The following is a 217,856-nucleotide window of genomic DNA, read 5'->3' as shown; positions in this document are numbered from 1 at the left end:
GTCTCACCTCCTACTTCCTCTCCCATCCCATTCCTCATTAAGATTCATCTTCAATTATCTTTATATACAGAAGATCAACTCTATACTAAGTAAAAATTTCAACAGTTTGCATCCACACAGACACACAAAGCATAAAGTACTATTTGAAGACAAGTTTTACCATTAATTCTCATAGTACAATTCATTAAGGACAGAGATCCTACACGGAGAGGAAGTGCACAGTGACTCCTGTTGTTGATTTAACAATTGCCACTCCTATTTATGACATCAGTGATCACCCGAGGCTCTTGTCATGAGCTGCCAAGGCTATGGAAGCCTTTTGAGTCCACAAACTCCATCAGTATTTAGACAGGGATGTAAGCAAAGTGTACTTTTCAGAGAAAAGTACATCCTTCTTTGATAAATCATATTCTCTTTATGTAAATGAATTCATAAAAAGATATAAAATAGTTTATTCAATTCTTTTCCCCTGTGGAAAATTCAAATGAAACCTGTTATCTCCACAGAGACATATTGTGTAATCATCAGACATTTCTGCTTCAGATATCTTTAAGACCTAAACCAATGGACATTCCATATGTAAAAGAGAAACACAATAAAGAAACTTAGCATGATACTCATTTATTAGAAGTTTAGGTGGATGTATTTCTAAGGATATACATATTTAGAAACTTACAAAGTTAATAATTTAAACTCCAATATTCTTTATTTAGAATTTATTTATTTATTTCATTTTTTATTTGAAAGAGAGAGAGAGAGATCTTCCATCTGCTTGTTCACAACCAAATGTCTGCAACAGCCAGGGTTGGGCGTAGCAGAGACCCAAACACATGAGCCACCACCTGCTGCCTCCCAGGTTGCACAGTAGCAGAAAGGTGGATTGAAGTGGAGCCGTGACCCACGCCAGGTACTCTGATGTGGGATGCAGGCATCCCAAACTCCTCTGAGCCAAATGCTGACCCCCCGAATAGAATTTTGGTAGTGGAGAAGAATCCAAAGAATGGCAGTGGAGTATATGTGGCATTTATTGAAAATGAACATTGAACCTACACACATAAATAAATATGAACAGACTAATAACTTCTTTCTCCATACCCTCTTCAACATTCACTCCAGCACAGCCCAACTGCCCATAATTTCAGAAAAATCACTGCTGGACCAGGACACACTCCCCTGAGCACAGAGGATCACTGCTGAAACCCATTTTGCAAATATCGTTGATAAAACAACACCTTCTACTTTCTTCGTGCAGCTCCTCTTTCAACATGGGAGAGAGGTCAATAACATCTCAGAAAGATACTGATTAGCCTTTTTGCTCGAAAGAATGGTCTTTTTCTTTCTCAACTAAGCATAACCTCATTCATGTGTTCATTCAACAAATATTCGGGGAGCATCTATGGTTCAGATGCTGGTGATATATTGGTGACAATTACTACTGTGCTGGTTAAGTTTAGGTGTCAACTGGATTCAGGGATTTCTGGCTAGCTTGTAGAGCATCACTTCTAGGTGTGTCTGTGCTATGTTTCAGGAGGAGATTGGTGTATGGGTCAGTAGACCAAATGGGGAAGATCCATGCTTAACGTGGGCAGGCACCATCCAATCAGCTGAGGGCCTGGATAGAACAAAAAGGCAAAGAAAAGGCGAATTCTGTCTCTTGCTCTTGGAGCTGGAACACCCTACCTCTTCTGCCCATGGACTTTAAAACTGCTGGCTGCTCAGACATGGGGCTCCAGGACTTGTATGAGGGGCCCCGTGGGCTCTCAGGCCTTCAGGCTTGGATTGAGAATTATCCCATGAGCTTTCCTAGTTCTGAGGCTTTCAGGCTTGGACTAAGCTGTGCTTCTGATATACCCTGGTTTCTAGTTTGCAGATTGCCTATCTTCTCAGCCTCCAGAATTGAACATGTCAATTCCCCTAATAAATTCTGTATCTGTCTATCTATCATTTATCTCCTGATGTTCCTGTCTCTCTGGAGAGCCCTAAAACACTCATAGTCCACATTCTGAAAAGGGAGAAATATAAAAGAAAACAGAACTCAGTAACTATGTTATGATTTACAACATTTATTTAAATATGGGTATTTGGCCTAGTAATTAAGACACCCATTAAGACTCCTGCATCCATATCAAAGTGTCTGGGTTCAAGTTCTGGTTCTACTCCCAATTCCAGCTTCCTGCTAATGTGCCTCATGAGAGGCAGCTGTTGATAACTCATGTGATTGGATCCCTTTCACTCATGTGGGAGATCTGGAGTGAGTCCCTAGCTCCTGGCTTTCACCTGGCTCAGCCTGGCCGTTATGGGTATTTGGGGAATGAACCAGCAGAGGAGAACACTTGCTCACTCTTTCACTCTCTCTTTCTGGTTCTCTCTCAAATAAGTAAATATAAAAAAAAATTATTTATTAAACCTAATGACATTTATTTAGCACAATGTAACATGCTTATTTAGCATGATAATAAGAGTTCTTGAGTGAAAAGAGAGCAAGATAAAAGGGTACATGGCAGGATAAGGGTATAAATCATAGTCCTCAAGAAGTGACATTTGAGCAGAGGCTTGAAGAAAGTGGGAAAAAGCATATCTGGGAGAAGTGTTGCAGACAGAAAGAACAGCCAAGGCCAAGTCCCTGAGGCAGGAGCATGCAAGTCACATTGTGGATATCCGGTTCTCTAGCACGCAACATGCTCCAACAACTCCAATCCCAGCTTGGGCCTACACTGGGCCCCCTGCTAGAAGGATTGCACTGTTCCCACATGTCCGCCCTGAAGACTTTCTCCGTTACCAGTGGCTCGCTGTCAGATTTTGCCAATGGAGGGCAATAGAAAGAGACCAGCAGCTTACAGACAAAAGTGATTTTCCCTCCCGTTTCCTCTCAATGTCACCTGTGAATGGCCCTTCGCCTAGGGGATGGCTGTGAGGACCAACTTCCAGTTTGACCCAACTCAGAAAACCTGCCTCGTTGGACCCCTCAGAGTACCTGGAACAGGACAGCAATGACTCCTCAGAGTCCCAGGTGCCACTTCTGTACACACTGCCTTTCCCTCTGCCCTCTGATCTCATAGCCCTGGAGGCCTGAGCTGCTTCCTACAGATTTTCTCTCTCTCTCTCTCTCTCTCTCTCTCTCCTCCCTCCCTCCCTTCGTACCTCCTTCCCTCTCTCTCTCCTTCTATGACCTCAATGTTTCCTTTTGTATTTTCAGTTGTCCATCACCCATTTAACCAATTCCCAATAGCAAATTCTCTCTGTAAAGTTGACTAGTGTGTGTGTGGTTTCTTTTTCCTGGCTTGTACAGGGAGCTAGAATGTAACCTTCCTAAAGTCATAAACCAATTTGTGTCCGTCCCTTCGCACAAAGCCTAGCATACAATAGTGCTCAGTAAAGGCTTGTGGAGTGGATAACACGCAAGTGTTGTCTACACACTGAGTGAATAGCAACAAATTCCTGAACACCTGATACTCCACCCCAACTTTCCCATGAAGTGTTCAGAAAATTGCTTTGGTGGGCTTGCCCGCGGGGACCAAATACAGTGCTCATGTGAGCAGCTGCCACGCACCACACAGAAGGAGTCTGTGTGCGTGAAGAGGGCACACACTGAGAACGCAGCCAGCAAAACTAAGTCCTCGGGTAGTCTACCATTCGTCCATGTCAGTTATGAAACAAGAAGAGAGTGTTTGGGTTAAAATGATTTACTAAAATCATTAGACTTTGGCCCGCTGCCTGCCCAAACTCTGCCAAAACACGGGCCACTTTCTGACAGGGATTAATACTAGACACTGAGCAGCTTATTTCAGTTGGATCAAAAAAATATAAAAGAACATCTCTCTGGGAATGCCCTTGCACTGAGGAAATGCCACACCACGTTTTAAATGCGAGGCTACATTCCTGCAAGGAAATGTAGCTGGAATAAAAACGAAGTACGACATGCCTGAAACTAGAGCAGAGCCGTACAGAGCCTTGCATGCACTGAGTACGCCATAAATACTTGTTCAGTTTTTCCACGGACACCCTTTATCAAAGTTCCAATCCGTGATGAACTCATCCTGGAGCACTCAGATGCTTCAGATCCATGAAGGAGCATATGAGAAGAGTTTGATACCATATGCTTCCTAATGCACTATTGCATCTGGCCACTGTCTCAGTACAGCTCTTATTTGGATTATTATAACAGCCTCCCGAATGGACTCCTTGCATTAACTCTAGCCTACACTCTGCACTAGTAGCAGTCATTTTTCCAAAGCTCCCTTATTGAGTTCAAACCCTAGCTCTGTCAGTTCCTAGCTTTGAGGTTCAGTTTCACCTGAAAGTGGGGATGATCGCAGTACTTACCTCACAGAGTGGTCTAAGGGCTGTGCAAGTACTTGGATCTGAAGTACTTAGGAAAATGCCTAGCATGTTGGGACTGCAGTCGAAGTGATAGCTACAAGCATCACACTTGAAAACACTAAGTGGCTGTATGTTGCTTATGGGTAAGAATCCAATTCCTTAGCCGATGTGAGTTTTCCTGCTCAGAATCTCTAGTGATCTCTCCAGGCTCATCCTCCACTCCCCCTCTCTACATCTTCTCCTCCCTTTTCCTGTGCCCTCAACATCTCTGATAAAATCCACTTTCACATTAGAAGGATCCATGAGTTGGACTTCTCATCACCCTGTTACTACCACCACCGCCATTGTCTTTGTAGTTGTTTCTTATCACGTGTCTCTGGCTGTGTTTCCCATTGTGCTTTGGATGCCCTCCTGTTTCCTTTTCCACTGACACTCTCCCACTCAGTCTTCCAAGACAATTCCAGACATGACTCTGTGAAGCCTACCAATGCCCTCCAAGAAGAGCGACTGAGTCTTGTCCTAAGTCCCATACCGACTTCCCATCTATGCATTAACGATACACTACACATATGCCATCTCACACATACACATATCTGTCTCTTCCCACAGAAATTTAGACCCACTGCAGAACAGGAACTACATCACAAAAAGATGACTATGTTTTTCAGTGAATGACATTGCTTGTATCTGATAAATGATGAATAGCTGAACAAACAAATGAATCGAAGAAAAACAGTTGTCCATTACTTGAGAACTTCAGCCAGCTGAATGATGATCTTCCACCACTGCTTTGTGAGAATTGCAAATTGTGAGAATTTGGACCAGATGACCTCATTGACTCTACAATGCCAAGGGATTCTGGAAAAAGGTTTGTGTGTGTGTGTGTTGGCCTATTTTGCATCATGATGCAAATAAACTCAGATTAGACTCTAATTTGGCAGAGTTTACTGAAAGAGAAGACAGAGAGAAAGATTTTCTATCCACTGGTTCATTCTCCAAATAGCCACAATGGCCGGAGCTGGGTTGATCCAAAGTCAGGAGCCAAGAGTTTCTTCAGGTCTCCCACACAGGTACAGGGGCCCAAGGGCGTGGGCTTTCTTCATTGTTTTCCCAGGCACATTAGCAGGGAGCTGGATAGGAAGTGGAGCAGTCGGGACTTGAACTGATGCTCATGTGCGATGCCAACGTTGCAGGTGGCAGCTTTATCCACTTCACCACAACACTGGGGCCCCAGACTGGACTCTAATTTTATCATTTCATCTTACACCACTCAAGTTCTAGCCTAAGAAGATAAAACTAAACATATATGTGGGTCTCAAAACTAATGAATAGTGCAAAAGTTCGCAAAAGGAAGAGGTAAACTTTACTTGTGTCACATACAAGGGCTCATTCTTCAAGCTAAAAGCTCTAAAACATGCTATCTTAGTCTATTCCTATCACTTAAGAAAGTCAAATGCAGAGGAAAAAGAATGATAATGGTCAGTGAAGGAAAGTAGGGGCTACAAGGAGAAAGTCAAGTAACTTCTAGTGGGACTAAAAAGATAAATCAACAAAAATAGAAGGAGCATTAAGGTCAACAGCGCGTGGGCGGCTGACTCAGGAAAGCTAACTGAATGAAGGGTTTCAAATCTAAAATTAATGTGTTTATTCAATTTTTAACAAAATGGAAAAGTCAAGCAGTGAAATGACTAACAGCTTTTCCTTGACAACTATGTAATATACACAGTTCAGAAAATACCTCTTCTTGTGTAAGAAGTTTCGCCCTCTTTCAGACTCGAGGACTTTACATGTCAATGCAACACGAGTCACTTCATAGAAGCAAATGTGAAAGTATAAGCCTGAAAATAAAATCATTCCTAGTTGTTTTAACAAAGCAAGCGTATTCTAGCCAGCACCGCGGCTCACTTGGCTAATTCTCTGCCTGCGACGCCGGCACTCTGGGTTCTAGTCCCAGCTGGGGCACCGGATTCTGTCCCAGTTGCTCCTCTTCCAGTCCAGCTCTCTGCTGTGGCCCGGGAAGGCAGTGGAGGATGGCCCAAGTGCTTGGGCCCTGCACCCGCATGGGAGACCAGGAGGAAGTACCTGGCTCCTGGCTTTGGATTGGTACAGGGCACTGGCCGCAGCGGCCATTTGGGGGGTGAACCAACGGAAGGAAGACCTTTCTCTCTGTCTCTCTCTCTCTCTGTCTCACTGTCTAACTCTGCCTGTTTAAAAAAAAAAAAAAAAAGCAAGCAAGCATATTTTAAAATGTTAAAGTCATCCAGTCTTGATGCAAAAATGTAGTATTAGCTCTTTTGGCCAGATCAACATCAAACACTTAAAATATTGGGTTACCCATCCAAGTCAGTTTTCGCCTTTTCCTTCCTGTTTATTTGTGGACTGAAGAGAGAGATAACTCCTTTCTTAAGGTCTCAACAGACCTCAATTTACAAAGGTAGATAACATTCTTTATAAACCTTGTGTTAATTTGTCTTAAAAGCTAGAGTCACCTCGGACTTCAGCTCTCCCAGAACGCCAGGTACTCACATGTCCTTCAAAACATCAAAAGAATCCACTGAGCTTTGTTAATAGTTCAGCCTGAGCTGCCCACATAAATTTATAATGGACCTTTATAGCTTTTTCTTGACACTTACATATACGAACATAAAATACAAAGTTTTTAAAAATGAAATTCTTTAAACCAAAGTGCCCAAATAAAAAGCAAAATATTACCCAAATTTCCATACTAGTAATTTTCCTACAGTTTTTAAAAGGAAGAGAAATTCCTGTGTTACATTACATGTGGCATCTAGCCAGCAAATCTAATTGTAGGTTGTAAAGGGTGTAACCCCATAAGCTAAATGAGAGTCAGTCACCTTTGGCTAAAGTTCATTATAATCTCAAATATCCTATCCCATTTTCCATGTCAGTACACTTACGCTTGTCAGATCACTTGAGGAAAGTTTTATTTCAAAAATATGATCACAGAACATTTGACACGCAGGCCACTAATGATTTTTAGTCCTTCTGAGACAGGAATTCTCCGAGAGGTGGGTTCCTTAGGCAAAGCTATTGAGAAAGTCATCAATCCTCCCCTACTCCCTCCCTGTTCCCATCCTTTGTTATGATATTTAGCAATAATTGAGGTGTTGGCTAAAAAGGTCTTGAGCACTGATCCTCCCAGGGATATTTTTATTTCCCTGACAAATGTCTTTTTAAAAAAGGGGTTTCAAGAATGGATGAAATGAAGAAATAATAATGACTGCCATATCCTAATGGGAGGGCCTCCACTCAGCAGCCCAGAACCAGGCCTCCCCACCCTTGCAACTGAGAGGTGTAAAATTCCGTGTAACTGCTGTACCCTTGGGCGCACGTCCTCTCCTCCCTCTGCCCTCCCCTCCCTTCCCACCTCTTCATGTCCCTGAAGTTGGCTCAGTGTCACCACACTTCCTAAATTCCTACCTGAGACAGGATGAATAAACAAAGATGTGCTGCTTTGGGAAAGGATGACCCTGGCCCAGTGATGGATCAACTGCCGAGACCTGAAATGATCAAGCTAAGTCATGAGCTGCTGGTGGGGCACTCGCTCTGTGCTTCTGCGTTCACAGGTGCTATCTCAGTACATGCTCACCTTGACTCAGGTACTCAGTCCTTCCTGATTTGCAGAAAAGGAAACCCAAGGCTTGAGGAAGGTAACGCACCTGCCTGTGTCACTTGTGAGAAAATGCTGGAGCTGGGATGTGAACCAGGCCTCAGCTCCAAAGTTCATATCCTAGATAGGTGACACCATGCATACAGAGGCTCAGCCAGACGCCTAAGGGGTGGGGCAGCTAGCACCCGCTGGGTGGTCTGGAGGACAGTGCAGAGACCAGGGAAGGAAGGTCCTTGGATGTCCCCGGTAGACTGCATATAAGCTGTTCTAGCACCAGCTGGCAGGGCCTTCCTTGATCTGAGCTGCTGGGAGTCTTCCCTTGAAGGTGCCAGCATCAGCTCAGGGCTCCCTCAAGCTGTCAGTAGTTTGTTCTCTGGGCAGCTTTGGGAGGTATCAGTTATAACAGCTAAGATTTACCATGAGCCAGACACTGAGCTGTCATCCCATGGATTCTCAATGCAGCCGGTGGGTCAGTGGTCTTGCTGTCCTCATTTTGTGGATGCAGTGATTGTTCAACACAAACCAGGTAGCGGCAGAACTGGCATTCAAGCTCCAGTTCCAGCACTCACCAGGCGGCAGGCCTGGAACGGACAGCTGATCCAGGTGCCCATGACACCAAGCAGGGGTCCCACACCCTTGCCAGGTTCTAGGTGTCCTGGACTCTGGATACAATGGAAAGATAGGCCTTCAGCTTCTGATCGGCCAATCTACTTCCTTCTCCTGCTCAATCCCTTGCTTGTTTGTTGAAGTATTTGCCCAGCTATAGTATACATCAGGCATATCAGGCATTTTTCCTTTTTCCAAAGGACTTAGGAGGGGAGTCTTCTGATCTGAATGATTTGTCAGAGCCTGACTCAAAAAAAAAAAAAAATCAATTTTGGCAATCTGAGCTCAGAGTATTTACAATACAAAAGCTCTATTCTTCTGGGATGGATGACTCTCCCTCCTTGCTTTCTCCGGAAAGCAATTTCCTAGCCTGAAGATTCAGAATCATTGCTTGTGCCATTTCTTCCAGCCACCCCTCCAGCTGTCTCAGACTAGCATTAGGCTCTTTTCTTGTGCTTCTTGTGTGTTTTTTTTCTGCATCTCACGCAGAGGTCAGTGATTCTCAACCCTATATCTATCGTGAGGATCATTTCCTTTCTGAGAACAATATGCAAAATATGCACCAACTCTTCCAAGAACAAATACATGCTCACTTATATGGTTTTTTAAATCCAATTTCATTACGCTCATGGACTGTCCTGTGGTTTGGGTCTATAGCCCCTTATCCTAGGAAATTTTGATTAACTACTTACAGAAAGTCAACCTAATCTGTTAAAGTATACCCTACTTTTATAAAGAGTTTAAAATGCATGGTTTCACACAGGTCAGTTTGTGAGAATCTTGCCCTGAAATACACAGTACTGGAGCCAACCCAAAATGTCTGCTCACATTAGACTACTTTTGAGATCTACACAGTCAAAGATCCAAGCTTCCTTTACTGTAGCTACAGAAATGCCATCTAGTCTACAATTTTTTGCCTGAGGCTCCGTTTTCCTGTTACTCAAAACATGGTTTGAATTATGCTTTCCTTTGAAAAAGCTCATGCATAGTTCACACTCCATTCTTTGTGTCCTTACCCTTCCTACATCATATTTCTTTAGAGATAAAGAAGGAAACATGATCAAGATGTGGAAATCAAACAGTGTTTGTTAAATAGCTATGGTGTCACCATTTACAAGTTTCAGACAGTGATTATGTAGCCATTCAGATTGTTAAAGTGTAATTGAGTTAAGTAATTCTCATGTAGAACAAATGTTGAGACATTAAGAACTTAATGGTGTCATTATAATTACTGAGGATTATAATTACTTTTGGATTATGATTGTCCGTTAATTTGACAATGACAGTTTAAGTGCAGTTTGGTCTTTTCTGGAGACATTTTTACATTTATATCTTGAAATATAAGGAATATATAGTATTTTAAAAAGCACTTTCAAAGCCTACTTGAAACATCTATTATAAACTCCCAGACCACCACTTGAGTCACTGGGAATCCGAAGAATTACAGAGCAAAAGGAGAGTAAGGTGCAAAGGAAAGAGAACAAAGTAGAAAGAAATGCTGCATTTTTTTAAAAGTGGTATTTCTGTTATTCGACATATCTGAGCACATGTGCATTCTCCCTACAGAACAGGAAGAGAGTGGAGCATTAGTAGTGTATTTGTGGGCTCACTATGCAGCGGGACCAAGAAAGTACACTGCAGAGTACGGCGGCGGCACCTGACCCTGGGCCCAGATGGAGGATGCGTCCCTGTCGCTGGCGTCTGCCTCATCAGAACATCTCAGGCAGGAGTGGTCGGGCTGTGTTTAGGGAACAGGGGACCCAGGCCCAGGGCTGCTCCTCTTGGGTATAAGAGAGAGAGGGGCCCTGGCAGTGACCTGGCTGGGAGAGGCCTGGGAGAATTTTCCTGAAGCTATTTCTGAAGCAAGCCTGCAGGTTTTTGTTTTTCTTCAATGTAAAACGTGCTGGTCTTAGGTTATACTCAGGCGGCATAGTTTGAGGAAGTCTCATGGAAGTTCTCATGTGGGGATCCTTCTAGAAACCTCCCTGTAGCTTCCTCAGCGGCACAGCCTTTCCTCTTTCTCCCACCCTCCCCAGCCTTCTCCACCATCGCCCCTTACCTCAGCTGGACAGTGACTCCTATCCTGCACCCCAGCCCCTGTCCACTTCGTGCCCTTCCGTGAGCTTCACTTCACTGCTCGCATCACCTCTGCCTGAAGTCCCCCTGAAAACCAGCGGTCTCCCCTGAGTCTCCGCCCCAGCGGGGGCTTTGCTTATCATCCCTCTTCCTTCAGACCACTGAATGGATACAATTTGTTTTGAGGGGTTTTAGTGACTGTCCTCTGTCACACTTAGTGGTTAGTTTCAGTTGATCTACTCTTCCAAGGTTTTGATATATGCCTACCCATGTAATCCTCACAACAAATAGGAAGTTGTCGTACCTATTCTCAAGCTTTGTCATAAAGAAATAATACAGTAGAGAGGTGGGTGTTTAGCATAGTGGTTAAGATGATATTTGGGATGCCTGCTTCCCATGTCACAGCGTCTGGTTTGAGTCCCAGCTCTCCTTCCAATTCCCCCATCCTGTTAATGTACACCATGGAATGGAGCAGGTGATGGTTCAAGTACTTGGGCTCCTGCTATCCGCATGGGAGACCCAGATGGAGTTCCTAGCTCCTAGTCTCAACCTGAGTCTGCCTCAGCTGTTGCAGGTATTTGGGGAGTGAACTGACAGATCAAAGATCTCTCTCTCTCTTTCTCTCTCTCTCTCCCCCTCGATATGTCTTTCAAATAAAATTAACATAAATTACAATTTTAAAAAAATTAGAAACTCTACTGAGTAGCTAGCTGCTTTTACTCAACATTATGTATAAAGATTCATCTAAATTGTTGGCAGTAAGTGTAGCTGATTCTTTTCCACTGATATGGAGAATTCTATTGAGAAAATGAGAATGAGATTTCTGAGCTTAGGGTTACATGAAGATAATTATCTTGGGGCTAGCATTGTGGTGCAGCAGGTTCAGCTGCCACCTGCAATACTGGCATCACATGTTAGAATGCTGCTCCACTTCTGATCTAGCTCCTGCTAATGTACTTTGAAAGGCAGTGGATGATGGCCCAAGTGCTTAGGTTTCTGCCACCCCTGTGGGAGACCTGGATAGAGTTTCTGGCTTGTGGCTTCAGCTTGGCCCAGATCTAACTGTTACACACCTATTTGGAGAGTGAACCAGCAGATAGAAAATCTCTCTCTCTCTCTCTTTTAAATAAATAAATGAATACTTTTAAAAATATAATTGTGGAGGCTGGTGTTGTGGTGTAGCAGGTAAAGCCACCCTCTTTGACTACAGCATCCCATATGGGCACTGGTTCAAGTCTTGGCTGCTCCACTTCCAATCCAGCTCCCTGCTAATGTGTCAGGGAAAGCAGAAGAGGATGGCCCAAATGCTTGGGCCCTTGCACCCACATGGAAGACCTGGAAAATGCTCCTGGCTGGCTTAGGTCTGGCCCAGCCCCAGACTGTTGCAGCCATTTGGGAGTTGAATCAATGGATGGAAGATTCTCTCTCTCTCTCTCTCTCTCTCTCTCTCTCTCTCTCTTGCTTTCCTGCTTTCTCTCTGTAACTGTGCCTTTCAAATAAATAAAATAAATCTTTTTGTTAAAAACAGAAAGATAATTGTGTTAACAGTGAAACAGAGCAATTCAATTCCAGGATTACTCACACAGGAGCTCCTGAAGTTCTTTGGGGATATTTCAATTCCACTTTAATTTTTTTAATAAAAAAATTTCATTAAAACGGAGAAAAGAAGAGGAAAACCTTTAGGGCTGAGAGTCTGGTTTGAAGTGAGAGGTCGTGGGCAGATTCCGAAGCTGTTCTCTGGGCTCCCGATGTTTAAAGTTGGAGGCTAAATCCGAAGAAAGTTTAGCAAATGAGATGGAAAACAAGATCCTCAGAAGTAGAGGCCATGGCTTTAGGGGATGGAGGAAAAGGAGTTAAATGTCTAGGTAAGGGTCTCATTCTCCAGAAGCTGAACATCCAAGTGCCCTTGGGTGTGGGGAGCAACTCGGACTAGACTAAGTTACTGGAATTAAGACTTATTCTATGCATCTGCTCTCCCACAATATGGCGCTGGGAGAGGAGGAAACAGCTTCTACGCAGCTGCCTCTTGCCAACTTGAGTGATGACCTCCAGGAGCTGATCCTGCTCCTGATTGGAGGAGAGCAGCGTACTCGGCATGTGGGCAGCCGAGTTGGGATTGGTGGAAGAGGACTATAAAGGAGGAGAGAGACAACATGCACCAGGAACATCTAAGAGGAACATCTATTTGAAGGAACACCTGTACAGCCCCCGAGAGAGCCGGCCGGCGGTGTGCCGCTCCCCCGCAGAAGTGGGGAAAGTGGCTAGGGGGAACCGCCCTTCCACGGAGGTGGAAGGGTCGGTAGCCAACCCGGGAAGAACCAGCAGCAAACCCAGGGAGGGCCGAGCAGACAAAACAGCGCAGGGTCCTGTGTCGTTCCTCCGCGAAGAGGGGGAGCAACACTTGGGTACTACTTGTTTTCTGGATCACACGGATTACACAGCACCCCCGCCCCGACTGCTATGCTGAAAGTCTGCTGTGAACTTTTCTGTGACATTTGAACACTGAGAACTGAGTGGTCGGCTTTTGATTACCCTCTTTACATCTGTAATCTGCGAGAAAATAGAAAAAAAAATTTTTTTCAGAGAATGAATGATAGATTTTCATAATCAAGCAAAAATGTACAATTGTTTTTATTCTAGACAAACTTCTCCCTTGTTCAAATTAAATAAATATTTTTTGGGCGTCTACTATGTGCAATTTCCAGTAATAGGTGTCATAGGAAATACATAAATGAGTGAGAGACTTTTCTTTCAATTGAGTCACTTGAAATTAGGAAGAATAGATAAGTCAAAAATATAAGGAATGATACATAAAGTTGCAGAAATAAGAGTTATCAGAAAGATACACATACATGAAAATGGTAAGGGAACCAGAGCTCTGAAAAGAGTAATCAAGTTTGGAACAGAGGAGAGACATGGAGAAGTTGGCGATGGAACTGGCTTTAAAGGATGGGTAGAAGTTTGATGGTAGAGAGAGCACAGGAGAAGAATGTACCAAATGAGGGAAACAGCAAAGGTAAACCATGGAAATGAGACAAAGCTGGGCATATTAGGAAAACAATAGACAATACAACAAGTGACAGTGCACCTTAGGCTAATAAGAGAGAGACACAAATGTGTGGATGCTCCCTTTTTGCCCCAGTGCACTGGCCTGCACCATTTCTCCAAAAATTATTGTGCAAACTGGATTAGTTTGCTAGAGCTACCATAACAAAATAACAAGGCTTTGTGGCTTAAATAATAGAAATTTATTTTCTCACAGTTCGCCTTTTTGTCTCCTGTGAGCTCACATCACTTTTCCTCTGTGTATCGCAGGGGTCTCTCCTTCTTCCAAGGACAGCAGTTCTCATAAGCCCAACCCTTACGACTCCTTCAACAATAATCACCCCTTTGAAAAAAAAAAAAAAAAGGCCCTATCTCCAAATACAGTCGCATTCTAAGGGCCTAGGGGAACACAATTCAGTCCCGGATGCTCACTTAGTAACCTTTCTCTGTTCATCATAAGAAAAGAGATCTGGTCTCAGATTTTGTGTGCTTAGCCTGAAGCCTCGCACATAAGTATTTCTTGACTGGCTGCTTGTTGATTTAGAGGCAGAGTGTAAAGTATGTCAGTCGAAGTCAGAAGAGGAAGGTGATGGATGCTTCGGGGAGGAGTTTAAATCTTTCTGAATAAAGAGAGGAATGCAGGTGTAACGTGAACAGGATTCTTCAGGAGAGTTACTCTGTGGCCCGTGTCAAGGATTTGTTGGAGGTTAAGAGGCAAAGGAGGCAGAAAAGCCAGTAGTGGGGAGGCAGGATGGTGGCCAGACAAGGGACACTGCAGACACAAATGCAAGCTCTGGGCAAGGAGCTGAGGGGGAAGAGCTATTTCAAAGCTTGAATGTGACAATAGATTTGGAACGGGAGGACAGTAGAGGAGGGTTAAAGAAAACAAGGGGTTTTGAGTTTGATGACTTGACAGACTGAGTAGGATTCCCATTCAAGTCAACACCTAGTGCTCAGGACGAATATAAGGAGACGAACACCCAGGGTCAGCTATGTGGATTCACCCTCGGGAGGCTCTCAGCACGGGACATAAAAAGACAAGAGCACTGTTCTGTTCATTTTTGCAGCAGAAAGTTGGGAATGTGGCTGTTGTGCAGGAAGGCTGCACAGCAGCCAGAACTTTGTCTTATTCACTCGTGTGTCTCCAGTTCCTGGTTTAATGCCTGGCACATCTAAAATATTCAATAAATATTTATTGAATGGATGAAATAGAAATTGAGGAGTGGTCAGCGTTTCAGGCACTACAGTGAGACAGATGGTTGTGGAAATCCAGGGCAAAAAAAAAAAAAAAGAAGAGAAGCTAAGACAAAGGACAGTTCACCTCCCCTACTTGCCTCTCTGAACTACAACTAGTAATTTTCAAAATCAATAGAGAAAAAAACATTTTTATACCGCTATAGAAAAAAATTACAGGTGGTGGTGGGGTTTTAAAATGTTATCTTATCAAATAGCAACACCTAGTGACCAGTTCCAAAAACAACATGGGGATTTTGAATTTTTTAGGATTTTCACGGCACTCAGACAAGTGAGCAAGGAAAGTTCTAGAAATTTGCTAGTAACAATGATAACCAATATTTGTATGACACTGGATAATTTACAGAATACTCCTTTCCTTTATCTCATTTGGTAAGTGAAATGGATACTATCATTATTGAATAGAATGGAGGCCAATGTAGAAAAACAACTGGAGTCTGGGCTGCTTGGTGTGATTAAACATAGCAGGGCAGCAGGGCAGACAGAGGGGAAATCTTGATTTCTGAACAAATTTTATCCCAACAATCAGCCACAGAGCATACATTCTTCCACCTCTGCCCTCAAAAAACATGGCAGAACAGAAGTAAAGAAGTGGAGGAGAGGGGCTGGCGCTGTGGCACAGCCAGTTTTAAGCCTTGGCCTGAAGTGCCGGCATCCCATATGGGTTGGTTCTAGTCTTGGCTGCTCCTCTTCCGATCCAGCTCTCTGCTATGGCCTGGGATAGCGGTGGAGGATGGCTCAAGTCCTTGGGCCCCTGCACCCACATGGAAGACCTGGAAGAAGTTCCTGTTTCCTGGTTTAGGCCTGGCCCAGGCTGGCCATTGCAGCCATTCAGGAAGTAAACCAGTGGATACAAGATCTCTCTCTGTCTCTCTCTATATATCTCTGCCTTTCAAGTAAATAAAAAAAAAAAAAGAGCTCAAGAAAATCAACAACAATAAAACAAACAATCCAGTTAAGAAACAGTCAAAGGACATGAACAGGCATTTTTCAAAGGATGAAATTCAAAAGGCCAGCAGACGCATGAAAAAATGCTCAGGAACACTAACCATCAGGAAAATTCAAACAAAAACCACAATGAGGTTTTACCTCACTCCAGTTAGAATGATTATCATCCAAAAATAAAAAATAATGAATGCTGGTGAGTATGTGGGGGGAAAGGATCCCTAAATACACTGTTGGTAGGAATTTAAACTAGTATAACCATTATGGAAGACAGTATGGAGATTCCTCAGAAATCTGAAAATAGATCTACCATACGACCCAGCCATTCCACTGCTAGGAATTTACCCAAATGAAATTATATCAGCATATGAAAGAGTTATTTGTACCCCTATGTTTATTGCAGGCGAATTCACAATAGCTAAAATATGGAATCAACTCAGATGTCCATCAACTGATGGATAAAGAAAATGTGGTATACATACACTATGAAATACTTCTCAGCCATAAAAAAGAATGAAATCCTGTCTTTTGCAACAAAATGGATGCAACTGAAAATCATCATGCTTAATGCAATAAGCCTGTCCCAAAAAGATATAATTTGTTTTCTTTTATATATAGTGGTTAATTTAGAATACCCCCCCAAAATAGGAATGAAACAGACATCTTATGATTTGATTGCTTTTTTAAAGATTTATTTATTTATTTATTTGAAAGTCAGAGTTACACAGAGAGAGAAGGAGAAGCAGAGAGAGAGAAAGAGGTCTTCCATCTGTTGGTTCACTGCCCAACTGGCCTCAATGGCCAGAGCTGCACTGATCCAAAGCTAAGAGCCAGGAGCTTCTTCTGGGTCTCCCACATGGGTACAGGGGCCCAAGGACTCATCCAGCCATCTTGTACTGCTTTGCCAGGCCACAGCAGAGAGCTGGATCAGAAGTGGAGCAGCCAGGACTTGAACTGGCACCCACATGGGATGCTGGCACTGCAGGTAGCAGCTTTACCCGCTATGCCACAGCACTGGTCCCTGATTGTTGCTTTTAGCCCTTGTTTATCGTCTGTGGAACTGTGGTCTTTATTCTTTTTACTTATTGAATGTTATGGCTAGTGATGCATTAAGCCTGTGATTATAGAATGGAATGAAATTATGTTTTGGGGGGCCAGCGCTGTGGCCCAGTAGGTTAATTCTCCACCTGTGGTGCCAGCATCCCATATGGGCACTGGTTCTAGTTTTGGCTGCTCCTTTTTTGATCCAGCTCTCTGTTATGGCTTGAGAAAGCAGTGGAGGATGCCCAAGTGCTTGGGCCCCTGCACCCACATGGGAGACCTGGAAGAAGCTCCTGGCTCCTGGCTTTGCGATTGGCCCAGCTCTAGCCATTACAGCCATTTGGGGAGTGGAGCAGCAGATGGAAGAACTTTATCTGTCTCTCCCTCTCTCTGTAACTCTCTCAAATAAATCAATAAAATCATAAATAAATAAATAAATAAATGTTACCATCAACCAAATATAATTACTTATTTTTTTTAAAAAAAGGAGTCATGTTTTTGCAAAAATTAAAGAGAAGGGGGCTGGTGCTGTGACATAGTAGCTTAAGTATCTGCCTGCGGTGCCAGCATCACATATGGCCGCCAGTTTGAGTTCTGGCCACTCCACTTCCAATCCAGCTCCCTGGTGATGGCCTGGGAAAGCAGTAGAAGATGGCCTGGGTGCTTGGGCTCCTGCACTCACATGGGAGACTCGGAAGAAGCTCCTGGCTCCTGGCTTCAGATCAGCCCAGCTGCAGCTGTTGTGGCCATTTGAGGAGAGAACCAGTGGATGGAAGGCTTCTCTCTTCGTTTCTTTTCCTCTCTATGTAACTCTGCCTCTCAAGGAAATAAATACATATTTAAAAGAATTACAGAAAAAAAAAGAAGGAAGGAAGGAAGGGAATTTAGGGAGGGAAATATGGTTATGTTCTTAGAATTCTATCTATGGGAGCTGGTGCTGTGGCTTAGCAGGTTAAACCTCCACCTGCAGCGCCAGCATCCCATATGGGAGCCTGTGTAAGCTCCAGGCTTCTGGCTTCAGATAGGCTCAGCTCCCACTGTTGCAACCATTTGGGAAGTAAACCAGTAAATGGAAGCCCTCTCTCTCTCTCCTTTTCTCTCCTTCTCTCTCCTTCTTTCTCTCTCTAATTCTGCTTTTCAAATAAATAAATAAATCTTTTTTTTTTTTTTTGGACAGGCAGAGTGGACAGAGAGAGAGAGACAGAGAGAAAGGTCTTCCTTTGCCGTTGGTTCACTCCCTCAATGGCCGCTGCGGCCGGTGCACTGAGGCCATCGCACTGCGCTGATCCGAAGCCAGGAGCCAGGTGCTTATCCTGGTCTCCCATGCGGTGCAGGACCCAAGCACTTGGGCCATCCTCCACTGCACTCCCTGGCCACAGCAGAGAGCTGGCCTGGAAGAAGGGCAACTGGGACAGAATCCGGCACCCCAGCCAGGACCAGAACCTGGTGTGCCGGTGCCACAGGTGCAGGATTAGCCTATTGAGCCACAGCGCCGGCCATAAATAAATCTTAAAAAAAGAATTGTACCTATGAAATACATGAAAGCTTTTCTGTTTATATTAATAAAAATTAAACAAAAGAAAAAACATCTCCAAGAAGAGCCAGAGTTGCTCATGTGCACACACACACCCACACCCACACATCCATACACACACACTTCCTCCCTCTAATCTCAGTTGGAAACTTCATCCCATTTGTCAAGCCTTCTCTTGTTTTCCACTTGAATTCCTCTCTGCAATCTTTCTAAACCTTTTCTACCCACAAGCCCTGGACTCTAGGGCAGACTGGGCTGGGGTTTGAATGTCAGTTCCAATATATGCTGGCTGTATGAATTTGGATAAATTGCTTAATCTGTGTCTCAGTTTCACTATCTATACAATGGGGAAAGCAACAGAGCATGTCTCCCAGGTTTGTTTTGAGGTTCAAGTGAGTTAATATCTCAAATGTTTAAAAATGTCCATCTTGTAATAAGCATTAACAGTTATTGTTGTGTCATTGTATTTTAATGATTTATTTAGATTTTTTGGTCTGTGCTTTCGGCTCTGGTTTCCTTGAGTGTAGAATCTGTTCATCTCTGAAGCCATAGTACTTATGTGTGGCACCCAGTAGGTCCAAGTGAGCTTTTGGTCCTTTGGGGTTTCAGAGGAATAGCAGGATGTCTGAATACTTCCTAAAACAGAATGCCATCGAAAGCAGGTCACATTAGGGATTCAGGCAGGCCTGCCAGTCTAGATGAGTTGTACCCAGTTTGTGAGGGGAAAATCTTGGAAAGCTAAAATGGTCTAACAGATAACTGGAAATAGACCCACTTACTAGAACTAACGATAAAGTGGGGAGTAGGATTTAGGACACAGGACCAGGGCAGAACCCTTGATGTCAGAATGGGAGCAAACTCAAGGCTTGATTCTCACTGTGTCTGTGTGTGGCGCGGGGGTGGGTGGGTGGGTGGGTGGGTGGGGGGGTGGGTGTTTCCAAAGAGTTCATGGAAACTTCACGTTCTCCTCTAACGCAATTTTTCCATCAACATTTTGAAGTCCCATTGTGTCCTTCCTGGACTGATTTAAGCCTCTATGGTCTCTCTTATTTCAATTGCTTCTCCCACTACCTCTAGAGTGGGCTTTCTAAAACATTGATCATGTTCTCCCTTGTTCATAAACGTCCCGTGGCCCCCTGTTCCAGTCACTGTCTCATCATCGAACCCATTCCTCAACCCCCACACTCAGCTTGCTGCCGCGGGCACCAGGACTGAGGGAACAATCTTTGCTTTTGGCTCCACATCAGTCTCTGCCAAAAGGGGGCGCTAGAGGGAGACTGCAAGGCTGAGGAAGCAAGGATTTCTGTGGGCGGCTTGTGTCGGCTACTGCGGCATCACCCTCTCAGCCTTTCTTCACCAGTAGTAGCAATTCCTATAGTTCCGGCACCTTGTTCAGTTTGCAGTTCTCCCAACACTTAACCAGCCTCGGAGGAGCCCCTCCCAAGACGCCAGCCCCAGCCCGCCAGTCAGTGCCGCCGCCCCGCGAGGAGCAGGTCTGTGTCCCACAGGGCCCTTCTGGGCTCAGACACGCTGACTCCGATCTGATTGTTAGCTGTGCAGAGCTCTTCTCCCGGTCTTCGAAGAGTTTGTGTTGTTTTGATATTGGTAAATACATAACAGGCAATTTACCGCCTTTGCCATTTTTATGTGTGTAGTTCAGTAGTGTTAAGTATATTCACATTGTTGTGCAAACAATATTCAGAATTCTTAATATTCCCAAACTGAAACTGCCAGTTAAATAGTAATGCCCCGATCTCATCCCCATCCCCTGCCCCCACAACCACCATTAATGACTGGTTTCTGTGATCTTGACCATCATAAGTATTTAATGGAATCACACAGTATTTGTCCCATTGTGCCTGACTTATTTCTGCTTCCTATTCTCTCAAAATATTTCCACTTATTCCCCCTTAACTGAAGGAAAAGCAGAACAGATGGCTGGGTTTGTACCCGGTACGTGTGGACACTCTCATAGGTACTCTCAATGTCAAGTCATTGTTTTGCTGGCACCAACCTTATGTCTTAGTCTATTCAGGCTGCTGTAGCAAAATACCAGACCAGGTTTGCTTGAAACAATAGAAATTCCTCAGTTATGGAAACTGAAAGTCCAAGATCAAGACCCCAGCAGAATGTGTTTAGTGAGGGCCCAGTTTCTGGTTCATAGAATATTGCCTTCTGTGGAGTCCTCATGTAAGGGGCAAGAGAACTCCTTTAAGCCTCCTTTCCAAGGGCACTGATCCCATTATGAGGTCTCTACTCTCTTGACCTATTACTTCCTAATGGGATTTCAGTACACAAATTTAAGGGAGGAAACACTCATTATATTCCCAACTTTACTCAAAAGGAAATTTAAACACAAAGAGGTTAAGTGACTTGCCTAAGACCACACAGCTGATTCATTGCAGAGTCAAGATTCCAGTAGCCTTAATGTCTTTTGCAATATTATTAACCTATCAAAAGCCTATCCATTTTCAATGTACAACATAAATTCCACCTGCTCCATTAAACCTTTTCCAGTCCTCTCATGTAGATTAGAATCTTCCTGTTTCCATTCACCAATAGTGTTATGTCTGAGCTTTTTTTAAGTTGCTACAACACAATGGCACTTGAGTGGAATTTTTTGTTTACTACATTGTTACCTCCTTGAGGACACTGTGACTTGTTCATCTTTGTAGCCACATCACCAGTGTTGAACACAGAGCTTGTGGATTATAGCACCAAACATCTGGGGGTTATTTAGGGAGCTTTGCACCACTAGGATTCACTTCTTGGGAAAATGGCTAGGTGGGTCCCCTGCAGCCCTGTGTTTGATTCCTGGGGCCTTGTGGGAGTTCACATCAGCACAACCAGACATTTCTTTTTCAGTGCTGCAAGCACACGTTGTTTACTGTGCTCACTGGGGAATCTTGCATCTGGAATCACCGCCCTCGGTTGGGTGGCAACAACCCAGGAGTTGGCTGCCTTGAAGTGGGAGATGTAAGGCAAATAATAATGTTTGATTCGTTTGTTTTGTGTGGTTTCTATGTTGCTGGGATTTGCTTGACAAGCCAAAGTGAAAAATGCTCTTGCATGTTCTGAGATGCCGAGATACACTGTAATGACCCTTGTTTACCTCGTTATGTGCAGCTAGGGAACTCTTTGAAGAGATGTGAATGAAGAGTGCTTGGATACCATTTCAGGGGCAACCAGAACAAGGCAATGATTAATATCAAAGCTTCATGTTCCAGCCCTTGAATCTCTACCCTTTGTGTAGCCACAGATCCCTTCCATGCATCAGCTGGAACATGACACAACACTGCCTGACTTCAAACGCTTCAAAAGCTTCCTCCCCATTGCACTTAGAACAAGAGGCAAAGTCTCTCCAAAGGGAGAGAGGCCCTGCCTGGTGTGGCTGCTATCTCCATGCTCAGAACCAGCAGGCCCTACTCTGCTGGTTGTTCGCACACATCCTGTGTGCATCAGGCAGTCCTCATTTACACACGTTACCCTGGCATGATTGTTAATCATGCACATGCCCCAGTTTGGACACTAAATTCTAAGACCTTGTCTTCTTTCATGCCCTTTTTTTTTTTTTTTTTTTTTTTTTGCCACATCAGGGCCTTTTAAGTACTGTTCCCTCTGCCTGAAATCATCTCCCCAACCCTATTTCTATAGGCAATAATCATAGCGTTATCAGATTCCTAACACCATGTTCTCTCATCTGGTAGTAGTCCTGCTCAACACCCTTCAAAGGCTGCGTTACTATGGGCTCAAGCACTGGCACCTAGACTGGTGTTTGGCCAGACCAGCCCCATTGCTGTGCTCTTTTCTTCCTACCTCTTCAAGCTGCCCTGGATTCTTGCCCCTCTGATGCTCCCCCTGCCTCACTCCGAGCAGAATCACCATGCGCATTCGTTCAAGTTGTGTTCTCTACAAGGCCATCCAACCAAGAGGCAACAGAACTGAAGTGCAGCGTAACCACTCACCAGCCTGGACACGCATGGGTGGCATCCTCCCAGGAGAGTGCCTTGTTCTTACCCACACAAAGGCACTGAAGGGGCTGATGGAGGGGCATTAACTGTAATCACCTGTATCTGAATTTTACCCTTTAATCACCAACAGTTCCTAAGGGTGAGTCCATAATCCATGTATACCATAGTCCCCTGGGTCACTTATATCAAGACACACACACACACACACACACACCCGCGTGTGCACCTTGGGCCTGCCCCTTTAAAACCTCCGAGTGAGACTGGGAATTGGTGTTTTTAGGAAATGCCTTTTGCTGATTCTGATGCACAATATGATCTGGAGATGGGACTGGGTCAGTCATGTCTTACTCAGCCTTCTTGCATGGCTATTTGGCCTTTTCTGCACAATCAGATTTGCCTCCCAATGTACAGCATAGTCCCTGGAGGTGGGGAATTCATCTCATGGTACTTACTATCCCCTGAGCACCTAGCATGAGACAGGCTGCTAAAGAGTGCATAGACTACACAAGGGGCCTCATTCCTCAGCAAGGAGCGTTCACTCCCTGGGCTGGTCGACACTCATTGCATAAACGTGCTTGTGCATGTGCTGTGGGTTGGTGCTGGGCTGGGACAGAGGAGACCTAGCTCTGTCCACACGGTCCTTACAGTCTGAAGGCTACAGACAAGTAAATGGGGTATTGCAATGGAGTGTGGCAGTGCAGGAAGGAGATGTGTGGAGCATGGGAACCACAGGAGGAGCACTCATGCGACTTGGGGTAAAGGGCACTCAGAGAAGGTAGCATTGGAGGTTGCTGAGAACTTCATTTGTTAGGGGGGTATTGAGAGGAGGTTGTGAGGAGGGCAAGAGGATGAGGTTGGTGAGGTCAACAGAAGCCAATTCCTGAAGGGTGCCTTGGACGCCGTTGAGAGGAGGTGGACTTGTTCTGGGCACTAGTTGCAGATGCCTCTCTAACACAGCAGACCTTTCATGAAGAGGCCCATTTGGAAAGACAATCTGATCACTCACAGCTCCCTGGTTCATCCACTCAGAGTTAAAGGAAAACTTGCAGCTTCTCTGCCTCTTGGCTAAGATCAAGTATAAAGGGAAACTTGCAGACTGCAACTGCCCCTATCCATTATATCAGTCATGTTCCTTCCCATCCTGCAATGCGGGTGGGAGGTGGAATGCTAATGGATAGTCCTGGCTATGGGAGGGCCCTTGCATGGGGCAAGGAAGATATATTGCCCATTTAAGAGGATTGTTCAGTCTGAGAACTGGCAGTGCTGAGGGATGCAGTCTTGGCAGAAGATCAAGAATACCAGGTGCTGGAACAATCGGGGAAATTTAGATTAGGCTCTGCATGAGGAGACATTAGTGAATCAACTTCCTATTCTTAGGAGAGGGTTGCTGAAGCATTTAGAGATCAATTGTCATGATGTCTGCAACCTACTTTACATATACACATTTGAAGGCAAACGTGGCAAAATGTTAATAATTAGTGAACCGAAATAGATGAAAACTCTACAGTTGTTTATTGCGCTATTCCTTCAACTTTTCTGTAGGTTTGCTATTTTTCAAAATGAAAAGTTGAAGGAAGAAGAGAAAATGAGATGGTCAGATACCCAGCCCTGTTCAGTTCTCAGACTTGAATGGTTTCCCATCCATTTCCCCCAGACGGTGGCAGGAAAGGATTTGGCCCACTTCACTGACTGCAAGCTACCTTCAGCATCTTGGAGCTCCCAGAGTACATAAGACCTTCACAGCATTCCTTCCTTTCTTCAAAAATCAAACCACACATGCTGAAAGACTAAGGAACTTTTTTAAAAAGATTTATTTATTTATCTGAAAGGTAGAGATATGGAGAGAGATAGCGATAGGGAGAGAGAGAGAGAGAGAGAGGGAGGGAGAGAATGCATCTTCCATCTGCTGGTTTACTCCCCAAATGGCCACAACAGCAGGAACTGGGCCAATCTGAAGTCAAGGGCCAGGAGCGTCTTCTGGGTCTCCCATGTGGGTGCAAAGGTACAAGCACTTGGGCCATCTTCTGCTGCTTTCCCAGGTGCATTAGCAGGGAGCTGGATCGGAAGTGGAGCAGCCAGGACACAAACCAGCTCCCATATGGGATGCTGACACTGCAGATGGAGACTTAACCTTCTACATCAGGGCACCAGCCCCTAAGAAACCATTTTACACATTCTGCAAGATTCTGCTCTTTCCTGTATTGGAAAGTGATTTCTACAAACAACCTGGTCAGCATTATCTTTGAAAATACCACATACAGGAATCATATCATTCTTTACATTTTACCTTTCTTGGGACTTTGGTTTTAAACTGCCAATTGAACTCACTTTTCAGGCACCCGTGACATACGCAGCCTTAAATAATTCACAGCACAACTCTATCATCTGTTTCCACTGTATTCCTTGCACCAGAGATTTAGAAAATGTGTTTTCAGATGATTGCATGTGGGCTTAAGAAATAAAGTAAGGGTGTCTTTTGAGAGAAGAGGAAGAAAATGATTTATAACTAGCGAATGTAATAAATGGCATGAGAATAGCTGTAATTAGTGAAGGAAAGCTATGTGCTTGAACTAACAGTTTACTCTGAGCTTCAACAACTGGTGTATGATATGCACTCTTCAAAAAAGTGATTATTCTAGAAGACTCGATCCTATCTGAAAGCTTTCAGTCTACTTACCCTATACCATCTATTCTTCTGTGAGCATGTTTGGCACTATCCCTAAAGATATATAGCACAATTCCTTCTTTCAATGAGACTTTAGCACACATAATTCACTCCTGATATGCCCACTGGATGGAAACCATTGCACATTTCAGTGCAGTGCAATACATCAGTGCTCTTCAAACTTTTTAATCTTGACCCACAGAAAGGAATATATTTTCTACAGAGATCTAGTATACACACATGTCTATAAAACAGAAACACAAATTCTCATGAAACTATTTTACTGCCTGCCTTCTGATGTTTTCTTATTTACTACCCCTCATTTAAAAAAATTGATGTTCGAAACCCAATTTAATCAATTTCAGAACTTACTAAGTTCTGCCCGTGAGACAGAGGAACTCTGACACAGAGCACCGCCTCCTCAGAGGCACTGGAATAGAAGGGATAAGGGCACTTGTGAGCTGTTTGCTGCATGGGGGTTTGGACAAAGGGCTACACTGCCTGGTGATGCAACAAGGAAAACTCCTAGCACCGTGTGTCCAGCCTGGCACACAGTAGGCGCTTAGCAAAGTTCAGTTTAACAATCAGTTCCTGCAGAAGTAGCATGTCTTTTCTTTTTTCTTTTTCCTAAATGAGTCAGAACTTATTTTTGACATGAGGACCATGTCTTACTTGATGTTCCCAGCATGAACCCTGAGAGTCTGCTTTCCTTTCTATAAGAGCACTTCAAAAAGTTCATGGAAAGTGTAAGTAGCCGGCGCTGCGGCTCACTAGGCTAATCCTCCGCCTAGCGGCGCCGGCACACTGGGTTCTAGTCCCGGTCGGGGCGCCGGATTCTGTCCCAGTTGCCCCTCTTCCAGGCCAGCCCTCTGCTGTGGCCAGGGAGTGCAGTGGAGGATGGCCCAGGTCCTTGGGCCCTGCACCCCATGGGAGACCAGGAAAAGCACCTGGCTCCTGGTTCCTGCCATCGGATCAGCGCGGTGTGCCGGCCACATCGCGCTGGCCGCGGCAGCCATTGGAGGGTGAACCAACGGCAAAGGAAGACCTTTCTCTCTGTCTCTCTCTCTCTCTCTCTCTCACTGTCCACTCTGCCTGTCAAAAAAAAAAAAAATTAAAAAAAAAAAGTGTAAGTAAAAGATAAGCTCATTTTGATGCAAAAATTTTTGAAACTGAAGCATGGTTTCTTGATAATATGCATTTTGCGTTCATTTTAGGACATCCCTTTGTCTCCTGTTTATTAGTCTCTCCTCCGAATTGTCCCTGCTACCACAGGCAGCACTGGTGTTTCACTTCTGTTTTTTTCTCTTCACACAATCAAGGTTCTAGAACTGAGATTTAAAGTATCCAAAGGGACCTGTCAGTTGATAAGCCAAGAGACAAAGTCTGCTTTTGCTTTTTAAGAGGAAGGAGATATTGTTAGACTCTGGTCCAATTCAGTTCCATGTAGATACACGGGAAATTAGCATCTAGCCAGTAATACTCAACTTACTGTCTATGTCCTTTTGTCTAGAGACCTGAGGAGAATTGCTTCCCATGGACAACCTCCACTGGGTGCGGCATATAGATGCTGAAGCCTCCTATTCCTGATGTCCTGGGAAGGGAGTCATGAGACCCCTAAGCAGTTAAAACGGCATCAAAGGCCGGCGCCGTGGCTCACTAGGCTAATCCTCCGCCTTGCGGTGCCGGCACACTGGGTTCTAGTCCCAGTCGGGGCGCTGGATTCTGTCCCGGTTGCCCCTCTTCCAGGCCAGCTCTCTGCTGTGGCCAGGGAGTGCGGTGGAGGATAGCCCAAGTCCTTGGGCCCTGCACCCCATGGGAGATCAGGATAAGTACCTGGCTCCTGCCATCGGATCAGCGCGGTGCGCCAGCCGCAGCTCGCTGGCCGCGGCGGCCATTGGAGGGTGAACCAACGGCAAAGGAAGACCTTTCTCTCTCTCTCTCTCTCTCACTGTCCACTCTGCCTGTCAAAAAAAAAAAAAAAAAAAGGCATCAAAGATGCATGCCAATCCCTGCCCTACCCTGACAACAACATTGCCTCTTACCTTGGAACCTCCTCGAATCATCCTGGTAGGAGCCCAGATGGCTTAGTCCTCTTCTGTTACCAAGGTCTCTCCATCTCTTCCCTTCCACCTAACCCTACCACTGGTGTCCACAAGGGAAAGAGGAAAGCCTGTAGCTGGAGCCTCCTGTGCCATCCCCTAACCCTGGGGACTGGAAGCTCTCCCTGCTGGTCCTCACCTTGCTTTGCACAGGAAAGATGCTTCCCCCCATCACGCATTGTCATCATCTCCAGTCAGCACTCCCAGAGTTGTGATAGTCTAGGTGTCCAAGTCAGGCTGGGTTGTGTTTCCTTTTCTGGGAAAAACGTGGAGAATTAAGTCATATAGTACATTATTTTTCTATATTTCTCCATTAGCATCTATCACTATTTCCCTATTTAATATCTCATAAGAAGCATAAATTTGATGTAACAAAAATTGAAACAATTTAGAACTATAAAATGGTCAAAGTCAGGGCCAGTATTGTGGCACAGAGGGTTAAGCCACTGCCTGCAAAACCAGCATCCCATGTGAGGGCTGATACGAGCCCCAGCTGCTCCTCCTCTGATCCAACTCCTTCCTAATGCACTTGGGAAAGCAGTGGAAGATGGCTCAAGTGCTTGAGCCCCTGCACCCATGTGGGAGACACAGATGGAGTTCCTAGCTCCTGGCTTCAGCCTGGCCTAGCTTGGGAAGTGAACCAGCAGATGGAAGATCTCTCTCACTCTCCCTCCCTCTCCCTCTCTCTCTCTCTCTTTCCCTGTCCCTCTCCTTCTTTGTAACTCTGACTTTCAAATAAATATATAAATAATTTTTTAAAAAAGACATGGTCAGAGTCACTCAAGCCATCAGTGTTTGGCTGACAGCTGATACTGACTGAGTAAGGGCATCTTCCACCTGCTTGTTCACTCCCCAAATGGCTGCAACAGCTGGATCTGGGCCAATCCGAAGCCAAGAGCCAGGAGCTTCTTCCAGGTCTCCCAGGTGAGTATAGGGGCCCAAGGACTTGGATCATCTTCTACTGCTTTCCCATGTCATAGAAGAGAGCTGGGTCAGAAGTGGAGCAGCCGGGACTTGAACCGGAGCCCGTATGGGATGTCGGCACTGCAGGCAATGGCTTTAACTGCTACACCACAGCACCAGCCCCTCTCTTTTTTTTTTTAATCATTTTAAAAATATTTTTATTTATTTATTTGAGAGATAAAGTTATAGACAGAGAGACAGACAGACAGAAAGATCTTCCATTCACTGGTTCACTCCCCAGATGGCCACAAGGGCTAGAGCTGAGCCTCTCTGAAGCCAGGCGCTAAGAGCTTCTTCTGGGTCTCCCACGCAAGTGTCGGGGCGCAAGCACTTGGGCCATCTTCCACTGCTTTTCTAGGCCACAGCTGAGAACTGGATCAAAAGAGAAGCAACCAGGACTTGAACCGGTGCCCATATTGGATACCCTACCCCACAGTGCTGGTCCCTATTTATCTATTTTTTATAGGCAGAGAGGCAGAGACTCAGAGAGTTAAAGATCTTCCATCCAATGACTGCAACAGCTGGTTCCGGGTCAGTACAAAGCTAGAAGCCTGGAACTCCATCTGAGTCTCTCGCATACGTTCGAAGGATCCAAGTATTTGAGCCATTTTTCACTGCCTTCCCGGGATGCTGATCAGCAGGAAACTGGAATGAGAGGAAGAGCCAGGACTCTTTTATCTTACTTAAAGCATTTATTATAATAAACCGTCCTCTTAACACTAACATCCCTTATATTTTGGTATGCTGTGTTCCATTTTCATTTGTCTCAAGATACTTTTTTGATTGCCTCTTAATTTCTTCTTTGGTCTATTGGTTTTTCATGAGTGTTAACTTCACAAGTTTGTGTAATTTCTAAAATTCCTCGTTACTGATTTCTGATTTTATACCATTGTGATCAGAAGATACTTGATTTGATTCCAGTCCATTTAAATTTATTAAACTTGCTTTGAGGTACCATCTATGATTTATCCTGGAGTAAGTACTGTGTACACTTGATAAAAATGCTGTTGGGTAGAAAGCTCTGTTAGGTTCATTTTGTCTTTTGGTCTTTAATGTTGTTAATCTGTTATTTCTTTATTGATATTCTGTCTGGATGATCTATTCATTGTTGGAAGTGGATTAAAGTCCTCTGCTATTATATTGCTATCCGTTTCTCCTTTCAGTTTAGATAATAGTTATTTTACTGCAGTTTTCAGATGAACAAGTTTTGAAGGTCTGATGTACAGCGGGGGTGGTGATGGATTTGCTGATTTGTATGTGGTAATCATTATACAATGTATATCCATATCAAATCCTCATATCTATACCTTAAATACATAGAATCTTTGTCAATGAAATATATTTCAAATGAAGAGAGAGAAGTTTGCCTCTCTTGGAGCCTCCCTCCAGGCAACTCTGCAGGAGGTGTTTGACTTAGATAAATCTTGCTTTAATACACACCTTGCTTTCTCTCTGCCTTATTCACTTAGAAATTCTTCTTCCATGTGAGACAAAGAACTGAGATAATCTTTTCTCTGTGACCATTTCACCTGTAACACAAATACAGTGTGTACTCAGTATAAAATGCTCAGAAAAAGCCAATGCTTATCCCCTCTAAGAAGTGATTCTGATTAACATTGAAATGTATATATACATATGTATTAAATGAGCTATAAATTTACATATTTGTACACATATCTGTAAGTAAATTATAATTTTCCCTTTTTAGTAACACTATGCCTGTATCTATTTCATAGAGACTTAATATTATTTTTAAAGACTTACTTTGTTTATTTGAAAGACAGAGTTACAGAGAGAGGTAGAGACATAGAGATAGGTCTTCCATCCGCTGGTTAACTCCCCAGATGGCTGCAACAGCCAAAGTTGCGCCAATCCGAAGCCAGGAGCCAGGAGCTTCTTCCAGGTCTCCCATGTGGGTGCAGGGGCCCAAGGACTTGGGCCATCTTCCATTGCTTTCCCAGACCACAGCAAAGAGCTGGATTGGAAGAGGAGCAGCTAGGACTAGAACTGGTGCCCATATTGTGGGGAGCAACCAGGACTAGACTGAGTTACTGGAATTAAGACTTATTCTATGCATCTGCTCTCCCACAATATGGCGCTGGGAGAGGAGAAAACAGCTTCTACGCAGCTGCCTCCAGTTCAACCAATAAACTGTAGGACCTACTCCTGATTGGAGGAGAGCAGCGTACTCGGCGTGTGAGCAGCCGAGTTAGGATTGGCGGAGGAGGACTATAAAGGAGGAGAGAGACGGCATGCACCAGGAACATCTGGGGGGAACATCTAGCTGAAGGAACACCTGTGCAGCCCCCGAGAGAGCCGGCCGGCGGTGTGCCGCTCCCCTGCGGAAGTGGGGAATGTGGCCAGGGGGAACTGCCCTTCCACGGAGGTGGAAGGGACAGTAGCCAACCCGGGAAGAACCAGCAGCAAACCCGGGGAGGGCCGAGCAGACAAAAGAACAGCGCAGGGTCCTGTGTCGTTCCTCCACGAAGATGGGGAGCGACACATATGAGATGCCTGCTCTTCAGGCCAGGGCTTTAACCCGCTGTGCCATAGCGCCGGTCCCCGATATTTAATATTTAATTGTAAAAATACATAGTATTTTTAAGATTTATTTATTTATTTGAAAGTCAGAATTACACAGAGAGAGAAGAGACAGAGAGAGAGAGAGTTCTTCCATCCGCTGGTTCACTCCCCAGTTAGCAGCAATGGTTGGAGCTGCGCTGATCTGAAGCCAGGAGCCAGGAGCTTCTTCCGGGTCTCCCACACGGGTGCAGGAGCGCAAGGAGTTGGGCCATCTTCTACTGCTTTCCCATGCCATAGCAGAGCTGCATTGGAAACGGAGCAACCGGAACTGAAACTGGCATCCATAAGGGATGCCAGCACTGTAGGTGGGGGCTTTACCTGCTGTGCCCCAGCACCAGTTCCAATGCATAGTATTAATAGTGGAGACAATGCATAATTTTTTAAAAAGCTATTTTACATTTTTTTCTCCTTTTTACTTTTTAAAATTGAGGTGAAATTCATGTAATCAAGTTAGCCCCCTTACAGTGAACAATTTAGTAGGATTCAATAGACTTTTTGTATTGTATCCTAAATTTTTATTAACTTATTTTTACTTCTTTTTGAAAGACAGAAAAAAGAGAGACAGATGGAGAGAGATCTTCCATATACTGGCACATTCTCCAAATTCCCACAACTGCTGTGGCTGGGCCAGGCCAAGGCCAGGAGCCTAGAACTCAGTCCAGGGCAGGAACCCAAGTACTTGAGCCATCCTCTGCTGAATACAAGGGTGCACATCAGCCCAAAGTTGAAGTGAGCAGAGTGGGCGGGACTTGAGCCAGTCCTCAGATTTGGGATGTGGACAGCCCAAGCAGCAACTTACCTGCTGAGTCAAACACCTGCCCACCTTACCCTATTCTAATGCACAGGTGGTAGTAGCTTTGAGAGTCCTTAAAGAATAATGACTGTGGCCGACGCCGCGGCTCACTAGGCTAATCCTCCACCTTGCGGCGCCGGCACACCGGGTTCTAGTCCTGGTCGGGGCACCGCATTCTGTCCTGGTTGCCCCTCTTCCAGGCCAGCTCTCTGCTGTGGCCAGGGAGTGCATTGGAGGATGGCCCAAGTACTTGGGCCCTACAACCAATGGGAGACCAGGATGAGTACCTGGCTCCTGGCTTCAGATCAGCGCGGTGCACCCACCGCAGCGCGCCAGCTGTGGCGGCCATTGGAGGGTGAACCAACGGCAAAGGAAGACCTTTCTCTCTGACTCTCTCTCTCACTGTCCACTCTGCCTGTCAAAAAAAAAAATAATAATAATAATGACTGTGTAAAATCATAGGTAAGTTTACCATTAACTAAAAATATAATACTTTCCAAACATCTAGTCCCTCTTTAATCTATACTATCAAGAGAAAAAATGGTATCTTGTTACTTAACATTTTTACATTTAGTATAAAGCATTTTTAAAATACTAATGGACCATTTATATTCCTTTTCATTACACCCTTGATGCAACTTACTAATTATATTTGCCTAACATTTCATTATTATTTGGAACCAAAAAGAAAAAAGCAAATCAAAACAGTATAATTAATTTTATAAATACACTTCAGTATTTGAATTTGTATCCTCATGTATGTTTTATCTCTCCTATTCAATAGAAAAGCAACAATAATATGACAAAAATAAAATCATAAAACAAAGAAATTATTGCTTTAAAAATGTTGTTTGAGAGAGACTGACAGAGCTCCAATCCTCTGGTTCATTCCCCCAAATGCCTACAACAGCAAGGACTGGGCCAGGCTGAAGCTGAAAACTCAAATCAGATCTCTCATGGGTAGAAGGAACTCAGTTATTTCAGCTATCACTTTCTGCCTCCCAGGTGTGCATTAGCAGGAAACCGGAATCGGGAGGAGAGTCAGAACTGGAACCCAGGCACTCTGATAAGCGATATGGATGTCCCAGCCAGCACCTTAACCCCTAGGCCAAAGTCTGTCCCCACAAAACTTTTGATGTTTTCATTATTCAATCCTTGTATGTCTTTACATTTTAACTACTAGATCTGTCTATCTGAAAGACATGAATTAAACTCTCTCAGAATATTTATATTTTCATCAAGTTCTTTCATTTTTATTGCTTTTGGCTTCATGTGTTTAACACAATGCTATTTAGTATATATAGTTATACAGCTTTGTAAATTGGGCCTTTTAATATTACATTATTTTTTCTTTATCTTCTTTTGTGCTTTTAATCTACATTTCATTTTGTCTGATATTATGGTTACCATTCCTAATTTTTTTTCAATTTGTCTAGTATTACTTGCTTATCTCTTTATTTTTGACTTTTACCACTTTAACAGTGAGATATAAATGTCCTCAGTTGCTAACTGCTGCAGAATGTGGACCCAAGGGGAGAGCATGAGGGCTGGAGCGGGGGATGGGGATGCTCAGGGCCCAAGTTTTCCCCATCCCACATGGAGATAGTTCACTACTTTAACAACAGGTGTGGCTAAGGCACTGAGTTCTGACTCTGTAGCTGCCCTGGGCGTTAGCTCTTTTCTTTCAACAGACTAGACGTGACCTCATATTCTGAGTTTCTATCATAGCAGATGGAAAATTTTATGCCAATCTAATTCATTTTACTTTTAAAGTAACTTTTATACCTGACATAAGATTTTTCTTTAATCAGTATGTGTCTAAGTGTGTGCCTTCTTCCCCTATAAATTCTCTGCAAAGCTTGTTTTATTCTTGCAACCTCAAGAAGTGTTTCTTTAGGTGAGGGAAGTTTTTCTCAATTGTTTAACTATTGCCTTTTCCCATCTGTTCTTTGCCCACTTTTTTTATACTCATATTTTTTAAATAGAGCACTTATAGGTTCCCAAAAAAATGGAGCAGCAGACACAGACAGAACTCTGCATCCCTCCATGTGACCCCCCATGTGGCCGCCCCACCTCCCGTCTCTCCCAAGTGGTACATTTGTTACAGCTGATGAGGCTGCTGACCTGTCAGCCTTCTGTCTCTACAAGGAAATACCTGAAGCATATGGCATTATAAGGAAAAGTGGTTTACTTAGCTCGTAGTTTTGAAGGCTGGAAGTCCAAAGAGCACCGTGCAGGCTCTCAGTGAGGGCCCCCTGGCAGATGGCGGAACATGTGCTGGACAGGAAGCCAGAGAAGGACTGGGCGCACTCAGGCTCTCATAACAATCCTGTTGCGAGTTCTAATCAGTTTCCAACAAGCAGTACCTTAATCTCTTTTCAAAAGGAATTTATGTATTTATTTGTTTGTTTGAACGGCAAAGCAAGAGAGAGAGGGAGAGATCTTCCATCCTCTGGTTCACACTCCCAAATGACTGCAACAGCCAGGGCTGCGCCGGGCTGAAGCCAGGAGTGAGGAACCCCATCCAGGTTTCCCACATGGGTGACAGGGATCCAAGGACTAGGGCCACCATCTGTTGCCTTCCCAAGTGCATTAGCAGGAAGCAGAGTAACTGGGGCTTGAACAAGCACTCTGATATGGAATGCTGGCATTCTAAGCTGTGGCTGAACCTGCTGCACCACACTGGCCCCCTGAACCGCCTTTATAAAAAACTGTACTAAATTTACCTGAGAGTCAGAGAGAAAGCCAGCCAGAGAGCTCCCATTTATGGGCTCATTACCCAAACACCCATAACGGCTGGGGCTGGGTTAGGCTAAAGCTGAGAGCCAGAATTCAATCAGGGCCCCCTGCATGGGTGGCAGGGACCCATTCAACTGAGCCATCACCTGCTGTCCTCCAGGCTTCACACTAGCGGGAAGCTGGAATCAGAGCAGAGCCAGGCCTCAAAACCAGGCACTCTGATACAGAAAGCATGCGTTTCCAAGTGGTGTCTTAACTGCCAGGCAAATGCCCACCCCTTAATCCTTTTTTTTATAAGATTTATTTATTTATTTGAAAGGTAGAGTTACAGAGAAGCAGAGGCAGACAGAGAGACAGAGAGACAGAGAGAGAGAGAGAGAGTCTTCCATCCTCTGGTTCCCTCCCCAGATGGCTCCAATGGTCAGAGCTGTGCCGATCCAAAGGCAGGAGCCAGGAATTTCTTCCAGCTCTTCCAGTCCCTGGGTGCAGGGGTCCAAGGACTTGGGTCATCTTCTACTGCTTTCCCAGGCCATAGCAGAGAATTGGATCAGAAATGGGGCAGCCAGGACTCGAACTGGCGGCCATATGGGATGCCAGCATTGCAGACGATGGCTTTACCTGCCACGCCACAGTGCTGGGCCCCCTTAATTCCTTTTAAAGGCACACACCCAATAGAGCTAAAGGTTTCTAATAGACTCCATCTCCCAAATGCCCATGCCATCTCCCAGTTCTGCCACTTTGGCAACCAAGCTTCTCGATACACGAACCTTTGGGGGACACACAAGCCATATCCAAACTACAACCCCTGCACTGACACAGCATGATCACCCAGAGTGCATAGCTCACAGGGTTCACTCTTGGCGCTCTACATTCTACGGCTTTGGACAAATGCAAGGCAACATTCATTCATGGTTATAGCATCGTGCTGAGAAGTTTCACCGCCCTTAACCTCCTCTGTGCTCTGCCTGGTCACCCCTCCCTCCAAGCTCCCCTGGTTGTCTCATAAATTATTTGGGTTCATCCTCCCAATCTTCTAGTTTTTTCTATCACATTTCCATCTCTTGGTATTTTTGCTCTGTGCTTTGTGAAACTGTTTCTGTTTGATCTAGGAAGCAAATTGGGTTTTAACAGCGACCATTGTTTTCTTTCAATTTATCTACTGAATTTTTTGAATTTAAAAGATCCTCTGTTTAGCTTCAGAAGGTACTTTGTATACAGTAATTTTGTTGTTGAAGTTCTAACAGTTTTATTTCCCGGGAGCTCTCGCTCTCTCTCTCTCTTCTTTGTACCTTGCTTGTTTCTCTCTGGCTACTGGTCATCATGAACGGAATGTTCTGTCCCTTTGCCCACTCCTGTCCCTGTTAACCCTGGGGACCTGGCTGTCGTTCCTTAGTGTGCCTGAGCAGCAGCCCTCTGCGAGCCGTGAGGAGAGAGGTACAACCTGCCGCTTGTTAGTGCCCTGACAAGCAGCAAAGCCTTCAATTCTCGGTGTCTTCAGCTGCAGGGACTCTGCCAGCCTCGGGGTGGAAAGGACCAAGCCCATCTCCTCATTTCCCCCCATGCTCCTCAGGAACCAGAGGAAACAGCAGATCTCGCCAAGAACACTCACACAGGCTGTGTCTCCCCTGCCGGTAAGAGTCCATGAACCACACAGCCTGATCTCTGCCCCAGACTGGCTTTTGATTATAGATCCCAACAGCTGGTCAGATCCAGAGGGACGAGAAGTGCTGCTGAGCCTTGTCCTGGAGGTCACAGAAGCCCGGACCTTGCACATGCGTCGCAGACCCTCCTGCCTGCCGCCTTCACACACGATCCCCTCCAGAGTGGTGCTTGGCAACTGGTTAGGGTTCAGAAGAACAATGTCACGGTCTCACATTCAACCTCCTGTCTACCTGCAAGAATCACTGAAGTGATTGGTTCCTTTATTGATTTTTTTATAATTGTATTACTTCGCAACAAGATAATACACACACTTTCTTTTAAAAACTGTGTCAAAAGCCCAAGCCTACTGCTCGATGTACACTTGTGTGCAGCAGGCACAGATGTGTGCTGCTCCTGATTCTCTTAAAAAGAGATGCTGCCACGGGGACTGCTGCTTGCTGAGGGCCCCCAAAGCTCGGGTCACTCTAGGATCTGCCTCAACTTTCAAGCCAAGGCCGCATGCTTCCTGGGCGGCCCACAGCCAAGGACTGGTCTGAGGAGCTCTTCTAGGGGTTTCTCTAAAGCCCTTCATGGAGCTGGCCAAGACCTCCTCAGAGCTGTGCTGCAAGAAACCTCTGAGGTTCTTCCTACACAGACCTCTTGCTTCCCCCGCCCCTTTCACAGTGCAGACTCAGACTGGCTCCGCAGTCCGCAGGTTCTCCCCACCTTCCTGCCCTCCTTTGCGGGCCTCTCCCCCAGGTGTCATCTTTCACCAGTGTTACCCCTAGGCTCTTGCACTTCGGTCTCAGGGTTGGCTTCCTGCAAACAGCTGAGACTACCCAAGAGAAATTCTTACCCCTGAACGTCCAAGACCACATATGAGGACATTCACAGAAGTACTGTTCATCTCAGCAACCTCTTCTCCAATCTCCCTTGTGGCAAAGGGGTGCTGCATGTCGTTTGTTTGCTTACTTAAAGACAAAGAATCTTAGAGCTAAAAGGGACCTTAATCCAAAGGTTGTAAATTGGTGGCCTTGGGAGACAAGCCTAGCCCACAAGAGCATTTTGTTGGCAGGTACAGTGTTGGTAAAAAAAAAAAAAAAAAAATTAATGGCATGACTCTAACCAGGTTTAGTTGTCTTCAGTTTGCCATGCTCTGTCCCAGACATTATTGTTACACTGGCCTGATTAATATACTCATGTTACAAATTCGGAAGGACCCTTTAGGCGTTTGAACTAACCTCCCTGATAGTCCCAGAAATTGAGGCCCAGAGGTGAAGTCATTCAATCAAGGTCACATTCTTGAGCCCAGGTATACCCCTCCTGACCTGCATAGAACAAATTCCTGCCACTGGTGTAGGTATCATGAAGCATTCTCAATAGGTGTGATGTTGCCTTTAAGGGAGCAAAAGTTATTTTGGGGCTAGGGGGAGGAATCTCATTCTTTTAGTGTATGAAGCCCAGATATATGTGCAGTACATAAATACAAATAAACATATCTGTCATATTAAAATTTATAGTGAAGGGCAATTAGGAAAAAATATCAAAAAAGGCTCCTTGGGCAGACAATGAGGTAACAAAGCTGAGAAACATTGAACTGTAACTTCAATAGATGTTAATGAATTTTTCTTTGTGCAAGCACAGTTGATACAGCATTGCATAAAGCAGGATTGTTCCTGTCTCAGGTGGGAAGGGAATGTGCAGTGCTGATCTAGGTTTGGATCTGAGACCTGCTGCTCACTGGATCTCTGACTCGGCAAGCAGCTGAATTCTTACGTCCCTTGGTTTCATTCTATGTAAAATCATCATTGGAAACGGACAGTACTTTTCACAAAGACTTGTGTGAGGATTAAACGAACTGGTGTATAGGCCCAGTGTCTGGTATATGATAAATGATCAATGACCATTAGTTACGAAGTAATGAATAATTAGGTCATTTTAAATTATTGCAGCTGTGCTAGCTATAGATTTATTGCCTCTCGTTTCCATATTCCCCTTTGATGCCTGCTCTCTGAAAGTGGGCTAGATCCTGTGTGTTAGGTTCCTGTGGTCATTTGGCAGCAACCTTACTCAATAGAGGAAGCGGAGAGGCACTGCAGCAGGAGGGGCTTTCCTTCCTGGTTCTGGTCGGATCTTGCACAGGCTCCTGCGCTCCGCGAGCCGCAGCTGCTGCAGCATGTGCTCATGCAGCCGGCACTCGGCTTACCCAGCACCAGGCCCAGCTCTGCACCCAGCAGACAACAGCTTCCTGGTACTCCCGACCCCAGGCATTTGTAGCTAAAAGTCTGCACTGAGAAACCTCCCCAGGAACAGCTTCTCCTAGCCTCTGGAGGGCAGTTCTCCAGCGTTCAGAGAGCAGGTTTCCAGCAAGTTCCATTGGCGTGCCCCCAGGGCACCTTCTCTGCCAAGGGCTGGATCTGAGCAGTGAGTGTGGGAGTTCTTCCTGTGCACTCTAAGTCAGCCCTCTGGCAGGCAGTGGCTGCTCCCGATACGTCCTGTTCATGGATTCTTTGATGTTCTCTTTACCTCTTACTAGCCAATCCCACTCTACAGTGTCATTCTTTATATTATGGGGTTGCTGTCTCCCAGCTGGACCCAGACTGGCACAGGGGCCCTGAGACCAGCACATCTGAGGATCTGTCCTGTTGGAGCACTGGTTCCACAGGATGTCAAGAACAGTTACTCTGTGGTCAAAGAACTTCAGGAAAAACTGAGTTAAACAAAATGAAAATAGAACCATCTACTGAGGGCTAGCTCAGAAATAAAAATGTGTGTGGGCTCCTGCCACCCACGTGGGGGACCCAGATGGAGTTCCAGGCACCGGGCTCCTGGCCTCAGCCTGGTCCAGCCCCAGCTGTTGTGGGCCATTTGGGAAGTAAACCTGTGGATGGAAGATCTCCCCTCCACCCAACTCTTTCAAATAAATAAACCTTTAGGGGCCAGCATTGTACATAGTGGGTAAAGACATCACCTGTGGCGCTAGCATCCCATGTGTATAGTTGTTCATGTCCTGGCTGCTCCACATCCAGTCCAGTTCTCTGCTAATGGCCTGAGAAAGCAGTGGAGGATGGCCCTTGTGCTTGGGCCCCTGCACCCACATGGGAGACCCAGAAGAAGCTCCTGGCTTTGCACACTGGTGGTTGTGGCCATCTGGGGAGTGAACTAGCAGATGAAAGATCTATGACTCTCCCTCTCTCCGTAACTCTTTCAAATAAATAAAATAAATATTTAAAAAATAAATAAATCTGGCTGGTGCCGTGGCTCAATAGGCTAATCCTCCGCCTGCGGCGCTGGCACCCCGGATTCTAGTCCAGGTCGGGGTGCCAGATTCTGTCCCGGTTGCTCCTCTTCCAGTCCAGCTCTCTGCTGTGGCCCAGGAGTGCAGTGGAGGTTGGCCCAAGTCCTTGGGCCCTGCACCTGCATGGAAGACCAGGAGAAGCACCTGGCTCCTGGCTTTGGATTGGCGCAGCGCACCGGCCGCAGAGGGCACTGGGGGTGAACCAAAGGAAAAGGAAGACCTTTCTCTCTCTCTCTCTCCCACACACTGTCCACTCTGCCTGTCAAAATAAATAAATAAATACATCTTTAAAAATACATATATTACGGCCGGCGCTGTGGCTCACTAGGCTAATCCTCTGCCTTGCGGCACCGGCACACCAAGTTCTAGTCCTGGTCGGGGCGCCGGATTCTGTCCCGGTGGTCCCTCTTCCAGGCCAGCTCTCTGCTGTGGCCAGGGAGTGCAGTGGAGGATGGCCCAAGTACTTGGCTCTGCACCCCATGGGAGACCAGGATAAGTACTTGGCTCCTGCCATCAGGAGGCCATTGAAGGGTGAACCAATGGCAAAGGAAGACCTTTCTCTCTGTCTCTCTCTCTCACTGTCCACTCTGCCTGTCAAAAAAATAAAAAAAAAGAAAAAATACATATATTACAAACCTCCAAGGAAGAATTATTATGTGTAGCATTTCTCCAATCTTAACTGATCATGGCCTTGGTGGTAGTGGTAGGAGGTGTGTATGTGTGTGTGTGTGTGTATGTTAATGAAGCATTTCATGGGACTGATATTCTAAGGATTGCCTTCAGGAAATGCCGAATAAGAATAGTATGACTCATTTTGGAAATGTTTATTTTGCTGTTTTGTGCTCATCTTCTTTAAATTAACTTTTTGTGTGTGTGCCATTCTGTGCTACCTCACTGTTTACTCTAACTTATGCCTCTTTGATCAATGCGCTTCAGCTTTGTTTCTGCTGTGACCATGGAAGGTTCTGGGGCACATTTCCAGATGCTCACCACAGGAATCGGTCTACAGCAGCTTCCAGGGGAATGGAGTGTAATATTTTGTAGTGTGGGTCCTAGGCAAAGAAAAAACATTATATTTTTGAAGTGGGCTGGGGAGAGTGGTATTGGCACGAGTCTGGCCATTGGAAATGGCCTGTTCCTTTTGGTTTCACAATAGTTGAGTGTGTCATTTTCTCCTCCAGAGTCACACAAATAATTTTAAGTCTCTATCTGAAGAAATATGAACTTAGAACAAAACTTTTTTCAGCTACATTAGAAACTAAGAAAGGCTGTATATAAAAAAAGATTCCAACTTCACACAGTGATTAAGATCAGCTCAGTAAATGCCATTTCTGGATAACTCCTGAGTAATTATTCCTTCAAAAATGCATGATAGACAGGAAAAAAAGCTACTGTTGATAAATAATTGATTTGCAATTAGACAGTCAGGACCATGGGAATCTGCCAAAAGTGTCATCAATCTTTAGACAAAATAGAAAGTGGAAAATAGTTCCCATCAACTTCCCACCTCCAACCCTGACTTTGTGCTTTCTGTGATTTAAATTCATTTGTGCACCTGCCATAGGCATAGGTTCTGCACGAAGTGTGAAGGATGAGCAGAACACAATGGCCTTCCAGAGCCTGGGTGGAAGCCAACGGGCAGAAAGCAGAGAGAAACCCGACCATTTATGTAGCGTTTCTTTTGCATTTTTTAAGCTGATAGAAGAGACAGAAGGAGAGATGAGAAATGAAAAGCAAAGGAGGGAATTAAGCAAAGGAGGAAATGATTTGCACATAGAAGTCAGGGAGTAGAAACAAGTCACCCAAAACCTGGAGCCAGGTTAAGCAGTTCTCACAAAGTTCTCCTCGCCTCTTTTCGCCCCCAGCCTTGGGCACTGCCTCTCACAGGGAATCAGAGCTGCTGAGCTAAAAGAGATATCACAACATCCTCGTGGTGAAACCCCTTTTACGTGTCGACGGAAAATGACTGTGTCTGAGTTGGCAGCATAGCCCTGCTGGGGGAGGCTGCCACACCCTTCCCTCCGTCACTTTGCCTGCCATTGTTCTCAGTGTCCTGAGTACCTGACTACTGACCACAGAGGGGCCTCCGAGGAGGCCCAAGAAAGCTGTCAGGATGGAGGCTCTATATGGGCATCCACTTGGTGGATGGAGAATTTCATTCCTTGCTGCAGGTGATCACACCAGGGGTTCTGTAAAACCTTCCTGGGGTGCTCATACAGGTACAGGTATTCAGGGCCCCACCCCAGACCTCCCGAGATCAGTTTCCAGAACTGTGTCTACGTGTCTGCGATACATAGATTTTTATTTTATTTATTTTTTGATGAAATATTTTCCAGATAATCTGTTGGAGCATTTTTTTAAAAGATTATTCATTTATTTATTTAAGAGGTAGAGTCACAGATGGTGAGAGAGAGACAGAAAGAAAGGTCCTCTGTCCGCTGGTTCACTCCCCAAATGGCCACAAGGGCCAGAGCTGCGCCAATCCAAAACCAGGACCCAGGAGCTTCCCTCGGGTCTCCCACGTGGGTGCAGGGTCCCAAGGACCTAGGCCATCCTCCACTGCCCTCCCAGGTCTTAGCAGAGAGCTGGATGGGAAGAGGAGCAGCTGGCACCAGAACCGGTGCCCACATGGGATGCCGGCGATGCAGGCAGAGAATTAACCTACTGTGCCACAGCGCCAGCCCCAGATACATGGATTTTTAAAAACTTATAGAGGGAATTCTTATTTGCTGCTGATTAGAAACCAGGGCCTCACAGGATCCCAGGTGCTCCATCCCACACTAGGACCTCAAGACACATGTAATCTCCAAAAGAGGGCACCAATGGGTGTTGCTCACGGCAATTCAGGGACGTCACATATCCTTTCTACCCCTAAATTTTATTATGAAATACAGCCCCATAGAAGGACTATTACATTGAACCCCCTTCTACCCTCTGCCTAGATGCTGGCATTAGGATGGCCCCAACTATCTAGTCATCCCTTTGGGCACCTATTAACTCATTTTATTTTTGGTGCTTTCGAAATTAATCTGCAGGGGCATGTACTTGGCCTAGTGGCTAAGATGCCAGTGAAGACACTGATGTGCCATATTAGAGTAACTGGATTTGTGTCCTGGCTCTGGCTCCTGACTCTGGCTTCCTGCTGATGTGAACCTTGGGAAGCAGTGGTGATGGCTCAAATAGTGGGGTTCCTGCCACCCACATGGGAGATCTGGACTGAGATCACAGCTCCTGGCTTCAGCTTGGAGCAGCCTCAGCCATTGAGGGCATTTGGGGTGTAAACCAGCAGATAGAAGCTCTAAATAAATAAATAAATAAATAAAATCGCAGACATCAGTACATATCCCTCTAAATATTTCAGCACACAGACAATTAATTAGAGCTCAGTATTTGCTTTATTCCATTTGGGGTAAAATTTATATTAAACAATGTATATATATATATATATATATGCTGTATATGTAACCCAGCATATATATTCATGAAACCTAAACTGATTTCTTTTTTTTTTTTAAAGATTTATTTATTTACTTGAAAGTCAGAGTTACACAAAGAGAGGAGAGCCAGAGAGAGGGAGAGAGGTCTTCCATCCGCTGGTTCACTCCCCAATTGACCACAATGGCCGGAGCTGCACCAGTCCGAAGCCAGGAGCCAAGAGCTTTTTCCAGGTCTCCCACGAGGGTGCATGGGCCCAAGGACTTAGGCCATCTTCTACTGCTTTCCCAGGCCATAGCAGAGAGCCGGATCGGAAGAAGAGGAGCCAAGACTCAAACCGGCGCCCCTATGGGATGCCGGCACCGCAGGCGGCGGCTTTGCCCGCTAGGCTACAGCGCCAGCCCCAGAACACTTTCAATGTACTTCTAAGTTCTTTGTTTTTAAAGGAAGCCTCCCTCCCCTGGGTGTCCTATTTTAATGATTTTATCTTTGCTGAGACCACTTTTTATTATAATGAACATTGTATGTATTTGCCTCTCCAAATAATTGTAAGCAGACGGTGTCTGGTGTCCCCAGCATGGAGAAAAGAACCAGGCACACAGCAGGTGTTTAGTAAATATTTCATCAGTGAGTGACTGGGGATAAAGGCATTTGTTAAATGACTTCCTTACACTAGCTTCAGCCTCAATACTCTGTACACAATTTAGGTAATATTTCCAATGCCTGCTTATGAATAGCTAAGGAATATGTCAAATGTTGTTTCAGTCATGTGTCTTTGATTTCTAACTTCACCCACAAAATTGAAGCCTGGGGCAGGATGTATCTTCTGTATCCAACAGAGGTGGGGTGTAGTCCTGAAAAACTGGTATCACCTGAGGGCTGGTTAATCCAAGTTCATCTTTGGAATGGTAGAACTCTGAGTCCCAGAAGCTGCCAAGATCATTGAGTTCCACCTCCTGGTTCTTCGAGAAAGACCAGGAACACCCAGAGGGTGGAAGATGTCTTTTGTCATTGGGTCTTCAGGACTCAGAACATTTCCTGGCGGTAGCTTGCACTCAATAAACACTCAGCAGAAGCAGGAATGAGCTGGCAAGAGGCAAGGACCCAAAGCTGAGTTGTAAAATGGTTTTGCTAAAACTTACAGCAGAACCGAGACCTCTTCTTTCCCAGTCTAGCTCTGTTTCTGTTGGATTGTTTGCAATTTTAATGCTTCAAATGTTGTCAAGAATGGCATCTATTTTCCTGTTACTGATGGCGATTTAATTATGAACGTTGCTTTGCTTCGCTGCAGCTGTTGCCTCCATGTACCTGAAATGCCAGTGCTCCAGCTGTCTTGATTGAGAGGCCTAGTTTGCAAGGAAACAAGGCAAAATACTCTGCTGCCTTAATTCTAGTGGGAATTTAATTTAATTAGCATCTGATTTTCACAATGCACTTCTGACAGCTGTGTTTGTGGAGTCTCTGTGGAAGCAAGAAATTACCATCCATTGAAATCATCATCAAAGCTTATTTATCATCCTGCCACATCTTTTCAGCCTTCAACACTGGGGACTTCTGTCTGTTTATTGCACACTTCATGGAGGTTACAGTAAATAATACTCAAGAAGGTACACCAGGATTTGTGGAGTGTTTAGTGCAGGCTTGTTCCAGAGCCTTAATGGGGTGAATCTGAAAATAAGGCTTTGGAGGTTTGATCAAAGGACAGGTGTCTTTTAATGTTGGGTTTTAAGGAATGCTAAGGATCGCAAATGAGAAAATGCTTACCACCTAGGCAAAAGAAGCCCTCAGCAGAGCCACTGGGGGCTTGTGCGGTCACTCTACTCATCAGGGATCAGGAACAATGTGGTTGGTGTGGGGCAGACTCTCACTGGGGCCTCTTCTTTATGGACCTGGAGCTGGACTGGGGCAACCAAGGGATTGGTTGTAGGGTATTTTTTTTTTTTTTTGACAGGCAGAGTAGACAGTGTGTGTGTGAGAGAGAGAGAGAGAGAGAGAGAGAGAGAGAGAGAGAGAGAGAGAGAAAGGTCTTCCTTTGCCTTTGGTTCACCCTCCAATGGCCGCCGCGGCCGGCGCGCTGCGGCCGGCGCACTGCGCTGATCTGATGGCAGGAGCCAGGTACTTCTCTTGGTCTCCCATGCGGGTGCAGGGCCCAAGCACTTGGGCCATTCTCCACTGCACTCCCTGGCCACAGCAGAGAGCTGGCCTGGAAGAGGGGCAACTGGGACAGAATCTGGCACCCCGACCGGGACTAGAACCCGGTGTGCTGGCGCCGCAAGGCGGAGGATTAGCCTAGTGAGCCACGGCACCGGCGGTTGTAGGGTCTTAACCTGTTTATATTCCCTAGTGCTGGCACATAATAAACAGTTGCTGATTGAGTGAAGAAATGGATGAGATTGGATCTGGCTGAACTGGCTGCAGAACTGTTAAGACTATTACAATCATTTACTACCCCATGTTCAATAAATCCATTTTCTAAAGTTTACAAATCATACTAGAAGGGGGGGTTTAGATGAGAAAGTACTGACCAAGTACTGAGAAAGGAGAGCTCACATCTAAATAAGAGTGCAGAGGAAAGCTCAAAGAAGTGGCATTAAGCTCTGAAAGCAGTGGAAGATGGGTCAAGTGCTTGGGCCCCTGCACCCTTGTGGGAGACTCAGAAGAAGCTCTTGGCTCCTGGCTTTAGTCTGGCTCTGCCCTGGCTTGTTGCAGCCATCCGGGGAGTGAACCAGCAGATGGAAAATCTCTCTCTCTCTTTCTCTCTCTCTCTCTCTCTCTCTTTCTAACTCTGCCTTTCAATAAATAAATCTTAAAAGAAAATAAAAGAAGTGGTGTTAAAGTTGGGTCTTGAGTGATCCCAGTGATTTCATAAGAGATAAGAGGCAGCAACCCAAAGAACAGAAAATTTTGTGAACAGAGATGAAATAAGATATTTTTAAAGCACAAGGAGCTTTGGCTTATAGATACAGGAAGGAAAAGATAAGTTAGGCATAGTCCATGAATGACTTTGAAGAAGTTAAAATTTTACTTTGCAATAATGTGGAACTTTTGAGGGTTTTTGAGAAGGGAAGTGACCTCATTAGATTAATGCTTCAGAAGAAAACCCTCTGGCATGAAGGTAAAGAATAGGCAGGCAGAGAGGGGGAGACTTTTCTTGCCCTTGTTACCTGGAGAGCTTTTCAGTGTTTCTTCCAGTAAAAGCAACAATAAAGAAACAGGTTCATCAGCAAAGCCTGGAAGCAGGATTGCTGACATTTCTGAGTTTCAGAGATACCATAAAGGACGCATTGTCAGGAGTTAGCAAGGATAGATTAATGGCTGAGAGTCAAGTTTACCCCTGAAGTACTGAAATTTCCAGCTTGGCTGACAGCAAAAATGGTGATGCCATTAAAACAAAATAGAAAAATGTTTCTTACTTTAGCATGTACTTCACATTCCTGGCAAATATCCGTTGTCTTTGGTACCATTCCAGCTTTACAGAATACGAATGTTGGAATGAAAAAGGTACTTTACAGATTATCTGGTTTAGCATTTCTCAAAGTAAGCTCCTTAGACTTCTTGAAATGTTCCATGCACAAGTGATTTTATAACCAAATGCCCTGGGAAGCATTATATATGATATCTGCCTTTTGGACCTGAATAATGCGCATTAGTGTATTTAGCACTCTGAAAATCTGCAAGAACAATGCTCATTTCATTTTGTTTAACCAAACTCCTCCAAAAGAGTACATTTCTCAGATAGATCTTCCTGTTGCATATAAAATTGTAAATTTTCACAAGAACATACTTTGAGTAAAGCTAGTTTGGCCCAAACTCCTCATTTCCTACATTAGAAAACCAAGCATAGAGCTATGGAATGACATTTCCAAGGTCATCCAGCTTTTCTGTGGCTGAGTCCGGACATAGAATCTAATTTTCATAACTCCTTATCCAGTGCACTGCCCACCTGCCTAGGCTTCTAATCACCATGGAGATGATCTGAATATCTTCTGAAAACCAGAACCAGTCCGAGTTGAGGACTCCTTTTGTCTTGTGCTGCCCTCCTCCCGCCATTCTTCAGGCAGGAAGCTCACTCTAACCGGCTGGCTTGGTGAAGAGCTCAACTTCTCTTTCTGCCATTCCTGCCTGTCTTTCTAGGGGAACACAAAACTAGCTGTTGAATGTTTGGGGCTAGTTGAGAGGAAATCTCTCCATTTCTCTCTGACCCTGAATAGAGCTCCTCATCCAGCCCTTTGTGAGCCAACATCTCTGCCTGTCAAGATGACCTTCCTCCCTCCATCCTCTTGGCCACATTGCTCTTTGCGCAGTCCCTCTCTTCCTGTGTACCATCTGCCTCCTTCCCGCGGAGTCCGATCCCTGCAGCCAAGGACCTACACCGTGGTGGGCCCCTCAGACTCCAGTTACTGAGTGTGTGCTCTTACACAAAGCTCTCTCGGTTTGGCTGCCCTTGATATGGAGTTGTATCACAAGATCTCACTTTCCTGGGGGGTGGGGAGGGGTTGGTGCCATATTTCCATTTCCCACACAATGAGACATCCCCGTAGAGAGCAGCTAAACTGAACCATCTATAATTGTGCCTAAATAGGGTTGGCCTGGAGGTGAATGTGATGTATTTCATTTCCCATAGAACCAAACTTCTAATAGGAATTAGAGCAGAGAAGATCTTATGAATAACCTTTAGCATATGTTCTCACTGTACAGTTTTCTGCTTCTAGATATTACACATAAGGGTAGGGGAGACCAAAGGGGATAAATAACACTGATATGCCTTGGAATAGAGATTTGAATAGGACGTTCACATGTAGGATCTCAATTCATTCTCAGCCTTTTCAGGGACGCCAGTTGCTTTAACACCCCCATTTTGAGGACAAGTGTGTCTGTGGTCACCCAGCTAATGACTGGAGAAATTAGCACTAAAATCTAGTGTTCCTGGCTCTTTAACAGTATGTAGGCTTTCCCTTTAAACTCCAAGACATGTTCCCTTTCCAGATTCCAAGCATTCACTTTCAGGCTCTGGGGGAGTGGAACTGCTGGGCCTGTCTTTCATCCACTCATCGCTCCACAGCCAGCTGGAGGGAGGATTTTTTTAATTCTCAGTTGCATAGTTCTATGTGATCACAATTAATCTGTGAAAAGAGTGAAAACAGACCAGGTACTTCTTCATAAACATTAGGATGTTGGACGTCATTTGGTGCCCCTTGGGAGAGCCAAGATGAAGTTTTTGCGCCATATGAAACAACATGAAGCAGAGAAGAGAGCAATCCTGAACATTGCATAATGGTAATAGCGGCCAACTGGCCTGTGTAATAGCTCGCTAAACACAGTAGTGATAACTTCCTAAACACTTGTTGGATACCAGCTGTATCAGTCAGAGTTCTCCAGAGAAACAGAATCAAAGAGATTTATTTCAAGGGATTGACTCACATACTTGTAGGAGCTGGCAAGTCTGACATCCTTAGGGTAGGCCAGGAAGCTGGAAAATCAGGCAAGATTTGATCCTGGAGCCTTGAGGCAGAATTTCTCCCTCTTCAGAAAGCCTCAGTTTTGCTCTTACAGGCCTTCAACTGATTGCATGAGGCCAATGATCTTCACCTGATTGAATGAAGTCAATGCTCGAGAGTAACCTGTATTAGTCAACTTCTGTTTACTACAATGAAATACATGAAGCAACTAAACTTCATAAAGAAAAGAGGTTTGTTTCTGCTCACAGTTCCAGAGGTTCACGGTCCATTGGTTTGGCCCCTGTGATGATGTTCTTGCTGGCAAAGCCCTAGAGTGGCACAGAGCATCACTTGGCAAGGGACAGGGAACATGTGTGTCAATGCCCATGTGGTCTCTTATAAAGCCACCAGGATTTAATCTTGGGGGATCCACCATCCACTCAATACAATCACCTCCCAGTGGCCCCAACTCCAAACACTGTAATTGGGTTAAGTTTTAGTCCTCTTAGTACCATGTGTAGGGGAACAAATATTCAAAACACAGCTTCTTCTCTACTTAAAGTCAACTATCTGTAGATGTTAACCACATCTACAAACAACTTTTACAGCAACACCTACAGCAACATGTCAGTAAATAACTAGGAACTAGAGCCTAGCCAAGGTGACACACAAAACTAAACATCAGATCAGCCAAAGAGGAAAAATGGGTATTTCAACCAGTTGCCTAAAATTTGCACTAAAAGCCTTATATATATCACGTTTCAAGGGCTACCTGCTTATGATCTGAAGCTATAGGTTTCTCACCACAAGCACCTTCTTGGGCGCCATCCTATTCTTGGTGGTCATCTTGCTCTGTCACTGAAAGTGATTAAAACTAATTGCTTTTTTCCAAGGCCACCAAAGATCTCATGAAATATTTACCTTAGGACACATTTTCTATAGAAGGCCACTCAATTCTGAACAGGTTTTTGTTTCTACCTCTTTGCCATGATTTGCACAGCTGGTCAGACTGAGGGCAGACTGGGTTGACAAAAGAAGTCAGTGTTCTAGAGAAGTAGTATCTATTCCCTTTTGAGTAATTCGCTAGGGTTTCTTTATCTTCTTTTTCCAAAGTACACAAACTGCTCACCCAGATTAAACTTAGATTGATAGAACCATGCCACTTCCCTCTTGCTTCCAAGTTAAATAAGACTTACAAGGAAGAGTTCCACTAAAGAACTCTCACCATTTTCTCCCTCTTTTGTCTGCAAAGTTGACTACCTTGTTTGCCAGGTCTTAGAAAATTTACATAAGGTACTTGAGAATAAAAACGATTAAAGGTATGTTTGGGTTCATTTCACTGTGGGTCTAGGAAATAATTATATCTTTCAGTTGGAGGTGGTGCAGTTTGGCTGAAGTGAAAAACTTGTATAGGGATAATTGCAGGGCATCATAATCCTAGCCTGCAAAGATGAAAAAGACCCAAGCAGTTCTTGGCAGGACTACTCATTCAGGGAAAGACATCGAGCATTTTATGTATGGAAATAAAGCGGGGATGCCTGTGTGCATTTGCCAAAAAGTACCTCTGATCTCTTCAGACTTCCTCAATTTCCACACTGAAGGTTAAGGTTTGTGTGACTCCATCTTTGGAAAGAGAAATAGTGAACTTGACCTTCATTTGCCTACATTATATAAATGAAGTATGGTAATAATAATCCAAAACATCAAGAATCAGAGAATCATTTATATTTATATTTATATCAACTCAAAAAACATTTTGCTAAGATAATTTTATTAATTGGGAATATTTTTGGCTTGGCAGGAGTGTTATGTTTATATGTTGCTAAAAGAGGAAGTGAGTTACCCCTTTCCTAATAAATCATGGTATCTTGGACGCTGCCAGAGCTGGGAAATACATCTTCTCCACATACTGTTTAGCATCCATAATGTACAAGGGGCAGAGTTGATTCCTGGGAGGGAACGGACTCAGACTTACTCCAGAGTTCAGATACTAAAATGAGTTAGGATAGACTGGAATGATAGTGACCAATGCTGGGCACTATGAAGGGATAATAAAGGCCCAAGATGAAACCTACTATAAAGGAGGGGAACTCTGGACTGGTGACAAGTACAACGCGAGGGTCTACAGTGTGGTGGGAAGTGTTGGTTCTGATTATAGGGCATGATCATGGGTAAACTCCTTCCTACCGTGAGTCAGTTTGACATTATGTACTTTGGGGGAAATAGTGACAGATAACTGAATAAAAGATTTCTATCACTTTCTGGGAGCCTGAACTTCTTTGCTTTAGAATGCTCATGACTAATATTATAGAAAAATATTTCCCGTGGTTCTGTGAGTGAATCAGCATGTAGCAGATATGAGAACTGACAGTGGTGGCAAATGACATAGCCAGATTAAACGGTAAAAAATAGTCTTCAATCAGTACTTTATACTTTGTGTGGCTGTGTAGGTGCAAACTATTGAAATCTTTACTTAGTATATACTAAGTTGATCTTCTGTATATAAAGATAATTAAAAATGAATCTTAATGATGAATAGGACGGGAGAGGGAGTAGGAGTTGGGATGGTTTGCAGGTGGGAAGGTGGTTATGGGGGGAAACCACTATAATCCAAAAGTTGTACTTTCGAAATTAATACTTAGTAAATAAAAGTTTTCTAAAAGAAAGGAAGGAAGGAAGGAAGAAGGAAGAAGGAAGAAGGAAGAAGGAAGAAGGAAGGAAGAAGGAAGGAAGGAAGGAAGGAAGGAAGGAATATACAGATTAAATTGGAAGGAGATGGTTGACTGGTTAGGCCCCGACATAGCACCATAAAGTAGAAGGCATATCTACTACAGCTCTGTGATTTCAGTCTAGCCTTGAGAGGATAAGCTAAATTCCTTTTTCCAAGAGCATTATGGTGTTTTTTTTTTTAAACATTTATTTATTTTACTTGAAAGTCAGAGATACAGAGAGAGAGAAGGAGAGGCAGAGAGAGAGATCTTCCATCCGCTGGTTCACTCGCCAATTGGCTGCAACAGCTGGAGCTGTGCCGATCTGAAGCCAGGAGCCAGGAGCTTCTTCTGAGTCTCCCATGCAGGTGCAGGGGCCCAAGGGCTTGGGCCATCTTCCACTGCTTTCCCAAGCCATAGCAGAGAGCTGGATTGGAAGTGGAACAGCTGGAACTCGAACCAGCGCCCATATGGGATGCTGGCACTGCAGGTGGTGGTTCTACCCACTATGCCACAGCGCCGGCCCTGAGCATTATGGTTCTTAGATGAGTTCAAGTATCCTTAGGAGTCCTTAAGATTATCTATGAACAGAAACTGTTTTAGTTGCTCATTGCTGTGTAAGAAAGGATCCCAAAATTTAGTAGCTTAACAGCATGTTTATTATCTTACATTTTCTTTTTTTTTTTTTTAATTTATTTATTTGAAAGTCAGAGTTACACGCAGAGAGAAGGAGAGGCAGAGAGAGAAGGCGAGGTCTTCCATCCATTGGTTCATGCTCCAGTTTGCTGCAATGGACTGAGCTAAGCTGATCTGAAGCCAGGAGCCAGGAGCTTCTTCTGGTCTCCCACGTGGGTGCAGGGGCCCAAGAATTTGGGCCATTTTCTACTGCTTTTCCAGGCCATAGCAGAGAGCTGGATCGGAAGTGGAGCAGCCGGGACTTGAACCGGCACCCATATGGGATGCTGGCACTGCAGGCAGTGGCCGTACCCACTACGCCACAGCGCCAGCCCCCTTTTATGTTTTCTAAGGCAGGAATCCAACAGTGGATTTGCTGGGATGTCCTGGCTCAGGGTTTCTCATGAGGTTGCCGGGAAGCTGTTGGCTGGAGCTGCAATCATCTGCAAGTTGGAGGAAGGGCATCTTCCAAGCATACACATACCATTTTTGGCAGTTTCTTGCTGGTTACTGGAGACTATAGTTCCTTACCACGTGCACCTTGGAGAGGTCTTAGTTCAGTGGGTTACAACAGAACACTAGAGAGTAGATGATTTGTAAACAACAGCAATGTGTTGATGGCAGTTCTGGAGGTCTGACGTACTGTCGGCTCTGGCGAGGCTCTCTTCTGAGCTACAGGCTGCTGGCTCCTCATTGTATCCTCCCATGGTGCAAGGACAGCTAGCCTACTTCCTGCACTTATTTCATTCATAAGGGCTCCATCCTCATGACTCAATTACCTCCCAAGGGCCCCACCTCCCAAACCACCACATTGGGATCGGGGTTGCAACACAGGAATTTTGGGAACACACATTCAGTCCACTGCACTGAGTATCCTCACCACCTAGCAGCCAGCTTCCCTCAGAGTCCTCTCAGAAGAAGGATTCTCATTTGCTGTTTTACTAGTCAGGTTCCCCAGTGAAGTGGAATCAATAGGACAGACAGAGCAGTAGAAACAGAGTTTTTTAGAAATAAACATTTTAATTCAATTCATATAAGAGTGAGAATAAGAGAGGGAGGAGATGTACAGTTTGGCACATGCTTAATTGGACTTGCCCCAAATGATAGAGTTAGAAATGTGCCAGGGGATTCCAATTCAATCCCATCAAGGTGGCATGTACCAATGCCATCTCACTAGTCAAAGTGATCAGTTTCAGTTCATAATTGATCATAATGATAGGATTAAGAATCAAAGGGATCACATAAATAAGACTAGTGTCTGAACGATCCAACATGGGAAGCAGGATACACAGCAGACTCATAAAATGGCAGATGTCCTAAATAGCACTCTGGCCTCAGAATCAGCCCTTAAGGCATTTGGATCTGGCTGAAGAGCACATGAGAGTATTTCAGGCATAGAAAGCCAAGACACTGTGGCAAAAAAACAAACAAACAAACAACTAAATGAAAGATCTCTGTGAGTGAGATCCCAGTGGAAAGAATGGGTCATCAAAGAAGGAGGTACCTTTCTCTGAAGGGAGGAGAGAACTTCCACTTTGACTATGACCTTGTCTAAATAAGATGGGAGTTGGTGAACTCAAAAGGCTTCAATAGCCTTGGCAACTCATGACAAGAGCCTAGGGTGATTACTGACGCCATAAACAAGAGTGTCAATTGTTAAATCAACAACAGGAGTCACTGTGTACTTACTCCCCATGTAGGATTTCTGTCCTTAATGTGTTATACAATGTGAATTAAAGCTATAACTAGTACTCAAACAGTACTTTACACTTTGTGTTTCTGTGTGGGTGAAAACTGTTGAAATCTTTACTTAATATATACTAAATTGATCTTCTGTATATAAAGAGAATTGAAAATGAATCTTGATGTGAATGGGATGGGAGAGGGAGCAGGAGATGGGAGGGTTGTGGGTGGGAGAAAAGTTATGGGGGGGAAGCCACTATAATCCAAAAGCTGTGCTTTGGAAATTTATATTTATTAAATAAAAATTAAAAAAATAAAAAATAGAAAAAAATAAATATTTTAATTCAATTTTCAGCAAACTCTTTTTTTTTTTTTTTTTTTTTTTTTTTTGGACAGGCAGTTAGACAGTGAGAGAGAGAGACAGAGAGAAAGGTCTTCTTTCTGTTGGTTCACCCCCCAAATGGCCGCTATGGCCCGCGTGCTGCGCTGATCCAAAGCCAGGAGCCAGGCGCTTCCTCTTGGTCTCCCATGCGGGTGCAGTGCCCAAGCACCTGGGCCATCCTCCACTGCCTTCTTGGGCCACAGCAGAGAGCTGGCCTGGAAGAGGAGCAACCGGGACAGAATCCGGTGCCCCAACCTGGACTAGAACCCGGGGTGCCGGTGCCACAGGTGGAGGATTAGCCAAGTGAGCCACAGTGCCAGCCTCAGCAAACTCTTTTAACAAAAGAGTTTAATTACTTATTTAAGAGACTGATACAGAGAAAAAGAGAGAGAGAGAAACAAAGAAAAGGAGGTCTTTCACCCACTGGTCTACTCCCGCAATGTTCATAATAGCAAGGACTGGGCCAGGCCATATCCAAAAGCCCAGAACTCAATCTGAGTCTTTTACATGGGTGGCATGGACTGGACTACATGGGCCATCATTTGCTGCTTTCCAGGGTATGCCTTAGCAGGAAGCTTGACTCAGAAAGTGGTGTGGGAACTTGAACTTGGGCACTCTGATATGGGATGTGGGTGACCCAAGTGGCTTCTTAACTGCTGCACCAAATGCCCACTCTGCTAGCTCACCTTAATTCCCTTTTCCTGAGAACCACGCTAGAAATAGGTCCTGTAACCATGTTGCTAGTACAGAACTCTTTGGGTCTCACCTGGTTGAAGCAGGAGTTGATCACCTGATGAAAATGCGTATCAGATTCTGTTCCCTATATGTCCAGAAATGGGACTGAGGGTCACTATTCCAGTCCCTTGAACAAAAGAACTCTACAGAGCAGTAAATCCAGAGGATGAGAAATGTAGAGAGCCTGCTTAGGTGTTTGCTTGCCAGACTGTTCTAGAAGCTACTGATACCTATCTGCCCTTGATGTTCAAAAGATACCTCAATGTCCTTCCCCCCAAATCTATTTTTGTTCCATAAGTTAAATTGGATTTTCTTCTTGTATAAAACTTGTTTGTAGATGAGAACAGTAAGGAACTTGCATGCAGCTACCAGATCATAAAGAGGTAGCAGAGCTGAGATTAAACCAAAGATCATATTGACTCTCCAGCCCGTCATCTATCTTCTCTGCCACTAGAAAGAAGTGCTCTCTTTTCTGAGCTGTCTTAGGAGGCTTATATCCCTATAAACTTGATCGTGGCCGTGAGACTTGCTGTGCTGGAAGAAACATAAGCAGAGGTGCCGTGGGTCATTCACAGTAGAGACATTGATTGCCAGTGCTTAACTCCTCATTTCACTTCCCCTTCAGAAGCCCAGAGAGCATCACAGTATGGGAGAACCGTAAGACCAAAGAAGCAGGGGTCAGCGTGTGGTGCAGTGGGTCAAGCTGCGGCTCGCCACACTAGCATGCTGTACCAGAGTGCCAGTGTGAGTCTTGGCTACTCCACTCCTGATCTTTCTGCTATGCCAGAAAGCAGCAGATGAGGACTCAAGAACTTGGGCCCCTGCCACCTATGTGGGAGACCAGGATGGAATTCTTGGCTTCTGGCTTTTTTTTTTTTTTTTTTTTTTTTTTTTTTTTTTTTGACAGGCAGAGTGGACAGTGAGAGAGAGAGACAGAGAGAAAGGTCTTCCTTTTTGCCGTTGGTTCACCCTCCAATGGCCGCCGCTGCAGCCGGCGCACCGCGCTGATCCTGGCAGGAGCCAGGAGCCAGGTGCTTTTCCTGGTCTCCCATGGGGTGCAGGGCCCAAGCACCTGGGCCATCCTCCACTGCACTCCCTGGCCATAGCAGAGAGCTGGCCTGGAAGAGGGGCAACCGGGACAGAATCCGGCTCCCCAACCGGGACTAGAACCCGGTGTGCCGGCGCCGCAAGGTGGAGGATTAGCCTATTGAGCCACGGCGCCGGCTGGCTTCTGGCTTTGACCTGGCCCGGACCTGGCTGTGGCAGCCATGTGGGGAATGAACCAGCAGATGGAAGGTTCTCTCTTGCTCTTCCTCTCTCTCTGTTACTCTGTTGTTCAAATAAATGAATAAATAAGTAAACAAATCTTGGGGGAAAAGACCAAATAAACATGTAACACCAAGCCAACAACAGCTGGAGAAACCATCTCTGGGAAGTCCTTCAACTGACAGTGAATTCCTCATGAGAAATAGAGAAAGTTTTGCTGTTTTTTTTTTTTTTTTTTGAAAGTTTTGCTGTTTTAACCCAGAGGTCTTGCAATTATTCTGTTTGTACAACACAATCTATCTTATCCTAGAATATCCAACTAATCACATCTTATTCTCCAGGCCTACCTAGTCTTTGATTTCATATCAAGTTAATTCCAACTTCCCCTTCTCTGAGAACTATGGTTGTAATTACATATGGTTGCATAACCAGTCCAGAATATAAAACGTGAGTTATTATTTCTCATGGTTCTGAGGGTTGACTGTGCTAAGCTGGTTCACCAGTTTCTTGCAGACTAGCAGAAGGTCATTCATGTGGCTGCATTTGGCTGGCAGCTAAGGTGGGCTGGGGTATGTAACATGGTCTTTCTTCCTTGGGGGCCTTTCCCCTTGTTGCCGCTCATCATTCAGAAACGCAGCCCACGTTTCTTTAGGACAGGAAGTTTGCCAAGCAGACGAGCCCCAGTGTGCAAGTGCTTCTGGAGCCTCTGCCTACATCACATTTGCTGCCATCTCATTGGCCAAAGCAAGTCACATGGCCAATCCCAGAGTTCATGCAGGTAGGGCTATACAAAAGCATGAATTCCAGAAGACATGGTTGTCTGTGGAACACCAAAATGACAGCTTACTATTTACATAGTAGCAACAAACATTTTCAGTGTTAAAAGTGTTTTCACATTTATTATCTCATTTTGCTGAAAAACAACCCTTAAGGAACAAAATAAATGCCACCCATATTTTACAAAGAGGGAGACTGCAGCTCAGACATCTGGATGCCTAAAATCTCACAATTAGTAAATGGCAGAACTGAAACTTGAATTCCAGACACAAGCCCTGTGATTCTGTTGCATCCCGCTCACCACTGGCCCACCACCATATGTGCTAGCTGACTGATTTCTGTGTTTAATCTTTCTAGGTTTTGAAAATTTGTTGGGAAAAAAAAGAAAAATCATCAATTTTTTAAAAAACATGTTTTTAGAGATTACATTATTTTTGAGTGTGAAAAATATACCTAATTCTCAAATATTTTGATAGAAATTTTGTTAACAGAGCTGTTAGCAATATTTGCTTATTCTAAAACCAGTACCAACTAAGTAAGCCAAAATGGCTGCTTTGGAAATTCGTACCTTATTTCAAATCTTGAAAAGGGATGATCAGATTTTGTGGGGTCTCAATTTTCTTCTGAGGAACAGAGCTTCTTTTTTTTTTTTTTTTTTTTGTGACAGGCAGAGTGGACAGTGAGAGAGAGAGAGACAGAGAGAAAGGTCTTCCTTTTGCCGTTGGTTCACCCTCCTGCATCTTAACTCCATGATAAAGAATTTCAGCCCAAACCTCCAGGTTATACTATGGTAAAGATGTCAATACTAACAGAACTTGAATAACTGAGATAGAGTCAGGGCGTAGAGACTTACTAATAAAAATTTACATTGAGAAAGTATCCAAAATTACTCACATTATTGCTTGCAACCCTGGAGGTTTGAGAATAAATCCTGAGAGTGGGATCTGATCTGCTCTCTGTGGTGCTGTTGCCATGGTAACCAATGGCCCAGGAACAGAGATCCCCAGGGGTACTCCAGCCACTACTGTCCATCACAGGCTGGAACCAGTCTCAAGGCACTTCCTGGATGACACACTCCACTAAGGAACGGCCTCTGCTCTGTCCTGCCGCTGTGTCCCATACTCTTGGTCTCCAGTCTCCAGGTGACACTTCTCATCAGGAGCTTCAGCTTCCTGAGCCTTGGATCCAGTCCCTTCAGGTTCCTTGTCATTTTCCTGGAGTGGAGGAAAAATCCCCTCTTGTAGCGATGTGTGTTAGAAGCTTCACCTTTGAACAATCTCAGGCTGCATACCCAGCTAAATCCTCTGACCATCCCACAACACCCTGATTTTACAGAACTGAGGCCAACAGACAACAGCATCATGAAGCAAGGGGTATTAGAAAAGAAAGTCAGTCTGGGCAGGCACTTGGCCCAGCAGGTAAGCTATTGCTAGGGAGGCCTGAATCCCACAAGAGTGCTTGGGTTCCAGTCTCAGCTCTGCTCTGGATCCCAGCTTCCTGTTAATGCAAACCCTAGGAGGCAGCAATGATGACTCAGGTGGTTGGGTCCCTGATACCAAGGTGGGAGACCAGATTGAGATCCTGGCTCCCGGCTTTGAGGCCCCAGCTGCTGCGGGCATTTGAAGAGTGAACTAGCAGATGGGGTATCTCCCTGTGTCTCTGATTCTCTCTGCCTCCTTTCAAATGCACAAAATAAAAAACATTTAAAAGTCAGTCTAACCATGGGAACTCAGAGAAATTATAGTACATGATTGCTAGGGAGAATATCTATACTGGCCTGAAGTTGAAACAACCAACTTTCTCATCTCAGGGCCCTGGCATCCCCGTCAGGGCATCACTTACCTTATTTTGCATCCTATAGTACTCATTTAGCATATACTGATATTTGGGTTGAGTAAGACCAAAGAAGGCAGCAAATCTTCCACCGAGGAATTCACAGGCTAGAAGAAAGCAACACTTAGATAAAGTGGAATAATAATTGAAGTTCAGCATCAGTTGAGGTGCTAAGATTCTAAACTTGCCAGTGAGTGAAACATTACTACACTTCACTTCAAGGCTCATGACAGATTTCAATGGCCTTCGGCTCTCAACAAAATTTTAGGATTCAAGTGAAAGTTTCCAAGTCTTTTGTCTTTCCGTGGGATCACATATAACTATCCTTTCCAGATGGATATGTCAGGAGGGATTTTCAAAATACCAAACAGGTACAGTACAGGTAGAAGTCCTGAGCAACTGGAGTAGATACTGCTCATCCCCATGAATACTGGTTGAACATCAGCTGTGAGTATATTTCAGATGATATCAACAACTCAATCCAGTGTTGCCAAGACCCATGTGAGAAATTATTCCATGCATGCAGACAAACTTCTCAGTCTGTCTCCAGGCACAATAGCAAGGTGGCCTGCAGAGGTGTCGTTGTTACAGTCAGGCAGGGATGAGGGTTTAGCATGATTAATGAGTGGTTGCTCGGAGTCTTCTAGAAATGTTTCCCTCTAAATTATAGGTCTTCCAATTCCTGCCCCTTCCCCCCATATTACAGAACTTAATGGTTTCTTGACTTATCCCACCTCTTGCTCATATGGTGTATTAAAACAATGCTATTTTTTGAAACTACAACTTATCTTTTTAGAATACTTGAGCTCTTTATTCTGTTTGTTTTTAGTGCATGTCTAGTAAGTGCATAGAAAAGAAATCTTTAAGATACTAGAATAAATCTTAGGAGGCTTTCTTGATTATGACCTGCTAGAATTTTTAATTGAAAAAATTAATTATCAGTGTCACCGGGATTCTAATTCTGTCCAAATTCTCTGTGTAAAGACCAGGGCACCATCTGCTGGCATACAATATTTAATCCTTCACTGCCATCTGGAAGCCCTAGCAGGAGGCATGGTAACACTACGGTTCTGTTTGGAACCTTCCAGGCAGCTATTTTCAGCATGCATCCCAATCCTGCCATTTTATGTCAACCCCAACATGCACATCACCGTAGTTCCTGTTACGCATACTCTCAACCACAGACTGAGTTTTGCTTCTTCTACCTGATCTAATCTCTTATTGCTCCTCTCAAACAATCTTGCCTTCACAGAAACATAGCTCTCTTTGGAAGACAGCATTTTTCTGCCAATGTATTATGGTCACAGTAGGACTGGTATTCACCTGGGTCTCGAAAGTAACTTCCAAATCACTAAACTTCCACCCTAGTGCAAAGCACTTATTCTTGAAAGGATCAAAGCATCTGTCTAAATCATCTCCTGTCGTACTTGCAATTTAAAGACTCCCTGGTCACTTTCACAGACCTCAAGTTGACCTTAACTGGTCACACTTATGCAGCTTCCTTACATCAGCATCTCTGAGGCTCCCAGTTCACGGTCCCTACACTCCTGCTTCTCTGGCAATTGTGATCACAGATTGGTTTGGTAAATGTGGACATGTTTCCTAGTCTATATTATCCGTTATCACTGAGCCCCTAGAGCGAGACTGATTTATTAATAGTTTTTGTGTCTCGGCGTCCAGCAGAGTGATGGGCATGTCAGAGGTACTCAGTAATGTATTTTTAAATGAATGAATGAAGATTAATTTCCAAGAGCTACATTTTACATTTTCTCCAATTCTAAAGTAGTTTTTTATTCCTTATCATATTCATGAGCAAATGCAAGTTTGAAGGAAATGAGCAATTAGATGCTGACAATTGTGTTCTGAAGAAAATTAGTGAATGTCAAGAAAAATGAGATATAATATTTCATCTGTTGTGAATAGTCACTAGGGCCATGCATTATGCCCCCTGGGAAGGGGTCAATGAAGTTAGTGTCTTTAATAAAGTGATTATAATGAAAGAACTTAGAACTACGTCCTATAGCAGTAATTTGTTTTCCAAAAACTTCCATGCTTATTCAGGTGAAGAGCCAACACTAAGAGGGCTGTCAAGTGCCTTCAAATATTTGAAACTTTTTTCTATGAAAGAGAAATTTAGATTTTTTTTATGATTCTAAGAATAACTGGGACCAATGGGTAGAACCCGAGTAGAAGACAAATTCTGGGCCAACATCAGAAAGAATTTACTGACAAGCATGGCAGAAGGGGAAGGATCCACCTGCAAATGTGGGTCTACACCCTTGTGAGGGTTAAAGTGTAGACGTAGAGTTGACCAGCTCATCTCTTCTTTAGAATGCCACAGAGTGGACTAAACCATTGGAAGTCTCACGTAACTTGGAGGGTCTATGAGTATATATTAGGACAGAAAAAAATAAAAATCTTTGCAGTACTTACTAGAAAATGAAGTGCTTGCTATTCGTCCTGCCCAAAACCATAGGGAGGCCCCCCATGAAAGTTGAGACTGGGGAAAAAAAAAAAAACACAGAAACAAGTCACGGTAATTAAAAACAGGTGTGGTGACTACAGAGTCTTACACAGAAATTTCAAAATACATTGTAATGTGTTTCATTTTCTCTCTCATAGATGAGAAAACTAAGATGATCAGAATTGTAAGTCACCTATACATGGATCTAGAAGGCAAAGAAATAAGACACTTGGCTTAAAACTGTATTTCTAGGGCTGGTACTGTTGAGCAGGGGGTTAAGCATCCCCTGTGGGCACCAGTTCAAGTCCTGGCTGCTTAGCATCCAATCAGCTCCCTATTAATGAGCCTGGAAAAGCAACAGAAGAAGGCTCAAGTACTTGGGCCCTTGCTAACCACATAGGAGATCCGGATGGAGTTTCTGGTTCCTGGCTTCAGCCTGATCCAGGCCTATTTGGAGAATGAACCAGTGGATGGGGATCTCTTTCTTTATCTGTTTCTCCTTCTCTTAGTCACTCTGCCTTTCAAGTAAATAAGATATTTTTTTTTAAAGAAGATATTTCCTACAAACTATCTGGCTCAATCTCTGATTCATTCAGTCCCACTTGTGTTAATAGTAAAAGCTTACAGAGTCCAGTGTCGAATTTATTTTCTGTTCCTCTTTTTCTTCTTCCTCCTCTGTGCTATATTCTTCCATGGTGTCTCCATTAGCAAAATGGATAATCCTTTTGGGAGTGGTCATTTTGGAAGTTCCACTCTTCTCTAGTTCTCAAAGCTGGAAATTATCTTTCTCTGCAAGGAAACATACAACTAGCCAATTAAAACAGGACACCTTAGGACAGGCTTCCCAGGGCAGTGTTTATTTGGCTAGGAGATGTCTAGTTATTTTCAGTGGATGGAGAAGACTGAGAGTTCAGAAGTAATCAGAGCTGTGATCCCATCAACTCTTCAAACCAAGAAAAGATTATTCAGTTCTGTACCAAATGGAAGTCATTCAGTTAGTAGTGAAAATGTGAACTTTGCACCTTCAAACAAAAATATCAGCAGCATTTCCCTTACTCTTTAGTAACTGCAAAACGCGCAACTGCTAGTGGGAAACAGCCATTGCTGCAGAAGCTTCTCAGTATTTCACAGATGGGAAAAAATATTTGCAAAGTATACATATATTCAGGAAAGGACTCATGTTCATAATATAGAAAGAACTATTGCAATGCAGAAGGTAAAGAACAAAACACCTCCACTTAAAAAAAGGCAAAAATTTGAATAGATATTATCATACAAGATTTATAGATGGCAAATAAACATGAAAAGATGCTTAATGTTACGGGTCATTAGGGATATACAAATTGAAACCATGATGAGATATTTTAATTTATATTTATATTTAATCTATTTTAAGATTATTCAGCAAATATGGCAGACAGCTGATCATGAATAATCCTTCGGCTGTTCCAAACATATAGAAATGCAGGACAAAATTAAACAAACATGGAACTGGTGCTGTGGCACAGTGGTTTAAAGCCCTGGCCTACAGCACTGGCATCCCATGTGGGCATTGGTTTGACTTCCGATCCAGCTCCCTGCTAATGCACCTGGGAAAGCAGCAGAGGATGGCTCAAGTCTCACATGGAAGACCCAGAAGAAGCTCCTGGCTCCTGGCTCTGGACCTGCTCAGCTCACTTTGGGTAGTGAACCAGCAATGGAAGACCTTTCTCTCTCTGTTTCTACCTCTTTCTGTAACTTTCAAATAAATAAAAATGAATTTTAAAAATAAACAAACAAAAATATTAAGTCATAGCTGCACTAAGGAAGTGATAAAAGGAGAGAGATGAAAGCTGAGAGTGGGCAGGGAAGAAAGAGAAGAACAGGAAAGGAAGGAACTAGCCAGCCTAGGTGTCAGAAGAAGAGAGAAAACTAAATCACAAATATGAGCCGAAAACGAGATGGCTTTATAACCAGATGCAGATCTTGAAGCTGGGGTTTCAACATGGGAATAGAGCAACAGTACAAATCACAGGTCTCATTTGTGAGGGGAGTTAAAATGAAGCTACCTGCATAAAACTAAGTTAATAAAATACTATCTCATCTATAAAATGTTGACTAGAAAAAGTAACTCCTGATATGCAAAAGGAACAAAGTGATTTGCCCTCTCCTGGACACTGGGATGCAGACAGTCCCCTGGAGACAAATGGGACCCCAGGCCTGCACCACACTACTGCGTGGGGCCCGGATCACTGTCCTCCTCTGTATGAGGACCAAGGGGAAGTCCAGTGATCTAAGGACAGTGTAACCCACAGAACTTGGTCAGATGGGAAGCAGAACCGCCATGGAGAGGCATTCGGTGAGAATGGGTGTAAAGAGTCTCCACTACAACCAACCCCCTGCTGAGGAGGTGCTTGTGGCAACACTGTACAAACCACAGGAAGAAACCGTCAGGAGGAGCAGGTGAAACCACTGGGAGGCTGAGAAGCAAGGAGCCTGGTCTCCTATGTGGGTGACAGGGGCCCAAACACTTGGGCCATCTTCTGCTGTTCTTCCCAGGCCATTAGCAGGGAGCTGGATGGGAAGTGGAGCAGCCGGGATGCAAACCAGCGCCCATATGGGATGCCAGCATTGCAGGCAGCAGTTTTACCACGATGCCACAATGCCAGCGCTATTCCTTAAAAACACTGTTTTAGGGGTGAGCAGTTAGAGCAGCAGTTCACGACACTGGACACCTGCATCCCATATCAGAGTGCCTGGATTCAAGTCACAACCACCCTCTTGATTGAGCTTCCTCCTAATGCACACACTGTGAAGCAGCAGGTGGTGACGGAAGAACCTGGGTCTCTGCCACTCCCATGGGAGACCCAGACTGAGTTCTAGGCTCCTGCCTTCAGTCTGGCCCCACTGTGGCCATTCAGAGCACTGTGGAAGTGAACCAGTAGGTGGAATATCTGTGTCTGTCTCTGACTCTCCTTGCCTTTCAAATAAATAAAAATAAATAAAAAATTTAAAACACACTTTTAGTGAGGACAGTACAAAGCCAAGCAGTATTAAGCATTAAACAGCAACAAAAAAACGTGAGGAGTTGATCTCTTAAGTATTGTTTTGTAATAGGCTGTATAGCATAGGTTGCTAAGTATGCATGTTAAGAATTTAAAGATAGGCCCGCCGCCGCCCTCCGGCCGCTCGGCTCCCGCCCCTCCTGCGCAGCGCTCCGGGACCATGGCCGACCCTCGCGTGAGGCAGATCAAGATCAAGACCGGCGTGGTGAAGCGACTGGTCAAAGAAAAAGTGATGTATGAAAAAGAAGCAAAACAAGAAGAAAAGATTGAAAAAATGAGAGCTGAAGATGGTGAAAATTATGCCATTAAAAAGCAGGCGGAGATCCTGCAGGAGTCCCGCATGATGATCCCGGACTGCCAGCGCAGGCTGGAAGCCGCCTGCGCCGACCTGCAGCAGATCCTGGAAAGTGAAAAAGACTTGGAAGAAGCTGAGGAATATAAGGAAGCCCGGCTAGTCCTGGACTCGGTGAAGCTGGAAGCCTGACACGTGTCTGCGCAGGGTGCTTCTCGCGCCAAAGCCTGGGTCCACTCGACAGCTCACTGCTGACACTGCTCCGTTCAGTGTGATTGTTCTTACGCAGTTCCATGCATTTTTCTTTGCCTCATTTAGTGCATCAATGAGTTTATCTAATAAGCTTGTTTATTTCAGATTTTATAAATATTTTAATTAACCTGTTATTCAATCGCATAGACATTTTTGACAAAAATAAAATCTGTAGATTCTGAAAAAAAAAAGAATTTAAAGATAACAAAAAAAATGGAGTTTTAATTTATAGCTTCAAAATCCATAGAAGAAAAGAAACAGTCTGACAGAAGGCAAGAAACAGGAGAGAAAATGAGCAAGGAAAAAGCATAATCAATTAAAAAAACCTGTCAACCACTCCAATAAATCAGTAATCATAATAAATGTAAACAAATTTCCAGTCAGGTATTAAAGTGAAGACTAGCATAACTGAATTTAAATAATGTTTTACAGCCATTTAAAACATGATGGAATATATGCTCACATACATTCTTATTTACATATGCTTATGTATATATGCATACATCGCCAAATCCTGTTAGTATAATGCTGAGGCTATACTGTCGTCAAGGCCAAAACTGCAAAAGGCTCATCAAAGGTTCCATGTGTCATACATAGCCAGGAGAGATGAATGATAAACATTGTTTTCCCCAATCTAGTGCCAGTAAATTACAGAAAAGCTTCAGTAAGAAATAAGAAGAGGTGTTATCTAGTTTCTGATGTCAAAGGCCACAGAAATATCCATTCTAATTTGGTAAGACCAATTATATGCTGAGCATAAGATTGTAAAAGGATATATTATCAGTTCCATAGGAAATAAGCATTCTATAACTATAATCAAAAAATCAAAACATTCTAAAACAGTAACTCACGTAAGTCCTCTGTATTTTTCTTTCATCGCTAAAGTGGTACTTTTGGTGTTGAAAGTAGTACCAAATCTGGTACTAAAAGTTTCTCAATGGATAAATTCATAAAACTAGGCTGAAGCCGTACAGAGCCCTTGACCATGCTGACGTGGAAGTGTTCTCTTGTGTGTCTAAAGGGTGGAACATGTTTGAGTTGTGGGAAGGTCTGCCACATTTACACATTCACCATGAACTAAACCCAGAGGCTCTCAGACTTGTCACTTTATAATCATCTGAGGTTCTTTTGAAAACATGCAGTGCTCCAGACTTAAATCCCAATTCTGGATGGGACATGGGCATCAGTGATTTTTTAAGCTGCCCAGGTTATCCCAATGTGCAGGCAATTTGGGGGCCAGTACCTTAAAAAGAGTAGGAAAGTTAGCAACTTCCAAACAGAAACAGAGAGACCTGGGCTTTAGTAGTCGATGCACAAATGACACAGGGTGCAAACAACAGGCTTCTTTCAAGACAACTAAGATAGAAGACTTTCGATTTAGTGAGTTCATGTATCATAGGGCGCTCCAACAGGCTGCTTCCAAGACACTATCGTTTTCCAAGAGGATTCCTCCTTTTTCCTTTCCCAGTCCCCTCCCAACCCGCTTCAAGCTGAAGAGTTTAAATATCAAAAATTTTAAAAAGAGGTCTTTCCTCCTTTCAAAACCATCTGAACTCAGATTTCTGATCCAAATGAAATAAATATAAATGCACACCCCTATCTCACATACACCTGGCTCACCTCTATTATAACATAGGTTGATGATACCTGTCAGTGCTCTGGAAATACTAGACTCTGTTCTTTATAATAATGTGCAGTAAATAGACATATATATCTTTTAATTCAGAGGGTTCCTTACAGAGGGAGGGAAAGAAAGAGGGAGGGAGACCAACCTAGCTCACAGGACAGCGAATGTTTTTCTGGAGAGAGGGAGAAAGAGCAAGTGAACTAGCTCATAGTGGATTTAGTGAATGTTTTTCTGCCACCTAATGGACATTTTAGAATATGCTACACAAGATTCATCTGTGTGCCTGTGTATAGCGAGAGCTCAAAAGTGAACAGTTTTGATTCACAAAAACCTGGGGAATATATTCCAACTTTATGCCAAATACCTAGACATGGATATTTTGTAAGTGATCATACAGAGGTCCTAACGCTGCCTGTGACATGCTTTTTATTTATTTTTGAAAAGCAGAGTGACAGAGACATAGGCAGACACACACACACATACAAAGAGAGAGAGAGAGAACCTTCAATCTACTGATTCACTCCCAAACAGCAAGGGCTGGGCCAGCCTGAAGCCAGGAACCCAGAACAGCATCCAGATCTCCCACAAGGGTGGCAGAGGCCCTAGTATTTGAACCACTATCTGCTGCTTCCCAGGATGTACATTAGCAGGAAGCCGGATCAGAATTGGAGAGCGGGGACCTGAACCCAGGCAATCTGATATGGATGTGGCCATCCCAAGTAGCATCTTAACTGCTGTGCCACTCACCCCTGCATAAAGCTTTTTGCCTCAATTTAATTCTCATGAATGCCCTACTCCTTTGTTTCTTAAAAACCTCAAGTCTAGGCTATCCAGAGTAATTTCCCAATACATAACGTAATGGAACAGACTACATCATCTCAGTGACTGACTGAGCCTCTTCTATCTCCTCCCTGGACAATCTCCTCTGGCTGATGGCTGTGAACACTGCCCATCTACACAGGGATGACCTCTGTTTACATTCTCCAGGTCAGACTTTGCTCAACCTCAGCGTCACAACTCCAACTGCCCCCTTGACAGCCTTAATAGAGCGGTATCTACAGACATGTCAATCCTAATTTGTCTAAGTCTTCACTCATGCTTTCAGTGCAACCCCCTCTGCCAGCCCCCGAGCCCTCCCAACACACAAATCACATCTACTCCTCTGGAAGTCTTCCTGTCTCAATAAAGGGCAACTTGATTCTTCCAGCTGCTCAGGCTGAAAACAGTAGAGTCATTCTTTTATTTATTTATTTATTTTTTTTGACAGGCAGAGTGGACAGTGAGAGAGAGAGACAGAGAGAAAGGTCTTTCCTTCCAATGACTGCTGCGGCCAGTGCACCGCGCTGATCCGAAGCCAGTAGCCAGGTGCTTTTCCTAGTCTCCCATGTGGGTGCAGGGCCCAAGCACTTGGGCCATCCTCCACTGCCCTCCCGGGCCACAGCAGAGAGCTGGACTGGAAGAGGAGCAACCGGGACAGAATCCGGCACCCCTGACCGGGACTAGATCCTGGGGTGCTGGCACCACAGGCAGAGGATTAGCCTATTGAGCCACGGCACCAGCCAGTAGAATCACTTTTTTTTTTTTTTTTTTTTTTTTTGACAGGCAGAGTGGACAGTGAGAGAGAGAGAGACAGAGAGAAAGGTCTTCCTTTTGCCGTTGGTTCACCCTCCAATGGCCGCCGCGGCCCGCGCGCTGCGGCCGGCGCACCACGCTGATCCGAAGCCAGGAGCCAGGTGCTTGCTGATCCGAAGCCAGGAGCCAGGTGCTTCTCCTGGTCTCCCATGCGGGTGCAGGGCCCAAGCACTTGGCCCATCCTCCACTGCCTTCCCGGGCCACAGCAGAGAGCTGGACTGGAAGAGGAGCAACCGGGACAGAATCCGGCGCCCCCGACCGGGACTAGATCCTGGGGTGCCGGCGCTGCAGGCACAGGATTAGCCTATTGAGCCGTGGCGCCGGCCAGTAGAATCATTCTTAATTTACGTCTTTTAATCATACTCTGCATTACATCCATCAGGTAATTCTCTGGGATATTTCCAGAATCCTAATACATTCACCACCCCAGTGCCACCTCCCTGGTCTCCGCCACCACCTCTCACTTTATTGCAGCAGCAGCCCTAATTGGCCCTCTGGAGTCTACACTCAAAAACAACTGCTGAATTGTTCAAAGTCAGATATCACTCTTCCACATCGAAGTCTGCAGTGGGTTCCCATCTCCTGCAGAATAAAATTCCAGGTACATCTCACCCGTGACTTTTCCCACCTCGTCTTGTACTACCCTTGTACTAGCCTTCTTCCTGCAGTTGCTTGGAGGCACAGATACCGCCTCTGCAGGGGTCACTGTGTGGCTGCTCTCCCCTTCCACTTTGTTCCTTAGCTCAGGTCAGGTGTTCCACCACAAGGGGGCTTCCCCTGGCCACCTCCCTCTCTGCACAGGAAATTACCATTCCCTTCAGCAGCGCCCACCATGCCCCACCCTCTACTCACACCTGACCTCAGCCCTTAACCTGAACATGCTCCACATTTCTGGTATCTTGTCTCCCTCCTCCCTTCCCTGCCCCTCAAGAGTTGGTGAGTGTGCGTGCGTGTGTGTGTGTGTGGGGGGGGGTTCTTACCTATATGTTGACTGCTGTTATCTTCTGTTTAATAAGTGAATTATATATTTAATTTTAATGAGGGTTAAGGTCCTGTATAATAGAATAGAAAAATTAAAGTGGACCCATTACCATTTCCTATTTTAAAATGTCTATCCTTCATTTAATATTTTTCTCGTTACACTTACAGCATTTGGGATTTTGAGCCATCACTTATTTGAGAGTTAGAGCATAATTATATCCCATCCACTGGTTCCACTTCCCAAATGCCTGCAGACTAGGACCAAGCCAGGGCCAAAACCAGGGATGAAGCCAGATACTGGGAATTCAATCCAGGTCTCCCACGTGGGCAGCATGAACCCAATTACTGAGCCATCACTGCTGCTTCCCAGGATCTGCCCTGGCAGGAAGCGGGAGTCAGAAGCTTGAGCTGGGGGTCAAACCTTGGCTCTCGACATGGAGCAGAACTTCTCAATGCCGGCCAAACACCCACTCCTTATCATTTCATCTTAACTCCTCTACTGAAACACTGTACCAAGAACATAACACACTAGTTCCACATCTTGGCACTTAACTTCAAGATATGCTACCTAGTATTTTCTAGTGTTCAGTTTTCACTTATCTAAAAAAAATGTTTCCAAATGGCCCAGGTTAAAACACAGCCAGGACCCGGTGCTGGGAAGTCAGAGAAGAGCCAACTAGCACCATTTGCCTGGGCTACCCTAGAAGCCCCTTTCTGCTCCTATGTTTTCCGCTTCCCCTGCAGTGGTTTAAAGGTCAACATCCTGGCGAGAGCAGTTAAGGGACAGCTCAAGTCCCAGTGCTCAGCCTCAGAAGCAGAGCAGCACAGAACAGTCTTCAGTGCCATTTCTCTCACATCAGGGACTGGGGGGATGGAGGGAGGGAGATGGAATGTGTTTGGTGCAGAAAAGTGGTAGGGAACTGTGCACAAAAATGTGAAATCTGATAAACAAAGGTATAAATTGCTGCTCTTTGTGAATTACTGACAGAACATTGCCTGACAGATTTTTTTTTTTAAATCATTTTCAGTATTGTGAAAATCATATTCAGTATGTGCATGCACATGCACCCAGTTACCAAAATACCTTTGCCATGGGGGTGTTTCTCAACTTTTCCTACATCATGGCAGATAATGCTCAAAACTCTTTGAAATTCTGGGGTGGGGGCCGGCGCTGTGGCTCAGCGGGTTAACACCCTGGCCTGAAGCCCCAGCAGTCCATATGGGCGCTGGTTCTAGTCCGGCTGCTCTTCTTCCTATCCAGCTCTCTGCTATGGCCTGGGGTAGCAGTAGAAGATAGCCGAAGTCCTTGGGGCCCTGCACCCGCTTGGGAGACCTGAAGAAGCTCCTGGCTCCTGGCTTCAGATCGGCGCAGCTCCAGCTGTTGTGGCCATCTGGGGAGTGAACCATCGGATGGAAGACCTTTCTCTCTGTCTCTACCTCTCTCTGTAACTCTTTCAAATAAATAAAAATAAATCTTTAAAAAAAAAAGAATTCTGGGGGTGACCAGCCAGGGAGCTGCAGCCACCGAAGATCCTGGTCCTTCCCAGCTCACCACTGAGAAAGTGCTGTCAATACCTTCAGGCAAACTACTAGAAGTCGGACATCAGAGCAGCACACTGCAAGTCACTGGTGACTGAACACTTTCTCTGGGAAGCACTGCGAGAGTGCTGCATGAATTCACTGCTGCTTCATTAAGTACATAACAGGCATTCAACACATTGAATTGAGAGCTCTGGCAACCTCAGCTAAGCACAATCAAATATGCATTTCTGCTCTGTAATTCAGAGTAAACTCACCTTTCAGGTTATTTTAATTCCTTAACATTTATAATACTAAATTATTTAAAATAAAAATCTTAAATTACTTCAATGTCAAGAAAAACAGTATACAGATACAATGTTATGGTGACCAAAGTGATACTGCAAATTTTTTCTTACATTCATGTCAAAAAAGGTAAGAAAGGCAGGACTTTCTGAAGCACAATTATTCGGGGAAATAAGAAACTATTTCTGAATAAAATTTACCTCAAGTTTGCGAAGTACAGTTTTCTACTGTACAGCGAAAATGAGTAAGTGCTCCAGCTCAGCTGACCATGGTACGCAAACAATGCATCACATGGGTAACACTGCACCAGACACTGACAAGCCAATCAAATTCTACCTTGCAACTAAGAGGTAAGGGGCACTGATCCACACAAGTAGAAACTGAACAGGTCAAGAAGTAATAAATATTTCATGAACTCATAAAAAAAGCATAAAACAATGGATGCAAATATGTATCATTTGAAAATAGTCTAAAGACTTATGATTCTATATTATTTTAACTCTGTTACTGGCTTAGTAAATTAAAAATATTTATCAAAAAACAAAAAAATCCCAACACATTTCTAAGTAAAATTACTTTTATTTTCATAAATAAAAAGATAACTCATTATACAAATAACACCTTTAGCAGAAGTAATATGTTAGCTGTCACTGCGTGGTACCAAATGCAGTTAACACAAATAGTTACATCTCTCTAATTTTCACACAACTCTGAATTTGGTAATTTCCCCAAATTCTCAATGTCATGTCAGAAAGCATTAAATATGATGGCATGGGATACTTTAATCACAGAGTATCACCTTTGCTGAGCCAATAGAATGTTTAATTACTGATTTAAAGTAATACCAGTATTTACTGAGTTCTACAGAAGCACTGGGCATAATACATGTTTCCATTTCATGTATGGTAATAGAATACACAAAAATGTCAATGTGAAAATTTAGTAACTAGGTTAATAGGCTCTATTACCTAAGATAAACAAGTCCTATAGGTAGAAAGAAAAGAGTTGTGCAGTGCTGCGCAGGATTTTGTCAGTAAATGGCTAAACAGCAAAGATGACGATGGACTCTGTAATGAGGATCACACAAGATATGGGGAAGTTTAATAAATTATTTTTTCCCATAGACAACAAAATAAAACTAAATGCCTGTTTGTTATTACTCCACTTACTCTGGAAACTGTGGTTTCAAATATTAAATATCATACTGTAAGCACAAATTAGCAATTCTGTATATTAAAAAAAAAACACACTGATTCTGTGTAGTGTTTCCTAAGGAGTGTCTCTAAAGCAGTGTAAACTACAATACAGGATTTAAGTAATCACTCATCTGATCACAATATTGACTTGGGCATATTCTAGTCATTCTTCACAATGAAATGTGTATTACTACATTAGCACTTTGTGCAGATTTTATTCATTCCTCACAAGGCTGTTCTGTGGAATTAATGGTTTATCTGTAACTGCTCAGCACAGTGCCTGGCAAACAGCAAGTTCTCCATACACACTATTATTTCTATTAAGTGGACTGATCTGTCCATTACAATAGGAAAACTGGCTAACATGCCAGGAGAATAATCAAAAGATAAACTTACAGATGTGTGACTTTTGTTACAGTATTATGCCTCCACTATTTTCCAAGTCTGTGCACATGCTAACCTACCTGTTCCCAAGATTACAATCTATTATTCATATTACACTGTATTTAAGTTTGTTCTCTAAGTTTTTGCTATGGCCTTTGGACTAAAGCAATACAATCCCGACAGGACACATGTATTAGAAAACCATAAAAAAACAATGTACACTGAATCAGGCAACAAAGGCATTTTACTGTAACTTCTTTACCACAGAAGTAAAGAGCTACCAGTATAATTCAGGACAACCTACCTCACGTAATTAAAGTTTCTTCTTTACATCACAAAAAATTTTACTTCAAAAAACATTTTCTATTTGTACTGTCTTCTCTTCCATAAGAAACATTAACAGCTGTTAACAAAGTTCTTTCTCTAAGTAAAAAACCCATTAGAAAACGTACTTGTAAAAATCAACTTAGGGTTACTGAAACAGAATGAAACACAGGGCTATAAGAATAGAGATACATTCTTGAAAGACTCAACATACCTATAAACACTGATTTTCAAGTAAATTATAGATTCTAATCTATTTAAGGGATTTGGTATGAAAGTGTTCTGATCTTTAAGTCACTGTTTTTCTACCAGAAAAGATAAATGACGCAGACCATATCAGGTCTGTATTCAAACTAATACAACGGTGAGGGGAAAAAAAACCCTGTCTTTGTTAAAAACTAATTCCCATCATTCTTCAGGGATCAAATAAGGAAGAACATAAACTCTTTTGTGAAAATATACCTGAATGTGAAAGCTACATGATTTACAACTATAATATATTAATCTGAAATTATTATTATCCAGAGTTCAAAAAAAGACCTAACTCCCAAATACACCCATAAGAGGCACAATAAAATCTTTCAAGCGTTGTCCTGATTAAAAAGGAGTCTGGAAACAAAGCATGGAGTCATCTCCACTGTATTCAAAATCAAGAACAAATAAACTGGAGCCAGGTTCCCTCTGAATGTAGTAATTCTAAAGTTTCAGAGAAATCATTTTAAGAAAAATGAACTAAGGTCCATGGTTTATCTTATCCACAAGCAGTAAATTTTAAGTGCACATCTTATTCCAGAAGTATGTTAGGATAGGTAGCAACCAGTGTCTTTTTGGGGTTTGATATCTGGTTCTTTCACGGGTTTCACATCTTCTTCTGGTTTGGGTTTGGCCTAGGTAGGAAGAAAAATAGTGTAAGTACGCACACTAAGATCGGGAAATAAACATGAGCTCTTTTCCACTTCAGACTTTTAAAAGATGCCATACTAGATGACAAAACACTGGGGTTAACAAAGCTATTGCAGAAGCTACATGTTATTTAATACATAATGTAAAGACAACATTTCAATGAAGATGAAGACAGACTGGCAGGCAAAAATCAAGCTACTGTTCTAACTCTGTGCTCTTTCTGAAGAGGGATAAAGTGAGTGACAAACCGATGCATGCAGAAGCCTGAAGTTCAGATGTAACCTAGGAGGCTCTCAGGCTCTCAGGGTACTATTTTAGAGGCTGCAAAGGATGTAACAATAGTTATTTTAAGAATCCATGGCTTCACTGCAATGTTAAGAAAGGGGCTATGGCTGCAAAAAATTCTCATTCCTTTAGTAACAGATACACAGTTATTTCAGTAGTTTTTTTTTTTTTTTTTTTTTTTTTTAATTCGACAGGTAGAGTTACAGACAGAGAAGAGACAGAGAGAAAGATCTTCCTTCCGTTGGTTCACTCCCCAAATGGCTGCCATGGCCAGCACTCTGCTGATCTGAAGCCAGGAGCCAGGTGCCTCCTCCTGGTCTCCCACGCAGGTGCCGGGGCCCAAGCACTCAGGCCATCCTCTACTGCCCTCCCGGGCCACAGCAGAGAGCTGGACTGAAGAGGAGCAACCGGGACTAGAATCCAGTGCTCATATGGGATGCTGGCACCGCAGGCAGAGGATTAACCAAGTGAGCCACGGCGCCGGCCCCTATTTCAGTAGTTTGAGCTAAAAATTACCACTTAACCTACCTCTTGGTTAAGAACACCAAGAGGGACTTGGATTTAAGTGAAAAAAAAAAAAAAAAGCACTCATTTTACCCCTGGAAAATTTCATGAAAGGTTGAAATTAAGTCAAATCTTTAAATAACCTACAATATGCTAAACTGAAAACAGAGTACTGTTATAGCAATATAAACATGATCTTTTCTCCTATGCAATATAAACATGAATAATCCCCTACACTCTTCTTAAAGGAGGCACTGTCAAACTGTAGCAAGGGAAGATAATGTGTTGAGCACAACATCAGTTGATTTTGTAAACAATAAGAAGATATTGGGGGCCAGGGAAGTGGCATAGCAGGTACAGTCGCTGCCTGCAGTCCCGGCATCCCATATGGGCACCAGTTCAAGTACCAGCTGCTCCACTTCCAATCCAACTCTCTGCTATGGCCTGGGAAAGCAGAAGATGGCCCAAGTTCTTGGGCCCCTGCACCCATAAGGGAGACCTAGAAGAAGCTCCTGGCTCTTGGCTTTGGACTGGCACAACTCTGGCCTTTGCAGCCAATTGGGGAGTGAACCAGCGGATAGAAGACCTCTCTCTTTCTTTCTCTGCCTCTGCCTCTCTGTAACTACCTCTGCTTTTCAAATAAATAAATTAAAAAAAAGACATTTATTAAGGCCCAGAGATCTTATCTTTGAGAATATTCTATAACAGATCACATCAAGCACTATAATTAGGTAATTTAACATAAGGCAAATATATTTTCCTAAAATATCAAAATAGAGAAAAATATCAAAAAGTATGAATTCTCTTTAAAAATGAGTTTCAACACATGTACACAATGTATACTCCTTAGTGTAAGGTAATCTGGATATCCATCATCTCAAACATTGATTATTTCTTTGTTGTTGGATACATTCAAAATCTTTTGTACTAACTATTTTGAAATTTACAAGTAAATGTTATCAATCATAGTTACCCTCCTGTGCAACAGAACATTGGAAGCCATTCCTCTTATCCAACTGCACCTTTCTGAATTCTTTTTAAACTTTTGTGAATGGAAGGAAAAAATTCAATCTCATACACTGTCATCCTTGGGTCTCTTGGTGAGATCAAAGGCAGCCAATGTTTCTGGTGTCCACTGAGTACTTGCAGGAGGAAATTCAAAAGGTACAGGCTCTACAAGACCATAATTTGCTTTGAGTTCCAGTTGTGGAGCTTCGGCTGGAATTTTCTGAAAGTAACTGCAAAAGGCAATTTAAACAGCAATTTATTATTTTGTTCAGTAACTATTTGAGTGCTTAGTATGTTCAAGGTCCTTTGGAGACAATGACAAATTAATGATGAATGAGAGATTTCTCTGCCTTTTATAGCCCACAAATGAATAGATGAGAAAGTTAAGAAACTTCTCAGTCACAGTGCAAGGTAACTGAGGCTATGAAGGATGCAGAATGTCACCACAAAATGGGCAACCAGCGACCCTTTCCAAAGGAAGTAATTAAAAGTGAACCAGGCATGTCTGAGCAATGAAAAAATACAGAGTAAGAGAGGAAGAATGTAAAGAGAAAAAGTTGCAGCAAGATTGAGTCACCAACCTATACAGGTGGTGACCTACAGTGTGAATGACATTGACTTAATCATGGAAAACACCTCAAAGGACTGGGGAGAAATGCAAAACCTCATGTTCCTGCTATGTAGCTGAAACCAGAGCAAGATGAATAAGCAAAAGGACAGAAGACAATATATTATTTCATAACCAGAAAGAATGGCAAGGAAACAAAATTGGTAGAAAAACAGGATAGTATGAGGGTGTCCTAATGACAAGAGTTGTATGTTAAGACTTCATGTCTAAACTTTAAAATCCACTTATGTAATTGTAAGTAGAATAAAAGCTAGGCCCTAGACAACTGAACTTTACTACCAATTTAAATAGAAAGCTAATGCTAAACTGAAATTCAATTTAACAATAAACCGTGGAGAATAGACTAACAAACTGTGATACTACTAAAATACTAATATTTTAATATATTTTAAGTATATAATACTAATATTATTAAAACAGTATTAGGTTGAACTCACATAAACCCATTTTCTCTCTGACATTTTTCTAGTGTATTCTTCACGAGGTTTCCAAGTTTCCTGAAGAACAAGTGTCCTGATGGTTTGACTGTTGGTCCAGGTCCTTTTGTTTCTCCATATTCTTTGCATAGTGCTTCTGCCTTTGCATAAACTACATATGAAAGGGATATAAAGTTGTTTGAGTATAATTAAGCATGCTTATTTATATTTAAAAAGCTTTACATCAGAGATGATAAGACATACCATTCTTTACCTGGCATTAATAGCAATACCAGTATAAATACTGCCAGAGGAAGGTATTTTCTCTAGGTTCCAGGTTTCTGACATTCTTCCTTCCTCCAATTACCTACCGATTCCCATTCCCTATCATGCACCCAGCCAAAATCCCCTTAATCAGTCCCTGATGATAAGCCATTTGTTTTTAAAAAAGTGTGTTAATATTCTGGCAGGATTACTTACATTTTTCTGCTTCTTGGAGAGACCTGATTGCTTCACCACATTTATCACTAGCCAACAATGTCTGACCATGATAACAGTAAGCCTGATAAAAGAAATAATTTTGTATTCATTCTTTTCTCACATGCATTCCAACAGTATTGTTTTAAAAACTCCTTTATCCATTGCTTGAAATATCAACACAATCCTATCTCTCTACTTGAATAAGCTTTCCCCCATCTCTCTTGACACCCAAGGTGGAATAGTATCGACTTGTATCCAAACAGCCTTCTAACCCTGTCCTGAGTGCCCAAGTTACTTGCTGAAATTTAAAAACAAAAACAAAAACTGAACCAGGACAGCAGATCAAGAAGGAAATTATTGTGCTAGCACAGAGGGAAAGAGAGGGAGGCTTCTGAGGTTAAGGATTGAAGAGATTTCCAGAGAAATCTATCAGCTTGAAAGGTTACTCTTTAAACATCCACTTCGGTGCAAGGGTTTACAGAATATGCTTGGAAACAAATGGTAAGAAATAAAACTATCTACTTAGGACTCAAAAAGGTTTTTGGTTCTCTCCCACAATATTCTAATCAGCAAAACAATTAAGTTTGGTGAGCAATAAAAGACTGGTAACCGACTTCCAAAATGTTCAGGATGATACACTGTGTGGCACGTATCAAGATTATCATGAGAAGTATCCTTCTCAGCTTACAAGATGAAACAACTGAGAGAATTCTCATTAAGTATGCAGCCTCAAAGTGGGTTCTGAAGCAAACAGTAATTCCATTGCTATAATTCAGTCCTACAATTCTACATTATCTCTTTCCACCCACTTTAGTTCACAATGGCTGCACTATCACCAAACTCTGACTAAGAGCTGTCCATTCTTTGTAAAATGCTAATGCAGAGTCTGGTGAGATGAGAGACCTGGCACTCAAGGGGCTGGAAAGACAGTCATTTATTTGCATTGCTTTTTTGGCTATAAATACTTACATAAGCTGTGTAGAAACACATTTTCAAGTGAAGATATTTTCTCCATTTAGCAGAGTATGCAGGCTCCAAACTGGATAAAGTATGATCTAAAGTTACATTTTAAAAAGCAAAATATAATTTCACCCTGATTCACTAGAAGCCTTTTAGTTAGTATGTTCTGATACTAATACTCAAGCATTTACACAGTAAAAAAAAAATCCACTTCATTATCTGAAGTGATTTATTTTTCCAAATGGCAATTTAAGCTATATAATAAGATTAAATACAATGACATCTCTTTGATTTGTTGGTTAATGTAACTATAAATTAAAGACAATGATAAAAAATAACGTGAACACAACTTCAAGGTAAATGCTGTTTATAACATTACCTAATTAAAAAAAATTCACATCATACAGCAACACAATAAGCAATCTAGTCATTCAAGTCAGAAACATGGAGGATGCTCGTATCTCATGTACCCCCTCCCTCCTCCCTGAATCTTGTGTAAAACACACACACACTCAGGTATCCTATGGCCAAACACCTTTCCAGTTCCTGTTATTTTTATAACAATTTTTCTGTTAAAAATAAAAGATTTATTTTTTAATTTATTTGAAAGGCAGAGCAACAAGGAGAGACCGAGAGATCTGCCATATGCTAATTCATTAACCAAAAGGTCCCAACAGCCAAGCCAGAGCCAGGCCAAAGCCAGGAGTCAGGAACTCCATCCTGTCTCCCACCTGGATAGCTTAAGTACTTGCTTGGGCTATATTTTGCTTCCTTCCCAGCAGAACTCTGGATCAGGAGTGGAGCAGCTGGAACTCGAAACAGTGGATATAGGATGCTGTTGCTGATCACAACTTGCAGCTGAACCCACTGTACCACAACATGGCCTCCCAAGAATTTTTCTAAGTGCTAAGTAAAGGCAGCCTATTTATTACTCCTTCATGTGGTAAGCCCACAGCTAATACTACAATCATAAGGATGGTTCTTAAACTCAAACTTCATCAAACTTGTTTTATATTTTTTAATGGATCCCAGAAATCTACAAAACAAAAGCCAAACTTCTCAGACTTACAAATCAATTCCTGATCTCACACGTGCACTTTCCCCATCTCTTTTCCTGTCACTCATGAGTTTCAGTTAATAACGATGGTGCGAAGGCCCCAGGACACACTAAGTTGTTTTCTATCTCTCTGTATGCTGTAAAATGTTCTACTCCCACATGTTGAACTTGCAGGGTTGGGGAATGTCCAGCCCATGGGCCATATGAGGGCCGCAAAATCATTTGGTCTGGGCCCTGCCAAGACAACTGCAGGTGGGACTTAGAAACTCAATGAATCTATAGCAGGCTAATTTTTAAACTGATAATTTTATATGGCCTGCAAATGATGTTATAAATATTCAAATGGCCTTTGGCAGAAAAAAATTCCCCACTTCTGTAAAAACTTAAGAAACTTAAAACTTCTACTGTTATTCAAAATAAGGCTAAAACACAACCTTCCAAAAGTTGTACTTTTCAAACTTATATTTATAAAATAAAAGTTTTCTATAAAAAAACAAAAAACACAACCTTTGTCAACCTTTATCTTTCGCGCACCCAGGCTATTTATTTCATGACAAAATAATGTGATTGCACATTGGCCTCTTTCCCTATACTGTGAACCCATTCTACTTTTCTACTCAGCAACTAAAACAGTAATGATCTCATAAACAGAAACATTCATGTTTTCTAAATAAATGAATGAAAATAACAGGCTAATTAGAGGAACAGAGTTCTAGTCCCAACCTCCCACCTGGTAGTAGTTCAGTTACAGATTAGCCTGTAACTGTAACATGGTAATTCTCTGGATTTGTCTACTGTTTAAGGATATTAACTATAAGGTTATTATAATACTTATAATATCTTCCACCCCTCCAAAAAAATTAAAAACAAACAAGTTTTGTAACTATTTGATATGCCTGGTTAAAAAGTATGGTATTGACTCTCCATTAGAAGTTATGCTGCATATTAATTGTGACCAGCTTAACTTTTTTTCCCAGAAAGATAAATAAAATAATGGAAACATCATTTTTTCAAATAATGAAAACAATCTAGGATTTTTGCTTTGTTCTCTGTTCTCTACAATCAAGTAAATCTGCAAACTTAAAAACTGAAAGTAAACCTGAGGCAAACCTATTTTCAACAACCATGAATTCTGCATGTAGTAAGAGAGGCTTAAATTTTAAATGTCGCAAATACATATATCAGAAATGGAAAAAAAAATTTGAAAGTATAACAGAATTATAAGCTTACCAGCTTTCTGATAGAAATTGGCTGTTTCATATGCCAGTGCCGCAATTAGTCCAGGTGCATGTTTTAGTTCAATTGCTCGAGCAATTGTTACTGTAACCAAAAACAACAAAGTGAATCCACACATTCACTTCCATGTATCCTACATGTAATTATAAAAGCAAAATATAAGCTGATAGTACTTTTGGGATTTTCAGACAGTTTGTTAAAAGTTTTAACATGAAAAGTAACAGAAAATGCAAACATGAACAAACAGAAAACACTGAGCTTGCTGGATCTGCTACCACAAATTACCAGCCAATCACAGAGAATTACTACTACAAAGCACCATGATACAATAGGAAAAATATTTTCAGAGAACTGGAGCTTCCAATAAAGAAAAGAAAAAACCTACAATTGTATTATCACACAATTCTTATCAATTTCTGCCATTGAAAGGTGAGGATTTCAAGGCAAGCTAAACCAAACAGTGAGAGAAGTAAAAAAAAAAAAAAAAATAAGCATGGTAATGGGTAAAAGATGAGTTACAGAATTTTATGCTGTCAGAATTGACATGAAGTAAAAATGTTCTAAAATAGCCACAACTTGAGAATAAAGGCAAACACTAAAGATAAAATTACTCCTCAATATAAATTTCTCAAAACCTGAAACTCAAATCCAGCTAAATCCGATTTTTCAAACAACTAAATGCCAATGTTGACTTTTTCAAAAAAAAAAGCCTTCCGGTATTCAGGATACCTTCTTGAGCTTCAGCCTGACACTGGATAACGTAAGCGTCTATGAGCCGGGCCTCCAGATCCCTTCCCTTTTCTGCAGGTGTGATAAGTTTTGGGATGTGACTTTCCTGAGAGAGAAAATAAAGAAGCCACATCTTATTTTAACCCAGTTGTTAGAGATGAAGAAAATAGAAGTCCTGATACATTCAATGGGACGACTTAACAGAAATTTAGAGTAAAACGAAAAAAGTACAAAAAGGAGCAAAGGCCATCTTACAGAGGATACGAACGCCTGTGTACTAAAACTCAGCATTCATAATAACAAGAAACCCAAAAACAAAGCTTGGGTTATAAATCATTGCTTGACCCACAAGTTGCAATTTCATTTTATAAACTGTTTTACTCAGATTGTAACCAAAATTCCCTTTTACATGACACCCTGAATTGTCCATTCACAATAATTAAAGATACAAAGAACCCTTTTTATCTTTATATAAAGAAGAAAATATACTACAATTTTTCACCTAACCCAAGACCACAGTTTCTCAATCCCTGTGAAAGCACAGGTTGCTCGTATTTTATCATGGAAAATCTCCAACACTGGTCTCCAGGAGGGCTTCAGCAAATAGTGGTTTAATCAGAATGGCAGCAGGGGAGAATCTGGGTGGAAGACACATTATCCTTTTTCCTGATTCCCAGTGCATCTTGGGCATTTAATATAATCAGAATGCACTGGACTGTCCCCCTTGCACTTTCACTGCAATGCAGAGAACACAATCACAAGGTGAGTTTTGTGAAATCGTAACTGCTCCTGGCAACTGCTGCAGGAGAACAAGAAAATGGTAAGAGCCATCAATTTTTCTGCTTTGTTTTTTCTTCCTATCTTTTCAGGAAACAAAAAAACAAACAAACAAAAAAAGCAGTGTATTACAACTTGAAATTTCTAATTATAAAAGTCACTGAGAATTTTAAGACCAAAATGGAGACACTCAATATTCAGTATATGGCTGTGCTCCTCAATAAGGCAGTTAACATAAGGAAAAGAGAGTTGGCCCTTCATATTGGAGGGTTCCAAATCACCAATTCACCAACCAAGGATGAGATCATGTGAAGGAAAAACTGCCTATGTGAACACGTGCTGGCTTTTTTCCTTGTCACTATTCCTATACATAGAACAATTATCTATATGGCATTTATACTGTACTATGAGGAATCTAGAGATGATTTAAAGTATACAGGAGGGAGGATGTGCACACATTATATGCTAATTATGTGCCATTTTATATAAAGGGCTTGAGCATCCAAGTTTTTTGGTATCTTGGTGGCATGATCCTGCAATCAATCCCCTGTGGACATCAAGGGACAACTCTATTAGCTCTTTTCATATAATAAAACATTTGAGTAAAAAATTAAAGCATTAGGAATACATAAGTACACATAAGTATGAACTTTTTCTTTTTTTTTCTTTTTTACCTTCAAATGTTTAAAAATCCCAGCTGCAATTTTTAAGCTTCGATGGACATCTTTTGCTTCATCCTCTGTTATGCTTAAAGACAGTGGTCATATTAGAAGATCAAACTTGTTTCTGGTATTAAAACAACTATTATTTTACCATAAAACCAAATTAGTCAATTGTGTTTTCACCACTGTTTCTCTTCCTTTTAAAAAGTCTGACACTTAAGAAACCACAAATGTACATGAAAAATATTGAAGAAGACATTACAAATGAAAAAAGGCCCTGCCTAGAGGTAAACTCTGGACAAAAGTGCTTTTTTTGTACTTCCAGACATGCTATGTACATAAACAAGCACAAAATATTATATATTTAATATATAGACACTTTAAAAACACATACACAATGGTAGCCACCTCACATTTCCAACCCTGCTTTAACCAGCTTACTTTAGCAATAGTTTTAGATCAGCACATACAATTCCATTTTATTTTTAAATGGCTGCATATTATTTCCACATATAGAATATTTCCAACTGCTGAATATACCGGAACTATTATAAAAATGACATCTTAATCTTATAATTCTTCAATCCTTTGTCGCTCCCCCTCTTCGTGGAGGAACGACACTAAGCCCTGCCTAGGCTTCATATCCGAGTCACGGCACCATTATGTCGCTCCCCGTCTTCGTGGAGGAACGACACAGGACCCTGCGCTGTTCTTTCGTCTGCTCGGCCCTCCCCGGGTTTGTTGCTGGTTCTTCCCGGGTTGGCTACTGTCCCTTCCACCTCCGTGGAAGGGCGGTTCCCCCTGCCACATTCCCCACTTCCGCAGGGGAGCGGCACACTGCCGGCCGGCTCTCTCGGGGGCTGCACAGGTGTTCCCCTTAGATGTTCCCCTTAGATGTTTCCCATGCATGCCGTCTCTCTCCTCCTTTATAGTCCTCCTCCGCCAATCCCAACTCGGCTGCCCACACGCCGAGTACGCTGCTCTCCTCCAATCAGGAGCAAGTCCTACAGTTTATTGGCTGAACTGGAGGCAGCTGTGTAAAAGCTGTTTTCTTCTCTCCCAGCGCCATATTGTGGGAGAGCAGATGCATAGAATAAGTCTTAATTCCAGTAACTCAGTCTAGTCCGGATTGCTCCCCACATCCTTGAAAACATTTTTTCACATACTTAAAAACTTTCTGTATTTCTGATTGCCTGTTGTTCTTTATTATATTTTTCCAACTGATTTAGTAGCTTTTGTTGATGTACAGGAATATACACTTTAAAAACAATTTATCATATACACTGCAATGTTTTTGACCAGTCTTGTCCTTTTTTAACTTTGTTTATGATACTTCTATGTAGTCAAATATTCAGTCTTATCCCTTATGGTTTCATGGTTTCCAATCTTACATAGAAAAACCTTTCATATGGTAAGGTTAACCCCTACCCCACCCTTAACACCAGGTTCCATAATTCTAGTACTTAAACTATTAACATTATGGGCAATTTCTCACTTCTCTGAAGTATGTTTTAGTCAACAGCCTACACATTTTAATGATGAAGCTCTATATATTTGAAAAGTAACATACATACATGTAACTCTTCCCCCTTAACTTACTTTTCTTTCCCAGCCAGTCTTGAAGCATACTTAGTATACCATAAAGCTACATTAAATCCCATGGAGATTAATTCAAAAACAGCATCCTGCTGAGCACTGGAATTAAAAATACAATTGTCAAGTTCTATCAATTATACAGACATTGCTACATGAAGCCTACTGAACATTCAAGTCAAAATGACAAAGAACTATATATATATTTTTTAAAGATTTTATTTATTTAAGAGGTAGAGAAGGAGAGACAGAGAGGGAGACCCAGAAGAAACTCCTGGCTCCTGATGGGTGCAGCTCCAGTCGTTGCAGCCATCTGGGGAGTGAACCAGCGGATGTAAGACCTCTCTCTCTGTCTCTACCTCTCTCTGTAACTTTGTCTTTCAAATAAATAAAATAAATCTTAAAAAAAAAAAAAAAAAACTTGAATGGTGGAAAAAATTGCCAAATTTATGTAACTCAAAACATTTAAAGAAATATTTATTTGAAAGTCAGAGTTACATAGAGACGGAGAAGCAGAGAGGGGGTGGGGAGTCTCTCATGTGGGTGCAGGGGCCCAAGGACTTGGGTCATATTCTACTGCTTTCCCAGGCCATAGCAGAGAGTTGGATTGGAAGTGGAGCAGCTGAACCGGTGCCCATATGGGATGCCGGCACTGCAGGCTGCAGCTTTACCCACTACGCCACAGCGCCAGCCCCAGTAACTCAAAACATTTTAAAATCTGTCAAAGTCTTGAGGTTGGATTCTTTAAATAAATAAATTTTAGAAAATATTCCTTAACTTTGGATGAAAAGCAAAGGGATTACATAAGGAAAAACATAGAATCAGGGCTTGTTTTTTAAATATTTATTTATTTTGAAAGTCTGAGTTACAGAGAGAGAGAGAGAGAGAGAGAGAGAGAGAGATCTTTCAAGCGCTTGTTCATTCCCCACTGGGTATGATGGCCAGGGCTGAGCAAGCCTGAAGACAGGAGCTTCTTCCCAGTTTCCAATGTGGGTGGCAGGGGCTCAAACAATTGGGCCATCTTCCACTGCTTTTCCAAGCACATTAGTAGGAAGCTGGATCAAAGTGAAGCAGCTAGGACAGGAACTGGCACCTGTATGGGAAGCCACTGTCGTAGGCAGTGGGTTTACCTGCTATGCCAGAATGCCAGCCCCAAAAATGAGGCTTTAGAAATATCTTAGTATTCTAGAATATTAAAATTCAGAAAGGACTCAAAGTCTGCTCTTCCTACCTAATTTATAAATTCCACACATAATATTCCCAAGGAAGACAGGAAACTAACAATGAACATCTTCCTATATTCCTAATATTATATTGTATACATAAATATTATATACATATATAATATTATATACATTATACACAAAAATAATATTACATTATATACATAAATTTCCTTCATGAGGTCCTATATCTGTGAATACCTATATACAGTCGAAGATGCAGATGTTAACTCACTGGAAACCTGGGACTCCATCTGGATTTGTATGAATCCAACATCTATAGCCTTGCCATTGTCATGCAACCCCTTGTCATGATCTTTCAACAATCTTCACACCCTTCCATTCTGTTTTTAATAAAACAATAATTTCAAAGCAAACTGAGAAAGGTATAAGGGTATTTTAACAATTCAGTGGTGTTTTAAAAGTACCTAAAAAATTAGTCCCATGGACGGTGCCAGTGGGTGCCGGTTCATGTTCTGGCTGCTCTTCCTCTGATCCAGCTCTCTGCTTATGGCCTGGGAAAGCAGTGGAAGATGGCCCAAGTGCTTGGGCTCTGCACCCGCATGGGGGAAACATCAAAGGCTCCTGGCACCTGATCAGCCCAGTTCCAGCCATTGCGGCCATTTGGGGAGTGAACCAGCGAATCAAAGACCACTCTTTCTCTCTCTGTAACTCTGCCTTTTAAAAAAAATAAGTAAAATCTTACCAAAAACAATGAACCCCACTATAATCTGTTTTCTGTTATAATTTCCACTAAGTAATGAAAAGGCTTTGAAGTTTTTAAAAAGTAAAGAGACAGTGATAAGAAGAGATAAAATAAATACTGGGAAACAAAAGAGTATAGTGTTGAAGAGATAGGACTAAACACATCTGAAATATCCCATTAGAAAAAGGAAAGCAAGAGAAAAAATAAAATTCTACTGAGCTTGAATTCAGGCAAAGACTGAAAGCCGTGTTTGGGTTCTCAATTCCCAAACCATTCTTCTTGTTATTCAAGTCAAGGCTGTTCAATTCTAGCTAACACCTGTACTGATTACCTCAAAAACCAATTTGGTCTGGGAGAAACAGATTATATTTTTACTTAATGGTATGCATTAGGATTTAAGTTAAATGTTTTTAATTGATTTCCTGAGAAGAGAAAATACTGACCAGACCTACACATTTCTTCTTCAAACACAGAGGCAATGAGTTACCCAGTAGCTACATTGTTAGGAAAACTAGCTTCAATTTAGTGTTATGTCAGCACTGTTTACCTGGGAACCTGTCCTTGTAATGTATCAGTCCACTTGAAATTTTGAATATATCGTAACTTGCTTTCTTGAGTAGACTCATCCGATGAATTTATGAAACCTTAAAAAGGATACAAGATAATCCGGTTTTAGAAGAAATATCAAGTGTTATATTCAGAAATTCCAGATATTTACTTCTTCAGGTCTGGATGAAACCTGCAGCTATCTTTCTTCTCCTGAGTTAACAAGACACACGTGCACATCTAACTTTCAACCTGTCAGAAAGACCACACGCCACCAATATATTCTCACGTTTCCGAAATTCAAGCATACCAAACAATATAGCCTGGAAGACTAAACTATTCACATTTGAGAAGTCTAAAAATTACAAGCGAATTTTTGTATAGTTTTGTTTTTTAAAAAAGGACAGAATTTCATATAACTAACCTTGTAAAAGTGAAAAATACAAATCTGCTGCATTCTTCATCATTTCTGGATTACAGCTCAAATCAGTGAACAGTTCAAGGAGTCTTGCCCTGGATGATCTCAAGTCACTTACGAGAGATAAAGAGTTAAATAAGCCATGTTACAAAGAAGCAATGTAAAAATGCTTTGTATGTTTCAAAGTAAAAGCTCTCCAACATCACACATCTCCTCACCCCTACCTTCTCTGAGGAATTACCAAATTTACAGGAATTAATTCAATTAGGTCTAAAAATAAATGAAATTTCTAATTACAATTATTTTAAAAGTTGTACTGAAGCCGGCGCCGTGGCTCAATAGGCTAATCCTCCACCTTGCGGCGCCGGCACACCGGGTTCTAGTCCCGGTCGGGGCGCCGGATTCTGTCCCGGTTGCCCCTCTTCCAGGCCAGCTCTCTGCTATGGCCAGGGAGTGCAGTGGAGGATGGCCCAGGTGCTAGGGCCCTGCACCCCATGGGAGACCAGGAAAAAGCACCTGGATTCTGGCTCCTGCCATCGGATCAGCGCGGTGCGCCGGCTGCAGCGGCGGCCATTGGAGGGTGAACCAACGGCGAAAGGAAGACCTTTCTCTCTCTCTCTCTCTCACTGTCCACTCTGCCTGTCAAAAAAAAAAAAAAAAAAAAAAAAAAAAAAAAAAAAAAAAAAGTTGTACTGAAATAAACCCAGTCCAATTAAAGGGACAAATCATGGATATAATTATGTAATAAAAATGCACAGCAAGTTTTAATTAAAAAAAAAAATCAGGCCGGCACCGCGGCTCACTAGGCTAATCCTCCGCCTTGCGGTGCCGGCACACTGGGTTCTAGTCCCGGTCGGGGCGCCGGATTCTGTCCTGGTTGCTCCTCTTCCAGGCCAGCCCTCTGCTGTGGCCAGGGAGTGCAGTGGAGGATGGCCCAAGTGCTTGGGCCCTGCACCCCATGGGAGACCAGGATAAGTACCTGCCTCCTGCCATCGGATCAGCGCGGTGCTCTGGCCGCAGCGCGCCGGCCATTGGAGGGTGAACCAACGGCAAGGGAAGACCTTTCTCTCTGTCCCTCTCTCTCACTGTCCACTCTGTCAAAAAAAAAAAAAAAAAAAAAATCAAACCGCATGCATTTAAGATGGGGAGAGGAATTATAATTAAATTTAACCAGTTCACAATAAAAGTGCTTAGAACAATGGAAAGTAACACATTTAATTTTACTATCTACTTAAAATTCTAAATGACATTAAACAAAATGTCAAAATATATTTTATTATATGTATATTTTAAAGGTTTATTTGAAACACAGAAATACAGAGAAAGAAAGATCTTCCATCCGCTGGTTCACTCCCCAAATGGCCACAATGGCCAGGCTGAAGCCAGGAACTTAATTTGGGTCTCCCACGTTGGTGCGGGGACCCAAGCACTTGGACCCTCTTGTGCTGCTTTCCTAGGTGCATTAGCAGGGAGCTGGATGGGAAGTGAAGCAGCCAGGACTTGAACTGGAGCCCATATTGAATGCTGGCACTGCAGGAGGAGGTTTAACCTGCTCCATAGCACTGGCCCCTTATATATTTTTAATTTTTTTTTAAGATTTATATATTTACTTGAAAGAGTTATGACAGAGAGGGAGAGATAGAAATCTTCCATCCTCTGGCTCACTTCCTAAATGGCTGCCAACAGCTGGGGCAGGTCCAGGTGGAAGCCAGGAACCTGAAGCTTCTTCTATGTATCCCATTTGGGCCATCCTCCACTGTCTTCCCAGGTGCATAAGCAGGGAGTTAGATCAGAAGTAGAACAGCTGGGACTTGAACTGATGCCTATATGGGATGCCTATGTCGCAGGCAGTGGCTTTACCTGCTACGCCACAAAGCTGGCACCATTTTATATTGTATATAGTAAAATATATATTAGGTATGAAGTCATTTTAAAAATGAAATTGCATTCTGTAACTCAACATACACATAAAGAATATATAAAAAATATAAAAACATGTAGTCAGTTGTTTTTAAGATTTATTTATTTCACAGGCAGAGTTACAGACAGTGGGAGAGTTAGAGAAAGAAGTCTTCTATCCACTGGTTCACTTGCCAAATGGCCGCAACGGCCTGAGCTCAGCTGATCTGAAGGCAGGAAGCAGGAGCTTCTTCCTGGTCTCCCACGTGAGTGCAGGGGGCCAAGCATTTGGGCCACCTTCCACTGCTTTCCCAGGAACCTTAGTAGAGAGCTGGATTGAAAGTGGAGCAGCAGGGACCCGAACCCACACTAATATAGGATGCCCATGCCTCAGGTGAAGGCTTAACCTACTACACCACAGCACTGGCCCGGGTCAATTTTTAAAAACTGCTTCCTAGTCTCTATTCACCTTTACTCCTCTGTAGCAATCAACACTGTGGATCTACTTTTTCCTTCTTGAAATCCTTTTCTCCCTGGAATCTACTAACACTAAATTTTCCAAGTGCTCCTGTTACCTCTAACAGTTTCTTCTATATTTTTCCTACATCCCTTTCTTATTCTCACCTCTAAACATGTTCAGTCTTTCTGCACATTTTTGAGATCTACTGGCATAATTTAAGCTACAAGATTCCTAGGTCTACACCAGGTCTAACAAGCTCCATATTCAATCCAGAAGGCAATGAGCTTAGTGAGGGGTCCAGAGAGCACACTAAATGGTCAGAGATGGAAGACACCTGAAATGGGTGAATGTGACCAAGAAATACTGAATGTAAATGATAAGCATAGAGTAGCGACTATATTCTCAGAATTTAGGAGGGGGGTAGGTTAAGGCAGATACTCAATGTTTCAATCAATGACAGACCACATACTATGATGGTGGTCCCAGAAGACTGTGAATATATAACAGTGTACAGAGGGCTATACTGTTGTGGTGGGTATTATGGCACAGCAGGTTAAGCTGCCTGCAATGCTAGCATCCCATATCAGAGCACCAATTCGAGTTCTGGCTGCTCCACTTCCAACCAGCTCCCTGCTGTCATGCCTGGGAAAGCAGCAGAAGATGACTCAAGTACTTAGGTCCCTGCCATCCATGTGGCAGACCCGGATGGGGTTTGGCCTGGCCCAGCCCCAGCTATTACCAGCATTTGGGGAGTAGGCTGGTTGTTACCAGCATTTAGTGAGTAAACCAGCAGGTAAAAGCTCAGTCACTTTTCAAGTAAATTAATTAAAAAAAAAAAAGCTATATTATTTGTCTAAATACATTCTATGATGTTTGCACAATGATCAAATCTCCCAATGTCAAATTTATTTGAATATATCTTTGTCATTAAGTGATGCATAACTCTATTAGCTTTTAAATATTTGGAGATTTAGAAGCGCTGTAGTATAGCAGCAACATTTAGAAGAGAACAGACACTTAACCTTGAATGGTCTACATATAGTCTATTCACTGCTACTAATTTATTTTTTTAAAGATTTATCTATCTTACCCAAAAGAGTTACAGAGAGAGAGGAGAGGCAGAGAGAGAGAGAGAGAAGTCCTCCATCCGCCGGTCCACTCCCCAATAGGCCGCAACAGCGGAGCTGCACCAATCCGAAGCCAGGAGCCAGGAGCCCCCTCTGGGTGCCCCACACGGGTGCAGGGGCCCAAGGGCCATCCTCCACTGCTTTCCCAGGCCACAGCAGAGAGCTGGATAGGAAGTGGAACAGCCGGGACCCAAATTGGCACCCACATGGGACACCGGCACCACAGGTGGCAGCTCCACCCACTACACCACGGCACCGGCCCCTGCTACTAACTTCCAAGGAGGCTTATTCCAAGAAAGTAAATATCAACATTTGCACAAAACTGACTGAAAATAGGACAGGCTACCAATCAATCTGTCACTGCTTGAGGTATTTATCTAAGGGTTGTCAAGGGGTGATTCCCTTGACAGGGAACAGGAAGAAATTTGAATCCTCTAGACTCAAGTTTCCTAGTTACTTAAATATAGGTGCTTGGCTAACACCTTACCATCCAATTTGTATAAACTTGTATCCATCTTAAAATTATAGCATTTGCAAAAAACACAGCTTGGAAATGCCTAATTTAAGTTGTTCACTTTACAGATTACAAATCAAGTCCAAAGAAGTTAAGGAACCTGCCTGTTACTACGGATAAAACAGCTAAGCTGGGACCAATGTCTGGGAGCCTACACTGAGAATGGGTTTCACACCTTTTAAAGAGGTGTAAGAGGGGCCGGCGTTGTGGTGTAGTGGGTAAAGCTGCCACCTTCAGTGCCCGCATCCTATATGGGCACCAGTTCAAATTCCGGTTCCGGCTGCTCTACTTCCGATACAGCTCTCTGCCATGGCCTGGAAAAGCAGTGGAAGATGGCCCAAGTCCTTGGGCCCCTGCACCCTCGCCTGGCTCCTGGCTTCGGATCAGTGCAGCTCTAGTCATTGTAGCCATCTGGGGAGTGAACCAGCGGATGGAAGACACCTCTCTCTCTGCCTCTCAAACAAACAAATCTTAAAAAAAAAATTTGTAAGGATGAACAAAGATTATCAAGTGATGTATGCAGCCCACAAAGTTTACAAATATTTACTATTTTGCCCTTTGGAAAAAAGTTTGCTCACCAGTGGTCTAGAACAATAAACCAAATTTCTTATCTTTTGCTTTAGCCACTTCTTCCCACAAAAGCAGCAACTCTCCTGACTTTCCTGTACTGCTACCACCAATGTCCGAATATTTTCTATACACATATACCAAATCCTTTCCAATATCCTGGAGCAAATCTGTTGGTAAGGTCAGTTGATTCCTCCTTTGAAATAGCTCTTTCATCTTTTGTTCCAGGCAAACTGCCCTATTCACTATCCTCAGAACAAAAGATTTTCCTAATAAAAATGATTTTCTTCTTTCCCCTCTTACCATCTATATCTATAAACGGCAGGACAGTAAATATTTTAGGCTTTGTGGACTACTCAACTCTGCCATTGTAAAGTAACCATAAGCAGCCATATGTAAATAAACATGGGACTGCCTGTGTTCCAATAAAATCTCATTTATAAAACAAGTAGTGGGGGTGGGCATTTGGTGTTCTTTGTCATGTCAGCATCCCATACTGGAGTGTCTGGGTTCAAGTCCCAGCTCTGCTTCTGATTCCAACTTCCTGCTAATGTGCACAGTAGGAAGCAGCAAGTGATAGCTCCAGTAGTTGGGATCCTGCCACCAACAAGGCAGACCCAGAGTGAGTTTCTAAATCCTGGCTTCAGCCTGGCCCAGCCCTGGCTGTTGCAGGTGTTTGTGCAGTGAACCTGTGGATGGGAGATCTCTGTCTCTGTGCCTCTGCCTTTCAAATAAAACAAAAAACAACAGTAGGTTAGATCTGTGGGATGTAGTTTGCCAAACCATATGGGACCTAAGCCATTTAATTTATTTAAGTACTGGCTCAAGTCCGATATCCAGTATGAAAACTTTGAAGTTTATCCTAACTTACAGGGATCTCTTCCACTCTGATCTCAATGAATTTACTGTATGGTCAATTTACAATGTCCATATATTACTTTCTGGAGTCCATAGCATTTACTCATAATAGACAGCTTAACTCTTTTATTATGATTGCTTTAGCCTCTCTGGGACTTGTCTGCTCATCTAAAATTGACGATCTTGGCCTAGATGATTACCAAAGGTTCAGTAACCCATGACTCCACTTTTTCTAACATTTAAATTATAAGGAGTCTAAGGTTAGGGAGAACGTTACACACTTTTGGATAGCTCAGAGAACCTATAAAGTACCTTGTATCCAGATGTGGTACAATCAATGCTGGCTGAGATTGACTGAAACTTACTTGCAAATTTTTGAAGCAGGAGGGCCAGTGATTACACCATAGTAGTTAAAAGAGACAGGAGCAGTGGCTTTTAATGGGTTCCTATGAAACCAATGTGTCATTTTCTCCAGATATCTTCTACAAACAAAAAAAATATGTAAATTAAAGATAAAATATTGAACAATGCAAATGGTATACAACAAACAAAATTTTACTACAGGATACATATATCTCGTATACAAAGCATTACACCCATATGTAACTAAATCATCACATATGTAACTTTATCATCACAAGTCAATCTTGTGATGATAAACAATCTTGTGTTGTAATTAATTGTATATCTATGGAAATCTATGTTTAGATCAGGTCTATAAAAAATATAGCAAGCCACTGTAATCCATAAGTTGTACTTTGGAAATTTATATTTGCTAAATAAAAGTTAAAAAAAATTCTTAAAAAATAAAAAATATAGCCCCTTCGGCGCCGGCACACCGGGTTCTAGTCCCGGTTGGGGCGCCGGATTCTGTCCCGGTTGCTCCTCTTCCAGGCCAGCTCTCTGCTATGGCCAGGGAGTGCAGTGGAGGATGGCCCAGGTGCTTGGGCCCTGCACCCCATGGGAGACCAGGAAAAGCACCTGGATCCTGGCTCCTGCCATCGGATCAGCGCGGTGCGCCGGCTGCAGCGGCGGCCATTGGAGGGTGAACCAACGGCAAAGGAAGACCTTTCTCTCTCTGTCTCTCTCTCTCACTGTCCACTCTGCCTGTCAAAAAAAAAAAATATATATATAGCCTTTAGAATTCCACCTATAGTAACGTCAATGTTAAATAAACAACAGTATTAGTTACCTAGGAGTAAGAAGTTCTGGTGTTCTATCGCACAGTGGGGTAACTACAGATAATAATAATGTACTGTGTACTTCTCTAAAAAAAAAAGCTAGAAGAAAGAATTTGAATGTTTTCATTATTAAAAATAGGTAAATGTTTGGGTAAATAGGTATGTTTATCCTGATTTGGATGCTACATAATGCATACATGTATTGAAATAGCAAATGGTGCCCATAAATAGTACAATTTCTATTAAAAATAAAAAACAAATATGCAAGTAAAAGTATATTCTAGACTAGTAAAGTTTAAACTTTAACGTTGATAAAAATCACTGGGCAGAGGCTTGTTAAATGCAGGTTGTAATTCAACAGTCTAAAGCAGGGCCTGAAAAGCTGATGTAGCAGGTCCCCAGATTACACTTTTTAATAGCCAAGTACTAGATGGTCGAACAGCTTCGAGTGGAGTACACAGGACCAGACGAATGTAATTTCCAAAACAGGTTCAAATGGTGACTCTCATCTACAGTACTGAAGCTACTTGAAATAAAAAGGTTTTAAGTTGACTGTATTTCCCACATTGGCTGGTGCCAATGGATTGGTTATCATGTGTGTCCCACAACAACAGTATTTTCCACAAGACAGCTAATAATCAGTATTTCTATAATAAACAACACTACACGCTTCTATCATAAAAACAAAAAATTTGAAAAACTACTTTAGTGAAATGACAACTTAAAAATAAGTACCACACTTTTTAGATTCTTAAAAAAAAAACAACAACCAAAGTACTCTATGTCTCTTGCCAAAAAACACCCTTGGATAGGCAGTGCAGACAATACAGGAAAGTCCAGCCAAAGACTCAAATATGGCAACTAGATTCCAGGAAATAATAGAGAGAAATTCTGGTAAGGCTCACTTAACCCATTAGGCGCCGAGTTTTCATTCACTTCAAAGTTACCAGAAGTGGTATATTTATTGCTCAAGTCTTTATAGATGTCCTATAGATGACGATGGGACACAACGGGGTAATTTGAAGGGCTTACACAGGGCTGTCAACAGGTTTTTCTCATTAGAAAAATACTTGTACTACAGAGTGTTAAATAACTGCGTGCAGCAGCTCCCTTATATGTACTAATTAATGACAACCGGTTTGTGCGAAGACCAGATATTTAACGGACAGAACTCAAAAAAAACTCGAGCAGGTGCATTTGCGACTTAAAACGCTTAGCGAGTCCTTTAGAACACATCACCCAACACCTTCCATACAAAGCCCAACTAAGGCATCCACACGCACTTCAACCGAGCTCCAGAGACACTGGCACACGCTGCGCTTAATGCTGTCAAATTTTCTACAAATACTCCTTTCAGGGGGCCTTCCACTTCCAGGTCTGCGCATCCACACTTCAGGAAGGAAGGGGCTAAGGCCAGTACTCCCGGCCCCCGCTGCAGGTGCCCTCTTTCTCCGGCCGCACCCCTAGCTTCTCGGGAATTCCGACCCTGGCGCGGAACGACGCCTCCTGCCCCCGGCAGGCGCCTGGGTGCCTTCAGAGCAACCACTAACCCGCCTACACCAAGACGACTCAAATTTCCAACAGCGACCCCCACTCCCGAGGCTCCCGGTCCTGCAGGAACATACCTGGGGTAGCTCCCGGGCTCTCTAGGTCCACTTCCTGTTTACCAGTCTCTTCCTCCGCAGCCCGTCCCCAACAAGAGGCCGGGCGGCGACATGCGCATGCGCCAACACCCCGCGCGCCCCTCTTTGCGACTAGGCATTTCTGTGGAAAGCCGATACTATCGACCCGGGACAGGCGGACAGACGAGGGCTCTAACTCCTAGTTAGACTACCGTATAAGATCTCCAGCTGCCACTGGAGGTTTGGGCAGGGAGGTTCGGCGAATCTAGCTGTTAATACCACTGACCACGGGGTCAACCTTATTTTCTTTCGTTTGTTACAAGGCGTTAGACTTATAAAGACCACCATCCAGAGATCTATGGAGATAGGTGTCAAAGGGGGTGACCCTCAGCCTGGGGCTCTGGGGAAACAGGGACAGGCAAACACCCTTCTTCGGACATACTTACTGGATTTTTCAGAGTCTGTCAGCAGTGCTTCTGAGGAAAGAAAAGCAGTATCGTGGTCCGCAAGCGAGAAAAGGAGGGAGTCGGTGAACCGAGACTACTGAACTAGACAGGAAGACAGGCCGGCGCCCGGCCAGAGTCACGTGGCCCGGCGGCCATGACAGCAACCGAGGCGGCCAGGCGCGCCACTCGGGGGCGGGAGCTGCCGCCCTCCTCAGAACGCTCGGCCCATCAGCCCCTCCTAACTTCTCCTCCCCGGTCTTCCCTCGTGGGCTGCGAGCCCTAGCTCACAGAGGAAGGGCACAGTCGGCCACGCAGCCGCAGCCGACACAGGACCCCGCAATAGCGATGGCGGCCCGCGGTGGAAATGGGGCGGCCTCAACCTAACGCGGGGCGGGGCCTCGGGGGCGGGGCCTCGGCGGGGCGGCCGCTTCGGAGCCGCAAAGTTTGGCTGTGGCGGCAAATGGGCTTGGGCGGCTCCTCGGCGGGTGGCGGTGGTGGCGGTAGCGGTTCCTCCTGGCCCTGTTAATGTCGGGGCCAGGCCCGGGGAGGATGGCGCCCTAGAGCCCGGCCTTGCTGGGGCAGGGGCGGGAGGGGACGGGGTGGGGCCCGGCCATGTCGGAGGTGACCCGGAGTCTGCTGCAGCGCTGGGGCGCCAGTTTTAGGAGAGGCGCCGACTTCGACTCTTGGGGCCAGCTGGTGGAGGCGATAGACGAGTATCAGATGTGAGTGACTAACGGCGGGAGCGGGCCAGACCGGCTGCCGTCGGCCACTTCTCCCTCGTTTCTGTCGGTGTCTCTCATCCCTGTGGCTGCAGCCAAGGCTTCTCAGGGTGGGGCCCCGCAGGCACTGGGGCCGGGATCCCACCGGCCCCGCCACGCTGTTCTGGCCGCAGCGGCTCCGCCGTCCCGGGCGTCTCGCCCTTCTCGCTTCCTCTGCATCCACAGGGCGGGTTCCATTCAACAGGTAGCCTTCTTGGCCGGGGCAGCGGCCCCAGCAGGCTCCCTCCTTAGTCCCTTCGCGCCGTCTCACGGGTGCCCCACTCGCAGTCAGTTTCCATTCCGCCTAGCCTCCGCCTCTCCCGGGTTGCCACCCCTATTTCTTCTGAAATCTCCGAGGAGTACTGGCGTGCTCTCCGCCCACGTTCTGGGGATGGGTGGCCTTGCCGGGTGTGCGTCTTTCCTCCTCCCGTGTGCGGGAGAGGAGGGAGCTGGTGGCGATTGAGGGGTGGGGGATGTCCCCGGGAAGCGACGAGGGCCAGGGATGTCTTTCCAGCCACCACAAGGGTCCCCTTCTTGCGCTCCTTCTCCACCCTCTCTGGCGAGCCGTGTTTTCACAATTCCACCTCGATTTCGTTTCGGTTTCTGGGACTGTTATTTGCTAGGCTGTGAGTCGCTCGGTTGCTTTGGGTGGAGTCCGCGCAGGATGTGAACAGAAGAGAGCAAAATGTGAATTAATAGACCGCGCACGGGAGCAACCGCTCCCTCCCCGGGTCCCTCCTCCTCTTCCTGTGTATAATGTATAGCCGCCGCTGGGTACACGTGAGCGCCAGTCCCCCGGAGCAGCCCCCGTCCGACTTCTTCCCCTTGTCTGGTTTCTCCTTAAAACTTAATGGTTGTTTTTTAAAATTAAAAGACAGGGTATCTGATTATATAAAGTCTTGTTGCTTTTCTTGCACGTTTTACTGCGCATGAGAATTGCCTACAAAAATGTTATTGTTTGCAAACTGTTGCCGTTAATTACTTGGTTTAGAGCAAGTTATTGTTTGAGGTTCACTGACTAAGAAACCAAGAGTGAGTAAGATCTTTTTGCTCCTCGCCCCCAGTGTCTTCTGGATGGATTACAAAATCTAAACGTCTGTCCTTTCCCAGTAGTTGTGAATCCGAGATGTGTAAGGTGTTCTTTACTTCCATACTACTGACTAATGGCGAGTTTCAAAAAGCGGGAATACAACCACGCTTTGGGCCTTTTTGCCATGTGTAACAGTACCACGGTTTTGTACTTTCAGATGATTTCAGTTGCTCTTGCACCTATCCAAAAAGTATATCATTACCTTCCTTTTATAGAATGAGGAAACTGAAGCTCAGGTTAAACAGATTACTCAGGGTCACAACACCAATGCAATCTGAGATTTTTATTTTTTTAATTCTAAACCCTGTTTGCTCTAATGCGTAGTCCTTAAGATGCTCTTTAGAAGGTGCATTGATGGAAAAATTCTGTAACTAAGTTGTTCAGATGAGATTTCCTTCAATACTGACAACTTCCATAGTGTAGTCAGTTGGTGAGCTCCTGTGTGCTCCTAAGTGTTGATTAAAATTGCAAAAGCTGCCTCACTTGTGAGGTGGTGGGACCGGCAGCTGTCAGCAGTGGGCAGCAGGCCTCAGTGAGAAGTGAAGAATACATGTCCAATTGAAATTACAAAGGAAAATTAAATATGTAGACTGATTAGTTGGAATTTCTGGGAACATCTGAATTAGAATAATAGAGACAAATCTGTTGGATCTCAATTCTAAACACTGAACTTCACGATTCAGTTTTCAAATTAAAAAACATTCATTTTTAAATTTAAATACAAATATGAGGGTGCTTCAAAAAGTTCACAGAAATAAGATTATTTTAGTGCAAAAAATTGAAATTCAAGTAGTTTTTTCATTATACACATTGTCCTTTTTGTAAAGATTTATTTATTTTTATTTGAAAGGGTTACTAAGAAAGAGATCTTCTAGCTCCATGAGTTGGTCTCCTATGTGGGTAGCACGGGCCCAAGTACTTGGCCATACTTTCTCAGGTGAAGTGGAGGAGCCAGGACATGCATGAATCGTCGACCCTATGGGGTGTTGGTGTTGCAGATGGCAGCTTAACCCACTATACCACAACAGCAACCCCATTGTTTCTTTTTAAAAATTTATTTGAAAGGTAGAGACCAACAGAGATCTTCCATCCACTGGTTCATTTCCTAAATGCTGGCAACAGCTGATTTTGTTCCAGGTTGAAGCCAGCAAGGACCTAACTACTTGAACCACCACCACCTGCTTACTCCTAGGGTCTGCATTAGCAGGAAGCTGGAATTGGGAGTGGAAGCAGGACTTGAACCCAGGTACTCTAATATGAGATGTGGGTGTCATAACTGCTAGGCCAGACACTTGCCCCCATAAGATGCATTATTCATGCACTTTTTTTTTTTTAAGGTTTATTTATTTGAAAGTTTCAGAGAGGCAGAGGCAAAGAGACAAAGGTCTTCAGTCTACTGGTTCACTCCCCAAATGGCTGCAACGGCCAGAGCTGGGCCCATCCGAAGCCAGGAGTCAGGAGCTTCCGAGTTTCCCACGCGGGTGCAGGGGCCCAAGGATTTGGGCCATCTTCCACCGCCTTCCCAGGCCATAGAAGGGAGCTGGATCAGGAAGTGGACTCGAACCGGCACCCAAATGGGATGCCGTGGTACAGCAGGCAGCAGTTTTTACCCATTATACCACAGCACTGACCCCATCATGAACTTTTTTTTTTGAAAGGCAGAGTTACAGAGAGGCAGAGGCAGAAATCCTCCATCTGCTGGTTCACTCTTCAGATGGCCACAATGGCCGGAGCTGCCAGGAGCTTCTTCTGAGTCTCCCATGTGGGTGTAGGGGCCCAAGGACTCAGGCCATAGCAGAGAGCTGGATGGGAAGTAGAGCAGTGGGGACTAGAACTGTCACCCATTTGGGATGCCGGCACTGCAGGTGGCAGCGTTATCTGCTATGCCACAGCACTGGGCACCATCCATGAACTTTTAAAAGACTACCCCTAATATGCTTGGATTTCGAAACTTTGGGACACCAAAATAAACTTATCTTTTGATTCCATTTTCCATGAACTTTTTGAAAGTACCCGCCATTGTGATTGGCTTACATTTTGTAAAGTTAGAAGTTATATACATAAGCCGGCGCCGTGGCTCAATAGGCTAATCCTCCACCTTGCAGCGCCGGCACACCGGGTTCTAGTCCCGGTTGCCCCTCTTCCAGGCCAGCTCTCTGCTATGGCCAGGGAGTGCAGTGGAGGATGGCCCAGGTGCTTGGGCCCTGCACCCCATGGGAGACCAGGAAAAGCACCTGGATCCTGGCTCCTGCCATCGGATCAGCGCGGTGCGCCGGCTGCAGCGGCGGCCATTGGAGGGTGAACCAACGGCAAAGGAAGACCTTTCTCTCTCTGTCTCTCTCTGTCACTGTCCACTCTGCCTGTCAAAAAAAAAAAAAAAAAAAAAAGTTATATACATAAAATGAAGCCAAGGGTTTAAGTTTTTTTCTTATATTTAGAAATGGTGGCAAATGGTCTTTTGCATTTGAAGTAGCTGTTTGGGAGGAAAGGCTGTAGTTGGGAGCCTCTGTAGAGAGAGAAACAAGAGTTGATAGGACTGAGTCACTGACAGCCTGAGATTACTGATTTCTCATTGGATAGGCAGCAGTGGCTTTATAGTCCCACAACATACAGGAGCTGGTTTATTGGGAGAAGCGTTTTGAAGGAGAGTTAGTAACTGTACTATCATCATGTAAGCACACTGTAGCTTAATCTCATCACTCAACTAGGGAGGCTGAAGATACCATGGAGTCGTGCCCAAGAGTCTACCAGAAGGTTGTAGAGTACTTGGGTGTTGCTTTTTGAGGGCAGGGTATGGATGGGGTGTGTGTTTTGTTCTCTAAAAACGTATACTGTAAACGTAGCATCCAGAGTAGTACTGGACTGTCTGTCAGTACGTAACTGTGTATGTGTTATATGTTTATCCTGTTGAATGAATGTCTTCTCAGGTTTGCTGTGGGATCATTAAGGAGTTAGTGTCAAAATACTAATGGAAGACTGAAGCAAATTATGTCAAAATTGTTACGCAGAATTATACATGGTCAATTAAAGGCTCTCCATTTAGCAAGTCACCTCTTCCAGCTACCTGGGGATATATGACCACTAAGTTACGGAACTGTAGGACAGAAGTGGCTACTCCTAATTAGACATTGCACAGAGTAGTCCTGAGGTATTTATCTAGCACACGGGTGACTAATAAGTATCTGTTAAATGAATGGATGAATTGGAAGACTGGATAATATTTGTTTTTAGTCATCTTTATCCTGCTTTGTATCTGTGCTAAAAGTGTGGTTCACAAATTGGTGCTGGCTTGTAAGTTGTTACTAGTCTGTAACCAGATAAAATTGATAGTGAGCATTTAGAAACTTTGCAGCAATATGTCATCTTCACTGTATTTTTTTATTACTGTATTTTAAAAAGTATTAACCTGGAACAGGTGGAGGGAAAAATGATCCCTCCCTTCAGATAGTTTGAGAAACACTGATTTCTCTGGCCTGGTATGGGGTTTCTACCAATCACTTGCTTGTGTGGTTAAAGTATATTTAGAAGTCTCCCTTGGGGTGGTTCTGTTTGGCTTGTGGGTACCTTTGTAGGATTAGATGAACCTCTAGAGAGTATTTTTCAGGCTTCTCACCTTTATTAGTAGAATGTCAGCTTTTTATTTCACTCATCTGAAATCCAGAGCATGTAGATCTTTCCCTCAGTGAACAGAATCAGATCTCACTTTATCTTAAAATGGTGCATCTTTTGTGGATTTAGAAAATAATTTTTTTGCTTAGGCTTAAAGTTTTTTTTAATGACAATTAAAAAATTATTAACAATTATACATGTTTGTGGGTGACAGTGATATTTCAGTATATGAATACAGTTTAAACAGGTTAATCAACATTTCCCCTTCAACATTCCTTAATGGTTACAAGGTTGGAGCTTCTGTTTATTCATGCGGTATATACTATGTTGTTATAAACTACAATCGCCCTGATAGCCTGTGTAACTTACCCTTGGTCAAACTCTGATTTGATACTTGTTATCCAAACTCCCTCTATCTCCTCCCCCCTCCCCCCACCCCGCCAGCCTCTGATAGTCACCGCTCTTGTGTTCAGATTGAGTTTTGTTTGTTTGTTTCAGCCTCCACATATAAAGGAGAACATGTGTGGTATTTGTCTTTTTCTGGCTTATTTCACTTAACCTGATGTCCTCTAGTTCCATCTGTTTTGCTGCAAATGACAGCATTTCATTCTTTTTTTAAAAATGACTAAATAGTTAGTATTCCATTGTGTATATATACCATTTTCTTTAGGCAGTCTGATGAATACCAGGGTTGATTCTGTAGCTTGGCTGTTGTAAACAGTGCTGCTGAAACATGGTGGAGCATGTTTGATACAATGAATTCATGTATTTTGACTGTATATACCCTGTGGTGGGACACTTCTATTTTCAACTTTTTAGGAAATCTCCATACTATTTTCTGTAGTGGCTGTACTGATTTACCTTCCTACCAACAGTATGTGACTTCTCCTTTCTTGACATCCTGACCAGCATTTGTCACTTTCTGTCTCTTTGATAGTAGGCATCCCCACAGAGGAAAGGTGGTATCTCATGGTGGTTTTCATTTGCATTTCCTTGTTGACTAGTGATACTAAGCATTCTTTCCTATATTTGTTGGCAGTTTGTTTTCCCAGGGCATAGCAAAGCGCTGGATTGGAAGTGGAGCAGCCAGAACTCGAACTGGCATCCGTTTGGAATGCCAGCACTCTAGGCGGCAGCTTCACCTGCTGTGCCACAGTGCCGGCCCCCCTTTGCCCATTTCTTAACTGGATTGGCTCATGTTGTTATTGTTGGGTTTTTGAGTTCCTTATATATTTTGGATATTGATCCTTTGTTAAATAAGTACCTTGCAAATATTTTCTCCCATTCTGCTGACTATCTCTTCACTCTATTGATTATTGCCTTTCCTGTGAAGAAGTTTCTGTTTGTTATAATCCCATTTGTCTAGTTTTGCTTTTGTTGCCCATGCTTTTAAGACCTTGTTCAAAAAATCATTACCTACATGTTTTTATTTTCCTGTAGTAGTGTCATAGCTTCAGGTGTTAAATTTAGGCCTTCGATCTTGAGTTGATTTTTGTATATGGTAAGAGGTAAAGATCTTTTATATATGCCTGTCCAATTTTGCCATTTATTGAAAAGACTATCCTTTCTCCATGTAAGTTCTTGACACCTTTGTCAAAATTCAGTTGACTGTATGTACATGGTTTAATTTCTGGGCCCTCTAGTCTGTTACATTGATTTATGTGTGATCTATTCTGATCCATTGATCTATTTATGCCAGTATCTCTCTCTCTCTGTCTCTGCCTCTTCTCTCTCTGTGTAGTTCTGACTTTCAAATAAATAAATAAATCTTTAAAACAAATAGTATACTTTGAAGTCAAGTATTGTGATGCCTTCAGCTTTGTGCTTTTGTTTAGCATTGCTGTGGCTCTTCTGGGTCTTTTGTGTCTCCATATGAATTTTAGAATTGTTTTTTGCCCATTCTGTGAAGAATGTCATTGATATTTTAATGGAGATAATACTGATTTTGTAGATTGCCTTAAGTAGTAGGGACATTTTAACAATATTAACTCTTTGAATACATGAATAAGGGATATCTTACCATTTTTCTATGTGTTTTTTTTTTCCCAAGATTTATTTATTTGAAAGTCAGAGTCACACAGAGAGAGGAGAGGCAGAGAGAGGCCCTCCATCCGACGGTTCACTCCCCAGTTGACCACGATGGCCGGAGCTGTGCCAATCCGAAGCCAGGAGTCAGGAGCCTCCCCTGGGTCTCCCATGTGGGTGCAGGGGCCCAAGTCTTAGGCCATCCTTCACTGCTTTCCCAGGCCATAGTAGAGAGCTGGATCGGAGGTGGAGCAGCCGGGACTCTAACTGGCACCCATATGGGATGCCGTTGCTTCAGGCCAAGGTGTCAACCCGCTGTGCCACAGTGCTGGCCCCTCTATGTGTCCTTAATGATTTCTTGCATTAGTGATATATAATTTCATTGTAGAGACTCTTTTACTTTGGTTAAATTCATTCTTAAATACTAAAATTTGTGAAGCTGATGTGGGTGAGATTTTTTGATTTCCCTTTGAGCAAGGGCTTTATTGGTATGTAAAATGCTACTGTTTTTTGTATGTGGATTTTATATCCTGTTACTTTACTGAATCGATTTACTAGTTCTAACAGGTTTTTGGTGGACTGTTTAGGTTTTACCATCTACAAAATCATGTCATCTGAAAACAGATATTTTTATTTCCTCCTTTCCAATTTTGATGCCTTTATTTCTTTATCTTCCCTAGATGCTCTTGTTAATACTTCCAATACTGTATTTAATAAAAGTGGTAAAAGTGGAAATTCTTGTCTCATTCAGATCTAAAGGGGAAATACTTTCAGCTTTTCCCCATTCAGTATGACATTGGCTGTGGATTTGTCATATATGGCCTTTATATTCCCTCTTTGCCTGTTTTGTTGGGAATTTTTATAATAAAGGAATGTTGGACATATTGTGAGACTCACCCAATTTACATGTACAATTTAATGATTTTTTTCAGTTAAATTTACCAAATTACGTAGCCATCACCAAATTAAAATTTTAGAACATTTGCATCACTTCAGAAAGATTTGTTGTGCTGATTTACAACCACTCCATAATCTCACATCAGCCCCAGACAACCAGTAATATTTTTCCATCGATATTTATGGACATTCCACAAACTTTGTATCATTAAATGTGTGCTCTTTTGTTTCTGGCTTCTTTCATTGAGTGTAATGTTTTTAAGAGTCATCCATGTTGTAGCAGGTATCAGGATTTTGTTCTTTTCTTATTGATGGATAGTATTGTGAGAAGTTAGGCTCACAGGCAGTTAGTTCAGGTCCCTTTATGGATGTTCAGAATGCTTGCTTTTTCCCAGAGGCTGTCTTTAGCAACACTTAGTTTTATTATGAGCAGCTAGTCAGGATTATCAATTGTAGCCCTCTGATAGGTTTTTATCCCTGCCTCTGATGGGTTGTTATCCAGCTCTCTGATTGGTTTGTAGCTGTTATTATGTTCTTCTGGGGCTAACCAGAGAGAGCCATTTTGTGCATAAAAGAGCCAGTATCCAGAGGCATCCCTGGCAATTCCTCCTGGGAGCCCCACTATTGACTGCTGCTACAGGAGCTTTCTCATTTCAATTTATCTTGTTTTGCTCACCATCCCTGTGTGCTTGGAAATTCTTCTTCCATGTGAGACAAGAACCGAGATTGCCTTCATCATCCTGTGTATTACATATGGACATACACACATTGTGTATCCATTCACTGGTTGATAGATTCTTGAATTTTGATTATCCTCAATGGATTAGTTTGTTTATTTTTTGTTACTGTAATGAAATACCTGAGACAGACTAACTCGTAAAGAGAAGATGTATTTAGCTCACGGTTCTGGAGATTCAAGGGCCTGGCACCTGCATTGGGTCAGCTCTGGTGAGGGCCCTCTTGGCTGCCTCTGGTCATGGTGGTGGAGGGCAATATTGTGAAGAGAGTGTGTGTATTAAAACAGGAAGCCTGAATGCAATTCAGTGTTCAGGTTCAGCTCACTCTTGGAGAGCTCAGGTATCCCATATCCAAGCAGTACAACTCTTGTCCTCTGCTGAGGGCAGCTCCGCCAGTGACCCAAGGGCTTCCCACTAGGCCGCATCTCTTAATATCTCTTACCTAATGCCTCTAACACACAGATCCTTGATGAACATACCGAAACCATATCTAAACCACAGCATTCAATAATACCATCCTGAACATTCACATGCAAGTCTGTGTGTGGATGTGTATTTTCTTTCTTTCTTTTTTTTTTTTTTTTTTTTTTTTTTTTTGACAGGCAGAGTGGATAGTGAGAGAGAGAGACAGAGAGAAAGGTCTTCCTTTCCCGTTGGTTCACCCTCCAATGGCCACTGCGGCCGGTGCACCCCGCTGATCCGAAGCCAGAAGCCAGGTACTTACCCTGGTCTCCCATGGGGTGCAGGGCCCAAGTACTTGGGCCATCCTCCACTGCACTCCTGGGCCATAGCAGAGAGCTGGACTGGAAAAGGAGCAACCGGGACAGAATCCAGCGCTCCGACCGGGACTAGAACCCAGTGTGTCGGCGCTGCAGGCGGAGGATTAGCCTATTGAGCCGCAGCGCTGTCCGTGGATGTGTATTTTCATTTCTCTTGGCTAGATGCCTAGGAGTGGGATAGCTTAGTCATATGGTAAATTCGTGTGTAACATTTTAGAGAAACTGCCTAATTTTTGTCCAAACCCTTGCCATTTTATAGCTTTTTTAAAAGATTTATTTATTTGAAAGGCAGGGCTACAGAAAGAGAGGCAGAGAGAGAGAGAGAGAGAGGTCTTCCATCCACTGGTTCACTCCCCAGATGGCCGCAATGGCTAGAGCTGCGCCAATTTGAAGCCAAGAGCCTCTTCCCAGTGTCCATCTTCTACTGCTTTCCCAGGCCATATCAGAGAACTGGATCAGAAGTGGAGCAGATGGGACTCGAACCAGGGCCCTTATGGAATGCTGGCACTGCAGGCGGCAGTTTTACCAGATATGACACAATGCTGGCCCCGCCATTTTATAGTTCTACCAGCAGTGTGTGTTTTTCCACACTGCCAGCACTTGTCTGTCTTTTCTGATTATAACCATTCTAGTGGGTGTACTTTGTACCTCATTGTGGTTTTAATTTGCATTTCTGCTTACTAATGATGTTGAACTTCTTTTCATATGCTTATTTTGCTTTTTGCTTTTGAGTTATCACTGACCTGTTGAAACTGTTCTTTATATATTCTAGATACAAGTCTTTTGTCTCTTATGATTTATTTTGTACATGATTTTAAAATGTTTCCTCTCTATTTCCTAATTTTAAAAGCAGTATTCTCTTTAACTTCAGTAATTTTTCTACTGATTATTGTCATTATAGCTGGAGTTTAGAGTAATACCCTTTCTTGTGACAATGACCCTGCCTAGGTTGACCTCTACTGTCAGCAAGTTATATAGAGAATTATTCAGGGGCCAGCACTGTAGCACAGCGGGTTAAAGCCCTGACCTGCAGCGCCAGCATCCCATATGGACGCTGGTTCAAGTCCCAGCTGCTCCACTTCCGATCCAGCTCCCTGCTAATGTACCTGGGAAAGCAGCTGAGAATGGTCCAAGTCCTTGGGCCCCTGCACCTACATAGGAGACCTAGAAGAAGCTCCTGACTACTGGCTTCGGATCAGATTAGCTCACCTCTGTCCATTGCAGCCATTTGGGGAGTGAACCAGTGGATGGAGGATCTCTCTCTCTCTCTGTCTACCTCTCTCTGTAACTCTGTCTTTCAAATAAATCTTTCTTTTTTTAAAGAGTTATTCAAATAAGAACTTCATACCACACTATAGCTGCCCTGAGTTCAGGCCTGTAGAATTGGCTCTGCTGAGGATACACAGGCTTTGGGTACTTCATGTAGGGGCAGGCCAGCAAGAGTTAGAAAAGAAACCAAGTGGAGAAGAAGGGCATTGACTGGGTGTAAGGCTGCCAGGAAACACACCAAACATCGGAGTAAGGGAAAGGGTTTATTGGTGGGGGAGACCCAACAGACTGGAGGGAAGGGGCAAAGAAAGAAAAGAGATCAAAAGAGAAGGAGAGAGAGCCACATGTTCAGGAGCAGGTCCTCTTAAAACTTTGCTGGGGGGCGGGCAGGGAAGTAGAAGCAGCGAATCCTATTAGGGTGAGGGTGGAGCTGACACCAATGGTTGGGCCATGTGGTCACCTGGTTTCCAGCAATGGTGGTGGGAGCTAGAGCCTAGGTTGGTGTCTGGGGTGGAGATTGTGCCATAGATAAGACTATGCCATTTTACTAACACTGGGTATGTTACTAATAGTACCTTCTTCTCTATAGAATCCACAAAGGGTGAATGTAGTTAGGAATGAAAATTTAGGAATAAATATTATGGAGTTTCTTTGGGAGAAAAGAAATAAATGGATGGAAGCAGTTTGATAAAGTAGTGTGAAGCTGTCGTGGCAAATGCTAATTTGTGTGTGTGTGTGTGAGTGTGTGTGAATTTCTTTATGATAAGGAGGATGTAAACTTTTCATACATCGGATACTGGCCATGCTTCATGCCTGATCTTTACAGATATGGTTGCATAGAGTAGTTTCCCCTCACACGTTTTGTACTGAGATAAATATCACATAAAACTCATCATTTTAAACTGTACAATTGAGTGGTTGTTAAGTACTTTTCACAGTGTTGTCTGACCGTCACTACTTTTAATTCTTGAACATTTCCATCACCCCCAAAGGAAATCCCATACCCAATCAGTCACTCTCACTTCCCCATCTCTTGACAACCACAGATATGCTTTCCGACTCTGCGTTTACTTATGCAGGACATCTCATATAAATGGAATTATGTGTGCTCTTTTGCTTCTGGCTTTTATTTATTTTTTTTAAGATTATCATTTTATTTATTTGAAAGAGTTACAAAGAGAGGTAGAGCAGGAGAGAGAGAGATGTCTTCCATCTACTGGATCACTCCCCAGATGACTGCAATGGCCAGAGCTGATCCAAAGCCAGGAGCCAGGAGCTTCTTCCTGGTCTCCCACACGGGTGCAGGGGCCCAAGGCCATCTTCTGCTTTCCCAGGCCATAGCAGAGAGCTGGATTGGAAGTGGAGCAGTTGGGACTCCAACAGGCACCTATATTGGATTCTGGCACTACAGGTGGCAGCTTTACCCGTTAGGTCACAGTGCCGGCTCCCTCCAACTTCTGGCTTTTATTTAGCATAATGTTGAGGTTCATCCATACTGTAGCATGTTAATAATGTTTCTTTTGTTTTTATGACCAAATACTAGTCCATTGAATGGGTGTGGATTTTGTTTATCCATCAGTTGATGGATGTTTTTTTTTTGTTTTTTTTTCACTTTTTGGCTATTGTGAACAACACTGCTGTAAATGTTTGTGTATAGGTTTTTTGTTTTGAGTTCTCTTGGGTATGTACCTGGGTCATATGGTAACTCTGTATTTAACTTTTTGAGGAAGTGCCAAACTGTTTTCCACAGTAACTGGAACCGTTTTAAATCCCACCAGCAATGTATGAGAGATCCAGTTTTCAGTAAAATATCCTTCCCAACACTGATTTCTCTCCCTCTCCTTCTCTCTCTCTCTAATTATCCTCATGCTAATGAACACTAAGTGCTATTTTTGGGGGGTCATCCTTTAAGTGATCTGTAGGCATAAAGGGTAGGGCTTTGAGTGGAGTTTTCTAAGATATGGCAAAGATTTCCGGGAATTTGGTGACTGCCCATTTTCTGGCTTGTTTAGGAAATGTCGTGTCATCAGGTGGAAGTAGGAGTGTCAGCTATGGTAATCCCATTATAATATTATAGGTCACAGGAAGCAGCCATGTTGGATATTTTCAGCTGATGCCTTGCTACAGTAAGAGTAATGGTTACTGTCAGACCACTCTAGGGGAAGGTGTGGTGACATATTTCCTTTAGCTCTTTTTCTGATCCCTGATAATGATATTGAACAGCTTTTCATGTGCTTGTGGGATATTTTTGTATCTTTTTTGGAGAAATGTCTTTTCAAATTTTTTTGCCCCAAATTGTTCTTTTTATCGTGTTGTAAGAATCAATCCCTTTGTTTTTTTCTGTCTCAGAAATAGCTTTTGATCCTCACTGTTGAGCTTGGAATGTAATTAAATAGCCCTATCCTTGAAAATTCATCCAAGGCCTAGCTGTTGTTTTTTAAGGATGATAGTAATTGAGCAAACAATATTTCTGTGTTCTGACTGGAGGAGGATTTTCTTTATTTTCCATAAAAATGTTTTAAAAGTAGATTGTAACTGGCTTATTTCGCTAAGCATAATAGACAAATATGTTTCCTGTGATTTGTGGTAACTAATACACAGAATACAAAAATAATTACATAGATAAAATTGACATTTTGAAATTTGATTATTATTTATAGCCCTGTCTGTATTCTTGAGGACAGTGGTTTTTCTACTTTACTACTTATTGAGTTCTGTATTAGGTGAAGGGTTGAACTTGTGATTATAAAGAACATTGAAATTATGTCATTGTAAAAATTGAAAGGAGGGCAAGTGGGAGGGAGGGAAGGGTGGGAAGTATCATTATGTTCTTAAAACTGTGTATATGAAATACATGAGATTTGTTCCCTTTTTACATGTAAAATTTTTTTAAAAAGTAAAACAAAAAACAACAATAAAAGTAAAACAATAAACAGTTTTTAAAGTAAAACAAAATAAAAAGTAGATTGTTATGGAGTATTTTCTCTTTGTCAGTGCTGTGATTTAGATTTGGATAACTCTTATTAGCAAATTAGGGATAGCCTGATAAAGCATCTTTGGTTGGTACTATTATGGGAGCTCATGGGGAATCTGGACAACTACCTATTGGCCTGTTGCAGAAGAAATTCATGCATGCTACAGAAAGTTGGACTAGATGCCCTTTGAGATTCTTTCCAGCTCAAAGCTTCTGTTTTTACTGCCTACAGCTGAGATTTGTCCAAGTGAAATGGTATGAAAAATCTTATTTTCATCATCATTGTGTAAAGAATTTTATTGTAAAGGTAATGTAGATTTATATTTTGAAAACAACATTATTATACATCACTGTTTTTAAAAAAAAATGTTTTACCTTTTACAGTTGACATAGTTTGCTTTTCTACAATTCTAAAGATGTGTTTTTTTCTTACAGATTGGCAAGACATCTACAAAAAGAAGCCCAAGCTCAACACAATAATTCTGAATTTACCGAAGAACAAAAGGTATCAAAGTAATCTCTAGATATAGCAGATTCTAAATGAAAAGGGTTAGCAGAAAACTAACGAAAACTGTTATACTTAAGGAAAAAGAATGATAAGGATTATGCCCTAACATTAAGCAATCATTTAGAGGTACCATATGATTTATCACTTCACAAATTTCTGTCCTCAGCCATTTAGGCTTTGGTTAACTTTAGTGAAGATGTCTACATTTTAGTTGAGGAGGGGAAACCCAGAGATGGAGTTTGACTAGGGTCACTTGGGAAAATAGAAGGATTGTAAGTAAATGCAGTCCACTTCAATGTTTGTTTAACTCTTTCATAACTCCTCGTCTGTCTCTTAAAACACGTACACACAAACCATATAAAAACCAAACCCAGAAAACCCACCAGTGAAAAACTTAGTTCAAGTCAAGAATTTGACATAAACAGTTGTCAACAAAACAAATACAAGAGGTTGCAAAATATTTCAATGATGCCTTTTCTCCTTGAATTAAAACTTTTTGTGAGTCAAGTTGATCTCCTGAATTATGAGATTATGAAAACTGAGATACTTTAAAGAAGCTTTATTCTAACTAAAAGAGTGAGAAGAAATGGAAGGAAACAACTCCGTTTTCCCCTGACACAGAGTATTTAGTGTTAAGTCAACTTTTAATCAGTCTCTCATCTCTTAAAAAAAAAAAAAGGTAGTGTGAAAACTATGGTGACTTAATTTGCTCTTATTTCTCCACAAGTAGAATGGGAGGAATTTTTTGCACACTTTTTTTTTTTTAAGATTTATTTATTTATTTGATAGAGTTACACAGAAAGAGGAGAAGCAGTGAGAGAGAAGTCTTCCATCTGATGGTTCACTCCCCAATTGGCCGCAAAGGCCTTAGCTGTGCCGATCTGGAGCCAGGAGCTTCTTCCGGGTCTCCCATGTGGGTGCCGGGGCCCAAGGACTTGGGCCATCTTCTACTGCTTTCCCAGGCCACAGCAGAGAGCTGGATCAGAGGTGGAGCAGCTGGTCTTGAACCGGCGCCCATATGGGGTGCTGGCAGTTCAGGCCAGGGCGTTAACCCGCTGTGCCACAGCGCCAACCCCTTTTTGCACACTTTTAAACTAAGCTGAAACAAATCTGTTTTAGTTGATAGACCTCTATTCTTTTGATCCTTATTCATAGATATTTGGGAAGAAAAAGCCCAAGCACCATATTAGTCATATTTCTTGTGTGTTAGTGTATTTGCACCTTAAAAATATTTAAGATCTACATTATCTAATGTACTTTTGTTTTTTTGCCAAAAAGTCATTTTGCTATTATTTTAACAGGACATTTTTCTTCTTTTTCTTTAATATTTGTTAACGTCCTCACTAGATTTGCAACAACACTTGGGGTTGTAGCCCTGGAAACTAGTTTCCGCTGAGGAAATGACTGATTTACTAAAGGAAAGGAATGAAGACTATATGTACCTCTGTAAGATTTTTGTGGAATCTGGCTAGGAATAGTTGGGAAGTGAATAGCTAGTGTGACAGAACTGAGAGTTAAAACACCTAAATTTTAATGAGCAGAAACTTAGGTATCTAGATATCTAAATTAATAGCTAACAAGTATATTACGAATATGGAAACAAAAACTTAGAGAATTTAAAAAAATCTTTAATGACCCCATATTTTTTCTAACATCAGCTTCTTAAGTATAGGAATTATGAGGCCAGCGCTGAGGCTTTCTAGGCTAATCCTCTGCCTGCGGTGCCGGCACTCCGGGTTCTAGTCCCGGTTGGGGCGCCAGATTCTGTCCCGGTTGCTCCTCTTCCAGTCCAGCTCTCTGCTATGGCCTGGGAAGGCAGTGGAGCATGGCCCGGGTGCTTGGGCCCTGCATCCACATGGGAGACCAGGAGGAAGCACCTGGCTCCTGGCTTCGGATCAGTGCAGCGAGCCAGCCATAGCGGCCACTTGGGAGGTGAACCAATGGAAGGAAGACCTTTCTTTCTGTCTCTTTCTCTCTCACTGTCTAACTTTGCCTGTCAAAAAAAAAAAAAAAAAAAAAAGGAATTATGAGTATGAGCCATGTGACTTCAAATGTAAAATGATTTGACCTAAAACATACCAAAATTACCACAACAAAATACCTTCTCAAGAAATGAGCCTTGTCTTGTAATGATTAGATTAAAGAGAAAGGATTAACTTTTTCTTAGTTGTGTTTAACTATCTAAGACTGAAGCTGGTGTTTGATGATGTTGCTTATTTTTTTTAAGGTTTATTTTTTATTTGAAAGGTAAGTTGACAGAAGGAGAGGCAGAGAGAGAAGTCTTCCATCCCTTGGTTCACTCCCCAAATGGCCACATTGGCCAGGGCTGGACTGAAGCCAGGAGCCAGAAGCTTCATTCAGGTCTCCCACATGGGTGCAGGGGCCCAAGCACTTGGGCCATCTTCTGCTGCCTTCCCAGGTGCATTAGCAGGGAGCTGGATCAGAAATGGAGCAGTAGGGACTTGAGCCAGCGCCCATATGGGATGCTGGCACTGCAGGCTGTGGTTTAACCCACTACACCACAGTGCCAGCCCCTGCTTATTCTTTAATTGATAACTCAGCAGCCCGCTGTCAGCTGTTTCCTTTCAGTTTACCCTTGCTTATAGATCTTGCACTCTAAAAGATCTGGCAGTCAGTGACCTAGAGGAGAGAGCAGATCTTTGGGATCAGAAGACTTAAGGGTCTTAGGTCCTGTCTTTGGCCCATATGTATGAAATGAGAGATCAGAGAAACCTAAATGATCCCAAAAGGTATCCCTAAATCTTCCAATGACTGCTGCCTTTGCGCTATTCTACCCCTCCTCCTCTCTTGGAGGCCTGCTTTCCAAGGTAATTTATAAAGCCTGCCAGGAGGCATTTATGAGTACAAAGAGAAGTTGTGCTAGCTTATTCCTTAGTTTTGGAGAAGGACTCCCAAATCACTATGTGCTATATTATGAATATAAGACAAATTGTATATATTTAAAAGTTTAAGTTTCTTTAAAAATACAAGTGAAACATTCACAGTGGAACCAAAAATCTCAAAGTGCACAGAAGCCTTATTTGAATGTCACATAAGGAAAAAGTTGTCAGAGGTTCCAAGTTAATGAAAGATTAGGAAACATCTTCCGAAAGCGTACCGGAGAACACTGACACTGAGCAATTAATACATATTATTTGAACTGAGGTGGTTTTAATGTGCTCATGTGTATGTTGAATAGTTTAAACACTTTGGGTATGCAGCCTTTTAAAACTTAATTGTTTTTTGAAGTCCTTCTGCCTTTTTAGAACATTTTTTGGGTCTAGTGTTCTGAAGAACATATTAGAAATATTGATATTAGCTGTTAGGCCTGCAAAATTAATTGAATGATAGACTTGGATCCTATGCTGAAGGAGGAGAAAGATCAATTGTTTTCCTCAACAGAAGAAGATGGGGAATGTTCCTTCTATTATTCTGAGCAGTTACTCTTTATGTTTTCCAACTTGAATTGAATTTTGTATGCTGTTACTATTTTCAGGGCTGGTGTAGCTATGGCAAATTTTAGAGAAGAAAGAAGCTTTAAAAAAGAACCAACTATATTTCTTTCCTTTTTTTAAGATTTATTATTTGAAAGGCAAAGTTACACAGGCAGAGAGAGAAAAAGATATCTTCCATCCACTGGTTCACTCCCCAAATAGCCCCATTGACTGGAGCTGGGCTATTCTGAAGCCAGGAGCTTCTTCCGGGTCTCCCATGTGGGTACAGGGGCCATCTTCTACTGCTTTCCCAGGCCACAGCAGCGAGCTGGATCAGAAGTGGGAGCAGCCAGGACTCACACTTGCATCCATATGGGATGCTGGCACTGCAGGCAGCGGCTTTACCTGCTATGCCACAGTGCCGCCGCCCCCCCCCCCCAACTATATTTCTAAAGCACTTCCTCTATTATTGTCTAGTTCACAGTGAGCTCTCAGAAAAATATTTGATGGACAAATGCTTTGTTGGATTTTAGGTTATTGTTATATGAACATCATAAGATAACTCCTGAGTTTGGAGAGAATAAGATACATTTTGAACATATTTATTTAAATCTAAAGAATTCTAAAGCAGACCTATTGATTTCTCTCAGCTTTAGTAAATTGCTGACAAATGGTACAAAAACTTTGCCTTTTTGTCTTCTTCCTCATCTCAAAAATCTGGCTTAAAATAAGAAAGTTTGTGATTCTTACTCCCTCATGATCAGTTTGCTTTCATTTCCGTTCTCAATAGTTTTGTCATTATAACAACTGGCTTAGTAGCCAACAAATTGCTGCCAAAGGCTTTCATTCCACTGAATTCCCTCCTTTGGTGTAGTAGATTTTTCTCATCTAAGTTTCTGGACAGAATAGAACATCCTGTCTTATGATGCTTAGAAAGTCTTTGCCTGTTTTGTGTCAGATTTGGTGGTAATGAGAACCCCAATACTGTATGCTGGTTTTAGATTTTACATTGCCCCTTCCCCGCATTTCACCTCTACCTCCTTCCTACCTCTCCCCACTCTGCCCTAGCTACACAGTAGGCAACTGGCTGTTTAAGTATAAAAAGTAAGTCTGGATTAAGTGAGAGTACATTACTTGTTGTATATTTTTAAAGCTGTTTTTCCTTATATAAATGGAGTACATTTTAGCAAAATTAGCTTACCTCTTATTTTTAACCCATCCTTTCCTGTAAGTCATCTTTTGAGATGTCAGTTTTGCTAGTAACGATAAAATAAAATAACCAGTATTCTGAAAATAAGAACATTTTCCATTTCTGTACCATATTAAGTTATATAAGCAGTTAATTTTAATGAAGTGCTAGTGGGTCTTTCTATAATTAAATGCTTTTAGTGCTTAGTCTTAATGTATGTTCATTGTCGGTACTTATACTCATGTGAACTTGTGCTTCTTAATCGTTTTTCTGAACTGTATATTTCTTTTTCTTTTTCTTTTTTTTTTTTTTTTTTTTTTTGACAGGCAGAGTCAGACAGTGAGAGAGAAAGAGACAGAGAGAAAGGTCCTCCTTTTTCTGTTGGTTCACCCCCCAAAATGGCCGCAGCGGCCGGTGCACTGTGCCGATCCGAAGTCAGGAGCCAGGTGCTTCCTCCTGGTCTCCCATGCGGAAACAGGGCCCAAGCACCCGGGCCATCCTCCACTGCCTTCCCAGGCCACAGCAGAGAGCTGGCCTGGAAGAGGAGCAACCGGGACAGAATCTGGTGCCCCGACCAGGACTAGAACCCACAGTGTCGGCGCCGCAGGCAGAAGATTAGCTTAGTGAGCTGCGGCACCGGCTGAACTGTATATTTCTAAGAAAGGTGAAATAACTATTAGCAAGTACTAGGTTTTGACATCAATAAATTCTACATGTTTTCAAAGTTAATGCTACAGTAGAAATTATAGCGTTCCACTTTTTTAATACTGAGGTTGGGTGTGGTTCCTTAAAATAGTTATGAATAATGCCTATTGGTCTTTTGCCATAGTTAAGTAGATTTCTGTATAAAAAGTTTAACTTTTTCTATTTCTGCTTAGCTTGAAGAACTGTTTAAATTTAAAATAGTTGGGCTCAACTCTCTCTCTCTCTCTCTCTCTCACACTGTCTAACTCTGCCTGTCCAAAACAAAAAAAAAATAATAAATTTAAAATAGTTTGTTAGTGGGCTAATAGTTGAACAACATTTTACCTTAAATTTTAAAAGCATGAAATCAAATGGATTTTATAGTAAAAAGGAAAAGAAGCTAACTAATCTTTTTATGCATTTATTTAAATTTTTTATTTTTTAGAAAATTTATTTGAAAGGCAGAGAGACTGTATTAGAACCAGAGAGAGACATATACAGACAGACAGAGATCTTTTATCTACTGGTTCACTTCCAAATGTCTGCAACAGCCAGGGCTGGGCAAGGCTGAAGTCAGGAGCCAGGAACTCAATGCCTGGTCTACATGGGTGGCACTTGAGCTGTCACCTGTCTCCCAGGGTGCACATTAGCAAGTAGCTGGAACAGGAGCAGAGTGCAGCCTTAAACCCAGTCTTAACCACTACACTCCAACACCTGCCTCATAATTAATATTTTAAAATATTTAGTCACTGATTTAGCTCATTTAACAAAATCTTTTCTACAAATCAATTTTTTAAAATTCATTTTATTTATTTGAAAAAGTTACAGAGAGAGGTAGAGAAAGAAAGAGATCTCCCATCTGCTGGTTCAGTCCCCAAATGGCCACGATGGAGCTGAGCCCATCTGAAGCCAGGAGCCAGAAGCTTCTTCCAGGTCTCACATGTGGGTGCGGGGGCCTAAACTGTTGGGCCATCTTCCACTGCTTTTCCAGGCACATTAGCAGGGAGCTGGGTTGGAAGTGGAACAGCCAGGACTTGAGCTGGCACACATATGGGATGCTGGCACTACATGTCTGGACTTTAACCCACCATGCCACAGCATCAGCCCCTACAAAATCAATTTTAAAGGAATATACAAAGTGGGGCCAGTGTTGTGGAGTAGTGAGTAAAGCTTCCGCCTGTTGACACCGGCGTCCCATTTAGGCACTGGTTTATGTCCCAGCTGATCTTCCAATCCAGCTCCCTGCTAATGCACCTGGGAGGGCAGCAGAGGATGGCCCAAGTGCTTGGGCCCCTGCATCCACATGGGAGACCCAGAGGAAGGTCCTGGCTCCTGGTTTTGAAATCTACTCAGCTTCGGCCATTGTGGTCATTTGCGGAGTGGACCAGCAGGTAGAGATCTCTTTCTGTCTCAACCTTTCTCTCTCTGTAATTCTGCCTTTCAAATAAATAAAAAAAGAAATATAAAAAGTTACAACTGGCTGGTATTAAAAGTATGCTGCTTGGGGCTGGCGCTGTGGTGTAACGGATAAAGCCGCTGCCACAGTGCAGGCATGCCGTATGGGCACCGGTTCAAGTCCCAGCTGCTCTACTTCCCATCCAGCTGTCTGCTATGGCCTGAGAAAGCAGTAGAAGATGACCCAAGTCCTTGGACCCCTGCACCTGCGTGGGAGACCAGGAAGAAGCTCCTGGCTCCTGGCTTTGGATTGGTGTAGCTCTGACTGGCACGGCCAATCGGGGAGTGAACCAGAAGTGAACCAGAGTGAACCTCTCTCTGTCTCTTCCTCTCCTCTCTCTGTGTAACTCTGACTTTCAAATAAATAAATAAATCTTTAAAAAAGTGTGTTGCTTTGTTATATATTTTGCTGTCATTGATGTCTCAGACAAGTTACAAGTACTCTACCTCTCTGTGCTTCGTTTTTCATGCCTATTTAACTTATAGTGAGTATTAAATGAATTAACATTTGCCAATCAGGAGAGCCTGTCATTCAAGTGTTCATTACTTATTACCCATTATTATTATTGCTATTACATTTATAGTTAAAAGTTTTTACTAGTTTCATCAGTGTTGAGTGGTATATTTGAACAGCCGTGATTTGGGGATATAGATTTTATGTACATAACACTTTTTAAAAGGAATTTATTTATTTATTTTGAAAGAGTTAGAGGGAGAGACAGAGACAGAGATCTTTCATCTGCTGGTTCACTCCCCAGACGGCCGCAGTGACCAGAGCTAGGATTGTCTGAAGCTAGGAACCAGGAACTTCCTCTGAGTCTCCCACATAGGTGGCAGGGCCCATCTTCCTCTGCTTTTCTCAGGCTACTAGCAGGGAGCTAGATTGGAAGTGAAGCACCTGGGACATGAAGCTGTGCCCATATCGGATGCCAGAGTCATAGGAGGTGACTTTATTCTCTACATCACAACACTGGCTCCCAAAATGTCATTTTCTTTTCAAAGCATTTCTTTGTATAGGCAGTATAAACATTGTATGTAAATACTTCGCTTGTGGCCTGGATTTATTCCTAATAAAGCATAAATTTCTTTTGGGGAGGACTTCAATGTCTTAATGGGCATGATTGATCTGCCGACTGAGATGGATGTTTCTCGCGTGAGTTTCCTTGTTTCTATCCCAGTCATTGATATTATTGTGATTATTGTTTACCTGGACAGTAGAACTAGCTTGATTGGTTTTTCTTTTAGTCTTTTTTTCTATTTCAACCTATGTGTATACTTTTATCATAACAATCTTCTTAAAGGGCAGATCTGAAAGTGTCTTCTTTTCAGAATTAGTCACAGTTCCTTGGCTGGTCACTGAATGCTCATTTCACAGTGACAACTGCCCCCAGCCCCTTTATCTTTAAAAGCTATCTCCTGAATTCAGTTTGGGACTTCAGACAATTGAACCATGACAATTTTCTAAACTCTTTGTAGAAATTCAGTACGTAGGGTTATTGGAGCTTAACTCCGTAGTAATTGAGTGTCTTACTTTATAATGTTTCTATATGTCTTATCTCATGTAATAGAATATAAGTTTATTACAGGCAAGGATTGTGCCCTAATATTTGTGTCTATTTTATAGCTCATTATGTTACATTAAACAGATCTGACCATAAAATTTGTCACTGTACACCACATATATTGATTTTGCTTTGCATTACTCTTGTGCTTCATTGAACAAGTCAGAGGAAAGCTATAAAGTAAAGCTGTCACCAGAGCAGGCCTGATTTAGAATTTGGTGTATCGCCTGCTAGGTCAGGAGAGGACACGTGCACCTTCTCTCCTTCATCTCAGTCCTTTGCCTCCCACCCATTTCTTTCCTTTAAAGTCTGTAAGATGCTAGAAAGAAATCAATTCATTTAAGAGTCATAGATCTCTTGTCAGTAGAGATTAACTTGATTTTCAACAACTAACAGTTGTAATAATTTGGGCATTAATTTATTTTTCCTACAGAAAACCATAGGCAAAATTGCAACATGCTTGGAATTGCGAAGTGCAGCTTTACAGGTAAATAGAGTTTTTTTCTGCTTCCTAATACAAGAAAAGTAAATTATAATGAACTATCCTGGTAAAACATTAGACATTCATGCCAAAAATAATACTGTCCCAGAAGGATTTTATAACAATGGTACTTCATTTATTAAATTTACACATAAGTGATTTAATTTATATTTATGAATTATAGAAATAAAAGATATGACTTCGTTTTTTTTCTGTTACTTTTAGCATGAATGTTCCAGGAATGCACAAATCAGTTTGAGACTTTTCATTTTCAACCTTAGAAACAAGAAATAGATTCATTTTGATGAGCTAGTTCTTGCTGCTTAAGAGATAGAGTACAGTGAAATCTTTGTAATAAAAAGGTTAATATACCTATTTTAACTTTAGTCCACACAGTCCCAAGAAGAATTTAAACTGGAGGACCTGAAGAAGCTAGAACCAAGTGAGTCTTATTTTATATTTTGTAAAGTGTTATTCCTTTAAAAAGTAGTTACTGTAGATGTTGATTATTTAGTAATGATTGTTGATTTATTTCTGTTAATTTCTATTCCTTTATGATCTTTTTAAAATATCTGTGGTATTATAGTAATTATTGTTTGAATTTCATCTTTATTATAGAATACATGAGATTATATTTGGATCATATATATATTAGCCTTTATTTTGTCTTAATTGCTTTGATGAGGCTATAATTTGATAAACATTTACATAGAATCTAGTGGAAATCTTGTCAGTCACTGATGCTCATTTACGCTACATGCCATCAACAACTAAAGTACAGCTCTTAGAACTGTACTACAAAATGTTTCCTTGTCTCTGTTTTCTTTTCTATAAAACTTGGAAGTAAACAATTCCTTCAAATGTTTTGGTGGTTAGGATGCTGCCAAATAAAGCTTTTTTGTTGTTTCAAATAAACGTTCTCTTAGGAGCAATGTTTGCAGTATGGGCAAAGGCACAGAGTTGACTCTAAGACTGAATGTAAGTCAGTATTCTCTTTTATCATTGAGAAAGATTGCACATCTTAACATTTTGTTAATCAAGAAAGAGTACCTTTTAAGTCAGATTTATAAGTAGATAATCACAAAATCATAGCATTTTGAAACAGAAAAGAGTCTTAAGAGCTAAGTAGTCAGCTTCTCTCACGTTGTGGTGAAGGAACAGATGAAATGATTTGCCCTGCTTCACTTTGACCCTTAGTAGCTGAGCGGGGCCTAAATCTGAGGACATTGGTCATTCTAGCTCTGTTCCCTCTAGTACTCCTTTTGATGTTTCTGTTCCCTGGTGAAAAGGCAAAAGAACATATTTTTCTCTTACAGCCGAGAGAGAATGTTACGTGTCAGTTCCACAAGCTACTAATTCCTAATTCTTTTATAGCAAGTCTGATAAAGATGTTACTGAGGTAGTCAAAATGGAATTGTAATTACAGGTCCAGAATAGGAAAGGAGTTCTCAGAGTCTGCACTGAAGGAAGTCTGGTTTCTGTTGTTTGAACTGGTAGAAGAACAAAAACAACTGGACATTTGTTGTGACTCTGGTGGCTTTTCCACAGTGGTTAGGTGATCATATTTCATCTCTTCAGAACACTATCCTTGTGAATGTGGCAAGAAGTATGACAAACTGTGTCATTTAATACTTTTGGTTGCTTTATATAATCTAGATCATGAACTTTTTGTTGCAAGAAACATGATTTTACATTGAGAAATAGTTCTTTTTTTAATATTTAATTTTATTTGTTTGAAAGGCAGAGAGAGAGGGAGAGACCGAGAGAGAGAGAGGGAGAGACAGAGAGAGAGAGAGAAAGCGCAAGAGCTTCTATCTGGTGTTTCACCTCTCAGTGGCCGCAACGGCCAGGGCTGAGCCGATCTGAAGCCGGGAACCTCCTCTGGGCCTCCTGCGTGGGTGCAGGGCCCACATAGAGTTACCAGCTCTATGTGATGACTGATTTATTTTATGTCTATGAATTTACCTATTTTGGACATTTTATCTAACTGGAGTAATATATGATTTTTCATGACTGGCTAGATATTGTTTAAAGAAAAGCAATAAAAAATAATCAGGGTTTTGGTTTTCTCAATTGGTCACTATTTTCCATTAATTTTGTCTTTCTGTTTCCAAACAAAATTTACGGAAAGCTAGGATGGCAATAAAAATTATAAGTCCTCTAAGATTTAGTATTTCTTTTTTCAAAAAAAAATTTATTTATTTATTTATTTGAAAATCAGAAATAGGAGGAGAGAGAATGAGAAAGAGAGATTTTTCCATCTGCTGGTTCACCCCCAAAACAGCCACAATGGCCAGCATTGGGCCAGGCCAAAGTGAGGAGCCAGGAGCTTCTTCCAGATCTCCCATGTGGGTGCAGGAGCCCAAGCACTTGGACCATCTTCTGCTTTCCCAGGTGCTTTAGCAGGAAGCTGGATCAGAAGTAGAACAGCCGGGACTCAAACTGGAACCCATATGGGATGCTGACATAGCAGACAGAGTCTTAACCTTCTATGCCACAGCACTGGCCCCTTATTATTTCCTACAAAAATTCTCAACTGTTTGTCCTGTTGCCTCTTAGGATCTTTAATTGGCAATAACAATTATTGTTTTTAAGAGATGCCAAGGGCCGGCGCCGCGGCTCACTAGGCTAATCCTCCGCCTAGCGGCGCCGGCACACCGGGTTCTAGTCCCGGTTGGGGCGCCGGATTCTGTCCCGGTTGCCCCTCTTCCAGGCCAGCCCTCTGCTGTGGCCAAGGAGTGCAGTGGAGGATGGCCCAGGTGCTTGGGCCCTGCACCCCAGGGGAGACCAGGAAAAGCACCTGGCTCCTGGCTCCTGCCATCGGATCAGTGCGGTGCGCCGGCCGCAGCGCGCAGGCCGCGGCGGCCATTGGAGGGTGAACCAACGGCAAAGGAAGACCTTTCTCTCTGTCTCTCTCTCTCACTGTCCACTCTGCCTGTCAAAAAAAATAAATAAATAAATAAATAAAAAAAAAAAAAAAAAAAGAGATGCCAAGCTCTTGGATCCATCTTTTCCACTGCGTTTTGCTAATGACTACTCTGCCACTTGCCTGAGACCTGATCCTGCTGTAAACAGCAGGGATGAGTTTTAGGGTCACTGAGACCAGCCTATGTTTCTTTCACTATACTCTGTTATTAATACTTTTATGGTGGTGCAGTATTGACGTCAATCCTGAATAGCATAGTTCTCCAGTTCAAAGCTCCTGAGAGATCACTGACCCATATGTTAGTGGAAGATTGGACTACAATCTGAGTCACTCTCTCTTTTTTAAAATTTATTTTATTTATTTGGAAAGCAGAGTGTCAGAGAGAGGGAGATATACAGAAATCTTCCATCCCTTGGTGTACTCTGCAAATGACCACAACAGATAGGGCTGGGCCAGGCTGAAGCGAGGACCCCGAAATTCTATTTGGGACTTCCATGTGGGTGACAGAGATCCAAATATATAGGCCATCTTCTGCTGCTTTCCCAGGCCTATTAGTAGAGAACTGGATCCAGAAGTGGAGCAGCTGAGACTTGAACCAGTTCTCTGATACGGGATGCTGGCATAACAGGCCGTGGATTAACCTGCTGTGCCACAACCCTGGCCCCTGCACCAGTCTTCTATTCCTCATTTTTTTTTTTAAAGATTTGGAGTTGGGAATGGAAAGGAAAAATAGTAATAGATGGATTTCTTTTATTCCTTTTATTAATTTGAGTTTAGATAATGCTTGTCATTTGAAAATCTCCCTTTTTGGGTCTTAGACCTTTTAAGAGATTTTTCATCTGCTGTTCCCTTTTTTTATTTTCCATAGAAACTTCATGCATTTCTTAAGTACTACTTTAGGAACATAAGAATTCTTACCATACCCGCCTTTCCCACCCACACTCCCATCCCTCGTCCTCCTCTCTCTACTATTCCTATTCTTGTTTTTTACTAAGTTCTATTTTCACTTAACTTTATATACATACAATTAACTCTATACTAAGTAAAGAATTCAACAAATTGTATGGGGAAAAAAAAACCTGCTGCTCAACAGTCAAGACAAGGGCTGTTCAAAGTCATTACATCTCAAAGTGTCAGTTTCATTTCTAGAGATTATCTTTTTGGTGTTCTATTAATTATCGCAGATCCATGAGAATATATAGTATTTGTCCTTTTGGGACTGGCTTATTTCAATAAGTATGATGTTTTACAGTTTCATCCTTTTTGTTGTAAACGACAATTTCATTTTTTTTAACCACTCTGTAGTAGTCCATGGTGTACATATCCATAATTTCTTTATCCAGTCTTCAGTTGACGGACATTGGGGTTGATTCCATATCTTAGCTATTGTGAATTGAGCTGCAATAAACATAGGGATACAGATAACTCTTTCATATGCTGATTTCATTTCTCTTGGATAAATTCCCAGGAGTGGGATGTCTGGGTCATATGGTAGATCTATATTCAGATTTCGGAGGTATCTCCATACTTCCGCCATACCTCCGTAGTAGCTTTACCAGTTTACATTCCCACCAACAGTGCATTAGGATACCTTTTTTCCTCACATCCTCTCCAGCATTTATTTTCTGTATGAAAGCCGTTCTAACAGGAATGAGGTGAAATCTCATTGTGGTTTTGATTTGCATTTCCCAGATGGCTAGTGATCCTGAGCATTTTTTTCATGTGTCTGTTGGTCGTTTGGATTTCCTCTTTTGAAAAATGTCTGTTTAGGTCCTTGGCTCATCTCTTAAGTGGGTTGCTTGTTTGGTTGTTATGGATTTTCTTGATTTCTTTGTACATTCTGGTTATTAATTCTTTATCAGTTGCATAATTTGCAAATATTTTCTCCCATTCTGTCGGTTGCCTCTTCACTTTCCTGTTTCTTTTGCAGTACAGAAACTTCTCAATTTGATGTAATCCCAAATGTTAATTTTGGCTTTGACTGCCTGTGCCTCTGGGGTCTTTCCAAGAATTATTTGCCTGTGCCAATATCTTGCAGGGTTTCTCCGATGTTCTCTAATAATTTGATGGTGTTGGGTCATAGATTTAATCTTTAATCCATGTTGAGTGGATTTTTGTGTAAGGTGTTAGGTGGAAATCCAATTTTCCCAGCACCATTTGTTGAACAATCTGTCCTTGCTCCAGGAATTGCTTTTCGCTCCTTTGTTGGGGTCTTAAGCCTGAGGCTGGCCCCTGACCAGCAGGGAACACTACAAGCACTCCCCGACAAGGTGAACGGGAAAGGTAAGGTCGACAGGTCAAGAACACAGCAAGCACCCGTGAGTTCTGTCGAAGCAGAAACTATTTTATTGAGGAAGTGTATAGGCTTATAAGGCAGCAGGGGAGCAAATCAGCGAAAAGGTCATGAAGGTGTGGGTGGACCATGCACAGGGGCATCTTAAAGTATAAGGATCATGCACTGTCCCTGTGTCTGGAACTAAAGTGGACCTATCCCTGCAGGTGGTCTGATCTTACGTGGCTTAACTGCAGCAGCCACAAACACACCCCTTGAACATCTGCCAGGCGCCATGTTGTAATGGAGGTTTTAGGCAATGCCCAATACTCCTTAATCAAATATTAATTGGTTATAGTTGCTTGAATTGATTTCTGGTGTTTCTATTCTGTTGCATTGGATTATCGATCTGTTTTTGTACCAGTACAATGCTGTTTTGATTATAATTGCCCTGTAGTATGTCCTGAAATCTGGTATTGTGATGCCTCTGGCTTTGTTGTATAAGATTGTTTTAGGTATTCGAGGTCGTCTGTGCCTCCATATGAATTTCAGAATCATTTTTTCCAGATCTGAGAAGAACGTCGTTGGTATTTTGATTGGTTTCGCATTGAATATATAAATTGCTTTTGGAAGATTGGACATTTTCATGATATTGATTCTTTGAATCCATGAGAATGGCAGATTTTTCCATTTTTTTGTATCTTCTTCCATATCTTTCTTTAAAGTTTTGTAATTTTCATCGTAGAGATCTTTGACATCCTTGGTTATGTTTATTCTAAGGTATTTGATTGTTTTTGTAGCTATTGTGAATGTGATTGATCTTAGCAGTTCTTTCTCGGGTGTGGTGTTGTCTGTGTATACAAAGGCTGTTGATTTTTGTGTATTGATTTTATATCCTGCTACTTTCCCAAACTCTTCTATGAGTTCTAATAGTCTCTTAGTGGAGTTCTTTGGATCGCCTAAATAAAGAATCATGTTATCTGCAAAGAGGGATAGTTTGACTTCTTCCTTCCCAATTTGAATCCCTTTGATTTCTTTTTCTTGCCTAATACCTCTGGCTAAAATTTCCAATAGCATATTGAATAGCAATGGTGAAAGTGGGCTTCCTTGTCTGGTACCGGATCTCAGCAGAAATGCTTCTGATTTTCCCCTATTCAATAGGATGCTGGCTGTGGATTTTTTATAAATTGCCTTGATTGTGTTGAGGTATGTTCCTTCTATACCCAGTTTGCTTAGAGTTTTCATCATGAAAGGGTGTTGTATTTTATCAAATGCTTTCTCTGCATCTATTGAGATAATCATATGGTTTTTATTCTTCAATTTGTTAATGTGATGTATCACATTGATTGATTTACGAATGATGAACCATCCCTGTATACCAGGGATAAATCCCACCCTGTCTGGATGGATGATCTTTCTGATGTGTTGTTGGATTCTATCAGCTAGAATTTTGTTGAGGATTATTGCGTCTATGTTCATCAGGGAAATTGGTCTAATTCTCTTTCTCTGCTGCATCTTTTTCAGGTTTAGGATGCTAGCTGCATAAAAAATTTGGGAGGATTCCCTCTCTCAATTACTTTGAATAGTTTGAGAAGAATTGGAGTTAGTTCTTCATTAAATGTCTGGTAGAATTCAGCAGTGAATCCATCCGGTCCTGAGCTTTTCTTTGTTGGGAGGGCCTTTATTACTGATTTAATTTCTGACTTGGTTATGGGTCTGTTTAGGTTTTCTGTGTCTTCATGGCTCAATTTAGGTAGGTTATATGTACCCAGGAATCTATCCATTTCTGCTAGATTTCCCAGTTTGTTGTCATACAACTCTTTGTAGTAATTTCTTACTACTCTTTTTATTTCTGGGCTGTCTGCTGTTACATTTCCTTTTTCATCTCTATTGATTTGGGTCATCCCTTTTTTTAAGACTTATTTATTTATTTGAAAGAGTTACACTGAAAGAAGGAGAGGTGGGGAGGGGAGGGAGAGGGAGGGAGGAAGGTCTTCTATCTGCTGATTCACTCCCCAGTTGGCGGCAATGGCCGGAGCTGTGCTGATCCAAAGCCAGGAGCCAGGAGCTTCTTTTGGGTCTCCCATTCAGGTGCAGGGGTCCAATGGTTTGGACCATCTTCCACTGCTTTCCCAGGCTGTAGCGGAGAGTTGGATCGGAAGTGGAGCAGCCAGAACTCGAACCGGCACCCATGTGGGATGCAGGTACTGCAGGCGGCAGCTTTACCTACAATGCCATAGTGCTGGCCCCATTTTGCTGATCTTTTGAAAATTTTTTGATTCAATTTTGTCGATTTGTTTTCTAATTATTTCTTTTCTCCTACTAGTTTTGGGTTTGGTTTGTTGTTATTTTTCTAGATCTTTAAGATGCATTGATAGTTCATTTCTTTGGTGCCTTTCCAATTTCTTGATGTAGGCACCTATTGCTATAAACTTTCCTCTTAACACTGTTTTTGCTGTAGCCCATAAGTTTTGATATGTTGTGTTGTCATCTTCATTTGTTTCCAGAAAGTTTTTGATTTCTTCTATGACCCACTGTCCATTAAGGAGCATGTTGTTTAGTCTCCATGTGTTTGCATATGCTCTAGAGATTCCTGAGTTGCTGATTTCCAGCTTCATTTGATTGTAGTCCAAGAAGAGGCATGGTATGATTTCAATTTTTTTTGGATGCTGAGACTTGCTTTATGGCCTAGTATGTGGTCAGTCCTAGAGAAAGTTCCATGCACTGCTGAGAAGAATGTGTATTCTGCAACTGTAGAATGAAAAGTTCTGTAGATATGTTAGTTCTGTTTGGTCTATAGTGTAGATTAAACCTGCTGTTTCCTTGTTGATTTTCTGTCTGGTTGATCTGTCCATTGCTGAAAGTGGGGTATTGAAGTCCCCGATACTATTGTATTAGAGTCCTAAGCTCCCTTTAAATCCCTTAACCTTTTTTTTAAAAGATATTTATTTATTTGACAGGTAGAGTTACAGACAGTGAGAGAGAGATAGAGAGAAAGGTCTTCCATCTGCTAGTTCACTCCCCAAATGGCTGCAATGGCTGGAGCTGTGCTGATCTGAAGCCAGGAGCCAGGTGCTTCTTCCTTGTCTCCCATGCGGGTGCAGGGGCCCAAACACTTGGGCCATCATCCACTGCCCTCCTGGGCCACAGCAGAGAGCTGGACTGGAAGTGGAGCAACCAGGACTAGAACCAGCCCCCATATGGGATGCCGGCGCCACAGCTTGAGGATCAACCCAGTGAGCCATGGCACCGGCCCCTTAACCTTTCTTTTAAATTGCCAGGTGCATATAGTTACATCTTCCTTTTGAATTGATCCCTTAATCATTATATAGTGCTCTTCTTTGTCTCTTTTGACAGTTTTTTTGTTAAAGTCTATTTTGTCTGATATTAAGATGGCTGTGAAGCTCTTTTTTGGTTTCTGTTGGCATGGAATATCTTTTTCCAACATCTCACTTTCAGTCTGCATGCATCTTTGTTGGTAAGATGTATTTCTTGTAGGCAGCAAATAGATGAGTTTTGTTTTTTCAATCCATTCAGCCAGTCTGTGCCTTTTAACTGGGGAGTTGAGGCTGTTTACATTCAGTATGACTATTGATAAGTTATAACTTTGCCCTGCCATTTTTCCAAAATTATTCCTAATTTATACTTTGAATTTCCTTTGATCTTTTTCTTCCTTTACCTTCTTTCATATTGATGACCATGTTTCTGTGTCCCTGTATAGAACACATCCTTAAGCATCTTTTGCAGGGCTGGATGTGTGGTGACAAATTCTTTCAATTTTTGTATGTTATGAAAGGTCTTTGTTTCACCTTCATTCACAAACTAGAGCTTTGCAGGGTATAATATTCTGGACTGACAGTTTTTTTCTCTTAGGACTTGGGCTATATCTCACCAGTTTCTCTTTGACTGCAGGCTTTCTGATGAGAAGTCTGCTGTGAGTCCAGTTGGAGATCCTCTGAAAGTAATGTGGTGTTTCTCTCTTGCACATTTTAGAATCTTTTCTTTATGTTTCACTGTGGTGAGTTTGATGACAGTGTGTCTTGGTGAGGATCTTTTCTGGTCATGTCTATTAGGAATTCTGCGTACTTCCTGTACTTGGACATCTCTTTCTTTATCCAAACCTGGGAAGTTTTCTGCTAATATCTCACTAAAAAGGCCTCCTAATCCTTTCTCTCTCCATGCTTTCAGGAACTCCTAGAACCCAATGTTGGGGTTTTTAATAGTATCCTGTAGATTACCAACAATATTTTTAGATGTCTAATTTCCTCTTGTCTTTGGTTTGACTGTATACTTTCCTGTGCTCTGTCTTCTAAGTCCAATATTCTCTCTTCTGCCTTACTGATTCTGTTTTTAAGGCTCTCAACTGCAATTTGTATTTGTTCTATTGAATTCTCCATTTCCTTTTGATTCCTCCTTAGGATCTCAATTTCATGGGAGAGATTTTCTTTCATGTCCTGTGTAGATTTTAGTAGTTAGTGCGTTTGCTTTTGATTACTTCTATGTAATCTTATGATCAGTTTTTTTAGTTCCATTTCTTGCATATCTTCTAGCTCATCGTCTTTATAGTTTAGTATTGAAGTGTCTTGTTCTTTTGGGAGTGTCATGTTGTCTTCCTTATTCTTGCTTCTTGGATTGTTGCATTTGTGGAGATACCTGTTGGTTTCTCCCTCCCGGCCCCACCCCCACCCTGCTGTGACAACTTTTTTTTTTTTTTTTTTTTTTTTTTTTTGGTGATAGGCAGAGTTAGAGAGAGAGACAGAGAGAAAGATCTTCCTTCCGTTGGTTCACCCCCCAAATGGCCGCTGTGGCCGGCACACTGTACCGATCCGAAGCCAGGAGCCAGGTGCTTCCTCCTGGTCTCCCATGTAGGTGCAGGGCCCAATCACTTGGGCCATCCTCCACTGCCTTCCCGGGCCACAGCAGAGAGCTGGACTGGAAGAGGAGCAACCGGGACAGAACTGGCACCCCAACCAGGACTAGAACCTGGAGTACCGGTGCCGCAGGTGGAAGATTAGCCTAGTGAGCCGAGGCACCTGCCGTGGCAGCTTTTATCATTGTACTATGACTCTGTAGATAAGTGGATTGTCTGCTTTCAGTGAATCTCTAGAAGCTTGTATTAGGTGTAGCCAGAGAGCTCTGTTCAGTTCTCCAGGGTTAAGGGCATGCCTAAGGTGACACACCCAGGTTTTCTCCACTTTTTTTTTTTTTTTTTTTTTTTGGACAGGCAGAGTGGACAGTGAGAGAGAGACAGCGAGAGAGGTCTTCCTTTACCATTGGTTCACCCTCTAATGGCCGCTGCGGCCAGCGCACCACGCTGATCCAAAGCCAGAAGCCAGGTGCTTCTCCTGGTCTCCCATGCGGGTGCAGGGCCCAAGCACTTGGGCCATCCTCCACTGCACTCCTGGGCCACAGCAGAGAGCTGGACTGGAAAAGGAGCAACCGGGACAGAATCTGGCACCCCAAGTGGGACTAGAACCTGGTGTGCCGGTGCCCCAGGCAGAGGATTAGCCTATTGAGCCGCGGCGCCGGCCTCTCTACTTTTTTAAAACTATCTTCCTCTAGACTAGAGCAGTAAGCTCCCTCCCTATTCTACCACCTTGGAAGCTCTCTGGTACTATTGTTTGCTATTGCTTTTTAAAGGGACATAAATGTGTATACTGTATCTCAGTAGTGTGTACTCTGTAATGAGATACTTATTACTTATTTTTATCAAAATTAGACATTTTCTACGAATTGCTGTCAGTGTCTTAGATTAAGTGTCATGAAGCTGGCTCCGTCAAGCTTTCCTTCTGTCAAGCCCCTTCTAAGGAAAATTCCTTTTAAGTATGTTGGACTTTAAAGTAAAATAACTTTAAGTATGTTGGACTCAGTTGATTCATTTTGCCAATGTATTCTTTTTTTTTTTAATCTCCTTAAACTCCTGTCTGACATTCATATTGAAATTGTAAAAGTGACGGGCGCAGCGGCTCACTAGGCTAATCCTCTGCCTGCGGCGCCGGCACCCCAGGTTCTAGTCCCGGTTGGGGCACCGGATTCTGTCCCAATTGCTCCTCTTCCAGTCCAGCTCTCTGCTGTGGCCCAGGAGTGCAATGGAGGATGGCCCAAGTGATTGGGCCCTGCACCCACATGGGAGATCAGGAGAAGCACCTGGCTCCTGGCTTCGGATCAGCGCGGTGCACCGGCCACAGCGCAGCGGCCATTGGAGGGTGAACCAATGGTAAAAGAAGACCTTTCTCTATGTCTCTCTCTCTCTCACTGTCCACTCTGCCTGTCAAAAAAATTTTAAAAAAATTGTAAAAGTACTAATCATTTAATTCTCAGAGATATACCACTGCTTACTAATAAGCCTATCTTCCGTACCACTTCTCTGTAAAATTCCTTTCCATTAACTCATCCTTCAAGTCTCCACAGAAAGCCCATTTTTCTCTGAAAGCTTCCTCTCTTCTCCCATAATGAAACTCTACCTCCTGTCCTTTATGGCATTTTTTATATCCATTACTATAGTCTGCCCTGCATTATTCTTGCTTACATTTCTCGCATTCCTAAAAAAGATTGTGAGTAACCTTTGCATTTTCTGCAGAGACCTTAATGTAGTGCTTTGTATATAGTATCTTTACAGGATCTTCTTCCATAGTTTAAAAAGTGACTTTTCAGAGGGGAAGCAGTTGCACATTTTGCTTACCACAAAAATGAAACAAGTCAGTCCCCAAAACCGAACACATTTTATCATTTATGTATGCACTGTCTTTAGAGTGTAAGCTTTGGGAAATGCAGGTCCCTGCTTTGTGAGAACAAGCTAGGGGTGCTGCATTTGTACTAGTGAACACATGGTTAGGTATCTGCCAGGAAGTGACCCTAAAAGTATATGTTCTGCCTAGGGAGGCAGTGAGTCCTCAGCCTGTGATGTACACTGTGCTCGTTATAATACATTCTGTGAAATCATAAACTCCTTTTAATCCTCTGAAAATATCACTACTAGTGTTCATGGAAGGAAAACTATACTTGAAAAACATATTAGGAGGTCAGTGTTGTGGTGCAGGGGATTAAGACACCACCTGCAATGCCAGTATTCCGTATGTGGCTGCTGGACTTCTGATCCAGCTCCTCACTAATGTGCCTGGGAAAGCAGTGGAAGATGACTCAAGTGCCACCCACGTGGGAGACCTAGATGGAGTTCTAGGCTCCTGGCTTCAGCTGGACCCAGCCCTCACTGTTTAAGCCATTTGGGGAGTGAACCAGTGGACGGTTCTCTCTCTCTAATACTACCTTTCAAATAAATAAATTTTTAAAGAGTACATTAGAATCTTTTATTTTTTAAAAAGTGGAGATCTTCTGTGCAGTTATAGAATGTGAGAATGGATCTGTTTTTTCTCCCAAAATTATTCATATAAGTTAAATAATTGATATGCTGTAGATGCATAAACAAAATAATGAGAGGCTATTTTGCAAAACAGATATTTCCTTTTCAAGGCATCGACCCCTGAGAAAAGAAAATACTATTTAATTCCTCTACTACAACAACTGATATAGTTTTCAAACTTTTTCTTGGTGATGTTTTATATATATATAAAATGTATGTATATATAAAAATCAATTCTAATATATGTATATATGTATATATATTAGAATTGATTTTCCCATTTTATTAAAATATGACTAATCTTTTTATTTTCTGCTATGAATGACAAATGAATTCTTTTGTCATTTTCTATTCTATCTAGCTCAATACTATTTAAGTTATTAATTTTATTGTTTTACATTAGCAAGTTTACAAAGAATGTTCTTTTGATTAAAAAATAATGGTGCTTTACAGTGAGACCTGCAGTACTAGGATTCTAGTCATCTAGTTGTGGAGAGACTGAATTAAAGTACAATGATACAAGCTAACATTTGTGTGATCTTTAATTTTTTGTACATACACATAAATATTCTCAGCAGTCTCTGAAGGGAGCCGTATTCCTGTTTTAGATTTGGAGAAACTGAGATTCAAATTGGTTAGGCCAGTGTTCAAGTCATTACCGTAATGGTCAGGCTAGGACTTGATTTCAGAACTGCTAACTTTCCGCTTGTCCGGTATTCCTACATCCCTTTTGCTTATGAATTTCAGCTGTGTAGCTCACCTTATTCCTCGAACAAGCCAGGCCAACTCCTGCTGCAGAGCCATTGTTGGTGCTCCAGACTGTTCTCATACCTGGGAAACTCTTACCCCACAGCTATTTGTGGGTGATTCCTCTCATCCTAGGTCATGGCTCAGATATCTTCTAACAGTTTTCCTACCCTGTCCATGGTAGCTGCTCCAGCCAGTTCTCCCCTCCTCTGCTCCATTTACGCAGTCTCCCGTTGGTATCCTTTGTAACACCCATCCCAGCCATGTATTATCTTGTTTATGTGTTGGCGTCCTCATTGTCTACTCTTTGTGATAATGATCGAAGATCCATATTTGAGGGCTAGGATGCTGTGGATCACAGTGTATCTTTAGCATTTAAAGCAGTCATTACAATATTATGGACACTCGACATACATTTTAGAAAGAGAGGAATGCTAAGGGTGATAGCTAAAGGGAGAGAGGGAAAGTAAGAATAAATGTGAATCTAGACACAAGTCTCCAGCTTCTTTGGCATTGGAGGATTTAGTAAAGTACATATATAAGAAGTCTAACAAGCTAATCTGACTCCTGTTGGAGTAAGATATGTAACTGAGGTCGGTATGCCATATCCATTTTAGCTCTAAACTTCATACCTTCGAAATAAAGGCTGAGGGTTGGGAATTTGGCCACTGCTAAGACACTGGTTGGAATGCCTTGGTCCCATGCTGGAGTGCCTGGGTTTGAGTCCTGGTTCTGCTCAATTACAGCTTCCTACTAGTGTGTACTCTGGGAGTCAGTAGGTGATGGGCTCAAGTAGTTCAATTCCTGCCACCCATATAGGAAATCTGGATTGAGTTCCAGGCTCCTGGGCATTTGGGGAGTGATCCAGTGGGGCACTATTTTTCTCTCTGCCTTTCAAATAATAAGAAACAAAACCAAAATAAAGGCTGAATTAGTTACTATGGAATCATGGGAATCTTCTGGATTGGCCAGTTAATGCTGTGAGTTCATCTTTTTTGTAACTGCAGGTAGTGTGAGCCCAAAGGCCAGAGGTGAATATTAAATAACATACTTAAGAAGAGCTGTAACTGTCTCTCTTTAAGTTTACATGCCAGAATACAGTCATGGACATATGTAGCTCTACCACAGCCAGGCAGAGGGGATGGGACTGTGCTGTGTAAAGACCCCTCTTAAGGATAAATCTCCTGTTGTGTACATGTGTGTTTGCCTGTGTAGACACACAGGTATTTATGTGTATATGATAAACTGTATCATTAAAGGGATATGAGAATTACAACCTTGATGCTTCACATCTTACTATTTTGATGGTATTGAGGAGAAGTCTGCTCAGAACAGAGAATAAGAGGTGGTCATATACTTCTCTCTGATTGGTCAGCTTGGATACCAGTGTCTTCTTAATGAAAATGACCCAGGAAGAGGTGGTACCCCATGTCTCACTTAGGGCCTTATATACACGAGAACTATTTTGTGATTAATTTTCCATGAGGACTCTTAAGACTCTGGATCTGACTTCCCTTGGAAATGGGAAAGTACTCTAAAGATACTAGAGCCTGGAGTATACCATCGGAATCTTACTTGTTCAAGACCAGCAATGGACAAATACGGTGTTGCTCTGGAGATTTTAAAATATATATTAATATGCATAATAATATTGATTAATCATTCAAGATATAATTTTTGGTTCTTTGTCTTTTTATTCTAGTCCTAAAGAATATTCTTACATATAATAAAGAATTCCCATTTGATGTTCAGCCTGTCCCATTAAGGTAAAATTTAAAGCATACATGTTTGTTTCCTTATTTTTTTGTTTTATACCCATTTTTCTAATATTTTTAGGAGTTTTTCTTTTAACATTAATTTCGGTGTCACTGATATTACTGGTATTGTTGGTATCAGTGAAATCATTGATATCACCATATCAGCATTTTTCATGTCAGCATCTTATCTGGGCAATGAGTAGCTGTGAGACTTCACTTGTAATTAGTGTGTTAGCTCACTGTTTTTTCTGTCCTTTTTCACGTAGAAGAATTTTAGCACCTGGTGAAGAAGAGAATTTGGAATTCGAAGAAGATGAAGAAGAGGGTGGTGCTGGAGCAGGATCTCCTGATTCTTTTCCTGCCAGAGTTCCTGGTAGGTATCTCTTTTTTTTTTTTTTTTTTTTTTTTTTTTGACAGGCAGAGTGGACAGTGAGAGAGAGACAGAGAGAGAAAGGTCTTCCTTTGCCGTTGGTTCACCCTCCAATGGCTGCCGCGGCCAGCGTGCTGCGACCGGCGCACCTCGCTGATCCGATGGCAGGAGCCAGGAGCCAGGTGCTTTTCCTGGTCTCCCATGGGGTGCAGGGCCCAAGCACTTGGGCCATCCTCCACTGCACTCCCGGGCCACAGCAGAGAGCTGGCCTGGAAGAGGGGCAACCGGGACAGAATCCGGCGCCCCGACCGGGACTAGAACCCGGTGTGCCGGCGCCGCAAGGTGGAGGATTAGCCTATTGAGCCACGGCGCCGGCCCAGGTATCTCTTATTAAATTATAAATTAATTATTATAAAAATATACATAACTGTATTTAATCCATCATCAGGCTGTTTGGAACTTATTTTGGTACTTGCTAGTGGTGAATAAAACCTCTGTAGAGCCTATACAGTCTTAAGCACATATTCATGGTCATGCTATTGGCAGTAGTTCTTTTTTATAACCATAGTATAAAAGTTACCTTATTTTCTGTGTTGGGTTCCTTGGGAACACACATGTTCAGTGATTCAGTAGGCCTCCGAGACTCACCATAAAGCTTCATGCTCACAGCTATGAGTTATTGCAGTGAGAAAGCACAAGAACAGACTCGGCAAAGGGAAAAGGCACCCCAACAAAGACAAGAAGAAGCCAAATTTAAATTTCCAAGTTTTATCCCAATGGAGTCACAGGTGTGAAATGCAGTTTGTTGTCTACTAGGGAAGTTCATAAGAGGTTCAGTGCCCAAGTATTTTATTTGAGAATGATCATGTAGGTGCTGTCTGCCCAACATGGATTAAAGTCCCAGACTCTAGAAGGAAAGCAAATATTTAGCATAAACCATAGTGTTTGCACAGACAGTTTAGGCACAGTGACCATTTCTATCAGGGAATGATGGGAATCTCCCCAAAATGTACATTTCTGGATGCCAGCCATGGGCTGAACTTAAAAATGGGTCTTTCTAAGAATAGCAGCAGTTCCAGGCATGCTGTGTCAATTTCTGTGTACTATCATAAGTTCCTCTTTAATCAAATTTTGGGAGTTAAAACTGGACCAGGAGAATGAATACTGAGCAATTACCTATTTCCCCCATCTTGTTTTAGGAAAGTAAAGAATGGACCACAAGCTTTTTTTAATTATGGAAGATCTCAATGAGGATCTTACCTCTCTGTAAATAACCTAGACAAGCACCCTGGGTAAATGTCTTGCCTCTCCGAGTTACTGCTATACACTGTTATGTTCTTATATTGTACACTTTCTATTTCTGGTAAGTTAGTTCACTTTAGGAAGTATAGAAATAGACTGTAATATTGTGATACATTTTAGAATAGCCTTTAGAAGCTTTGTGGCATAAATATAATTTGTATGCCTTCTAGATCACTTTCTTCATAATTAAAATAATACTCCAGTAGTTTTAATAATCCTTGGGGAGGAAGCATTAGAAATTGGAACAATAAGAGACTTGGGCCAACAGATACCTGAACTTTTTAGTTTGACCTCTGTTAATCACTAGTTGAATGACTTCAGATTTGTTTCCTAAACCAGTCTGAATCTCTATTACTTTGTAAAATGGAATAATGATAATACCCAACTCAAGGTTACTGTGGAGATGAAACAAGGCACTAAATATGAGGTACCTAGCATATTCATATTCAGCACATGAATATTAGTGGAAGCTGGTATTCTGATCATCATCACCTTTAAATAGGAGTAACAGTACCTTCTCCATCAGGTTATTGGAAAAACTGCAGGTACTACAGACCACACCTGTTGTTGTAAATGTTTGTTTGGTACAAGGGCATTATTTATAGCCTACTTTTCTTTATGAAGAGAGAGCTGTGTTTTTCTTTTGTCATATTTGTAGGAAATTTCGAGGCTGCTGCCATGAAGAGGTAAATTATTTTTCTGTCTTACTGACTTGATAATTTCTATTCTGTTTTCAAACCACATACTGTGATTGGTGTAACTTCCAGTTCTGTAATTTTCTATCTGATTTTGTTGTTTGCTCAGTTGCTGTATTTTTATAACAAACAAGGTCTTTGAAGCAAGTGATGGAAATCATGAAATGGACAGATTATAGTTTTTATGAGATGCGGGTTGCCAAGTTGATTTTTCTGGAGCTGGTGTTGTAGCTCAATAGGTTAAGCCACCACATATGACACCAGCACCCCATATTGAAGTGCCAGGCTTGAGTCTTCCTACTGATGCCCCTGTGAAAGCAGTGGATAATAGCTCAAGAACGTGGGTCCCTGCCTACCGCATGGGAAATATAAATGAAGTTTCTGGTTCCTGGCTTTGGTCCTGGCTATTGTGGGCATCCAGAGAGTTAACCAGTAGATAGAAGATCTCCCTCTCTCTTTCTTTTTCTGTTACTCTACCTTTCATATAAACCAATCTGTTGATCTTTTAAAAAAATTAGCTCATTTAAAAAACAAGGCGGGAGGAGGAGCCCAAAAGGGATTGTGGGAGAAAGGCTCCTTCCTTTCTGTCTGCCAGCAGCCACGAAGTAAGCCAGGTTGGGTGCATACAAGGACATCCAGGAGCTACAGAGAAAGAAGCAGTTGGATGTGATACACTTTCTCCTGAGGGTCAGCTGTTGGTAATACCACCAGCTCTCCATGCTGCACAGGCCCCACCAGCCCCACAGGACACAGTGGTTGGGATACAAGGCCAAGCAAGGTTATGTCATCTGTAGGATTCGTGTGCATCGTGGTAGCCGCAAGTGCCTAGTTCCTAGGGGTGCAACAATGGCAAGTCTGTCCATAATGGTGTTAAGCAGCCAAAGTTTGCACAAAACCTGTCTGTCGCCAAAGAATGAGCTGGGCACCACTGTGGAGCTCTGGGAGTTCTGAATTCTTACTGGGTTGGTGAAGATTCCACGTACAGATTCTTTGAGGTTATCCTCATTGATCCATTCCATAAAGTTGTCAAGAAATCCTACACTCAGTGGATGACCACACCAGCTCACAAGCACAGGGAAATGTGTGGGCTGACATCTGCAGGCTGCAAGAGTCATGGCCTTGGAAAGGGCCACAAGTTCCACCACGCGATTGGTTCTCACCGTGTGGCCTGGAGAAGGCTCAAGACCCTCCAGCTGCATCATTACCACCAACTCAAGTAGTGTTTGTAAAACTTATACTATCTAATACACCATTTAGGATGTCTTGTCTGCTTAAAGGTGTTATTTGTCTGTTAAAACTAGTCTGTCAATGATTTCATGAATGCTTTGTCAAATTATGAAAGTTAAAAGTGCAGTAATGTTTGAAGATTAAGTGATGTGTCTTGTTTCTAATCGGATAAACTTTGTCTTTATTTTATTAGGGTATTGTCAATGTTTAAAACATGCTGTGTGGTATAATAGGTATAAAATAAATTTTCTAAAATAGGAAAAAATGTTTTGAAAGAGGGAGAGAAAAAAAGCTTCTACCAAAAAAATCCATTTACTATAAGATTAAACCCAAACTGAGTTGATTTTTGCATTATGATACAGCATTGTAATATATTTCAGAAATCCAGAAAGCTTCCTGAGCTCTTCTGTTCCCTGATTTTTTTTTAAATGGATATCTTTCTTTATTGAGAAACATAAGACTTGGGTATATCAAATAAAACCAGTTTCCAGGGAAGGGGGAAAAAAGAAAATCAAAACCACAAAAGAAAGAAAAGTTCACACTGTCTAGGTCAAAGCAGAACCCAGAGAATATAGTCATAGAATTGAAAAATTCTAGATGCTTCATTAATTGACCTTTTAATACAAAATGGCCTATTAAATTTGCAATTTGTGGTTCTTGCTGTTGAGGTCCGTAGGAGAAGCTATGAAGTCTTCAAACCTGGAGCTGAACTCCACGAGGGGTTATTTGGGTTTTGAATCGGTTTTTCCATGTCTAAGATGTGGCAGCAGCAACAGCGCCCACCTTCTGGGTGGCTTCTTTCTTGGCATGATGAGCTTGTAAAACTCCCACAGCTTCCTTGGAGCAGAGACTCAGGGGACCCCAGCATGTGCAGCAGCTCCGAGTTGTCAGTCACCAGCAGCATGCCCGTGATCTTCCCCACTAGGTTTGAGCACATTGTTTGGATGAGCGGGAACAGTCGTTCTCCAAGCATCTGGTTCTGTCCCTGGGGGGGGGGGTGGTGGTGCTGCAGCCAGCATGGAGGCAGTCACAGGTGCCTGCCCCTGCACATTGTTCCCTGATTTATTTTTTTTTTTTTACCTCTAGAAGTAAAAAAGAGTATGCGTGTGCTTTAATTAGTTATGTTTGGTTTGGGATCATATTGTCCAGGGCCTATAAGTGTCATTGAGAAATAACTTATAGAGCTATATTCTTTGAAATAGCAATTGACATTTGACTTAATTCAACTGCAGAGCAATGTTTCTTTTCCTTGTTACCCAGAGGGAGGTTGAGATTTCAGTTACTGCTGAGCTGTATCTGCAGTGCCAGGGCAGAATGGTTCTGAAAATTAGGACTTTTCCTTCATTACTTTTGTTTATAAGTAATTTATTTAATTATAAACTTATTGTGACTTTTTAAAGTCATATTTATTCGATTATCACTTACATATATAAAATTCACCCTTTTAGTGCACAGTTTTACAAGTTTTCACATACACATACACTAACCACTATCACTGTTAAGCGAATGAATAAGATATGGGATGTGGATATGGCTTGACCAAGAGTAGTAAAAATAGGAGCCGGCATTGTGGCATAGCAGTTAGGGCTGCCGCCTGTGATGCTGGCATCCCATATGAGCAGTGTTTCATGTCCCAGCTGCTCTATTTCTGATCCAGCTCCCTGCTGATAGCCTGGGAAAAGCAGTGGACGATGACTCAACTCTTTGGGCCCCTGCCAACCATGTGGAGACGCAGATGAAGCTCCTAGCTCCTGGTTTCAGCCTGGCCCAACCCTGGCTGTTGTGGCCAGTTGTGGAGTGACCCAATGGATGGGAGATTAAAGTGTCTCCCTCTTTCTTTCTCCCGCTCTGCTCTGTAACTCTACCTCTCAAATAAATCTTTTTAACAAGATGCTTGCGTCACACATCAGAGTACCCAGATTCAATTCCCAGTTCCAGCTCCTGAGTCCAACTTCATGCTGATGCAGACTCTGGAATGCTGTGGTGATGGCTTAAGGAATTGGGTTCCTGCCGCTTTGTGGGAGACAGAGATTGGGTTCCTAGCTCCTGACTTTGGCCTTGGCCTAGCCCCAGCTATTGCAGGCATTTGGGGAGTAAACAAGTTCATGGGAGCTCTCTCTGTGTTTTTGTCCTTCTGTTTCTCTGCCTCTCATATATAATTATATAATTTGGATGACAGAGTCTAGATTGGTAATACTAGAAATATGAACTTAGTTACAAGTATGTTAAATCTGTAACAATAAAAACTAATGGATATCAATCAATCTCTGGCTTCTGGCTCCCAGCTTCTCGGCCATTTGGAGAATGAACCAGTGCATGGAAGACCTCTTTATCTCCCTCCTGCTCTCTGTAACTCTGCATTTCAAATAAATCTTTGAAAAAAAGAAAAGTGGGGTGGGGGGGATTGGTGCTGTGGCACAGTAGGTTAATCCTCCGCCTGTGGCACCAGCATCCCATATGGGTGCCGATTCTAGAATGTCCCGGCTGCTGCTGTTCTGATCCAGCTCTCTGCTATGACCTGGGAAAGCATTGGAGGATGGCCCAAGTGCTGGGGCCTCTGTACCCACATGGGAGACCTGGAAGAGGCTTCTGGTTCCTGGCTTTGGAGCGACTCAGCTCTGGCCATTGGGGCCATTTGGGGAGTGAACCAGTGGATGGAAGACCTTTCTCTGTCTCTCTCTTTCTGTCTGTAACTCTACTTCTCAAACAAATAAATAAATCTTAAAAAAAAAAAAAAAGAAATTTGACTTTGTTAATGTTAAGAATGTATCATAATCAGGGAATGGCATGGAGGCACAATAGGTTAAGACACTGCCTGTAACACTGGCATCTCATGTGGGTGCCAGTTTGAGTCCTGGCTGTTCCACTTCCTGATCCAGCTCCCTGCTAATGTGCACGGGAAAGCAGCAGAAGATTCCCCAAGCCCCCAGTGTGGGAGACTTGGGTGAAGCTCCTGCTCCTGACTTCGACCTGACCCAGCCCCAGCCGTTGCTGCCATTTGGGGTATGAAGCAGCAGATAGAAGATTTTGCTCTTTCTCTCTGTAACTCTGCCTTTCAAATAAATACATGTTAAAATAATATCAGAAGATAGCATAAAGAGAGAAAAGACATTGTAAACATTGTTGGTGTTAGAAGTCAGTGAGAGTTGCTGTCTTCTGGGAGACGGATCTGAGTGTGTAGGGAATACTGGGACTGCTCCTCGGTGCAGCTAAGTCTTCTCTGGATCTGGTCCTAGTTACCCAGGTACATTCACCCTGTGAAAGTTCAGTAAGCTGTACTTCAGATGTGTGCATTTTTAAATGTACATGCTATACTTTAATGTCTTTTTTAAAAGGAAAACTGCTATTTATAAATCATTTATCCAACAAAAAATTCATACCAAACTATTAGAAACTTCCTAGAACTCGAGAAGATGAACATATCAGTAGAAAAATGGGCAAAATAATTAACAGAAACTTCAAAATGAGGAAAACCAGAACCTCAATCTACTATGAAGAGGTGCCCAGTCTTATTAATCTTTGGAGAAATACAAATTAAACAGATCAGGGCCAGGATGATGGTACAGTGTGCTAATCCACCACCTGCAATGCTGGCATCCCACATGAACACTGATTCAAGTCCAAGTTGTTAATTCAGTACAGCTGCCTGCTACTGTTTGTGGGAAAGAAGACTGCCTTAGTGCTTAGGCCCCTTCTACCCTGGATGGAGCTACAGGCTACTGACTTTGGCCTGGTCATTGAGGTCATTTGGGGAGTGAACCAGTAGGTGGAAGATCTCTCTGTAGCTCTGCCTTTCAGATAAGTAAATACAGCTTTAAAGAAAAAGGGGTGGGGGGTGTCTTAATTTAGCTAAAATAAAATCATAACTATACGAAGTACTATCAAGGATGTGTTACAAGGGCTGGTGTTGCGGCACAGCAGGTTAACGCCCTGTCCTCAAGCGCCGGAATCTCATATGGAAGCTGGTTCGAGGCCCAGCTTCTCTACTTCTGATCCAGCTCTCTGCTGTGGCCTGGGAAAGCAGAAGACGGCCCAAGTGCTTGGACCCCTGCACCCTCGTGGGAGACCTGGAGGAAGCTCCTGGCTCCTGGCTTCAGATCAGCACAGCTCCGGCCGTTGTGGCCAATTGGGGAGTGAATTAATGGATGAAAGATCTCTCTCTCTCTCTCTCTGCCTCTCCTCTCTCTGTGTAGCTCTGACTTTCAAATAAATAAATCTTTAAAAAAAAAAAAAAAGATGTGTTGCAATGGACATATTACTTCACTTGTGCTAGTATAGAAATCACAACCCCCTTTAGCTGGATCCTTGCTTTATTTGTTTTTCTGAATATTTGTTAAGTTTCATAGTTAAATATGTTAAAAAGAAAAGGCTAGCCAGTGAGTGCAGTAAAAGACCTTTCTTTCTTTATATTAAAGAAATGTTAAGAAAATGTTGAAATATGGCAAAAAATGATTTGGAACAGACCTATTTTATGTGAAAAAGTAATGTTATAATTTTACTGTTGAGACGGTATTGAACATAGCTTTCAGTGTTTCACTTTGGTTTTCTACTTTTTCTTTCTAATTTTTCAACAGGCAAAGTTTATTTTTAACAATTATCACCGCTTAAGACTGAGATTTGAAAAATTGAAACTCACAGATTTTCTTTACTTGTTGAAAAACTAAGTTCAGGGGCTGGTGCTGTGGCACTGTGGGTTAATGCCCTGGCTTGAAGCACCAGCATCCCATATGGATGCCAGTTCAAGACCTGGCTGCTCCACTTCCAATCCAGCTCTCTGCTATGGCCTGGGAAAGCAGTAGAAGATGGCCAAGTCCTTGGGCCGCTGCACCCCCTTTGGGAAACCGGGAAGAATCTCCTGGCTCCTGGCTTCGGATCGGCCCAGTTCTGGCTGTTGTGGCCGATTGGGGAGTGAACCAGCGGATGGAAGACCTCTCTCTCTCTCTGCTTCTCCTCTCTCTGTGTAACTGACTTTCAAATTAATGAATAAATCTTTAAAAAAAAAAAAAAAGAAAAACTAAGTTCAATATCGGCTTACAACAAACAAAACATAGTAAAAACTTTTTGAACTTTCATCTCTAATTAAAATAATGCTAATTCTTTTAAAAGATTTATTTTATTTCTTTGAAACCAGAGTTACAGAGAGAGAGAGAGTTCTTCCATTCCACTGGTTCATTCCCCAAATGACCACAACAGCCAGAGCTGAGCTGATCCAAAGCCAGGAGCCAGGAGCTTCCTCCAGGTCTCCCACGCGGGTGCAGGAGCCCAAGGAATTGGGCCTCCACTGCTTTCCTAGGCCCACTGCTCCACAGCGCCAGCCCCAGAATAATGCTAGTTTTAGAAACTTTTTTGGAAGAAACCTTTTTGCGAATCTGTTAAGAGTGTGGACTATGAATCTTTCCATGGAAAATTTTAGAAAAATCTATGTAACTGCATTTTTCATAAAATTTCTAAAGTGTTGACTCTGAAACTGGTCCTGAAGAATCCTATTTAAAGCCGCTAATCTAGGGGTGTCTTCATTTGTAAGTGAGTCAGAAGCAGCAACATAGGTCTTAAGTCACATGGATACTGGTTTCTTTTGTAAAAAAGGATTTATTTTTCAATGCAGGGGAGAGAGACAGAGATCTTCCATCTACTGGTTCACTCAGTAAATGGCCACAACAGCTGGGACTGGGCTAAGCTGAAGCCAAAAGCCAAGAACTGCATTTGGGTCTCCCACATGGGTGGCATGGGCCCAAGCACAGCCAGGATTAACTGGCATTCCATATGGGATTGCTGGCATCACAACCCCCTTTTATATTTTGTTTTCCTTGTCTCTTTTTTTTTTTTTTTTTGGGTGGGTGGGTGGTCTTGTCGTGTATGTTGAGGCTTATCATCCCTGGCCTATCCAAGTCTGTTCAGGCAACAGTAGGATAATGCCTGCATTCTTTCCCATTCCTGCATTTTTTTGTGTTCTTCATAAACTAGAAAGTAAAAATTTAACACATTATTAAAACTTAGTTTTTACAGCTTTATTAAATTTACTTTTCATATGGAAAAATTCACCTATAAGTATACAATTCAATTCGTTTTGATAAATTGTTATGCATCATAGACCATAATCTAAGTTTCGGGCATTTCTATAATCTCCCCAAATCCCTTCTCTAAGACTGGTTGCAGTCAGTCAAGTGTAATATATTTTTGAGTGCAGGAAGTTGATTGATTTCCTGTACCTCAAATATTTCATCATTAAAATCAAGATAACACATCGTGAATAGAAACTTGGAGACTTTCTAGCAGTCTTTTTATGTCAAGTTTTCTGTGTGTGGTTTGAGGTAATATAGATGATACAGAATTGCCATCAGCTCTGGTTTGCATTTGTTCTCCATGGATGATTTAAAAGGAAGGAACACACTGTACCACTGACTTCTCCCTTCCTGTAATTTTCTCAGTGGGGAAATACTCTCATGGCATTCTGGGTTGTTCAGCTTTCAGACACTTACCTGCTGTATGGAAAAGATCTTAAATATGTAACTTGCTCGTGTGTTGCATTCTCAGTAGCACTGATTTCTGAGAATGATCATACAGAATAGAATGAGGGAAGGAGGGGAAAATTAGTCTGTAACATTAAATTATATATTTAAGTATTATAAATTGTTTTATCAGTAGTAAAGGACTTGTTGTTTCTGGTATTAGATTTGTCAGACTTTGCAGTGAGTTAACAAATGTTTAAAAGGTGTTTCCTACCTTCATTTTACTACTTTGTATTGAGATGTGGAAATATATTCTATAATTGAGTATATGTGAAGCATTATATTATGTGATTGATAACTGGGCTTTCTACAATGACTTGAATTTTTAACAAGCTGGATTAATTTGTTTTGATAGTGAATATGAGACATGGAAGTACAGACTTATCTTGTGTATAATTAAATATTTGTCTAAAAAAATAATGTCAAATGTTTGGGGGCTTTGGAAGCCGAAATATGTAATGCCTGGATAGTTACTAAGCTAGTTAAGAGCAGACCATTATGAACAAGGCTGTATCTTTTCTATGTCTGTAAAAATATTTATGTTGAAGTTGTTGGTGGAGCTAATTTTGACTGCTGTTTCTACGTTGTCAGGTACCTTATTACCAAGGTTGCCCTCAGAACCAGGAATGACATTACTCACAATCAGAATTGAGAAGATTGGTCTGAAAGATGCTGGGCAGTGCATCGACCCCTATATTACAGTTAGTGTAAAAGGTCAGTAATTCTGTCTACATTTACTTCCCTCTGGTGAATTTTGTAATGTTTCTCTTTTAAATTATTTGAGAGGCAGAGAGACAGATAGAGGGAGAGAGATCCCATCCACTGATTCATACCCCAATTGCCCAAAATCACTGTGCCAAGAACTCAATCCAGGTGTCTGCTCTGGGTGGCAGGGACCCAATTCCTTAGGCCATCACCGCTGCCTTGCATGGTCTTCATTAGCAGGAAGCTGGAACTTGAACCCAGGTATTCCAATACGAGACACAGACATCTTCACTGCTAGGCCAACAGTCCACTCCAAGACAGATTTTGTTGTGAGTGGGTTCTTATATCTGTGATAACTCATTTTAATTCATTCTGTTGTGAGGCCAAGTCCCTGGAAGAAATGGATACTCCTTCAGTGAACATTTTGGAGAGATTTACTAAAAATATCCTACTTTTTATAACTTATGCTCACTTTTGATTTTTTAAGATTTATTTAATTTATTTGAATGGCAAAAAGTGACAGGGAGAGAGAGACAGATCTTCCATCCTCTGGCTCACTCCTCAAATGGTCACAATGGCTAGAACTGGGCCAGGTCGAAGCTGGGAGCCTGGAACTCCATCTAGATGTCCCATGTGGGTGACAGGGGCCCAAGCACAATTGCATTAACCGGGAGCTGGACTGGAAGTGGAGCACCTGAGATTAGGACAGGTGCTTCAACATTGGATGCTGGCGTCACAAGTGTTGGCTTAACCCACTGCTCTACAACACCAGCCCCTCACTTTGCTTTTGAATTTTCCTTTAATATGCCTTTAATATATCTTTTTATCCTTTGGATTCCATTCAGGGTGCTGTCTTTAACAGCAGACACTGCTTTGCATAGAAAGCCCAGCATTCTGTTTTCCTATCCCTCTTTATTTTCTGTCCTCTAGCTTCTGTCCCAGAGGGCTTTCTACATACATAGGAGAATGCTGCAGAGGGAGATGAGAATCAGGCCTTGAGAAGGTCATCAAGGAGACAGGAAATGGGACAGGTCCTAACATCCGTTCTCTGAATGTAATTCACTGGGGCATTCACCTGTTTCCCTTTGTCCTATATATAGGACACCAGTGAATACTTGAGCAATAAATAAACCACTTATGGTAACTTTGTACTTGTATCTATTTAACTGACAAATTTGAAGAATTGAAAACCTGGGACTTAATGGGTTAAAGTGAAGTATTTTATCCTTAACTGTGTTTCCATGGTTATTTAGTATGATTATTCTAAGGATTTTTTTTCCCCTATCCAATATGGCAGTCCATTTATTCCTTGAAAACAACCTTTTGCAATTATCAAGAGGGAAACCACCATAGTGAATTCTTTTGTTGTGGCCAGGCATTTTTGGCAATGTTGTAAAGCACTTATCAGGCTTTTAAGGATAATTACTGGGTAACTGAGAATGAAATTATCACACTATCATCCAAAAATAATTGCACAGCTTAAACTATGTGGTTTACTTTAATCTGTAACTTGAGGCAAATCAGAGAAACAGATATGGCTGAAATTAAATGGATGAAACTTCTATAAATTGTATAAATAAATGCAGAGCCGTGGGTTCTTTGGTATTGGTGGAAAGAAAAAGAAATTTGGCCACAGAGAAGAATGTTTATATGTGGACACCATGATCCACAGCACTGTGCTGTGATATTTGACTTTTGATGTTATCAAAAATCGTTGTCTCCTGGAAAGTATTTAAACTCTTCATTTACAAAACTATGTCGCTCTTGGGGTCTGAGCTGTGGCACAGTAGGTTAATCCTCTGCCTGCAGCACCAGCATCCCATATGGGCACCAGTTCTAGTCCCAGCTGCTCCTCTTCCAATCCAGCTCTCTGCTATGGCCTGGGAAAGCAGTGGAGGATGGCCCAGGTGCTTGTTCCCCTGCCTCTGCGTGGGAAACCTGGAAGAAGCACCTGGCTTCAAATAGGCCCAGCTCCAGACATTCCAGCCATTTGGGGAGTGAACCAACAATGGAAGACCTTTCTCTCGGTCTCTCCCTCTGTTTGTAACTCTACCTCTCAAATAAACAAATAAACAAATAAACTATGCAGCTCAGTCAGGAATGTATTCCATAAAAAATATTTAATGATAATATAGTAGATTAAGTCACCTGGGGGTATATGTTGACCTGAAACATGTTTTTGTATAAATATCTTTCCTTAAGAACTAAAATAACAAAACGAACTAAATTGTTTTAAGTTCCAGGTCTGTTGAATCAAAATGTAAACACTGAATAGTCAGTAAATGACTCCATATTGAATTTGATTAAGCTGGATGATTCCTGGATCCAGAAAATTAGAACCATACACAATGATTTGGTATACCATCTAGAAGTTATAAAGCAGGTTGTTACAGTGAAGTTAGGCTATACACATGTATAAATCTGTTCATGTGGCTCTCATGTCCCTTTGTGGTTCTCCTACTCGAATACAGCAGGGGAATTCTGATGTTACATTTAAAACCTTTTCAAACTGCACACTTGATCAGGATTAGAAAGTAGCAGCCCAGGGTCCCATTGTAGCATATTGCGAATTCTTACTACACACAAAAATATAGCAGTCCATTCTTTAAGGAAAGCAGAAAGTTCTTCTCTCCTGTCAGCTACAGAGATCAAATATTGCCTTCTGCCAGCTTTCTTCCACACCTGGTCATGGCAAGGCCCTCCCACTTCCCAGAGTTCCCATCTGCGTTGCTCAGCTTCCCTACATACCTCTGCGCACACAACTCTTTGGTGCCTGCTCACTCCAGGTGGGACTCCGTCGAACAAGAATCTCAGTTCTCGCCAGGCCTCTTTAAGAAATGGAACATTTGCAATTTCTTTGCAGTTTTGGGTCTGTGTGTTTGAATGTTCCTAAGCAGAAATTTCTTTTTTCCTCTCCAGATCTGAATGGCATAGATTTAACTCCTGTGCAGGATACTCCCGTGGCTTCACGAAAAGAAGATACGTATGTTCACTTTAATGTGGACATCGAGCTCCAGAAGCATGTTGAAAAATTAACCAAAGGTTTGTAATCATAAATAACTGCTGCTTATGGACGGAGTCCTCGCCTCGTTCATGTTTGCGGGCACAGTGACCTAGCACTATTCTGGGCCTCTCTGGCAGAAGTAAATGTCGTGGAGTAGCTATTGATTTGAATAAAACAGATGTTTCTTAAAATACATATGGAATCAGGAATTATGTTGTCTAATTGTAATCATAATTTTTTTTAATACGAAAATCTTACCAACTTTAGCAATAGGTGTTCTCATCTTACAGAGGTGCGGCAAGCAGGAGCTCCCTCACCGAGGCTCCCTGCTGACCAAGCCTCTATGTTGGAGAATCGACTTTTTCTTCCAGTTGACGGCACTGGGTAGGAAGATGCCCTGACTTGGCATTGGTTGTCAGGAAGATGGGAAAGGACTAAAACGAACTGTTAGAAAAGTGAGCTTGTGCTCCCAAGTTGAACAGGATTACCTGCTTCTCTGCACATCTGCCCAGAGGGAATGTCAGCATTCCCGAGAGAAGGCGCAGGGTCCGTATGTCACCTGACGTTCAGTTTCAGCTCTGGAAACAGCAGGCTTTGCAGAAAGCTTTATCGCATGTACAAGTGCCCTTTGAAATAACTGCCTCAGCCTCTAAAATACTGGATATTTTACTTCTCAGATCTGCTGCTGCCTCCTCTGTGCAGCCACTCACGACTTATCTGTCTGTGCTTCTGCTGGGACAGGGCCTCTCGGAGAGTGGCTCTGGAGCAGCAGCACCTTGAACCTTGTTAGGTACAAATGCTCAGGTCCCATCCCACACCTCCTGAATCAGGAACTGGGGCTGGCCCTCAGTAGTCCCAGAATCCTTCCTGGTGGGTCTGGTATGTGCCAAAGTTTGAGTGACCGTGTTAGAACAGTATGCAAACAGGAGGTGCTTGACGATGTTGGAGAAATCTCAGTGTGACATATGTCTTCTGAATCAAAATGTTAACAGTGTTTTCCCATTTATTTATTTCCATTGCTGTGAGAAATGTCTTGGCGTGGAGGAAAGAAGGTGGAGTGTTTTGCAAGCTAACTTTTCTATTACACTGTGTTCCTTCTTGACAACAAATTGCACTATATTTGGGATTTGAACATTCATTGTCCCTAGCTTTAAACTGAGTTACTGTTTTAAATGATACTGATGATAGTGAGCAGACTTTCTGGTTTATAAGCATTTCAATTAATCTCAGGATATTCTGACTTCACATTTTGTTTTATAAATAGCATGATGTATATGGCCACACAAACCAAGAATGCAAGAAAGTTGTTGTTTACAGATGATGCAGATGAATAAACATTTTTTAACTTCCTCAAGAGGATGGAAACCCTAGTTGGACCTGTTTTCTTTCTTTCTTTCTTTCTTTCTTTCTTTCTTTCTTTCTTTCTTTCTTTCTTTCTTTCTTTCTTTTTCTTTCTTTCTTTCTTTCTTTCTTTCTCTCTCTCTCTCTCTCTCTCTCTTTCTTTCTCTCTTTCTTTCTCTTTCTCTTTCTCTCTCTCTCTCTCTCTCTCTTTCTCTCTTTCTCTCTTTCTCTCTTTCTTTCTTTCTTTCTTTCTTTTTGACAGAGTGGATAGAGAGAGAGACAGAGAGAAAGGTCTTCCTTTTGCCGTTGGTTCATCCTCCAATGGCCGCCACGGCTGGCGCGCTGCGGCCAGCGCACCGCGCTGATCCAAAGCCAGGAGCCAGGTGCTTCTCCTGGTCTCCCATGGGGTGCAGGGCCCAAGCAGTTGGGCCATCCTCCAATGCACTCCCTGGCCACAGCAGAGAGCTGGCCTGGAAGAGGGGCAACTGGGAAAGAATCCGGCGCCCCAACCGGGACTAGAACCCGGTGTGCCGGCGCTGCTAGGTAGAGGATTAGCCTAGTGAGCCTGGACCTGTTTTCAAACGTGCGTTTCTTTTCACGTTTGTTTAGACCTCGGACAGGATCATGTTAAGATGGGTCTCATATCTGAGAAGATTAAGTAATGTGATCTGTCTTTAAAATTTCTGATGGTTTTAAATAATCAAATACTCTCGTACTGCTGTGGGAGGGAGAAGAGAGCCCCCTCTCGTGGCTGTGGCAGGTCATCCACCTAGGAAAGAGTTCACCAGTGACCTAACTGTTGTAAGCCTGTGTGTTTCGAGCAGAGACTCTCCCTCACTTACCTTTCATTGTCTCCCAAGGGACTGGTTTTTCTTTCCTTTTTTTTTTTTAAGATTTGTTTTATATTTATTTGAAAGAGATGGGGAGGGAGAGACAGATTTTTCATCTACTAGGTCGCACCCCAAATGGCTGCAATGGCCAGGGCTGGGCCAGACCAAAGCCAGGAGCTTTGTCCAAGTCTCCCACTTGGGTGCAGAGGCCCAAGCATTTGGGCCATACTCTACTGCTTCCCCAGGCACATTAGCAGGCAGCTGGATCAGAAGTGGAGTAGCAGCAGGGACTCAAACTGGCGCCCATATGGGATGCTGGCATTTCAGATAGCAGCTTAACCTACTATGCCACAATGCAGGCCCCCTGGTTTTAATTTCCATTTTTGCCAGGTGAGGTGCTTGGTTTGGACCTCAGTGCTAGGGCTGTACATGCATTTCTGAATGTTGTTGAACTTCTGGTCACTTATGAGTTTTACTACCACTCAAAGGATTAGGTATATATATGTTGACTGTCTTTAAAAGCCAAGATCTAGCACCTTTCTTGCAGTGACTCTTCCTTTTCACCGCCAGAGAATTAGGCAGGCTGCCTACAGCCTGTCTTGGCTGAGGAGGGGAAGTGCGCCACCCGCCACTCAGCCTCCCTGAACCCAGGGGACAATCAGGCACAGCGGGGAATCCAGTCGAAGCAGGATCTCACTTTATTGTAAAAGGGAGGTGTTTATAAAGCTGCAGTACAGAGCAGATGCGGGCAAGGGGTGAGCTGATGTGACGCAAAAGGGTTTTAGCCACTCCTATTATACCACCTCAGTGATCCTTAGGCAAAGCGCCCTGGGACTGGGTTGTTTACCCCCAGGGATTTGAAACTTAAAGACAGATCTTCAAACTCGAGGCAGGCTTAGGAAGTTCTAGGCCTCTCCGGATCCAGCCTCTCCCACACTTTCTGGTTACATGGACATATTAGAAATAGCCAGTTAAGGCCGGCGCTGTGGCTCACTAGGCTAATCCTCCGCCTTGCGGCGCTGGCACACCGGGTTCTAGTCCTGGTCGGGGCCCCGGATTCTGTCCCGGTTGCCCCTCTTCCAGGCCAGCTCTCTGCTGTGGCCCGGGAGTGCAGTGGAGGATGGCCCAGGTGCTTGGGCCCTGCACCCCAATGGGAGACCAGGATAAGTACCTGCCTCCTGCCATCGGATCAGCGCGGTGTGCCAGCTGCAGCGCGCCGGCCGCGGAGGCCATTGGAGGGTGAACCAACGGCAAAGGAAGACCTTTCTCTCTGTCTTTCTCTCTCACTGTCCACTCTGCCTGTCAAAAAAAGAAAGGAAAAGAAAAGGAAAAAAGAAAAAGCCAGTTAAGAGTAAGACCCTGACTTTCATCAGTTTCCATGCCTTCCTTTTTTTTTTTTTCTTTCTTTTCTTTTTTTTTTTTTTTTTTTTTTTTTTTGACAGGCAGAGTTAGTGAGAGAGAGAGAGAGAGAGAGAAAGGTCTTCCTTCCGTTGGTTCACTCCCCAGATGGCTGCTACGGCAGGAACTGTGCAGTTGGGCCATCCTCCACTGCGGAGGATTAGCCAAGTGAGCCATGGCGCCGGCCCGTCCATGCCTTCTTTAGAAATTAATTGTTCCTGGGCCCGCAGCTCACTAGGCTAATCCTCCACCTGCTGGCTTTGGAGTGCCGGTTCTGTCCTGGTTGCTCCTCTTCCAGTCCAGCTCTCTTCTGTGGCCCGGGGGGGGGGGGGGGGGGCAGTGGAAGATGGCCCAAGTGCTTGGGCCCTGCCCCCGCATGGGAGAGCAGGAGAAGCACCTGGCTCCTGGCTTCAGATCGGCATAGCGCACTGGCCACAATGTGCCAGCCTTAGCAGCTACTTGGGGGGCAAGCCAACAGAAAAAGGAAGACCTTTCTTTCTCTCTCTAACTCTGCCTGTAAAAAAAAAAAAATTTAATTGTTCCTGGCTACTCTAGTGAGAGGCAGTTTATCTCTCTTTTTAGCTTTTTTTTCCTGCAGGGGTGGGATGAGAGCTTATCTCTTGGGCTTTGGGGACATAGAACTGTCTGATTTTTTTCATTATCACTAGTTCACTGGAGGAGAATGAAATAGGCTTGCCTTTGAGACCTGTTCCTTTCATAGATGCATGTATGTCATTACAGGTGGGAAAAGCCAAAAGCCGGTGCTTTACACACTGCAGAATGCAGTAGGAAACTCGTAACTTTATAACTGAACCAGCATGTGACTAATGTTTGAACTCCTAACACCCCCAAAACAGAATTTTTGAGTTTTTATTTCAAGAGGAAGAAAAATGGTTCAGACCTGAATTTTTTTTAGGAACTCTTAGAAATGTCTTTTCCACTTATGAGTTTCAATGGGTATTGCTAATACTTGACAAGGATTTTCTTGTGGTATTTCATATTTTACATTTAGTGGTTTATATACGTTCTTGGGTCACTATAGCTGGCTTTAGTGGTTCATATACATTTTGTTAAAGATTTTTTTTTTTTGAGAGCTAGTTACAGATGGAATGACAGAGAGAAAGGTCTTCCATCTGCTGGTTAAATCCCCAAATGGCCACAACAGCAGGAGCTGGGCCGATTGGAAGCCAGGAGCTTCTTAGGTCTCCCACATGGGTACAGGGGCCCAAGTTCTTGGGCCATCTTCCACTGCTTTCCCAGGCCATAGCAGAGAGCTGGATCAGAAGAGGAGCAGCCAGGACATGAACCGGTGCCCATATGGGATGCTAGTGCCACAGGCAGAAGCCTAGCCTGCTAGACCACAGTGCTGGCCCCCATATACATTCTTGAGTCAGTGTAACTTGGGGAGCTTTTGCTGTACTGTATAGAGTTGGTTGATGTGTGGAAATGTCATACTACTCAGATTCAGAAGTCTGAGGTGACAGCCATGAGCCATCATTAGAGCCTATTTGACACAGCTTACGTTGTAAACTTAGGAAAACCATTGCTTGCTGAAATGCTTCTGGTGGTCAAAAAACCCACTTAATTCACACATAAGAAATGTGCTGTCTTGGCTTATGTGGTTTATTTTGTTTCATTACTTTAGGTGCAGCTATCTTCTTTGAATTCAAACACTACAAGCCTAAAAAAAGGTTTACCAGCACCAAATGTTTTGCTTTCATGGAGATGGATGAAATTAAGCCTGGGCCAATTGTAATAGAGCTGTAAGTCTGTACTCATTTAATGGTGACTGCTATGTTGGTTTTCCTAGTCCCTGTATCCTTGGACTCAAAAGTATTTAATCCATCCTCAAAGCATTTTAAACAATGATCTTTCTATTGTGGTTACAGATACAAGAAACCCACTGACTTTAAAAGAAAGAAATTGCAATTATTGACCAAGAAACCACTTTATCTTCATCTACATCAAACTTTGCACAAGGAATGATCCTGACATGAATAACCTGGAACTTCTGTGAATTTTGCCACTTGTTAGAAACCATCACAGCTCTGTGTAGCATATTCACCCTTCAGAAGGCAGAAAGCAAGCTGTACCCGTGCCAGTAGGCCAGAGTGAGTCCACTGCAAAGCTGTACCACAGAATTCAAAGTCTAGCACATCACTGATGTATAAGACTCCTTTGGATACAGGTTTATTGTAGATTTGAAAACATATTTTTACTTTTCTATTGTGCAATTAATAGTCTGTTTTCTAAGTTACCACTACTCCTACCCTGCTTCCTGGAAAAATACTGTTGTGGGTAGGTTTGCTCATCTTCGAACTTAATACAGCAATAAGAATGTGCTAGAGTTTACATACACATCTGTTCACTTTTGCTCCAATATGCTCTTTTGGTTTGAGTTAACTTCAAACTTTGGGTTGAGGTGGGTAGAATAGTATCAAACTACTTTAAGAGAAAATGGACCAGTTATGCTGCCTAAGAAGGTCTGTCTGCAGATGATAGGCTGCTCCTTTGAGGTGGCCTACATTCACCTGATCTGATCGTTTTCTTGCTTAGAAATAGTGTGCCTTGGCCAGATCAGTACCCCGTGTGGGAGTGTTTCCCAGGTTGTAGCTGTGAGTTTTTCCAGATGACCAGATTGTTTTTCTGAAAGTGAGCATACTTTTAATCATGTTGATTAGATATTCTTCTGTATCACGTTGTTATTCTTTCTGATAACAATTCTAGGGTTAACATTGGAACCATCTCAGAATTAAATTTTTAGATGGGTTCACAATGTCTTCCAAATAATGTAATCTAAAAATAGCTGAGTCAGATGCTAACAAGATATTGCAGGAACAACTGCTGTTTTCTGACAACTGATTGTGAAATCTTCAAACCTGCATATCTCTTCTTATAGTGATGAGTATGCAAAATCTGGAAAGATATTCTATTTTTTTTAATATAGATAGATAGGATTGCCATTTATTTCCTATTTAGATATATTGGAATTCATCCATATGAGAATATGCAGGTCATTAGCTTATTATAATTTTACTATTTACATTTCTTTTGACTTAATGGGGCATAAATAAAATTTTCATAGTACACATGAGGTGGATATTTGATACACAGAACATTAAAATTTGTGATGGGCTCTCTGTGGGTTAGATATAGAACCCATGTATTTTAATATTCACTATTTTAATGAACAATGCATGAGGGGAATGCAATTTCAGTACTTGGCCTATTTTTAAACTAGTGTAATAACCCTAGTCATGCCGATATGTTTGCTTTTTGAAGTAAGTAATCACAATTAAGTTGTTTTAGCCCTTGCACTTCAAGAGATCTAGTCTTTACTTTCAGTTGTCTGTTAGGTCAATTCTGTTTATTAGTTGGATATTAATAAAGACTATATGAGCCTGAAAGAATTCTCAACCAAGTTTAGTCTTGTCTCTCATCTTGATTGGATTAATTCCAGATTCTCAAGTAACTCAATCCACAGTAGGGCTAGAGGATGAAGAATTTGCCTTAAGGAATTCTTTTTGTCAAATCCCCAAACTGTAAGCTCTTCAAGGAGCAAGAACAGTATTTCCTCCATGTCACACACATTTCCCTAGGTGCTTGGCAGCACTCTGTACCCTGTGGAGTACTCAGTACCTGTTTGATGTTGCTGATGAGACCTAAAATAATCCCTTAAAAATCCTACTATTAAAATGTAGCAAAACTGATACATTGTTCTTTCTCTTTTCTCATGATCATAAGATGTGTATCAAAGTGGTAATTTATATATAAAGAAGCATCTGCTGTCCTGCACTTAAGTATGGTTTATATGAACTACAAATGCCTTTCATCAGTTATTAAAGAAGCTTAAATTGAACACCGTGTGATTAGTTTAGCTTTAATTCAGACCTGAATGAAATGACAAAAAGAGTGATTATCTTGGAGCAGTTGACACAGAGTGTTCCACATCCCACAAATTATTTGTATGCTTTCCAGTGAGGAAGAATAATCAGCCATTAACTGTAACCACACTACAATAGAAATCTTTTACATTGAAATACTGCTGCTTCATAAATGAGACACTTTTAGCAACTAAACCCAGAAACACAATTAGCTAGAAATGACTTCTGAAACAGTTGTAATAATTTTGGAGATGGCAAAGTCTGACTTAACTGAGGACTGGTATTCCCTAAGCCACTTGTACATTAGCAGCTCACTCTGCTCTGACCCTTGCGGCAGAGATACGGTGCCATCAGATGGATGTGAAAGGCAGCAACTGTGGACTGACTCAGAACTGCTCAGGTAGGCTACACTGGAATCTCTTCACAGCTTACTGATTTTTTTAAACAAAATGAGATGGAAAAAACCTTTATTTTCAATGAAAAAACATTTTATTTACCTTTCCAACTTGATTATCTTCCTGGCTGGCAAAATCTATACTTAAAGGCCATTTAAAACTAGAAATTCTATTATCAGCATTATTGTGTGTCCTTAAAGAGATTAAGAGAGATCCAGAAGTTCTGTTTTTGACTTAATCTTCATTTATCGGGGGTAGGGGACCTTTCTTCTGCCAAGGGCCACCTGGGTATTTCTAATATAATTCACAGGCCATGCAAATTTATCAACTTAAAAATTAGCCTGTTATAGATTTACTGAATTTCAAGTCCCACTTGACCAAATGATTTTGTGGGCCTTATACAGTATGCGGGCTGGATGTTCCCCAACTCTGGTTTACATGGTTAAAATGACCTCTGCTATTTCTGTGGAGTTTTCCTCTTAGATTTAATTTCTTCTATTGTTGATATTAAATAGGATGTTTAATAGTTTTCCTGAAGAACTCAGGTATTTCTTATGAACTTTCTTTTAAAGATTTATTTATTTAAAAGGTAGAGATCTTTCATCTGCTGGTTCACTTCCCAAATGGCTGCAATGATTGAAGCTGGGCCCATCCAAAGCCAGGAGCCAAGACCTTCCTCTGGGTCTCCCATGTGGGTGTAGGGGCCCGAGCACTTGGGCCATCTCCATTGCTTTCCTAGGCACATTAGCAGGGAGCTGGATAAGAAGTGAAGCAGCTGGAATTGGAACCAGCACCTAATGTGGGATGCCAGTGTTCTAGACAGCAGCTTCACCCACTATGCCATAGTGCTGGCCCCTTCTTTATGAACTTTGAAAGTGTTACCTTCTTTCAAAGGTTCTCATCTTTTAGACTACTGTTTTCCATAGTTTAGGATAAAGAGATGATTTTTTTTCACAGTGAAAGTTTTGTTCCATTGTACAGAGTATTCTTAGTGGGTTAAATATCACAACAGTAACAAGTCAGGCTCCAGGTTTCAATTACGTGATAGAACTTCTGAGAGTGGCAGAACATAGTCTACCAGTAGACAAAAGTCTCAGCCTTTGGTAATTTTAATCTAAATTTTAAACCTATTAAAATGTGCCATTAAAAGTTAAAATCAAGGGGCCAGCATTGTGGCACAACAGGTTAAGCCATTACGTGTGATGCCTGCATCCCATTTGGGCACCAGTTTGAGTCCGGCTGCTCCTCTTCCAATCCAGCTCCCTGGTAATGTGCCTGGGAAAGCAACAGAGGATGGCCCAATTCCTTGGGCCCCTCCCTACACCCATGTGGGAGACCCAGATGAAGTGCCTAGCTCCTGGCTTTGCCCTGGCCCAGCCTGGCCCCCTCCATTTCGGCCATGTAGGCAGTGAACCAGTAATAAGGATCTCTGTCTCTGTCACTCTTTCAAATAAACAAAATCTTTAAAAAAAAGTCATTAAAATCTCTGAAGAGTTTGTTCTTAGAAACATTGTTTTAAAGGCACAATGTAATAATGGGCATAACACTTTTAAGTATGGTGCAATTCTAGATTCTTAGATTGATTGGTTTTTAAATTAAAGTACTAATGGTCAAATATTAACTTTGGAATAGTATGTATCAAAAAAGACGAGTTCAGCCACCAGCTGCTGACCTAGAGCATTCTATAAGCTGTTCAGTTCTAAATCATTCTTTCTCAGGTATTATACTCTTGTAATTTTTTTTCATATTCCTTGAAAATATGAAGGCACAGGAAAGATACAGACTGTACATTTTTAAAAACAAGTTTCCTTACTCTTACTGTCACACACACCATTTTTTCTGTTATGGACCCTTAAAGCAAAAATGGTAAAAAAAACAAGAGAACATCGAGTAAACCTTTCACTATTAATATAAACCCACACTCAGAAAATCATTTTCCAGTGGGCAATGAAGGTATAAGAAAGCACACAGACGCTGTACAGGTGGGATCAGTGACTTCATTGCCTTAAAAGGGAGGAATGACTTGTGAGTTTGCAGGTGACTGAGGCTGAGCAATAGGGCGTGGGCTTCCACGCTGTCAACTGCAGTTGTGGGAGCCCAGGTTTACATGTTTCCTAAATGGTACAAGTCTTCATGACAATCCAATGAATCAACAGACACTTGGAATATATTAATAAACAAATTTTTATGAACTATTACTACAAAGAACTTGAGCAAGAGGGGAAAATAAAAGTTTGGTGATCTTTTAGTAAACATTTTTAGCGTAACAGTCTTTATGACCATATTTTTTTTAAAAAAATCAAACTTACAAACACCATTGCTCTGTATTTAACTGGTGTACACTAAAAATAGGATGATGGAAATACACGTTCTTAAAGCATTTCCACAGGAAATGTTCATATTTTTCATGACATTCTAAATCATTTAGCAATTACATATACTACATTAACTAAAACACAGGTACTGTTTATTGCACATTTCAAAGTTGTAAGGATGTTCTAGCTTAAGAAGTGAATATTTTTAGGGGAGAAAATGGTATTTTTTAATTGTTTGGCTCAAAAATGCATACTGCCAAGTCAGCATAGTTCTATAAACAAACCTTTTAAAACAAACTTTTGGATTCTGAAGCCAATGAAATCCTTACTGTAACGAAGAGTGCACAGTCTGCTTCTCTCTGACTGAATGTCAGAGGTCAGTTACGGGCTCTGTTGTAAAGCCTGTGAACAGTCCTGGCTGCTGCTCTGAGAAGCAGGTGGAGGCTCCTCTCTGGAGCCCGAAGGCAGGAAGTCTCTTGCAGCAGGTGATGGCGCATAATCCTGGGGTGGAGGTGGGGGTGGTAACCGAGTACCAGGAATGAAGTACTCTCTTGGACCAAGAGGGCCTGGAGGTCTAAACGGTGTGTGTCCTGGTACAAATTCCCGAGGATCAAAAAGCAGGTCCTGCTTTCCAGGAGGAACGCCTGGTGCATATTCTCTTAAGCCTACTGGTGGACGCATACCAGGACCTGGAAAATAAACAGTTGGTCACACAAACATCTAGGAACACATCTAAATTAAGATGGTTCCAGATACGAATATATTAATGCATTAGTAGTTTAGAATTAGTTTCTCACAGCCTTAGAAAATCTAGTGATGGCATTCCAACTTTACAGATGAGGCAAACTGAGTCTCAGCAAGTTTGGACCACATGCCTATGGCCGGCCGGCCATGATACAACATAGGCTAGGAAAGATTTAAACATGGCTCCACCTAGCTCCAGATTCGGAATTTTTTGTCAATACAGTTTTGCCCTCTTTATTGCACAAAGAGCTCTGTTTGTGCTTGGAAGTACTGTATATCATGCCAAGAAAACAGGGTGTGAAATAAGCATTTAACTGCAATGAATTTTCATAAAGCAACTCCACATCTATTAATTATCAGTTTAAAACTCATATAGTAGGTTAGCATGAACCTAATACATTGCATCAAAATTCAGGTGCTCTGCTGGAGGAAGCATTTGCTCTTATCTTCTTTTATATCTGGTGATCAACTACCAATGGATGACTGCAAGGTTTTTGTTTGTTGAAATGAAGTTACAGGATGGGTCTTAATCAGCCTGGTACATAGCCAAAGATACTCAATGAACAGCTGTAGAAGTAATATTTCTGGCTGTCTATAAAATTGCCCCTTCTCTGTCTAGGAGACAGCTGCTGTCCATCTGAGTACAGGGAGATTATGCAGCACCTAATGGTTTCTGAGAAACTCAAAGAAAAGCTAAAATGTACTCAGCTTCCTCCTTGCATTGCGAAGCCCTGCGGTACCAACTATGTCAGCAAGCACTACAGAGAAAGAAAAGATGCCTATACTTTACAAGTCAGTTACTGCTGTCTAGATCATCATACCAAACGGAGGCAGTGGTCGAGGCCCGAAATGTCTGCCGAGCTGAGGAGGTGGTCCGTATCGAACGGGTGGTGGCAGAGGGCCTATGAAGGGCACCCCTGGGAAAGGAGGAGGCCCTTTTGGAGCCATATTAACCTGCAGAAAAAAAGCAAAGTTTTGAAATACTTGCATTTGACAGACAAAAGAACCAGCACCAGTAAAAGCTAAAAATTCAAAGAAGCCAATGTCAGGCACCTGTCCAAAAAGCAAAATCTGTGCACCACCACCAGCTCCACTCCTCCCATTTGTTTCCACTGGCAGCTTAGAGAGGTTCAAAGAGGACACAGAAATGACAGTTCCACTGAAATTTGCAACAAAAATGGAAGGAGAAGAGGACTGTCAAGTTATTAATGCAGGTGATTCCTAATTTTTAAAAAAGCCATACCATATACCCTGTCATCTATTTCTAATCCATCCTTTCATCACAATAGCTCATTAGTTCCATATTGAGTGTGCAGAGAACGAAAAAACACAAAAAAACTCATTCTCTCCACATGTAATAACAGCTACTAGTCAGTACATTCAATTGGCCTTTCATACATTGTCAGGTCACTGATAATCTCATAGTTTTCTTCCAAACAGAAGGGAACAGGGGCACAGAGAAAGTCACACAGCATGTAAGAGGCCAAACTATAATAGTTAATACCAGGCTGGACTCTAAACCTCTGTTCCTCTCTCACAAGGATTCTCTACTCTTTGAACTCTTCTATTTCAGTGGGATCTTGGGTCTTACACAGCTGCCACTGGATATAAAGATCTAAGAGAAATATATTACTGGTGGCCGGCGCCGCGGCTCACTAGGCTAATCCTCCGCCTTGCAGTGCCGGCACACCGGGTTCTAGTCCCGGTTGGGGCGCCAGATTCTGTCCCAGTTGCCCCTCTTCCAGGCCAGCTCTCTGCTGTGGCCAGGGAAGTGCAGTGGAGGATGACCCAAGTACTTGGGCCCTGCACCCCATGGGAGACCAGGAGAAGCACCTGGCTTCTGGCTTTGGATCAGCGCAGTGTGCTGGCCGCAGCACCAATGGTAAAGGAAGACCTTTCTCTCTCTCTCTCACTGTCCACTCTGCCTGTCCAAAAAACAAACAAACAAAAAACCACAAATATATTACTGAAGTCCTGCACTGGAAGTATTTTCCAACAGAAACAATATCTAAAGCAGGCATAGCTCTTAATATTTACCCACATTCACTAGTAATCCTATGTATTATGATACTGACTAATCACTGCCTACGGGAAAGTGGATTACAAACTCAAATTTACTTTGATTTCAATGTGTTGAGGTAAGATTAGAGAGGACCTACTGCTTTAACAGCTATAAAAGTTACAAGAGAAAACACTTAGGTGAACATAATTTAGGGCTATTCCTAGCAACTAGCTCAGTAGGTAATTTATAGATGTTCATTGTTTCAGTGAAACTATTTCAAATTCTTCAGTTATTTATATGTAACTTCAGATAAATAGGGCTTGCCTAGAAAATAAATGAAAGCATTCTTATATACCATATTTTCAAACAAAGATGATAATGATTAGTTATACAATTTGCTTAACAACATTCAGCACCAAAACATACAATATAAAGTTGGAAAGATGCCTTTTCACATCTTTTATGTTAAAAAGTATGGCAGATGCTCTAAACAGATTAATAGTCTAACCACAACTGCAAAGAGGAGAAAAAAAACCAACCAACCAATCATGAGCCCATAGTTCAGTAACACTCCCAAGTCAAGGAGAAGAGTAAGATGAACATTGCCATGCAATTTAGAGCAAACAAGGTTAGTGTCATACTCCTTGTATCCTTTCCAGAAATACACAAAATAAAAGCCCAGGAGCACCTCTAAGTACTTACTGCTACTGGATGCTCAGAGGTAATGCTGGGAACTGACGGGCCTCCAGGCTCCTGGGGAACAGTTTGCTTTTTAAAAAAATAAATGAGGTAATACAGATAGAACAGAGAAACAGGAGGTAAGGCAAAGAAAGTGTGATAAGGAACGCTAAAGATTTCTGGAATTCCTAAACTGTAATTCCAATTGACTGCAGAATTTACCTTGCCCTCGTCCATCCCTTTGGTAGGGGAAGAACCTCTTGAGCTGCTGTTCAACATGGGTGCTGAACCAGATCCTGGATCTATTAAAGGAAAAGAACTGACTGAGACTTGCGTACTCTGTTAGGGAACTAAAAATCCTACCCCACTTGCTCCAGTGTTAAATCCTAAAGCCACTCAGGTCCCTTACCAGAGGCAGGAGGTTTCCCAGATATCTCCGATGGCCATCGAGAACGAGGGAGAGGCCCGTCCATTGACCCTTGAGAAAGAAACAACAGCCCTTGCATGCATTTTTCCTAAGAAATAACCAACTTTGGGCAAACTCTAACTAATCACTTATAATTTCCACAAAGATTTAAGTGAATTAAAATAACTGCCCTAGACTGAAAGAACAGCAATAAACCCTGCATGTTAATAGCACTGGTCCTGGATTTCCAGTTAAGATTCAAAATAGGGTCAAGCAATGTGGACAAGCTGCCACCAGCAACACTGGCATCCTGTATGAACACTAGGTTGAATCCCTGCTGCTCCACTTCCTTTCAAGCTCCCTGCTAATGCACCTGGGAAAGAGAAGACGTCCCAAGTACTTGAGCCCCTGCAATCCACAGAGGAAACCTGGATGAGTTCTAGGCTCCTGGCTTCAGTCTGGCCCAGTCCCAGCCACTGTGGCCATTTGGGGAGTAAAGGAGCAGACAAAGATCTCTCCTTCTCTCCCTCTCTGTAACTCTTTTGAATAAGTAAATCTTAAAAAAAAAAAAAAAAAAAAAAGGATTCGGCCGGCGCCGCAGCTCAATAGGCTAATCCTCCACCTGTGGCGCCAGCACACCAGGTTCTAGACCTGGTCGGGGCGCCAGATTCTGTCCTGGTTGCTCCTCTTCCAGGCCAGCTCTCTGCTGTGGCCCGGGAGTGCAGTGGAGGATGGCCCAAGTGCTTGGGCCCTGCACCCCATGGGAGACCAGGACCTGGCTCCTGGCTTCAGATCAGTGCGGTGCGCCGGCTGGAGTGGCCATTGTCGGGGTGAACCAACAGAAAAAGGAAGATCTTTCTCTCTGTCTCTCTCACTGTCCACTCTGCCTGTCAAAAAGTAAAAAAAAAAAAAAAAAAAAGGTTCAAAATAGACTTAAAGTATTTCATAGTATATGAGCAATGTAAGTATGTATGCTGCATGAACTAAAGTTCTAAAGCTACTTTTACAATATTTGCAAGAGGAATCCTATCAAAATGTATTTAAAGATAAAGGCTTATATTTCACAGTAAAAAATTAAGATCAAGAAATAATACCAGGAAAGAGTGCTCCAGGAAAATAAAAAATATTTTCTGTTCTAAAGCAGATCTTGCAGTTAACTATGCACCATGACATTAAGACATTTTCCTCTCTATACTGATCAGACTCAAATTCTAGAATGTTTACAACTAGAATTCCTAAATAAATATTAAATTTGAATTTACATTGGAATGCTCAAGAGCACATGAATACTCACCAAATTCACTTCTAGGCGCGTCTCTTCGATGGAGAGTAGCAGAGAGAGGCCTCCCGGGCGGCTCCGCGGTCAGCGGCGGGGAGTATTCGCCACCGCTCACAGGGGATGTGCCGAAGGAGCCATTCTGGCTCAGGGGACCTGAAGATGACAATGCCTTTTAAAGACAGCTGCTGCTGCTGCTTTTTTTTAAAATTAGTTCTTGGGATTACTCTAGGGCATAAAAAGTAGTGATTTACACACAAATTCTGCATCAAAAAATAGACTGCTGCCCTTTACAAAGTGTTCCCTACCTCTCCGTGGAGGGTTCTGTGTATTTGGTCTCCCTGGCATGGGCTTTACAATCACAGGTTCTTCTTGTAGCATTGCCATCTTCTGGGTTATTTCCAGTAATCTTCAATACAGGCAAAGAACAGACAAATATGAAATATCAACCAATTCCCTGTTGCAGTCTTTAAAAAAAACTCTAACATTCTCTGAAAATACAGATATCAAAATCACATACTTGTGTCTCAAATTGGCAGCTTCCCTTTTCTCTTCAGCTATAGCTCTCTCTGCAGCACGAGCTTTGAGCTATTTAGAAGAAGTATGCAAATTAAGTTGTGGCAGATTGTGCAAAGTAGAGGAAAGAAAGAAAAAAATCTTACCCAATTATCATGAGCTTTCTTCTCATGAGTAGCAATCTGAAAAAGATAACACATGAAATCTGAACACATGTTCAGAGATTTATTATACTAGTCATTGAAGTAGTCTGTATTAGGTATCAGAGTTCTGCAACTGTAGGAATTATAATTATTACCTGGTTCTTAAATGAGCGCTCCGTTTTCTGAAGTTCTTCCTCCATTTCCTCAATTCTCCGCCTAAGAATTACACTCAGTTAAAAGTATAACTGAATCAAATTAGAAACAATCTATGTTCCCTTTCTCTAGCAAGTATACTTTTAATGGCTATAGATTCTGAGTTGATATATCCTAACTCCCTTAATTTTTCCTCAATATGTCTTCAAATAATCCAACTAGGAGTATCTTCCTCCAAAAAGCTTTTTTTCAATTATATTCATAGAAAATTTCCCAGAGTTATGATTACTGGGCATATCAAATAGCATAATCACTTTAATGGTTTTTGAAACACCACAGAGTAAACTGCTTTCTTAAAGAATACTCCAATGTACAAAACACCCAGAATTATCTGCACCAAGTTCTCCTGTGGTCTTGCTAGCTACAAGCTTAAGTAAGTAAATATTTAAGTTTTTATTTAACTTAAAACTTACTTTTTTTCTTATAGATGAATGTATTCATGCTTCTGTGCTGTTTTCTTCTATGTAACGTAAACACGCAGACACCAACCACTGACACTTTCAGAAACTCAACTCACCTGTAAGTTTTTACTTCTTCTGCAGCCAAAACTGCCTTTTCATCTGCAGCTGACAGCCGCTGCTCTCTTTCTTCCCGCTCATACTCTTCTTGACTCAGCTTCCTAAGACAGAACCAGTTGTCAAGTCAAAGTTTCTCTTTCTGCCAAGCAGCCGGAATGCTCTGTTCAAATGTAATTCTCCATCCTTCTCTAAAATACATATAAAATCCTATAGGAGGCGATTCAAACCTCATGCAGGGATAAAAACCAAACTCTGGCCTCTGGGCAAAAACATTTTCATTTTCTAATCTCTCTTCATAATTCTTTACTCACTGGTAATTAAGACAAGTTTAAAAAACACTAGGTGCTCCATGGGAAAGCCTCTTGTGCTCACTTGCATCAATGTGGAAAGCCAGGACTGGTCTAATAACACAATTAAGTGTTTCAGGACAAAAGAGAGGATTATTTATTTCCCTTATTTCTGCTTTACCTGCTACACCACAGTGCTGGCCCCCCCCTAAGAAAGGAGTTGAAGCTCAGAGAGGTAAATCTATTCCACTGTATCAGACATTTTAAATTTTTTTTAAATTTTATTTATTTGAAAGGCAGAGAGATAGCAATCTTCCTTCCATTGGCTCAGTCCCCAAATATCAGCAGCACCTAGGGATGGCAGAAGTCCAGGCCTGGGAACTCAATCCAAGTCTCCCACAAGGGTGGCCTGGTCCCAACTATTTAAGCCACTTCCTGATGCCTTCCAGGGTACACATTCATGAGTAGGAAGCTGGAACTGAAGCAGAGTTAGGACTTGAATCCAGGCACCCTAATATGGGATGCAAGCATTCCACGACACTATTAACTGCTGTGCCACGCTTGCCCCTGTATCAGACTTCTTAATAAGTCTAGGATATATGCCATGGTCCTTAAGGTTTTTAGATAGATAGGCAAACAGAAAGGAGAAAAAAAACACAGAACAGGCCATGAAACAGAAAGCAACCATCAATCTGAACTTAAATAACATATTCAAGACCTATATATAAAAACAAAAATTAGTACTCACACAGTTTCTAACTCCACAGGAGATTTTAAGGGAGACAGATGTGTGAGTAAGCAGGAGACTGCCAGGCGGAAATAATGTAAAAGACATTTTCACTGCAAAGACGACAGTGTACGTAAAGACAAAGAGGCTCGAGGGCATGCAGGGACCGGTGAATGTGGCCACAGTTGCGCCAGCGGCAGAAGGAGCTGCAAGCTGGTGCAGCTGTAGAGGCCACGCAGGACCAGTGGGAAGCACCCCCCACTGCACGGAGTCTAGAACTGATCTCGAAGGAACGAGAACTCCTTCACAGACTTTACACCACCAAGACATGGAGACTGCACACACCAACAGCTGTACAGAGTTTGAACTTAGGGGACTGACAGAAAAGATGAGCATTCAGATATTTTGTGGAGAAAAATCTTAAAATGAACTATAAAAATGTATCTTTCAAGAGCTATCTAGCTCTAAATTTGAAATGTAGATGTCACAGGATTAACATCTAAATATGCATACCAAGCAAGTATTTCCATATTCAAAACTCCTTTTATCCTTACCACAATTACACCATGGTTAGTCTGAATACCTGACTATACACAGTCCAAAATTTATGATATCTTCACTAACTAAATATTCCTTTTGAAATTTTTATGTAACTGAAAAAGAGGTAATACAAACCATTCAGGATTTTTAAAGGCTATATTAAGAGCTAATGGGGCAGGCACTGTGGCATGGCAGGTAAAGCTGCCACTTGCCGTGCCGGCATCCGATATGGGCGCCAGTTCGAGTTCTGGCTGCTCCACTTCTGATCCAGCTCCCTGCTGATGGCCTGACAAAGCAGTAAGGATGGCCCAAGTGTTTGGGCCCCTGCACCAGGAAGAAGCTCCTAGCTCCTGGCTTTGGATTGGCCCAGCTCCAGCCATTGTGGCCATTTGGGGAGTAAGCCAGTGGATGGAAAACCTCTCTCTCTCTGCAACTCTGCCTTTCAAGTAAATCAGTAAATCTTAAAATAATAATATAAAAAAGCTGACAGAACAAATGCAACAAATCAGAATTACATAACTGACCACAAAAAAGAAAGTGAATTAAGTGGTGGAATCACAGAAAGGGTACAGATCATCAAAAAAGTAGCACTTTGTCGGGCCAGTGCTGTAGCACAGAGGTAAAGCCGTGACCTGCAGTGCCGGCATCCATTATGGGCTCCGGTTCGAGTTCTGGCTGCTCCACTTCTGATCCAGCTCTCTGCTATGGCCTGGGAAAGCAGAAGAAGATGGCCCTAGTCCTTGGGCCCTTGCACTCGCATAGGAGTCCAGGAAGAAGCTCCTGGCTCCTGGCTTCGGATCAGTGCAGTTCTGGCCACTGTGGGCAACTGGAGAGTGAACCAGTGGATGGAAGACTTCTTTCTCTCTCTCTCCTTTGTCTCTCTGTGTAACTCTGACTTTCAAATAAATAAATAAATCTTTTAAGAAAAAGGGAAGCACTTCTGCAGCAGTACTGCTAGTGCTAATAGACCGCTCCCCTTCATAGGAATTAAGGGCAACAATTTCTGCAGGCTGGTTAAAGTTATGGAATTAACAAAACCGAAGGAAGAAGGACCGCTACTAATTACAGATGAACACACTGTAGATAACCTTAGAGATCAAATGTACACATGTATTCCTGATGGCAGTAACACTGTTAATGATGAACAATGGGAACGTACTTCTGCAGAGCCATCTCCTTCTGCTGATAGAGTTCATTCAGAATCTCCACTTTCTGCCTCAGCGTTCTGCACTCATCTTCCAGCCCAGCTTTGGCAGATTGCAGGGCACTGCGGTCATCTTCTAGCTTCCTTATTTGTTCTGTAAAGGGTAACACTGTTATCTGTGTGTGCCCGAGGACTTGGTCACAGGGGCAGTGCTTTAGAGGAGTGGGAAGCATGAAAGCAAGAAACTCTCCGCATCTTTTCAACGTAATTTTACATCATTCCAGCATATGGCAATTTCTTCTCAAAAAGCAACCTACCTTCCAGGTTACATTTAGTGGACATCGAGGCTCTTAGCTTAAATTGTAAAAGTTTTAAATCTTCTTCAACTACTGATATTGCAGTTTGTGTCTAAAAATTGCAGAAGAAAGATGTACTCTTAAAAGTGAGGCACAGGAAGAATTCATGGGTATTTATGAGACTGTATAAAAGGACTATACCCGAGAGACGTCCATCATCTGCTTAATTTGATTCTTCATCTTCTCATTCTGGTCACCTAAAAAACAAAAAACTTGAATTGACTCTTCTTCCTTGCTTTTAATTCTGAATTTTCCTGACTTCCCCAAAGTTACATAATTACCATGTTCCAACATTGAAAGAAACAAGAAATTAACCAACAAAACAAATTGACTTTTAAGAGAATTAAAAGCTTAGATTGAAAAAGTGAATCTTTAGTATGTACAGTAAAAATGTTATCTATGCTATTCTTGAGCAAGAAGAAATATGTGAGATAAAGTCCCTTCTCTCTCAGACCTGTGTCCACCAGGGCAAGTGTCTTATTCAGAAAGACCCACTACTCCTCTTCTTTCATTGAAATGCTACCAGGTATGGTTTAAAACAGCCAGTATGCAAGTAACATCCAACTCAGAAGACAGCATCCAGAAACATTTTCCTCATCAGTAAACATTACTTAATCTCTAGTCCTATTGCCCTCTAGCCTCTGCATGACATTAATTTATGGCTCTGACCACCTTAATACTCTTAAAACAGGTTGCAGGCCTCAAAACCCAAGAGCTAAAGATGATGTATATTAAAATCAAATGTCATTTCCATAAAGCTGAGAAACAACTTTCCCCTACTGTATAGTGTTTCAATATTTAGAGGTGTTACAAACAACTAATGCAGCTCCAGTATACATACCTTATTCTCAATGGGATGTAAAAACAAAATCAGTGTTCTTTGTCTGTTTATTGCTACTTAACACCCCATCAGCCTACTTCTGCTCAATGCAAACAAATATATGTACAAAGTCAGTGACAAACATCTACAACTTTAAAGCTTATGAAGAAATTCAGGGGCCAGTGTTGTGGCGCAGCAGGTTAAACTGCCACCAGCAATACCAACATCCCACATCAGAGTGCCAGTTTGAGTCCCAGCAGCTCCACTTCTGATCTAGCTCCCTGCTAGTGTGCCTAGGAAAGCAGCAAAAGATGGTCCAACTGCTTGGGCTGCCATCCACATGGGAGACCCAGAGTTCCAGGGTCCTGGCTTCAGCCTAGGCCACTGCAGCCATTTGGGGAGTGAACCAGCAGATGGACGATCTCTCTCTGTCTCTACCTCTCTCTCTGTCACTCTGCCTTATAAATAAATATATACTTTTTATAAAAGAAAAAGAAGAAATGCAGTCAGCTGAAAAGCAGCACCAGTGTATGTAATTAAAGAGAGAAAAGCAAAAAGAAACCCCACCTCCCCAAGATGATCTTACCTCCCAGTTTTCCATTGGCTAACTCATCTGACTCACTTCCTCCTTTACCCTGACCGTCAGATTCAGATTCACACTCTAACCGATTCAACTGTGTAATGCAATTAGTCAATGCCTAAAAGAGAAGCAAAAGGGAGGGTGTAAGAGCCTCTCAATTATAATTTGGCAGATTTCCTGAGAATTCTTAAGTATTAACCATATATCATGAGAATGAACTTACATTAATATTATCATCTTTGTGAGTAAGAGCTACTTCCAAATCTTTCTGAGACTTCTCAAATGATTTGATTTGCTCACTGAGCTCAGCATGGGATTTACTCCAATCTTCAATTTCCTGCTGCAACTGAAAAATCAAAGCACATGAATTCCTACAGATTAGGGCTTTTTGCACTGGAGACACTACGACCACGTGAATGTGACAGGAAGTAGAAAGCTACATCCCTTGGCCTGTCACTTTAGGCTAAGGGTAAGGGGAGGGTGGCTCCAACCTTCTGAGCAGTAGCAAGAACATCAGAGCCATCAAGTAAGTTGACCCCTATTATTGCATAATTCAGAGAACTGCAGCCAGTTCAAATACTTCCAACAGGAAAGGACAACACATCTCACTGTCTCTAAGTCCAGACTCCTGATCAGTAACTGTTCAAGGACGGCTAGGAAATACCTAGTGCTTTTTGTCTAGGAAGTCAATCCAGTAGACCCTTTGAAGCTACTCAAGTTAATAACTGGTTGGTGTTTGACAAGATAAAGACTAAACATTCTCATGGCTGCAATAAATTGTGCAGAAGAAAAGAAAATCCAGAACAGATGGCGAACATATACATGCACTCAATTTAGGAAGCATAAACTACACATCCAAGAATAAGGTCCTGCATGAATATTTCATTACCTTAAAAATAGATCCAGGAAAAGATATTTACAAGACAGTGATATTCAGTTCTCTGGTTTATATTGTCTATGACATGATCTTTTTCTTACCTGTTCTTTTTTCTTTTTAAGCCTAGCATTTTCTTCTTGAACCCGATGGCATTCAGACTTCACTTTCTCTTCACTAAGTTTAGCTTCATTAAGGGCAATTTGAACCTAATGCAAAATAGTACTATTAGTACTTGATTCCAAAGGGGGAAAAACTGTTACACTTTCCCAAACATCATGTAGTTTTTGTTTACTGTATATGTTAGCACACAACTAATTTCTGCTCCTCAACAAAACTAAGATATAGTATTAACATCTTTACCTCTGAAAATTCTGAGGCATTCACTGAAATAACATCCTTTAACGTCTCTATAGATTTCTTGTTTTTCAATATCTGCCATGTGGAAATAGAACACAAAACATGCATTAGTATTTTAGTCAAAATGCTGGGATATTTGCTAAAATGAAGAGCCGTTAACAAAACATATCCTGAGCCACTGGCTACATTTCTGGAAAAATCAGGAGATCTGGTTTTGACTTGGGAAGAAAATCAAGATTAAAAAGTTGGGGGTGCGGGGGAAGGCGGTGCTGCAGTGAAACAGGTAAAGCCGCCATCTGCAGCGCTGGCATCCCATATTGGTGCCAGTTCTAGTCCTGGTAGCTCCACTTCTGATCCAGCTCTCTGCTATAGCCTGGGAAAGCAGAAGATGGCCCAAGTCCTTGGGCCCCTGCACCCCCGTGGGAAAGCCAGAGGAAGCTCCTGGCTCCTGGCTTCAGATGGGTGCAGCTCCAGCCACTGCGGCCAATTGGGGAGTGAACCAGCAGATCGAAGACCTCTCTCTCTGCCTCTCCTTCTCTCTCTGTGTAACTCTGACTTTCAAATAAATAAAAATAAATCTTTTTAAAAAAAGATGAGGAAAAATAATTGAAGGCATCAATATTTCATGGCAACCATCAACTTTTCCAGGTTATGAAATAATGTAATATGGGATGACCAGACAAAAAAGTAAATGCAAAGAAAATAAAATAAAACTTTCAAGTAAACAAGTTGAAATTAATGTTTTTTTCCTAGGGGTACAGAAAAAATAATCCCAAGGTCACTTTAAAAATTCTTTTGCCTAGGGGCTGGCACTGTGGTGTAGCAAGGTAAGCTGCTACCTGCAACACCGGCATCCCAATATGGGTGCTATTCCAGTCCCAGCTGCTCCACTTCCAATCCAGCTCCCTGCTAATAGCCTGGGAAAAACGGCGGAAGATGGCCCAAGTACTTGAGTCTTTGCCGCCCATGTAGGAGACCTGGATGAAGCTCCTGGCTCCCGGCTTTGGCTTGGTCCCACACCAGCCGTTCTGGCCATTTGGGGTGTGAACAAGAGGAGGTTTCTTTCTTTCTCTCTCTCTCTCTCCCTCTCCCTCTCACTGTAATTCTGCCTTTCAAATAAAATAAATCTTTTTTAGAAATTATCTTGGCTAAATTAAACATGCTAGAATTTGAGAATACACAAATCTCACATATAGAAGACTCCGAAATAATTTATCAAGACACTAGAGGGAGAACCTAGCACTTCATTGTTTAGCTGAGGGCTAGGAATAAGCACTTCCTTGTGGAGAGTGGAGGAAGGAAACAATTGAAAAGGAATCATTTTACAGCAGAAAAGCCTGCCAGATCCTACCTCAGCTGGGTAATCAAGCTTAACTGTGGATGGGGTATCCAGGATGGAAAAGTTCAACTCACATAATATACAAAATAGTTCAAAAGGCAAATCATAGTAACACTTAGCAGCAGAACTCTTACCAAGTCCTGATTCATGACATTCTGTTCTCTCTCAGATTCTAACATAACACGAAGATTTTTAGCAGTGTCATCCAGAATTTGATTACTTTCTTCAAGACGCTTGATTTTATCCTACCAAAAAAAATTAAGCTTAGTAATAATTACTCACTGCATTTACTTTTGATTTTAGATTACAATCCCCAAAAAAGAGTAAGTTTTTACCTTAAATTTAATTGCTTCATCCGAAAGAATCATATTTTGTTTCTTGGTTTCTTGAACGTGTTTCTTTGATTCTTTGATCTACATAAAACATTGAGAATTCAGAAACATACATTATAGTGCTATCAAAACATTTACAGAGGGGCTGGTGCTGTGGTGCAGCAGGTTAACGCCCTGGCCTGAAGCACCGGCCTCCCATGTGGGTGCCGGTTCTAGTCCTGGCTGCTCCTCTTCCAATCCAGCTCTCTGCTTTGTCCTGGGAAAGCAGTAGAAGATGGCCCAAATCCTTGGGCCCCTGCACCCATGCACCTGTGTGGGAGACCTAGAAGAAGCTCCTGGCTTCAAATTGGCGCAGCTCCAGCCATTGCAGCCAACTGGAGAGTAAACTAGCAGATGGAAGACCTCTCTCTCTCTCTCTCTGCCTCTCCTCTCTCTGTGTAACTCTGACTTTCAAATAAATAAATAAATCTTTTAAAAAAATTTACGGAAGGAGTCACTGCTTTATATATTCAATGACTGCTTAAGATTTGGACAGCTTATAGGAAATAATCAAATAAGAAAATACAATTTTGAGGGGCCGGCACTATGGCACAGTGGGTTAACACCCTGGTCTGAAGTGCTGGCATCCCAAATGGGGGCCAGTTCAATTCCTGGCCCCTCCACTTCCGATCCAGCTCTCCGCTATGGCCAGGGAAAGCAGAAGATGGCCCAAGTGCTTGGGCCCCTGCACCTAAGTGGGAGCCCGGAAGAAGCTCCTGGCTCCTGGCTTCGGATAGGCACAGCTCCGGCCGTTGCGGCCAATTGGAGAGTGAACCAGAAGATGGAAGACCTCTCTCTCTCTCTTTCTCTCTATGCCTCTCTCTGTGTAACTCGAACTTTCAAATAAATAAATCTTTTTTAAAAAATACAATTTTGAAATATTATAAGACAGGTGGAAATATTTCAAGCTGGAACCAAGAGTGGGAAAAATAAAGAATATTTTTACCTTTTTTTCATAATCTGACAATTTTTGTACAAGTTCTGCATTTTCTTTCATGATATTCTTCACTTTCTCAGAAATTTGCTGTTCAGTGACTAAAAAGGGGAAAAATCCTTAAGATTACTATGATCACTAAATGGAGCTGAATTACCCACTATATACACACACACATGTTTTCTGGCACTAGGAGGAAAAGAACTTCCTAGTACAACTATCACGCCCTTAAAAACTAATTTGGGGACGGCTGTGGTGGTGCAGTGTGTTAAGCGGCCACTAGGGATACCCACACATCCCACATTGGAGTGACCAGGATGGAGTCCTGCCTCCACTGCTGATCCAGCTGCCTGCTAATGCACCAGGGAGACAGCAGGTGATGGCCCAAGTACTTGGTTTTCTGCCACCCGCTTGGGAGATGGGGATGAGGTTCCTGGCTCCAGGCTTCAGCCTGGCCTAGCCCCAACTATTACCCTAGGCATCTGGGGAGTGAACCAGCAGATGTAAGATATGTGTGTGTGTCTGCCATTCAGATAAATAAATTTTTTGGAAAAAAAAAATCAGTAGGATGAGTGTGTGGCACATCAGTTTAACTGCCACTATAAAGTCTACATCCTATATCAGAGTGCGAGTTCAAGTCCTGGCTACTCAGCTTCTGATCTTGCTCCCTGCTAATATGCCTGGGAAGCAGCAGATGATGGTTCAAATACTGCAGGACTGCTGCCCATGCAGGAGACCCAGACGGATTTGCTAGCTACTAGCTTCAGCCTGGCACAGACCTGGCTGTTGCAGGATTTGGGGTCTGAATCAGAGGATGGAAGATCTCTCACTCTCCTTCTCTTTCTGTCATTGTCTTTTAAATGAATAAATAAATCTTTAAAAAGAAAGCAATCTATTGTTAATAGCAATAATGGTATAAAAATATTAAAATTTAAGAGAAGTATAACAACCCTTATTTCAATGAGATCCCACTTAAATGTATTTGGAATATACGAAATATAGTAAAATGTTATAGCTGAACATTCCTCCCTTCACAAGGTACGTTTCTTCCTAGAAAATATTTCATTTGCAAAAAGAAACAAAATGCAAGCATATTAATGTACATATTTACTCCTAAAATTATCTATTTAAGCAAATATTTGCTATGCTGATAGAATCATTAGCACAGCAATGTGGTTCACATGTAATAAATATACATCCAAGGCCAATCTGCACCAAGTTAAACTAATCATCGCTGCTCCACTCCTCTTCACCACCATCTACTCTAGTATCCAAGACAACAAGCTACAATAGTAAAATGTTCAGAAGTCAACCTGATATCAGAAGTCACTATACACATCTACTTCTAGCTCACCTAAAACCCAATACAAAGGAGGAACAATACAAGTAACAAAATAAGCCTAAAAATTTACCTTGATATACTCTATTCTTTACCTAGAAGAGAAATAAAATTGATATTAAACATTTTACTAATAGAATTATTCATTGCCTAATACAACAGTCAAAATCATAATCAAATAGAATTTAATAATGGTTTAGTTTAGCATAATAAATCCATGGGATTAAAAACAAGGAAAGGTTAAATAGCATTTCAAGTGTAACTGGTAGTAAGCCTTCATAATTTTTGATAAATAAAAGCATTAAGATGTATGTTATTTTTCAGCTGAGGTGTTTATATATCTATTAAATGAGCACCAGTCTTAAGAAATGAGCACCTGGCCGGCGCTGCGGCTCACTTGGCTAATCCTCCACCTGCGGCACCTGTACCCCAGGTTCTAGTCCTGGTTGGGGTGCCGGATTCCGTCCCAGTTGCTCCTCTTCCAGTCCAGCTCTCTGCCTGGGAAGGCAGTGGAGGATAGCCCAAGTGCTTGGGCCCTGCACCCGCATGGGAGACCAGGAGGAAGCACCTGGCTCCTGACTTCGGATTGGCACAGCGCGCCGGCCGTAGCAGCCATCTGGAACTAACGGAAAGGAAGATCTTTCTCTCTGTCTCTCTCTCTCACTGTCTAACTCTGCCTGTCAAAAAAATAGAATAAAAATTAAAAAAAAGAAATGAGCACCTAACTTTATAAAAGTGGCTAATTTTTTTCATAACAAATATACAAATGTTTTATTTACCCAAAGTTTATCTGACCAATCCAAATAGAAGTCTAGAAACAAAGACTATCAAAAAGACTCTAAAGAAACTATACTAAAGAAGTAATTTTTTTGGCCAGCGCTGCAGCTCACTAGGCTTATCCTCCGCCTGTGGCGCCAGCACCGCGGGTTCTATTCCCAGTTGGGGTGCTGTATTCTGTCCTAAATGCCCCTCTTCCAGTCCAGCTCTCTGCTGTGGCCCGGGAGTGCAGAGGAGGATGGCCCAAGTGCTTGGGCCCTGCACCCGCATGGGAGACCAGGAGAAGCACCTGGCTCCTGGCTTCGGATCAGCACAGCGTGCCGGCCGTAGAGGTCATCTGGGGGGTGAACCAAAGGAAAATGGAAGACCTTTCTCTCTGTCTCTCTGTCTAACTCTGCCTGTCAAAAAAAAAAAAAAAAAAAAAAAAAGAAAAGAAAAGAAAAAAAAAAAGATGTAATTTTTATCTAAGATATATCTCTTTAACTTTCCAGAAAAAAAAAAAAAAAACTTAGAAACCCTATGCAAAGTTGGTTATTGGCTGAATTCAGAAGTCACCTAATCAGTTAGATCATCTGACTTCCTCAGACCAGGAAGAACAGTGGTTATAAATCTTCCAAGGAAAGGAAGACTACTTGAGAAAAATACACCAACAAGAGTATTGTCAGCTAACATTTCCTGAAAAGACAAAAAAATAACCATTCCCCAAGGATAGCAATTAATTATAGGATAATAAAACTGAAGCAGTAACTAACTACAAAAAATGTAAGCATGACTTACAAAAAATGTAAGCCTTTGTAACCCAAGATGTATTTCCTCTTTCAAATGTGATAAACAGTGATGAAATACTTAAGACCATGCCAAAAATGATCTATGGTATCAATATTATCAGTATCTAAACTCCACTTATAATAATGCTGTTACAGGAAAATGTATTGAGAAAATTCCAACATGGCAAGAAATTACTATTTGTCTAATGTCATAGCCTTGCTAATATACCCCCTTTCTTCCAAACAACAGGCAGGGGAGAGTGACAAGCAAAAAGCAGACATCTAAGATCGTGAACAGTTTCCAAAAGTCAAATGCTGAGGCTGAGAAGCCGCAGTTAGAACACAAAGTTGGAGGCCAGCGCTGTGGCTCAGCTGGTAAAGCCACCACGGGCAGTGCCAGCATCTCATATGGGTACTGGTTCAAGACGCGGCTGCTCCACTTCTGATCCAGCTCTCTGCTATGGTCTTGGAAAGCAGCAGAAGACGGCCCACGTCCTTGGACCCCTGTAACCATGTGGGAGACCCGGAGGAACTCCTGGCTTTGGACTGGCACAACTCCAGCACAGCTCCAGCCATTGCGGCCACTGGGGAGTGAACCAGCGGATGGAAGACCTCTCTCTCTACCTCTCCCTCTATCTTTGTGTAACTCTGACTTTCAAATAAATAAATAAATCTAAAAAGAACTCCACATAGCATTCAGCCTTTAAAAAGAAAACAAAACAAAACAAAACAAAACAAAAAACAAACACAAAGTCTTATGAAAATCCAAACAGATGTTAGGGCTTTTGAAATGTGACAAACAAGAATGGAAACTGTGAAACATTTTCACCTTTCCCACTCTGTTCACCTGCTGCTCAATGAGGTCCTACAGGAAACCAAGCAAAAGAGTCTTCTTTTAAAGGGGGTGCTTCTTTTTAAGCAATTATATAACCAATTGTACAGTAGAAAAACTTAAAAATTATACATCTGATATAATTTTTAAAATAAGAAAAAGAATACTTAGTTTTAGAAAAATTTGTATCTATGCATGAATTTAAAAAAATTTTTTACACTAAAATATTTAGTTCTATTTTTCCATAAATTCCCATGTATAAGGAAAAAGGCTGAAAAATCCCCTCATCTCCCAGTTACAAGAATTTCTATCATTTTGTTGTATTTCCTTGAAGCACTTTGTGTATGTGTGTGTCTATAATAAAGTTTATCTACAGTTTTGAAGTCTTGGTTTCTACTTTTATCCACCACTTAACACTGGACTGAGCATTTTCTGTGCCCCGATGTCCTTGAAACAAATGAGGCCACCAAATAACCCATTGTACAGATATAGAATAATTGAACAGTTTCCTTCCTATGGGTTATTTAGGTTGTGCCAAGAGTTCACACTAATAAATACTGCTGCAATGAACTCCCTTGTACAAGATCTTTAATGCATGATTGGTTATTTCTTCAGATTTTCAGACATGACATTACAGTATATAAAAGAATATGAACATTTTTAAGGCTTCTTATGTGTATTATTAAACTACTTTTCAGGATGCCTGTATGAACTCCCAGTTCTATTAATAGTATGTGTACACACACACACACACATACACACACTCCTACTTCTTAATCTCTAGGGTTTTATATAAAGATTTTAGAATTGGAAGTTTTCCACTGAGATTACACACTTCTTGTTTGCTTTCATCTTTACCAACACAAAGATTACACTCAATTATTTTATAAGGTTAGCCTGAATTATAAGCATTAATCTGTGCTGATGTTAGTAACAAAAACAAAAGAGCTAATGACTATAAAACGCCCACTGTTTTTATGAATCAGTGTAGAGGTTAATTTAATTTACTCACAACAAGGATAGTTCTCCAGAAGAAAACAGCAAATGAAACAATTCCCAAGAAGGCAGTGATAAGTACAGGTTTCCATGGCAGTCCGTAAAAATCAGGCCCCGGCTGAACATCATCAGGCAGTGTAGCAACTAACTGAAATAGAAATGATGGGAAACCTTGAAGAAATTTACAATAAAGTGGTCACAAAGAGTCATCCTAGAAATTATAAACCAACACCCATCAGATGACACTTCCAAAAAAATCAAGCCCTCCTGCTTCCAGAAGGACAGGATACCAGCAGTCTCCTATTCCTCCTTTGTCTTGGAGTGCTTTCCAGTATTATGAATGTAAATGTGTTTAACTGTGTATATTTGAGTATTTTCTGTTCACAGCACATAGGCCCTACCACCTCACCTCGTGTGATACATTATTAGAATCCCTGGATCATACTTTTCTGTTGGATAAGTTGATTTTTAACCACTTTAAAAAACCCACACAAGTGATTTAAATATCCTATGGAAATTCAACTTTTATGGTTGCAAATAAAACCAGTATGACGATACTGAACAATACCAGTAATGCGTTATTCCGCTGTGATTTTAAATCTTACTTCTTCTACTCTACTGGTACAAAAGCAACGAGAAATGCTGACTAAGTTCAGGCAGTTCTAGATAACTGGTCTGGATACACTGTTCTGAATTTCACTCTCTTCTATAAAACTCAGCGCCTTAATTCTAAACTTTTTCTCAAATGCAGGAATTAAGCACCTGCCTGCTCTGAAAACAATGGGGACATTTAAAATGGGGTGAGAAAAACGGTATTTGTAGATTTTTAAAGGTACGTCTTCCGGTTCTGCAGTCAGTTCAAAAGAACAAGCAGGAAAACCACGGAAAAGGAGCGCGGTGAAGGACCCGGTGCGGGGGCTGGGGGAGGGTCTGCAATGAGAAGATCACAAAGCGCCTGCCCTCTACAAAGCACACCAGTTAGCTGTCACACTGGCCTCACTCGCCAACGACGCTCACGGGGCAGAGACCTGCAGGGACGCCACGCTCTGGGTTTTGATCATGACAGCACACCGGAAGGTAACAAGGCACCTATCACTTCCTAAGGGCTCCACAAATAAAAAGAACCAGCGATTAAAGCTTATCAAATAGACTCTCTCTCTGCCTCCGTGAACGGCACAGCCACGTCCGGGCCGGACGCGCTCCTCGGCCCTGCCGGCCAGCGCTCCCACTCTGCCACTCGGCCGCCCGCCTGCCACAACCCGGGTCCCGCCCCGGCAATGGGGACCGTCACCTCCAGGAGCTTGGCTAAGAGGGCGGCGTAGAGCACCGACAGGGGTCCCAGCAGTTCCGGGTCCCCCTGGGAAGCAGTGACAGAAGGCACAGTGGCAGGTACTGAGTCCATCGTGGAGGGACTGCAGAGCGGAGGCGACGTTTCCCTGCAGGAAGGCACAGGAGCCCCCTCTCGACGCTTCCGCCTTCGGAAAGCACCTGCTCAGAGGGGGCGGATACTGGGAATGAACTTCGCCTTCCCCGGCCGAGGGCACGTTCCCCCTTAACGCCTCCAATAAAACACGTCATCACACACGGCCCTCCGGAGGACGTCAGCGCGCTGACGCAGGCCGGAGGGCGGAGCCAGAGAGGAAGAAACCAACTGCCCGCTGGAGCGGGGAAGAAGAGCGAAGGAGCTAGCGGAAGAACCCAAGGAAAGGGAGGCGGCCAAGGAAGAGGCTCACCCGCAGACGGAAGAAGCCAGGGCAAGCCGCCAGGAGGAGAGCAGGGTTTTCGTGCCCTCCAGAGCTGCAGCCTGTGATCCCGAGGTCCTGGGACACCAGGCAGCTGCCCCACATGCTTGCCGCTGCCGGCGCCCGGCCGCCTTCCGCACGCCAGCCCTCTGCTCGCTGCTCCCTGCCAGTCGCCAGCTTCTCACAGGCCAGCCGAGGACCCCCGGAGCGAGCGAGTCCTCGTCACCACGACCCCAGTGGGTCCGGTTTCTCAGGTTACTGACTTGTGGGGAGGAATAAGGAATGCTTTAGAAAGCAACATTCTATAAACGTGGGACACAATGGGGAGATTCGGCGTGGGGTGAGAAAAGCGGCATCTACATCTTTGAAGGTTCCGGTTCCGCTGGGTCAGTTCCAAAGAACAAGCAGGGAAACCCTGCAAAAGAGCACGGAAGGACCCGGTGGGAGGCAGACCCCGCGGTGCAAGCAGACAGACCCTGGGGACGAACAGAGAAACCAGAAAGAAATAGACTACTGCGTCGCGCGTTGGGGATACGATAACAAAAAAAAAAAAAAAAAAAAAAAAAAAAAAAAAAAAAACCTGCAGAAAAGCAGACTTAAACTAGTGGCATTGACATACTTAGGAAAGCCATATGGAAAATGATAAAAATTGGATCTTTTTGTCCTTGTTCACAAGGATAAATTTTCTAATAGATCAGAAACCTGAATGTAAAAAATGAAAACAAGTGCTAGAAAACATGGAGTGAATTTTTCTGTGCAGGTATGTGTATTCATATGTATTATGAGTGGCCAAAATTATGTCTCAATATCCAGAAGCAACAAAGGAAGATATTTGTAAACTTGATTACTTAAAATAATTTGCTTGGCTGGCGCCGTGGCTCACTAGGCTAATCCTCCGCCTTGGGGCGCCAGCACCCCGGGTTCTAGTCCTGATCAGGGCGCCGGATTCTGTCCCGGTTGCCCCTCTACCAGGCCAGCTCTCTGCTGTGGCCAGGGAGTGGAGGATGGCCCAAGTACTTGGGCCCTGCACCCCATGGGAGACCAGGATAAGCACCTGGCTCCTGCCCGTGGAGGCCACTGGAGGGTGAAGCAACGGCAAAGGAAGACCTTTCTCTCTGTCTCTCTCTCTCTCACTGTCCACTCTGCCTGTCAAAAAAAATAAAATAATTTGCCCTACTCCTTGCCTCCCCCCCCAACACATACAAAAGCAAAATAAGCAAAATTTGACATTGACAACCTGAGAAAATATGTAACATATTACAGACACAAAATAAATGTTCCTGAAATACAAAGAACTTTACAAATACAAGAAGAAAATGGCCAGCAAACCTATGGGAAAATGGGCTGAAGAAATGAACTGATCTCAGGCAGAAAAATGCAAGTAGCTTATAAACATGGAAACAGGCTCTGCTTTGCTCAACATAGATAAAAATTAAATATACACTGGGATATCATTTCTCACTCAGATTGGCAAGGTCTGAGCAATTGACAAAAGGCTGCTGGTGAGGGCATGTGGGGGAAACAGCCACCCTTAACACATTGCCATCATTGTACAAAATGATGCAACCTATGTGCATGAGAATTTGGTAACATCTCCCAAAATTACTCACCTATTTACCTACGGACTGACAACCACTTCTACAGATCTATCTGGCAACACAACAAATGCTGAAAAGATATGCAGACGAAGGATCTCTGTGTATCTCCCTTGCTCTCTGCCATTTTGCCTTTCAAATAAATAAAAACAAATCTTAAAAAAAGACATATGCACAAGACTATGTCATTCCAGCCTTATTTATAATAACAAAAGGCTTGGAATAACCAAATATCCATCAATAAAAGAACTGCTGAATAAGCCAAAGTATACCATGAAGCTGTATGTAAGAAATGAAATAATTTTACATGCTGCTAGGGTATGGTTTCTTAAATACATTTGAAATAAGATACAGAAAAAGTATTTATAGGATAATACTTTAATCAAGTGAAAGACAAAAATGATATTTTAGAGCCTTAGGGTAAAACTGACATGCAATAAATTACAGGGACTTAAGTGCATATATTTTGACATGTCAAACTGAAACCATCATCATCAAGACAATGAACAAATCCTTTAACCTGTAAAAGTCTCAACCCCTTGGTAACCCCAGCCTCTGCTCCTAGTCATTCCTCTTAGCCCCTAATCCCCAGGCAGAATTTCTGTCATGATAGTTTGCATTTTCTAAAGTTTCATAGGCACAGAATAATACATCATGTAGTCTTATTTTCTCTGGCTTCTCTCATTCGGCTTAATTTGAGATTTCATCTACACTGCAGTATGTACATGGGGTCTGTATATGTAAGTTCATTTGCATTGCTAAGTAAAATTTCCTTTTGTGTTTATATATATATGTATAAATAGATATATCAGTTTGCCTGTCACCTATTAATTTGTTTTGGCTTTTACAAACAATGCTGCCAAGGACATAGATGTCCATGTTCTTTTATCGATGTATAACTTTCTCTAGCGCAAATCCTCAGAGGAGGAATGGCTGAATCATGCCAGGTGTATGTTTACCTTTTAAAGAAGATGGTTCTTGGGCCAGCATCCCATATGGATGCCGACCTAGAAGAAGCTCATGGCTCCTGGCTTTGGCCTAGCCCAGACCCAGCCATTGTGGCCGTATGGGGAGTGAAACAGCTGATGAAAGATCTGTCTCTCCCTCTCACTCTCTGTATCTCTCCCTTTCAAGTAAATAAATCTTAAAAAAAAAAAAAAAAAAAAAAAAAAAAAAAAAAAGAAGGTAGTTCTACCACTTTACATGCCACCAGCAGTGAATCTGAAGCCAGGAGACAGGAGCTTCCTCTGGGTCTCCACATTGGGGGGCTGGGGTCCAAGGACTTGGGCCATCTTGTACTGCTTTCCCAGGCCATAGCAGAGAGCCGGATCAGAAGTGGAGTAGCCAGGACTTGACCCAGTGCACATTTGGGATGCCAGCACTGAAGGTACTGTCTTTACACACTACACTACAGCTCCGGCCCCATCAGTCTTTAATTTTTATACATTAGTAAGTGTGCAGTGAGTGATAACTCACTATGGTTTAAATTTGCATTTCCCTGATAACTAATGATACTGAGCATTTTAAAAAGTTTTATTTATGGGGCCGATGCCGTGGCACAGCGGGTTAACGCCCTGGCCTGAAGTGCCGGCATCCCATATAGGTGCCAGTTCATGTCCCAGCTGCTCCATTTCTGATCCAGCTCTCTGCTATGGCCTGGGAAAGCAGTACAAGATGGCCCAAGTCCTTGGGCCCCTGCACCCGCGTGGGAGACCTGGAAGAAGCTCCTGGCTCCTGGCTTCGGATCAGCACAGCTCTGGCCATTGTGGCCAAATGGGGAGTGAACCATCGGATGGAAGACCTCTCTTTCTCTCTGCCTCTCCTCTCTCTGTGTAACTCTGACTTTCAAATAAATAAATAAATCTTTAAAAGAAAGTTTTATTTATTTGAAAGGCAAAATGTTGGTTTACTCCCCAAATGCCTGCAACATCCAGGGCTGGGCCAGGCGTAAACAGGAACCAGAAATTCCATCTGGGTCTCCCACATGTGTAGCAGGGACTCAAGTTCTTGGGCCACCATCTGCTGTCTCCCAGGCTGTGCATTAGCAGGAAGCTGGTTGGAAGCAGAGGTGGGACTTGATCCCATGCATGCCAATATGGGACACGGGTGTCCGAGCAGTGGCTTTAACAAGTACACCACAACATCTGTCCTATCCTGTACTTATTTGCTAACTGGATGCCTTCCCGGGAGAAGTGCTATTTTACGGATTGTGTGTATGTGTTTTAGCAAGTTTTGGGTGTTCTTTATATATTCTAGATTCAAAACCCTGATCAGCCAGCTTCCTGCTAATGTGCCTGGGAAAGCAGTGGAAGAGGCCCAAGTACTTGGACTCCTACACCTGTGTGGGAGACCCACAAGAAGCTCCTGGCTCCTGGCTTCAGATCGGCTCAGCTCCAGCCGTTGTAGCCATTTGGGGAGTGAACGAAGATATCTCTCTCTCTGCCTGTTTGTAACTCTGCCTTTCAAATAAATAAATCTGGAACTCCATTCAGGTATCCTATGTGGGTTCAGCAGCCCATGCACTTGGCAATCATACTGCTGCTTTTCCTGGGCATCAGCAGGGAGCTGGATGGGAAGTGGAGCAGGCAGGACTGGAACTGGCACCCATATGGGATGCTGGTGCTGCAAGCACTGGGCCACGATACTGGCCCCAGAAATACAGTTGTTTTTAGATGCAAATCTTTACTTGGCAATCTTACTAAACTCATTTATTAGTTCTAATAGCTTTTCCATAGATTCCAACAGATCTGATGTGTAGACATTCATGTTGACTGCCAATAAAGACAAATTTTCTTCTTGATTTACAATCTGGATTCATTTCATGTCTTTTTCTTGCCTTAGAGCACCCCAGTACAATGTTGAATAGATGTGTTGAGAGTAATTTCTTTGTTGTGTTTCTGAGCATGGGGAAAACTATTCCATTATTCAATATTAAGTATGATGCTGGCTATAAGTTTTCCATAGAGACTATCTTAAGTTTTTTTTTACCCTTGTATTCCTAGTTTTACTTTTTTTTTAAATATTAGTAATCAGTGTTGGATTTTTTTTTCCTAAATGCTTTGCAGAACATATGGATTGTCTTTTTAAAGTTTGTTAATATGAATTACATCAACTGATTTTTGAATCCGTTAAATGAAGTTTGAATTTTTGGGATAAATCCTACTTGGTTATGTTAAATTTTCCTTTTTAATAATGTTGAATTTGATTTGTTAGAATTTTGTTTAGAATTTTTATAGCTGTGTTCATGAGAGACACTGGTCTGTGGTTTATGTGTTATGTCTTTGTCCTGTTTTAGTTATAATGCTAACATTGGCTTCATACAGTGAGCTGGGAAGTATTTTACACTCTTTAATTCTGTAGAAGAGTTTGTATAGAATTAGTATTATTTCATCCTTATAGATCTAATGAAATGTACCAGTGCAGTCACCTGGGCCTGGAATCTTTTGCTGTGGAAAGGTGTTAAACTGGGCCCAGTGCTGTGGCATACCCAGTTAAGCCACCAAAGGTAGCACTGGCATCCTATATGGGTGCCAATTTGACTCCTGTCCACTCTACTTCCAACCCAGTTCCCTGCTAATGTGCCTGGGAAAGCAGTGGAAAATGGCCCAAGTGCTTGAGCCCCTGCACCCACCTGGGAGACCCAGAGGAAGTTCCTGGCTCCTGGCTTCAGATTGGCCCAGCTCCGGCTGTTGTGGCCATTTGAGAAGTGAAACAGCAGATGGAAGACCTCTCCCTCTCTGTCTCTCCCTCTCCTGTCTGAATTCTGCCTCTCAAATAAATAAATAAATCTTTAAAAAAATATTTTGGCAGGGGCTGGCACTGTGGTGCAGTGGGTTAACGCCCTGGCCTGAAGTGCCGGCATCCCATGTGGGTGCCGGTTTGAGGCCCTGCTGCTCCACTTCCAATCCAGCTCTCTGCTGTGGCCTGGGAAGGCAGTGGAGGATAGCCCAAGTCCTTGGGCTCCTGCATCCGCATGGGAGACCTGGAGGAAGCTCCTGGCTCCTGGCTTCGGATTGGCACAGCTCTGGCCATTGTGGCCAAATGGGGAGTGAACCAGCGGATGAGAGACCTCTCTCTCTCTCTCTCTCTGCCTCTTCTCTGTGTAACTCTGACTTTCTTTCTTTTTTTTTTTTTTTTTTTTTTTTTTTTTGACAGGCAGAGTGGACAGTGAGAGAAAGAGACAGAGAGAAAGGTCTTCCTTTTGCCGTTGGTTCACCCTCCAATGGCCGCCGCGGCCGGCGCACCACGCTGATCCAATGGCAGGAGCCAGGAGCCAGGTGCTTTTCCTGGTCCCCCATGGGGTGCAGGGCCCAAGCACTTGAGCCATCCTCCACTGCACTCCCTGGCCACAGCAGAGAGCTGGCCTGGAAGAGGGGCAACCGGGACAGAATCCGGCGTCCCGACCGGGACTAGAACCCGGTGTGCCGGTGCCGCTAGGCGGAGGATTAGCCTAGTGAGCCGCGGCGCCGGCCCCAGCTCTGACTTTCAAGTGGATAAATGAATCTTTAAAAAAATATATTTTGGCAGGAAAAGTACAAGAAGGACTGGCAAAATGATGTCTTACTGGAAAGCAAAGAGGATAGCAATGACAACAAAGTAGTGTAAACAGGGACAGGTGCCAGGTTGAAGAGTTTCCCACTAGCTAAAAATGCAAGAATTTAAGCGTTAATAAGAATAATTAATATTCTTAACTGCACTGAAACACACCAGATATTTTTAAATCTGCATTATAATGATTCTTAGAAAACCATAAAACAAAGACTCTGTGGATACCATTATTAATAATACTAGGAGACAACAAATTCAAGCTGTTAAAAAATCAAATGTTTATCCTCTGTTATTTAACTAGACAAACCCAATCTCAGTGTGAAGAATAGCTGATCATAGGTTTCTCCTTGTAGAAGTATCCCAGTCTTTAAATAAAGAACAATACAGTCAGACTATCACCATTTTTCAACCTTCATGGATCTAGTCAACGTCACCAATGACTAGTAGCATCAAAAAGAAGGGATACCCAGACATTACATGCCTCTTGACGGAAATACACAACATCTCAACTGTTCCTGTCAAACAAAACTGAACATGACTGACTACCAATCCAACTACCCACTCCCAGGAAATAGAAATAACCAGAGAAACATGGTGCACCATAACAGGAGGATATTGTCCACAAAATTCAGACCAAAATCTGCCCTAGATGCCATACAAACATCTTCTCCATAATTGTATTGCGACAATAACAAAAGGGAGAAATCTATAGAGTAACTGGTATGACTCCACCCACTGAAAACAATTAGAACACTGGACAAAACATATGAAAGCACTGTTTTTCAGATACTGAACAGGCGGCACACACCTGTGAGGCCTGAGAGGACAACAAACAGGTGAGCCAGATGATAACTCGCTTTCTGCCTGCAGGCGCCGTCTAGACGTCAGCGCGGGGAGCCACAGCAATCTCACCAAGGAAGTGGAGATCAGCTTGGAGAGTGTGAGGGGCTTGACACATGAAGGGAAAGGCACCAGAGAGAGGAGGGCAACTGAGAAAAAGAGGGCCAGAAACCTGCCAGGAGGTCTCCATCAGTTTAGGGCTGAATCCTAAGCAGTACTGTGTCAGCTAAGAGTCCTTGAGGATAGGCAAAGAACAATCGAATAAGAACAACCAGCAGGGTGTGAGAGGGCTGGGAGACATGCACGGCCGCTCGTCAGCAGGAACTGGCTGTGCAAGAGGACATGGGAGAGTGCTCAGCGAATCAATTAAAGCCACAGACACGCACACCAGAGTGGCTGAAATTCAAGACTTATAATACCAAGCATTAGCAAAGAAGTGCAGCCCGGGGAAGCCTCATAAACTGCTGGTGGAGTAGGAAGTGGGGCAGCCACTCTGGGCAACTGTCTGGCAGTTTCTTGTAAGGGAACACAAACACCATCCACGGTGGCAACTTCACTCCTATGTATGTGTCCCTTTGCACTGCCATGGACATGAAATTCTACACTAGCAAAAACCAACATACACAATTATATACCAGTGGCTGCCTGGAGCAGGTAGTCAGGGAGATTTACCAGGAAGCTTCAGGAGTGAACGTTTCTGAATGAAGGAAATAGCCTAATAGCCTGATTAGCTGTTTTTACATAAGTGTGAACACCTGCTAAAACCTGCTGGGCTCTACTCCTAAAAATGGGTGCATTGATTGTATGTAATTTATATCTCATTAAAGTTAACTTAAGATACATAGCAACCTATTACAACATTTGTACCTCAACAAGAACCTACTTAGGATAAGAATAATTTTTAAATGGAGGGGGAGGGGATTCTGAACATGCCCAATATTGGATGACTGGAATGAGTTACTGTTAATGTGGGTGCTGGGTCAAGAGTTCATTACACAGTCTTTGCTTGTTGGAAATTTCCATCATAAAATGTTATAAAAAGAATCCAGGTGTAATTTCACATACTTAAAGGATTACTAGGTAGAAAAGGAATTAAGATTCCGTAGAGGAAACAAGATGGAGGAAAATTTCTTGTCAATATAAGAATGAAAGGGTTGACACTGTGGCACAGTGGGTTAAGCCTCTGCCTGTGGTAACAGCATCCCACATGAGAACAATGGTTCAAGTCCTGGCTGCTCCACCTCTGATCCACCTCCCTTGCTAACGCACCTGGGCAAGCAGTGGAAGATGGCCCTACTCCTTGGGCTGCTGCTACCCACATGGGAGACCCAGGTGGATTTCTTGGCTCCTTGCTTCAGCCTGCTGTTACAGTCATTTGGGAGTGAATCAGTGGATGGAAAACCTCTCTCTCTCTCTCTGTGCCTTTCAAATAAATAAATAAATAGATCTCTAGAAAACAATACAAGAATGAAGTAGAGGAACATGTAGCCTTGTAAAGTAGATGCCTTTACTGTAGGAACTGTTGATGTGCAAGCCTCATAACTTCTTGTCAGGGCTACAGCAGAAGAGATCACTGCAATGAGCAAGAAGTTTGATGAGTAGTCCTCTAAGGTCTCTTCCAACCTTAAGATTCCACTATTGATCACCTATCAATCTAGGAATCTGACCTCTGGTACAGTTTTTCCGATTGACTCACAACCTGTTACTCCCCAGTCCTAAAAAATAATTACCTACAGCACTTGATACTTCACATAAACATATATTCTCCATTTCCCCCATGTTCACACAGATTTGATAAGCCTTTTTCTTAAGCCTATCAAAATTCAGAATTACACTTTATATTTCTTAGAATCTTTTATTTCTAACACAACATCATATACGTATTAGACCATCAAAATGGTTTTTGGACAATATCCACTTTTTTTTAAGATTTATTTTCTTTATTTGAAAGAGAGTTAGAGAGAGAGGTAGAGACACACAGAGAGAGGTCTTCCATCAGTTTCACTTCCCAAATGGCCACAGCTCCAGAGCCAGGAGCTAGGAGCTTCCTCCGGGTCTCGCACAAGAGTGCAGGGGCCCAAGGATCTTCCGCTACTTTCCCAGGCCACAGCAGAGAGCTGGATCAGAAGAGGAGAAGCCGAGACTAGAACCAGTGCCCATATGGAATGCTGGCACTGCAGGCGGCAGCTTTTCCCGCTATGCCACAGCACCGGCCCCTGGACAATCCCTTTCAAGTGAGCACCTTATAACCTGTGCTTCTCTATCCTGCCATTAAGTCCATGTCTTCTCCTCTCATCCTAACCACAGTGCACATCCAAACAAAAGTGTGTTTACCAACCCAAGCCAAGAAGAGGGCTCTACGCACATCTAGAAATACAGTGAAGGGGGGCCAGCGCTGTGGCACGGTAGGTTAATCCTTCACCTGCAGGGCCAGCATCCCCTATGGGTGTCGGTTCAAGTCCCGGCTGCTCCACTTCCAATCCAGCTCTCTGCTGAGGCCTGGGAAAGCAGTGGAGGGCGGCCCAAGTGCTTGGGGCCCTGCACCCATGTGGGAGACCCAGAAGCTCCTGGTTCAGACTGGCACAGCTCTGGCCATTGCAGCCATTTAGGAAGTGAACCAGTGGATGGAAGACCTCTCTGTCTCTCCCTCCTTCTCTCTCTATAACTCAAATAAATCTTAGGAAGAAAGACAGCCAGGCACTGAAGAAAGGATTCCTCTGCCAGCTGGAGGCTGTTAAATACATCAAGTGATGATGATCCATTCTGATTAAGTTATGAATTTGGAGGCTGCCTTGATCCCTAAGAATGTCACTATTCTAACTGTATGGATCGTACACACTTTCACCCGGGTGGCTGTCACCGTTACAAACTACCATGGTGGAGAGCACTGGCCTGACCTTCCTCTATTACTCCCATCTTTGAGGCCAGGCCACAGAATTCCCTGGGGTACTCAATGTCCACATGCGGCCCTCTGATCGTCCAAATGAGAATGTGGTGAGGGCTGAAATCCCGCAAGATGCCAGTCACTGCACTAGACACCTGACGTGATCAATTCATTCTGTTCTCACAACAGTCTGAGTTGGTATTATCTACTGTGTTCAGATGGTAAAGCTGAGGTTCAAAGTGTCAAAGGTTAGTAATTTGCCCAGACTTCTAACCCATGACTTTGGAATTTGAAACCAGGTCATCCTGGCACAAAATCAATACATTTTACAGAACAACAACAACAAGAGAAAATCCCTCTTGCCTACGCCAGTCTTGAAATAACAGAACCTAGACGAAACCACCTTTGTTGAGGAGGATCCTTTCTCAAGGGCAACCCGGGCTCCAACTGGTGAAAGCTTCTCATTCCCTTAATTTATCAAGACAAATGGTCAATGGCAACAAACACCACAAGGGGGAGCTAAATCCTAAAAAGCTTAGCTAAACAGAAAGCAGATTAAATGTCTCGCTCTTTAGAAAGATCAGTCTGAAAACTGCTTTAAGCAACTCTTTCTAAGAAACAGATCCATGGACAGTAAGACAACACGCATCATGGCACCAAGCAAGACTTGCCCCTGGCTCCCTCCAACAGGCCGGCTCCTTCCTAGCTCCGCCATTGCACACCAGCTACTCACACTCGGTGTGCATCCCTTTTCTTCACGACTCCATTTCTCCCTCCCAAACTGCCATTTGAACTTCAACTCTGCTTAAAATGTCTCAGCTAACTTTGAACCTTATCTGCCATCCTCTCACCACAACAAACCAATTTATCCAATCATTCCACCCTCAGTTAAACACTTTGCTCTCTGCCCATGTCACATGAGGTTTCAAGGGAAGGTCTTAACCTCCCAGCCAGCCTAAAGGGTTCTAAGGGCAAGAACCATAGTTTTTTTGTTTGTTTTTTGTATAGGTGCCCAGGTGCCCAGCCCTGGCATACAGCAAAGTGGGCTAAACTGACAGAGGTGTGTTAAAGCCACACACCTGTGGCTCATTTCAGAGGCCATCTTCAAAGGGATCAGGTGTCATTAGCATAAAGACATTTTAAAGGTCTTCAGCACATGCTAAAATCAACTTAAAAACTGTAATAGCCAACATGCTAGTGGAAGAACCCAGGTGGCAAACTTACCGTGTTAGTTACATAGAGCACGAATGAACAGGTTAAAAGAATTGCATTTTCCAAAGGCGTAACGTGTGCTGGCTCCTCCACCTTTGTCTCCAGTTGCTTCTTTGCATCAACAGCATTCACGGGAGTGCCTTCAGTCGTAATCAGCCCTAAAACTGAGGGGGAAAACGGCTATTTTATTTTGTGGTTTAGAGTAAGAATGTTCCTCAGTTTAAATATTTATTGAGGGCCGGCGCCGCGGCTCACTAGGCTAATCCTCCGTCTTGAGGCGCTGGCACACCGGGTTCTAGTCCCGGTCGGGGCGCCGGATTCTGTCCCGGTTGCCCCTCTTCCAGGCCAGCTCTCTGCTGTGGCCCGGGAGTGCAGTGGAGGATGGCCCAAGTGCTTGGGCCCTGCACCCCATGGGAGACCAGGATAAGTACCTGGCTCCTGCCATCGGATCAGCGTGGTGCGGTGGCCGCGGCGGCCATTGGAGGGTGAACCAACGGCAAAGGAAGACCTTTCTCTCTCTCTCTCTCTCTCACTGTCCACTCTGCCTGTCAAAAAATAAATAAATAAATAAATAAATAAATATTTATTGAGTGCCCAGTACATCTAGGGCCTAGAATATGTGGTCCTACAGGTGACGATGCAGAGCGGAAACCTGCACCTGAGAAGCACGAGGGACACCTGGGAAGATTCCCCTGTGAAGGTCATTAATGTCATTCTGTGCTGGAACGTAAAGGAGGGGGCAAAGAGTTTGTTCTTGATTCAAAGGGAAGAATTTTCTTGAATTCTCAAAGTTTTTGAGCAAAAGAGTAACAAGTCTTAATGGTACACGACTCATCTTCAGCAAACAGAACCTTTTTGAGTTAAAAAAAAAAAAGTGGTTTAGAAGAATTACATAAGAACGCAACGTCCTCTGGAACAGAGATCTCTGACATGTCACACCTCCTCCAATTAGCTGAAATCCTCTCCGTGGCGACCTCTTCTACACTGTGAGTACTGGGCTGTGGGGGTGGGGTGGGGTGTTAGCCCAGTGCTGTGGGGCCCTGCAGTGCTACAGGGTTATGGTCATAGCTATGCTCTCAGACCAGAACCTCTCAGAACACAAAACAGGGCCGGCGCCGCGGCTCACTAGGCTAATCCTCCGCCTAGCGGCGCCGGCACACCAGGTTCTAGTCCCGGTCGGGGCGCCGGATTCTGTCCTGCTTGCTCCTCTTCCAGGCCAGCTCTCTGCTGTGGCCAGGGAGTGCAGTGGAGGATGGCCCAAGTGTTTGGGCCTTGCACCCGCATGGGATACCAGGAGGAAGCACCTGGCTCCTGGCTTCAGATCAGCGCAGCGCGCCGGCCGTAACAGCCATTTGAGGGGTGAACCAACGGAAAAGGAAGACCTTTCTCTGTCTCTCTCTCTAACTCTGCCTGTCAAAAAAAAAAAAAAAAACACAAAACAGTAACGAAGTGATCATGTCACCAAACTGGATAGAAAAACAACACTATCAGCTGCTTCTGATGTACTGGTAGAAGGAGCTACACAAAAATGAGGAAGCTGTTGATTCCATTATTGGGGCTGTATTTTTCTTTTTTTACTTATAAAGATAACTTTCTCATCTCTCACTGGATGGGTACTGTGCGCTGGGTGCTATGGGTTCACACTGGACTATTCCACACTGCCAAGTTCAGTACTGCTTCCTAGAAGCCCAAAGTATAAACAGGCTTGTATATAACTATCTTCTCCAAGTATTTTTAACTTTATTTGTCATATCCAGATAGCAAACCAAAAAAAGAACCAAGTAACACTGTATTCTATTTAGAGGAATGGGAAGTAGGGGGGTGAAGTGGAGGAAAAACACAGAATTTATGAGTTTTTGAGCCGGGGTTCTCAAATTTTAGCCTGCAGCTCCTGGGCTGGTGTTGTACAGCAGGTTAAGCCACCACCTGCGATGCAAGCATTCCATGGACACCGGTTTGAGTTCCAGCTGCTCTACTTCCAGTCCTGCTCTGTACTAACATGCCTGAGAAAGCAAGCCTGAGAAAGATGGCCAAAGTGTACCTGGGCCCCTGCAACCCATGTGGGAGAGCCAGATGTAGTTCTTGGCTCCAGGCTTCAGCCTGGCCCAGTCTCCCCACCCCCTTTCTCCCTCCCTCTCAGCATGTGTGTGTAACTCTGCCTTTCAAATAAATAAATAAATAAATAAATGTTTTAAACAAAGAAGAAAAATACATCGGGGGGACATTTGGCACAGTAGACAGTAGATAAGACATTGCTTTGGACAGCCACATCCCATATTGCAGTGCCTGGTTTGAATCCTAGCTACTCTGTTTCCCACCCATTAGCTTCCTGCTGATGTGCACCCTGGGAGGTGGCAGATAATGTCTCAAGTACATAGGTCTCAACCAACCACATGGGAGACCTGGATTGACTTCTAGGTTCCTGGCTTCAGCATGGCATTGCCCTGGCTATTATAGGCTTTCGGTGACCAAAACCAGCATATGCAAGCTCTCTCTCCATCTGCCTCTGTCTCTTAGGGTATGTATTAACAGGAAGCTGGAGTCAAGAGCCTGGGCCAGGTATAGAAACCAGGTACTCCATGGAGCTGGTGCTGTGTGTAGCAGGTTAATCTGCAGCCTGCAGTGCCAGCATCCCATATGGGTGCCGGTTTAAGTCCCAGCTGCTCTGCTTCCAATCCAGCTCCCTGCTAATACACCTAGGAAGGCAGCTGAGGATGGCCTGGGTCCTTGGACCCCTGCCATCCATGTGGGAAACAGTGGAGGCGCCTGGCTCATCCCCAGCCGTTGCGGCCATTTGGGGAGTAAACCAGTGGATGGTAGATCTCTCTTTCTGTATCTCTGCTTTTTAAATAAACCTGTAAAAAAGAAAGAAAGAAAGAAAGAGAGAAAGAGAGAAAGAGAGAAAGAGAGAGAGAGAAAGAGAGAAAGAGAGAAAGAGAGAAAGAAAGAGAGAAAGAGAGAAAGAGAGAGAGAGAGAGAGAGAGACAAAGAGAGAGACAAAGAGAGAGAGAAAGAGAGAGAGAGAGAGAGAGAAAGAGAAAGGAAGGAAGGAAGGAAGCAAGCAAGCAAGTAAGCAAGCAAGCAAGCAAGCGGAGGGAGGGAGGGAGGGAGAAAGAAAGAAAGAAACCAGGTACTCCAATAGGAGACTCGGGCATCTTAACTGATAGGCCAAATGCTTTCTCCAATACTATTTTAGATTAAAATTACCTACAAAGTTAGTGACAGCCAAATACTGGTATGTAGCTCAGTCACAGTTTTGGGGCTCTCTCCTATTTTCAATCTCTGCCTTAATGTATGTGTCTCTCCCAAAAGGTTCTAGATTTTTCTTTTCAATTTGTATGTATCTATATCCCCCTCCACCATTTCCTACTTCTGCCAACCAATCCCCAAGAAGGTCTTCTTTAAGACGCCTCTTCTTTGCAGGGAAAGAAGGAGCTTTACCTGGGTCTGAGTCCGTCTCAGTAATCAGCTCCTGTGACTCTTCCGAGACACGTGTGTCCCCAGTAATGGGCTGATCCAAGTGGTCAGGCTCTTCGGGAACCTGCATAGTAAGGTCCCCTGTGCTCTCTTGCGGGAAGTCATCCTCAAGAGGCGGCTGCATCTCTACAGGGGAGAAGGCGGCACTGGGCGAGCACTGCTTGATGACACTGCCCATTCAGCTGATTCCACAGACCTGCCTCCCAGCCAGCACCCGGCACCAGGGCTCTCATCACCACCCTCCATGCACTGGCATCCCATGGAGAAGAACCCGGCGGGGAAGGAAGAGTTTCCAATTGCCTGTAGCTCTTTTAAGGGACAAATAATCTACATACTAGATAACGCAGCCTTGATTCCAAAGTATTTCATAAATTAAAATACTTGTGGTGAGGACTACAACAACTTAGCTTCCTTTGGCAAACTGACAAACACTCACACAAATAACTGTGCAGAAGAGACTGCAGTCAAGAGCAGCTGTGTGCAACACCTGTCTTATGCAGAAAAAACACGAGCTCTTTCACACAAGCATGCCTGCTTCACAGAGCTGGCACAGGGAACGGCATGCCACACAATGGCAGCCTGCTCAAGGGTCTTTCAAATATTTTCAAAGTAGCTCAAGGAGTCAAAAAGAGTGAGCCATAGTAAAATGTGATCCACAGCAAAGATTAATTTCTCGATGGCCTCGTATCTTACCCTGATCATTCTTCATAATTTTGCATTCTTATCCACAATAGATCTACTTGAATTAATACAAAAGTGTCCTCCTCTCCAGTACTCAGAAAAAAATCAGGGAGCCGGTATTGTGGTACAGCAGGTTAAGCCACCACCAGTGATGCCAGAATCCCATATGAGTGCCGGTTCAAGTCTCAGCTGCTCTACTTTCAGTCCTGGCTGCTCTACTTCCTATCCAGCTCCCTGCTAATGCACCTAGGAGAACAGCAGAAGGTGGCCCAAGTTCCTGGGCCCCTGTTATCCACGTGGGAGACCTGGATGGAGTTCCAGGCTCCTGGCTTTGGCTTGGCCTGGTCCCAGCCATTGTGGCCATTTGGGGAGTAAACCAGCAGATGGAAGATCTCTAACTCTCTCTGTCTCTCCCTTCTCTCTCTGTAACTCTGCCTTCCAAATAAATAAATAAATCTTAAGAAAAAGAAAAAAATCATCACTCTGAGGAAACACATTCTCTAGAGGCTTTGTGTCTCCCCTGGTACTCTACCATCCATCCTCAGAGCAAAATGCCTCAGTCTGAAACATATGGGTACAGATAATAGGACATGGAACTAGGAACCAAAAAGCTCCAGGATATTGACTTGGAGTTGATTCAGCAAACATCCAGGAATGGCTGCCACGTGTCAAATGCTGTTAGAAGGCTCCTCCCCCTGCTTCCAGCCTTGGTGAGCCTGAATGCAAGCACCTGGGGCCCAGAGGCAGTTAACTGGGATAAGTGACCGCTTCCAAGAGGCTACAGAGAAGTTGCCATTCACAAAAGTTAAAAGGTACGGCACTGGTTTAAAAGTCACACCAGGGGCTGGCGCTGTGGCATACCGGGTAAAGCCACCACCTGCAATGCCCACGTAGGAGACGTGGAAGAAGCTCCTGGCTCCTGGCTTCAGCCTGCTCCAGCTCCAGCCGTTGCGGCCATCTGGGGAGTGAACCAGCAGATGGAAGATCTGTCTCTCTCTAACTCTGCCTTTCAAAATAAATAAAATAAATCTTAAAAAAAAAAAAAAAAAAAAAAAAAAAGTCATGCCAGTCAATCCCTCCTTAGAGGACAGCTATCTCACAATTAAGAAACTGAGTTCAGCCGGCGCCGCAGCTCACTAGGCTAGTCCTCCACCTGCGGCACCAGCATCCCAGGTTCTAGTCCCGGTTGGGGCACCAGATTCTGTTCCAGTTGCCCCTCTTCCAGTCCAGCTCTCTGCTGTGGCCCAGGAAGGCAGCGGAGGATGGCCCAAGTGCTTGGGCTCTGCACCCGCATGGGAGTCCAGGAGGAGGCACCTGGCTCCTGGCACCGGATCGGTGCAGCACAGGGGCAGGGGGACTGAGTTCAACAAAGCCCTTTCATAATGGTTCATGAAATCTGGGCCCTGTTACCAGGCCTACTTGGTGCATCCTTGTTTGTATCTTCCCATTTAGGTTCTTACAGGTTTCTGTTGAAAATGCTAACCAGTCTCAGCCATCCTAAAGGAAAGCAGAGTGAGAAATCCTTTTCCATGCTCCAACCCAAAGCAGAGAAGGCAGGAGGGCCAGGGGGCCCCTTGCGTGGGCCCTCTGCTTTGGGCACAGGGAAGCTGGGAACAGAGCTTTACAAATAACACAGGAGCACTGCAGGGAAACAGCACACGCACACACACACACACACACACACACGCATGCACATGTGCATGCGCACGCGCACACACACCGGCCCCAGCCTGCTTCCCCCGCCCAACATGACCAGACCGTGGGCGGGAACTCTACCTTCTGCAGGTCCATGCCAGCCTTCCTCGAAAGGTAGTGCTGTTATCAGCGGGGCCGTCTTCTCGGCCACGGAGTGCTTGTACCTGACAAAATAGATCAGGTCTTGGATGTCATCCAGCACGGCTGCCTCTTCGAAAATGTTGTTTTCCTTCACTCCCAGGTCTCTATTTTCGGTCACCCGAGCATCGAGCATTTTCTCGGCTTCACTCAGAATCTGTGACTCGGAGGCGCGGAAGACCTTGTCCAGGACTTTCTCCACGTTATAGGGCAGGCTCTCCTGCTGGGCTGACTTCAGCTTCGATGACATTTCCTGGAGCATGGCTTCCAGCTCCCGGACATCAAAGTACTTCTGGAGGCGCTGCAAAGACTGCTGTTCTTTAAAGAAGCTGTTTATTATAGGCAGGTCCTCGGCGCGGCCACCGGGCCCTGGCTCTGCAGGAGTCCGTGGACCCCAGCGCAGCGGGTCGTCTTCGGGCTGCTCAGGGAGAGAGCCCTGGCCTTCCACGTCCAGGAATTTCCCTACGTCCTCGGGGTCCTCTTTTGAGAGGTCTTCTCCCCCACGATTCTCCATGAGCCCCGAGGGCTTCCAGTGCTCCTGGGGATGGTCTTTTTTCAGAAAATCAGCATCTTGATTCTGAAACACGTGGCCTAACTCGGGAGCCTGGGTCTCCCGGCCAGGAAGGTCATTGACTTCAGGGGGGCTCTGGGCTTGCTCATCTAGCAGGGGGCTTTCTTCTTTCACCAGCCCTATTCTGCCTGGTTCCATGCCCGTCCTGTCTACTCCTGTGGCTGCAGGTTCACCTTTTCTTTCAGTCTCCAAAACTGTATGAGTTTCTTGCTTGTTTGCTTTAGTTTGGGGATCAGGCTGAGCAGTCCCTAAAACTGCTCCTCCAAGCACCTGCAGATTGACATCTAACCTCCCGTCTGGAACCCCAGAGCCTTTTTCTTTAGACTGCTCTGCACTCAGAGCGTTTTCATCTTCCAGGAGTTCTTCGAACCAGTAGTCATCTTCCTCGGTGTCCGGCTTTGCAGTCTGGAAAGCTGGTGCTTGTGCACTACCAGTGGGGTCTGTTTTTCCCACCCCCTGGGGGCCCTGCATTGCCTTGTGATGAGCCACCTCTGTTTCTACAGGGTCCTCTTTGCCCTCATCCCCAGAGAGCCTCGTCTTCTCGTTCGCCTGCTTGATAACTGTGGCAGCCACGTCTCTGTCTTGCTGCCAGGAAAAATTTCTTCCCAGAGGGGGAACCTCTTCTCCCAGTTCCCCTGGCAAAGCCACTCCATCTGCAGAGGAGAAGCTGGGTTGATCCTGAGTCTTCACTGCTTCCTCTTTAGATTCCTCCTGCTGATGCTCCACTGATGGTGAGTGTAGTCTGGATTTATTTACCAAAACCTCTCCTTCCTCCATACTCTCCATGGACGTATTACGCTGAGGATCACCCAAGAGTGGTGCCACGGCTACGGATTCCTGTTTGTTTGTTTCTTCGTCCATTTGGCTCCCCAGAGCTGTGGGTGCAGATTCCTTGTCTGAGCCACCTGCCAAACTCTCCCCAGGTCTTTCTTGGTGAGGTGTGTCTTTTGAAATGAGAATGGCTTCTTCTTTTAGGTCACTCTCTTTGTTACCGAAAGCTGATTTTAGTGTGTCTTTACCCTTCTCAGCGGCTGGCAAAGCGCTGTGCTTGCTGCTCTGGGCAGGGCTACCCACAGCCACCCCTTCCTGCTTCTCCTGCTTCTCCCGCTCTGATTCTGCCTCAGCTTGCTCCAGGGCTAATGTGGATTCCTGAACTTCCTTCCCTTTGTCTTTAATGTGAAGCTCAGTGTGCGTTTCTGGGTCCTTTTCATCATTTGTTTTAGGCACTTCTGTCCTCAAAGGGCCGTCTTCTGCATTTATAGGGTCAACAGACTCTGTTGCTGATTGTGGTTTCTCCTGTTTGCTCTTTGGGCCTAGGGTGCCATCATCATCCTCCTTTTCTTCCTCTGAATTAGAACCCTCTAAATCCGCTGGACCTGGCTTTTCCTCACCTCCTGTGACGATAGAGAAGAGGGTATCCCCCCAGTCCGTGAGTATACTCTTATCATCAGCTCTGATGCCAGGGGGCAGAGTGGCCTCAACCTTGTGCTCTGTGTTTGAATACTGTTCTTCACCTGTTGAATATTTCTCACCTCCAGGCTTCCCTGGATCTTTCTCATCTTCTCCACTCGTGAAGGTTAGCAGTGGGAGTGCATCAAAATTGTCGCTATCGTCCTCCTCTTCCTTCTCGACTGTGTAGTAGTCGTCATCCAGCTCCTCATCGAAACCATCTTCTAATGAGGTAACAAGCCGGGTCGTCTCGTCGTCAGAAACCAGGGCATCGGCAGTGGAGCCAAATTTGGTTTTCAAGTCCAGAGTCATTTCTTTCTTCAAGAGTTTGTATGCATCCATTGTCTCCTGTCCGCTGGAGCCCTGAGAACTATTGCTGGTTTTGTTGTTCTCACTTTGATCTTGCAGCATTTCCTCAAAGGGTTCAAGTGAAGACGGCTCCCCCTGAGCAGCACGCACCTGACCGGCTGCAGGGACGGCTGCAGGGACGGCTGCAGGGACGGGGTTCTTCTGAGGCAGAAACGGGTCCTCGAGATCCTTAGAGCTTTCTGAGAACACACTTTCATTTGCCTCTGCATTGGCTTCTATGGGTTCCCTTTCCTTAGATACTTCAGGAACTTTTTCCACGTGCTGGGACGTTTTATCCATGGTGTTCGCAGAATCTCCAGCTGCAGAATCATAGAGGTCTAAAAATCCTAGAAGTTCCTCTATATTATAATTATCAAAATCATCTCTTCCCCCATCAAAACAAACAAAATCTGTGTCCTGTAAAAGAAAGACAAGGAGATGTCAATAACCAAGTGTCACAAAAGCAAACTCTGACTTATGCTAGTGACAGAGATAGTCCCAAATTCACGACTGGTCTGACTTTGGGCAATGGGCTATGGGCTCCAGGAGCGTGGGAAGCTGGAACCCCACTCCCCCCAGTAACACTCCTAGCTTCCCTTCATCCTCCTCTTCAGGAGACGAATGACTCAGGTGACTGGTGGGTTTGCTCTCTGTTTTCTGTTTGAGATCTGCTGGAGGGAACACAAACATTCCATTCCTCCACGCTGTCAGTGTTATGGAGACCGTCCCCCTTAGAGAGGCCCCTGCTGGGTAGCTCTGGCTGTACTTGGCTATGTCTGACTTTTCTAGACTGTAGTAATAGAAGAAGGCCCGTTATTGCTGCACTCTTGAGTCATAGTCTCCAAAATCTCTATCGACAAGTCATGGGTGACATTTTGGCCTCCATCTGCCCAGCTCCTGGGTCTCCTGATTTGTTGTGAGCAGACCGAGGAAAAGTGAGGTGCCCTTTATTGGGCTCCCCAAACCCCAGAATCTATGCCTGATGTTCTGGAACTCTAGTGCACAACTGTCTGTCCAGGAGAAGCTGAGGAGCCTCTGGTTTCTCTACTGTTGTGTCCTGCACACCATGCTTCTACACTTCTCAGTGCGCCCAGCAGACACACACGGAATCACCACATTATCAGGCTCGGTCTAAGTCTGCATGGATTTCTAGCTTGTATTTTCCTTGGACTGCAAAAAATAAACCAATCTAAGAACTACCTTAGCGAGAAACAGGTACACAAGAAGTAAAAATGTAAAGGGGACAAAGAATGACCTCAAAGCGGGGTTCCCCACTTCACTATTACCAGAAAAGCAACTCAAAAAGGTATGTATCAGCAGGATATACACCCTACTTGAAATCAGGGATCCAGGCCGTCACTCAGGTCTTCTCCCGGGACTCTCTATAAATCTAGATTCTCTCACCCCCCCTCCCTACCATCGCCACTAGTAAGCAAATTGGCATGCAAGGAGCCATAAACTGGGCAAAAAGTAAAAAAAAAAAAAAAAAAAAAAGTAATTTCTTCTCCTAACTAAACCTTGCATTCTGCAGAGATCCGTCCACTGCAGGAGGGATGCACGGTTTCTCGTTCCACCACATGCATTTTGGGGCCATTTTCTTAAACTGAAGAGAAGCATGCAGTGGGAAGTACAATGAGAAGGCAGAATCCCAAACAGGTGAGGTCTCGGACCGTGAACCGCTATCTCACACTCACATCCCAGGCAACCTCTCCATCAGCAGCAAAGCTCAACAGGCAATGGGGCTAATTTTATGGCCCCTGAGGGTGTCAAGGAATTCAGAGAACAGCAATAGCAAAGAACCACCCTAACCCAGCCACTGGCATGCTCCGCCAGGTTTTTAAATGCTCTGCTCACAGGTGTTTTTTTTTTTTTTTTTTTTTTTTTTTGACAGGCAGAGTGGATAGTGAGAGAGAGAGACAGAGAGAAAGGTCTTCCTTTTTGCCGTTGGTTCACCCTCCAATGGCCACCACGGCTGGCGCACTGTGGCTGGCGCTGATCTGAAGGCAGGAGCCAGATGCTTCTCCTGGTCTCCCATGGGGTGCAGGGCCCAAGCACTTGGGTCATCCTCCACTGCACTCCCGGGCCACAGCAGAGAGCTGGCCTGGAAGAGGGGCAACCGGGACAGAATCCGGCGCCCCGACCGGGACTAGAACCCAGTGTGCCGGCGCCGCAAGGCGGAAGATTAGCCTAGTGAGCCGCGGCGCCGGCCATGCTCACAGGTTTTTAAATGAAAGTGGACATCAATGATTCCAGAAAATAGTCAGCTGCAATGAGGATTCCAGAACACAGTCTCCTTAGTCACAAAACCATTTTAAGTTAGCACAGCACAGATGAAAGCAGACACGCTTTACAGAATGTGCAATCAGTGTCTCATAGATTCGAGACTGGACCTCACTTGATTCCTTCTTCCAAATCACAATATAACCACAATCCCTTAAATCACTAGAGTCAATGATAAGAAAATCCTCAGGGCTGGTGCTGCGGTGCAGTGGGTAAGCCACTGCCTGCAGCACAACATCCCCCATGGGTGCTGTTCAGGTCCCAGCTGCTCCACCTCTGACCCAGGCTCCCTGATTTTGATGTGACTGGGAAAAGCAGTGGAGGACAGCCCAAGTACTTGGGTCCCTGCAGCCATGTGTGAGACCCAGATGCAACTCCAGGCTCCTGGTTTCAGCCTCGCCCTGGCCTGGCCACTACAGCCACTGGGGACTGAACCAGTAGATAGAAGTTATCTCTCTCTCTGCCTTTCCCTCTCTCTGTAACTCTGCTTTTCAAATAAATAAATCAATCAAAAAAAAAAAAAAAAAAGGAAGGAAGGAAGGAAGGAAGGGAGGGAGGGAGGTAAGGAGGGAGGGAGGGAGGAATCCATCCTTCCTCATAAGTTTGTACCCAGGATACAATCTAGAGTTTGATTAACCTGATTTCTGTAGTTTTCATATGTCTAGTAGCTATTCAGTGAATAGTTTTCAAACTGAGCATTCTCTTTTTGCTTGTAAAGTGAAATAATTTCTTTCTTTAATAACTATGTACAGGGGCTGGCACTTTGGACCCTGTTAAGCCACTGCCTATGATGCTGGCATCCGATATGGGCATTAGTTTGAGTCCCGGATGCTACACTTCTAATGCAGCTGCTTGCTAATGCACTTGGGAAAGCAGTGGAAGATGGTTCAATTCCTTGGGCCCTGCCACCTATGTGGGAGAGCCAGAAGAAGCTCCTACTAGCTCAGGCCTGGCCACGGCAGCCATTTGGGGAGCGAATCAGTAAATGGAATATCCATCTCTCTCTCTCTCTGCCTTTCAAATAAATATATATTAAAAAAAATACAGATACTGATTTCCTATTTTTCACATACATATAGACAGAAAATCCTATATATGAGTATACAGCTTTGTATAGGATATCTGCTTTGATATATCAGCAAGTGTCAAATTATAACATAATCTACTTAAAATTCTTTTTCTCCCAATTTTCACTTATTTATTCAATAAGCAGAGAGAAAGAAAAACAGAAAGAGTTCCCATCCACTGGGTCACTCCCCAAATGTTCACAATGTCCCCCAGCAGGGGCCAAAGCCAGGAGCAGGAAATTCAATCCAGATCACCCATGTGGATGTCAGGAACCAATCTTCTAAGACCTCACCTGCCGCCTCCTGGAGTGCGCATTAGCAGGAAGCTGGAGCAGGGTATAAAACCCAGTTCCAATATGGAACTCAGGAATCTTAACTGTGTCTTACCTGCTAGACCAAACACCCAACCTCTCCCTTAAATTCTTTTCCAGCTTTTCTTTCCTTTCTTAGAGATAGTCTGATTCCAAATTAAAATCTGATATACAAATATTAAGATTGCTTTATCTCTCTGATTAGAATACCTTCAAATTTTAAAAAAAACTTAACTAAATGCAACTGATAAATTCATAAGCCAATTTGCAACTGAGACCAAAAAAAGAAATCCAAACTCACATCTGCTGGAATTCGGAGCTCTTCTTTGGTGTACTCATGGACTACCTTGATCAAATCCTTTGGAAAATATCCAAAAATACGCCCAACCTATAAGAAAGAATTGTTAAAAGGGACAAACATTAATCACATTCTGTATAAGAAATATAAAAAGAGTTGATACTTTTTAGAAGTGACAGGAAGTCTACAGATAGATATAGGGAGGTAGATATAACCAAGGTAGATAGATAATTGCTATTATAATTAAGCTGATTATTATTCCAATAGAATGAGTTTCTAAACCATTGAAGTCTTTTTTTTTATATCTAGCTTAATTCCTAACATAGGTATATAAAGTTAGATTTTAGAAGCAGATAAAATACCTGCATACAAGATCATAAATATATATAAAATTAAAACTATGCAAAATCAAAGCTGGTTTGAAGCTTTTCAAAGAATTTACCTGCACATTTCATAGTACTGTTCATAAACCAATACTTAACAAGCCTTTCTTAAACCAATACACAGCCACGGAAATTAGTAAGTAAAAATAATATAAAGTTTCTGAAATGTTTGACCACTACAACAAAGATATGTATTTATTGATATCATGTGTTACACTTTTTCAAAAACTACATTTACAGGTACTTAGTGGGGGAAAAAAAGTAATACATACGAATGGCCACACCAAACTTCAGTTTCCCACAAACTACATCCTCTACAGAAAGTGATTCATGCCTTCTCAGCACCAGTGTTTACCACGTGCATACCTTCAGCTAAAGTACAGCACGGGTGTCCTCTTGAGAAACACACACTTTTACCAGCTACTGTGTGGGAGACAGCAGTCAATGTCTGACCCAATCATTAAAGGGGATTGAGACGGAAACCAAATACACAAAAAGAAAGAAAAAGGCCGTCTTATCACTGACTGAAACGTTCTCACTCTCGAGTAGTCCTGTTCTACTTGGAACTCTCCAAAGACAGTGCTGGCAGAAGGACACTGCCATTAAGATTAGATAAGACGGGGCAATTAACCTGGCAGATAAAGTCTGTAACTCTACCAAGTTTAAAACAAAGACATAGACAAACAAAAACCAAAAACCTACAGGATGAAAACGAAGGATCAGGTACAAGAATCATTTTAAAAGCTAGGGAGAGAGAGTTTTTTAATTTCCTAAGTGTAGGGGCCCGGCACTGTGGTGTGACAGGGTAAGCTGCCACCTGTGATGCCAGCATCCCATATGGGCACCAGTTGGAGTTCCGACTGCTCCATTTTTGATCCAGCTCCCTGCTAATGCACCTGGGAAAGCAGCGAGGGATGGTCCAAGTGCTTGGGTCCCTGTACCCACGTGTGAGACCTGGAAAAAGCTCCCCTTCCTGGCTTTGGCTTGGCCCAGCCCTGGCTGTTGTGGACATTTGGGAAGTGAACCGGCAGATGGAAACCCTCGGTGTATGTGTGTGTCCCTCTCTCTGTTTAACTCTGCCTTTGAAATAAATATATCTTTAAAAACATTTCCTAAGTGTAAGATTCATGAGACATGAAGGGAGATACACAAGAAACAAGACGGGAAATATGAGAAAAAGCACTTTTTACTTCTGAAGAAAAAAAATTTTAAGACTTCATTCATGTATTTGAAAGGCACAGTGACAGAGAGAGAGAGAGAGAAAACACATGCTTCCATCTACTGGTTCACTCCCCAAGTGGCACAATGGCCAGGGTTGGACCAGGCCAAGGGAGTCAGGCTCTCCATTGTGGTCTCCCTCATGGGTGGCATGGGCCATCATCTATTGCCTTCCCAGGCACATTAGCAGGATGCTAGATCAGAAGCAGAGCAGAGTAACCTGTGGTGCCACAATGCTGACCCCCTGAGGACAAATGTAATTGGGGAACACTTGGAAAAGGGAAAGAAATCAGAGATACCTGGATAAAGGAAATACATTTATCTATGCTTAATCTCTGTCAATTGAGACACAGATCATATAAAACTCTGTATTTGAAGCTGGTATCACGGTGCAGTGGATTAAGCGGCCACCTCTGATGCCAGTATCCCACACAGGCATACATTGGAGTCCCGGCTGCTCCACTTCAGATCAGCTCCCTGCCAATGAGCCTGGGGAAACAGTGGAGAATGACCCAAGTCCTTGGGCCCCTGACACCCACATGGGAGACCCAGACAGCATTCTAGGCTCCTGGCATTGGTCTGGCCCAATCAGGGTCTTTTGGGGAGTGAATCAGTGGATGAAAGAACTTGCTATCAGTCTCTGTTACTCTGCCTTTCAAATATATTTTTTTAAATCTTCTGTATTTATACACTGGGTAGGAGCTCATTTCCTATAATCTGACAAAAAAAAAATTCAGAATCATAGGCTCTCATGACTGCAAGTGATCTTTAGGCCTAATTTGGCTTCCACACATCATTCCTTCAAAGATACTGGAAAAAAAAATAGTAGAGTACTGTCTCAAGAGAACCAATTCTATGTGTCACTGCCCCATAAGGCAGTCTGCAGAAGGCAGGCAGATAAGACGTGGGCCCTTCCATCACAGAGGTGTGACTGCGCAGAGAGCTAAGACCATACACACACTAACCACTGTGCAGAGCACTGCAGACCGGACAGCAGCCAGCAGATCTGAGAGCAAGGATCTCTTCCGCCTGGGTGCTGGAGGCAGCACTCCACAAGAAGGGAGGATAAGGGCTGTGACCCAGAAGGAGGCACAGGATTTCAAGAGGTGAGTATGGGCAAGAACAAAAAGGCGGCAGGAAGAAAATGCAAGTCAAGTTCATGGATCCCAACACTTGGCAAGGAGGCAAAGGGGAGAGAGAACAGCACGGTTCTAAGATGAATGCAGCTTGGCCGGCGCCGCAGCTCACTAGGCTAATCCTCCGCCTAGCGACGCTGGCACACCGGGTTCTAGTCCCGGTCGGGGCGCCGGATTCTGTCCCGGTTGCCCCTCTTCCAGGCCAGCTCTCTGCTGTGGCCCGGGAGTGCAGTGGAGGATGGCCCAGGTGCTTGGTCCCTGCACCCCATGGGAGACCAGGAAAAGCACCTGGCTCCTGGCTCCTGCCATCGGATCAGCGCGGTGCGCCGGCCGCGGCGGCCATTGGAGGGTGAACCAAGGGCAAAGGAAGACCTTTCTCTCTGTCTCTCTCTCTCACTGTCCACTCTGCCTGTCAAAATAAATAAATAAAAAAAAAAAAAAAAAAAGATGAATGCAGCTGAGGCACCTGGGAAAACACTGCCAGGCCTAAAGATGACCAAGAAATTCCACTTGGTAGACTCGAAGAACAACAGATTCTTCTTTGCGTGGAGTAATTCGATCGGGATTCTGTGTAAATATCAGGGCACGATCTTCTCAGAGATCTAGACCACCACCACCAGGGTTAATCTATTTTTCCTATGGGGAATCTCGACAACCTTCTTTTCTGTTACACCTTCGATGTTTTACTGAGGATGAACACTTTCACAGCTGGGACTGGGAATGTATCCAAACTGGGACAATCCTAAAATCATCAAGGACCCTCACTACTCAGTTAAGTAAGTAGAGTCCACATGTCCTTATTTTTTTTTTTTTTTTTAAGGATTTATTTATTTATTTGAAAAGCAGAGTTACAGAGAGGCGGGGCAGAGAGAAAGAGAGAGGTCTTCCAACCATTGGGTCACTCCCCAGATGGCTGCAATGGCTGGAGCTGGGCTGATCTGAAGCCAGGAACCAGGAGTTTCCTCCAGGTCTCCACACGAGTGTAGAGGCCCAAGGACTTGGGCCATCTTCTACCACTTTCCCAGGCCACAGCAGAGAGCTAGATCGGAAGTGGAGCAGCTGGGACTTGAACTGACGTCCATATGGGATGCCGGTACTGCAGGTGGCAGCTTTACCCCCAGTGCCAGCCTCCACATGTCCTTTCTACAAAGCAAAGGACAATAACTCAACTGTCTCTTAATCAGGTCACTTCCAGTGAACCTCTGCATTGAAAACATGGAAGCCTTAAGCAGTCACTGACTGCCACATCTGGTATCGGGACACTCAGAAAACTGGCTGGGAAGAGGGTCCCCACCTCCAGGTACAACTATATTGAAAGCAGGAAAAGGATGACCTCGAAGTTGCAAACAAAAATAAAAAAACAACCAGGAAATCACACAGTGAACACAATCTTTTGCTTTAACAGACTAATAATGACACAGATGACTGGGTAACTTTTCCCAGGGCTGCCACTTTTTCCACAGATATAAATACTATGGAAAAGAAGAAAAACAGAGTCAACTTGAAAGGTGCATGCCTAGGCACCGGCACTGTGGCACAGTTGAGCCACCACTTGTGATCCAGCATCCCTTACCAGAGCACTAGCCCAAGTCCCAGCTGCTCCGCTTCCAATCCAGCTCCCTGCTAAATGTGCCTAGGAAGGCAAGGGAAGATGGCACAAGCACTCGGGTCCCTGCTACCCATGTGGGAGACCTGGATGGAGCTCCTGGCTCCTGGCTTCAGCCTGGACCAGCACTGGCAGTTGAAGCCATTTGGGGAGTGAACCAGGGGATGGACTGTCGCTCCCCCTCTTCGTGGAGGAACGACACAGGACCCTGCGCTGTTCTTTTGTCTGCTCGGCCCTTCCCGGGTTTGCTGCTGGTTCTTCCCGGGTTGGCTACCAACCCTTCCACCTCCGTGAAAGGGCGGTTCCCCCTGCCACTTTCCCCACTTCCGCGGGGGAGCGGCACACCGCCGGCCGGCTCTTCGGGGGCTGCTCAGATGTTCCTCCAGGTGTTCCTGGTGCATGTTGTCTCTCTCCTCCCTTATAGTCCTCCCACCAATCCCAACTCTGCTACCCACACGCCGAGTACGCTGCTCTCCTCCAATCAGGAGCAGGTCCTGCTGCTTATTGGTTGAACTGGAGGCAGCTGTGTAGAAGCTGTTTCCTCCTCTCCCAGCGCCATATTGTGGGAGAGCAGATGCATAGAATAAGTCTTAATTCCAGTAACAGTCTAGTCCGAGTTGCTCCCCACAATGGACAACCTCTCCCTGTCTCACCGTCTCTCTCTCTCTCAGTCACTCTGCCTTTCAAATACATCTTTAAAGAAAAAAGAGAAACGTGCATGCCTGAAACACTACTTCACTTGTAGTTTACAGGATTAAATCTGATGTGTGTGAGTTCTCCCTCTGGGAAGCAGTGAAAGTAAGAATGCTCAGGGTTTTTTGTGTTTTTTTTTTTTTTTTTTAAAGATTTATTTTATTTATTTGAAAGACAGTTACAGAGAGAGGTAGAGCAAGAGAGAGCGAGAGCAAGAGAGAGAAAGGTCTTCTACTCCATGGGTTTACTCCCCAAATGACCACAACAGCCAGAGCTGAGCTGATCTGAAGCCAGGAGCTTCTTCTGGGTCTCCCAGGTGGGTGCAGGGGCCCAAGGACTTGGGCCATCTTCTACTGCTTTCCCAACCATAGTAGAGAGCTGGATCAGAAGAGGAGCAGCCAGGACTTGAACCAGCGTCCATATGATGCTGGCACTGCAGGCTGGGGCTTTAACCCACTGAGCTGGCCCCAAATGTTCAGGTTTTCATCAGGCCAACCTTTCATATGTACTGAGCATCCTGGAACTTAATGCCAATGGGCAATAGTGAAAATCAGTTCAATTGTGTTTCAGAAAACTTCCGTGCCACATTGTTCTCCGAGGCCTGGCTAGAGACTCGGGCTCATCTTTTTTCACGGTCTGGTGGGGGACAAGTTAACTCCATCCAAGACACCAAGGAAACAGTCAGTGAAATCTACACTTCTAAGCAGCACGACAAAAAGCAAGAAAATAAAGTATATCGAATGTTTACTTACAGTTCCAGCCCAAACTTCGGGTGATCCCCCCGCCAGCTTATAGTACACATATACAGGGTCACCTTTTTTAAAATTCACAAAACGGCAGTCTGGGCCTGTGAAATCGTCGAGGGCCTCACCCCGGTACATTAACACTGTATATAAAGACAGGAAAAAATAACCAGGTATCAGATCCAACTTTCACAACCCACACTGATGTATCAGGAAACATAAGGATCCCACTGTAAACAATCGTGTTGTCCCAGTACTCTCTTGGAATCCTTTTCCATCCACTGCTTATAGTATCTAAAATCCTCAGCACTTTATTGCTCTAAGTCATGACATCGTTTGTAATGAGACAGGGGAGAGGGAACTTTCCTTGTTTTTCTCTCTAGAGAACGCTGAGAAACAAGAAGCATTGTGGCCACGCCACACATTCCTGGTCTCCAGTCAAACCCCTGGTTCCCTCTCTAATCCAGTCTCCAATCTTTGCTGTTTCATACTCATATAAAGCTCTGCTTTGCAAATGGGTAAATTCAAGTGCAGACTGCTAACTGGCTTAGGCCTGGCTACGTGGAGAGGTAATAGGGAACCAGGAAGAGAAGCACACCCAGGAATACCCAAGGGGTCCATTAACTTGAACTAATCGCTAAAAGGCACTACTTTTAAGTGGCTGCAATTGCTACCAGGCAACAAGAAACACCATCAACTTCATTTGTAGCCAAGTTGTTCTCTCTGTACAATATGGGAATAAAGAAATGGGAAAGGGTATCAAACCCTATTATGAACGGATCCAGCCGTATCACAAGGCAGTATGTTCTGAAACTAAGTAACGTTGACTGTATCCAACATTAAGGACATTTCCAAAGGAAAAATACTCTTATTTATATTTTCCTATAAACAAAATCAAAAGTGGACATCCCATTTGGCAGGGACCAAGCAAAACTATGAGAATAGGTCAGTAGTTACCTTCATGCTTAAAATGCAGGACTTAAATCACACTCGATCTAGAAACTGGTAGAAGCAGTATTTTTCTTTTTGTTGACCAAATACACAGTTTCTGATATGAGATGAAATGGACAATAAATGCATTTAAATAGCAGAAACAAGGATGAAATGAAAAAAAAAAAAAAACACTTTTTCTAAAAGTCAATTAGCAATAAAATACATAAAAGCCTATGTTTTAAAAATAGGAATTCCAGGGGCAAACAGACAGATTCAGAAGGGACTGTTTTCAGACACATCAGCATCTTTGTTTGGATATAACCGGGTGCCAGGCCAGGTTGAAGGTGACAGGAACTGTAAGACTTGGGGACTCTATGGGAATTGGAAATGTCAGTGTTTCTGTTGTTCCCCCTCAGATGGACGAGGATTTGTAGGAACACACCAGAGGACAACATAATGCACTTGGTGGGACACCTGTGTCCAGCACGTGGGGACACCTGACATAGCACTTTGTGCAGCACCACACAGTCTCAGGCAATGCCCCTGCCGTGGCCTGTTGAGTTTGGTTACATCTGTTTGGACACCTGCAGCCTTTCTCAAATTACCCACAAAGGCTAGCTCCTCCAACAGACCTCTCAGCACCAAGGAAGCATGAGATGTGACTCCTGGGGTAATTTGTTTTGAGAAACCCAGCAGAACAGTGCTTGAAAGCAAAACCAGCAAACATTTCACCACATCCAATAGCAAACAGACATTTGGGTTTGCTCCAAGAAAGAAAACTGAAGGCAAAAAAGCATGGCAGTGCTCCTTTACATGAGCTGGAGGGCTGCTTCTAGGAATGCCTTAACACAGATTACAGATCACCTCCTTTCTTCTCTTCAAATACTGTAGTGACACAAACCCTTCAAATTATGCAATCTTAGAGCACGAATCTGAATGTATAAATAGTTAAACTGTAGGCTTCTTGGCCCTTTTGGAATGAATAATTTCTGCAGGATTGCTCCTAATTTATGAACCACCATTTCTGCAGCGACTGTCTGTAAGTTATAAGGTTAAGAAGGATCCTGGACCCGGCAAACAGAGAAGGCTCCGACAACACAACTAAAGGCGAACGCTGGTTGGGCTTATAAGGCCCTTGAAGCATTTCTTACGATTATTATTGTAACGACCTTCCATATCTGAGTCTGAAGACTGCTCTCCTCATCGCCCATCCCCAGTCTGGGACTGGGGAGCAATTCCACTTCCTGCGCCTCTCCCAGGTGGCCGGTGCAGATCCTCGGCCTCTTTCGAGAGCCAAGGATTTTGGCCTTCCTGCTGCCCAGCCTGGCAGTTTGCAAGGACGACCCCACGCACAGAAATGACAGGGCTGAGGCAGAGCCTGGGTGCAGACCTCGGAAAACCCTGCGTGCCTTGCACTCCGGGCTCGTCCCAAACCTAAAATCCAAGCCCTGCCCAAAAGGCAATTAGAGCCCAAATCCCAGGAAAGCAAAAGGTCGCCCGTCCCGAGGAGCCCCACGTCTTCCTGCCACCGGGAACACGCGCACAGAGACCCTGGCGCATCTACCCGGTTTCTGCACCACTGAGGTCCCCGTGGCGGGGGCGGGAAGCGCTCGGCTGCAGCGTGGGGAGCCCCGGGTCGCGGCGCGCAAGCCCCTCAACCTAGAGCCACCGATCAGGGGAAGGGGGACACCACGCGCTGTCCCTGCGGGAACCAGGGGCCACCCCGACCCCACGCCGCGGCCAGCAGAGGGAAAACAAAACGCTGGCAACAAGTGGGAGGTGCAGCCCCTCGCGACCACGCCGGCTGGGCACAGAGTCGGGGGACGCAACGCAGGCTCCCGGAGCTCGCCCACTCCCGCGCTCTGCCTGCCCGCGGGGCTGCAGAGCCCCGACCCGCGCAGCCCGGGCGGCGTCACCGCCGCCGCCGCCGCCGCGGAGACCCCGGGCCGGCCGCCCGCCCCGCACTCACTGCTGCATTCGTCGTCCGCGCAGAGTTTGTGCTCCGAGAAGCGCCGGCCGGTGCTCGGGTCTGGCTGGCCCGACCCCCGCCAGGGCGGCCCGAGCACGAGCAGCCAGAAGAGCAGCCCCGGCGCCGCAGCCATGTTGTGGTCACCCCGGGGAGTCTGTGACGCGGAGGCGGCGGCGGCCGGGCGGGCGCGGCGGGCGGCGCCGTGGGCGGGGCGCGGGAGCCGGGTGGGAGGTGCGGCGCCGAGGGCGGCGCCGGGAGGGTCCGAGCGGTTCCCGACCGACACGTCAGCAGGGGCTCCGAGAGGGGACGCGGGGCTCGGAGCCGAGGGGACCGGCGGCGCCTCCTCCGCCGGAGGCCTTCTCCGGCCGCTGCCTTGGCAACTGGGACTCTGAGTCTGTGCCCTCACCCAATCGCCGGGCTCTGCCGGGTCCGCTCGCAGCCGACCCTCCGCGCGCCCGCCTCGGCGCCAGCGCCCCCTGCGCACTTGGGTACCCCGGGCCTGCGCAGTCCCGGCGGCTCCTTCTCGGGGCCTGTCGCGGCCTTGGGGTCTCTTACACCCCGAACCGGCCCGCTCCACCGCCCACAGCCCTTGCTTCTTGCTTTGGTGCCTCCCTTTTCAGAACTAGCGAATCCCCACCCACGGTTGGTCTTCAGTTCGAGGCTCCCTCCCCTTCAGACTCACAGGGGTTCCCTGGGACCCCCACCCCGTGAGCCGCTTTGACGGAGAAAGAGGGAGAGCGGGAAGTGGGTTGGGGGTGTGCATCAGAGCCAGGGCCTGTTGGGTCTGTAAGGGGGAAGAGCAGATAGAGGTGGGCGATGACCCTTCCCAGATGTTGAGATTCCCACGTGTTTGTCCATAAGGGAGAAAGTCATGCAATTCAACATAAGTGTGTTGAGCTCCTATTTTATGCTACCTTTCGTACTAGACCCAGGATGAAGCTCTAGGGTGGGCCGGTGCCAGACAAGCAAGATAGCTGGCCTTTGGCTAGAGACGCAGCGGGTTAGTGGAAGCCAGTTGGCCTAAAAGCAATTGAAGAGTAAGTATCAGAGAGGAGAAAGCCAGGTTCATTGCAGCTAACAATTACTGGGTGCTTGCTCTCTGCCCAGTTATTAGTCTAAGGGCTTTCTATGTGTCCATTCGCTTACTTTGCACACAATAGCACTTCCTAGCAGCAGATCCTCTGATGATACCCATTGTAGAGATGTGGCCATTGAGTCATTCCCACGCCTAGTGAGGGGGTGGAGCCAAAAAAAAAAAAAAAAAAAACAGGTACCACTCTCCCTGTTAATTACAAGTCTATAAAGCCTCCATCAAGTGACAAGCAATTTTTGTATTTCCTTTCTGACTAGTGGAGCAAAATCTTCCCAAAATCATTACATAACTAATGTCTATATGTTCAAAATTAAAGGTGGGGGGTGGACACAAGCAGGTGAGTCCAAGGAAGAGTGGCTACAGTGCTGGCTGGAGCACTATGCCTTTGTGTCCAGGGGCTTTTCACTGTAGTGAGCCACAGACCCAGTGGTTGGTTTCCCAGACTAACTGGGTTCTGGAGAAATGAAAAGGAAGAATGTGCCCCATCCATGGAATCCATAGATTGAATAGGGGGAAAGATGCTAAAGAGGCACTCACTGTTTTTTTAAGTCTACGGGGCCCAAGAGCAGTCCCCTGAGTCCAGCAGGCTGTGGCTGCCTGGCAAGGTCGGGCACAAGCACTCTCCAAGCAGTCACAGTGCCTGTCATTCTCTATCTCTCTGCTACTGTGTAGTTATTTGCCTTAGGATCCGAAGTGTGTCCAGTAGGATATAAAGCCTAAGTCTTTCTGCTCTCAAACCTTGCCCCTTTCAGTCTTTCCTATCTCAGATAGAAATCGGAATGGAAATTTAATTCCCATCTCCCAAGTGCTCACGGCAAACACTTAGAAACCAACCTTGACCTCTTTTCTGTCACACCCCAAATCTCAGAGAACCTTGTTTTATTTAATTCAGGTTATTGAGGTATGGTTAGCCCATAATAGGCAAGACTGATATATCTGAAAGAAACAGGAGCTAGCAATGCCAGCATCCCATAATGGGCACGTGTTCTGTCTCTGCTAATCTGCCTGGGAAAGCAGTGGAAGATGGCCCAAGTCCTTGGGTTCCTGCACCCACATGGGAGACCCGGCTTCCGGCTCATGGCTTCAAATTGGCCCACCTCTAACTACTGCGGTCATTTGGGGAGTGAATCAGCAGGTGGAAGACTTCTCTCTCTGCCTCTGCCTTTCTGTAACTCTGCCTTTCAAATAAATAAATAAATAAATCTTAAAAAAAGAGAAAGTTTGGGGAAGCCAATGCAGCTAGACTTTGTAGGGCTGAGTACAGGAGAAAAGAGAGCTGCAGGGGAGGGGGAGAACCCTTCAGAGATCTACTGAGGGTAAAGGCATGTGATGTGAGGAACTGCCTGAAGCCAGGAAAAGAAGCACTGGTGCAGAACTTGGAGCGGGTGGGGGCGATTTTTGGAGTGAACTGATTGTGTTTGTGATACCACCAGCCAAGGTGGGCAAATATGGAAGGAACAGAGTATCCAGTAGACTGTTCAGTAAAGGGGAAAAATTAGTTCAGGATTAAATGTTACTCTGGTCCTGCCTAACAAAGCTTAAAAGCAAGTCTTGAAAAGATCAAAATGTTTCCAAGTAAATTAACTGCATTCCAGAGCAAAGCCCAAAAATATTTAAAAGAACATAAACTATCCAGCATCCAGCAAGGTAAATTTATGATGTCTGGAATCCAATAAAAGCTTAGGAGGTATGCAAAGAAGTAGGAAAATACATAATGAATTTATAAATCATAATGAACATAACAATAATGAATTTTAAAATACTTAACGAAAATTAAAAATCAATCAACAGAAATTGTACCAGAAGTGAAACTTGTGGTAGAATTCTTACACAAGGATGATAGACTCCTATGGTTATCATCCATATGTTCAAGAAGCTATAGAAAAGCGTAAGCATGTAAAATGGAAACAAAGAAGATATAAAAATGACCTAACTCATGCTTAAAAAGATGAAAATAACAATGACTGAGATGAGAAACACACTGAATGGGATTAGCAATAGAAGAAAATACCAGTGAACTTGAAAATGTAGCATTATGGGGGCCAGCATTATGGCTTCAAGTGGTTAAGCCACTACTTGTGACACCAGCATCCTACATTGACGTGCTGGTTCCAGTCCTGGCTGTTCTGCTTCCAATCCAGCTTCCTGGTAATGTGCCCTGAAAGGAAGCAGAAGATGATGGCCCAAGTGCTTGGGCCCCTGCCACCCATGTGGGAGATCAGGAAGGAGTTCCTGGCTCCTGGCTTCAGCCTGGCCCAGCCCTGGCTATTGCAGCTGTTCGGGAGTGAACCAGCTGATTTAAGATCTTTCTCTCTGTGTGTCTGTCTTTCCTTGTTTCACTGTTACTCTGCCTTTCAAATAAATAAAATACCGAATTTAAAATTCCCAGGCCACCAGAAGAGAGCTGGGAGCCGACGCTGTGGCATAGCATGTAGAGCCACTTCCTGCAGTACCAGATTCCCATGTGGGCACTGGTTAGAGTTCCAGCTGCTCCACTTCCCATCCAGCTCTCAGCTATGGCCTGAGAAAGCAGTAGAAGACAGCCCAAGTCTTTGAGCCCTTGCACCCATGTGGGAGACCCAGAAGAACCTCCAGACTCCTGGTTTCAGAGTGAGCCAGTGGATGGAAGACCTTTGTCTGTCTATCTGTCTCTCTCTCTCTCTCTCTCTCTGCCTCTGTAGCTCTTCCTTTCAAATAAATAAATAAATATTTAAAAAGGGGGGGGGGAGGGGAGAAGAGGAAGAGAAGAGAGAAGAAGTGGAAGAGAGGGAGAAAAAGGAAGGGGAGGGAGAGGGATCTGGATTGGAAGTGGAGCAGCTGGGACTCGAACTGGCACCCATGTGCGATGCTGACGCCGAAAGGGGAGGCTTACCCTAGAACATTTGAAAGTCACAGAGACAGAATAAGATTTCCCACCCACTGGTTCATTCCCTGAATGCCCGCAACAGCCAGAACTGGGTAGGCTCAAGCCAAGAGCTCAGAGCTCCACCTGGGTCTCCCGCGTGGATGGCAGGGATCCAAGTACTTGAGCAGTCATCTGCTGCCTCCCAGGACGCACGTTGGCTGGAAGCTGGGGAAGAAGCAGAGGAGCAGGGACTTACACTAGGCACTCCGATAGGGAATGTGGGTGTCCCAAGTGGTGAGCCACTTTGCTCATTTATAACAACCCTCTCTTGAGAACTAATCAGGCTTCTGTGAAAACTGACCAGAGTTCTGTGAGAACCACATCAATTCCTTTAAAAAAAAAAAAAATAGGTTAAGCCTCCATCTGCAGTGCTGGCATTCGTATGGGCACCAGTTCAAGTTCAGGCTGCTCCACTTCCAATTCAGCTCGCTGCTAATGTGCCTGGGGAAGCCGCAGAAGATGGTATAAGTCCTTGGGACCCTGCACCTATGTGGGACACCTGGATAAAGCTCCTGGCTCTTGGCTTTGGCCTGGCCCAGCACCGGCCTTTGCAGGCATTTTTGGGAGTGAAACAGAGAATGGAAGACCTCTCTGTCTTCTTCTTCTCTCTCTGTTTCTCTGCATTTCAAAATAAATCTTTTTAAAAATAAGTTTTTAAAGCTTTAAGTATTTATTTTGAGAGTCAGAGAGAGGAGGGCTCTTCTGTCTGTTGATTCACGCCCCAAATGGCTGCAATAGCCAGGATGAAACCAAGATCCCAGAACTCCATCCACATCTCCCACATGCGTGTAGGTGTTCAAGTACTTGGACCATCTTCCTAACCCTAGTGTTAGACTTAAATTGACATGTTTTCAGGAACTTCAAGCCTCAATCATATAAAATAATACCAAACCCAACCCTAACAAATTGGATACCCAACCTACCCAAACAGATTAGAGTTTGCCATTTGTCATTCCACAGGAAACAGGCTGGCCTCTATCACTGACCAGTCAAAGGAAGGCCACAAACATTGTGGACCAACCAGAGGTCCACACTTGAGTTGAGCATGCATTGCTCATCCCCAACTTTGGACTTTAAAATTCATGGCCTGTATTCCCTCCAGGAGTCCAGGAATTAAGCAGCAGTGGCCCAATTCCTTACTTTGCACATGTAATAAATGCCTATGTACCTATGATTGACCACAAGAGTGAGACAGATAAAGGACAACAAAGATATAGTTCTTTACTCTGACAAGTCAGCCTGCACAGTATCATTTCCTATTGGGCATCGGAGGGCTCCTTCCTCTCTTGTCTCTGTTTGTGTCCAGTGTCATTCTTTGTATCACTCTTTAAGAGACAGGTCCATCTGAACATCTGTGCCCAAAGGACCCCAGTCTTGGCTCCACCCCGAGGGTGGAGGGTGACTCTGGATCCTCATTACATCCTTCAGGGTGGGAACTCCTAAAAGATAAACAAACCTCTCTAGCTAACATTAGTTACTTCTCTTAGTAAGAATAAGGGTGGGGTGGGGGTTGGGGGAGAAGTAAGAGCAACATCCTGCCACACATAACGCTAAGATACGTTTTGCTACAAATTTTAAGTACTCAAGAGTTAAGCAAGTGATGGGGTGGAATATGAGGTTAAAAACAGGATTTAGATTCTAAAAAGGGATGAAAGGGTAAGGAACAAAATATCCCAAGAGTAGACACAGCAGAAAGCAATATGCTTGGGGTGGACTTGACACATTGATTAAGATGCATCTCGGAGACAGTTGGGGCAAGCAGGGTCGGCAACAGGGAAGATGTACTTTTTCTGTATGTTTCAGAATGTTGGCCACCAGGGTATTTAGCCTAATTGGTAAGTGTGCAATTTCCACCTCAGTGTGTGTGCGCTCACATGGAAATGCTGTAAAGAGTAAGGGCTATGCTCTCCCAAGCTATGTGGATCGGCGTTTGACTACCCCTTGCCCGACATGGCCCATGTGAAGCAACCGTCTGCCTCACCAGGGATGAGAAGATCGAGTTGTATTGCAGTCAGTTCAACGAGAGCTTTGCTGAGGTGAAAAGGGGCATGAATGAGTGGAAGACAGTTGTGGGCGCAGCCCTGTTCTTCATCAGCTTCACGGCCTCCTTCTGATTTGGGAGAAGCACTACGTGTACGGCCCCATCCTGCACACCTTTGACAAAGAGTGGATGGCCATGTAAACCAAGATGCTGCTAGACACAAAGATCAACCCCATCCAGGGCTTCTCTGCCAAGTGGGACTATGGCAAGAATGAGTGGAAGAAGTAAGAGCTTGCTGCTGTGGATCTGAGCCTTCCTATGTTCTGTTGCCTCTTGCAATGCCAAGTATTTACTGGTAACCCCTATGCCAGACAGTACTAATCCTAATCAATGACCAGTTTATGTGAAAAAAAAGAAAAAGATGCAGCTCAGTATGCTCACTTTGAGTCCCAGCTCTGATCCTGATTCCAGCTTTCTGCTAATGCACACTCTGGGAGGCAGTAGATGTTGGCTCAAGTGGTTGGGTCCCTGCACTCACATGGGAGATTCAGAATGAATTCCCAGCTCCTGGCTTCCTCCTGGCCCAGCCCTGGCTGTTGAGGACATTTGGCAAGTGAACTGGCAGATGGGAGTTCTCACTCTCTTGCTGCCTTTCAAATCAGTTAAGTAGGTTAATTAATGATAAAGAAAACATGCTTAAAGATCAGTAAGGAGACCTAATCTTACTAGAGTGAAAGGATTCTATGAGAGTAGTGGAAAACAAATTTGGATGGCAAGAATGAAAGCCTCTGAAAATCAAGCATAATAATTTAGACTTAATAGAATAAAAACATAGAAAGCTATCAAACTTGAAGTTAAGGGGTCATGTAACGGAAGTGGAAATTAGCAAACATCCTGTTGTGGGAACCAGGGAGAAAGCCAGTGAGAACAGAGGTTTGTGTTCAAAATGACCAGTAGGGTTAAATCTCTTCTTTGAAAACTCATGTCAAACAGTATATTCTACTGGATGTAAGTCACATAAAAGGCAAGATTTTCTACCAGCTTGTACTATTTGTCTAGTCCTGGCAAATAT

The 217,856-nt window shown here is 43.2% G+C and overlaps 5 protein-coding genes, 1 long non-coding RNA gene and 2 pseudogenes across 22 annotated transcripts; 5 read left to right on the top strand and 3 right to left on the bottom strand.

The window, feature by feature from the left end:
- Positions 1–56,396: 56,396 nt before the first annotated feature.
- Positions 56,397–65,196, bottom strand: FAM177B (family with sequence similarity 177 member B). Its single transcript, XM_017347652.4, has 5 exons — positions 65,040–65,196; positions 61,226–61,389; positions 60,570–60,636; positions 58,146–58,243; positions 56,397–57,517 (listed from the first exon to the last, which is right to left on the bottom strand). The coding sequence occupies exons 2-5, from the start codon at positions 61,337–61,339 to the stop codon at positions 57,383–57,385; spliced, it is 414 nt and encodes a 137-aa protein (XP_017203141.1). The 5' UTR covers positions 61,340–61,389; positions 65,040–65,196; the 3' UTR covers positions 56,397–57,382.
- Positions 63,730–64,398, top strand: LOC100350515 (tubulin-specific chaperone A). Its single transcript, XM_002717491.6, has one exon. The coding sequence runs from the start codon at positions 63,805–63,807 to the stop codon at positions 64,126–64,128; it is 324 nt and encodes a 107-aa protein (XP_002717537.2). The 5' UTR covers positions 63,730–63,804; the 3' UTR covers positions 64,129–64,398.
- Positions 65,197–70,811: 5,615 nt separating the features above from the next.
- BROX (BRO1 domain and CAAX motif containing) lies at positions 70,812–95,113 on the bottom strand. Of its 7 annotated transcripts, none has more exons than XR_016219682.1 (14): positions 94,962–95,113; positions 92,078–92,194; positions 87,267–87,381; positions 86,294–86,400; positions 85,871–85,967; positions 83,401–83,496; positions 81,814–81,886; positions 80,363–80,468; positions 79,628–79,717; positions 77,350–77,419; positions 76,381–76,462; positions 75,922–76,072; positions 74,927–75,086; positions 70,812–73,043 (listed from the first exon to the last, which is right to left on the bottom strand). XR_016219682.1 is itself a non-coding variant. In XM_070055341.2 (14 exons), the coding sequence occupies exons 3-14, from the start codon at positions 87,317–87,319 to the stop codon at positions 72,957–72,959; spliced, it is 1,188 nt and encodes a 395-aa protein (XP_069911442.2). In that variant the 5' UTR covers positions 87,320–87,381; positions 92,078–92,194; positions 94,962–95,113; the 3' UTR covers positions 70,812–72,956. The 7 variants fall into 7 exon arrangements, 4 of the variants coding, with proteins under 4 accessions (XP_069911442.2, XP_069911443.2, XP_008266611.1 ...); XM_070055341.2 differs by having other exon boundaries at positions 77,350–77,435; XM_070055342.2 differs by lacking the exon at positions 94,962–95,113 and adding an exon at positions 94,519–94,608 and having other exon boundaries at positions 77,350–77,435.
- Positions 95,114–95,549: 436 nt separating this feature from the next.
- On the top strand, positions 95,550–154,714 carry AIDA (axin interactor, dorsalization associated). 3 transcript variants are annotated; one of them, XM_002717493.6, is made up of 10 exons: positions 95,550–95,683; positions 109,535–109,604; positions 118,365–118,418; positions 118,800–118,854; positions 133,420–133,483; positions 133,741–133,847; positions 144,169–144,291; positions 147,202–147,324; positions 152,501–152,618; positions 152,745–154,714. In XM_002717493.6, exons 1-10 carry the CDS (start codon positions 95,574–95,576, stop codon positions 152,839–152,841), a joined length of 921 nt encoding a protein of 306 aa, XP_002717539.1. In that variant the 5' UTR covers positions 95,550–95,573; the 3' UTR covers positions 152,842–154,714. The 3 variants fall into 3 exon arrangements, with proteins under 3 accessions (XP_002717539.1, XP_008266610.1, XP_089168368.1); XM_008268388.5 differs by lacking the exon at positions 144,169–144,291; XM_089312242.1 differs by lacking the exons at positions 144,169–144,291; positions 147,202–147,324; positions 152,501–152,618; positions 152,745–154,714 and adding an exon at positions 135,044–137,422.
- LOC108178141 (large ribosomal subunit protein eL15 pseudogene) lies at positions 135,141–137,212 on the top strand (annotated as a pseudogene). The gene is made up of 2 exons (XR_016219419.1): positions 135,141–135,207; positions 136,452–137,212. The product of XR_016219419.1 is annotated as a large ribosomal subunit protein eL15 pseudogene (transcript).
- A 5-nt stretch (positions 154,715–154,719) lies between the features above and the next one.
- MIA3 (MIA SH3 domain ER export factor 3) lies at positions 154,720–211,011 on the bottom strand. Of its 7 annotated transcripts, XM_070055340.2 has the most exons (30): positions 210,806–210,994; positions 208,861–208,951; positions 207,913–208,046; positions 202,128–202,214; positions 195,744–198,585; positions 193,251–193,412; positions 189,822–189,973; positions 177,005–177,136; positions 173,690–173,711; positions 172,290–172,378; positions 171,308–171,385; positions 171,107–171,217; positions 169,637–169,708; positions 169,378–169,482; positions 168,623–168,745; positions 168,406–168,517; positions 167,141–167,196; positions 166,961–167,051; positions 166,659–166,797; positions 163,945–164,046; positions 163,370–163,430; positions 163,218–163,253; positions 163,076–163,143; positions 162,864–162,964; positions 162,574–162,711; positions 161,283–161,351; positions 161,096–161,175; positions 160,898–160,963; positions 159,015–159,147; positions 157,301–158,138 (listed from the first exon to the last, which is right to left on the bottom strand). In XM_070055340.2, exons 3-30 carry the CDS (start codon positions 208,039–208,041, stop codon positions 157,831–157,833), a joined length of 5,664 nt encoding a protein of 1,887 aa, XP_069911441.2. In that variant the 5' UTR covers positions 208,042–208,046; positions 208,861–208,951; positions 210,806–210,994; the 3' UTR covers positions 157,301–157,830. The 7 variants fall into 7 exon arrangements, 6 of the variants coding, with proteins under 6 accessions (XP_008266614.4, XP_069911441.2, XP_008266612.4 ...); XM_008268390.5 differs by lacking the exon at positions 208,861–208,951 and having other exon boundaries at positions 210,806–211,002; XM_008268391.5 differs by lacking the exon at positions 208,861–208,951 and having other exon boundaries at positions 160,898–160,948; positions 210,806–211,002.
- Positions 178,617–183,487, top strand: LOC138844952 (uncharacterized). Of its 2 annotated transcripts, none has more exons than XR_011381467.1 (3): positions 178,617–178,966; positions 179,424–179,490; positions 182,582–183,487. It is a non-coding gene; the product is annotated as an uncharacterized LOC138844952 (long non-coding RNA). The 2 variants fall into 2 exon arrangements; XR_016219683.1 differs by having other exon boundaries at positions 178,726–178,984.
- A 5,596-nt stretch (positions 211,012–216,607) lies between the features above and the next one.
- On the top strand, positions 216,608–217,072 carry LOC127483540 (cytochrome c oxidase subunit 4 isoform 1, mitochondrial pseudogene; annotated as a pseudogene).
- The last annotated feature ends 784 nt before the right edge of the window (positions 217,073–217,856 follow it).

This window comes from Oryctolagus cuniculus, chromosome 13, assembly GCF_051225735.1.
Source record: "Oryctolagus cuniculus isolate XC-2025 breed Fujian yellow rabbit chromosome 13, ASM5122573v1, whole genome shotgun sequence".
NCBI lineage: Eukaryota > Metazoa > Chordata > Mammalia > Lagomorpha > Leporidae > Oryctolagus > Oryctolagus cuniculus.
The sequence above is the reverse complement of the archived record's forward strand: the minus strand, read 5'-3'. Positions and strand labels throughout refer to the sequence as shown.

Bases quoted from the DNA above. Each gene is read 5' to 3' on its own strand.
- MIA3 (XM_008268390.5), bottom strand. From the start codon at position 210,938: ATGGCTGCGGCGCCGGGGCTGCTCTTCTGGCTGCTCGTGCTCGGGCCG. The intron at 164,047-166,658 runs GTACGTTCCCAT...GTTCTGTCTTAG, and splicing joins AAGGAGATGGCTCTGCAGAA to GAAGCTGAGTCAAGAAGAGT. The intron at 163,254-163,369 runs GTAATAATTATA...TATCTTTTTCAG, and splicing joins AGCGCTCATTTAAGAACCAG to ATTGCTACTCATGAGAAGAA.
- LOC100350515 (XM_002717491.6), top strand. From the start codon at position 63,805: ATGGCCGACCCTCGCGTGAGGCAGATCAAGATCAAGACCGGCGTGGTG.
- BROX (XM_008268389.5), bottom strand. From the start codon at position 92,178: ATGACACATTGGTTTCATAGGAACCCATTAAAAGCCACTGCTCCTGTC. The intron at 83,497-85,870 runs GTAAACAGTGCT...TTTTAATTCCAG, and splicing joins TTACAAGGACAGGTTCCCAG to TGCTCAGCAGGATGCTGTTT. The intron at 80,469-81,813 runs GTAAAAAAGAAA...TTTCTCTCTCAG, and splicing joins GGATTTTTAAACATTTGAAG to GAAAGTCACATCCCAAAACT.
- FAM177B (XM_017347652.4), bottom strand. From the start codon at position 61,339: ATGACCACTCCCAAAAGGATTATCCATTTTGCTAATGGAGACACCATG. The intron at 60,637-61,225 runs GTAAGCTTTTAC...TTTTTTCCCCAG, and splicing joins TAAATTCGACACTGGACTCT to TCTCAACTTTCATGGGGGGC. The intron at 58,244-60,569 runs GTAAGTACTGCA...GCTTTCTTCTAG, and splicing joins AGCAAGCACTTCATTTTCTA to CCTGTGAATTCCTCGGTGGA.
- AIDA (XM_002717493.6), top strand. From the start codon at position 95,574: ATGTCGGAGGTGACCCGGAGTCTGCTGCAGCGCTGGGGCGCCAGTTTT. The intron at 133,848-144,168 runs GTAGGTATCTCT...CTACGTTGTCAG, and splicing joins TTTTCCTGCCAGAGTTCCTG to GTACCTTATTACCAAGGTTG. The intron at 147,325-152,500 runs GTTTGTAATCAT...TCATTACTTTAG, and splicing joins TGTTGAAAAATTAACCAAAG to GTGCAGCTATCTTCTTTGAA.